This window comes from Schistocerca americana, chromosome 6 (assembly GCF_021461395.2).
Source record: "Schistocerca americana isolate TAMUIC-IGC-003095 chromosome 6, iqSchAmer2.1, whole genome shotgun sequence".
NCBI lineage: Eukaryota > Metazoa > Arthropoda > Insecta > Orthoptera > Acrididae > Schistocerca > Schistocerca americana.
In genome coordinates, this window is record NC_060124.1 from 476871026 (window position 1) to 477159383 (window position 288358).

General features: G+C 42.6%; 2 non-coding genes across 2 annotated transcripts; both read right to left on the minus strand.

Moving 5' to 3' along the window:
• Positions 1–88050: 88050 nt before the first annotated feature.
• LOC124620896 lies at positions 88051–88157 on the minus strand. Its single transcript, XR_006980409.1, has one exon. It is a non-coding gene; the product is annotated as a U6 spliceosomal RNA (small nuclear RNA).
• A 184621-nt stretch (positions 88158–272778) lies between these two features.
• On the minus strand, positions 272779–272852 carry Trnat-ugu. The gene has a single exon. It is a non-coding gene; the product is annotated as a tRNA-Thr (tRNA).
• Between the last annotated feature and the right edge of the window lie 15506 nt (positions 272853–288358).

Sequence of the window (288358 nt, forward strand, 5' to 3'; positions counted from 1 at the left end):
GGCTGAGAACCTTGCCGCTCCCTCTTGACACGGCCGTAGTCACGACAGCTCGCAACAACGTCTGAAAGACTACACTGGTGCAAATCTGCAACACGCCAGATTACTTTAAACTAAAAATTTTAACAACAACTTACACAAGCACATAAACTCTGCACTCCGTAGGAGGGACGGAAATGGTACAAAACAATAACATTAAAAGATTAATTTGCCACCGAAGGTGCAACTTGATTTAAAAAACTCTTACGGTGGAGGGCTGGCAACGTTATGTACTAAAATAACCATTTAAATAAAAACCAATGAAATGCAATCTTACGTAAAATATACGAGGTTAGCCAAACATGTTCTACATTACACATATACCGCCTCTCAAGATGTTATGCAAGATAAAAACATACACTCCTGGAAATGGAAAAAAGAACACATTGACACCGGTGTGTCAGACCCACCATACTTGCTCCGGACACTGCGAGAGGGCTGTACAAGCAATGATCACACGCACGGCACAGCGGACACACCAGGAACCGCGGTGTTGGCCGTCGAATGGCGCTAGCTGCGCAGCATTTGTGCACCGCCGCCGTCAGTGTCAGCCAGTTTGCCGTGGCATACGGAGCTCCATCGCAGTCTTTAACACTGGTAGCATTCCGCGACAGCGTGGACGTGAACCGTATGTGCAGTTGACGGACTTTGAGCGAGGGCGTATAGTGGGCATGCGGGAGGCCGGGTGGACGTACCGCCGAATTGCTCAACACGTGGGGCGTGAGGTCTCCACAGTACATCGATGTTGTCGCCAGTGGTCGGCGGAAGGTGCACGTGCCTGTCGACCTGGGACCGGACCGCAGCGACGCACGGATGCACGCCAAGACCGTAGGATCCTACGCAGTGCCGTAGGGGACCGCACCGCCACTTCCCAGCAAATTAGGGACACTGTTGCTCCTGGGGTATCGGCGAGGACCATTCGCAACCGTCTCCATGAAGCTGGGCTACGGTCCCGCACACCGTTAGGCCGTCTTCCGCTCACGCCCCAACATCGTGCAGCCCGCCTCCAGTGGCGTCGCGACAGGCGTGAATGGAGGGACGAATGGAGACGTGTCGTCTTCAGCGATGAGAGTCGCTTCTGCCTTGGTGCCAATGATGGTCGTATGCGTGTTTGGCGCCGTGCAGGTGAGCGCCACAATCAGGACTGCATACGACCGAGGCACACAGGGCCAACACCCGGCATCATGGTGTGGGGAGCGATCTCCTACACTGGCCGTACACCACTGGTGATCGTCGAGGGGACACTGAATAGTGCACGGTACATCCAAACCGTCATCGAACCCATCGTTCTACCATTCCTAGACCGGCAAGGGAACTTGCTGTTCCAACAGGACAATGCACGTCCGCATGTACCCCGTGCCACCCAACGTGCTCTAGAAGGTGTAATTCAACTACCCTGGCCAGCAAGATCTCCGGATCTGTCCCCCATTGAGCATGTTTGGGACTGGATGAAGCGTCGTCTCACGCGGTCTGCACGTCCAGCACGAACGCTGGTCCAACTGAGGCGCCAGGTGGAAATGGCATGGCAAGCCGTTCCACAGGACTACATCCAGCATCTCTACGATCGTCTACACGGGAGAATAGCAGCCTGCATTGCTGCGAAAGGTGGATATACACTGTACCAGTGCCGACATTGTGCATGCTCTGTTGCCTGTGTCTATGTGCCTGTGGTTCTGTCAGTGTGATCATGTGATGTATCTGACCCCAGGAATGTGTCACTAAAGTTTCCCCTTCCTGGGACAATGAATTCACGGTGTTCTTATTTCAATTTCCAGGAGTGTATTTCGGGAATTCGGCAGTTACACTTCAAGCAATAAATTCGTTACACCGAATCCGACAAACATGACAGAGGCAGCTATTAACGTGGAAATTGATGTGTTGGCAGAAGAGCCGACACCGTGTTGCTAGTGGAGGCCTAAATGCACGCGTTTAAGCTCACGCAGACTGGCGTGAGGTCTGGAACAAGGTAAAGTAATTATAGTAGCCAAAAATAGTACATAGCTTCTGGAATACTTAACTTTAATCCATAATTGGAGAACATCGCTCTTGATGATACATGAATTATAATCTCAATATAAACTGGTAATGGCGCCTTGCTAGGTGGTAGCAAATGACGTAGCTGAAGGCTATGCTAACTATCGTCTCGGCAAATGAAAGCGTATTTGCCAGTGTAGCATCGCTAGCAAAGTCTGCTGTACAACTGGGGCGAGTGCTAGGACGTCTCTCTAGGCCTGCCGTGTGGCGGCGCTCGGTCTGCAATCACTGACAGTGGCGACACCCGGGTCCGACGTATACTAACGGACCGCGGCCGATTTAAAGGCTACCACCTAGCAAGTGTGGTGTCTGGCGGTGAAACCACAGAGATTACTGAACAACCCGAACCGCAGGTTGCTGTAACCCGCCTCTACTCCACAAGGGAAAAACGGACCATCCAATTCATAAATAATCACCTTCCCGCGGGTTGGCAAACGGAGAAGAATGGTGGGACGGCCCCAAAGCAAAGCGGCTGGTGACCTCACCAAGAAAACAAGTAGAATTTAACAAGTAAATGAAACAACATATCTCCTATCACTTAACTTGTAATAAACTGCGATTTCTGGCGAAGACTTGGCGCAGCACCCCGAACGCTCTCCCGAACCGTCCACTGTCAGCCGCTTCAACGGACGCAAGAAGTCGCGCCGATCTCCCGTCTCACGGCGTCGCAGCTCCCACCGACCAGACCGATGTCGTGGGTTGACTCCTGTTGCCCTCGTGTCGGCCGGGAAGCCATTATCCGTCGCTATACGGCGCGGCCCACTGGACTCTCGTGGCGACCTCAAATGCGCCGACGCTCAAGACGGACAAGTCATCTTGTGTCTCAGTGCGTGACCGACCAACCGATCGATCCAACCGCCAATTATCGTTGCCCGAGCAACTCGAGCAGACTGGCGGCCTAACGCGCAGACTCAGATGCAGGAACTCAGCCCCGACCGGGAGACCACTAGCTGAGTTCTGTTACTGGCGGAGTGGCAAAACTCTCATTTTGGCGGCTTTAAAGTTTGATCCAAACGACATACTAGCACTCCGAACGACAGACAGACACTAACAGCCGTACAAATGCGAACGAGAGACAGACCAGGAACTGGTGACGAGTGACTGACCCAGACTCACTCCGACTGAACAAGTGCCACTGGCGAGCACATAGCGCCCCTTAAATGCACGTGAACAGGCAACATATCCCGTTTCCCACCAGAGGGAGACACCAAAGCTGCGATGTACCACCGCGGCGCCACCGCCAGAAACGGAGGGCGACTGCTTCACACAACGCCCTGGGGCGCGCTCTTCGAAACAGCAATTTTTTCCACGGTTCTACCTCCTCCCATCAAACTAGAACAGGCGCCCGAACTCAGAGACTTCACCAGGCTCAAATTATATTCCCTACCGGTCTGATCATGTCTGAGTAACAAATTAACCGGCACCAACACACGGAGCACCGTGCATGGACCTATAAAGCGGGGTGTGAACTTCCTTACTCGGCCCCCCATCCTTCCTCGACCCTGAAAATTTTTGATATAGACTTGATCCCCCGACTTTCCTGATGTTGTTGTTGTTGTGGTCCTCAGTCCTGAGACTGGTTTGATGCAACTGTCCACGCTAATCTATCCTGTGCAAGCTCCTTCATCTCCCAGTACCTACCGCAATCTACATCCTTCTGAATCTGCTTTGTGTATTCATCTCTTGGCCTCCCTCTACAATTTTTACCCTGCACGCTGCCCTCCAATGCTAAATTTGTGATCCCTTGATGCCCCAGGACATGTCCTACCAACCGATCCCTTCTTCTAGTCAAGTTGTGCCACAAACTTCTCTTCTCCCCAATCCTATTCAATACCTCCTCATTAGTTATGTGATCTACCCACCTGATCTTCAATATTCTTCTGTAGCACCACATTTCGAAAGCTTCTATTCTCTTCTTGTCCAAACTATTTATTGTTCATGTTTCACTTCCATACATGGCTACACTCCATACAAATACTTTCAGAAACGACTTCCTGACATTTAAATCTATACTCGATGTTAACAAGTTCCTCTTCAGAAACGCTTACCTTGCCATTGCCAGTCTACATTTTGTATCCTCTCTACTTCGACCATTATGAGTTATTTTGCTCCCCAAATAGCAAAATTCCTTTACTACTTTAAATGTCTCATTTCCTAATCTAATTCCCTCAGCATCACCCGACTTAATTCGACTACATTGCATTATCCTCGTTTTGCTTTTGTTGATGTTTATCTTATATCCTCCTTTCAAGACACTGTCCATTCCGTTCAGCTGCTCCTCCAAGTCCTCTGTCGTCTCTGACAGAATTTCAATGTCATCGGCGAACCTCAAAGTTTTTATTTCTTCTCCCTGGACTTTAATACCTACTCCAAATTTTTCTTTTGTTTCCTTTACTGCTTGCTCAATATACAGAATGAATAACATCGGGGATAGGCTACAACCCTGTCCCACTCCCTTCCCAACCGCTGCTTCCCTTTCATGCCCCTCGACCCTTATAACTGCCCTCTGGTTTCTGTACAAATTGTAAATAGTCTTTCGCTCCCTGTATTTTATCCCTGCCACCTTTAGAATTTGAAAGAGAGTATTCCAGTCAACTTTGTCAAAAGCTTTCTCTAAGTCTACAAATGCTAGAAACGTAGGTTTGCCATTCCTTAATCTTTTTTCTAAGACAAGTCGTAGAGTCAGTATTGCCTCACGTGTTCCAACATTTCTACGGAATCCCAATTGATCTTCCCCGAGGTCGGCTTCTACCAGTTTTCCATCCGTCTGTAAATAATTCGCGTTAGTATTTTGCAGCTGTGACTTATTAAACTGATAGTTCGTTAATTTTCACATCTGTCAACAACTGCTTTCTTTGGGATTGGAATTATTATATTCTTCTTGAGGTCTGAGGGTATTTCGCCTGTCTCGTACATCTTGCTCACCAATATCGTAGATTTTTGTCAGGACTAGCTCTCCTAAGGCCGCCAGTAGTTTTAATGGAATGTTGTCTACTCCCGGGGCCTTGTTTCGACTCAGGTCTTTCAGTGCTCTGTCAAACTCTTCACGCAGTATCGTATCTCCCATTTCATCTTCATCTACATCCTCTTCCATTTCCATGATATTATCCTCAAGTACATCGCCCTTGTATAGACCCTGTGTGTACTCTTTCCACCTTTCTGCTTTCCCCTCTTTGCTTAGAACTGGGTTTCCATCTGAGCTCTTGATATTCATTCAAATGGCTCTCGATTCTCCAAAGGTCTCTTTAATTTTCAAGTATGCAGTATCTATCTTACCCCTAGTGAGATAAGCCTCTACATCCTTACATTTGTCCTCTAGCCATGCCTGCTTAGCCATTTTGCACTTCCTGTCGATCTCATTTTTGAGACGTTTGTATTCTTCTTTGCCTGCTCCATTTACTGCATTTTTATATTTTCTCCTTTCATCAATTAAATTCAATATTTCTTCTGTTACCCAAGGATTTCTACTAGCCCTCGTCTTTTTACCTACTTGATCCTCTGCCGCCTTCACTACTTCATCCCTCAGAGCTACCCATTCGTCTTCTACTGTATTTCTTTCCCCCATTCCTATCAATTGTTCCCTTATGCTGTCCCTGAAACTCTGTACAATCTCCGGTTTAGTCAGTTTATCCAGGTCCCATCTCCTTAAATTCCCACCTTTTTGCAATTTCTTCAGTTTTAATCTACAGTTCATAACCAATTGATTGTGGTCAGAGTCCACACCTGCCCCTGGAAAGTCCTACAATTTAATGCATGGTTCCTAAATCTATGTCTTACCATTATATAATCTATCTGATACCTTTTAGTATCTCCAGGATTCTTCCATGTATACAACCTTCTTTTATGATTCTTGAACCAAGTCTTAGCTATGATTAAGTTATGCTCTTTGCAAAATTCTACCAGACGGCTTCCTCTTTTATTTCTTAGCCCCAATCCATATTCACGTACTATGTTTCCTTCGCGCCCTTTTATTACTGTCGAGTTCCAGTCACCCATGACTATTAAATTTTCGTCTCCCTTCACTAACTGAATAATTTCTTTTATCTCATCATACATTTCTTCAATTACTTCGTCATCTGCAGAGCTAGTTGGCATATAAACTTGTACTACTGTAGTAGGCATGGGCTTCGTGTCTATCTTGGCCACTGTAATACGTTCACTATGCTGTTTGTATTAACTTACCCGCACTCCTATTTTTTTATTCATTATTTTACCTGCTCCTGCATTACCCCTATTTGATTTTGTATTTATAATCCTGTGTTCACCTGACCAGAAGTCTTCTTCCTCCTGCCACCGAACTTAACTAATTCCCACTATATCTAACTTTAACCTATCCATTTCCCTTTTTAAATTTTCTAACCTACCTGCCCGATTAAGGGATCTGACATTCCACGCTCCGATCCGTAGAATGCCAGTTTTCTTTCTCCTGACAACGACGTCCTCTTGAGTAGTCTCCGCCCGGAGATTCGAATGGAGGACTATTTTACCTCCGGAATATTTTACCCAAGAGGACGCCATCATCATTTAAACATACAGTAAAGCTGCATGCCCTCGGCGAAAAATTACGGCTGTAGTTTCCCTTGCTTTCAGCCGTTCGCAGTACCAGCACAGCAAGGCCGTTTTGGTTAGTGTTACAAGGCCAGATCAGTCAATCATCCAGACTATTGCCCCTGCAACTACTGAAAAGGCTGCTGCCCCTCTTCAGGAACCACACGTTTGTCTGGCCTCTCAACAGATACCCCTCCGTTATGGTTGCACCTACGGTACGGCTATCTGTATCGCTGAGGCACGCAAGCCTCCCCACCAACGGCAAGGTCCATGGTTCATGGGGGGGGGGGGGGGGACTTTCCTGATAAGTTCTTAAACTTATCTGACACAAAAGCACGGGCATTATCACTAATCAAGCTCTTAGGAGGCTCAAAGATCGAAAAGATGTTAGTAAGATGAGAAATAGTTACATTGGTGGCAGTACTACTTCTACTGGGAATAAGCCAAGTAAAGCGAGAAAAGGCATCAATATACATATTTCTTTTACTGGAACGTGGCAACGGACCCACATAGTTGATATAAAGACGATCCATTGGATAATTTTCACGTTCCGAAGACAATAGACTTTGCTGTGGGGCATTGCTAGGTTTCGCAGCCCGGCACAAATGACCACCGGCTACTAATTTCTTAATATCACGCTCAAGATGAGGCCAGGTCACATACTGCTTAATTTTCTGAATCGTTTTATATGTGCCTAAGTGACCTACCACCGAAGAGCAATGATAATACTGGAATATTGGCTGGATTAATATTTGTGGCCGACAAATTTGGATGTGACCCTCTCGACACCCTGCCTTACACAGAATACCTTTCCTCGATCTGTAACCTTCGACTACCTCACTCGACCTAATCCGCTGTTTGATGCAACCCATTTCAACATCCTATTCCTGGTTTTCTTCGAGATTCCTAAACAGTTGGGATACTTCCCCCAAAACCAAAAGCTGACCGTAAAGTGGACCCTGGTGGTGCTCCTCCGAACAATCGGATGGTGGGTCAAACATCCGGCTGAGGACATCAGCGACCGCATTCTCGGAACCCTTGATATGCCTAACCTTAAATTTAAAAGCTGAGATTCTCACCGCCCAACGTGCGATCCGACCTGTCTTACGTGGCCTAGCCAAGATCCAGCAAAAAAGCTTTGTGCTCAAGGTATAACCGGAAATTTTCTAATGCAAATAGGACCGCCAAGGCCTCACATTCGTAGACTGAGTATTTTGCCTCAGAATCATTCAAACGGCGCGAGGCATAGGCCAAAGGTTGCCGCTGACCTTGCCATTCTTCTAATAAGGCAGCCGACACACCCGCACTTGACACCTCCGTCTGAACTATAAAAGGCTTATCAAAATCAGGCACCCCAAGCACCGGTGGATTAGCAATTGCGATTTTGATCTGTTCGAAAACCGCCTGTTGGTTGAGATCCCAAGTAAATCTTACTCCTTTTTTACGAAGCTGATTTAAAGGGGCAGCTAAGGCAGCAAAATTCGGAACGAACCTTCTGAAATAATTTTCCATGACAATAAATTTAGCAACTCCCCGCTACTATCAGTAGGAGGTGGGAGTACGCGCAAGGATTTAGTGCGCTCTTGATCGATCCAAACGTCATCGCCTGAGACAATATGGCCTAGAAAGGAAATATGTGGCCTGGCGAGGGTAACCTTCGAGAGTTTAACGGTTAAACCAGCCTGCTGAAGCTTAGTAAATACTTGATGTAAATGACTAAAATGCTCTTCAAACGATTTACCATGTATCACAAGGTCATCCAAATAGTTACAAACAGAACGCAATTTAAATTCACCCAGTACACTATCTAATAAACGAGTCAACGCAGCAGCTCCGGTAGCCAGCCCAAATGTGACCCGGTTAAATTCGAATAAATTCCAGTCAGTGCAAAACGCTGGTCAACGGAACCTGATAATAAGCTTGATTTAAGTCAAGAACGGTGAACGAAGACGCGCCTGAAAACCAAGTAAAGGAATTGTGTAGATCAGGCAACGGAACTGACTCCGACACCACCTTCTCATTCAAACGACAGTAATCGACCACCGCCCTGAAATCGCTATCCTGATCCTTCGGTACCAAGAATATCGTGGAGGCATACGGAGAAGTCGAGGGACGAATATCCCCTTGATCTAACATCTTCTGTACCTTTTCCCGCAACATTTTCATCTTAGGTGGTGAGAGACGATATGGGGACTGACTATCCGGAATATTGTCAGTCAAACGAATATGATATTCTAATTTATTCGTTACTCCAAGTTTATCGCAGAGTAAGTCAGGAAAAGCCTCCTGTAACTGATGGACCTGTTGAACCTGACTCGCGAAAAGATGATCAAGATTGACATTATCGATAGAGGTGACCGACAAGGAAGAAGGCATGGATGACACCACCGCTCGACATTCACAAAATCCGAACTTCTCTTGGCACAAATTTAAAAAAAAACTTCCCCACTGAATAATCCTGAACAAGTTGGGTTTTAGAAATGAAGTCACAACCCAGCACCATATTTACCGGCAGGTTAGCGACAATAGCAAAGGTCATTGGCCAGGAGAACCGCCCTACCGAGACACTACCCTTAACCCACCCCGCCAGAGGCAACACCTGACCATTGGCCATACGACATCTCCGAAGCGGGATCTCTTCAGGTTTGAGCCTGGTAAGACTGCCAAATTCAAGAACCCAAGCCTCATTAATCAAGGAATAAGTGCTACCCGTATCCAATAAGGCGTAGAGGGGTTCCTGATTCAAGATGAGACAAATATAAGGTAGGCAGAACCGGGAATCAGCAACTACGGCACGCCCCTAACTAAACAATAAGTTACTCCTGGAAACGTGCCGCCTGCCCATACGTCTCTTAGTACTTCTTGTCCCACGTAAAACCGGACAACTCCTAACCAAATGCGTACTAGCCCCACATCGAAAACATTTCCTGTGTGCGCCTTGATAATTACTACTTGGCCGATCTCTCTCCACACCGCTTAACTTTAGCGCAGATGCAGAAGTAACAACAACAGAGAGTTCTTCCCTGGTCTTCGTGGGTGACTTGAAAATAAAATTTATTTTGTCAGCAGCCACCATCCCTTCCAACACTACTGCAGTTAATTGTTCTTCTGATAAATCACTTAGCAAGGCCTGCGAAGCTACCCTTACCCTTTCCACATACATCGACAAATCTTCACTAGCGGCCTGCACCTTCCAAATATACTGACATTCTAGATGTTTCCTAAAGCCCTCCGTGAGTCTCTCAGTGATTATTAGTTGTCTAAGTTGTCGTAACAAGAACCCCTCCAAAGAGCTCTATAAATTAATTCGTTACACTTCCCTTTTGCTTACGGGTATAGCAGAGCTAACAGGGTGGAGCGAGAAATTTGAAAGCACACGAATGCTGCTCAACATAAACCAGTAACCACAGAATTTCCTGTATCTTCGCCAACGATTCTACACTTAATTCTCCTACATCCTTTAACAGAACAGACTGGCGGTCTAACGCGCAGACTCAGATGCAGGAACTCAGCCCCGACCTGGCGACCACTAGCTGAGTTCTGTTACTGGCGGAGTGGAAAGACTCTCATTTTGCCGGCTTTAAAGTTTGATCCAAACGACAGACGTACTAGCACTCCGAACGACAGACAGACACTAACAGCCGCACAAATGCGAACGAGAGACAGACCAGCAACTGGTGACGAGTGACTGACCCAGACTCACTCCGACTGACCAAGTGCCACTGGCGAGCACATAGCGCCCCTTAAATGCACGTCAACAGGCAACCTTTCCCCTTTCCCACCAGAGGGAGTCACCAAAGCTGCGATTGCCACAGCGGCGCCACCGCCAGAAACGGAGGGCGACTGCTTCGCACAACGTGCTGCCACGCGCTCTTTAAAACAGCAATTTTTTCCAAGGATCAATCACTAATTAAACAAAACAGATATTTATTTTGCTATGATAACAGTTCCCAGGTATTAAATGGAAGGCGTGCAAGTGTTCCGTCACAGATCGCATGATGAAACTGGAAAACTGTGATAAGATCTTATGGGACCAAACTGCTGAGGTCATCGGTCCCAAAGCTTACACACTACTTAATGTAGCTTAAACTAACTTACACTAAGGACAACACACACACCCGTCTGGAACCGCAAGACCGCTACGGTCGCAGGTTCGAATCCTGCCTGGATGTTTGTGATGTCCTTAGGTTTAACTAGTTCTAAGCTCTAGGGGACTGATGACCTCAGCAGTTGAGTCCCATAGTGCTCAGAGCCATTAGAACCATTTTTGAACACACACCCGTGCATGATGCAATTATCATGGGTAATAGGACAATAATAGCCCTGGATGGGGTCGATATAAGGCTCAATAGCTCGTTCACAAATTAATACTGTTACGAAACATGCGAACGCTGTTCACTCGTTTTCATCTCTGAACTACTCATGTAATTGAATCTAATGTTTGGCCTCTACACGAAAAGGAAACTCTTTACACTGAAACAACATCTTAAAAATGCATCTGGTTATATTTATTACCAGCTGACAAACCCGTCGTTTCCTAGGTACTCATTTTGCCGACTTTCTGTTAGAAACTAAAACAAAAAATGAACAGTGTCTGTAGTGTTACCTCGAAAAACATTCATTTCCATGTATTCCGTGAAAACACCTTTCAAGTTGTTTACATTGTTTTGTAATTCAGAACTTGAGTATAAACAATATTTATAGTTGTATGCCGAGGACCTACTACGCGTTCGACAATGTAAAATGGTGCAAGATGTTTCAAATTGTAGAAAAATAGGTGTGAGCTACAGAGAGAGACGAGTAATGTATAATATGTACTAGGACCAAGAGCGAGCAGTAAGACTGGAAGACCAAAATCGAAGTGCTCGGATTAAAAAGAGTGTCAGACAGAGCTATAGTCTTTCGCCCCTACTGTTGAACCTGTACACCGGAGAAGCAATGGCGGAGGTAAAATTTCAAGAATGGAATTAAAATTCAAGGTAAAACATGTCAGTGTTGTAATTCGCTATCCTCAATGAAAGGGGTCTGTTGAAAAGTATCGGTCTAAGGCGCTGCAGTCATGGACTGTGCGGCTGGACCCGGCGGAGGTTCGAGTCCTCCCTCAGGCATGGGTGTGTGTGTTTGTCCTTAGGATAATTTAGGTTAAGTAGTGTGTAAGCTTAAGGACTGATTACCTTAGCAGTTAAGTCCAATAAGATTTCACACACATTTTTTTGAAAAGTATAATGAGTACAGAATCTGGACTGAGAGTTAATCTAAGAAAGACGAAGGTTACCAGAAGCAGCAGAAATGAGAACAGGGAGGAACTTAACTTCAGCTCTCAGATTCAAGAGGCGCAGATTAAATACAAAGAACTGAAGATACTTGACGCATAACAGAATTAGTCATCTGCGAGCTGCTCAGAACATGAATTTCAATACAGCCAGAACGACACGTATATTGTCCACGTACAGCAAGCGGGTATCAGTCAGGGCAAGTCGAAAGCGAACAGATATCAAATAAACGATCCCTCTCCTGATCTGCCCCCGTTTCCTGCACTCCACTTTGAGGGGTGACTAATGATGCTGCCAATGTGAAGAACGAGAAAGTGCCTATGTCCCAGTAACAGCGGGGTAGCCAACGGAAAATTCCCATTCAAGCCTTACAAAGACTCTATTACGATGCATTAGCAATGCATTATGTTGTTTCTGGTATCATTAGTGCCACGTCTAGACGCGGTGGCAGTACTTTGGATCGGACAGTGCATAAATTTGGGGGAAAGCAATGAAGTTCCATATGAGGCAAGGGTAGCATCAGTAAGTGGTTCTTTTTGATGTGCAGACAGACATGCAAATTTCTCGTTCAAGTGTCCGGAGGGGAACACTTACGGTGACAGGCGGCACCGTGACTGCTGCAAAGGATTGGCGCTAGCGACTAACAACAATAGCGATTCAGGAAAGACAACCATTCCGCGAAAACTGCGCGCCTACCAGAAGGATGTCACTCTCTGCATTTTAAGACGCAGCGTAAGTCTTCTGCTGACAAAACGGTGCATCACCGATTTTCCACTCCCACCAAAAGCACCAAGTCACAATAAGTTATCAAGTGGTTGTAATGGAGCTGAGACGAAAATCGTGAACCGATATGTGATGTCATGCTACGATGTCTAAGAAAAAATTCACCGCACGTTTGAATCTTCATTTATGCAGAAGATACAGTGTCTAATGCATTCTACCATCTCTGGGATGGAGAGAGGGGGGGACTATGAAAACACTAAGCGTTCATCAGTTGCTTGCACTACGCGGCGCAAACGAAACGTGACTGCATGTTTGTCCTCGGCTCGGTGAATCCCACCTGCGGTCGGGGGATTTGACCTGAGCAGTTCAGGAGGCCAGAACGCTGCGGTTGAGCCCCTTCCCGACCGCAAACAGAGCGCGGCTGGCGTACACGGCCGTCCTTAGCCGAGGTTTGGACGATGATTACGTGTTTAAGGCGGCCACAAGTGCCTCTCCACTGTAACACAATTAGTGGCGGACCTCTGAGTCGCTAATTAGTTTTGCGTTCCTAAGCGGCCTTGAGTTACTGCACCACGCTCCGTACTTATACAGGGTGTTACAAAAAGGTACCCCAACTTTCAGGAAACATTACTCACACCCAAATAAAGAAAAGATGTTATGTGAACATGTGTCCGGAAACGCTTAATTTCCATGTTAGAGCTCATTTTAGTTTCGTCAGTATGTACTGTACTTCCTCGATTCACCGACAGTTGGCCCAATTGAAGGAAGGTAATGTTGACTTCGGTGCTTGTGTTGACATGTTACTCAATGCTCTACAGTACTAGCATCAAGCACATCAGTACGTAGCATCAAAAGGTTAGTGTTCATCACGAACGTGGTTTTGCAGTCAGTGCAATGTTTACAAATGCGGAGTTGGCAGATGCCCATTTGATGTAGGAATTAGCACGGGACAGATTTCCAGAACGAAGGTGTCCAGACAGGAAGACGTTCGAAGCAATTGATCGGCGTCTTAGGGAACACCGAACATTCCAGCCTATGACTCGCGACCTGGGGAAGACCTAGAACGACGAGGACACCTGCAATGGACGAGGCAATTCTTCGTGCTGTTGACGATAACCCTAATGTCAGTGTCAGAGAAGTTGCTGCTGTACAAGGTAACGTTGACCACGTCACTGTATGGAGAGTGCTACGGGAGAACCCGTTGTTTCCGTACCATGTACAGCATGTGCAGGCACTATCAGCAGCTGATTGGCCTCCACGGGTACACTTCTGCAAATGGTTCATCCAACAATGTGTCAATCCTCATTTCAGGGAAAATGTTCTCTTTACGGATGAGGCTTCATTCCAACGTGATCAAATTCTTCAAAAATGGTTCAAATGGCTCTGAGCACTATGCGACTTAACTTATGAGGTCATCAGTCGCCTAGAACTTAGAACTAATTAAACCTAACTAACCTAAGGACATCACACACATCTATGCCCGAGGCAGGATTCGAACCTGCGACCGTAGCGGTCGCTCGGTTCCAGACTGTAGCGCCTAGAAACGCACGGCCACTCCGGCCGGCAATCAAATTGTAAATTTTCACAATGAACATGTGTGGTCTGACGAGAATCCGCACGCAATTGTGCAATCACGTCATCAACACAGATTTTCTGTCAATGTTTGGGCAGGCATTGTTGGTGATGTCTTGATTGGGCCCCATGTTCTTCCACCTATGCTCAATGGAGCACGTTATCATGATTTCATACGGGATACTCTACCTGTGCTGCTAGAACATGTGCCTTTACCAGTGCGACACAACATGTGGTTCATGCACGATGGAGCTCCTGCACATTTCAGTCGAAGTGTTCGTACGCTTCTCAACAACAGATTCGATGACTGATTGATTGGTAGAGTCGGACCAATTCCATGGCCTCCACGCTCTCCTGAGCTCAACCCTCTTGACTTTCATTTATGGGGGCATTTGAAAGCTCTTGTCTACAAAACCCCGGTACCAAATGTAGAGATTCTTCGTGCTCGTGTTGTGGACGGCTGTGATACAATACGCCATTCTCCAGGGCTGCATCAGCGCATCATAGATTCCATGCGACGGAGGGTGGATGCATGTATCCTCGCTAACGGAGGACATTTTGAACATTTCCTGTAACAAAGTGAAGTCACGCTGGTACGTTCTGTTGCTGTGTGTTTCCATTCCATGATTAATGTGATTTGAAGAGAAGTAATAAAATGAGCTCTAACATGGAAAGTAAGCGTTTCCGGACACATGTCCACATAACATATTTTCTTTCTTTGTGTGTGAGGAATGTTTCCTGAAAGTTTGGCCGTACCTTTTAGTAACACCCTGTATAGTTTTAACTATCATTTCATCAAAATCAAGCTGTGACCATGTAATCAGGGTTTGGTTTCAGGCCGTCTCTGTACGCTGACGTGACAAAAGTTGTGGGATAGCATATATTGATGACGCCAGTATCGCACACACAATGTATAGGAGGGCAGTGAATTGGCGGAGGTATTATGTGTACTCGGGTGATTCATGTGAGAAGCTTTCCGACGTGATTATGACTTCATGACGGGAATTAACAGACTCATCGCGGTGTGGAAGCTGGAGCTAAAACATGGGACATTCCGTATCGTAAATCGTTAGGGAATCCACCACTTCGTGATCCACAGTGTCAAGAGTGTGCCGAGCATAATACATTTCGGGAATTACCTCTCACCATGGACAAAGAAATGGCAGATGGCCTTCACTAACGATCGGGAGCAGTGGCGTCTGTGTACAGCTGTCAGTACTAATAGCAAGCAACACTGTGTGAAAGAACCTCGTATCAGTATGGGACGTACTGCAAACTTATCCTTTACGATAGTGCCTCGAAATCTGATGTTAATTGGCTATGGCAGCAGTCGACCGGCGCTTGTGCCTTTGACAACAACACGACATCGACTGCGTCACCTTTCCTGCACTCGTGACCACATTGATTGGATCCTGAACTACTGACAAACCGTGACTAGTCAGATGAGTCCCGATTTCAGTTGTAAGGCTGTTGGTAGGGTTAGAGTGTGGCGCAGACCTCACAAAACCATGGGCCCAAATTGTCAACAAGGCACTGTGCAAGCAAGTGATGGCTACACAGTGGTGTGGTCTGTGTTTACATGGAATGGACTGGATCCTCTGGTCGAACTGAACATATCACTGACTGGAAATGGTTACTTTCGGCTACCTGGAGACTGCAGCCATCATTGATGTCACGTTTCCAAACAAAAATGGAATTTTTATAGATGACAATGCACCAAGTCACAGGGCCACAGTGGTTCGCAATTTATTTAAAGAACATTATGGACAATTAGAGCGAATAATTTGGACATCCCTGTCGCTCGACAGGATTTCCATCGAACATTTATGGGATGTCAGTTTGTATACATAATTCTGCACCGACTACAGTTTCACCATTATGGACAGCTATAGAGGCATTATGGCTCAATATTTCTCCAGGTGACATCCAACACCTTGTTGAGTCCACGCCACGTCGACTTGCTGCACTACGCCAGGCAAAAGGAAGTCCAACACGATATTAGGAGGTATCCCACGACTTTCGTCACCTCAGTGTGTTCTCACCATTCAATGTAGCGCATCTTCCCCAACGATGGATGAGTTGACGGTGACCTCGGTTCAAGAAGGGGCTTTTGATGAATCGTTGCAATTCGAAAACTGTCTCGTCACCATTCTGTGGTTGCCTGCCATGCACTGATTTCATTATACGAGGAGAGAGGAAGAAGTCACCGGATGTCTTGTTGGTGAATATGGGGAGACGGGAGGGGGGAGGGCGGAAATTGATAACGTTTGATAGTCCAGAGTAGTAGCATGTGTGACTCTGTCGTACACAATGCTCCAATATCTCTTTGCCTCGGTTTCGAATATGTTTTAGTAAAATTGACCAAATCCTCGATCTACACAAAACAGTTATAGGAGTCAGGGATCACCATCTCCCTCTATCGGTCGCTTTTATAGATTTTGAAAAGGCATTCTTCAATTATTCAATTCACCTGACAGTGGCGTTAACAGAACAAGAATTTCCCTTTTTTTCAATTATTTGCTGTTATTTGATAGACGTATTCCAATCTCTATTTCTGGTTCCCTCTACAGTTTTCATACTTACAACTACCTCCAGCTCCATGGAAGTTATTCCCTGATGTCTTAACAGAAGTCTTAGAATATTGTCCCTCCTACCTGTAAAACTTTTGCATATAATAATTTCCTCGTCTCATTCCTTACATTATCAGTCCACCTAACTATGTTCATTCTTCCGTAGCATCACATCTCAAATGCTTCGACTGCCTTTTTTTCGGTTTTCTCGAAGTCCATGTTTCCCTATCATGCAATGCTATGCTCCAAATGTGCATTTTAAGAAAGCTCTTCCTTAAAATAAGGTCTATGTTTGATACTAGTTGATTTCTCTTGGCCAGGAACGTCCCCCTTGTCAGTGCTAGCCTGCTTTTTATGTCGTCCTCGCTGTGTCCGCCATGCGTTATTTCGCTACCTACATGGCAAAATTCACTAACGTCATCTACATCGTGATAACCAACACTGAAGTGAAGTTTCTCGCTGTTCTCGCTTCTCAGTTCTTTCGTCTTTCTTCGATTTACTTTCAGTCCATATCTTGTACTCATTAGTTGTTCATTCCATTCAGCAGATCCTGTAACTCTCCTTCACTTTCGCGGAGAATAGCAATGTCATCAGCGAATCATACCACTGATATCATTTCACTTTGAATTTCAATTCCACTTTCGAAACTTTATTTCCGTCGTCGCTTCCTCGATGTATAGGTTGAACAATAGGGGCGAAAGACTGCTTCCCTATACTACACCATTTTTTAATCTGAGCACATCTTTCTTTGACTTTCGCTATTATTGTTCCCTCTTAGCTCCGTACATACCGCAATATTTTACGTATTTCCGTATAGCTTACCGCTATTTGTCTCCGAATTTCGAACATTTTACGGCATTGAACACTGCAGAACGCTTTTTCCAAATCGACAAATCCTATGATTGTGGCTTGATTCTTTTTTAGTCTTCTTTTCACCACCAAGCTCTACGTCCGAATTGCCCGTCTGGTGCCATTACCTTTCCTAAAGCCTGACTGAGCGACATCTAATACATCCTCAAATTTCTTTTCCATTCTTCTGCATCTTATTCTTGTGTTCAACTTGGATATTTGAGCTGTTAAGCTAACTCTGCGATAATTCTCGCACTTGTCGGCTCTTTCAGTCTTTGAGATTTTGTGGCTGATGTTTTTCCGAATATCAAATGGTATATCGCCAGATTCAAACATTCTACAAAGCTCTTTTAAATTTTGATACCCCGTCTCCTCCCAATCGACTCCTCTTTCTTCTTTCATCACGTCATTAGACAAGTCTTCCACCTCGTAGAGCGCTTCAATGTGCCATTTGCGCCTATCGGCTCTCTCCTCTGCATAAAAGAGTAGAGTGCCCATTGAACTCTTAATGTTACCACCTATAGCCTTAGAGAACTTCAAGCGTATCTCCTTATTCCTTATTACTCCGTATCCCACTGCTTTGCGCATTGATTCTTCCCGACCAGTCTCTTAACCATCAGCCTACTCTTCATCATTACTAAATTGTGATCTGAGCCTATATCTTCTCCTGCTTACGCCTTATAATTCAATATCTGTATCCGGAATCACTGACTGACCACCGAGCGAGGTGGCGCAGTGGTTAGCACACTGGACTCGCATTCGGGAGGACGACGGTTCAATCCCGCGTCCGGCCATCCTGATTTAGGTTTTCCGTGATTTCCCTAAATCGCTCCAGGCAAATGCCGGAATGGTTCCTCTAAAAAGGGCACGGCCGACTTCCTTCCCAGTCCTTCCCCAATCCGATGAGACCGATGACCTCGATGTTTGATCTCTTCCTCCAAACAACCAACCAACCAACCACTGACTGACCATGATGTAGTCTAATTGAAATCTTCCCGTATCTACCGGTCTTTTTTTTCTTTTCCCTCACATAACAAAGCTACATTAAAATCTTTACAACACATACAGAACTTACATAGTGTTTGTTTAGTGCTGTAGAAGAAATCAATGAAATTTCCAGTGATAAGGGAATAAAATAATGGGGTCCTAAATCTCCAAAACTATTTTCAGCGGATCGAGAAACGCAGTCTCTTAACTTAATTGCAAAAAGCATACAATAATTTCAAATATTAATTAAAGACCTTGTGTTAGCCTGACCTGAAGTTGGTCATAAAATAAACTAGGTCAAAACCAAAATCATCGTCGATTAATGCATACCAGAGGGAAATATTTGTGAGGAAAGTACACAAATGTAATGGGCTGCAGAATCAGGTTCGACATGCAAATACAAAATGACACTTAAAACCAGAAATATTTCGAAATATTAAATTGGGCTGTCAAGCTTACAGACGTTACTCTTCAGTTTACAAGTTCAATATTTCGGCTTAGCTGAACAACTAATTGGATCTATGAATACTACCAGTAATAACTTATCGCTGTAAGACATGGAAATTAAAAACTCATAGTAGCTCGAAGAAGAATGGAAAGATTAGTGTTGGGCTACACAAAGAAAGACAGAAAGAAAGCAATGGCCCAAATAACATAGCACAGTGACATAATGGACAGTATACAAACTTTGAACTGGCAGTCTGCTGGTCATGTCGTTCGACAGGTATTCAAATTCAATCCTAGTTTGAAGCGCAGTTTACCAAGGAAGGTCACCAGAGAGACGGGGCAGAGACTTAAGAAAGACATCTGGATTTAACTGGCAATGGGACATTTAAGATCGGCCGAAATGGAAGAACTTTCTGGGATTCTATGATGCATTTACACTCAGAGACGCCACTTCACCAAGTATTTGAACTGGCTGATATGTGTATATAATATTTTTATGTACAGTACTTTAATATGTACACCCATGAGTAACTTGCTTGATTTTTACTTATATCGAGCATTCTTACCACAAACTTGTCACAGAACTTTACGACCTGATGTTTTCTGCACAGTTGTATATGCACCACTATGTGGGGCTGCCTCTGTCAGTAGACACTAGGAATTCTATGTCTATGTGTCTCCATTTCAACTACCGACCTGCTGTCCTATTGCCACATGTACTTGGAGGTGCTACCCAGCCTAAAAATATCCGACTTATAATAGCTATAATTATTAGTCTATAAATGACGTGAATACTTTTGTAGTCCGCAGTTCGTGGTCGTGCGGTAGCGTTCTCACTTCCCACGCCCGGGTTCCCGGGTTCGATTCCCGGCGGGGTCAGGGATTTTCTCTGCCTCGTGATGACTGGGTGTTGTGTGATGTCCTTAGGTTACTTAGGTTTAAGTAGTTCTAAGTTCTAGGGGACTGATGACCATAGATGTTAAGTCCCCTAGTGATCAGAGCCAATACTTTTGTAATATTGTTCACTTTAGTGTCCGCCATGAAAAACATAAACATCTGCATTTATACCATTAAACCCTGTACTTATATTGTCTGGTGTTTCGCCAGATATTTGCAATTCGCATTTTGCGGTGTGTAGCTGGATTCAGCCAAACTGATACTACTCTCTACGTCTTTCATGCGATGCCCAGCCTCGATTGAAAGTGTCGGTTTGTTTCTCGTTACAAACAACTTCACGTGGCTATTCGATAGCGGTTCCAGGTTAGTCTAGTGTGTTATTCATTTTATCTATGTGTATTGACAGGGACAGCTAAACACGAAAAATAACTTTTACTTCTAAAAACCATCATTTGCTTTTTGTGAAACATACTATACGAGTACGCCACAAATTTGTAGTAAATTATCAAACTGCAAATGCTGGACAGAAAACTACAGACGCCAAACTCATTGATCAGGTGTCACAGAGGAAGATCTTTGACTGTAATTACAATAGTAAACCATTCAAAAAGTGAGTGGCAACAAATAAAGAACAGTACACTGACTATATAAATGGATCTGGTAACAAATGGCTGTTAACACTAACTCAATGATATAACGATGCCGACTTTGTATTCCTATATGGACTTCTGCTTCGGTTTCTCTTTGGGGGGTGGGGGGGGGGGTGGAAGGGGGTTAGGTGGTCCGATTTCCACTACGTCATTCTGGTGATCATGTTCAGACCCTAACTTTCCTCCATTATTCCTTGTTTGCCTGAGTTTCAGACCGACTGCATGAACTGGTTAGAATATTGCATTTCCCTCCTCCGCTTTCTTGAAAATTACCACAATAGGTCGCTCGTCTGCTTCTATCGTTCCACTGAGGTCATTACTAAATCTTTGGTCTTCATATTGGACTCTTGTCGCCCTGTATCTATTTTTGTTTCCGTCATTATTTCCGCCAGATGCACCTTGCAAATTTCGTTCATTATGTCTCGTCTTCCTGCATCAACTTGTGTTTGCCCGTCATTATTTCCACCAGATGCACCTTGCAAATTTCGTTCATTATACACTCCTGGAAATTGAAATAAGAACACCGTGAATTCATTGTCCCAGGAAGGGGAAACTTTATTGACACATTCTTGGGGTCAGATACATCACATGATCACACTGACAGAACCACAGGCACATAGACACAGGCAACAGAGCATGCACAATGTCGGCACTAGTACAGTGTATATCCACCTTTTCGCAGCAATGCAGGCTGCTATTCTCCCATGGAGACGATCGTAGAGATGCTGGATGTAGTCCTGTGGAACGGCTTGCCGTGCCATTTCCACCTGGCGCCTCAGTTGGACCAGCGTTCGTGCTGGACGTGCAGACCGCGTGAGACGACGCTTCATCCAGTCCCAAACATGCTCAATGGGGGACAGATCCGGAGATCTTGCTGGCCAGGGTAGTTGACTTACACCTTCTAGAGCACGTTGGGTGGCACGGGATACATGCGGACGTGCATTGTCCTGTTGGAACAGCAAGTTCCCTTGCCGGTCTAGGAATGGTAGAACGATGGGTTCGATGACGGTTTGGATGTACCGTGCACTATTCAGTGTCCCCTCGACGATCACCAGTGGTGTACGGCCAGTGTAGGAGATCGCTCCCCACACCATGATGCCGGGTGTTGGCCCTGTGTGCCTCGGTCGTATGCAGTCCTGATTGTGGCGCTCACCTGCACGGCGCCAAACACGCATACGACCATCATTGGCACCAAGGCAGAAGCGACTCTCATCGCTGAAGACGACACGTCTCCATTCGTCCCTCCATTCACGCCTGTCGCGACACCACTGGAGGCGGGCTGCACGATGTTGGGGCGTGAGCGGAAGACGGCCTAACGGTGTGCGGGACCGTAGCCCAGCTTCATGGAGACGGTTGCGAATGGTCCTCGCCGATACCCCAGGAGCAACAGTGTCCCTAATTTGCTGGGAAGTGGCGGTGCGGTCCCCTACGGCACTGCGTAGGATCCTACGGTCTTGGCGTGCATCCGTGCGTCGCTGCGGTCCGGTCCCAGGTCGACGGGCACGTGCACCTTCCGCCGACCACTGGCGACAACATCGATGTACTGTGGAGACCTCACGCCCCACGTGTTGAGCAATTCGGCGGTACGTCCACCCGGCCTCCCGCATGCCCACTATACGCCCTCGCTCAAAGTCCGTCAACTGCACATACGGTTCACGTCCACGCTGTCGCGGCATGCTACCAGTGTTAAAGACTGCGATGGAGCTCCGTATGCCACGGCAAACTGGCTGACACTGACGGCGGCGGTGCACAAATGCTGCGCAGCTAGCGCCATTCGACGGCCAACACCGCGGTTCCTGGTGTGTCCGCTGTGCCGTGCGTGTGATCATTGCTTGTACAGCCCTCTCGCAGTGTCCGGAGCAAGTATGGTGGGACTGACACACCGGTGTCAATGTGTTCTTTTTTCCATTTCCAGAAGTGTATCTCATTCGGTCCCCGGTGTTTTGTGCTTCCTTGACAAAGTCTAACTCCCGGAGAGCGTTTGGAATGATTCTATTGTGTCGTTAAATTTGCTAATGAGCGTTTCCTGGTACCTCAATGGCATATAGCAGTATTGCATTATCTCCTTATCACTACACGGTTTATGCACGTAACGGTTCTTGTTAATAAGCGTCTCGAAAAACTTGACTGGCCTGCGGCACTCCGATGCCTCGAAATCCTTCCGTTACATAATCTCTTGTTTAATCCTTTCTTAGGTGTCCCGTGACAAGTAGGTTTTAAAAGACTCTAAATTCTTCGTACCTGCGGCAGTTTGCTGCAACGCTACGCATATGTTCTGCTATTGAACCCTCCAGGTATCCACAGGCAAATTCCATTTTGTATGCTAGTGGCAATGACTCGGCTAGTAACCTATTATAATGAGCAGTCCATGCCTTGAGGTGTAATGAATTGTGCTCCTCTTTGTATACCTGACAATTCTGAATTGAGAGAAAATGTTTTAAGTCGAGATATTCATCTTTTGCGCCCCTGGAGTCTCTCTAAATTCTGGCGCGCGTGCGCCCCAGATTTCTTGGCCAGTCGATTCCTGAAGGCTGTTGTACCCCCGTTTCGTGTAATCAGAGATATGTACTAATGCTTCCATACGTCTGAGTCACGCGTAATTGTGGTCCGGCTCGGTACTATGCGCACTACGCGCCGTATCCCGTTAAACGAGCATTCCTACGTATATGGACCACAATTTAGCTATTTGTCAATAAATTTATTGGATTTACAGTTCATTAACGTTCCCGAACGCTACTGTTGAGTGCATAATCTATCTGACGAACAGTTCAAAAGGAGCTACCTCAGCAGATATTGCTTAGGTTTAAAAGAAGCAGCATTTGCTTAACTCCTCCTGCCATGCCCGCCAACCAAGTGCATTTTTCAGGCTCTAAAATGCACCCAACTTCTGCACCCTCTTACTCGTTCTAGGCACAGAAATTACAAAAAAAAAAAAAAATGGTTCAAATGGCTCTGAGCACTATAGGACTTAACTTCTGAGGTCATCAGTCCCCTAGAACTTAGAACTACTTAAACCTAACTAACCTAAGCACGTCACACACATCCATGCCCGAGGCAGGATTCGAACCTGCGACCGTAGCGGTCGCGCGGTTCCAGACTGTAGCGCCTAGAACCGCTCGGCCACTCAGGCCGGCCAGAAATTACAGTTTTTTAGCACATGTAACTAACAGAGTGATAGACATCATTCTCTTACAAGAACTCATTGTTTTAAAAAGCAGATTAAATCGCTGAACGATGAAAGCTATCGATATACCGTTCATGAGCAAGGTAACAAATGCCATAAACCAGCAGGGAAATCCAAAATCCAACACTGTACATCACAGCACAAACGCCTTGAGGGTTGTACGGATACATGACAGCCCTGTACTCCAGCCTGAAGCCAGCAATCTTGGTGCACCGACATAGCATGTGATTCAGAAATGGCGAAGAGATCGTTCAAAGGCTTTTTTTTCGCTTCCATGCCAAAATGATAGAAGAATGTTATCCTACCCATGTAGGTCACACTTCATACTGGTGTTAACTAACAGCATTTCCGGGCGGAATTTAATGCCTTTCATGTGGTGAACACCTCCTCAAAGTTTTCTAATTATCGGATTGGAAATTCGTGGCCCTACACTCCATTTCTGTCAGTGTATAGGGTGCTTCATAGGTGTTGAACTAAAATTGTAAAATGAAAATTGCTGAATAACCAGAAAGTTAAAAAGTAATATAAGATGAGAGACGTGAGGAAACCTACAAGCGTGTCTTACAAGGATGGCGGTCAGTTAGTGAACCGCCATTTTCGTTACAACTCGTAATTATGAAACGTAAAGAGGCCATGTAGGATATTAGACAGTTGCAGAATCAAACGAGGAAAACAATGATGCCTTACATTTCAGTATTGCTTTATTCATTATGGAGTTATGACTGGTGCTTCCATCTTGCAGGTTACGTGAAAGCTGGTGGGGTTAATACAGTTCGAACAGGTTGAGATCTTCTTTATATCAGGAGAGGCGCACGCATGTTATCGCTGATGATTTTACCCACTACTCACAGTGGCGGATGTGAAACTCCTCGCGAAACTCCTTGAAACAAGATCTATCGCTGACCGAAAGCTCGACGACCCTGAAAGATTACAGATTAATCAGTACCAACCAAAGATCTGGAATCGTTCACAAGAGTGCAGAAACCGGTATTCACCGCATCTTGCAGCAAATTTGGGTCAGCCATAAATCAGTAATAAGAACTGTGACCACACATAAATCGCACTTTTCGAAAATCTGAATGTTCTCACCGCGGCCGATCGAGCTCTTCGCGTTCAGTTTGCAGAATGGATGATGAAGAAGCTGGGCGAAAAACGCAGTTTCCCCTTTGATGAACTGTTTATGAGTGAAGATAATTTCTATGTGAATTTGTAGGTAAGAAATCAGAATCACAGGTAGTGCTCAGAGACCAAATCTCACTGAATGTAGTTGTGGTAGGGAACGTTATAGTTTACAACACTCATATGCGTCTGCTACTACTATACTATAACCTCAATGCCTATGGCACTTCGTATAAAGAAATTATTCTTTTTCTCGTAATTATAGTATGAAGAAGCAGAGCAGTGTTACCCGCTGAGAGGATTTTGTTATATTAGCCGCGTTGTACCCAACGGAGGTGGCTTATCGGAAGTGAAAGTCAGAATTACGCAATTATTCAAACAGTAAAAACTAATGTTTTACCTATCTACACTGTTTAAAGAATAAAATAGAACCTTTGCACATAATGACATTTCTATAAAAAAAATTATTTAAACAAATTCCAAATATATACAGTAAGTTTTGTCTCCCTCCAATTGAGACAAATAATTTAAATGAAAGATATACTGCATTGCATAGAATCAAATCATGAGATTAAAGTTTTAACAAAGTAGTATACAATTCTTTGTTATCTATTCAATCAAACACATTTACAGAAGCTCAACGATGTAACATTAAATAAAACAAAAGGCAAAAATAAATCAATAGAGTACTAGAGCTATGGTGTTACAAGTTTAGTGAGGAATATGGAGTCCTCGCATTTTTGCGTCGTTCTTCATGGGATGTACACTATCATCAATCCATTACCTGCAATTGTTAAACGAAGTTGTGCTGCCGTAGTTGCTGCCTGAAGACAGGAGATTTCCACCTTTCTGTCAATACCATGGCGCCCGGCCTTGTTACGGACTAGCTGTCTGAGCATAGCATAGCTGGATGACCAGTTTCCCCAGAAGAGAATGGTGGAGCGCCCACCACGTTCTCAGGATTTTAGACAGAATTATAACTGTTGGGATATGTATATGCTGTGATGATCAAATTTCTCGCACTCTTCATAAACCTTATTTTTAATGACTGTGTTATTAGTGTTATTCGCTCATGCTGAATGGCTGAATTCGTTGAGTAGAAATATGTTTAAGACACATTAAATATACTTGCAGTTAATATGAACGACCATCAACTGTATAATGGAATGGCGACAGTGAAAATTTGTGCTGGACTGGGACACGAACCCGGATTTTCCGCTCATTGAGAACAGCCGCCTTACAGTTATGCTGACCGAGCAGATGAAAATTTCCATATGACGTCAACAAGGCGTCTACAACCTGCACTAGGACATTCATTAGATATATTTCGGTACAGGGGAGACATTATAAATGAACGTTGCTTGCCCAGTGTCGGCGGATAAATACGAAATTGCAGTGCCTGCGTTGTGAAGAAGTACGATGCGAAGTACAGGAACAGCCATTTCAGCGACTACAGCCGTTATGAAATAGATTTTTGGACAAAATGGTTGTGGAGATAAAGCAGCGATTAGTAAGATTAACCAATTATTCAAAAAGTCTTAATCGCACTTATTATTATTATTATTATACCGTCAACCGGTTGCAACCCGACGTCGGGGTCATCTTGTGGGCGTTTACACCATTTTTCGACTGCTCGCGGTGTCACTCCTGTCTACATAGTCTACATAGTTTCCTGCCGTTATGTAGACAGGAGTGACACCACCAGCAGTCGACAAATGGTGTAAACGCCCACAAGATGACCCCTACGTCGGGTTGTAACCGGTTGGCGGTATAATAATAATAATAAGTGCGATTAAGACTGTTTTTGAATAATTTGGTTATGATATAGATTGAATGTATACACAGCTGTGAATATGGACAACCATGAGCCACATAGTGGAATGACAACACAGAAATTACAGGCACTGCAATGTCGCATTTATCCGCCGACACTTGGTAAGAGACTTTCTATTAAAATGTCTCTCCTCTACGGGAATATACATAATGAATGTACGAGTGCAGCTTGTGGACACAGGGTTGACGACATATGGAAGTTTTGATCTGACGGTGCCTCGTGCTCGGATAGCCTAATGCTAAGTCGATCGTTGGCAATAAGAGAGAAAGCGGGTTCGTGTCCCGAGCCTGCACAAATTTTTATTGCCTTAATTCCATTATACATCTGTCCACATCGTACTTCTGAACAACACAGGCACTGCAACATGGTACCGTAATGGAAAACATGTCGAGGACATCATGTAGTCTTTATGAGTCATCACCAGCATTTGCCTTGCTCTGCACAATGTGCTATATAACTCGAGAATGAATGAAGTTATGCTCAGATGAAACACACAACTGATTTCTCGTGTAATTGTCCGTCTTTGTGGTAGCCACTAGATACTTTTCAGTCTAAAAGTTATCAGTCGTATTGATTGGCGACTCCATGGCGTGTTGTGTGCACCACGAGCAAATAGTGCATAGAATTGGAAGGAAAATCAGCATTGGCCGTATTTTGTTGTTTTATTGTCATCAAAATCGATTTTCGGTCACTTAGTGACCATCCTCAGTGCTAGAAGTTAAAAATTTTCACATAACGATCAGAGAGTATAAAACCGAAAATGACAACTACACCTGCGTATGAACAGTTGGTAGGAACATACTTATAATATACAATTAAAATTGGTAGGCACTGGTATCAAGCTATAACCACAAGCTTAGAGCGATCTCATAAACTGAGGCCGCTGTTTACATGCACCTGTACAGTAAGCCCTGTCACACCGAGGTCTGCTGTACAGGTATGTTCCTACCAACTGTTATGTTCATACGCAGGTGTAGTTGTCATTTTCGGTTTTATACTCTCTGATCGTTATGTGAAAATTTTTAACTTCTAGCACTGAGGATGGTCACTAAGTGACCGAAGATCGATTTTGCTGACAATAAAACAACAAAATACGGCTAATGCTGATTTTCCTTATAAATTTTATCAGTTGTATCTAATATCTCGACATATAAAAAAGACACGAAGCACCAAAAATACACTCGCAGGTAGCCCTACATGCCCAATCACATTCAATAAAATTTTCCTGAATTTGTGACCGCATTGTCAATATACATAAAACTAACGATGTTTCGGTCCCTGTTACAAGCGACCTTCTTCAGGGCGTTTTCGAAGGTTGCTTGCAACAGGTACCCTAACATCGGTACTTTTATATACATTGACAATGAGCTCAAAAACCCAGAAAAATTTTATTGAATATTTTCAACAACTTTTCTTTGAAGGTTGTTTCTACTTCCATGGACCACAGTGTACTACGTGACGGGAGGTGGGTGCCTAGCGTGTCCGCGACCCGCTGTTCTCATCGAGTTCAAATTGCTCCACCAGGTATGTGGCCGGCTGCCTCTTACGGAGAAAGTGCACGCCAGACAGGTATGCTTGGCTGAACCGGGAGCGAGTACGAGCAAGTCTCCAGATTCCGTCTCACAACTGACATTCTTCTTCCGAGTTTTAATGAAATTTCCTCAGCGTTGCTCCCGGCTTAAGCTCTCCTGTCCAGTTCGCTGCTTCGCTCTCACTCTCCTTCCCCCCCTCCTTTCCCCCCCCCCCTCTCTCTCTATTTTTCTCTTCCTCTGGCACGCTGCTCTCTCCGGACGTTCCATTTGTTATTATCTTAGAATCTTTTTCTTAAAGGCTGTCAGCAGCGATTCATAAAATATGAAGAGTAATACGAAAGAGCGCTAACAAAAGGAGACTTATGAAGCAAATTACTGAGTAGTATTCAACGTTTGAGTCACGATTTGAATTCTGGTGACAACTGCCCAACTTATCACTTTTACAGCACTCATACATTTTGAAAGACATAATTAAGATGGCTTCTGCATTTCAAGAATTCTTAGCAAAATCCATATTATGAATGAACGAAGAAGGTCAGAGATGCAGAGAAAAATATTCTTAGATGACTGGATTTGTACGCACGCTTTTTTATTCTAATGTTGAGGTGAAGACTTGCCGGTCAATACCGGCAGGAAACTCAGTTATTGTCAAAATTATATTTCTTTGACAAGCTCACAAAGAATTTTTTGGTAGCTGTTTTTCATTGTTGTTACACAACACATCGTTTCCACCATCCTAAGAGAAAGACACACCTGTCAGAAAATACATTCCTGAGGAATATTTATTGTATGTATGTCTGTTAAAATTTTGAGCGCCCTATCCTTTTTCGTTACCAACCTTTTTACCTACAGTCTTATGTGTGATCGCTGATGTGCAAGTCTGCAGTAAGCCTTGTATTTGTTCCCTGCCACATGCTTACACAAAGTATTTACCTATGTGCCTGCACTTCCATTTTCTAGCTATATATTTTCCACTGTGCCTCGGAGTGCCATTGTACTAACGCCTGATGAAAGAACAAAACTGTTGAAAAGTGTGCTAGGCCATACTACGAGATCAACCGTCACTAGTGACACAGAACATGTGATACACTATTGCCAGATCTGGTGGCAAAATTTTGAGTTACTCGCAACTGAAGCGACCTGTATTACTTCTTCATCAAATGAATTGGCAATTGCGAATAAGGACTACCATCAGCCGTAGAATGGAACGATGACAATGAAGGTTTGTGGTGGACCCGGACTCGAACCCGTATATCCCGCCTACCGCTAGCGGTCGCCTTACCATTTGGCTATCCGTGAACTGTATACACTAAATTCCTCCCACTTTTAGGAAATCTGTACGGATGAAATCATCAGTGGCTATGCTTGATCTGGCGGGACAAATTGTTCATAGGTATTCTGGGCGTGGTCATTACACCCCTGAACTAGTTAGCCGATGATAGAAGTGTAAAAATTTGTTGCTCCAATGGTGACATTTAAAAGACTTAGATGAAGACATGGGATCCTAGGCTCATATGAATCAAGTCCACCTTTTCAGGCCACAAACGTCACCACTATCTTTAGCTGGAATGGTGTTGAAAAACTATTGTGACTTGGCTATCAGTACTAACATTGCAGTTGGTGAGACAGTGCTGGCGCGCTGAAGTACAGGCGGAAGCCCTAAGCTGTTCCATTCTTCAGCGGTGAGATTGGCACCGTTTCGTTGTCTGGTTGGAGCAGCTGTAGCTGATTACAGCGGCGAGTTAGTTGCCCATTTTCTGACACTTTCGCCAGCCTCTCTGCACACCTGGAATCCAGTGCACTGTTTGGATACATGTGGAAGCCTATACAAAAGTATTGATGTTGCTGTGGCGCTTGTGTTTGCAGTAACTTGGAGTATTCCAGCTGAATTGCAACTGTAGTCTAGTTTGGAGTGGCAGGAGCAAGGAAGATGGCTAGGGCTTCCTCAGAGAAATCTGTGTGAGTCACTTCTCCCACCCGTATTTTGAAGGTCCTCAGCGAGTTCTTGGCTTACACGTTAGAAGTTGGACTTCTCGGCGTAAAATACTGATTTGGTGACGGAAACTCAGAACATTATTGATGACAAATTGTGGTCATTGTTCAAGATAAAGGTACACTCAGTTGTGGAGATAATAACCAAACCTACGCCTGTGGCCTGCACGAAGTAATCATATATGTTAGATCTGCGAATGCATCCATGACTGGGCCATAAGTTTTCCAGCAATGGCGTAAAGTAGTCACGCTGGTGATGCAGGCTCAGAGTGCTGACTCAGCGCCAGTATCAAGGACTGGTCATGTGACATGGCGTATGGTGAGTAATGTAATGGCGTTCCATAGTGGCATTGACGCAGCAGTTGTAGGAGCTGAGCGTATGTATACTGAACGTGCTACTGTGTTCTCCGAATTTTCTGTTGGGCTGTACTAAATTAAGTGTCCAGTGCTAAAGACATACCGCCGTGTGTCAGGTAGAAGTGTACATGTTTCAGACAGGCTGCGCAGTGGCTAAATGGCATTTTTTACTGTGTAAAAATACATAACAATTTTTCATACTATAAACGAACGAAAAGGTCTTTTTTCCGATATGGGTTAATGTAATTCAACGCATGGAAGGCTCTCTGTCACATAGGCGTTACGTTGATGGTATCTGCCTTGAATTTTATGTGATAGCATGGTGCTTATAGAACCGTATGCCTGATTCTTTCCTGAGATGCACGTGACAAAGTACGTGATTACCTTCAAACAATTTTTGAAGTTTAGCAAAGCTTTTTCGCAAGCTAGAGCCGGAGTTTGACACTTTCCGCTACAATTGTGTTTTGGTACGAGTCAATAAGGAAAACATGCGAATAACGTCACAAGAATTATTGCATATTCTTATCTCAATAGTGACGGGTATGCTATAATTTATGTTCTTACGGGACTAAATGGAACCACAAACAGGAATCCCGCCCTCCGCCCTACCTTCTCAGCTTACGCGTATTCATAGATCCTAAAGAAGCTATACCTGATTGTTTTGTAGATCAAATCTTTAAATTAAAAAGAAATAGTGGGGAAAAGCATATGCCAGCCTCAGATTCATAGGGAGAATCTTAAAATAATGTAACCCATCTGCGAAAGCAGTGCCTTATGAGGCGCTTGTTCGACCTATGCTTGAGTATTGTTCACCTAGCTGGGATACCTACTAGGTAGGACTGATAGAAGAAATAGAGAAGATCCAACGAAGAGCGGCGTGTTTCGTCACGGGATCGCTTAGCTGGCGCGAGAGCGCTACGCAGATGATCAACAAACACAATTGGTAGACGTTACAAGAGAGGCGATGTGCATCACGAAGAGATTTACTACGGAAATTTCGAGAGACCGGGAAGAGTCGGACAACATTACTTCCCCACCCCAGCCCCCCCCCTCCAACCCACCCGGCATACAGCTCGCGTAATGACCACGAGGAGAAAATTAGAGAAATTGGGGGCAATACAGACGCTTGCCGAGAATCACTGTTCGCACGCGCTGTTGAACAGGTTTGGTTCAAAAATGGTTCAAATGGCTCTGTGCACTATGGAACTTAACATCTGAGGTCATCAGTCCCCTAGAACTTAGAACTACTTAAACCTAACTAAGGACATCACACAGCCGCGCGGGATTAGCCGAGCGGTCTCAGACGCTGCAGTCATGGACTGTGCGGCTGGTCCCGGCGGAAGTTCGAGTCCTCCCTCGGGCATGGGTGGGTGTGTTTGTCCGTAGGATAGTTTAGGTTAAGTAATGTGTAAGCTTAGGGACTGATGACCTTCGCAGTTAAGTCCCATAATATTTCATACACATTTGAACATTTTTTTTTGACATCACACACATCCATGTCCGAGGCAGGATTCGAACCTGCGACCGTAGCGGTCGCGCGGCTCCAGACTGTAGCGCCTAGAACCGCTCGGCCACTCCGGCCGACTTGCACAGGTCTCGAGGTCTCGTTAGTGGTACTAAAAATGCGCTCCGCCACACACCATTAGATTGCTTTCGGAGTATGATGTCGATGTAGATGCAGAATGGAGCAGAGGATTCGTAGGTGCGCGATAATGTTCCGGAGCGCGCGCTCGTCCGTCGATAATAATGGGAAACGAGAAATGCCGTCCAAACAGAGCTGCTTATCAATGAGCTATGTTTCCTTTGACATATCGACACTTTGCGGAACTTGTTCGTTGTTGCACAAAGCGGCGTGGATTGACGTCTTTACAGACCGCGCTGTACCGCGCACAGATGTGGACCCGGTTTTATAAGCCGCCCCTTGAAATCCACGGCTCTAGGCAACCGCCTAATCTGCGTACGCTCCTGAATCTAAACTTTAAATAGTTGAAACTGGCCTGTGGGGAACATTCCTTATCAAGAGAACAAGTTTTTCGCTGGCTCAAGTCATTTTTGGAGCGCCAAGAACACGTTGAAGATGAAGCTCGCTCAGAAAGACCGGCAACTTCAGAAACTGAGGTGAACGTCGAGTGTGTGCGCGCTCTTACGAGATAGACCGACGATTAACGGTGAGGATGACGGATTCCCTGAAAAAATACTTTCATCACACATCAAATTTTGACTGAAGGTTTGCACATGTAAAAGGTTTGTTCGAAAATGATGCCGAAAAAATTCACAAATGAGCAGAAGGACGAAGGAACGTGTACGTCGACCTTCTTGAGAGGACTGCCAGCGACCACGAATGGTTCAGTCGTCTGATCACAGGTGATAAATTCTGAATGTTTGAACACGAACCTGAGACAAAGCTGCAAAGTGAGAAGTTGCACACTTAGACACCTCGTCGAGCGAAATAAGCTCGAATAAGCAAATCGAAGATCAAAATAACTCTAGTTAGCTTTTTTCACACTATAGGTATATTGCATAAACAGTTTTATTGCTCCGGGAAAAACTCCCCACCAAGTGCTTTGCAGAGACGTCCTTGAAAGGCTCTGGAAACAGGTGAAGCGAGTGAGACGGGACATTGTAGACAAGTGGATGCTGTATCGTGGCAACTCCTCGTGTCATACGGCCATATCCATCGTGGAAGTTTTGATCTCAAAGAGCTTTTCTGTTGTTTCACGGCCTCCCTATTCACCTGATCTGAGTCCTTGTGGCTTTCTCCTTTTCCCGAAATTAAAAAAAAGCCTTAAAAGAATGGCAGTTTGGAATTCTGGAGAATATTGAAAAGAATTTTACCGACATGTTAAACGCCCTACCCGTTGAAGCCTTTCAGTGGAAACAACGGCTCCGCAGGTGCGTAGCTGTCGTAGGGGACACTAGTGTTGTGTGCAAAGATGAAAACATTGGTAGATACAAATTCAGTCTCATTGGTCTTTCAGCGCTGCTAGCTAGACTTGGGACAACGGTTCCGCCGATGTACGAGCTGCCGAAGGAGACAATATAATTGTTTGAAAAAAAAAACAAGGACTTTGGTAGATAAAAATTCTGTCTCATTACTCACCTCACGCACCTCGTACAGTCACCTTTAAAATGACTTTATTAAGAAAACAGTCTTAGTCGCGTTTTTTTATTTTTTATTTTTACTTTATTTTTTTTATTTAGTGCCGACCGGTTTCAGCCCATCGCAGAGGCCATCTTCAGGGCGAACATATGGTCGACTGCTGGTGGCGTCACTAAATAAATAAAAAACGTGATTAAGACTGTTTTCTTAATACTAAGTTAATTTATACTAATCGCTGTTACTCCACAACCACGTTGTCCAAACACCTTTAAAATGTAAATAGTCTTCACGGGTGTGCCGCCCGATGACGTGCAAGTCCCACAACTTTCCTTGAATCTCGCTGGTGGCTGGGTAAGACTAACAAGATCCGCATGTCGACGCCGCTGTATATAGAGCACGCGCGTGAAGATTGCGCAGGCGCGGGAACAACGCATGCGCCAAAATTTGCAGATAGATGGCGCCAGACACAAACGCCCTCTGCCGGGAAACGCAGAGCGGCCCTTCTGCGCGTGCGCTGACGCTGTGTTTACTAACATGCTGCCAAAGTTATGACGAATCTATTATCGAAAGCTCTTTGCTTTCTCGTCGTGATTTAACAGCAGCCAATGTAGGGTTCCACGCTGTACTCAACTGAAATCCCGCATCCCTGTTGATAAGGTTATCAGCTGTACGGATATGTATTGCTTCCTTAATGACGCAATCCCAGAAAGAGGATGCTGGGGATAAAACTTCCGTCTTTTCATAAATCATGTGATGTCCTGTGTTCAGACAGTGTTCTGCAGTTGCCGACTTCTCCGGTTGGCGTAGGCGTGTATGGCGCTCATATTCATCGCAACGTTCTTGTACTGTGCGACATGTCTGGCCTATATATGCCGCCCCACACTGACAAGGATTCTTGTACACAACACGTTTCCTCAGACCGAGATCATCCTTAACCGAACCTGATGATGTCGGACAGTTGCTCCGAGGAAATATTGTGGGATTTGCACAACGTCATCCGGCGGCGCACCCGTGAAGACTATTGACAACATATCCGCCGGGAAAGCCTGAAGAGTCACACCTTTAAAATGGTTTGGAGGGGCTTACATAACGATGAGTGAGTCAATGTTAAAACGAGAAGGTTAATGCTGGAGAAAATGGAAATACTGAAACTTTTTAAAAAGAGAGCGAGTAACACGTAGCAGAAGAGATAGGGAGATTGATGTACGAAAGGGAGGAGTGTGCTGACACAGAAGACCGCTAAAATGACTACTAGCTGGAGGAAGAAATCATTACACGTGCCGCAAATGGTTATTTACAATTAAGTAAGGAAGTTAATTTTAGGACATGGATAGGATTCTAGGAAGCTGACCGGTAGTCTGTGGCCCACCTATTGTGCGGGTGACGCGACGGCCGACCCAGCGCTGCCCTCCTGCAATTAGCGCCGCCATTACGTTAAGTGGTATTTACTCCGGCCCGCTGCAGATGGCGAACTTCCAGGCCCACCCTTGGGTGGACACTCAGTTTTAATTAGCCCTCCGGAGCTCCCTCCGCCTCACCCCCGGCTTCGCGTTAATAACAGGAACCAAAGGACTTTAAACGCCACCCAGCCGGAGAAACGCGTGCCGGCATTAATCTTCATCAAGGTAATGACCTCCTGGCCCCACAGTTCGTTGCAACGTGTTTTACCTGTTGTCCGTCACTCGTTTTCAGTCAAAATACGTCTCCTCGGTTCGTATTGTTTTCAATATGTTTCAGTACTGCTCCTATTTCTTTTGCGTAATACTCACATGTCCCCACTTTTTCACTCTTCATCTTTTCGCATCTCTCTCTGTGTCTACTAAACCCAACAGCATCTATAATTAGTATTAAAATTCGTCGGCCTCTAGAATGTTCCGCTTCTTTTCACCCCTCCCCGGCCGCACTTTAACTGGCCCTGGAAACAGTGATAAAAGTCATTCTTTTGCCGTCCCTCCCATAGTCTCTGTTACAGCTCCCCAATCAGAGCTTTGATTCATTCATTTTTTAATATCGATCCATAGACCCACTATCAGATGATCACAATATATTCATTTTGCTCCTTTGCGTCTCATACTCTTGTATTCAGTTCTCTCAAAGACAGGCAATTTGGGTCATATCTTCTTGAATTGCGAGTCATTAGTTGACAAAAGTCAAGTATTCTTCGCCGCGTGGGATTAGCCGAGCGATCTAAGGCGCTGCAGTCATGGACTGTGCGGCTGGTCCCGGCGGAGGTTCGAGTCCTCCCTCGGGCATGGCTGTGTATATTTGTCCTTAGGATGATTAAGGTTAAGTAGTGTGTAAGCTTAGGGATTGATGACCTCAGCAGTTAAGTCCCAAAGGAGTTCACACACATTTGAACGTTTTTAAAAGTATTCTTCACTTGGGTCATCCTATTTATTGTGTCTTTTTTAAGCAGAAATCACATATGCACTGAGGTGACATAAGTCATGGGATACTATATAATATCGTGTCAGACCACCTTTCACCCAGCGTAGTTCAAAAATGGTTGAAATGGCTCTGAGCACTATGGGACTCAACTTCTGAGGTCATCAGTCCCCTAGAACTTAGAACTAGTTAAACCTAACTAACCTAAGCACATCACACACATCCATTCCCGAGCCCCGCGTAGTCCAGGAACTTGACGTGGCAATGTTAGAAGTCCAACGCAGAAATACTAAGCCACGTTGCCTCTATATCAGTCCATAACTTCGAAGGTGTTAACGACGTAGGATTTTGAGCACGAACTGACTTCTAGATTATGTCCCGTGAATGCTCAACGGGATTAATCTCGGCCGATCTAGGTGGCTATATCATTCGCTCTAACTGTCCAGAATGTTTTTCAAATCAGTCACGAGCAATTGTGATCCGGTGACATGGCGCAACATCATCTGCAAAACATACCATTGTTGTTTGAGAACATTGACTCAATCAATGGATGCAAATACTCTCCATGTAGCCGAGCATAACCATTTCCAGTCATCGATCGGTTCATTTGGATTAGAGGACCAAGTCCCTTCACTGTAAACACATCCCACACCATTATGGAGCACCTGCAACATGCACAGTGCCTTGTTGACAACTTGGGTCCATGGCTTCATAGAGTCTTTTTTTTTATATTATGGGACTTAACTGCGAAGGTCATTAGTCCATAAGCTTACACACTACTTAACCTAAATTATCCTAAGAACAAACACACACACCCATGCCCGAGGGAGGACTGGAACCTCTGCCGGGTTCAGCCGCACAGTCCATAAGTGCAGCGCAATAGACCACTCGGCTAATCCCGCGCGGCTCTCGTAGAGTCTCTGCCACACTCTAAACTTTTCAATAGCTCTGAAAGTTAACCCTATGGGGACTATATAAATTAATTAGAGTTCTAAAAACATTTATTTTTCAAAATAAAAAAAACAGACATAAATTATGCTAAACAAGTTATTAATTGAATACTGCAAACAACTAACAGGTAGATTAAGACCACAATGGACAAGGATCCTGGGTGGCAGAAGTGAGTCAAGTACTCTGGTCCAAAAAATGTCGATAACGCAAGCTGAATTGGTGTGACGCTCAGCAGACTTTAGTTGTTCAAATCTACAGAAATTTCTCTATATAGGTGCAGCTGAGAGCAAGTGGTGATTGAGATCTGTACGCCCTCACAAGGCTGGAGCTGCAGTATGTTACCCTGTTTGATTCGTGCGGCGATGTAACTTGCAGCTGGCGAGATGTGTGTAGCGGAGGCGAGACGTGAGGCGGCACCTGTCAATCGATCACGGCGACAAAAGAAATGCAAAAATCTTACTGTCTAGCTATCAGGCAGAAGGATCGCAATTTACTCTCTACCAGAGCCCTGAAATCATGGTAGATTTCAGAGTGTGACACACCCATTCGCTGGCCGTACCAAGGACCAATTTGGCTCACTTACATGATAAAGTGCACAAGGATACCAAACGTCAAGACTGATAAACCAAAAACGAATAAGTGTGCCCTAGGAAAACGAGTAGTCTGAGAAGTCTGAAGTCACATCATCGGTAAAGTAAGAACTTCACTACAGGCTCCCCAGTCCAAACTAATCGCAAGTGAAGTGAGTCTCAGGACAGGTCCCAAGCGCCAACCACACGTGCCAGAGCATCGACCAGAAGTCTCCTCTTACCTGACCAAAGTCCAGCACACTAGTACTTCACACCACTCCAGAAAAAATTACCACAAAGTGCACGAACGACACCGCCTTCACGCCATATTGAGCCAATCACAAGGCTCTAGAGGCGCTAAAACTCCCCTCCTACACGACAGCACAAACTCTTGTCGAACCAGGGCAAGAATTAAGAAACCTGCGTCTCTGGGAAAAAAGAAATCGCCAATTACTGGCTTTTTTAAGTTTTCATGGAAGGGGAAGGCGTTTTTCTCCAAAGTCACATCGCTTCCCATGGCAACAAGTGAACAGATACAATCTTAAGATATTTATCTAAACTGCATTTGCCTTGGAGCTTGTTAGTCCTAGCTATGAGATGTAATAAAGATCCTGTCTCTAAACGTATCTCAGTCTCCGGAGTTCCCTATACAACCGAGGTGGCAGATGGAAGTGGATCGGAGGCCTATTTGCAGTATTGGCGAACATGAAAACTTGTGAATTTTTATTACACGTGGATCTGCACTCAATGCTCGGTTTACGACTCGACTGCGTTCCACACGTTCCTTCAGTCCGTCCCCCAAACCCCAGAATTCCACTGGCACCAATGCAGGTATCATGGCATTGTTCTGCTGGAGACCTGCCTCGACGAGGGGCTCCTCTGTCTGCCTGGTACAGCTGTGGGACTGTCGAGCAAGATTTACTAAGGAAAGGGCTCGCTGCCAATTGCTTCCAACTCCCAACATGCTATTTCTGCAAGCTAAGAACAATAAAAATACCTCATGCTTTTAGCACCCTACCAGGCTCCATCAACATCTGCTCAGGCCGTTAATTTTCTAGAGTCTCGCTCAAGGTGTGTCAGGTTGTAATAAAATATTTAATAATTTTCCATTTGCAAAAAAATGGTTGAGAGAGTAACTTGTCCTCTCTCAGCTCTTACGAACTGAAATCAGCACTCCTCTGACCAGACTGCAGTTTTCGGGGGATGTCGTGTGGTTATCAAAGACACTCACATTGGTCGTCTGCTCCCACAGTCCATTAATATAAAATTTCGCTGCACTTGTGTCCCACATTGGATTCTCCGGTTATTTCACGCAGTGTTGCATGTTTTTAGCACTGACGACTCCACTGCTCGCAGTAGTTAAGTGAATGGCGTCAGATATTTCGTTGTCCGTGGTGAGACGTAACGTCTGAAATTTGGTATTCTCGGCGCTGTGGATCTTGTAATATAGAATTCCCTTACGATTTCAGAAACAGAATGTCCCCTGTTTCTAGCTACAACTACCATTCCGCGTTCGAAGTCTGTTAATTCCCGTCATGCGGCCATAATCACGTTGGAAAGCTTCCCACACGAATCACCTGAGTACAAATGAGAGCTCCACGAAAACCTTGTGTACGTGATACTTCCGCCATTTGTATATGTGCATAAAGTTATCCAATGTCTTTTTTGTCACCTCAATGTACATCACAGGAGATTTCATTCATTTTCTCAACTACTGCATTTTTCACACATCACATTCATTTCTACATTCCATTTACTCAATGTTCTATGGTAAGTAACCTGCAGTACCATTTGACTTCAGCGAAGTCTTCCTTACTTTCCGCCATTTGTCTTCCATTCAACGAGTAATTTATAAAATATGGTACAGCAAAAATTTTGTGACTATTTCTGTGGTGTCACCGCCAGACACCACACTTGCTAGGTGGTAGCCTTTAAATCGGCCGCGGTCCGTTAGTATAGGTCGGACCCGCGTGTCGCCACTGTCAGTGATTGCAGACCGAGTGCCGCCACACGGCAGGTCTAGAGAGACTTCCTAGCACTCTCCCCAGTTGTACAGCCGACTTTGCTAGCGATGGTTCACTGACAAATTACGCTCTCATTTGCCGAGACGATAGTTAGCATAGCCTTCAGCTACGTCATTGGCTACGACCTAGCAAGGCGCCATTACCAGTTACTATTGATGCTGTAAAACACGTACCGTCAAGAGCGATGTTCACCAATTATGGATTAAAGTTAAGTATTCCAGCAGCTACGTACGTTATTGGCTATTATAATTACCTTGTCCTGTTCCAGACCTCACTCCAGCCTGCGTGAGCTTAAACGAGTGCCATTCGGCTTCCTCATAGTGGCTTGGCTGTCTTGCCAAACCACAACAATTTCCACAAAACTTCATATGCCACATATCTCTATTGACACAGGCTTTATTCAGTTTTAATGTAAATATCTGCATTCTCCCCTCGGTACAGTTTCCCATTGATTTAATTCTTTTAATACAGAAATACAGTGAAATGAAGTAATTGTTCAAAAAAGTATTGTGCTCCTCAGATCGTCACGCGAGGAACTCATAGACTGCTACTGGTGTAGTCGGAAGTGCTTGTTCAGAATTGACAAAAGTCGTGTCGTGGGCTTAGGGAAGCAGCTAATGTCACAAATGAGGAATGGTTAAAGTGTTGTGTTTGTTTAGATGTTTGATCAAGTTTCCGTCACGATTGACAGAGATGATACAATCAGTAATAGCTCTGTACATTGACAGTTCGTGAAGAGAAGCTGAGTGATTAATAGCAAATTGTATCTCAAAAACGAATGCGAGTGTGATCTTAAAAAAAAAAAAATGGCTCTGAGCACTATGGGACTCAACTGCTGTGGTCATCAATCCCCTAGAACTTAGAACTACTTAAACCTAACTAACCTAAGGACATCACACACATCCATGCCCGAGGCAGGATTCGAACCTGCGACCGTAGCAGTCGCACGGTTCCGGACTGCGCGCCTAGAACCGCGAGACCACCGCGGCCGGCAGTGTGATCTTATTTAACAGTCATCTTCCCATGAACACCATGTCAAAAATTTGCAGTGACGTGATGGAGCGACACATTAAACAGGATTTCCCGTCGTGATACAAATAAAACAGAACAAATAATTGGCATGCTGCGTAAACCATCACTTCACGCCCAGAGACAGGTCAAGATGCATTTCAAGAAGTGAACAGTGGGATTCAGTACTAAGGGGTAGACGTTGCACGGCGCAAATGCTTTTACTAATATTGTACCGTTTGTACAAAACAAAACCGTTGCACAAGGAAAGTTAAATATTTACACGGATATTTTTTTGAGGTAGTGAGTCTCCTTTCATTGTTTTCCTGCATCATTCATTACCATACAATGCTTTGCTGTAAACGTACATTTTCAGGAATTTCTTCCTCAAATTAATGCCAATATTTGATATGAGTAGGCTTCTCTTCGCCAGAAATGCTCTTTTTGGCTCTGCTGGTCTGCTTTTATGTCCTCCTTGCTTCAAGTGTCATGCATTGTTTTTGCAAGGTAGCAGTGTTTCCTAACTTCGTATGCTTTTTGGTCACCAACTTTCAATCTCCGTTTGTCACTAATCTCATTTCTTCCACTGCTCTGTAATTTCTCCTTCTTCGATGTAATTTTAATTCACGCACTTTTCTCATTAGACTGTTTATTAAGTTCAACAATTCTTGTGATTCTCCTCACTTTCACTGAAATTAGCCATATCACCACCGAATATCACCATTAAAATCTGTTCACTCTGAATTTTAATCCCACTCACAAACTTTTTATTTTATTTCATTTTTTATTCCTTTATTTTTCACCTTTTTTTATTTGCGTCACTGCTTCTGCAATGTACAGATTGAATGACAGGAACGAGGACTACATCCTTGTCTTACACCTTCAGACCCAGCAGATCGTTCTTGGTCTTCCATTCGTACTGTTGCCTCTTGGTTCGTGTAATAATTATGTATTACCTGTCATTCCCATAAATTACTTATTTTCTCTCCGTACTTGCAATACCTTTTAACGTTTCTGAACGCTTTTCCTACGGTGAAAAATCCTATGCACGTGTCTTGATTATCGTTAAGTCTTGCTTCCATTATCAGTTGCATCTCGTCTCTCTCACTTGTGGCCTTACCTTTCCGAAAGTCAAAATGATAGTAATCTTTCTTTTCCATTCTTCTGTAAGTTACTCTTGTCCTCAATTGGATGCATGAGCTTTTAAACTGACTGGGCGATAATTCTCGCACTTATTTGCCTTCAGAATTTTGTGGATGATATTTCTGAGAAATTCTGATGGTCTTACTCCAAACTCATATATTCTACATACCGACTTGAATAGTCGCTTCCGCCAATTAACTCATAAATTCCAGAGAAAATTTAACTACTCCGGCTGTCTGATTTGTTCACAAGTCTTCCAAAGCTGTATTGCCTGTAATACTCGGTCCACTTTACCTCCTTCTCAATCACAGCATCCCACAAATACTCCCCTCCCCTCCTCCCGTCGTAGGGACCTTCAATGTAGTCCATCAACCCGTCATCTGCTTCCTCCTCTACGCTTGCAGTGAAATTCCCCTTGTACTTTTAATGTTGACGACCTCCATTTTAATTTCAGCGAAGATTGGTTTGACATTTCTATTTCTCGAGTCAGTCCTACGTGGCTATACCCAGTAAAAAATACGGGTTCATACTACTTCAGCAGTAATCCTGCGTGGGTTTCTGTGTCAACTTCATATTCGGTAACTACAGTATAACTGATATTGCGTTATTGGATAATTTTTGTGCATTTTAGGAAAAGTAACAGTAGGCTAAAAGACAAACATTTGTAAATTCGTTTCACGTAAGTGTAGTCTTCTAGCATCTTTCGTAGGAAATACTAGCCTTTAACTAACAGCGGCCTGATCACATGAAATATATGCATCTATCTGAAGTCCGAAGTTAGGCCTAAACACTAGAGTATTTTAGATGGCGTGTACAAATTCCTCTGAGTACAGACTAGATAGACAATAGGTTACAGACTAGTCAGCAACCGAAAGCGTATTTAAAACAGAAGAGGTGTTGTATGTAGGTGGGGCTGACAACCAAACTTGCAGACGACAGACACTCAGACCGGTACGAAAGATTGTATGTCCACAAGAAAACCGACCTAGTTCGAGCTATGTGCTATGTGCTGTCGTCCTGTAGAATATGCACAAACCGTAATTAAAAGTAACACCAGAACTACGGAGCATAGTAAACCCGTGTCTCTCAGGAATTGTTACGTAAATCTATCGTAGGTGAATTGGCAGAGCGTGCGGTCGTCGTACGAAAGGTTCTGCGCGCCAACGACACGGGTAACAATCTTTTTTAACTGTTTATGCTTGAAACAGTTATATGGGAAAACATTTTTCTGACATGTGAAAGGTGCTTTCGGAGTTTGTAGCAATGTTCTTTTGGCAGTCTGCTTTTGCTTCGTTAGTTGATCATTACATACTTATTATTGATCTTATTATTTTGTTTATTATTATTTTCTTAATTTCATTATTATTATTCCGTGAATCTTCAAATGGGTTTACTACTTTCAGAGAGGTAGAGTAGCATGGAGAGTTGCGTCAAACCAATCTCAGGACTGAAAACCACAACAACAACAACTTTCAAAGAAACGTAAGCGGTAGAAGACAGCCAAGAGAAAAAACTTCAAACAGCCCTTCTACATGTCATAAACATGTTGTGTTATACAACACTTTCAGGCATAATACAGTAAAAAATAAAAGCCGTTACTGGGGTTTGAACTCATGACCGTTTGTATGAAGCTCCAGAGATCAACCAACTTCCGCACAGAAGCTACACGCATTAGTTACTCAAGGCTAGGCTCTTCCTGTGCTCCGTTGTCCGCAGCTCGTGGTCTAGTGGTTAGCGTTTCAGCCTGTAGATCATGGGGTCCCGGGTTCGATTCCCGGCTGGGTTAGGGATTTTCTCTTCCCAGGGACTGGGTGTTTGTGCTGTCCTGACCATTTCATCACCATTCGTGACAGTCTTTAGATTGGACTGTGAAAAAAAATGGGACTGTGTAAAAATTGGGACTTTGTACGTGCGCTGTTGACCGCCCAGTTGAGCGCCCCACAAACCTAACATCATTATCCTGTGCTCCATAAATCTTGTTGTTTTTAATGAACGTTCACGCCCGTCCTACTGGACGACAGCACGTAGTACGAACAAAATCGGAGTTTTGGTTGTTACTCTGTCGACATACAACGTTTGCTATCGATCAGAGGTCTGACATCTGGTGGTTTGGGTGCTAGTGGGCTGAGTGGCTGCCACCGGCCGTCCTGTATCGCAGTGGCAGAGGGAGCTCGTAGTAGAGAACTGCTGGAGGCGTGGCTCGGTGGGGGTGTATCATTAGGTCTGCCAGACTCCACACGATCGCTATCGGTGTCTGACATAAACTCGCAATTCCATAGCAAACTTAAAGACTCCAGTAGTGCGGTATCGGTACGTGATACCACAACGCCATATCCGCGGCAGTCTCTCCCCTATTTCACAATAATACAAAACGAGCTGCTCTTCTTTGAACTTTTTCAATGTCCTCTACCGGTCCCATCGGATGTGGATTTCACACTGCACAGCAATACTCCAGGAGAGGGCGCAAGAGCATTGTGCCACATAGTCTCTTTAGCAGATCTCTTGTACTTCCAAAGCCTTCTGCCAGTAAAATGCAGTCTTTGGTTTGCTTTCCCTACAACATTATCTATGTGATCGTTCCACATTAAGTTATTTATAACTACATTCCCTAAGTATTTAGTTGAAATGACGGCATTTATATTTGTGTGATTTGTAGTGTAACCGGAATTTAACGGACTACTTTTAGTACTCACGTAGATGACACTAAAATTCTCATTATTTAGAGAGAATGGTCACTTTTTCACAATATAGTTGAAACCTGGTAATCAGGGGAAAGCAGGATTCGGTTACGATTGTAGATGGGGCCGTAATCGGTTATTATTGGTTGCCCTTTTCAGTTACACACAATTTATTTCAAACAAGTAATTCCAGACCTAACAATAAATAAAATACTACACATTATTAATGAAGCAATAAGCAACTGTATAAGTAAGTGTTTTCAGTGGGTTACAATTTAGCAAATCACCATTAAATATACATAAAGCAGATAATGTTTTAAAAGCAAGCCACTGTGATCTGGGCAGATGGCCTTACACGCCAGGAATGACAATAAACTAAGAATTGATTAAAACTCACGGCAATTTACAAATTAGGTATTGAAATATTAAAGGTAAGTCGCCACAAACAGAGCAAAAGGCGTGAGACACCAGGAATGGCAGTAAATAAGGTTTTAAAGACTTACTGCGTAATTACAAATACCGAATTAGAATTTTAAGGCAAGTGAACACAATCAGGGCTGAAGGCATTATAAGCCAAGAATGGCAATAAATTTAAAATTTAGAACTTCTTCCAATCCATATGTCGCGTACAGCAAACCAGTGCTTAACAGCATTGGTATTTAGAAATCTGCTGTAAAACAGCAAATACAATAGCAAAGTGAGCCGTGGTAAAAATTGCTGTTTTGAAGAGCGCGCCGCAGCGCGTTCTGTAAAGCAGTCTCCCTCCGTTTCTGGGGATGGCGCCACTGTGGCAATCGCAGCTTTGGCGTCTCCCTCTGGTGCAAAAGGGGAAAGGTTGCCTGTTCACGTGCATTTAAGGGGCGCTATCACCTCGGCAGGGGCGGATACGGATCCTCTACACCTCCCGCAAACTCGATCCTCCTCACCCGCTGGTCTCTCCCATCCTCTCCCACCCCCGTCTGCTGCCGCACCTGTACTTCCATGTCCCACCTGCTCTCCATCTCTCCACTCTCCACACCCTCTCCCAAGGTGGCTTCCCCCAGCTCCCCGTCCCTGATGATGCCCTCCTCCCCTCCATCTACCCCTCCTACCAACTTTGATCCTCCCTCCCTCTCCCTTGTTTCCTTTGTGCACCCTCTCTCCATTCACTCCCCCTTCCCTCCCTCCTCCCTTTCTCCCCACTCCTCCGGGCATCCCCTCCAGCCCTTCCTCCGTTCTTACTACCGTCTCCTCCACCATTGGCATCCTTGCTCACTCCTCTCCCTCCCACTCCCCCTTCTTCCCCTCTCGGCAGGTCCCTGGACTCGTACATGCTATGTGGACATTTGCGCGCCGGAGATCATCGCCATCAGTTTCATGTGTGTGTGCCGTCGTTTTGTGTTTTTTAGTGTCCGCCGTCACGTTTATACGTTCACCTGTGCCGTCGAATTCATCAGTGTTATGTGCACCGTGTCAACATGTTTTCAGTGTCGTTATCGTCGAGTGTGAACAGCTCTGTGTTTTTTTGTATTTCTGCGTCCACTATATTTACCCGTCACTATGTTTATTCTGGATCTTCTTTCTGTATTATATCATTGTCAACTCTAAGGCTGAAGAGCGGCGTAGTATGCCGATGCCAGCCTACGTGATTGTACAGGTATAAAAATAACAATAAAGAAAAAAAAACTCGGCAGGCGGTCAGTCTTAGTGAGGCTGGGTCAGTCTCGCATCACCAGTTGCTGGTCTGTCTCTCGTTCGCATTTGTGCAGCAGTGAGTGTCAGTCGTCGGAATGCTAATATGGCTGTCGTTTGGATCAAACTTTAAAGCCAGGAAATGACACTCTTGCCACTCCGCCAGTAACAGAACTCAGCTAGTGGTAGCCCGGTCATGGCTGTGTGCCTGTATCTGAGTCTGCGCGTTAGGCGGCCAGTCTGCTCGAGTTGCTTGATCAACGATTATAGGCGGTTGGATCGGTCGGTTTGTCGATCGCACACTGAGACAGGAAATGACTGGTCAGCCTTGAGCGTCGGCGCATTTGAGGCCCCACGTGAGTCCAGTGGGCCGCGCCGTGTAGAAAGGGGTAGTGGCTTCGCTGTCGACACGAGAGCAACAGGAATCAAACCACGACATCGAGCTGGCCGGGGCGAGCTGCGACGCCGTGAGACGGGAGATCGGCCCGCCTTCCTGCGTCCGTTGAAGCGGCTAGCAGCAGTCGTTTTGGGAGAGCGTTGGGGGTCCTGCGCCAGGTCTTCACCAGACATCGCCGTTTATTAGAAGTTACGTGATTGGAGATATTTTGTTTCATTTACTTGTTAAATTCTACTTGTTTTCTTGGCGAGGTCACCAGGCGCTTTGCTTTGGGGTCGTCCTACCATTCTTCTCCGTTTGCCCACTCGCAGGAAGGTGGTTGTTTATGAATTGCGTTGTCTGTTTTCCCTTGTGGAGTTGGAGCGGGTTAGAGCAATCTGCGGTTCGAGTTGTTTAGTAATCCCCCTGTCAATCTGCCATACGTTAATAGCTGCCTCTGTCATGTTTGTCGGATTCGGTGTTAACGAATTTATTGCTTAAGGTGTTAAGGCCGAATTCCGGAAATATGTTTTTATGTTACCTATCATCTTGCGAGGTGGTATATGTGTAATATAGAACACGTTGGTACATTTTATGCCTTTCATGGGTTTTATTTAAATGATCATTTTAGTATATAAAGTTGCCACCCTTCCATCCTAAGAATTCTTTTAAAAGCAAGTTGCACTTTCGGTGGCAAATAATTTTTTATGTGTTTTGTACCACTTCCATCCCTCTTATGGGGTGCATAGTTTACGTGTTTGTGTGAGTGTTAAAAATTTTGAGTTAAAATAATCTGGTGTGTTGCAGATTTGCCCCAGTGTACTCTTTCAGAGATGGTTGTGAGTGGTCGTGACTACGGCTGTGTTAAAAGGGAGCGGCAATGTTCTCAGCCCAAAAGCTCATACTATGAAAAAAAATGTTATTTTTGCCTCTGAATAAATTGTAAGTTGATATTTGTAGGGTGCTTTCTGATTATAATTTTAAATGTTTAAAAAAGGGCTTATAGGAATAAAATTTCCATTTATTGAAAAAAAATTAATTTGCTTCTTCAGTTACCATTGGCAACTATTTCCACACTCACACAGTGTGATTAAATGTGTTAACATTCTTGATGAATCGCTAGTAAATAAAGTAAATTCTTAAGAAAAGGTTTTGAAAGTAAATTCACGGTTCACAAAGGTTAATTAAAAAAAAAAAAAAAACATGCAACTGATCTCCTTTTAGAATACACATGTCTTACAAGAACCAGGAGGCTACAGACGGTGCTCCAGGAATCGACTTCTGAGAAGGTCCGGCATCAAACACTATTGCGAGCGAAGAGATAGGCAGCCAAAAGTTGCATTCACTTCACAAGATGGTAACTCAAACTAGTGGTAGTCTAACGAATGACTAATGATAACTTGCTGGAGCTACCAGACGTCCGATAAACCAAACCCCCGCAACGATGGACAATACGCCAAAGCCGGAACCAGTGGTCTGCACTACATCCCCAGAATACTGTTTACGACGAAGTCGTGCAGCCTCGTGACCACAGCCCTTCCAGTCCATGGGTGCCGTCAAAGGTCCCGGTGTGTCCTGGTACTGTGTGGACCTGGCTGCTCCTGAGTCCCCAACCAAACTGGCTCACTCACATGACCCGGAAAAACCCCGACGTCGCCCTAAAGATAGGGCAACAGTTACAACATATCGATAACCGCCGCTGCTGCCACTAGCGGACAGGACATGCTTGCGAAACCGAGTGGCACCAGTGAGCACGAGAAGAAGACGAACAATCGCAAGGATGCCAACCAAAAGATACCGTCTGACCTCCAACAGAGGGCGGAAACCTACAAACAGCATCAACGCAAGCCGAAATCATTTTGCAACCGGTTCGGATCATTTGATGACCTTCAAAGACTGTAAATCACAGCATCTGTCCAAATAGTCTAAGGGGAATGCTCAGACTGTCTCATACGTCATTTGTGGAGATTAGGAAGAGCAGAGAGCCCAGAACACTAACCTTGGGAACGCCAGATATTTGTTCTGTTTTACTCGATGACTTTCATTCAGTTACTACGAAATGCGACCTTACTGGCAGGAACTCACGAATCCAGTGGCAGAACTCAGGAGATACTGCATAGGCACGCAGTTTGACTAGGAGTCGCTTGTTCGACAATGGCGAAATTTGCCGTTATTGGGCAATGCGGTCGATATGAGTGCCTTTGCTATCAGAACGACCCCGGCTTCAGCGCCTCTCCTGTGCTCCTGGCCAAATATGTTCGACCCTAGACGACTGGAAAACCATGATCTGGTCAGATGAGTCCCGATTTCAGCTGGTAATAGTTGACGGAAGTGTTGGAATGTGGCGTAGACCCCACGAAGCCTTGGACGTAAATTGTTAGAAAGGTATTGTCGACGCTGGTGGTGGCTCCATAACGGTTTGCTCACCCAGATGGCCTGACAACCATGCCGAACGTTTACAGGGCATAATCAAGTGCTCAGTTCATGCAGAAAAACCTGCACCGGCAAAACTTTTGCAATAATGAACGGCTATAGACGCAACATAGCACAGGGCGTAGGGCCCCCGTGAGCTCACAGAGGTGCTGCCACACGACGTGGCAGGGACTCGACTAAAGTCTGAAGTAGTTCAAAAAATGGTTCAAATGGCTCTAAGCAGTATGGGACTTAACATCTGAGGTCACCAGTCCCCTAGACTTAGAACTACTTAAACCTAACTAACCTAAGGACATCACACACATCCATGCCCGAGGCAGCATTTGCTCCTGCGACCATAGCAGCAGCGCAGTTCCGGGCTGAAGCGCCTAGAACCGCCCTGAAGTAGTGCTGGAGGGAAATGACACCATGAATCCTGCAAGACTATCCATACATCCGCTGGCGGTGGGGGAGTGGGGCAGGGGGGGGGGGGGGGGGTTGGGGAGAGATCTCTTCTGAACAGCACGTTGCAAGGCAGATATCCTCAATAACGGCCACGTTTGGGGGTTTGGTGGCCAGCGGAAGTGTTTAAACTCAGAACAGCATTCTTGGAGCCCGGACGTGTGGGGTGTCGCATAGTTCAGCTGGAATTGCCCAAATCCGTGAAATGCACAATGTACATGAATGGATGCAGGTGGTCAGACAGTATGCTTACGGTCGAGTCAACTGTCTGAGTCGTATCTAGACGTATCAGGGGTCCATTATCAATCCTACTGCACACGCCCCACACCATTACAGAGGCTATACCAGCCTGAACAGTCCCCTGCTGTTATGGATTCGTGAAGCAGGCTCCATAGCCGATCACGTCCAGCGGCTCGATGCAATAGAAACTCGTACGACCAGGTAACATGCTTCCACTCATCAACAGTCCAATGTCGGTGTTCACAGGCTCAGGCGAGGCGTAAAGGTTTGTGTCGTGCAGTCATCAAGGTTACACGAGTGGGCCTTGGGCTCCGAATGCCCATATCGATGATGTTTCGTTCAGTGGTTCGCTCGCTGACACTTGTTGATGGCCCAGCACTGAAATCTGCATCAGCCTGCGGAAGGGTTGCACTTCTGTCGTGCTGAACGATTCTCTTCAGTCGTCGTAGGTCCCATTCTTGTAGGATCTTTTTCCAGCGCAGCGATGACGGAGGTTAGATGTTTTACTGGATTCCTGATATTCACGGTACACTCATGAAATGGTCGTACGGGAAAATCCCCACTTCATCGCTACTTCGGTGTTACTGTGTCCCATCGTTCGAACACCGACTATAACACCACGTTCAAACTCATTTAAAACTTGATGACCAACCATTGTAGCAGCAGTAACCGATGTAACAACTGCGCCAGGCGTTGCCGACCACAGCGCCGTATTCTGCCTGTTTACATATCTCTGTATCTGAATACGCATGTATACCAGTTTCTTTGGAGCTTCACTGTATTATCATGTTGTTCAATCCTGTGTCGTGCGTAATCCATTGCGTAGCTTTATAAATAAACGCACTGCATACATGAATGTTCGAAATACGGCACATCTTCTTTCAATGTCATTTTTCTCGCTGTTCATTAATATTGTCTCCATGTTTGAGTATTAAGAAGTTCCACGTAAGTAATTTTATAGGCATCTACGGGCATCCGCGGAGCCACATTAATCAATACTGGGGCTAAGTGCGCTTTTTAGTTCAGGCACGTAGCGGTTCTGCACGGAAAACAGCCACCAAGCAAACTCATAAATAACAGCCAAATACAAAACAGGAAATCGTTTGACGTGCTCCTCACATATTTATCCAAAAAGTATAGAATTTATCATTTTATTACGGACTGCCAACGTCCTTACCTCGCTGAATACTCGTCAGATCACTGACGTTAATCAAGTCGGGCGTGGCCAGTACACGGATGGGTAGCCGCCAGGGTATAGCACACGCTGCTGGCAGTTTTTTTTCCTTTTTCTTTACGGAAAACGAGAGGAGAAGTAGTGGCATAAAGTTCATGGTAACCAGATTTTACGTCATTGTGCTGGATTTAATTCAAAATCTCTCCGCAGTGTCTCCATGAGCTAATGTGTCTGTCGAATGGGAACGTTAAGCTCAACGGTCCCCTCGGTGCAATTCGAGGGGAGCGGTCTGTAGGCTATTTGCCGGCACCCGGTTTCACTCTCTCCCCTCTTTCATCGAACAAAGCAGGCAGGACACCACACTGCACATATAAATATAAAAGTAATCTGCGCGTCTGAGATGTAGGGTGTGCACAAAATACGGAAACATCGAAATGTTACCAAGCCTATTACCGCGTAGGAAAACCGTTGGGAATGGATAATTAGAAGTATTAAAGCGAGTTTTATACCATTCTGAAACGCCCGCTAAACCCGCTGGTCAGAACAGGTAATTAGGATTGTGGAAAGGACCAAATAAGGTTGGGGGCAGTTTCACCTTAAAATTGTAATTTATTGTAATTTAGTAACACCCTTAAACCACGACGGCAAATAGCCGATCCTTTAGAACTACGAGTTTGAAAGTGTCAAGAACTCCAAGCAAGAAATCTTGAGGCAACAAGATAAATCTCAAGTAGTAAAAACATGCAGTTAAAATTGCAAACAAAATAATTAACATAAATATATACACAGCGAGGCTTAGAGCCTCAAGGTAAGGGTGAACAGACAAACATAAACAAGATTCAATACAAACGACTGAAGGTCCACAATAAAATTTGCAATAAATTACGATAACCTGTCAAATGTAGAAGGCCGCAATTGTTTTTTAGAACTGGCTGAAGGCCCACAATTGATTTTACAAAATTCAAAATTTATGAAATCCAGTAAAAGCAAAATTTTTTTTTAAATCATTGGCTATGATAGATTATGAACAGACAATTAAACACCGGTGAGAAGGACAATAAAGAAAACGTAACTCAGGAGCCTCCAGGGATTGGTCTGCCCTCGTTCACTTAGGTGAGACAGGTGGTGAGCCCAACACTTGATCCGTCGGAACCCAACCAGGGGACAGCCACGGACCGACCGACCAAACGACTTGCTTGCCACCAATCGGTACATGAGAACTCAAAAACCAAAAGTTACGAACGTGATTATCCACAATGAAATATGTATGAGCTGTCAAAATTACACACCATGTTGGACAGCGACAGCAGGTGAGGAAAGGACGCAACCTGAAATTACGCTAGTGGCCAGGGCAGGTAACCGGAACACTACTGGCCACAAAGCAGAAAATTCCACTGGTACACTTGAATTTGAAATACGATAATATAGTTAACTTCATCCAAAAACATGAAGACGAATCGGGAGTCGATGCGCACACACACACACACACACACACACACACACACACACGGCCGATTCATGAACTATCGGCGAGCCGCAATACTCCGTCCGTTAGGACGACCGACCGACGATCCACCAAGACCGTGGCCCGGCTCAAGTGATGCGTGGCGGCAATGGTCTGGCGAGCCATGTCGACGCAGACCTCACTGCTACTCCAACCCGACTGCACTAGTGCCACATTGCAACTCCCCGGCTGGCAGGTGCAGACTGCGCTCCAGATTGGTTCCAACTCACCGGCAGAGCCAAACTCGCGTCCCGAACTGACTTACGACGGACAACGACCGGGAAGTAATAGCAGTCGAGCAGAGATACTACGGGAGGGGAAATATCGATACACGCTGCTAGCGCAGGTCACGGTCAGGCAAAGCAGCAACTCAGTGACACCAGTAATTTAAATTAACATAGTGAGGTGGAAGTACGTTAAATCAGGGTGTAAAATACATGATGGCGGGGAATTGAGCCACACAGGGCTCACATTCTTCCTGGAAAATAGTGACAGGTAACAAGGATGGAGATGGATAGTGATCACGCTCCCTTGTCTCCGAGGCCGGTCACGAAGTCGCAATTATATTCAGGTTTGGTGACTATGGTGGCCAGGGGAGATGAGATAATTCATCCTCGCGCTCCCAAACAAGCCCTGGATAGTGTAAGCTGCGTGAACGACATCCCTTTAGTCTTCGAACACAGAGTCACTATTGTGGCACAAATATTGTACCAAGGATGTGTTCTGATTAGCCAGAATGGTTACATAATCTTTGACAATAATGCGACCCTGCAGAGTAAAAATGCCTAACACGGAATATCACGATGTGGCTACCCATATCAGCACCGACCCACGCCATATTTCACTCTCGGGGTGTAAGAATAGGCCAGAAATTGGAAACAGTGTGAAACAAGATTCATCCGAAAAAATGACTTTCTTCCATAGCTCCCTAGTCCAGGTTTTATGGTTTCCACAACGGTTTCCTGTTACGAGAATTTGCATCACCGATGAGTGGTTACAGAACTGCAACTCTCCTGCAATTCTCTACTTATGACGTTCCCTTCGTGTCCTTTTGGTGCTGACGTGGATCACAAGTTCGGCATCCAGTTCTGCAATGACTTTTTCAGCTGTCATCCCCTTCTTTCTCGTCAGAATCCTCTTCAGTGACCGTCTGTCACAATGAGTCGCCCCATAATTTTTTCCACGTTGTGACTTAGCGGTGAAGTCCTCCGCTTTCCCTGTGTGAGGCATACGGTGCCTCTTGAAATATCGTACACTTCGGCTATCTTGCTTACGGAAGCACCCACCCCAAGAGTATCAACAATTCGCCCGCTCTCTAATTCGTTTAGCTCCGGCGTAATGCATTCACAACTATACAAAGCACTGTTCTGACCACAACTGACACTCGCAACGTATTGAGCACATCGCATGGCTGCCGTTCGCGGCCAAGTAAAAGAGCTTAACAGCAGGCGTGACTACCATCTGCGTTTATGTTCAAGCACGCATTTCTCACGGCGTTTTCTTACTTTTGTCCAACGCCTGTATGACAAAACAGTCAGGTGCTGCAGACACTTTCATGGCCTGAATGATGAAGTAGACGACATGACGCTGGGAAGAACCGGCGCAATCAGAGCAATGGTGGAAGAAGCGAAAATTAGTCCCGGACCAGCTTTTATCACCTTAAACGGCATTTTGAAAGTGCCAGATTCTGTGCACGGTCGATTCCGCCACTGCTCAGGTTCATTCGTAAAGCCTGCCGAACCGAGACTGCGGCGTAAATGTTGCAACTGTTTCAGATGAACGCAGGTTTCTTATATCGCCGGTTAATCACCTTGGATGATTGCTGGGAATATCACCATGCCCCGAGAGAAAGGAAAAAGTAAGCAATGTAAAGATGTGGATTTACCACGGCCGACAAAGGCAAATACCATACCGTTTTCGGTTAAGGTGATGCTAAGTCTTTAAGGACTCCCAAGGTGTGGTGCAAACGCACTGCACCCGTGACGGGCAAACCATCACAAGAGCATTCTACAGAAGTCTCCTGTCGGGTGAGGTGATGGGAGGCTGTCAGATAAAACGTCCCGAAAGCTACCTAGGGGATTGTTTTCGCTCCGCAAGAATGCGGAAGGCAAACGAGCTAAGAAAATCGATTTTTAGATTTTTGCGTATTTGAAATGCCATTTCAATGCGCAAACAGTTTTTGTTTCATATTAATACGACAATTTTTTCGTGTTATATGTTACTTTTCCTGGCGCTCTGTGCGATTTGGCATTTAGATGTCACGCCTTCTTTTTTTGTACAATGCAGAGATGATGCACAGGTTGCTTTTGTTCCTAGTACCGCATTTGCTGCTTCTGGTTCTTAATTAGAATGTATTTGGTATGTCCAGAAGAGAATGGGGTCCAGGTTGAGAAGATTATTAAAGGAAAAGTCAAAAATGGTACTGGAAGATGGTATGAAGATACGTGGTAAGGATCTCCTGACATTTTGAAATAGACATATTGCAAAATTATTATGGCTTGTCCATTAGAAGAAATATTTGGAATTTAGAAAAAATGAAAAATGTTGTATGGGCTATCTTTTTCCAAAAACTTACCACCTAGAAAAAGAGTTCGGCAATGCAAAATAGTGGAAGATGTTCGAAATTCCGAGAAAAATAGGGTTAAGCTATAGAGAGAGAGTCGGGTAATATACAAGAGGGACTAAGAAGAGTGGACGACTAAGAACGAAGTACTCGGATTAAAAAGGGTGTAAGACAAGGATGTAGCCTTTCGCCCCTACTGTTCAATCTGTACATCAATGAAGCAACGGTGGCACTAAAAGAAGGGTTTGCGAGGGGAATTAAAATTCAGAGTGAAAGGATATCAATGATACGATTCGCTGACGATATTGCTATCCTGAACGAAAGTGAAGAAGTATTATAAGATCTGCTGAATGGAATGAATTATCTAATGAGTAGAGAATATGGATTGAGTGCAAATCGAAGAAAGGCTAAATTAATGAGATGCAGCAGAAATAAGAACAGCGAGAAACTTAACATCAGGATTGACAGCCATGAAGTATGTGAAGTTAAGGAATACTGCTACCTACGCTGGAAAGTAAGCAAGGAGGATCTCAGAAGCACACTAGCACTGCTAAAAAGGGCATTCCTAGCCAAGAGAAGTCCAATAGTATCAAACATAGACCTTAATTTGAGGAATAAATTTGTGAGACTGTACGTCTGGAGCACAACATTGTATGGCCTAAGGGAAAATCGGAATTGAAGAGAATCGAAGCGTTTGAGACGTGGTGCTACAGAGAAATGTTGAAAATTACGTGGACTGATAAGGTAAGGAATGTGGAGGTTCTGCACAGCATCGGAGACGAAAGTAATGTGTGGAAAACACTGACAGAGAAGGGGCATAATGATAGAACATCTGTTAAAACATCAGGGAATGACTTCCATGGCAGTAGAGGGAGCTGTAGAGCGAAAAAAAAAACTGTAGAGGAAGACAGAGATTGGAATCCATCCAACAAGTAACTGAGAACGTAGATTGCTACTCCAATTTGAACAGGGTGGCTCAGCAGAGGCAGGCCTCATCAAACCAGTCAGAAGACCGATGACCCTCTTCCCCCCCCCCCCCCCCCCCAAAAAAAAAAGGCTTTCCGCAAACGAAAATCCTCAGCACTGTCTTTGCACGAATGATGCTGACAACTGGTGCAAGTACAGGAGAAGTACAACATATGAGCACAACTTTCTTTACCTGCAGCAGTAATTAGTGAAATTAAACCTATATGTAGAGATCTTTGTAAAGATACTTTGTTGTAGAAATGTCTTCAAGGGTAAACGCAAAATTTAAGTGCATGTGTGAATTCCGTCATTTGGACCCATTTACCGAAATCTGTATTTTTATCCAGTGTACAAACCTCAGATTTTGTGTTCAGTGGTGGTGTAACAAGAAAAAGGATGTTTCTGAAGTATTGAGCATAAGATCTAGTGAAACTACTTTAAATCATTGGTGCAAATAGATAAAGAGGGAATCCGCAAAGGAGAAATTGCTAATTTAAAATGCACAAATGATGCTAGATAGAAAATAAGAGGGACCAAGAGAAGAAAAGAAGATCAGTATGACTCAGACGATACTCAGTATGGTGCAGGAAAATAGTAGCGGTAAGTAGTTCTCATCAATAACTCTATTGAAATGGCAATACTAAACTTTAAATTGATTTCTCTCAAAACTACATTTTTTGAGTTCCGGTAATTATTTTCGAACCTAACCGGGTTACAAATATGGTATATGGTCGGTTTGTACTGAGGATGCTAATAAATTATTACTCGTAAATTGAGAACCATCGACCCAACAGAAACTGTTTCATAGTAACTGATGCGCTAAAAAAGTGAAATTTTACTAGTGTAAGAATAAAATATATTTCTTTAAATCCATAAGAGGTATTTTGTTCATTTTACTTGTAAATGCAGGCAAATATGTTACATGCATTCAGCACTGTTTTAACGATTGAAGTTGTTTTGTAACGTGTACCGATTCAACGGGTAAAATAGCTTTGGCAGAGTAGGGTATAAATTGCCTTCCGTCTCCCCTTAACTCATTTTTCACGGAAAACAGTCACATGTTCTTCTTCTTTTAGATTCACGCCCGTTTAACTCAGTTTCCTCGGATCAATACTTCTTTGCTTGGGAGTCACTTCCACAAGGACAACAAGGTGATTTTGGAAGTTGAATGTCTGCTCAGCAGCCAAAATGCTGGCTAGCAACCAAGATCTCCGACAAGTCATCTATTGCACTGCAGGGCGATATAGTGAGGATTACTACACTACTGGCCATTAAAATTGCTACAACACGAAGATGACGTGCTACAGACGCGAAATTTAACCGACAGGAAGAAGGTGCTGTGATATGCAAATGAATAGCTTTTCAGAGCATTCACACAAGGTTGGCGCCGGTGGCGTCACCTACAACGTGCTGACATGAGGAAATTATCCAACCGATTTCTCATACACAAACAGCAGTTGACCGGCGTTGCCTGGTGAAACGTTGTTGTGATGCCTCGTGTAAGGAGGAGAAATGAGTACCATCACGTTTCCGACTTTGATAAAGGTGGGACTGTAGCCTATCGCGATTGCGGTTTATCGTATCGAGACATTGCTGCTCGCGTTGGTCGAGATCCAATGACTGCTAGCAGAATATGGAATGGGAAGGTTCAGGAGGGTAATACGGAACTCCGAGCTGGATCCCAACGGCCTCGTATCACGAGCAGTCAAGATGACAGGCATCTTATCCGCATGGCTGTAACGGATCGTGCAGCCACGTCTCGATCCTTGAGTCAAGAGATGGGGACGTCTGCAAGACAACAACCATCTGCACGAACAGTTCGACGACGTTTGCAGCAGCATGGACTATCAGCTCGGAGACTAGGGCTGTGGTTACCCTTGACGCTGCATCACAGACAAGAGCGCCTCCGATGGCGTACTCAACAACGAACCTGGGTGCACTAATGGCAAAACGGCATTTGTTCGGATGAATTCAGGTTCTGTTTACAGCATCATGATGGTCGCATCCGTGTCTGGCGACATCGCGGTGAATGCACATTGGTAGCGTGTATTCGTCATCGCCGTACTGGCGTATCACCCGGCGTGATGGTAAGGGGCGCCACTGGTTACACGTCTCAGTCATCTCTTGTTCGCATTGACGGCACTTTGAACAGTGGACGTTACATTTCATATGTGTTACGACCCGTGGCTCTACCATTCATTCGATCCCTGTGAAACCCTACATTTCAGTAGGATAGTGCACGACCACATGTTGCAGGTCCTGTACGGGCCTTTCTGGATACAGAAAATGTTCAACTGCTGCCCTGGCCAGCACTTTCTCGAGATCTCTCACGAACTGAAAACGTCTGATCAATAGTGGCCGAGCAACTGGCCCGTCACAATACGCCAGTCACTACTCTTAAAGAACTATGGTATCGTGTTGAAGCTGTTTGGGCAGCTGTACCTGTACACGTCATCCGAGCTCTGTTTGACTCAATGCCCAGGCGTATCAAGGCCGTTATTACGGCCAGAGGTGGTTGTTCTGGGTACTGATTTCTCATGATGTATGCACCTAAATTGCGTGAAAATGTTATCAGATGTCAGTTCTAGCATAATATATTTGTCCAATGAATACCCGTTTATCATCTGCTTTTCTTCTTGGTGTAGCAATTTTATCAGTGCCGGCCGGTGTGGCCGTGCGGTTAAAGGCGCTTCAGTCTGGAACCGCGTGACCGCTACGGTCGCAGGTTCGAATCCTGCCTCGGGCATGTATGTGTGTGATGTCCTTAGGCTAGTTAGGTTTAATTAGTTCTAAGTTCTAGGCGACTGATGACCTCAGAAGTTAAGTCGCATAGTGCTCAGAGCCAATTTTATCAGCCAGTAATTTAGAACCAAGCTTCACTGTCGCTGAGTGACGTTTTCGATTTGATAATTGAAGCTTTACGACTTCGCGTCTCAGTAGAGAGGAAGCTCATTGTAAATATGCACTCGTGTCGGTCTCTAGAAGTACAGAAACAAAGTTACAAGATACAGGTGGCAGGCAGCAGCTGCGAGGCGTGCCTGGATGCGGGCAGCGCTAGACTAGGTGGTCCCAGTGTCGCAGATTAATCAGGCTTAGTGGGCGGAAGTCCATTAGCACGGCTAGGTCCGCCAAGGAGCGCCCACCTGGGAACAAAGGGCTGCGTCGGCGCCGGCGACTTGGTGTTCACCTAGGTTCTGGCCGCTACAGCACGTGAAGCGTGCATTACAATCTTCAAACTTGCAGAGTATGGAGCGTGAGTCACGCGCAGGAAGCGAGTTTACTGACACAAGTATTGAACACTTCCGCCGCCAGTCTGCTATTATCCATTCTCTGCACTTAATTTTCCTGTTCTTCGTCACCAAATATCACCTACGATCCTCCGACAGACACTCCTGAATAGAACGAGCGCATTTAAAATATCTCCAGAGTTAATCGGATTAGTTAAAATTTGTATAGACGGAACTGTATGTCGTATGAAGTCACCCGAAACTGAAAATTTTAAGGTTTGCATAGGATTGAGACGAGTGGACGCCATTTCACCTATTTCATTTACCCTCCTCTTAGAAAAGATCGATAAACAATTTGATATAATCCACAAGTGACCCACCTGAAGGGTACCGTTTTGTAGCTTTTACTTTTGCATGAGTAGAATTCGACTGACACGACTTGTCGAATAGCATATGGAACCTTTGCCTGACGGTGGGCATTATAGATCTGATATTGTGAAACACTCTTGCTACCCTCTTTGCTTGCTGTTGATAATAACTGGAGACGAATATTTCATCAATCTATTAATTAGTTAAATCTTGAACTGAAGGACATAGAGCGACGGATAAGGCATTTGGAGGGGGCAAGCAACCACAGGAGGCAGCTATCTGACAGCATTAGCAGCACTGTCCGATACGATCAACAACCACATGTGATCATGATTTAGTTAATGACTGATTAAACATTACTTTAGCGGTAAAACTACTAAGGATTGCACTACCAGGTAGGGTTATGTGACTGAAATTACTAGCTTGAACAATGGCGTCGATTCTCATTACCGATACAATTTATTGTGGCACCTTAACCAAAAATCAGTGGAGAACAAGTTACATATAATAGATTAGTTGCGCTTATGGCGCTCAAAATCTATACCTTCAGGGTCTCGTGCGTTATTACTGGATTGGGAGGAAAATTACGTTACTCTCGGCATTAGGATGGTTCTCACACTAACTTTCATACGCACACTATCCATAAACTTGATCCTGGCTACGGTTTCTGAAAATCATCTACACTACAGGGCTGAATAGCTTTGGAGACAATAATTAAGGCATAACTTCAAGATATCATAAAAAAGGGAGGTCAAGCAGACACGAATACAGATGATTCAGTATATATAGAGCTACAGTACATCATAGCAAATCCTTCACATGAGCCCACGTTTAGTCTGCACGAAATTCTATAGTGTCGATCAATCAACAATCATCGTGTAGACAAACCACGTGCGTGATTGCAAGCCAATACTAAAAATTCATACTCTCCATATGGGGTCGATCTTGGATTAATAGCAAAATTTCAGAGACAACGCAAGAAAAGCCTATTATAAAATAGCACAAAAACCTCTTCTTAATGACCGTGCAGCCAACACCATGTGGCTGACTGGAAGTCAATGGCACGAATGTGTACTCACAGTAGCAAAAGCACACATGCAACTCACGTAAGATCTATTTCCAATTAATATAGGAAGCGGATGTCCCTTTTACATGCAGTTATGCGCTCGTGGGAACAAAAAGAAAAAAAAAAAACAGATAATTCCACAAGCCTGAGTACTTAAATGTTTCGCATCATTCACTCGGTTATAGTCCTAATTTGAAACCAATACACTAAAGTTTCTACTCTTTGTTATAACGGTCAGTTGCGACCACATGGATGACTGATACACAATGATGGAAGCCCATATTACAAAGAAAATGTAATATATTCTGCAAAAATGTTAACGAAAATGAATGAACGCAAGTGGAGGGAAAAATAAATACAGCAAATATTAGAGGGGCGTTTGAAAAGTCCGTGCAAAGTCCGAGAGATTGCATCACCGGCGCGTATCGAGGTCATGTTTAGTTAGTAGCACCTTCAGAAACAACGCACACCAAGTTTCAGCCATATTGGTCTACTTCTTTGTGTTTGGCATTCGTGTGAATCAAGGAAGTCGAGTAATTGTCAAAAAATGGACGAAAAAGAATTTCGTGTGGTGATTAAACATTACTTTATGAAAGGCAAAACGCCTCAGGAAACTAAAGAAAAGCTTGATAAACATTACGGTGACTTTGCACATTCGATTAGAACAGTTTGTAAGTGGCTTCAAAATTTTAGGATTGGCCATATGGGCACAAGTGATGATGAACGTTCTGGACGCCCTGTCGAGGTTGCGACTCCAGAAATCATTGATAAAATCCGTGATATGGTGATGGATGACATAAGAGATAATGTGCGTGAGATTTTTAGCACTGTTGGCATCTCGAAAGAACAGGTACATAATATTTTACATAAACATTTGGACATGAGAAAGCTATTCGCAAGATGGGTTCCGCTTGACCAAAAACGGAATCCTGTGATGTGTTGCAAGGATGATTTGCAGTTGTTGTGGAAGAATCCGCAGGACTTTAAGCGTCGTTTCGACACTGTGGATGAAACACGGATACATTACTATACTCCTGAGACGAAACAAGAATCTAAACAATGGGTTACCAAGGGAGAATCTGCACCAAAAAAGGCGAAGACCAATCCTTCGGCCGGAAAGGTTATGGCGACTGTCTTTCGGGATTCGCAAGGGATAAGCCTCATCGACTATATGGAAAAGGCTGAAACCGTTACAGGTGCATATTATTCATCGTTCCTGGACCGTTTGAAAACCGAGCTGCAAGAGAAACGCCGGCGACTGGACCACAAAAAAGTCCTTTTCTATCACGACACTGCACCAGCACACACCTCAGCAGTTGAGGTCTCAAAATTAATGGAAATACGATTCCAACTCGTTTCACATCCCACCTATTCTCCAGACTTGGCTCGATCGGACTACTATTTGTTCCCCAATTTGAAGAAATGGCTGGAGGACAAAGATTTATTCAAACGAGGAGGTGATTGCAGCAACTAATAGCTATTTTGCAGACTTGGACAAACCCTATTATTCCGAAGGGATCAACAAATTAGAACAACGTTGGACGAAGTGTAAAATGTGCTGTACTACTTGATACGAAATGGGCTCCATGTGCTCGTTATAAATCTATGTCCTAACTATTGAATGTACTGGAAAAATAATAACAAAAGGTGGGGCAACATAACTCTGACTAGAAAAGAACAGATTAGTTATGTTAATTACAATATATCTCGTTCTCTGAAATTATCCTACATCCTGTTGAAGATCCTCAGGGCCACCCGGAAACCAAATGGCGAGAAATGGCTGAGTGCCAACTAACGGTCACTCCCCTGATCCCTGAGGGCGAGTGGAGGACGCTCCTATGAATCCCGAAGAATTCACCCACCACAGATGCATCTTTGACTTCTCACCCATAGTATTAGGCTGACACCAAAGCTTTCCTAAAACAGGCACATTTACATTACCAACTGCTCAACACACGAAACTTCAATAAAAACACTCACTCTTTTCATAACTGAGAGCAAAATAATAGGTATGGGGAAAGGAGTACAACAGGAAATAAATAAATAAACACAGTCGTGTCTACCCCTTCGTAGAGGCTCTCAGCACTCGAACAATAATGTGAAGATGACGAGAGTGTCATTAATGATAAAGGATATAGTGTGCTTTGAGGCACAATAATGAAGCGGAACAAACAGTTCCGTCTCACAACTGCAAGAAGTAAACATAATTAGATTTACCATCGCTGATGATGTAGAATTAATAGGTTGCAGTAATCAGAATCATGCAAAAGTATTACAAAATTGCATTACATGTTAATGAAGAAAATATAGAATATCTGTTCATAAGTAAAACAAATCATATGTGATGAACCTTTTGCTGCAGGTGAATTCACTTATGTGATTATTGACCGCTTCGAGTACTTTAGGAGTTTTTTTTAGTAACCACAACACAATGGTTATGGGAATAGATGTCCATCTAGCAACAGCGAAAAAATCCCTTGTTAGTTCCATCAAGCTCTGAGCAAAAGTTCACTTAGTACTAACTTCTTTTTATCAATGGACTATTATACTCGTAACATTATACGGATGTGAGACATTAATATTTAGGCAGACAGATACAGAAAAACTGTTGCTATTCGGAAGAAAAATACTAAGGAAAAGTTTTGGGTCTTTATGTGATGAAAATAACATGGAATGAAGGATGAGAAAGGATAAAGAATGAACAGAGCTATACGAACAACCTAGCAACCTTGAACAAGTTAGGCCATATAGCAGGAATGGCTGAGAGTGTGGTATATAGAACGGCATTCTGCAGAATAATAGACGGAACGAGAGAAAGAAGAAGACCCAGAATTTGGCGCCGAGGTAATATCCAGGAGGGCACAACTAGAATGTAAACTGAAGGTGGAGAAAGGAGAAAGGAAAAGAAGAGTTAGCCATATAAAATGCATCAGAACCTGTCGCAGAATCGGCGGCTACGAGCAAAAAATATGTGCCGTACTGGGATTCGATAATAAAGGGCTCTGAGCACTAGGGACTTAACTTCTGAGGTCATCAGTCCCCTAGAACTGAGAACTACTTAAACCTAACTAACCTAAGGACATCACACACACATCCATGCCCGAGGCAGGATTCGAACCTGCGACCGTAGCGGTCGCGCGGTTCCAGGCTGCAGCGCTTAGAACCGCTCGGCCACCTCGGCCGGCTACTGGGATTCGAACCCAGGCTCTCATGTTCACTAGGAAGTGGCGTTAACCACTTCGCCATCGTGACACTTTGTTCACCTCACCTGCGCGGAATATCTCGGTACGCCTCTCGGCCGACCACACTCCCACACAACGCCACCTATATGCAGTCTCTATCCATGCCCTCCATACTCTCTACTTCGAGATTCCTGCAGGAGGGCAGACGTAATTGTGCATCCGCAATGAAGTAGGTGGATTTATTGTAAATCGAGGCGAATGAATTACATGAATGAGTGGTGTCTGTTTTTTCATTCATACAACTAGGATGAACATCAACACTAAATGGTCAAACAGTGTAGTCGAAGGAAAGAAATGGAACAGGTTCGTAAAGCTGATATATGGTCGACAAGAGTCTTGTCACATGTAAATTAAAGTAAGACGTCGTTTGCAATTTGGAATCAGCACAAATCATTTCAGTAACAAGCACACTGGAACAAAAATTGATGTAAGTCGGCTAAAAATAGGAGAAAACTGGTAGCCCCAGAGCGCTGCGGATAGCTTACAACCGGTACCAATGGTGTCCTCTAAGTCTCCAAGGAGGACATAAGAAATGGCAGTGGACTAGGGTGTATGGACCGGTCAATGAGATCGAATTAGACCATTTAATGCGGCTGCATGTACTCGTGACACAGTTGCGTAAAGGAAGGTAACATGTTCCGACGTGCCCAGGCTACACGGTGAGGATGGTTGCTGGATTTGCTGTTACATCATCGCGGACTGACCTCCAAACCTGCAAGGTATGGCGCACTATTTGCAGCCTTGTGACGCAGCGTAAAAGAAATAGTAGCAAAAAGATAGTAAACGACGGGAATCGGAGCAAAATTATCAAGTGTGTGCGTATTTCCAAGGGACCAAACCACTGAGGTCATCGGTCCCTAGACTTACACACTACTTAAACGAACTTATGCTATGGACAATACGCACACCCACGCCTGAGGGAGGACTCGAACCTTCAGAAGGAGGGGCCGTGCAGACAGTGACGTAGCGTCTCTAACCGCGCGGCCATTCCACGCGGCGATCCGAGCTAAATGTCACTCCTTGTGATAATAGGTTTGAAACACGACAATCGTTTCTGCTGTCAGGGAATGCAATTTCGTCTCTATCATAGTCTGTGGGAACATTGCGAAGAGGACTATATTCAGTTGATATTTCGAGTCATGTACCTCCAAAAAGGCAATTGCTTACAACAGCAGGTAAAGCTGCACATATTCATTGGGCCAAAATAAGAAAAGAACCATAAAAATAGTTAATTCGTGAGTTACAGTGACGTCAGACAAGTCACAATTTTTCCTCATTTCATATGTACTGTGGCGCAGAGTACGTCTGGGAGCCCAGTGAGGCGTTTAACTTGCAGTGTCTATGTGAAGAGTGGTTCTGTGTAATTTGATGGTTGTTCTTGGGCCTACTCTTTCGGATTACCATGAAAATTAACCTGGATGCTCATTTCGTCATCTTGGATGATGAATTGTTGCTGCAGATACTCCACTTTTCTAAGATGATTAAGGCCGTGCTCACAGGGCTACATCTACATGCTACCGGACCAAAGCACTTCATCGCACCGCCAAGTGGCTTTCTGAATCAGTCTCTTACACACATAGAACGTATTTGAGACTATTTGGAGCAGCATGTGGAACGTAGCAATGAATATAAACGCAGACATTCCTACGAACTGGTAACTGTGCTGGATGTTATCGTCAATGGATACGTTCACCTGGATATGGAATACCTGAAAAATTTTGTTGACTCCTCACCAAACTGAAGCCATTATCAAGGCTATAGACAGTGTTCCAGGGTATTAGCAAAACGTCTCATGGATGTCATTAATACTTCGCCCCTTCATCCTGCTAAGTATTACCATCTTCTGATTCCCTCCTTCAGAAAAAGAAGCTAAGAATTTTGCCATTTTTTTTAATTCTTTAATGAAAGCCTTCAGTGACCTAGCATAACAGCATAACAGCATAACTTACGAAACTAAAATGAGCTCAAACATGGAAATTAAGCGTTTCCGGACACATGTCCACATAACATCTTTTCTTAATTTGTTTGTGAGGAATGTTTCCTGAAAGTTTGGCCGTACCTTTTTGTAACACCCTGTATATTCTCATGTTTATTTGTTACTACGTTCTAAAGCACGGAAATAGTAGCATTATGCCTGAAAAATATGAACAACCCAAGTAATAACGAAATGCGGAAAATAATGAAAGTAACTGGTTCACATTGACTTCATTTTTGTAGCTCATGCTCAAAAGACTGTACAATAACGGTGTAATAGAACCAGTGTTTTTCTTGTATGTATTGGCACGAAGACCAAATCCTTCGTCTAAAATGAAAGGGTCGAGCTTGACCTCACACGCATTGTGCCTTTCAGAGCTACATCACGCGAGGCTTTTGAAACGAGGACGCAAATCGTCGCACAAATGACGGCGCGCACAGTAAACATTGCTGCATTGGGGCGATAACGTCAGGCGAGTAGCGGCTTGTCCCGCAGTGACGTGCAAACAAAAGGCCAGTAACGAGCTTGCGCCGCTGCTCCCAGTTAAATAACAGAACAGGTGTGACTACCACGAACGTGAGGCACTCTGTGAATTCAGTTTGCAAATATAACAGCCGGCACTCAGCAGGGTACGATCTCGGAACTCAGCAAAGAGAAGAGCGTTTTTACTCTTGCAGGAGCAGAGAGAAACCGTAACTAGTGTTCAGGTATCACTGTTTTCTCCACCTCTTTAGCATTTAAGAAATCTGATAGACGGAAAGCCTTCTTTTTTATCAGAGCTAGCGACGTTAGTCGCAGCGGTTATTACATAGAGTGGTTGCTTTGTCTCTCAGAGGGCACATAAGATGATTGCTTAGGTTTATTGTCATTTGAAGAAGCGTCTGACTCCAAGTGGAAACAGATGTTTGAACTCATGTGAACAAATTTTCTAGTGTATACTGTGCAAAATCATTTCACATGAGAGAGCATATCACACGGAAACACTTCTGTTCACAGTGTCAGTTTTCTTCAGACCGACTTCATTTTACTCAGAAACCTTGTGGACAAGCAGAGGAATAACTGGTGCCATTTTATAGCTTGTGTTACGTGATTCATCACTTTTTGTTGGAGGATGTTAGTGTTTAACGTCCGTCGACAACGAGGTTTAAGCCGGCCGGTGTGGCCGTGCGGTCTAGGCGCTTCAGTCTGGAACCGCGTGACCGCTCCGGTCGCAGGTTCGAATCCTGCCTCGGGCATGGATGTGTGTGATGTCCTTAGGTTAGTTAGGTTTAAGTAGTTCTAAGTTCTAGGGGACTAATGACCACAGATGTTAAGTCCCATAGTGCTCAAAGTCATTTGAACCATTTGAACAACGAGGTCATTAGAGACGGAGCGCAAGCTCGGATGAGGAAGGATGGGGAAGGAATTCAGCCGTGCCCTTTCGAAGGAACCATCCCGGCATTTGCCTGAAGCGATTTAGGGAAATCACGGTAAACCTAAATCAGGATGGCCGGAGACGGGATTGAACCGTCGTCCTCCCGAATGCGAGCCCAGTGTGCTAACCACTGCGCCACCTCGCTCGGTCTCACTCTTTGTCATTGAGAAAGTATCTGCTAGCAGAGTTCATTCCTTGTTCCAAATCTGTCGTTAAATTCCCATTTGAAGTTATTACCCGCCCTAAACAAAAGAGAAAGTAGCTCGTACGCTCCAGTGTGAGTGTGTCATCGTTCACGAAGATAAGTTACGTTTTGCATCAGAATATCGTAAGGATCATCTGAAGCTGTGTCAACTTTCACATTGAAACCTTCTCTCCTCTGTATCTCTTTTGTGTTACGCAACCCTCGCTTCTACAATAACCTAGGAAACATTCCCTTAGGACTTCTATCTCTTGCTTAATAATAACAAATGAAATCTTCCCTTTGAAATTAATTCTCTTTCTCAATCTTCGCATACAAATTTAAATGCTGCTTATTAAAAGTGATTTTCCGATTATTTCGACAAAACATAGACTCTACAATAACACAAAACTGTTCCTTACCCTTTTTACTGATACTGGATCGCCATCTGACTGCTACATCGAACTGCGACATGAATATACTTACTGTGTTTTACTATAATTTTTGAGCTGCGGGTGGGCTGTCATGATAGGTGGCTGAATTTATTACTAAAGCTGACGTTATTCTTTAATAGCAAAGCTAAAATTTATCCTTTAATTAATTTGACTGAAGTTACGTAATTCATAGTTAAACATTTTCTTGACAACAATAAAATTTTGCGAAGTTTTACGTTGATGATTTTTGAGATGGATTATAATCAGTAATGCAATATTGCTGGCAAAAACTTATTATATTCTGAATGAAATGATTTTACAAAGGTTCAAATGGGATTTACTTTTTACAATAATCTTACAACTAGCAATGCGCAAACATACCTTCAGTAGTCTTGAGTTTCTCAAAAAAATTAATTCAGTAATATTAGTTCCTCTTACGATAATAGTTAGCTGATGTCTCTGTAAATCCGTTTATAATCTCTTGTAAATCGTAGCTGGTGTCTGGCAGGCATACCGCTCCTCTCAACCTCTCGCTTCAGACCTGCTACCGAGCCCGCATCTCGTGGTCGTGCGGTAGCGTTCTCGCTTCCCACGCCCGGGTTCCCGGGTTCGATTCCCGGCGGGGTCAGGGATTTTCTCTGCCTCGTGATGGCTGGGTGTTGTGTGCTGTCCTTAGGTTAGTTAGGTTTAAGTAGTTCTAAGTTCTAGGGGACTTATGACCACAGCAGTTGAGTCCCATAGTGCTCAGAGCCATTTGAACCTGCTACCGACACGCTTCACATGTCGGTTACTACCGACTTCCTACGAACGCTAAAGTGCGGTCTCTCCCGCCAACAATGCTTCCTGGTGCAGATAATCCCTGCTACCATTACAAAATGTATCAATGCGCGGTCTTTCCCGCTCTTTTCTTAAAACGAATCCATACGCTGTCTCTCCCGCCCTTTTTAAAATTATATCAATGTGCGGTCTCTCTTGCCAACAGTACTTTGGTGCAGACATTCCCTCCTACCACAATTATTTCCAACATGACAAATATTCACATTTATGGTTCCTTCCCTAGTACTGTTCTCAAACTTTCAGGAGTGCTAGTTCTGCAAGGTTCGCAGAAGAGCTTCTGTAAAGTTTGGAAGGTAGGAGACGAGGTACTGGCTGAAGTAAAGCTGTGAGGACGAGGCGTGTGTCGTGCTGGGGTAGCTCAGTTGGTAGAGCACTTGCCCGCGAAAGGCAAAGGTCCCGAGTTCGAATGTCGGTCCGGCACACAGTTTTAATCTGCCAGGAAGTTTCATGACAAATATTAATTATACCTACTTAATCCTATTTATAAAATATAAACATCTTTCATAAATTGTGATTTGACAATAGACAACAGAAATGTACACGTCTTACATAACCCTCCACTGGATTTCCTTAAAATTTTCCTACGTCGTTAAGTCATTTGGACTTGACGTAAGGAGCAAATTTGATTATAGAAATATGTGTAGTAATACGTAATTTAATGATAGAATATTTCTTTCAACAAAGCACACACATATACTCTCATAAGAAACTGTTTTCCTAAATCTGACAAAGAGAATATTCAAAAGAGTATGGATCAAAATATACAAATAATATGAGTCAGTAAGCTGGAAGTGTACATCGGGAAGTGAGGTTATTTATATCTCTAATAGTAATAGATGGCAAAAAAATTAGAACATAGTTTATGTTTCATTATAATTTTTTTTTCTCTGGTAAAATTGGCACGTATTAGTACTATATTCAAGGAAGCGAAAAAAAAGGAATTGGATAGCATGGTCAAAGCACTGACAACTGTTTGTAAATGCACTCAAAAGTCCGTTTCTTTTCCTCACATACCACAACACCAGGTTTCGCCATGTGATTCCGTCTTCTCTTTGATCCATAGTTTTAGTGTAACCAAACACTAAGTTAACGGCCGAATTCCCTGAGTTGCTGCAGCTACATCAGGTACGAGTTCCAACTCCATTTGTTCATTAGTAGTGATGGTGTGCATCTTGGTATGCAAGCACCTATTGACGTACATCATGACTGTTGTGTGCATCTTAGTATGCCGACACCTCACAGAAAACATCGTAGATTGAAATAACGTGGTTCACTATTTACTTTGTTTGTGCTCCATAACCATGAGGATGCAGAGGAATTAAGGTACAGGTATAATCATTTTGTCAAAAGATTCACGGATATGGTTGATACCGTTATTACCAAATTTTATATCATCTCTTTCCTTTGTGCTCATAAAAATTATTTATTTTACGTTTAAAAGGACAAAATATGTCACCTTGTGTGACTGTAAAAAAAGTTTATAGTTTTAAACAAGTACATAAAAAACACATTTTCCATCTGTAGTGAATTCAGCCTACAGTACATATGACATTACGTGACAGTCAATAACATAAACAAATATTTCTGTAAAGGGAATTTAGTAGTACATTTAGGCACCAACATTTCAAATAAAATAGACAAATACCTTTATACAAACTATGTCACTTTCTGTGACTTTATCACATACATTTCCTCTAAAGAAATCATAATCTGTTGCTCATATAAATAATTACATAAAGACACTGTTTTATTACTTCACAGGTTGTAAATTCACAGTTTTTGAAATATGAAAGTACGTTTTGACAAACTATGTCACTTTCTGTGACTTCAGTATGTTCGGTAATGTGGTCGTCAGTTACGAGTCATATTATCAGTTGACTATACAGGGTGAGTCACCTAACGTTACCGCTGGATAAATTTCGTAAACCACATCAAATACTAACGAACCGATTCCACAGACCGTACGTGAGGCGAGGGGCTAGTGTACTTGTTTAATACAAACCATACAAAAATGGACGGAAGTATGTTTATTTAACACAAACCTACGTTTTTTTTTTAAATGGAACCACGTTAGTTTTGTTAGCACACCTGAACATATAAACAAATACGTAATCAGTGCCGTTTGTTGCATTGTAAAATGTTTATTACATCCGGAGATATTGTAACCTAAAGTTGACGCTTGAAACCTCCGACGTTCAGTTGCGTGTTGTAACAAACACGGGCCACGGTCGGCGAGCAGCATCTGCAGGGCCATGATTACGATGACGACCGTGTTTACGAGTGTGGCTGTAGTGCACTGTTGTGGTTTGGTCTAGCTGTCGCAGTGTCTGCATGTAGCGCTTGCTGTTATTGTTATTCTGCATTTGTCTCCGCACGCAGACGAACTGTAGTACACTGTGTTACCAGACGTCTGTGAGAGTGTAGTGTTGTAGGAACTGTGACCATGGTGTATTCGAACTCTGAAAAGGCGGAGATGATACTCATCTATGGCGAGTGTCGACGAAATGCAGCTGAAGCCTGCAGGGTGTATGCAGAACGGTACCCGGACAGAGAGCATCCAATGTGCCGCACATTGCAAAACATCTACCGCCAACTGTATGCAACAGGTATGGTCGTAGCATACAAATGGGTCCGTAACAGGCCCGTCACAGGAGAAGCGGGTGCAGTTGGTGTGTTAGGTGCTGTTGCCATGAACCCACACATGAGTACACGGGACATTGCGAGAGCCGGTGGACTGAGTCAAAGTAGTGTCATGCGCATACTGCATCGTCACCGCTTTCACCCGTTTCGTGTGTCGCTACATCAGCAATTACGTGGTGATGACTTTAGTCATCGAGTGCAATTATGTCAATGGGCATTAACAGAGAATGCGTTGCAGTTCTACCTGTTTACCGATTAAGCGGGTTTCACAAACCACGGGGCAGTGAATCTACGGAGCATGCATTACTGGTCCGTGGACAATCCTCGCTGGCTCAGACAGGTAGAGCGACAGCGACCGTGGACTGTAAATGTATGGTGCGGAATCATTGGCCTCCACCTCATTGGTCCTCACTTCATTGCAGGGGCCCAAACAGCTGCAACATACATCGCGTTTCTACAGAATGATCTGCCAACGTTGCTCGAAAATGTCCCACTGGAAACGCGTCGACGTATGTGGTATCAGCATGATGGTGCACCTGCACATTCCGCAATTAACACTAGGCTGACCCTTGACAGGATGTTCGACGGGCGTTTCATAGGACGTGGAGGACGCATAGATTGGCCAGCCCGTTCTTATGATCTTACACCTCTGGGCTTCTTTCTGTGGGGTACGTTAAAGGAGAATGTGTACCGTGATGTGCCTACAACCCCAGAGGATATGAAACAACGTATTGTGGCAGCCTGCGGCGACATTGCACCAGATGTACTGCGGCGTGTACGACATTTATTACGCCAGAGATTGCAATTGTATGCAGCAAAATAATGGCCACCACATTGAACATCTATTGGCCTGACATGTCGGGACACACTCTATTCCTCTCCGTAATTGAAAACGGAAACCACGTGTGTACGTGTACCTCACCCCTCATGGTAATGTACATGTGCGTCAGTGAAAAAGACCAATAAAAAGGTGTTAGCCTGTGGACGTAATGTGCTGTTCCAGTCTCTTCTGTACCTAAGGTCCATCACCGTTCCCTTTGGATCCCTACGTAATTCGGTGCTCTCCGATACACACGATCGAACAGCGGAGGGGTGGTACTCATGCGTAAACTTTAGGTTACAATATCTCCGGATGTAATTAACATTTTACAAATGCAACAAACGGCACTGATTACGTATTTCCTTATATGTTCAGATGCGCTAACAAAACTAACGGGGTTCCATTTTAAAAAACGTAGGTTTGTGTTAAAAAACATACTTCCGTGCATTTTTTTATGGTTTGTATTAACCAATTACACTAGCCCCTCTCCTCACGTTGGGTCTGTGGAATCGATTCGTCAGTATTTGATGTGGTTTACGAAATATATCCAGCGGTAATGTTAGGTGACTCACCCTGTATATTATGTTTGAGTTGTGTAGCACAGATCGTCATTGTTATTTAAGAGAAAACATTTGTATTTTACGCAGGGTGGGAATCGGTATGCTGACATTTGGTGTGACCTATTTTTCCTATGTATGCATCTGATGTAAAAGATATCATGTTCAATGCAGAAAAAATTTTTCGGATAGCAAAGTACGTATAGGAAGCAATTTAATGTGGTTTCTCCATCCGTAGTGCTGCGCTGCGCTGTGTCACCTGTTATCAAAATAAACCATTACTAAATTGTATTCCTTACATACTAACATCTTCATTCTCCTCTCTACTTTGTACCTCGTGCCATATCTCTACATAGCCTATAATAAAGTATTCATTGTTAATAATCATCAGCGCACGGCATGACTTCAATATCTCTCTGCATCGTGGAAATCGCGTCAGCTCTCGGCATGACCTGTAAAGCATTTATCCACATTTCTCCATATTCAATACTTATATTATAATTAAAACTACGTTTATTTTGTTGAACTATGGCAACAATGCCGCATGCACGGGTTAAAGAATACATCTAACTGCTACTACCGTATGAAAATCATTTGTACGTGTTATACATTTACATTTAAACTAGTCCTGTTCATTGCTTCACTTACCTTATATAATGTGAAATAAATGTCCTGCGAGAACGCTTGTAAGACTGCTATTAATGTTCAGTGTGAAACTTCTTATCAGATTAAAACTGTGTGCAGGACAGAAACTCGAAGTCGGGACCTTTGCCTTCGTGGGCAAGTGCTCTACAAACTGAGCTACCCAAGCACGACTCACGCCCCGTCCTGACAGCTTCACTTCTGCCAGTACCTCGTCTCCTACGGGGGGGGGGGGGGGGGGGGGGTGAGGCGTGCTTGGGTTGCTCAGTTGGTAGAGCACTTGCCCGCGAAAGGCAAAGATCCCGAGTTCGAGTCGCGGTCCGGCACACAGTTTTAATCTGCCAGGAAGTTTCATATCAGCGCAAACTCCGCTGCAGAGTAAAATCTCATTTCGGGAATGTTCAGTGTATTTATCTACGGTCGAGTCGAGGTGACCTGTTGTGCACGTAAATAACCCATTAGTAGCTCACCTTGTTCGGGCTTGCTGGAATGTGTCAGAAAGCTCATTGTTATACTCTGCCTATATGCATCCCTGTAAGAAGATTTTTCTATTTCAAGAATTTCTTTATGTTTGACATATGATGGTTTCCTCTCGATTTTTTTGTTCTGAGTGTCTCAATTGTACTACATTAGCGTGCGGAATATTTCGAATTCTGTACGGTCCTGCGTATAGAAGTTCAAATTTTTTGCATCGGTTCTTCCCTTTATGTGACAGATAATGGGTACGGACCAGTACCTTATCGCCAATCTCGTACTTGCGTAATCTACTTACCTGCTTCTGCTGTCTCTTCCGACGATTTGCAGCTCGTTTAATGTTCGCTAGTGCCATGTCTATTATCACACAATGACAAAGTCTACGCTTCTTTGGAAAAGTAATCATTTCAGTAAGTTTATTCGGTGGGTCTTTATTCGTCAATACTACAGTTGGTCGGAGCATCGTTGACTCATTATGTATTGCATTTATTACTTCCTGAAACTGTGAAATGTATTCGCCCCATGTTGTATGCTTTCTGTGGCAATAAATTCTACATAGTTTCCCGATATCTTTCATTATTCTTTCTGATGGGTTAGAAGAACTGTGATATCCTGATATGTAAATTGGTGTTATGTTCTTATCCTCTAACATTTGTCTGACCTAAACTGTGGTCCGTTCTCTGAAATAACCTACATGTCCTACTATTGACAGAAAATCTCTTACAAATGCTCTTGATACTGATCTAGCTAATTACTTCCTTAGTGGAGAAAATGTTACAAATTTTGATGTTAGTTTTACGGCTACTAGAATATAACTATAAACTTTACTTGTTCTGGGGATTTGACCGAAAAGATCTACAGCTGCCATGTGTGTTAACTTAACCGGTATGATGGGATAGAGTGGTGGAATATGTGATACCGTTGATGATTTAGCTTTTTGACATATCTTGCAGGATGCTATCACTTTGTGTATGTGTTTTTCCATATTGTTGAAGTGACAATTCTGTCGAAGAATTAGAAAGCATTTCCTAGCTCCGTAATGTGCATAGCTTAGGTGCGCATACCATATCAATTTGTTTCTGATCTCTTCTAGAATGCATAAAAGCCAATTGTTGCCGTCTGGGTATGAGCGAATAAACAGAATATTTTGATGTATAGTGTAGTTATGTCTGATTTTGCGTTTCTCTTGTCTCGCCAAAGCGTTACAATCTCTTTTAATGGCCGGCCGGCGTGGCCAAGCGGTTAAAGGCGCTACAGTCTGGAACCGCGTGACCGCTACGGTCGCAGGTTCGAATCCTGCCTCGGGAATGGATGTGTGTGATGTCCTTAGGTTAGTTAGGTTTAAGTAGTTCTAAGTTCTAGGGGACTGATGACCTTAGAAGTTAAGTCCCATAATGCTCAGAGCCATTTGAACCATTTACCATCTTTTAGTGTTTCATCTTTCTGATGTTCTTTCTCTAAGTCCTGTAATGCTGATGATATAAAGTTTTTGAAAGCTACATGTTTGATATGCATAATACTATGGTTGTTGTGGCGGAAGGTATTTTCTTTCTCTAGTCGTTTATGGTGTATAGATCTCGATAGTGCGTCGGCAACAATATTCTGTGTGCCTGGAAAGTGTACAGTAGTTAAGTCGAACTCTTGTAGATATAATTTCCAACGGCTTAATCTATCATGCGAAAGTTTTGCTGATAATAAAAACTGAATTGCTCGGTGATTGGTATATACTGTGGTGTGTCTTCCATATAGATAATGACGGAATCTCTTAAATGCCCATACTAAGCATAGCGTCTCTAATTCTGTTACAGAATAATTGCGCTCTGCTGGAGAAAGTATCCTGCTAGCAAACTCAATATGTTTAACGATTGTCTTACCTTCCTCCTCTACTTTCTGGAAAATATGTACTTCTAGTGCTGTAGTTGAACCATCTGTTGCAATGGAAAAGTTTTGTGTTGGGTCAGGATGTGATAACAAAGGTGCCCTTAGTAACGCTTCTTTCAAATTCTCGGATTCAGCTTCAACACCTTCATTCCATGACCAAATTGTGTTTTTACTTGTGAACTGGTATAGCCAGGGTGTGTCTAATGCTTTATAATGAATGAATTTTCTAAAATAATTAATAAGGCCTGAAAAGCTCCGAAGTTCCTTCTTATTTGTTGGCACGTCGATATCTTTCAATGCTTGCAACTTGTCGGAGTCTGGTGCAATACCTGTTTGTGAAATGATATAACCTAGAAATTTTATTGAGGTTTTTCCAAATTCAGATTTACGGAGGTTTATAGTTACACCGTTCTGCTCGAATGTATTCAGTAATTTTTGAAGGTTGTGGTTGTGCTGTTCACAGTTTTCTGCTACGATTAAAGTGTTATCTACATATGAAGTAAATTTGTTTTTAAGATCCTGTGGGAGAATTGTGCGGACGTTTACAAAATTGGTACCATTCACCAAAGCAAAGGAATGCCGTATACTTTTGGAAATTTGGATGCAACTAGATTTGCCAAAATCCAGATTTGAGATCTAGGGTGGTATATATAGAGGTGCCATGAAATTTTGCAGTAACTCTTCTAACGTCTGTGGTCGGCCAGTTTCTGTAATGATTATTTTATTAATGTGACGTGAATCTTAAACTAAACGTAGTGTTCCATCCTTCTTTTCAACGATGTGTAATGGATTTATATACTGGCTTGCTGCTGGTTCAATTATACCCTGATCAATCATTGCTCGTAACTCTTTCTTAACCGCTTCTGTGTGTATATGCGGGATTGGATAGTGTTTTGCTTTGAAAGTCTCGTCTGGTTTCACCTGAAATTCGTACGTAAATCCTGTCATCGTTCCTGGAACATTGTTAGAAACTGTTTTATATCACACAAGAAATTTTTTTAATTCTGTGCGTTCTGTGTCGTCTTTTGCTATACTGTCTCCAACCTTGAGTGTAATAGTCTCTAATACATTATACTCCTGTTACCCTGCCATGTCGTTATTATGTGCATTCGTGTATAGTGTGAGATAACAATCGTTATCTTTAGAATCTGCAATAATCTCGATCGTGTGCATATTTTGTTCTTCTGAGGATACTGTGTTTTGAAATCTCATTACCACTTCACTGTCTTCCTTCTGTAATGTTAGGTATGACGATTTAAAGTCGATCTTTGCATTGTACTGTACGAGAAAATTCATTCCTAATATTATATCAGTTGTTAAATGTGGAACTATCCAACAATTGCTGTGGAAAGTTTGCTCTGCAAAAACAAACGTTAATTGTGTCTGTATTTTGACTTCAATGCTTTTTCCTGGAAATGCTCCCTTAACTTTAGTTTTGTGTAATGGGCATACTGGGTAATCATTATTGCTATTGCATCTGTTACATGTGTCTTCGTTAATTACGCATATTGGTGACCCTGAATCAATTATTGCTAAAATATTTTGTGACTTTAAATTTTTCTCGATTATTGGGTGGCATATAGTTTTCTGCAAGATCGGTTTTTCGTGTAACAATGTGTCTCGCACGTCGTCGAATGTAATGGCATTCTCTATCGTAATCTTTTCTCTGTCCTTATCCACAGTGTAGTCATTTATAGATTCATTACAGGCTATCTCTAGTCATAAATGTTCTGACATTTCATTTCTGTCGGGGACTGTTGTGTGTTTTCTATGAGCTGTACTGTTCTACCATTTTGATTATTAGCGGTAGGTGGCGGATGAAATCTTGTATCTGGTACATTCGTACGATGACTTGGTTGTTGTGCACTGTTTGCATTTCTCTGAAAATTATCATTGTAGAATGCCCTTTTCGGTCGGTGTTCGTTTTCTCTCCTTCTGTCGTTACAGCTGTGGTTATACGCCGAGGCACCCGTTATTATCTGAAAAAGCTGTCTTTGTCCGTTTTGTGTATTTTGCGGCTGACCCGTGTAATAGCTTCCACCTGACGCACTTTCTGGGCGATGAGTCATGTGAAAGTTTGACCACTTCGGCATTTCATGTCGTATATGTGTCGTGTTATTTGGATGGCTTTGTTGCCATCTTGAATTGTAATGTACATTGTTATTATACTGCTGTTCATTAAATCCCTGCGTGTATTTTCGAATAAAATTTTCATTTTGGCTGTGAAAGCGTTTATTACCGTTGTTATTGCAAAACCATGTTTGCTCAAAATTAGCATTGTTTGTCTGGTTTGCGTTTTGTTGTGAAAAGTTCTTATTAACAAACACATAATCTGCCTGGTGTACCTCCAGCAAGTGCAGGATGTCTCCCAATGCATACACACTGTCCTTTTGCTGGCCTGTTAATAATTACACCTTTAATGCTCTGGGGAGTTTTGAAATACACAGCTCTATTAATGCGGATTGACTGTATGGTTCATTGAGGTATTGGTTTTGTTCAACCATATACTCGAAAAATTGTGTGATTGTTGGGAAAGTAGAATTCTCGAAATTTGGCAGACTAGTAAGCAGATCTTTAATGCTACTCTGTGAGGTACCTGACCAATATGCTGCTATAAATGCTTCCTGGAATGCTTCTACTAAAAACACTGTCTAGCAATTGGTCACATCCTTCTCGCTGGTTCCCCTTCAAGAAAACTAATAATAAATTCTAGCTTATGTTGAACTGGCCATGACGGTGGGAGTGCCGCATTGAATTGTTGGATCCAGTCCAGTGAATGTATTTGCGTCCTGTCGTTTTTAAATGTTTTAAACTTTCTCACTGAAAGGAAATGCTTGTGCTCGAAACCGTCATGTCTTTGTGTGTAATTATTATCATAATATTGGGCATATGAATTAATATGTCTTTCTGCCTGATTAAGATCTCTTACTCTCTGAAGTCTACTGACATTATATGTATTGTGCATCTGAGGCATGTCGTAATGGTGTGTGCTCTGTTGGAATTGATTGTTTGCAGTTGTTTCTTGTGTGTCACCTATCCCTTGCTGTAAAGAATTGATTTTCTGATGTAACAACTTATTACTTGATTCTAGGTCTGTTTGTTGCACATTCGTAATTTGCGTATCTTTACTATTAGAAATCTGTTGAACTGAGACTGGTGTAGTGTCATCTGATTTACTGTCATTGTTAGTACCTAACAGGTCTATTCTTGTAATGAGTTCGTTGATCTTTTCTGTCAGTTCGTTTCGTAATTTACGATTACTTTTGGTTACTTTCTTTAAAATCTATTTTCAAATGTTCTGGATCTTGATTGATTTCTATGTGTTCTATTTTGTCAGTTAGTGTTTGGACTTCTTCTGTTAATTTATCCCAAATAATCTGGATTTATGTGTCTGTAGAAATTTTCGCCTCAATTGTGTGTGATTGGATTTCTGTGAGCCTCTCTTGTATTTGAGTATTTGTCTCCATAACCGTTTCGATTTCTTCCGAAATCGAGTGTATGTGATTGTCCATGTAAGTTTTTCCCTGAGCAAACACTTTCTTTTTGTCGTCCTGTCGCTGTTTAGTAATTGTTTGTAACAGTTCTTTTCGTCCTTTATCCTACGATCGCACCAGTTTGTGGTGACGTATCAAACAGTTTTCTGGGTGATTGTTAAAACGTTCATCAATGTAAGCGTTTTGTTTAGGAAAGTTCTCTGTCATTGTTTCTCGTAAGCTAACCGCGAATGCTTCTTGTTTATCTGTTATTTCTTGAATCTTGGCGTGTAATTCTTGGTTTGATCGTGAACATTTTTCAGCGACTGCTAGAATTTCTACCTTGATTTCGTTTTCTAGGTCTGCTGATTCTTGTGCCCTTCTGTTAAAGTTTTGATTCATGTCTTGTCTCATTTGTATCAAAAATTCCATTATTGGATCCGTTTCGGATTGACTTCTGTGTGTATTTGTATTCGTTGTTAAAGGGTGTACATCTGTGTTCATTTGAACATCCTCAGATGATTGTAATCGTGTCACCTCGTCCGTTGTTTCGGAATTTTCGTCAATAAAACTGTTGTATCTGCTACGCAGAATGTATAGCTGTGTACCGTTTGAATCTGTTTCGGCTCGTAATGGAGTCACACTGTTTGACTGCATTATAGTGGTTTCGTTACTGAAAATATTATGTCTGCTACGCGTAATTTGTGGCTGTGTAGCGTCTGTTGTATTTAGAAACAAATTATTTTGCACTGATGTCTCATTATCAGTTGCCATTTCTGTAGTTGATTGTTCGTCAAAAGATTCCATATTATTACTACTCTCGAATGTCAGTCCGCCTAACGTTTCCCTATCAGGTTTTTCACACGTATTATTTCTGTCTATTTCTGAAGAGAATTCCTCGTCAGTATTTTCTACACTTTTATCACTTTGAGAACGAGTAATTATTCTGCAGGACATTATCTGTAATTAGCACTCGCAACAAAATATATCACTGTTCAAAGCGGATTCAACACTGAACAAACACTTTTCAACTCAGAATCAATAGAGCAAACAGAATTGACGATGGACTGTGAATTAAAGGTATACAGTTTTGGCCACTTAACACTAGCTGATTCATACAATTGTCAGAGTCAGTATATTTATTTTCACAGTAGATTCACTATAGAGTCTTACTGCTTGGATGTCGCCAAGTGAAACCTTCCTGTCTCCTCTATATCTCTTTTGTGTTAGGCAACCTTCGCTTCTACAGTAACCTATGAAACATTCCCTTAGGATTTCTATCTCTTGCTTAATAATAGCATATGAAATCTTCCCTTTGAAATTAATTCTCTTTCTCAATCTTCGCATACAAATTTAAATGCTGCTTATTAAAAGTGATTTTCCGATTATTTCGACAAAACATAGAAAGTGTCGCTATGTACAATAACCAAAAACTGTTCCTTACCTTTTTTACTGTTACTGGATCGCCATCTGACTGCTACATTGAAATGCGACATGAATATACTTACTGTGTTTTACTATACATTTTTAGCTGCTGGTGGGCTGTCATAATAGGTGGCTGAATTTATCAGCAAAGCTGACGTTATTCTTTAATAGCAAAGCTAACGTTATTCTTTAATTAATTTGACTGAAGTTACGTAATTCATAGTTAATCTTTTTCTTGACAACAATAAAATTTTGCGAAGTTTTACATTGATGGTTTTTGAGATGGATTATAATCAGTAATGCAATATTGCTGGCAAATACTTATTATATTCTGAATGAAATGATTTTACAAAGGTTCAAATGGGATTTACTTTTTACAATAATCTTACAACTAGCAATGCGCAAACATACCTTCAGTAGTCTTGAGTTTCTCAAAAAAATTAATTCAATAATATTAGTTCCCCTTATGATAATAGTTAGCTGATGTCTCTGTAAATCCGTTTATAGTCTCTTGTAAATCGTAGCTGGTGGCTGGCAGGCACACCGCTCCTCTCAACCTCTCGCTTCAGACCTGCTACCGACTCGCTTCACATCTCGGTTACTACTGACTTCCTACGAACGCTAAAGTGCGGTCTCTCCCGCCAACAATGCTTCCTGGTGCAGATAATCCCTGCTACCATTACTAAATGTATCAATGCGCGGTCTTTCCCGCTCTGTTCTTAAAACGTATCCATACGCTCTCTCTCCCGCCCTTTTTAAAATTGTATCAATGTGCGGTCTTTCTTGCCAACAATACTTCGGCGCAGACATTCCCTGCAACCACAATTATTTCCAACATGACAAATACTAATTATTGCTACTTAATCCTCTCAATAAAATATAAACATTTTTCATAAATTGTGGTTTCACAATCGACAACAGAAATAAACACGTCTTACAACACGTCACAAAATAAAAAAAAACTGATTATCTCAGTAACTGTGAGCAGATTTGTAAAAGACTAAAGTTGCAACTACCTGCAGGAGGTTCATCGGCTACCCAGAGTAGATTAGTGCTGTTCGTGTCGAAGCCTGGTAAGATATGCAAAAGGAATGAGCAGCGTCAGATATTGCGTGACTACTGTGGACAGAAGGGCGTTATTAACCTTGGGGGACTGCATTATCAGCATCTGACGGAGGTTGAAAGGAGCATCCTTGTGAGTCTCGACCTGCATTCATTCTAAAATGATCACACAAGCAGACTTTACCTTTTTTTTAATTTTTCTTTCCAAATGGTACCGAGCGAGGTGGCGCTGTGGTTAGCACACCGGACTCGCATACGGGACGAAGACGTTTCAAACCCGCGTCCGGAATCCTGACTTAGGTTTTCCGAGATTTTCCTAAATCGCTTCAGGAAAATGCCGGGATGGTTCCCCTGAAAAGGCATGGCCAACCTCCTTCCCCATCCTTCCCTGATCCGATGGGACCGATGACCTCGCAGTTCGATCTCTTCCTCCAAATCAGCCAACCAAACAACCATCCAAATTGTAAATCTCTAGCTATTATCTTATTTACATGTTCCTTTCATTTATTTATTTATTTATTTTCAGCAGTCTGTATCATTGACTGCCCTGAGAAATTTCATCTTAGCTAATATGATTTTGCTTCTTTCCTTCTTCTGGGGTATCCATTATCACTGTGTCTCTTTCATGCAATACTACACGAACTGCCAGTGTTTAAGAAAGATTGACTTTAGTTTTCTTCTGCTTTTGTATATCACACTTCTGTGAATTGTTACACGTTGTTCACATTTGCTAATCTTGTTTATATGTCGCGTTCTGTTGTTGGGGATATTCCAGCTCCCAGATACTTAAAGGTGGACATTTGCTCAAATGTTTTGCCATTTATTTCAGTTCAGGATTATCCAACGTATTCCCTCACTAATTCCATTACTTTTTATTTATGTGGAGATATTATGAGTACATATTCTTCTTCTATGCTTCTTAAGGTGTACAGCCGATTTGTAATTTATGTTATGGCTGTTGCACAATAACAATATCGCCTTCATATGAAATACTACAGCCGGCCGCTGTGGCCGAACAGATCCACGCGCTTCAGTCCGGAATCGCGATGCTTCTCCGGTCGCACTTTCGATTCCTGCCTCGGGCATGGATGTGTGTGATGTCCTTAGGTTAGTTAGGTATAAGTAGTTCTAAGTTCTAGGGGCTGATGAGTCAGATGTTAAGTCCCATTGTGCTCAGAGCCATTTGAACCATAGATACGTAATTTGTTAATTTTTTACTGCAAACATGCACAACAAATGCTATGAATGAGCGATAAAAACGAATCATGGGTGGCAGTATTTATTACAATTTCTTAAACGGTTTCGTTTCGTGAAGAATCGGTAATAATGGCATCGATTCCTTTGCATCTGATGCTTAAACCACGTACGAAACAGAAATACGAGTCACGCAACCATACAGTTAGCGGCCATGGCCTCTAGAGTCGTGCGTCGTAGTTCGCTGCAGCCGAACGCCAACACAAATAATCATTTATTCGGGACTGGAAAAACTGAGGGATCTCCTTCCAACGTTAATAATAATTTTGGTATGTTAGCTACATTTGGTACGCAGCATTACACGTTCTAAAATGCACCAAACGTCAAGTGGCCAACGACGCCATTTTTTACAACAAACTTATCAAAACAACCGCTGAATTTGACATTCCTTCGACGTGTCGCAATAAGTGTTGGCAATAACGAAAAGTCAGCCAGTTCATTGTCAAGCTGTGATGTCAGACTAAAAGGTGTGTAAAATAAATTTATTGCATCGAGTAGTTTCTCCACAGTCGAATATGAAAGATTGCATAGCACAGAACGCACGCTAGTTCAAAAACAGAGCTTTTTATTTTTTTACGTAAAAAGTAAAAGTTTTAATGAGCAACAAACTACATAGACGAATATAGCTTTGCTTCTTTTACATAAAACCATTATTTTAGAGGTGCAGCAGATGGTTCAATATTTGGCCCTCTTTATTGCGGAAACACTCCAACCGTGTGGCCACGGTCGCTGAAGACCTTGCTGTCGTGCGCCCAAAAAACCCCTCTACTACTATGTGTGGCCACAATCATACTATGACTTCGGCCACAAAGGTACAGGTATTACATTTTTTTGGACAGAGTAAGAGAGAAAATTCTCTTACTCATTTATATGTTTTTAGTGGTGCAATTAGTTGCTTCCCTGTGTCAAAAAGCACAGTAGTGTTTAGATGTAGACTTCTGATCGCTTTTACTACAGGACTGACAGAGCATATCGAACAAGTTCAAAGAAGGGCAGCACGTCTTCTGTTATCGCTAAATATGGGAGAGAGTGTCACTGAAATGATTCAGGATTTGGGATGGAAATAATTAAGAGAAAGGCGTTTTTCGTTACGACGGAATCTTCTCGCGAAATTCCAGTGACCAACTTCCTCCACCGAATGCGGAAATATTTTGTTGACACCGACCTACATAGGGAAAAACGATCACCATGATAAAATGGAAATCAGAGCTCGTACAGAAAGATATAGATGTTCGTTCTTTCCGCGCGCTATACGAGATAGGAATAATAGAGAATTGTGAATGTGGTTCGATGAAACCTCTGCCAGGCACTTAAATGTGATTTGGAGAGTACCCATGTAGATGTAGATGTAGATCTGGTAAACCTTTTATGATCAATATTTCCCAAAGCATGTCCTTAGTTTGGGTATCAAGTACTTTTTGAATATCAATTAAGGCAATTGGAAATTCTTTCTTTCCTCAGTCATTTGTTTCACTATGGAAGCGGCATGTACTGTAAGAGCTGCCCCATCCCAACCCCACCTGTTCTTGGCTGATGACTGTGTCTTCTACGCACTTAACTGTGCTACTGATTATTGTGAGTGATGACCCTGTAATTTTGGCATTTACTCTTCTTACCTTCCTTGCAAACAGAAGTGATCTTCACTTTCGCTCTATCTAAGGTACACTTCCTTGTCTGTAGCATACATTCAGCAGAAGCATGAGTCAACATTTAAGAAGCTTCCAACATATTTCCAACATTCAGCATTAATCCAGTCGATTCCTGTTGCATTTTATCGTTACGACGACGTCGATAACCATGTCAAGAGATATTCAATCCGTGGGGTTCCTCGGGGTTCTTATCATCATATGAAAGATTATCATAGTACGAGCTGCGGGATTCCACGTCATTTACATTTAGTTTCAAAGTGTTTGTCTGTTTTTATATAACATTTTAGATGCCCTGTAAGAACTAGACTGTTAACCGTGTACATAGTATTCAGTGTTTGAACTGAAACTATCCTCTGAATCTTGATGGCTCGTGTACTAGGTTCTTTTCTGCATTTCTCTTTACCCTATAGACTTGCCGATTCCTGCTGTAGGGCTACATAAAACTGTTGCGCACTCTGTATATTTTTCCTTGACAGCCACGCGAATTTCTTCAGTCCAGATCTTCACGCATTTCTTCGCCTAAATTATCTTCTCTTTCCTTTATCTTCCGTGACTGTTTACAGCGTTTTCAATGCTCTCCCGTTCCCACTATGTCACATTTTGTTTCTCCGTGCTGCAGTTTCGGGTTCAGTTACTGCTGAAATATTAGTTTAATATACTCATCATATTTAATATATATTTTACAAATTTATTCTTGTCATTCTTTATTTCTTCTTTCACTGTCTTCCATCTAGCATAACTGGGTGGTTATCATTAAACTTCCGTTACTTCAGAGGGCCACATAAAAAGTGAGTGAGTGTACGACAGTGAAACTTTCTGAAACATTTGTAAGGATATGAAGAAAAGAAATTCAAATAAATTGTAAAGGTTGCTCAAGTGACGATCACTTACTTGCATCCACGAGACCCTGGAACTGTGATAGGGATTGTTCTGCGACTGTCCATAATAATGGTGGATCACGAAATGCTCAGCTGTCGTGCTTGAAGATCGCACATGTCAGTCCAGCATTTCCAGCCATGGCAACAAACTTCTTCAACAATTTTTGGCGCGATTGTTCTTCGGCCTCTCCCAGGCGCAGTTAACAAATCGCCAGTAAATTCGGTAAATTCCGTCTTCTGAATTATATTCTTGAATCTCTGTGTGGAAAGCTAACCTCTAAGACCAACGTATTAATTTAATGTGTCGATACTCACGAAGAACATCAGAACTATTGCTGTTGTTTTAGTAACACCACTTTACGAGTAAAGCCCTGTTTACCTTCTCAGATCCACGTTGATTGTTTGCAACTTTAACGCACACTCATGCTTGTGTTTCTACCCTACGTCACCGTATCTGTGCCGGTGCCTAACGGCAAGTCATGACACTAATGCTACTAACAATGCAAATCCTGCAGAGCACAGTTCGAAGTCCATTCCTATAAAATTGGTTACTCATACAGTAAAAAGTTTTCCATCTAGACTCGCTCAAGTAGTGAAAGTTTAATAATAACCACCCTGTATTTAATCTTAAATAGCAGAAGATAGTGGTCTGAGCTTATATGGTAGCCTCTGCATACTCTGACATCGGTAACCTGCCGACTGTTTTATTTGTATTGATGTAATCAATTACTGACATAAAACCTCTTTCGTTAAAAGTTACAAAGTATTTTAGTATCTGTCCATTACTGTTAATGACGATTTCTCCAAAACAACCTGTGGTGTCACCGCCAGACACCACACTTGCTACGTGGTAGCTTTAAATCGGCCGCGGTCCATTAGTACATGTCGGACCCCCGTGCCGCCAATGTGTGATCGCAGACCGAGCGCCACCACAAGGCAGGTCTCGAGATACGGACTAGCACACGCCCCAGTTGTACGGACGACGTAGCTAGCGATGCACACTGACGAAGCCTCGCTCAATTTGCAGAGCAGATAGTTAGAATAGCCTTCAGCTAAGTCAATGGCAACGACCTAGCAAGGCGCCATTAGTAACATTGCATGTATCTAAAGAGTCTCACTTGTATCGCCACAATCTCCAGATGTACCGAAAGGATGGATTAAAGTTAAGTATTCCAGAAGCTACGTACTTTTCTTTATAGCATTCATTACGTATCCTGTTTCAGACCTCACGCCCTCCTGCTTTAACTTAGCGCGTGCCTTTCGGCTTCCTCTCATTGTGTCTAGGCTGTCTTGTCTAGACACAACACAACCTATGCCATTAGGGCTGCATCTGTTGCCTATTCTCTCATTAAAGTCTCCAGCTAAGGGAATCTGATCAGCGTCTGCAAATATATTAATCACTTTTGTAACATTTTATGAAATTGTTATTATTCTTTTGACTTACCCTCATCTGAGGCATAGACAAAGATTAGGGTAAGGATTCTCCTTCCAATTTTCAGACATACCAGCACAATATTCTGTCTGAGATATATTCATAGCTCTTAATTCATTCTTCTAAACCTCTTTTTATGAGAACTTATAAGGAGTGTGTCCGAACTCTCCATTACATAAAACAATATATCCAACTTAACGGTACTCTTGCACTGTGGAAGCAGTCAGATATCGATAGTAACTATATGATGCCAAAACATGGGAGCGCAATTCCAAGTATTGTGTGAGATGAGGTCTGTCTGCGAGAGTGGAAGAGTAATGTCGGTCGACAGCTCGGAGACAGAAGACGTGTCAAGCTGCCCTCACGTCGTTGATGGCAGATCTTACCACACTCAAGGCCTGATTTCATTTATACAGCCAGGAGAGGTTTAGATGGCTTAACTACTCTTGAAGCTGGCATTCAAGATAAACTTAGCAAGCATAGCGCAAAAGCAATTGCAATGTTAGGCTCCTCATTGTTAGTCCGAATTTGCAATAATCCCATGTTTTGCTTGTCAGTGAAAGAAGCCTCCTTATCCTCAAATAATAACAATTATTCTCCACATCTAAATAATATGCTGTGGTTACTAAATGATAACGCAATTTTGAAATTGAAATAATTTGTTAATCTGGAACTCAGCCATTATTGACGCAAGTCATTCGTCATTGCCATTATTAATTCTTGTTCATCATGATTCTGAAGTTTTAAATAGACTTAATTAATAAAATCCCTTCTCAAAAGTTATTTAGTAGCTAACAGGACCCAAGCAAACCCCTTTTTATTTAATTCATTCTTAATAACAATAAGCTTTAGCCACTGATGCTGCGAATTGCTGTATATCACATGGAAAAATGACAGTCATCTAAAGAGGTGAGTGCAAAACCTAGGGCCAAAACAGAGAAATGTTAATTAATTGAAACCCTCATCTGCCGACAGGTATTGTTGAAATACCTCGATGGGGCCGCTGAAAATGTGTGGCCCGACCGTGACTCGAACCCGGGATCTCCTGCTTACATAGCTGACGCTCTATCCATCTTTTTTTATTATTTTTTTTCAATTTGTTCATTGTTGATCGTTGTGTTTGGTCATTGTGGACGCCACATGACATCCGTTCAAGTTCGTTGTTGATCCCTTTACTCAATTTTTTTTTTTTTTTAATTTTATTACAGAGGCCAACCAGCTTTCTGACCGAACACGCTGAGCTACCGTGCCGACTAAACTCTGTCCACTGCACCAACTGTACAGCACTATAAATGTGGAACGCTTCCCGATTTTGCGTCTCATCCTTGCGCAGGGGCCACGCTAATCTTCTCTGTATCGTTCCAATTTTAGTATATGTACTGCCAAAGCGAGTACGGACTTATCCACTGCACACTTCCCGAGAGACCCACATTCCCAACTGTCCACAAACTACATACGTAATGTTACTAATACATATTTGCCCATCCACTGATTACTCGCGCCAACTAAGGTGATGATTTCCGCAAGAGTTCGGGCAACCTGGGCGCAGTCTCACAGACGAAGGGAATGGCCGCGTAGTCACTTAACTACGAGTCTGCCATGTAAGCAGGAGATCCCGGGTTCGAGTCCCGGTCGGGGCACAAATTTTCAGCTGTCCCCATCGAGGTATATCAACAACACCTATCGGCAGCTGAGGGTTTCAATTAATTATCGTTTATTCCAGAGAAGCTGCACGGTCATCAATGGTATCTGTTATTTCGAGAACAGTTAATATCTCAATACACCAAAACAGAGACACTGACACACCACACCATGTCATGTACTCTAATCCAGTAAATTCCGTTGCACTAGCCAGATTCTGTATCACTTGTCAATTCTTGTTCAGAAACGCAGTCAGATAGCTTAGGTATTCATTGTTACACGTTCATTTGTTCCCGAAGTTTTCCGTATTCATGTACGCAGTCAGATAGCTTACCCAAATGTTAGTTTTAAGTTTTTCATGTAACGATCTGTTGAGGGCTCAAATGACAGCGAAACTGACACTCATACAACACGCACACAGTGTTATGCAGGTTAGCTTTAGCCGCTGATGCTGCGGAATTGGTTGCATACACGTTACAAGTTACTTACTCTGTAGCTAGACGACACCATTGGAAATCATAAAAACGCAGTCAGATCAACATTACACACACAGTGGCTACAGATGCGCTGCCTTGTTACTAATTATGTATGTTCCTTCTTTTTCAAAAATGGTTCAAATGGCTCTGAGCACTATGGAACTTAACATCTGAGGTCATCAGTCCCCTAGAACTTAAAACTCCTTAAACCTAACTAACCTAAAGACATCACACACATCTATGTCCGAGGCAGGGTTCGAACATGCGACTGTAGCGGTCGCGCGGTTCCAGGCATAAGCGCCCAGTACCGCTCGGCGACACCGCTTTCTTTTTCAGCAATAATTGGGAGTTGTTGTCTGTCTGTGTTAATTATAAGAATTATGTGTGGCATATTTCACGACTCATCGTCGAGGACTAAGAGTTACGAACATCATTGTTTTCCATGCAACATGACTGATTCTACGTGGCAGGCAATTTATCTTGCGTTAGCAGAACTCTTTATCTGTTGGTGGGATATTACTTTATGTCATACTTTTCTGATTATTACTAACGACGGTTCACTACAAGAGATCTGCTAGTCGCACTAGGGACCTCAGGGAACTTCCAAATGCAGCCACCAATAATCACGAGATTCTCTCTCCAGAACATTCCCAGCCTTCAAAGACTGAAGCGGAATACCTTCGCACAGATAATGCGACACAGTTTCTACTACCTCACTACAACAGTCAAACAGTGTAACGGATGACCTCAGTGGCAATGCAGAACGTACTGCCGAATTAACAAATAGTGAAGTATCACAGCATAGTGACACATCACGACAAATCTTTTCAGAGACAGTAAATAAAGGTTTCGTAACTCATTCTGAGGTACAAGCAGCATCTCAGACGGCTTCACATAACAGCAATGTTCAGTTTAGCACGAATGATTCTTTGCAAACACTGTGAGAGGCCACGTTTAAGAAGTTCCAACAAGATACACAAATTCCAAATCATGCTTACAAAATCCCAACGGGACACACATACAATGATAGAAGGCTTGAAAACTCAAATCGCGCAGATTACGACGTTGCAAACAGACTTGCACACTCAAATCACGACGTCGCAAACAGGAAATGGAACAATCATGAATTAACTGACCAAAACACTGCAGCCTTTAGAAACTAAAATCAACACTGTTGAGACTGTGGAGACTCAACAAACAAAGAATCTCAAGGGTTGACCAAAGTTGCCAAGCCGGCCGCTGTGGCCGAGCGATACTAGGCATTTCAGTCCGCAACCGCGTGATTGCTACGGTCGCAGGTTCGAATCCTGCCTAGTGCATGGAAGTGTGTGATGTCCTTAGGTTAGTTAGGTATAAGTAGTTCTAAGTTCTAGGGGACTGATGACCTCAGAATTTAAGTCCCATAGTGCTCAGAGCCATTTGAACCAAGAAGCCAAAAGCACAAACAGGATGTGTTAACTGCCGTTAAAACAGCAAAACCCAGCACTTTGATCACGGATCTGAAACAGCACTGCAATCAAAATGCCTGTAAAATTACAGAAATTAGTACCAAAACAGATTCTGTAGAAGAAACTGTTCATCCTATTGTAGAGCAGTTAGGCACAGTTTCTCAAAAAAACTGTCGAACTAACGACAAAAGTTACAGACTTGTCCAACAACATAGAGACAAGCTCTGACGTCGCTGCCCCTGTACACTTCTCCCAAACCGAAGAGTATTTAAAAATGAAGCGTATACAGGAAATGCAAGTGATCATCAGCGCGAAAGTAAAAGGTAAATTAAATTCTTTAGAACGAAAAATTCTTAACACTGAAAAAATACCAGCTCCTACTGTAGCGCAAATAGATGGTGAAATTACGCAACAATCGAATTGTGCCAGGGGTCAGATACCCGTCGACCGTATAGGCGAAAATACTAGAGGAGAGCCTCATTCAGAACACATTTGCACTACTGTCTATCAACCTAAATATAACAATAGGCAACAACCAGAACAATCGATGAGATTCTATCACCACAAATTTGAACCAAGAAGGGACGATTGGATCGATTATATACACTTCCTTCAGATACGAAAATTTAAAACATTTCGTAATGCTAGTAAAGAAATACACGCAAGGGCCTGGCTTGATCAGTTCCATTATTCTCCCCCCCCCCCCCCCCCCCCCTCGAATGACCGATTGCAAATACGAGGGCAGTTCAATAAGTAATGCAACACATTTTTTTCCTCGGCCAGTTTTGGTTGAAAAAACCGGAAATTTCTTGTGGAATATTTTCAAACATTCCCGCTTCGTCTCGTATAGTTTCATTTACTTCCGACAGGTGGCAGCGCTGTACGGAGCTGTTAAAATGGCGTCTGTAACGGATGCGCGTTGCAAACAACGGGCAGTGATCGAGTTTCTTTTGGCGGAAAACCAGGGCATCTCAGATATTCATAGTCGCTTGCAGAATGTCTACGGTAATCTAGCAGTGTACAAAAGCACGGTGAGTCGTTGGGCAAAGCGTGTGTCATCATCGCCGCAAGGTCAAGCAAGACTGTCTGATCTCCCGCGTGCGGGCAGGCCGCGCACAGCTGTGACTCCTGCAATGGCGGAGCGTGCGAACACACTCGTTCGAGATGATCGACGGATCACCATCAAACAACTCAGTGCTCAACTTGACATCTCTGTTGGTAGTGCTGTCACAATTGTTCACCAGTTGGGATATTCAGAGGTTTGTTCCCGCTGAGTCCCTCGTTGTCTAACCGAACACCATAAAGAGCAAAGGAGAACCATCTGTGCGGAATTGCTTGCTCGTCATGTGGCTGAGGGTGACAATTTCTTGTCAAAGATTGTTACAGGCGATGAAACATGGGTTCATCACTTCGAACCTGAAACAAAACGGCAATCAATGGAGTGGCGCCACACCCACTCCCCTACCAAGAAAAAGTTTAAAGCCATACCCTCAGCCGGTAAAGTCATGGTTACAGTCTTCTGGGACGCTGAAGGGGTTATTCTGTTCGATGTCCTTCCCCATGGTCAAACGATCAACTCTGAAGTGTATTGTGCTACTCTTCAGATATTGAAGAAACGACTTCAGCGTGTTCGTAGGCACAAAAATCTGAACGAACTTCTCCTTTTTCATGTCAACGCAAGACCTCACACAAGTCTTCGCACCCGAGAGGAGCTCACAAAACTTCAGTGGACTGTTCTTCCTTATGCACCCTACAGCCCCGATCTCGCACCGTCGGATTTCCATATGTTTGGCCCAATGAAGGACGCAATCCGTGGGAGGCACTACACGGATGATGAAGAAGTTATTGATGCAGTACGACGTTGGCTCCGACATCGACCAGTGGAATGGTACCGTGCAGGCATACAGGCTCTCATTTCAAGGTGGCGTAAGGCCGTAGCATTGAATGGAGATTACGTTGAAAAATAGTGTTGTGTAGCTAAAAGATTGGGGAATAACCTGGTGTATTTCAATGCTGAATAAAACAAACCCCTGTTTCAGAAAAAAAATGTGTTGCATTACTTATTGAACTGCCCTCGTAAGTTGGAATTCCTGTGCTCTTACTTGGAAAATGAGCCGGCTTCTAGAATGCGTTCAATAGCGCAAAAATGTCGATCATTAGCAGAATTTCAGCACGCCTTTTTGACGGCATCCTCGTCTCTCACAACACAGTGACGCGTAAAAACCAGAATATTAAACCAGAACCCGTTTGAAAGGTCGGAATTTACCCCCCAAACATTGTACTTGGAGGGCATTGTGCGTAGAAACTAGTATTTAGTCAATCCGTACAGTGCAGCAGAACTTACCGATATTTGCATAACAAAACTGCCCACTTACATAAAACATGTCACTGTCGCTAGTAGATGCAAAGACGATATTGACGAGTTCACAGCTCTTTTGCAAGATCTAGAAGATGATGACGATAATCACCTCAATATTCAGGGCTTTAATAATAACAACAGCAGAAATAATAGGGAAATGCAGGTTTTTGTGAACCAGTATGGTAATAATGGCCACTAAAATGACCATTACAACTACAAAAATCATGCATACCAACTTGACTATTCTCAACACTTGGCAAAGAACCCACAGTTTGAGCAGAACAATCAGTCTATGCAAGGTTTTTGCAGTAGTCCTAACAACTGCAACAAGTACGACCAACAAAACCATTAGCAAACACTTATGGTTAAGATAGTGTGTCCAATCAACAATTCAATGGCAGCTCTGGTAACTTCCGAAGAAACAGACGCAATAGAAATTTGCAGAACGGACACTTTAATGGTAAGAAAAATTTTAGAAACAAGGGTAATAGAAGAAATAATTAGTATAACAGAGAGTATAACAGAGAGTTTCCAGGGAAACAATGCTACCTAGAATATACATTATAACAACGTAAATCAGGATAGTTTTGACAATTATGGTTGCCATCAACCAGATAGCTACAACAATCAATGCAATTTGCCATCTAGTAGCCATGGCAATGCAAATCAAGGTCGGGAAATGTCTACTCAGAGTAATAGTCGTAATAATTGTGCTCCCAATTTTCACAGAAGACAACCACCACCGTCAGCAACAGATTGGCACCCCAATGATGGTGTAAAGCAGCAAAATCTTGGTGAATTTGTTGAAATCAGGTCACACGATCCTCCAAACAAATCCCATGAAGCAGCCGCCGTAATAAGCTTTCGAGAGACAGCGGAGAGAGAGTGAAGCATTTTATTTCTTTCCTTTAGTTTGACGCAGCTGGCCACAAGGTAGGTCAAGGCCAAAGGCATTAGTGGGAGTTCGTCGCCCAGCTTAGGATGCTGTTACCATTTCACCTTTTTTTGTGTGTCACTCCATCCGACAGGCTGTAAATACGTCACAGCCCTCACTGAAGCATTCTTTTCAGAGAGATACAGATTTACTACCTTGTGAATGTAAGTAATAGCTGTTCTCTATACGGAAAAGAATCCTCTGTCCTTCCACTTTTAAATAATAAACAATACTCATTGTTGTATCATGAGCTACATAAAAAGAATCCAGCGCTTACTAAGTGATGAAATGATTAATCTTCACAGATTACGACGAGACATGTTACGTATAGAAACTTCCACTTGCTAAAGCATAATGTTAGTTTTGAGAATACTCTAGGAGTTGATGCATAATAACACTTATCAACTGTATGAGCTGCCAGTAGGAACAGATGCGCAAAGCACAATTAAAACAAGAAGATGACACCACTCCCAGAAAAGGATTGGTGTTAAGTAATACAAGAGGATTCAAAGGAATTACTCCATATTAAAGTAAGTAAATGAAGGTAAAATGGGTTGAGCGTCCATTGTAGACACCTCTGATACTAAATATATTGTAAGAAGTTCTGTGAAAGACACTTCGATTATTGTATTATTAATAAATCGTCATTTTTACGATTATTCTAGGTTAAGCAAACCTTTCTAAGGATTCAAAGGAGTCTCACAGAAATAGTTCAGGGCATAGCTGGAAAAAAGGGGTCGTAAATGCTAACTATGTAACATTTATGGAGATAGGTAAAACTAAAATCGTGGAACAAGGTATCACACAGGTTTGTCTCATACAGCGCTGTAGAATTTATAATGCATATGTGTATGCCACTAATAAAATGTTTCCAGATAATAATTGAAGTCAAAGAAGTGAGGAAAGAACCGGAGATGGAAGTAAAACATAAAAATGAAAGCAATTGAACCACAAAGGGTTAATTAAAGAAAACATAAAAATATATCATGGAGTAGTAATCTTTCTGCAGTTATCAGAGGAAACTTAACTCCGCAGCCAATCCAGAAAAAAGAAAACTTAATATTTGTTAGCTTAGACACTAACGAATTTCTTCCTTTTGAAACCCAAATGACAACAATAAAGGTACCAGCACCCACTGTAATGTAAACCATGAATGTGAAAAAAAGAATTTTATGCAACATTTATACTACTGTTCACATAAGAAATAATCAAATCAAGAGAACATATGTTGAACAGTATTTCATGGTGAATACAACAATGAGAAAGCTACCTATACCAAACCCCTTTACTAAAATCCATGTCCTGTAGAAAGATCTATCCAGTTTATGTGTAGTATAGATCCTGTGTGTTTTGTGGTAGTTAGAGTGATGGTAGGATAGTACCTTCATTCCCCAAAAAAAGTGCACTTCTGATCATAGAAATAATTGTTGAGACTTCTAATCAATATACGCCAAATACTGCCTGTGCAGACCAATAATTTATTTTAGCATTCTTGCATATAGCTACCTCAAGCAGCACATCCCTTGTCCATATATATGCAAAGCATTTGTTATGCAATATAATATTTTTTGTGTCATTTTGTGTATGACAGTGTAAAATGCAAAGCATTTCTTAGGCAATATATATTTTAATGTATCATTTTTGTGTGTAACACTGTATAATGCAGCACACTTTGTTCGATGTTTATATTATAAGGAAGCACAGCCTGACTTAATATTTTATCTTTACCTTAATAAACTTCATGACCAGATATCTTAATTAGTAAGTAAACAGTTCTCTTAATGCCACACATTGGAGTTATATGTACAATAATTCAGGATTCATGTGAATATATTTGTGTCTCATATGAAACAATTTGCAAATTTTTATTCATATATACTGTATGTGCAGTTACTTACTTGCCCATCCTCACTTATGTTTACAAGAAAATGTAAAATATTTTTGTGAAGTTGTTAAAATCAGTATTTTCTGTCCATAGAGTACCAAGTAATTGAGATCTGCCAGGACACAAACAAATTACAAAATGCATACGCACACGTGATGTCTGCAACATTGATGTCACTTCTAATGATGGCAGCAATCAAGGAGGTCTGTCATAATGAAGGGTGTCTGCAGTAAATACCTGTTTATTAGCCGCAAACAGTGAGCAATGCTGAACCTTACCATCGAGAGCCACAATGACATGGTGCTGTCTCAGTGAACGGACATTCACAATACAAGTCGCTGTGTCACCACAAATGCAGATTCTCCAAGTAAAAGTGCCGGTGAGACAGACATTCTACACAGCGGTGCATGATTCTACTACAGTCCACGTTTCAACATCGAGGTGTTAGTGACATAGACATTAAACAAACCTCTACACACAGTTTACGACGTTGCTTCTCCTCTCATATTTCTACAAGTGTTCAAAGCGCAAAACAATACAAAACTCCCTGTGCAGTGAACAATCCCTATTTACAAAACAATGTATATGTTTTTCTTGTCATATTTCAAAACTTAACAGTCTGAAATTTTCATATAGTAAAATGTGCCTAATTATTTTAAAAGGCTCACAAAATGGTCACAAGGTAACTGAGCCAATAATGAACAATCCTTCTAACATTAAGAGATCTTCATCTTTATGTATTTTGTTTGAATATTTGAGTTAAGAATTTTAGCTCCTTTTGTCCTATTGTACGTAAGTCCACTTCAAGTTCTTAAAGAAGCGACAGGGAGGCTATGTAAGAAGTGTATCAGAACTCTCCGTTACATAAAACAATAAACTTAACGCCATTCTTTGCATTCTGGAAGCACTCAGATATCGATAGTAACAATCTGATGGGGAAACATGGGAGCGCGATTCTAAGCATTGTTCTGAGACGGGGTCTGTCTGCAGCATGGAAGAGTAGTGTCGGTCGAGAGCTCGGAGACAGAAGACGTGTCACGCTACCCTCACGTCGGTGATGGCCCACACTCAAGGCTCGATTTCATTTATACAGCCAGGAGAGGTTTAGATGGCTGAACTACGCTTGAAGCTGGCATTCAAGGTAAAATTCGCAAGCATGGCGCAAAAGCGATTGCAGTGTTCGGCTCCTGATTGTTAGTCAGAAACCTCCTTATCCCCAGTAATAATAATTATTCTCCACGTCTAAATAATATACTGTGGTTGGTAAATGTTAACGCAATTTTGAAACTGAAATAATTTGTTAATCTGGCACTCAGCCATTATTGGCGCATGTCATTTGTCTTTGTCATTAATAATACTTGTTCATGATGATTCTGAAGTTTTAAATAGACTTAATTAATGAAATCCCTTCTCAAAAGTTATTTAGTAGTTAACAGGACCCGAGGAAACCCATTTTTATTAAATTCGTTCTTAGTAACAATAAGCTTTAGCCACTGCTGCTGCTAATTGCTGCAAACCACATGGAAAAAGGCAGTCATCTAAAGAGATGAGTGCAAAACTTAGGGCCAAAACAGAGACACTGACACACCACAACATATCTTGTACTCTAATTCAGTTCATTCCGTTGCCCAAGTCAGATTCTGTATCACTGGTAAATTCTTGTTCAAAAACGCCATCAGATAGCTTAGGTATTCATTGTTACAGGTTCATCTGTTCCTGCGGTTTTTCATATTCAAATACGCAGTGAGATAGCTTATCCAAATGTTAGTTTTAAGTTTTTCATGGAACGATCTGACACTCATACAATACGCACACCGCGTTATGGAGGTTAGATTTAGCTGCTGCTTCTGCGGGATTAGTGGCATATACGTTACAAACTTCAGCACCTACGCTTGCTGTTACGACTGCTGATGCTTTTAAAACAGTGAGAATCCAATATTTAAAGTGTGATTATCGGCTCCAATACTTCAAAAAACGTATCGATGTATCGGTATATAGGACGAAAAAATATCGATGTGCCTGCCTATAAAAACGTCGGTGCACATTGTTAATATACTGCCGGTTTTAGAGCTGTATATTTAAGTAGTGACTTCTGCCCGCCCGGCTAGAAGCGCTGTCTAACGCGCTGCTTCCCGAGGGAGAAGGCGTGCCGGTCTCCGGCAGCCAGCTTGTGGATGGTTCTTACGGTAATTTTCCATCTACCTCGGTGAATGCGGGGTGGTTCCCTTTATTCCGTCTCAGTTACATTGTGTCGGCAGTTGCTGTGCAAACACCATTTCCACGTACGCGTACACCATAATTACTCAACCAAGCAAACACAAGGGGTTACACTTGTCTTGTATGAGACGTCCCTGCGGGGATCCTGTGGGGGCTGAACCGGACGATAACCGTGGGTTCGGTGTGGGGCTGCAGTTGGGTTGGTAGACTGCTGTGGCATGTTGTGAGATTGTGAACCACTGAGGGCTACAGTGGGACGGAGCCTGTCCGTCGTTTCTAGGTCCCCTGTCTAATGCAATATATATAGAATACAAGGATTGACTGATTGTGAGTTATTCCGTAAATTAACAAGCTAACAGCCTACCTCCTCTTAGAGCAAAATTTGGAAGGATATATGATGCACGTTCACGCTTGGCATGAACCACTTTTCTAAGAGTGGTGACTGCACGTAAGTGGCAGAATCAAATGTGTCGGATGGGTCCAGCGTTCGGTTTCGTCACTTATCGGATTTGTTCGGAACACTTCATGTTGACTGCGCTGTGTTTTCATTTCTGTTGTTGTGTCAAAATTGCGTGGTGAAACTAAACGTTGCAGTTTGTGTTGGTAGCGCCGAGCGCCGATTCGTTACCAGTTTCCCTCGCACGTCTCCGGCGACCGCAACGGCCAATCTTGTCATTAAACTTTTGTTCATCATTTTCGGCAACTGTTTTTGAAGGATGTCGATGTGAAGAAAGAGCACACTGGTTGCGTTAAAAATTGCTTTTCAACTCATCTGGTGTGCTATTTCTTGTAATGTAATAAAATAAAAATTATTTGTGACTCTTTTTCTTTGCAACCAGTGTAGTGTAATAGAATGAATATGAGCCCCGACTTATACAAAAAAGAAATACACATTAATGCAATGGCTCAGCATAAAAGAGGAATAACTAATGTAGCAGTATTATTAACAATGTAATATGTTGTTTAATTTAGACCGACGTGTATAAGCGCTCTGTAAACTAGATCAGTTCTCACGGTAGTTACGTAGTTATTCCAGGCTCGAGAGAAGTCGTGTGCCTTTTGCACCAGAGAATATTTGCCAAGTCTGTTCGATGTGCACTACTGCAATACTTAACTTAAACCCGTGGTTTCGTCTCAATTCCTCAATATAAGGTAACAAAAGTAGCATCTACAAATGAAATCCTATAATGGAACTGGAATCCTGTGACTAGACCTTTTCTGCCTGGGATGCTATCTCGTTGTATAAGGAAAATCTGCAAGTAAAATTGTTAATTTATTAGTAGCTGCCTCCAGTCTCGCCGGATCTGAAATAAAGTTAATTGTCCTAACCGACGGTTCGTCTCGTAGATGAGCTAAAAGAAAAATGTTAAGGATTTTTCTAAGATGGCGCCTAACAATGAAAATTCTTTGTTAAGGCCCCTAACTACTTAAGACAATCCAGGTATCAGACTACCAATTGATTGACCACATACACAAATTCTTTTGACAAAATAACCATTATATTTCTCAGGTTTTAAGTACAACTTACATTATCACCTGGTACAGCAAGATGAGCTTTACACAAGAACGTCCTCTTAGGTTCGAAACCAAGCAGATAAGATAAGCGAATGACAAAGGAAAGATAGTTCATGCATAGAAGAGCCGTGGAATAAGATGTCCATTGTAGTTCTATCTCTTCTTCTTTGGCGTACTTGTCGATCATTTATAAAATTTATCGCAATATTTAGTTTACATTTTTTTAAACCCAAGTCCACCCAGGAGAAATAGTACATTCTTCACATCGGAAATTATTCTATTCAAACCGCTAGTCCCCACTACAATCGGTGTTCTCACTTGTGCCACTTATACTTGCTTCACACTGTCAAAGAGAAAGAATGAACGTTGTGAAGGCTCAAAAAATAGTAGGTAAAATTGTGCCCTACTACAATTTTCAAAAGAACAACTACAAATATTTTACGAAAATTGTGAAAAAATTTAGTATTGTCGTTTTGATGTAGATATTTCGGGCGATAAACGATGCCAAATTATATTGATACCATTTGGGAAACTATCGATTTATTGATATTTTATCAAAAGCCCTCCTTGCTCTCTAATCCAGCGCTACCCCAGTACAAAGTATTATACAATCCTCTACATATTCTCTGCCTTGAGCCTGTCTTTTGTTTCAGAGATTAAGGTTACATCCACATGGGCAACAGTCGTACTAATTCATTTTCTTTGCAAGTCATTGAACTAACTTTCCATGTCCCATAAACAAGTTTTTAAGCGACCTACTTCTTGTCTTTTTCTTTTACACTTCGTCAATATTTCATCTATTACTAGATCTGCGGCTGTTCTGTTTTCTGTCTGTGACGCAGTATTCAGATTTGATGGGGGCATCCGGATGTGACATTGGCCTGATGTTGGACTTCATCGGAACGTGAAAGCAGGCACACAAGTCGTCAAGATTCCAGTCGACTACCTCTGACCACCACAAGGCAAGATCGCCTATTGTTTAGCAAGCACACTGCAACCCTTTCTAATCTGCGTTTGCCACCCGACATCAAGTAACGGATTTCCTGCAACTTTCTGTGTCGTCCCGTACCATTTATGAGATGACCATCTTCAGTGAGTATGGCGGCGTCTCGAGCAGAGTTTCCATTCTTCCAATGTTTTGGAGAGGCACAGCATTGTTGCTCCTGGCGTTATGGTGTGGGCCGCAACCGAGAATGACTTGAGGTCATAGTTGTTAGTAGCTGAGAGAGCCCTGACGGCACAGTTGTACGTCATGGACATCCTACTTCCTGTGGCGTTCGCTGGGTTATTCAGTGGTTTGGTATTTAACTAATTTGTAAATGGAAATGATAATCTTATTTTATTACATTGAGTAGTTACTAAATAATTTTTCTCCCGGCTAAAGATTTGATCAAGTTGCTAAAGAACTCCAAGTTAACGTCGTGTTAAAGTGTTGTCTCTAAGTTGTGTAAGTGTCACTAAATCACAGTTCACACAACAGATTCTATGCAACTATTGATTGTGATGGAAGCAGTTATCTTCAGCAAAATGATCATTAAAACCACCGAATATCAGCCGCGCACAACACTGACGTATGTTACCTGAAACAATATTCTTCGCAACTCGTGCGTAATTAATTTCGGCTCCATACATCAGCTACAAAAGTTTGTTATAACGATCGTGCTATAAGCACTGTTTTTAAAGAACCAATCTGATTCGAATCATTTTCATATAAAATGAGTTCGGGACCAACGGTGCACATTTATTTTTACACATTTGTTTTACGTTCGGCATTTATGTCTGCTGAGTTGCGTAATTTGAATTTGCCGCTGAGACAATTGTTAAGATGGCGGCAGACAATTGATAGAGACTTTCTATTGTTAGAGCAACTAAGTATATTAAATGCTTTTTAAACTTTACAGAAACTCTACTTTCGTATTGTGCACTATTTAGACTTCATCAAGCAAACGTTTGATTTATTTCTAAGTAAAACACAAACAAAAACGCGATACAAATCGCTATCGTCAATGGCTGCGCTCGTTGCAGCGGAAAGAAATACTTAACACAGATAATGCCTTCTGAGAGAGGAATTAAAGTTACAAATAATTAATCACTCATATTTATAATAATAATGAACTCTATTTTCAAGTAATAATTAACAAATAATTACAATTTCTTAACAGACCTCAGTTTGATATGCGTCCGCAACTTACAAAAGCCAACCAACAAAAGGTAAAAACAAAAGAAGACAAACGCAGATCATAAAAGGAAATTACTATTATCATTGTCTTTGTATGATACACATCGATATGTCTAATTACATCATAGAATATTATATAAATAATATTTATAAGTTTTCACTGTTTTTTTTTTTTTCATACGTCGAATACACAATGTTTATAACTGTTAGAGGCATAATTTCCTCTCGTCTCACTGTAGACAAAAATTTATCTCGTGGATGTTACATTCCTCATGTGGTATGTCGCATGCCACAGTATCATGGTGCATTTTCCAACAGGGCAATATCTGCCCACAAATGACAAGCGCCTGTACGAACTGTCTACGTCATGTACAGGTATACCGTGGCCATCAAGGTAGCCAAATCTGTCCCGGATGGAACACCTACTGGATCAGCTCGGACTTCAAATCCGTCTCACTTCCAGTATCCAGGGTATCAACATTGTGGGTTAGCTCTCCCCAGGACAGAATACGGCGACTTTGTGACACCCCATCCTAATAAGTGCATGTATCTAGGCGAGAGGGCGTTCAGTGCTGATAAAATGGCTCATTCTGCCAAGCTCTTTGTCAATTTTACTCCATTATGTAATCATTGTAATAACTTCTTATACCCTTGTAAGTAGGCTGTTTATGTTTTCTTTATGTAAGTAGGCTGTTTATGTTTTCTCTATGTAAGTAGGCTGTTTATAGGCTGTTTATGTTTTCTCTATGTAAGTAGGCTGTTTATGTTTTCTTATTGGCAACGTTACGTAGCGCTCAATATGAAAATCACTGGCTGTGCTGTGTGCAGTCTGTGGCTAGTTTGCATTGTTGTCTGCCATTGTAGTGTTAGACAGCTGGCTGAACAGCGTGTAGCGTTGCGCAGTTGGAGGTGAGCCGCCAGCAGTGGTGGATGTGGGGAGAGAGATGGCGGAGGTTTCTAATTTGTCATGAACTGATATATATATTATGACTTGTGATGATATCAAGGTAAATACATTGTTTGTTCTCTATTAATATCTTTCATTTGCTAACTATCCCTATCAGTAGTTAGTGCCTTCCATAGTTTGAATCTTTTATTTAGCTGGCAGTAGTGGCGCTCGCTGTATTGCAGTAGCTTGAGCAGCGAAGATTTTTGTGAGGTAAGTGATTTGTGAAAGGTATAGTTTAATGTTTGTCAGGGCCATTCTTTAGTAGGGAATTTTGAAAGTCAGATTGCGTTGCGCTAAAAATATTGTGTGTCAGTTTAAGCACAGTCCTGTATAATTGTTCAAAGGGGAAGTTTCATATGTCGACCCTTAGCCTAGGATACCTCACTGGAATCTTCTGATTTTTTTCTTGTAGTTTGTGTAATTAGTGTAGATTTTGTTTATTGCTAGCGCGTAATTATAGAGAGAATTTCCTTTGTAGTTGCAGTCTTTCATTGTTGTATAGTAAAACAGTTGTGGCAGGCATGTAGATTTGCACCAAGTATTTCGCAGCTGCAATTAACTAGATATTATTTTCAGTGCTATGTTAATGTGTTCTCTTATTTTTGATCTTCAAATTGTGTTTTTCTGTGTTGTCGTGTGAAATACTGTGACAATAATGGCGTGTGAAAAACGTAATACTAGGCTCCAAAGTAAACTGAGAAATGACAGTGAAAATGAAAGCAGTGTGTTAGCGCCACCGAGTAATGAATTAACTGATGTTCAAAGTAGTAATTTGGTAATCGTGCATAGGGAAATGGAGCGGGCGGCAAACAATGGCGTGGACAGTGAAACAATTAGTGAAGAGGGAAGCATTATCGATCGATCGGTCGGCAACAGCTCGCCTCAGGAATCCGAAATGACAAGACACAACTTTGCAAATACTGTAGATTCAGGTTTTGCGTCCTCACCGTTTTCCCAAATGAGTCAAGACACGTTTTCCGCTTGTCAAAATGTGAATGTTGCCGGTGCAAATTCACTGCCGAAAAGCACTGAGGAACATGTTTCAGACACCAGTGCATTGTTATTACAGTTAATGCAACAAATGGGACAAAAGCTTGAAAAGTTAGACACAATGGAACAAAATCAGAGACAAACACAGCAACAGTTAGACGCAATGGGACAAAATCTTCAAAAGTTAGACACCACACTTGAACAAACACGTGAAGATTTAACTAGTGAGTTACATAACATTGAATCGAAATGTCAAAAAGTCTGTAATGACATAAAAACACAAATTTGTGAGCATTTTCAACCCATTTTTTCGCGGCATGAAAATATATTACAGAATCACGAAGCAGCCATAAAAGAACTGCAAACCATTGTTCATGAAAATCACAACACCTTGCAAGCTAAAATTGACTCAGTTGCATCTACCGATTCGGTTACGCAACTTGCAAAAACTCAAGAAAACTTAAAGGACACAGTAGATACGATTTCAACACAAATGGACACTCTGAAACTTGGTTCAGAAAAACACGCTGAGGAAATGTGTTCACTATCGGAGAAAGTAGCCGAACTTTCGGATAAGGTCACTAACTTATCTACAAAGGTAGATGATGATCTGAATGACACAAGACCTGTAGCCTTCACTGACACAGAAGAGTATGAACAAATTAGAAAATTCAAACAGAATCAAAATCAAATCAATACACAGTACAAAAGAGAAATCCGAGAAGTACAAGATCAGCTGACACAGGTAATACAAGAATTACGTATTTCAGAGGATACTCGCGCCCCAATACGGGAAGAGGGACACAGAAATACGGAAAAGCCACAAAATAATAACACAGGGCATTTCGGTAATTATGAAAGAAATTGGCAATGTGCACCGAATTTTGAAATGGAACCGCCGAAACGACGTAACAATGACCGATATGCGACTCGCCGACATGATGATTTTGACTATAAGCTGTTCGTTACTACACGTAAATTCAAAACATTTAAGAATTCTGGCAACGACATTCATCCACAAGCATGGCTCCATCAATTCTCTCATTGTTTTCCTCCGAACTGGTCGTTAGAACACAGATTAGAATTTATGTGTGGCTACTTGGAGAATGAACCAGCTGTAAGAATGCGATCGGTAATTCACGATTGCCACAGTGAAGGAGAGTTTTACCATGCCTTCCTCTCAGCATATTGGTCTCAAGCTACACAAGACCGTGTAAAACATAGCATCATGATGATGAAACACTTTGAACAATCTGAATTTTCCAGTCTTGTCAAATATTTTGAAGACATGTTGCATAAGAATCAATATCTTTCAAACCCATACAGCCCCTCAGAACTCATCCGCATTTGCTTACTCAAATTGCCTGAACATTAACGACATATTATTTTAGCAGGACGTTGCAAAGACGACATTGAAGCATTTCAGGGACTGTTACAAGAACTGGAAATTGACACATACCGTCGTGGGATGCGAAAACAGGAAAACAATCACTACAGGTCACATCCGTCACAATTCCGTGACGACAGAAATGATAACTGGACGCGACAAGGCTATTATCACAACACAAATCGTGACCAAAACAAACACCACCCGTATGACAACCGTTGGCAGAGTAGTAATAACTACAGGGAAAGATCACCTCTCCGTGGTAATGACTATCACAGAGACAATCAGAGAAACAGACAATATGGGAACCAAAATAATTATTATTACGGGAGACAGAATAACTTTAGACGCAACGGTCCAGCGCGCAGTTACAATTCAGGGAGAAATTCTCCACCACTTAACCGACAAGAAAGAAACTACAGGAACTACCGACATGACGATAGACGATGTGATCGTAACGACAGACCTGAATTGCATCAGAACTGGCGGGACTTAAACAGGGCAGGGCCCTCTCGTCACGGTGAATTTGTAGAAGTTAGGTCTCCAAATCCCAATAACGACGCACGCCGACAAAGAGACAATAGGCAATGACTCACACCGCTGGCAGCCACAAAACGTTCTTATGACACTAACGACGCAGCTGCCGTAGCTAGTAATTACGTAAAAATGGAAGACATTAGGGACATCTTACTCCAGGAACACGACGTAAAACATAACAACATTGCATATCCTGTGATTCACATTACAGTAAATGACGTAAAATTTACGGCAGTACTTGACTCTGGCAGTCCCATTTCAGTAATTAGTGAAACAGCCTTTAGCAAATGCAACAAATCGAACGATTGCCCCACACTTCCGTTACGTAAGATTAAATTACAAGGTGCAATCTTTGGAAAAAGTGTAGATGTACGCCAACAAACCAACTTAGAATTCTTTTGTCAAAGCCACAGCTTCTCTACGAACTTTCTTATTGTTCCATTATTGTCGACGGAAATTATATTGGGAGTAGACTTTTTGAATGAATACAAAGCAATCTTAAGCTTTCACGATGCTGAAATAAGTTTAGAGAAAGAAGGTAAGTCAATAGCTTTGAAATTTGAAGACTGGCTCTCAAACCATGACGAGGAAATTAATCGGCTTTACCTTCTGTTAGACAACAGTTCGGACTTTTCTACGGAACTAGACACTAATAATCACTCTGCAAGTACTGACAGGGATGATATCGACGGCGCATTTGACACTAATAAGTTAATTCAGAATAAAATTCAAACAATTGAGAATTGTAATGACACTGATAGGCAGGACCTTTTTGAGATTTTACAAGCACATTCCACAGTTTTTACTCATAAAACAGGAACAATCAAGGGATTTCAATACCAATTTCGTGTTCGTGAGCATACTAAATTTTGTGTTAGACCATATGTAATTCCAGCACATTATAGGGACCGTGTTAGAACAGAAATACAATCTATGCTCGACGAGGGCATTATTGAGCCTGCAGTAAGCTCATACAACAATCCATTACATGTTGTTGAGAAGAAAAATGGATCGATCAGGCTTGTCTTAGATTCGAGACAAATCAATACGATCATTATTCCTGAAACAGACAGGCCGCAAACGTTAGAAGAACTTCTTCAAAATTTTAATGGTGTAAAAGTGTTGTCTTCCATTGATCTCAGATCCAGCTTTTATCAGATCGAACTTCATCCAGAATGTAGAAAATACACAGCTTTCCTTTGTTTCGGCGTTTGTTATCAGTTTCGGAAACTTCCCTTTGGTTTGAACATTTCTTCAGCAGCATTTATTCGCGGGCTAAATTCCATATTACCTGAGTTCTTAAAACGTCACATCACCTTATATGTGGACGATATTCTAATAGCGGAAGCTTCATGGGAACAACATAATCGCATCCTCAACAGTCTGTTACGTATTTTTGCAGAATCTGGAATTACAGTTAACTTGGAAAAGTCTGAATTCGGTAGGTCAAAGGTGAGGTTTTTGGGACATATTATTTCTTCTGAAGGCATTCAGCCGGATCCTGAAAAGTTAGAAGCAATCAGAGCCATTCCAGTTCCATCCACAAAAAGACAAGTCCGCAGTTTTCTAGGTCTCGTAAATTTTTACCGTCGTTTTCTGAATATGCAAATTCTAGTTACACCAAAACTTTGTTCTCTCACTGGAAAAAATACTATTTGGAACTGGGACGAACAAGCACAGTTGGAATTCAATTCTTTGAAAGAAGCGTTACTTCACGCGCCAATACTAGCTCATCCTGATCTGTCACAAGATTTCTGCCTTAGTACGGATTCTTCTAAAGTCGGTCTTGGTGCCCATTTATTTCAAGAAGCCATAGAAAATGACACTACCGTTCAGAAAACCATTGCTCTTGCTAGCCGAGTGCTAACAAAATCTGAAAAAAATTATTCCGTTACTGAATTAGAAGCTTTAGCTATCGTTTGGGCATTTAACAAATTCCGTTTCTTTCTTTCTGGTAAGCACGTAAAAGTATACAGTGATCATCGTGCATTACAATTTCTTATGTCTTCAAAATTAAATCATGACAGGTTAAAACGTTGGGCATTGTTTCTGCAAGAATTCCGCTTCACAATAGTCTACATTCCCGGCAAGGAGAACATTGTTGCGGACGCACTGTCACGCGCACCGGCTGGGCTTGCGAAAAGTACCACAGAAGGCAACCTCGAGAAAAATTTCAGTATTCTTTACATTCAGAAAGTCGCCTTTGAAAACTTCATCACCACATCTTTAAAGGACATTGCTCATGAACAAGATAAAGATCCGATTTGGAAAGACATCAAGAGCAAATGGCATGTAAAGACACACACACAGATTCGGCATTATTATCTGGTTAGAAACAACATACTGTTCAAACGCTGCACTGTTGATGACAAGCTATGGGTACTTTGCATTCCTGACGATTTTGTTAATAAGCTCATTTGGTACATTCATTTCAGCTACGCACATTTTGGCCCACGAAAATGTTATCATATTCTTCGAACGACTTGTTATTTTAACAATATGGAAAAGCGAATTCGAAGAGTCTTGTCTATTTGTAAACTTTGTCAAAAGGCGAAACCATCCACTGTCTCACATCGTGCTCCGTTGTTTCCTATCATTCCTTCTAAATTAAAAGAATTTGCTGCCGTTGATCTCTTGGGACCGCTTGTCAGAACATCTAATGGATTTTCGTACGTTCTAGTCGCTGTTGAACTTACTTCAAAATTTGTTTCTTTCACACCGTTACGTAAAGCCACTGGACGGTCTGTATCCAACGCCTTTGTTAAAAATTTCTTACGTGAAGTTGGACACGTTAGTAAAGTCATTTCAGATAACGGACCGCAATTCAGATCTGCTGTTTGGTCACGCATGCTTCGCAACCATAAAATCAAACCTGTTTTTATTTCATTGTACTCACCACATTGCAACCCGTCTGAACGGATTATGAAAGAAATCAATAAGCTTTGCAGACTTTATTGTCACAGAAAGCATCAGCATTGGGACAGATATTTACACTTATTTCAAAACGTGCTGAATGAAATGCCTCACGACTCCACTGCTTTACCACCTACCCTTGTACTGAAGAATGAAGAACCATCGAACAGAATCAGAGAGCTTGTACCTTTCCCGAATACACGTAAACTTCGACACAAAGACATAATTGATTTGGCTCTTAAAAATATAAAATCTGCAGCAGACAAAAGGAGAAAACTACACGGTAAAGCAAATGCAAAGAAGTTGTATATTGGTCAGAAAGTTCTCATTAAAGCTCATTCATTGTCACATAAGAAGAAACACTTGAGTCACAAATTCTTTCTAGTTTACAATGGACCTTACAGAATCCGACGTATACCACATGATAATTGCGTTGAAGTTGAAACTCTGCGTACTAGGAAGAGTAAAGGTTTACACCACATTTCTCATGTAAAACCATTTATTGACAGATAATCTGCCTTTTAACTTTGTCTTTGCCATAAAACCTTTCACTTCACGTTACTAGTATGCTTTAGAAACTGTTACCATGCAACAATGTTTGAAGTTAAATATCCAATCAAGAACCAAGAGAACTTATTTAAACAGAAATGACGAATGCATTGTTATAGTAAACAGACGTCACAGTGTTATTGTGTGTGTACATTCTTGCTTGTTTGTTGCACGATTACGTAACGACTATAAGGCTCACATACTTAGAACATTTACCAGTACTGCTAATGAGATTATAATGCAACATTTTGGTTTATTTGAAAATACATTCTGAATTTAAAGTGCTTTCTGAGAGATACCAGATGACACAGAGGTTAGTTTATGTGACAGCTACACGATTTTTATCACGACGCTACTAATGAGTGACAATTTACAATGTTGCTTTTGCGGTGTATCTGTTTTATATCTGCACAGTTTTCTGAATTCTTCTGGAAATCAAAACATGTTTTATTAGTAACTTTTGTGGTATAGCTACAAGGAGACAGCCTTTTCCATAGCACAACAATACGTTACAGCACAGTACTTTCATCATCACAACAATAAGCGTAATAACTAAGATATCTCTACGCAAAGCATTTCACTTTTGTTTATCATGAGGTAAGTACATTGGCTTCTGCAGAACTTAGCTTTCGGAGGACGATAACTACGACACTTCCACACAGATTATGTTGCAACAAGACGCACATTTAGCGCTACAGTACACGTATTTGAGTGATTAATTTTGTACTTGAAACATTTATTTTTAAAGATTTTTTAATTACAAAGAAAGTTTTCCGTGATACATTTCATTCCATTGCTGTAATTTGTAACACCTGAGGGCATAATTACATTTATCCTCAGGGGGGTACATGCTTACTTTGTGTACCATGTGTTTGGCAAGCACAAGGAACCCTAGCTAATATGGTATTTGCTTATACAACTTTACACATCGGTACCATATTTCTCTAACACACAAATTACACAGCTATCCGATCATTTAACTGAGAGAGACAAACATTTATTTTTACTATATCAGTGACAGATGTTTACGTAATTATACAGTTGGATAACTTCACACTTATGAAACTGTATTTTGTCTGTACTTTGTAAACTGTTCATATTTTTTCGGAATCATTGTGATACTATGAGAGCTTTGAATGATGTATTTGGTATGAGATCATGATTTTTAAAGTACGTTTGAGGCAGCTGACACTTTTGACATTAGCAGAGAATTATTTTAGGCTTAGAAATTATTGGAGGAAGTTACGACGATTTTGAGATTTGACTGAAGTGTTATGATGTTATTATTACGACGACGATGTGTATTATGTTGTTGAGGAATGTTTATTATGCTACGTATTTCACACGATGAAATATTGAAGAAGTGTCGACGAATATGTATATGTATAATGAGGTAAGGAATAATGAGTAGTGTTTAGGGACTCTGATTTATGAAAAGGATGTTGGAAACCAAGAAACGTACTTTAAGAGTTATGAAATGTGTGACTGTATCACAATGCTGACGAATATTTTTTTTGGACACTTATATTTATAGGATTTTGTTTCTACAGATTTGCAACGCTAATTCTTGACCTGTGAAATATTTTTAAATGTGACTGCAACGGTAGCAGAAACTGCTGTCGTAAATATTTCGGTACGAAAGTTAAGTGACCACCTGCACGTAATGCGTCGCGGGCACCCAGCTGTGTCAGACGCCTGGAGAAAAAGCCATTATTGCGAGCCCTTTTCAGCGGCACAGGTAGAAAAAAAAAAAAGAAAGGGAAGGCCATTGTCCGCGCTACTGACATCTCCTTGTTGAAAGCATACTGTGGAGCTCGTAATTTATGATATTTACTGAAATGCCTAATGAAACGATGAGAAACATTTCACAGCTATTGCCTTGCTAGTTAAGAAAAATGCCATATGGCTTGCTTAATGTATTTATTTACACATTTTGTTTAATATCAAGTTTCTAGCTGCACTGCAGCATTGGTTAAAATAAAATTTAATATATGTACTAATATAAATGTTTTATGCCTACAGATCCAGTAAATAATTTTATGATCTATCCAAAACAAATGAGGGAGCACAAAAAAAAAAAAACATTTCCCTTCACAGGAATTGCATAAATAATTTTTTTACGATTTGGTAACTTATCTACTAGCGTAAGTTTTTGTGATGCATCACTCTAATGTTAAGATGTGACATAGGTATTAGACATGGCCATTTTAGTGTAATATTTTTTCTGCTTGCGCTATGTCATGTTTAGGTATAAGTTGCTGCTGTTTGCCAGGCATAGTGTTATTGAATTTGACTTTTGCTCATTTATGCTGCTAGCTTTGCCAATTGGCATTTTTTTGCATTGCTGTTTGTGTTGATTTGTTATGTGATGCTGCATTGCCTCGTCCCTTAGTTTAGCATCTGAGCTCAGTAGATTTAAGTTAGCTTAAGAGGGGGTAGCCTCTAAGAGAATGAGTTGCGATGAATTGGAAGAAATGCATTGAGAAAACAGGTTTAGGTAGGATTTTCTTGGAAATAAATGTTGAGGTAAGAAATGTGTGAACATATAAATACAGAAAGCATGCTTAGATAGAATTTTTTTTGGTGGAAACAAAGGGTGAAATAAGAGGAAAGATATATGAAGTTTTGGGTTGGACTGCAGTACCAAATGTTACACTGAAAACGAACCCTGTCCTTTCCTATTGGTGTTATCCCACTATGTGTGTGTGTACCCTTGTGTATTTGTTTTCTTCCTGTCTCTGTGTAATTTCATAGAATTTTTTCTTTTAATATTAAGCTACATTCACTATGATGAGGAATACTGTTATCCTCAAATACAATTGGCATTAATAATGTGTTATTTACTTTGTAAAGATGTTTAGACATTGTTTATTGTTTTGTTTTAATGCTCATGTGTAAAGTTGATGTTTCAATAATTATTCTGATCTATGTATGTACTTATGTCATAATTCCTGTAACATTGATGTATATGTTTATTTCTATTCTTTTGTAAAGCCTGTTTTACTACAAATGTTATCTGTATTATTATGTTTTTAATAATGTATTTTGTACCTTTGTTATTGTATTCTTACGTCATAAAATTGTAATTGTCACCAGTTCATGATATTATTAACTTGTTAGTTACATTTCACTGCACACGTTTCTGTTGGTCATAGTATATGGACAATATGTGAGAAGTTGGGACTGTTAGTGTTTGCACGTGTGTTACTAATCCAGCAAGGGACTGGATAACAGCATTGCTTGTTCTAAGGACAATTTTAAAAACTTTGTGAGTGCACAAGTGGTGGTTTATGGACTTGCTATATTCTCCGCAAGACTCTTCGATGGTGAATGTGCACCTGCACAATCGCAACAGATGGCTGCTGGTCATCTCTACAAGGACTACAGTGGGTCTGCACCTCTGGTGGCCCACCAATACCATTATCTCTACAAGGACTACAGTGGGTCTGCACCTCTGGTGGCCCACCAATACCATTATCTCTACAAGGACTACAGTGGGTCTGCATCTATGATGACCCACCAATACCATTATCTCTACAAGGACTACAGTGGGTCTGCACCTCTGGTGGCCCACCAATACCACAATCTCTGCCAGGACTACAGTGGGTCTGCTCTGTGATGACCTACCTACCAATATTCATCAAAACTTTGACTGACTCTGCAGTGGGTTTGCTCTGTTGTGGCCCATTACCTGTCAGCATGTCGAGAGTCAGCACTGTCTTTCCATTGGAAGGACAACACTACTTCTTCAAGACTGCATGGAAATCCACTACTTCCATGTGCATTTTCTTTTACTGCTCAGACTTTGAGACAAACACTGCTATTCTCCTGTTATGTACGATTAGGACTGTCTTTAGGGACTGTGAGAAAATTTGAGCTTTTGACCAACGTTGTATCAATAAGTGTGTGCATTTTATATCTTTGTTACTGTAATTGTGAAAAATTTTTGTCAAATCTGTATTGGCCAGTGCCCAACACTATTTGTAAAAATTTTTTGTGGGGAGCATGGGGGCTATGTAAGTAGGCTGTTTATGTTTTCTTTATGTAAGTAGGCTGTTTATGTTTTCTCTATGTAAGTAGGCTGTTTATAGGCTGTTTATGTTTTCTCTATGTAAGTAGGCTGTTTATGTTTTCTTATTGGCAACGTTACGTAGCGCTCAATATGAAAATCACTGGCTGTGCTGTGTGCAGTCTGTGGCTAGTTTGCATTGTTGTCTGCCATTGTAGTGTTAGGCAGCTGGCTGTGAACAGCGTGTAGCGTTGCGCAGTTGGAGGTGAGCCGCCAGCAGTGGTGGATGTGGGGAGAGAGATGGCGGAGGTTTCTAATTTGTCATGAACTGATATATATATTATGACTTGTGATGATATCAAGGTAAATACATTGTTTGTTCTCTATTAATATCTTTCATTTGCTAACTATCCCTATCAGTAGTTAGTGCCTTCCATAGTTTGAATCTTTTATTTAGCTGGCAGTAGTGGCGCTCGCTGTATTGCAGTAGCTTGAGCAGCGAAGATTTTTGTGAGGTAAGTGATTTGTGAAAGGTATAGTTTAATGTTTGTCAGGGCCATTCTTTAGTAGGGAATTTTGAAAGTCAGATTGCGTTGCGCTAAAAATATTGTGTGTCAGTTTAAGCACAGTCCTGTATAATTGTTGAAAGGGGACGTTTCATACCCTCTTAACCTCTGACATTTCATTTCGCTTCCGCCTTCCTTTCTGCGTGCTACAAATTTTTCTTCAGGCACAGCATACACCTGCAATTTCTCCTTGGTGAAAATAGAAAATGTGTTTTTCTCAGATGGTGTCCCATAGCTACTAAATACACTACTGGCCATTAAAATTGCTACAACACGAAGATGACGTGCTACAGACGCGAAATTTAACCAACAGGAAGAAAATGCTGTGATATGCAAATGATAAGCTTTTCAGAGCAAGGTTGGAGCCGGTGGCGACACCTACAACGTGCTGACATGAAGAAAGTTTCCAACCGATTTCTCATACACAAACAGCAGTTGACCGGCGTTGCCTGGTGAAACGTAGATATGATGCTTCGTGTAAGGAGTATAAACGCGTACCATCACGTTTCCGACTTCGATAAACGTCGGACTGTAACCTATCGCGATTGCGGTTTATCGTATCGCGACATTGCTTCACGCCTTGGTCGACATCTAATGACTGTTAGCGGAATATGGGATCGGTGGGTTCAGGAGGGTAATACGGAAAGCCGTGCTGGATCCCAACGGCCTCGTATCACTAGCAGTTGAGGTGACAGGCATCTTATCCGCATGGCTGTAACGGATCATGCAGCCACGTCTCAGTCCCTGAGGCAACAGATGGGGGCGTTTGCAAGACAACAACCATCTGCACGAACTGTTCGACGACGTTTGCAGCAGCATGGACTATCAGCTCGGAAACCAGGGCTGCGGTTACTCTTGACCCTGCATCACAGACAGGAGCGCCTGCGATGGTGTACTCAACGACGAGCCTGGGTGCACGAATGGCAAAACGTCATTTTTTCGGATGAATCCAGGTTCTGTTTACAGCATCATGATGGTCGCATCCGTGTTTGGCGACATCGCGGTGAACGCACTTTGGAAGCGTGTATAGGTCATTGCTATACTGGTGTATCACCCGGCGTGATGGTATGGGGTGCCATTGGTTACACGTCTCGGTCACTTCTTGTTTGCATTGATGGCACTTTGAACAGTAGACGTTACATTTCAGACGTGATACGGCCCGTGGCTCTCCCCTTAATTCGAGCCCTGCGAAACCCTACATTTCAGCAGGATAATGCAGGACCGCATGTTGCAGGTCCTGTACGCTCCTTTCTGGATACAGAAAATGTTCGACTGCTGCCCTGGCCAGCACATTCTCCAAATCTCTCACCAATTGAAATCGTCTGGTCAATGGTGGCCGAGCAACTGGCTCGTCACAATACGCCGGTCACAACTCTTGATGAGCTGTGGTATCGTGCTGAAGCTACATGAGCAGCTGTACCTGTACACGCCATTCAAACTCTGTTTGACTCAATGCCCAGGCGTATCAAGGCCGTTATTATGGCCAGAGGTGGTTATTTTGGGTATCGATTTCTCGGGCTCTGTGCACCCAAACTGCGTGAAAATGTAATCACATGTCAGTTCTAGTATAGTACATTTGTCAAATGAATACCCGTTTATCATCTGCATTTCTTCTTGGTGTAGCAATTTTAATGGCCAGTAGTGTATTTGGAAGAGACGTTGATATTTCAGAAACACGAAGAGCTGCGCTGATGAAATAAACCTTTATTCACCTTCGTTTTCGACTAAATTGTCATTAAATACCGTAGAATTATTTACATCTCTCTGTATAGCAACGTTCGCACTGTTGTGGAAAAAAACTATCCGGCCTATTAAAACTTCCTGGCATTTCTCCACTAACGGAACTTCCAGTGATATTGACTGCTTCCGCCTTTTTGTGGTGCCACTTTTGTGTACCTTCATCTGTGCTACGTAATTAATTTTCATACGGATTACGCATAGGCCAGTATTCATTTATCCGTACTTCGGTCAATTTGCTGTAACTATCTGTTACGCGGCATTGAACTTGTTTCATTGTCTCGATGATTGTATTGTAATTCTTCAATCTCGTTAGTCTGTAATCCAAACGGAAATAAAATACAGCTATATGTCGTGCCACGTCTAGTCAAACTGTAGTTCATGTCAGTCTTCCTAATGCAGATATTAAAACTAAATGTTCTGGGCACGTCAGAAGCTTGAAAAGTAACGGTGCACACTCCATCTTTGCAGATCGTTTATACAAGAAAATAACCAACCAAATTACATAAACACTGATCTCAAAATTCTCAGAAAAAGTAATAGTTTCTATCAAAAACTCAAAAGAGTAGAAGCACTACATAAAAATGTGGTGATACAAGTAAAGTAAGTTTTGACCGAATATACGACAGTGTGCAACAACACGTAATTTACAACACCCAATGTATTCTAAAAAGATACTTCCCCACAGAAAACAGAAGCCAAATAATGAGCAAGTGAGCTGCTGCACTAGCATATCGCCTCTTAATGAGTTTGGTGACATAACTGTTTGCTCCAATGTCGTTTTGTGCGGGAAACGTTTGAAATCGGATGAGTGTGAAACATAAAAAGATGTGAATAGTGGCCGGCCAGGTTGGTCAAGCGGTTCTAGGCGCCACTACGGTCGCAGGTTCGAATCCTGCCTCGGGCATGGATGTGTGTGATGTCCTTAGGTTAGTTAGGTTTAACTAGTTCTAAGTATAGGGGACTGACGAACTCAGATGTTAAGTCCCATAGTACTTGGAGCCATTTGAACCATTTTGATGTGAATAGTGCATACAACTGCTATATTAAAAGAGAACCCACCAGAGATGCAGAACTACACGAAAAGCCTAAGTACAGTGATATACATGACCACTACGGACGAAAAAGTATTTTTCAAAAAATAAAATCAAGTTTTTGCGACTACTTTGCAAAAGAGATTCTGTCAAAGCGATAAAAAGCTATAAAAAGAAGCCGATCTATAGAAAACCATTTACACGAGGTATGATTTACAAGTTGAACAATCGAAACAAATTAACCACAATCCATACGCTAGTATTTTTAGACCCCAAACAGAAAATCAGACATGAGCTTTTAATGATATTTTACAGTAATAAAACGCGGCCCACGGAAATGATACATACTGAAACACGTATGTTGTGTGGCGGCGATGGCGAGGCATTGCAGAGTCTCTGACCAGAGAGCCATTTATCGTGGCTAGTCTGCGCTTGACCGCGCGAGAGTTGCGAGCGGTACTCTGTCAGTAGTAATCGTGCAGTACAGTTGCGAGCAGTAGTCAGTAGCAGTAGGGCAGAGCAGTCTGTCGGTAGTAGCAGCCCAGTGCAGTTGTGTGTGAGGAGTCGGCGGGCGTCGACATGGCACTCTGGTCAAGATTCAGGATGAGGTATATTATTTTCAAATGCGCTCAGCTAATAATGTAAATTAACTGTAACTAATTTGTGCAATAATCGCCCCAATAATAATTTTGGTTTTCAAAGCAATATTTTTAACAAAAGAACCATTTAATTGAACGAACGATTTCCTTCCATTTCCTTTAAAGAAAAGTTTCAATTAAATTTCAAAGAAAAAAATATGAAAAAAATAATACTTGCAATGCATTTCCTCCAAGCCGTGGCCAACAATAAGAGCAGAACTTTGACATGCAGTTTCGAATGAGGTAAGAAATTAATTATGATTTTTTGCACAGGGCCAAAGACCGATATTTCGGTTTAATTGGGTTATCATTATCACTGAGATTTTTTTTAGCACTGAATTGACTTTCATTTTTTGTGAGGAACTTATACTTGGGTCAGATTGCTAATTTTTGTTTAATTGTCATTGTCAGTAGATTTTATTGCTGGGAGGTTACATTAGGTTGTATTCTTGTTAACATTCAAGTATTGTGTTTCAAAATTTGTCTGGGGAGCTTACACTTAGCTCAATGTGCATTAGCATTTAAAATAATATCTATTAAATATTGTCTTTTAAATTTCGGTGGGGAGGTTACACTTGGCGACACCCAGTCCAGGATCGTATTTCGTTGAGAATCTTTTGAAAAACAGTCAGATATCTGCTCTTATTTGCTTAGATATAATTAGGATTTGGCGCAACGCTTTTACTAATATTGTGACTTTCTTTCTACAGGTCAACGGCAATTCGTTGCTCTGTTGTATTTGTGTGTTGCTTTTGCATTTGTGCTTATTTGTTTTGTGAATAATTGATTATTGTAAAAATGCCGTGAAAGACTGTGAATAGTGTATCACGAGGTATTATGAATGAAACTACCGACTCAAACAACTTTACCGATAGAACATGTGACACGCAGTGTAATGATAACAATCCTGCGTTTACTTACAATCAGTGCATTCCAACCACTAATGATGACTTTTGTCTTAATGATGAACCAACGAACTCGGTTATGTCCTCTGTTGATTTGACGACAATCGATGACGCGGGACGCTCTATTGTAATGAGCGCTGCCCAGCCTAACACAACCGGTTTACTAAATTCACGTGATGAACACACAAATTTGTCTAATGAAAATGAACAGGATACACAAAGTACGACGGATTTATTTAATTCCGAAGTAGTGTCTGACAGTGTACATCCGGCTGACAAACCTTTTTGTGAATCTCAGAATGACCAAATGGTCACACAAAATGCGACAATTCCAGATCCACCATTAAACAGCACCGTGAATGGGGTAGAGAATGTTACATTGGGTCAAATTATGGCAATATTGCTACAAAATAAGGAAGATTCCAAACAACAGAGTGAAGATCTCAAACAACAACTTAGTGAACAGGTCAAACAAGATAACGAAAATCTCAAACAACACTTAAATGAAAAATTAGACAACAATTCCAAACAGCTAAATGAAAAATTAGACAACAGTTCCAAACAGCTAAATGATAAATTAGACAACAGTTCCAGACAGCTTAGTGAACAAATTAGAGACGTTGCCGCACAATGTCATGACACTAAGGAACAGTTGCGCGTGGAAATTGAGACTTGTTCAAAAAAAAGTAGCGAAGAAATTAGGTCTGTTGCTCAGGAATTAAGGGAAATGCAAACAGCCGCAACAGAAACACTTAGAGACGAAATTAACGGAGTCGCTAAACAATGCTCTGAAAAAACTACACAATTACGCGACGAGTTTTAAGCAATGACAGCAGAACTTTCGCGCACAATGGATGAAAAGATTGACGCGAAATTCGACCAACAGAACTCTCAAATTGACGAACGCTTTAATCTTCACATACAAAACAGTGATACGCGTTTCCGCAAATTTATTCAGGATCAAAATAAAGTCAAACGTCAGGTCATGGAAACAATCACTGCTCAGAGACAGGAAGACAAACGTAAAATGTTCGCGAAAGCGAAGACATATGTAGACAACAATATTGCTACAGTGTCCGACGAAATTAATTCCATCAAACAGTCGAACACAGAATTACGTGACGAAATTTCTGACCTTAAATCGAAAACAGACACATACACAACAGATTTTCAAACAGTGACCGACAGACTCGAACAATTAGAACTAACAGAGGATTCTGATGTCGTCAAAGCTGACGTTAAAAAACTGAATGAAACTACACATAAATTGCAAAAACAGATTAATGCCACTGACACTAAAACCGATGATCAGGTAAAAATACTGACTGAAAAATATGATGAAGTGGCCAGTCGTATTGACGTCATTGAAGGTAGTAATGACAACAAATCAGACTATACTTCACCGGTTTCATTCAGTCAAACACCGGAATTCCAAAATCTACAACAGACAGTCAATGAGATCGGTTCAGCTAATAACTCATTACGGAGAAGTTTGTCAGGTTTACAGCAAGAGGTAACAGAGATAAAAAATATTTCAGTTAATAACACATCACAGCAGACGCCACTTTACGAACATTTGTCAGACTTACGCAGTGCGTATAATTTGAGCAATTTACAGCAACTACGCGACTTAAAATCCGAAAAGCCACGCGACTTAAAATCTGAAAAGCTACGCAACTTGAAATCCGAAATGACACAGACGAACAGATTCACACACAAAACTGAACGTGTTATCAAATTCAGTGACGAGAACGTTGATTATAAGCAATTTGCATTTGTAAGAAAATGTAAGGAATTTAATAATGGCAGAACACAGAAACACGATTTGCACTGTATACGACAATTTATTTTTGTACTTTCACCGCTATTACCTGTAATGGAGAAACTAGCTTTGAACCTGAGGGGAAAATTTGCTATTGTATTTTCATCAGCATTACCTATTATGCAGAAACTGGAATTAGCAAGAATACAGCGATTTACTTTTGGAATTTTACCGCTATTGCTTGCAACGCAAAAGCTAAAATTTATTTGCATTGCGTAAATGACCTCAGGGGATTCATTACGCTTTAATGAATATGTGCCGTAGCGTGCATAGGGCCCCGAGCTGTAGTAGTGCTATTTCACCTTTAGTTTTCTGCACTGCTGCCTTCTCTTCTACTATCCTTTATATCTATCAAAACTGCTCTTTAACTATTGCTCTATCTAGAACTAAGAATATGTAATGAAAACCCGATATGACAAATCTTTTACCGAATGTGACAATTTTCAGTAGGCACTCCCGTAATGACAACTACCGCCGTAATTTTAATTACAGATAAAATCGTAATCATCAGTATGTATAAAATTTTGAGCAGTCGGAACCACATTTTTGTAACAATAGATGTTTTTCACCACAACAGCATGAAAGTCAGCCGCTTAGCATACCTAACCAACAATGCAGTCTACAAGGTCAACCACACTTTAATGTTTCGCCGCGTGCACGTATAGTCTCAGCTACAACAAATAGTAACGCACAGCAGCAAGGAAATAACTACGTATAGAAAACACAGTATTTCAATTCCTATCGCAATGCACCGTATAGAAATGACTATCACGACAGACGTAAAAATAATGAGGACAATTTTCAGCGTACATTTAATAACAGTCGATCTTTTCAGCAGCAAGAACATCAGCAACAACACATTGTCATGAATGATCCAGACAATAGGTGTCATCTATAGCGTAACACGTCAGTAAGAAATAACAGAGCAGTTCAAATAGTCGAAATGCCACAGCATCCTCCCGTAAATAATTGCACGTACGACAGAATTTGACCAGACGGTACAGGTTGCATATTCCAGTAACGTAAGCAATAATTTAGACGCGCAGAATCTTGTTCACGAAAATGTTATTAATTTTGACGCCATCCGACACACGTTTGCATTAAAGACAGAACCACGACGTACGTAGACGACATTCTTATCGCAGAAGCTAACTGGTCTGAACACAATGTCATTTTAGAACAACTGTTGCAAACTTTTCATGCACAAGGACTCACAGTTAACCTCAGTAAATCGCACTTTGGCAAAACTTCCATAAAATTTCTTGGACACGTAATTTCAGCAGAAGGCATTGCGCCTGATCCGGAAAAACTTCAAGCTTTACGTGACATTACTGTTCCTACAACGAAAAAGCAATTACGCAGTTTTTTGGGCTTAATTAACTTTTTTCGTAAATTTATTCATCACTCTGCTTTAGACACACCCAGATTATGCCAATTAACAGGTAAAAACACTATTTGGTCTTGGGATAAGCAAGCACATTTTGAATTTGTGAACCTGAAACATGCTTTGTTGAATGCACCACTTTTATCGCACCCAGATCTTACTAGAAATTTTTCCATTGCCACCGACAGTTCCAATACCGCTTTAGGCGTACACATTTTCCAGGAAATTGAAGAAGAAGGCTCAACAGTAATTAAAAACATCGCATTTGCAATTCGCATTTTGTCACCTGCTGAACGAAATTACTCCGTTACAGAATTGGAAACATTATGTGTTGTATGGGCTTTCACGAGATTTGGGCACTTTCTTTATGGCAGACATACCACCGTCTACACAGACCACAGAGCGATACAATTTTTACTTTCGCCTAAATTCACTCACGACAGATTAAGCAGATGGAAACTTTATTTACAGGAATTTAATTTTACAATAGTTCACATTCCCGGCACACAAAATGCTATAGCAGACTTTCACGTACAACTCTCTCGCGGATTGTAAAATTGTTGCTCTTTGGTTTATTTATTCTCTTTGTAACAACACATTTACGAAAAGAGTTACGTGAAATACTTTTAGCAATGCTGTGCTTTGCTTTTCTTTATCATCATTACCTTTTAGCGGAATAAAATGTATCTATGGAAGTCTTATTGTTCTGTATCTGGCCTACAATTTAAGGAACGATTTTTCATAACTGCAACTTATGCTAAGAATCAATATATCTTCCCTACTTCATAGTGATTAAAAGTTGAAATTACTTTGTTATGAACACTGATGTTACAGTTCGTGTGATCGTTCAAAAACACAAGTTCGCAGTGGATTTTTATTTCTCGTTAAAATGCTATTTCATACCACGACTAGCCCAAGAACATGAGACTCTCATTAAAAAATACGTTGTCACTATAAAGTTTGCCAGATCAGAACGGAGCACAGCAAGATTGCTATCAGATTCTGAAGGTACATTAAATTATTTGCACTGTAAATTATATCCTATCAGCAGCCCGCGTCAATCTGCAACACATCATAAAATCTGCTGATCTTCACTGCCAGTCTCGGAGCTAAAAGAAATAATATTATTTTTACTATTATTTTACCGCTTCCTTGCGGTATGCTCGACTATATTGTAAGTCGTTTAAATACGCCGCGGCAGCGGCTCTTCGTTCTCCACGCAGCTCAGCATCACAGATAATATTTATATAACTGAAAAATGTCTCAACAGGATGGGATAATATGCAGGCAAGCTTAACAATAAATAATACAAGTTTTCATTTAAACACCTCTATTAAAACCTTTAAATATCTCAGTGATTACAGACCTTTGTGAATTCACACGTAATGGCGTACATTGCTTAGTCTCGTCAAAAGAATGCTACATTGGCGTTCTCTACGACAACAACAGGAGATCTTACTCGCACAACTTCCAAATTAAGACGACAAAGACATTCATATTCAACACGTATTATATACTAGTTCCTTTTTTAATCTCTGTTTAACATTTATCTTCTGTGTCGGTTTTATTACTCGCCGACGCAGACGTTTTCAGAAATAAATAATAAAAAAAAATACATAATTTTATACAATGACACAATATGATACATCTAATTCTCTAATTACTACATAATATATTGTTTTTGTTTCTGTAGACGTTACAATGCCCCCTGGCAGCAATTGACTAACGTTGGAAATGTTCGGCAATATGCTGCCACTAACGTCTGTTTGGTTATTGTCTGTTACCTTGGTTGGATCATTCATTTTACCCTTTTTAGTTCTTTTACACTGTAGGTTTAATTACACTTTTTATACTGTTCTTTCACTTTGCGAGGTGACCGTCAACCTAGTCCCAGGGTCATTACATTTATTTGGCTCCCCCATTCGGGCTACGTGCGATCAGAAAACCTGGGAAAACTGCGCCGGAGCCATGGTCATCTCGTCTGGTTTGTTTTAATACCCAGTTTGATCACAAAAAGTTCAGATTCTATCCAATGTTCACATATAACAAAGGCTATTTGTGAGAGCATGTTAAACCTTTAGTCTCTTTGTTACCCATATAATATTTGTGTTTTGGATTGTAATGAAAGTCACTTGTTACACATTTTTACAGTAGTATCATGAATCGTCCTTGCATTTACTCGCGACAATTGGTTTAAAATGTCCAGCATTCATGCGAGTATACTCCATTAACATGACGAAAGCATATTATATCTATATATCACTGAACCAATGAATACTTTGAGTCCGTATTGAATAACTCAAGGAAAAAAAAAACAAATGTTTGTCACGTCATTTCGTGTCCACTAAACCCTATTCATGTTAGTGCATTAAACACATATTTGATAGTTCATTTGAATGACAACAATGTTGTACGGAGCTGGCGGCGCGAAGCAATTGTTGAGTCGCGTCGTTCGGAACGCCGCGTGCCGACGGCCGCTGGGTTCGACGACCGGCTTTCAGTAACAGCGACGTCGTGCTGACGTGGCGCCCAAGCAGTCGCGAACCGCGGCGAACCATTCGCCGATGTCGGCGAGTGGCAGTGGTTTACCGCGACCGGCTGGCTGGCGGCACGGCACTCGTCTCGGCTTCTCCGCATGGCTCCCCGTTGTAGCGCATGAAACAAACATTCCACAACGGTGTACTGTCTTTAAGGACACAGATTACTAGCTGTGGAAGAAGATGCAACTTGTTAAAAGCGTTTATTGTTCAGTAGGCCGTCGCTTCACTGGTATGCACAGGATGGTTTGGCGTGATAACAGGTTTCTTGTGGCATTGTGACACTGGTATTCAAGGTTCGTCACACGCACATTGTACTACACATTTTCACTCACTCCACGGTTGGTACACTGCCAGAGCGTCTTTCAACACGTGAAAATGTTTCGTAACACACATACTAAATGTCCCCGTCGATCGATGTTCGTTTAACTCGATTCCGAACGAATCAATAACTACTGTTTTTATACACTGTCTATTGTTCGTTGAGCACTGCACTAGGACAGTCTGTCACTCAACACTAGACTTATCGACGTATATATTGGTGCAGATACAACAGACATTTTCTGTCCCTGCTACACACAATATTCCGTCCTTTCCTCCATTGTTTATGCACACAGTTTATTTTTTAATACCTTTTAACTGTTCTTCGCATACTCACTCTCATCTACATGGCGTCTATTTGTTTTTACCTTATCACAACACACTTTTCATATTGTTACTAGGCGTATACAGCCCTTCTGTAAAAAATTTTTAATTTTCTTATCAGTGTAGCTTGCCTGGTTATCACCCATCTATCAAACAGATTTTACCATGTGCATGACAGCTTGACTTGGGCATATTGATCAATAAATTCTTCATTTAATACTAGCATTATTTTTGATAATTTTTCCTATATGACTACAGTGTAGGTTCCACATTGGTTGACTTAATTCGCGTATCGCGTAATGAATATTCAAGGGCGTGTACCAAGTACACAGGCTTCAATTGAAGCATTGTTATATACAAAGCGGATTTTCCACGGAACGGGCTTGTTTTTAGCTTATGCTCCAGTGTCGTTCTCATATCACTACTGGCAGCAAACATCACATAATTGTTGCATATTACAGAGTCCATGTTTGGCTAGTCAAGACTCTCTCTCTCCGGGTTCCTTACCCTAATACAATTACAACAGTTACCTTACTATATTAGATTGCATCATTAATTGCACTTACATACTACACATAGAAAATGGTTCAAGAAATTAATCCTTGTATAATGATTCAAGAAATTAATCCTCACTTTATCAACAAGAAGATTGTTCGTTGCTTAATGAGCCTATAATTTTTAAATGGCTCTAATTGTCTGTAAACAAAATCTTTCCTGTGTAAGCTATTGCCTACTTTCTGAATCCACTTCCTCCAAGTTTCATTACACACAAATTTCTTTCTTAATACTAACATACTTATATTCTAAAACACAATTAAAATCTTCTTATAACTATTACTCTTTATATGTGATATGTCACTGAATAAATAACTTCACATCTTTACGTGGATACAATCCTTTGATCTTCCCCGTATGGGGATGTGCTAACAAATAGCTACATTCGTGTGGCACGCTTATTACTTCAAAAGGCCCTGAATATAGCAATTGCCACTTACTATTCTGTTTTAAGGTGGCTGAGGATTTAGCGTGGTTACGAATAAGTACTAGATCTCCTACATTATATTTCTGTTGTATCTGCTCATCTAAATTCTCAGGGCGAGTCCGGACAGGTATGATAATTTTGTTAATGTCCCTCGCATCTAACACTAGCCTGATTTTTCCATTGGCTTTCGCCACTGCTACAAGAGGACTACTGTATGGAGAGAAGGAGGGCTCAATGATATCCCAATCTAACATCTTCCGAATCTCTTTAGCTACTAACTCCCTCCTCGACCAAGGGATGGAGTATGTTGCGCGACAGTATGTTTTGTGGGGCATCACCTCTATGTGATAGTGGTACCCTTTGACTATCCCTGGTCGGTCGGTAAATACCATAGTGTATTCCGATAGCAGCTGCGTCAACTGTTGCTTTTGTTTATCGCTTAAACCTTCAGATCCCTGCACTTTGGTTTGAAATGCCTCAACATTTGTTTCAAAATTTCGATCCTCTAAATTCGGGTAATAGAGGTCTGCTGCATGTGACAACTCATCAAGGTGTAGTACCCAAGGGTTCCTACCCTTGATATTGATTCGATTACAACACGGCACAAGTACCTCCTTCGATTTCATCATAGATAACTCAATCCTCCTACCCCTATTAACTATGCTTAATTTCACCAAGGAGAGGTCGACCAATGCATCCCTCTCACGGAGAAAATCTACTCCCAGAATGCAGGCCACCTTCAATCCTTTAACAACGAGGAACGAGCTCACTATGGCTTCGCCCTCCTTACAAATCTCCACCTGCACCTGGTACTTAACTGATTGGCTCTGTGCACCAATGGCTCCAGACACCTTACAATTATTAACCGGGAAAGTCGGAATGCTATGTCCTTTTCCCAGTGCCTTAAATAACTCCATACTCATTACGCTTACTGAGGCACCTGTGTCGATGATTATATTCACTGCAACATCATTGATTTTCGCTTCGATAATAGCTTGCACATTTTCGTTATTATCTTTCTTACATTCGTGTGGTTCGTTCAGTAGATCTTTATCCATACTGACACCATCGTTGTATCGCAGCATACGTATCCCAGGTATATTATTATCACTCGTGTTGCTCTCGCTCCATCCCTCGGCCATCGATGGAGAGCATATCGAGGCCGATTCTAGTTTGTTGAATTAGTTACTTGTGAAGTACTTGGAAGGCTATTGTCCGCGACCTCCACTATATGTACACTCTGATTTGTCGGCCGCCACGGCTGCGCAATAGGCGCGTTTTGCGGCGGTGGTCTATTGTTGTCATACCGGACATTACCCTGTCGCTCTGGGCTTCTTCGCTGATTTTGCTGCCAATTTCGATTACTATCACTATAATTGCTCTGCCACTGACCTCGCGCATTTTTCCCGCGGTTGGTCCCTGACATTCCAGATTCGTACCGGTCGTCAAATCGACGCCTTTTGCTATAGGTTGTTTGTCCATACCCGTCCTGGCCTCTACCATTACTACCATTTTGCGAATGTTCTTGCGGCTTGTTACCACCCCCACCATTTCCATGGTTGTGGTATTGTGCACTACTATTTCTGTCATGTTTACATCCTGACCCATTATTCCGCGAGTGATCACACGCTGATTTTGCGTCTTCCTGTATCAAGTCTATAGAATCTAGAACAGACAGGAAGTTTTCCATATCGCTTTCTGGTACGTGTATTAATTTCTCTTTGATATGAATGGGTAAATGTGATTTTAGTAGTCTTATTATGTCTCTTGGTGATATAGGCTCGTCCCAGTAGCGTGTTTTGTTTATATATTTTTCAAAATACCGTCTCAAATTCCCCAGACGAGGTGAGTACGGTTCGGGATTATATACTTCTTTTCTTAGCCGCTCTTGTATACAAGGCGACCAATATTTCGATAGAAATGCCCTTTCGAACTATTCATATGTCATGCAGCTGTCTGCTACCTCTGTAGCCCACAACGCTGCATCACCTTGAATGTACGACATTACGTATTGAATTTTCTGTGTTTCGTTCCACACACTGGGCAAGATATTTTTAAAGCTTTTTATGAATACTACTGGGTGTCCTGATTTCCGTTCAGTAGTAAACGTTTGAAATTGTCTATTTTTGACTAAACTTTCTTCCACTAATATTTTTGAACTACATGGTTTTGCTCCTTGGACATATGCTGTGTGCTCCGAACCGAAGCTACAGCTCTTCGCATTATCGACTACAGATTCCCCATTGTTGTATCGCGTATAAGTTTGTGCGTTGCCGAAACCATGGGCTGTTGGCGACAGAGGTTCCTGTTCCAAATGTTTTCTGCTTTGTGCTAAACCCTTCTCCAGGTAGGATATCCGTTTGTTCATATTCACTTGCCACTGCGGAATATCCTCACTGAGTATTTGTTTGATGGTTTGCACGTCGTTCTGTACCTGACTATTCACTGCGGTACTGAACGATTCGGAGCCTCTATTTGCTATGGCTGCTTGTACTTTGGAATTAATGTTCTTGTCAATCTCACACTCCTTCACTTCTAGCCATGAGTTGAATTCTGTTTCAATTTTAGTTGCTTGTTCGTTCCACTTCTGCTCTACAAGCTGCGTGGAATCTATTTCTAGCCTTTCTACTCGATTGGCTAATACACCTATTTCGTCTACCCTGTTAGTGTTTGCTACTTGCAGGTTGTTGACCTGTTCAGTCAGCTCCTGCACGGCCTTAGGTATCGACTCATAATTCTGTTTCATATCTGCAATCTCTTTTTTCATGTTTTCTAACGATTGCACAAGTTGCTGGTCCCGCTCAGCTTGCCGGCGATCTCGCTCAGCTTGCTGGCGGTCTCGCTCGACTTGCTGTTGCGCAAATTCTGCCTGGTAATTCAGCACGCGCTCTAATATAGCCTGAAGCGAATACCCACCAGGCAGATTACCACTCTCTGGTTCCTGCTTTTCTGGTGGTGGAACAACTTCTTTCTCTACATCCCCTTGAGGACTAATGGGCGGTGGCACCACTTCCTGTGCCCCTGCCCCCACATTCTCACATGTTATATCCTCAAAGAGAGTACTAGTACTACTTGAGGTACCCGGTTCCACATTTCCTGCACTAACTAATTGTTGTTCCTCAGTATCCATATTGCTCGGACGTTGACTACGCAACTTAACCATATTCATAAATTGCTTACTAAACCACAAAGTCTGACAGTTTTGCCCCTTGCACACAAAATACGTTAATTTATCTACACTAACTGCACACTAAAAATTACTATCTACCATCAACTTTGTCCTGTCACAAACACTAACATCAAACTACGCACAATATGCACACCACTAGCGAAATGAGATCACTTCACTGGAGCTCGACTTCTACAAACAGGACAACTACACTGTAGTCTTACCTTTAGTTTATCTTATCTCGGGGTTCGGCTGCCCCCGGATTACGTAGTCGTTACAGCTTCTCAGTACTATCAGGATCGTCTTCTCAGACTCGTTTGCAGTAGTACGTTTTGTCATGAAAGAGTGTTTACACATTCATTAATACATAGCATTGATCATGATATACATACATACATTTATCACTAAATACATATATATCTACACATACATAACAATCAACACTGAAAGAAAAATACATAAAATTTTATATTTGTGGCCACTGCAAATTCGGGCCCCGCGTTTTTGGGCGACAGTTTCATGTCCAACTCTCTCGCGGATTGTAAAATTGTTGCTCTTTGGTTTATTTATTCTCTTTGTAACAACACATTTACGAAAAGAGTTACGTGAAATACTTTTAGCAATGCTGTGCTTTGCTTTTCTTTATCATCATTACCTTTTAGCGGAATAAAATGTATCTATGGAAGTCTTATTGTTCTGTATCTGGCCTACAATTTAAGGAACGATTTTTCATAACTGCAACTTATGCTAAGAATCAATATATCTTCCCTACTTCATAGTGATTAAAGGTTGAAATTACTTTGTTATGAACACTGATGTTACAGTTCGTGTGATCGTTCAAAAACACAAGTTCGCAGTGGATTTTTATTTCTCGTTAAAATGCTATTTCATACCACGACTAGCCCAAGAACATGAGACTCTCATTAAAAAATACGTTGTCACTATAAAGTTTGCCAGATCAGAACGGAGCACAGCAAGATTACTATCAGATTCTGAAGGTACATTAAATTATTTGCACTGTAAATTATATCCTATCAGCAGCCCGCGTCAATCTGCAACACATCATAAAATCTGCTGATCTTCACTGCCAGTCTCGGAGCTAAAAGAAATAATATTATTTTTACTATTATTTTACCGCTTCCTTGCGGTATGCTCGACTATATTGTAAGTCGTTTAAATACGCCGCGGCAGCGGCTCTTCGTTCTCCACGCAGCTCAGCATCACAGATAATATTTATATAACTGAAAAATGTCTCAACAGGATGGGATAATATGCAAGCAAGCTTAACAATAAATAATACAAGTTTTTATTTAAACACCTCTATTAAAACCTTTAAATATCTCAGTGATTACAGACCTTTGTGAATTCACACGTAATGGCGTACATTGCTTAGTCTCGACAAAAGAATGCTACATTGGCGTTCTCTACGACAACAACAGGAGATCTTACTCGCACAACTTCCAAATTAAGACGACAAAACATTCATATTCAACACGTATTATATACTAGTTCCTTTTTTAATCTCTGTTTAACATTTATCTTCTGTGTCGGTTTTATTACTCGCCAACGCAGACGTTTTCAGAAATAAACAATAAAAAAAATACATAATTTTATACAATGACACAATATGATACATCTAATTCTCTAATTACTACATAATATATTGTTTTTGTTTCTCTAGACGTTACAAGACGCACTATCGCGTTCTCTGAGCAACAATCAGCAAGACGTAGCAACCAACTTCTGCAAAGCAAACTTCAGTGTCATGTATATTCAGCAAGTAGCATTTGAAAATTTTATTTCATCGTCGTTATAGGACATAGCACAAGAACAAAATAAATGTAAATTTTAATAATGTAAATTAACTGTAACTTATTTGTGCAATAATCGCCCCAATAATAATTTTGGTTTTCAAAGCAATATTTTTAACAAAAGAACTATTTAATTGAACGAACGATTTCCTTCCATTTCCTTTAAAGAAAAGTTTCAATTAAATTTCAAAGAAAAAAAAATGAAAAAAAATAATACTTGCAATGCATTTCCTCCAAGCCGTGGCCAACAATAAGAGCAGAACTTTGACATGCAGTTTCGAATGAGGTAAGAAATTAATTATGATTTTTTGCACAGGGCCAAAGACCGATATTTCGGTTTAATTGAGTTATCATTATCACAGAGATTTTTTTTATCACTGAATTGACTTTCATTTTTTGTGAGGAACTTATACTTGGGTCAGATTGCTAATTTTTGTTTAATTGTCATTGTCAGCAGATTTTATTGCTGGGAGGTTACATTAGGTTTTATTCTTGTTAACATTCAAGTATTGTGTTTCAAAATTTGTCAGGGGAGCTTACACTTAGCTCAATGTGCATTAGCATTTAAAATAATATCTATTAAATATTGTCTTTTAAATTTCGGTGGGGAGGTTACAATACAATGGGCGTTTAATGGGTAATGCAAGATATTGTTTCTCTGAAGGCATGTTGGTTTTATTATGAATTCCAATACACTATATTATATCCCACTCTTATACCTACAAAACCCAACTTTTCAGCATAATCTCTGTTCAGTGCGACGGTCTTACCCCACCTTACTGGGCGGACCCGTACGCCCGCGTGATACAACTCTACTGCTGAACGTCGGAGCCAATGCCTTGCTGGATCAGTAACCTCATCATCCATGCAGTGCTTCCCGCAGAGTGCATTGGGGCGGAGAACAAGAGGGAGTCTGAAGTTGTGAGATCCGGGCTGAAGAGTGCACCAGGAAGAAAAGCCCAACGAAGTATTTTGAACTCCTATCGCGTGTCAGCACTACCAACAGAGACGCACGGTTGTGGAGCGGCTTGTGTGATTGTGATCCATCGATCATCTCGAATGAAATTGTCCGCACGATCCTACATTGCAGATGTCACAGTTGTGTGCGGCCGCACGTCACGGGGGAGATCGGACAGTTTGGCTCGATTGTGTTACGATGATAGGCACCTCGCCTAAAGACTCATCGTGCCTTTGTCCACTGCCAGGTCTCCGTAGACATTCTGCAAGCGCCTACAAATATCCGCTAGGCTTCGGTTTTCCGCCTAAAGAAAGACAATGATAGCTTTCTGCTTGGAAGGCACCTCTGTTACAGGCGCCATTTTGAAGGCTGAAGTGGGAATATTCCACGATGTCCCACAGTAAATTCAACCTTTTTTCAACCGATATTGACCGGGAATAATGCGTTGCACTACTTGTTGAACCCCCCTCTTAGGTATCGAAACATGCCTGGTAAGGGCGGCCGCTGTGGCCGAGCGGTTCTAGGCGCTCCAGTCTGAAACCACCTCGGGCATGAGTGTGTGATGTCCTTAGGTTAGTTATGTTTAAGTAGTTCTAAGTTCTAGGGGACTGATGAACTCAGGTGTTAAGTCCCATAGTGCTCAGAGCCATTTGCACCATACCTGGTAAAATAAAAAAAGTAAATATTAAGCCGAAGTTAAAAAACAAGTTTAATTTTCAGACATGCAGAAAAAGTGAACAGGAGCTTTGAACCCAATGAAGATGATTATCTCCTTGTCGTCAAATCAGAGTACTTTCAATAAGGGCAACCTCTTCGCCACAAACTGGCTGCGTGTGTGTGTGTGTGTGTGTGTGTGTGTGTGTGTGTGTGTGTGTGTGTAAAGGAGTGGGGGGGAGGGCGAACTGTGCTCATATGAGAGCTGCAACTCTGCCACACTCGATCTCTCACTCCAGTGGTGAGTACCGGAATGCTGGTGTGGAGTACGTTAGATTATAGTGCTGCTAATTACTTGTTGCTATTTGAACTGCCCATTTCATTCAGAACTAGATAACATGTGCTCTGGGCCTTATCATGAGTCTGGAGGGACAGTTCTGCACGGAGAAACTCGCAGCAGCGTTTGAACAGACGCTCACAGCACGCGCGGTATCGCTGGCCAAAGCAGGCCGCTAGGGAGCAGAGTTACTGTGACACACGACACTCGTCCTTTGTCCTTTAGGCCGCAGGACGCATGCTCACTGGGAAGCTACACAAAAGCGCACCGACCAACTAGGGGCGCCGTTTGTTACACCTGCACTGGGGAAATCTTGCGCAGTGGAATGAGGTATCTCACGCTTTTCCATTCTACCCGCTTGCCGGCGTTCGCCACTGCTGCTGAAATGGCTGTTACAAGCGGAAGACTGCCACAGTTCGCGTTAAATCCACCCACTGAGTCACTACGTCATCCAGTGTCACTTTCGACGAATTCTAAGGAACGGTATTTCATAGTCCACTTCGTTCATTTCAGTCGCGGCTTCCTAATTATAGTTCCCGGGAACGGGATACGGTCGGTATCGTTCCCGAACGGCACGTCGGCCGATCTCGTTCCAGCCTCGGTTCCATTCCCGTCTGTCTCGCTCTCGGTCTCCCTCGGTCGGACTCGTCCATCGCGTGGCCACTCGTCGCATTTCCACTGCCGGCTGCTCATAGTTAAATCAGTAACGAGTTGTTGTTGTTCGTTTCGTTCGCAAGCCCATTCTACATCTGCTTCAAACCTTTTTTGAACTCTGAACTTCTCGTTCTTTTCGTATTCTATTCAGCGTCCACAACCTGTAATTAAAATATATTTTATAATTATGTAAATTACATAACAATTACGTGGTTTGTAATACATACATCTTTTCAGGGAACAAAACGGCGTATCAGCTTCCTTCACTAATACGATAAACAGCAAAAGAAATATTTAGACATGCAAAGAACGTCGGCACGGCACACACGAGTGACCATTTTCCGTCTTTTTTTGATCCAAGGTAATAGAGCATGTTCATTGTTATGGAAGGCAGACCGACGTACAACCGAATGAAGCCCGCGCTTCGTTTTCGAGTGTAGGGTGTCACATTTTGTAAAGAGAATATGATAACTCCTACAATATTATTTCAGTGGTAGAGGGCGGCGCACGAACAATCGGCCCCGAGTACTATACCGCTCATTGTCGCGTGCCGATCGTCATCTATTGTTTCGAAGTTGTTTGCGCCGGCCGGTGTGGCCTTGCGGTTCTAGCGCTTCAGTTTGGAACCGCGTGACCGCTACGGTCGCAGGTTCGAATCCTGCATCGGGCATGGATGTGTGTGATGTCCTTAGGTTAGTTAGGTTTAATTAGTTCTAAGTTCTAGGCGACTGATGACCTCAGAAGTTAAGTCGCATAGTGCTCAGAGCCATTTGAACCATTTGAAGTTGTTTGCATTAGTTTATTTGTTATTTCTTCACTGTCTAATTATCACATGTTTATCTATTCTGCTCGCAGCGGTCAACAAATACTGCGTAACTGGCGAGCAGTCTGTACACGGGGTCGGTTTTCCTTGCGCCACCTTTTATTATTTCACTGAGGTCAGCCACATAACGCTACAGTTGGCTAAACGAGGTGTTTTGCAAAATCACGAAAATTACAAGTGTGTGAGAATTCTGTTATAAATAAAAACTCTGTACTCCAGGGGGGAGGCAAGTGCTCCCTCTTGGCGCCTTCCATCTTCAGTCACCTATGCTAATAATTTTCAGTTTTTCATAAGAACCATATACCAAGCACAGTGAACGGTGAACGAGTAAAAATGAACGGTTCCCAAAGAAGATAGATCACCAGTGAACTAATTCCCCAGCATGAACCACTTTTCCCATCTCCAATCACCTTAGGCATCGTGACAGTAGTTCGGTCCATTCGTCGCCATAACCTCTCACGTCTGCCATAAATGCGTTCAATTAACACGTGCTCTAAGTGTAGTTTCTAATTTCGGTAATGGAGTCAGAAAATTTGCTTATTCTACGTACAACCATTAACTGGTGTTTTCGGGAAAACCCTTCTGTCGTTATTCCGTTGCATACACATTCATTGTACGAAAGGTGATGTAAGGAAACTACATCGCGTCAGTTATCGAACTTCCTGTAGGCAACTATTAAAAAGGTCGGCCCTCTTACAACAGCATTACAATACTTGCAAATTATAGATTGCAGCGATCAGTCGTCCTTTTCAAATTTTATTGTGCAGATCTAGATTTCGGCTCGAAGCTAGCCATTCTCAATGCTAAGAATACAAGAAGTAGATAGTTAGATGATGTCATAATGTGTTACAAGTAATGGTTTAACTCATGTGGTTTGTATGTTACATACCACTATTATTTTCGCTCAACGCATGTAATAACTGTTGGTCGGGCTTCATCCATAGTTCATTGAATATTACTGTTTGCGGAAGGCAGGCTGTATGGAGAAGACATCGGTTGGCTACATGGCGCCAACTACGTACATAAACTTCAAGGGAAGTAAAACACTTCAAATCTGCATTAGAATAACATAAAATGAAACATAAATAAAATTCTTACATTGTCGTCCGACTTATTTCATTTTTGCTAGCAAGTAATAAAATTTCAATGTTCACTCCTTATGGGTCCATTATTATAATTAAAATATTTAAATTACCAACCGATGTGTTCTCCATAGCCGGCCGCGGTGGTCTCGCGGTTCTAGGCGCTCATTTCGGAGCCGCGCGACTGCTACGGTCGCAGGGTCGAATGCTGCCTCGGGCATGGATGTGTGTGATGTCCTTAGGTTAGTTAGGTTTAAGTAGTTCTAAGTTCTAGGGGACTTATGACCACAGCAGTTGAGTCCCATAGTGCTCAGAGCCATTTGAACCATTTTTTTGTTCTCCATACAACCTGCCTTCCGTAAACAATGGTATTCAATGAAATGTGGATGAAGCTCGACCAACAGGCATTACCTGCATTGAGCGAAAATAGTAGTGGTATGTAATATACAAACCATGTGAGTTAAGCCATTACTTGTAACTTTTTATAACACCATCTAACTATGTACTTCTGGTATTCTTATCATTGAGAATGTCTAGGTTCTAGCCGAAGTCTAGATCTGAACAATAAAATTTAAAAAGGATGACTGATCGCTGCAATCTGTAATTTACAACTCAATATAACAGTCGCTGAGTGCAACAGCTTTCTGAATGGAAGGTAACCTCATGAGCCTCACAATACGTTTATGTTCATGCGAAGTTAATTGTATATAAGAAAGACACAATTTGAAAATAATTTTAACATTCATAAATGTAACAGGAGGAACAAATATAGTCTCCACTACTCATAACCTAAATTTTAATCATTAAGGAAAACTACCTAAGCTGTACTGTAACACATTTATTGTGCCACGAATGGTTTCCTTCTTAGAACATCTTCACGGTTCCGAATTGTGCTAAAGTGATGCCATTCATAGTCTGGTGGTCGTATGTAATGTTAAAGACAAAAACCAGGAACAATGATCACGGATATTCTGCCGACCGCCTGCCAGAAGTATGGCGTGCAGTCACGGGATGCTGTTTACACTAAATTTACTCGTGCACAGAAAGGAGGAAAATTAGCCGCCATGAAAGTATATGACCATGACCCGTGTAAATCAACGGTTCTGACAGATAAGGAAATTTTAAGGTGTTTCACTGGGTTCAATTCGGGACTGACGACAGGCCAGACCATTTCAGGAATTTTTTGTGAATGAACCATCACCACAAAGGTAATGACATGGTGCATTGTCTCTGAACTGTTCCTGCATTGTAGGCCGTACATATTGCTGTAAAATGTGTTTACATCCTTCCACGTTCTGCGTTTTCTTAAGAGCAATGAAAAGAGCTCACCGAAATCATGAATCATACTTCCAAACCAGAGCACCACCTCCATTGTACTTCACTGCTGAACTACGCATGATGCCAGCTAACTTTGTCAAGTCATTTGCTGGACCTAAGCTCCTCCATCGGGTTTCCTCAGGGTACAGCGTGATTCATCACTCGAAACTATCCGTTCCCAGCCACCCACCGTCCAGTGCCGTCACGCTTTAGACCATCTCAGGCGTCACTCAGCTCTGACAAAGGTCTTTTTTTTTTTCCCAGCCACCCTCCTCTACGGTCCCTGACCATAGTACATGAGGTCTGCCTAGCTATGGTTGACCCTTCGCGTTCACATTTCCCCCTCCCCTCCACTTGAGTAGCTGTAGAATGGTTGATATATCCCAGATGGAGTTCAAAACCCAGGTGACATCGAATGACTAGCCCACCTTAGAAATCATTGAGCTCTCCTGACCAAGCTATTCCATTGTTACGACTTCCCTGCTGATAACACCATGTTCCCGATCCCCTATTATACCAGCGAGTTCCCCTCTCGTGATATGCAGTGGTCAATTTGGCATCCCGACTTTTGATTATATAGTGTATATGTGTACTCAGTCGAAATCTACGTGAAAACGAATCACAAATTTACTCAGTCGAAATCTACGTGAAAACGAATCACACTTGAACAGGGGTTATAGCATTAGTTACATCATACGCCATTTATTAATTTTGCAAATTTCTATATTTATTAGTTCATTTTACTTCTTGTGGGTAATAAAAAGATGCCTAGCAATACCAATTGACCCAGAAGGAAGGCATAAAGGTTATACATTCCTCTGTACATCACAAAACTTTGTGTCTGGGAAGTTAAAGGTAAGTTAAATACGAAATAAAACGTCAACACGTATCCTAAAGGGACATTTTATTTCACGCTGAACAAGAGTACATACAGACCCTTGTCAAAAGATGTGACTGGGCTATGAGAAAATCGGAACAGAAGAGAATCGGAGAATTTGAGATGTGGTGCTATAGATTAATGTCGAAAATTAGGTGGACTAATAAGGTACGAAATGAGGAGGTTCTGTGCAGAATCCGAGAGGAAAGGAATACGTGGAAAATACTGACAAGGAGAAGGGACAAGACGATAGGACATCTGTTAACACTTCAGGGAATGACTTTCATGGTACTAGAGGCAGCTGCAGAGGGCAAAAACTATAGAGGAAGACGTAGATTAGAATATTCCAGCACATAATTGAGGACGCAGGTTGCAAGTGTTATTCTGAGATAAAGACGGCACAGGAGAGGTATTCGTGGCTGGCCGCATCAAACCAGACTGATCGAAAGAAAAGTACAAATCTGCGTGTGAATATCACTCAGTACCATGGAAGTTATTCCCTGATGTCTTAACACATGTCGTATCATACTGTCCCTTCTTCTTATATTCCTCTTCTTTCCAAATCTGCGTAGAATCTCCTCATTCTTCACCTTATAAGTCCACCTAATTTTCAACATTCGACTGTAGCACCACATCTCAGCTGCTTCGGTTCTCTTCCGTTGAGGATTCCCCGCAGACATTGTTTCACTACGATACAATGCTATGATCCAAGAGAACATTCTCAGAAATTTCTTTCTCAAACTAAAGCCTGTGTTTCATACAAGTAGAATTCTCTTGAGCAGTGTCTTTTGGCCACCGCTAGCAGATTTTGATGTCCACCTTTTTCCGTCCGCCACGGGTTATTTTGCTGCTTAGGTAGCAAAATACCTTAACTTCATCTACTTCATCCCCATCAATCCTGATGTAAAGTTTCTCGCTGTTCTCATTCCTGCTAGTTCCCATTAATTTCCTTTCTTAGATTTACTCTCAGGCCATATTCTGCACTCATTAGATTCTTCATCCCATTCAGAGTATCTTGTAACTCTTATTCACTTTCACTCAGAATAGCAACGTCATCAGCGAAAACTATCATTGATATCCTCTCACCTTGAATTTTAATTCCACTCTTGAAACATTCTCTTATTTCCACCATTGCTTCTTGGGTGTATTGATTGAACACCAGGGGTGAAAGACTACATCCATGCCTTACACCCTTTTCAATATGTGCGCTTCATTCTTGGTCTTCCACTCTTATTATTTCCTATTGTATATTCCATCCCTATACCTTACCCCTATTTTCCTCAGAATGTCGAACATCTTTGCACCATTTGGCGTTGTCGAACGCTGTTTCCATGTCGACAAATCCTATGAACGTGTCTCGCTTTTCCTTTAGCCTTGCTCCCATTATTAACCACAACGTCAGAATTGCCTCTCTGGTGCATTTGCCTATCGTAAAGCCAAACTGATCGTATCTAACACATTCTCAATTTTCGTTTCCATCACCCTGTATATTATTCTGGTCGGCAACTTGGACAAACGATCTGTTACGCTGATTGTGTGGTAATTCTCGCACTTGCCGGCCGTAGTGGCCGAGCGGTTCTAGGCGCTTCAGTCTGGAGCCGCGCGACCGCCACGGTCGCTGGTTCGAATCCTGCCTCGGGCATGGATGTGTGTGATGTCCTTACGTTAGTTAGGTTTAAGTAGTTCTAGGTTCCAGGGGACTCATGACCTCAGATGTTGAGTCCCATAGTGCTCAGAGCCATCTGAATTCTCGGACTTGCCTGCTCTTGAAATGTTCGAATTGTGTGGACGATATTTTTCCGAAACTCAGATGCTATATCACCAGACTCATACATTCTACAAACCAACGTGAATAGTCGTTTTGTTGCCACTTCCCCCAATGATTTTAGAAATTCTGATGGAATGTTATTGCTCTCTCCTGCCTTATTTGATCTTAAGTTTTCCAAAGGTTTTTTGAATCATAAAACTGGATCCCCCGTCTCTTCTAATCGAATCCCGTTTATTCTTCTATCACATACGACAAATCTTAAGACTTTTGCTTGCGACGTATTTATCACTGAGGTTTTTGTTGTCGGTGTTTGTTTGCTGTCGATCCTTAACAACACTATCACTGAACCGTTCACAGTAACAAACTCTCTGACCTACTTTCCTATCATAAGGAATCCTACAGCAGTTATACCATTGCCGGCCGAAGTGGTCGAGCGGTTCTAGGCGCTTCAGTCTGGAACCGCGCGACCGCTACGGTCGCAGGTTCGAATCCTGCCTCGGGCATGGATGTATGTGATGTCATTAGGCTAGTTAGGTTTAATTAGTTCTAAGTTCTAGGGGACTGGTGACCTCAGCTGTTAAGTCCCATAGTGCTCAGAGCCAGTTATACCATTCTCTATTGATGTTAATATTACCCTATACTCAGCTGACCAGAAATCCTTTCTTCTTTCCATTTCTCGTCACTGACCACCACTATATCTAGACTGAGCCTTAGCATTTCCCTTTCCAGATTTTCCAGCTTTCCTACAACGTTCAAACTACTGATATTCCATGCCCCAATTCGTAGGATATCATCCTTTATTTGTTTATTCAGTCTTTTCCTCGTGGTCACCTCCCCATTGGCAGCTGCCTCCCGGAGATCTTGATGTGTGTCTATTGCGGAATCTTTTGCCAATGGAGAGATCATCATGACACTTCTTCAGTTACAGGTGACATGCTCTGTGGATACACGTTATGTGTGTCCATTGCCTTCTGCACCCTCATACCATTACGGAAAAGTCCCTGCCCAATAAACTATTTAATCTCTGTGTTTGCTGCTGTCACCAAGTTATATTGATGAACTGATTATCTCATTGGACTAAGTTCAGAGCATATAAAATTGTAGCTTTTCTATCACTTATTGCCTCTTTTTCGTCTGTAAAGTGTGTTAAAGTGAAAAATTAAAATAAAAATGTTATACAACTCTACAAATTCAGAAGTGAGTGAGTTCAAAAGTTGTAGGAAAGTTGGGAATACTAACTCGAAGTGGATCATACCGAGGGTAGCACTATGCTGTTCTAACCAACCTCCTTGTTGAAGATAAACATACTGTTTTTCTTTTACAAAATTACATTTTAGTAGTACTTTGTTTGCAATGAGAAAGGCAATGGCCTTTCCTTTTCACACTTGGCGCGTAATAGCAAATGCGTAGCATTTGGTCGGAGAGGTTTCATTTCCGTGTCGTGTTAAAGAAGCTGAACATATCTTCAGAAGCTTCGGTTAAAATATACCTGCATTCTCTTAGAAGAAACATGGACACGCGGCACAGTTAATAGGACAATCAAGTTGGAAATATAGATTTTTTTAAAAAATATTGATACGGTGGAAGTACGTCTTTTGTTCCATACTATGCGTACCCTCTACAGTGCTCTGCGCAATTGCCTCTCCCAAAGGCTGAGCATAATCTACGAGTTTCTTTACCATTTTGCCTGCTTCCGCAGTCAGCTGTATTCAAAGTAACGGCCGCCGTAAAAATGCTAACACCGCGCCGCAAAATTGCGATTTTACTGGCGGAAACTGGAGAAAGGGAAACACAAGGAGAGCTCCGTCGGAATAGCGAGTTCACCGTCTGCCCTGCAGAGGGAGACAACACAAACCCTTGGAGCTGCTGCCCTGGCAGGGGGCCAGAACGCCGCAGCCTGCGTCCTGGAATCCTGGAGGAGGGAAGCGTGGGAGGGGGAGGGGATGCAGGGTTGGAGCACAGAGGGGGTGAGTGCCCAATCACGACGGCCAGATGTCCCGGAAGACTGGGAGAGAGTCTCCCATACCGAAGCCTCGAGTTTCTAGTAAAGGTACTTCGGCATCCAGAAAGAGATAGAATAATTCTATAAGGAAAGACTGCCAGACAGTGGACTTTCGTGCTACGCTGAAATAACATAATAAACAAGTTTCGGATGAGTGCTTGTCGTTCAATGGAATGAACATGGCGTGACCTTTCTTACAAACTTTAATATTGGACGTATACAGGCAGCCATTTTCAAAAACAAAAACAAGTACTTCGCTTTTCCTTGCTCTGTAGGATAGTGGGGGACTAGCAGAGACGAATAGCAGCAATTTTTTTTTTTTGCTTCTGCTGGTTTTAAGAGGCCGTCCACAAGCACTTGACTCAACGTCCTCAATTGCTCTTTGGATAAATTCCAGTCTCCATCTTTCCCTGCACCTTTTACCTACTGCGGCTCCCACAGGCACCATGAAAATTATTCCTTGATGTCTTATATTCTATCATCCTGTCCCTTCTTATCGTCAATATTTTTCACACATTGCTGTCCTCGTCGATCCAGCTGAAGCACTCCTCTCTTCTTACCTCAATATACACCTGTAACATCAGGTTCCAAATGCTTAACTTCCCTTCGTTTCTGCTTTTTCTACAGTCAGTGATAACTTCTATTCAATGCTGTGCTGCAAACGTACAGTCTCAGATATTTGTTCCTCAAATTATGGCCTAATAGACCTTCCCTGGTCAGAAATGTCCTCTTTTCCTGTGATAATCTAATTTTTTAGTCCTCCTTGCTTCAACCATCATCTGTTATTTTGCTTCCAAGGCAGCAGAAATGTTTCATTTTATATACATCTTGGTCCATAATTTTGATAAGAGAGGCACTCCGTCTTCAGGCCACAAGTGGCCCATCGGGACCATCCGACCGCCGTGTCATCTTCAGGCGAGGATGCGGATACGAGGGGCGTGTGGTCAGCACACCGCTCTCCCGGTCGTTAAGATGGTTTTCTTTGACCGGAGCCGCTACTATTCGGTCGAGTAGCTCCTCAATTGGCATCACTAGACTGAGGGCACCCCGAAAACTGCCAACAGCGCATGGCGGCCTGGATGGTCACCCATCCAAGTATCGGCCACGCCCGACAGTGCTTAACTTCGGTGATCTCACGGGAACCGTTGTATCCACTGCGGCAGGGCCGTTGCCACAATTTTAATAAGCTGATCACTAATTTCATTTCTTTCACTTCTCATTATCTTATTCTTTCTTTCGTGTACTCGTTAGACTGTTTATTCTATTCTTGTGCTCTGTCAATAGTTATAACAGTGGCGTGAGCGAATCTTATCACTGGTAGATATATTTGGAGTGGAAAATTGCTGATGCAGAAATAAACGCCATCTACGGCTAAAAATAAATTTATCAACAGTTTCAGAAAAAAAATCTTTCCAGAGGTCCAAAAGTTTCAGATCACAAATTAAGTTACAAATCACAAATTTTTTACCCAGCATGAAACGGGAGCCAAAATAAATCTCAGTTTAATTTTGTCATGCATCCACAGTTACTCAAATATTTTAGTAAGTTGTTTGAAAGAGAAATATTGAAATGGCGGAGCCACACTACAATAATTAATGGCTGTCCATATTTAGACACAACGATCAAATGACAAAGCCAAAACAACAACAATTACCATAGGAAGTATAAAAAAAGGTCCTTTGCAGGCGACTAACACAAGTTCGACAAAGTCAGCGACTCAAAATCTCTCTTGTCTGAAAAAAGAAGATTTTAGAATAGGGAGACGACGTCTCAATGTAACCAACACATAGTACAAGAGGACTTACTTCGGGTTGGCTACAAAAAATGGTTCAAATGGCTCTGAGCACTATGGGACTTAACATCTGAGGTCATCAGTCCCCTAGAACTTAGAACTACTTAAACCTAACTAACCTAACGACATCACACACATCCATGCCCGGGGCAGGAATCGAACCTGCGACTGTAGCGGTCGCACGGTTCCAGACTGAAGCGCCTAGAACCACTCGGCCACACCGGCCGGCGGTTGGCTACAGATGAACTAGTAAATTACAACTTCCTGTATTTGACATCGGTACAAGAGCGTGTAACAATAATTATCTGAATGGCATAGAGCTCGAACTGACTGAATTAATGGTCTAGTTTCCATTCACCAACGTGCTTATTAGAAATTGCTCTTGATTATACCTGGAAAGCGTTTTTGTAACTGCCACATAAGCCTGGACTTCAGTAACAAGAAAATGCTCAAAGAATTTATACAGGCGCCAAGAGTAATACCTAGCAGTAAGACGGCGCATAAAAACTACAACCTTAAGAATGCAGATCAACAACTATGCGTTAGTGCACATACACACAAAAATTTCAAGACACGCTAACACGAGTCTAATAATGGAACATTGTCATGTTCCAAAACAACAACAAATAAGTGTCCACAGTATTAACACCGCTCCGTTAAAGCACAGAAAAATAAGCGTTACTTTAAGCAAACATTATAGCGGCAAACCAATATCCATACGGTCAATAGTTGAGTGAGTATGAATGAGAACTGTGGCGTATTTTAGTATACGAGGATAATGAAAAGTTTTTATTCGTCCTTTTATAACTACAACGAGCTGATAAATCTTATCAAAAAATTACAAACACGAATAAAAAATGGATGGTGCTTCATTGGCAAAGCATTCACTGGGGCGGAAGCAATACAATTTCTCCGCTGACTGAACCTCTCTTACAACACAATCTGACTTTGTTTACATGAATCCACTGTGAGGCCCAATTCTATTCAAATGGAAATAACTAAGACCAAATACACCACAAGCTGTGGTTCACCGGAGAAAGGGAGCTGTGAATATCATTTAACAGCCTTACGCCAGTACAGCAATACTTTAACCTTTCACCTTGAAACAGGTGGCAACAGAAAATGACACTCTGTGGTCTAGGAGCGGTGCGATGCGTCAGCTGTAATGTTCTGACGTGTCCAAAAAAATTTTCAAACCGCGTGGGCTGGCGTTCTGATTATTAGAACGCGGGAAACTTCCCTATCAGAGCCCTGAAATCCCAGCATATTTCAGTGTGAGATGCACCCGTTCGCTGGTCTTGCCAATCTAATTTGGCCGGCCGTGGTGGTCAAGCGGTTCTAGGCGCTTCAGTATGGAACCGCGCGACCGCTACGTTCGCAGGTTCGAATCCTGCCTCGGGCATGGATGTTTGTGATGTCCTTAGGTTGGTTAGGTTTAAGTAGTTCTAAGTTCTAGGGGACTGATGACCTCATATGTTAAGTCCCATAGTGCTCAGAGCCATTTGAACCATTTTTGAACCAATCTAATTTGACTCAGCCACGACGGTGCATGCTGGAATTGTCAAATGTTAGACGGCCGATTCAGGACGAATAAGTTCACCCTCGTGACATATGATATGTCTGAGATGATACGCAGTTCCACTGTCGGTACAGTTGGAAACTGCCGCTAGCTCTTAGTCCACCACAAGTTGCAGACCCCAAGTCTCACGCACAAAGGAAAGATCTGAAGTTGTCCACTGGGGGAGGAGCAGAAGACGAAGACACAATGAATCACAGACACTTTCCACCAAGCCCTGTTATGGGAGAAAAAAAAGCACTACGTTGTACAAAATAATCAAACTATCCTCGGCTCATTGAATGTCCCCTCCTGAATGTTATGTTGGCCTGACAGCCAATACAGACACAGAACCGAGGTTCTCACACTGGGAGAGGATACAGTCAGCGACTCAAAATCTTTATTGTCCGAAAAAAGAAGATTCTAGACTAGGGAGACGTCGTTCTCACGGTAATCATGGCCCTGTTTCGGCAAAAAGCGACCACAGTCCCTCATTTACAGATTCAACCGTGACCAAATGTCCGCTTCGCACTCTGTCGTTTCCTTACACTACCCAAAGGGTGTTGTGGCGTTGCTGCGGCCGGCTGCCTGGCGTGTTTGCGATAGAGCGTCGGTCTGGAGGAGGAACTCTTAATTGCGGATGTATGGGAGCGTACAGGAGGCCACGTCGTTTTGTTAATGTTTGGAGTGACTCGTGTCAGGTGTGGTCCATCGTTAAGGCTGTAATAGCAACCAATGTTACTGTCTTGGTCGCAGATGGATCAAAGGGAATGACGCCTGGTTGTCCATTGAAACTCCTATCCTACGGATGTCGTCGGACTTAAAGTAAGAAGTTTTGACCATTATTTTGCGTTATTTGCAAGCAACTGGGCATTCCGGCGTCTACAGTAATTCGGCGAAGATTATTTGTTTCGTCGGTGTGTAAATGACAGAACAAGGAGCAGTTTATTTAATGTACACCTTATGCTCGTGTTCTGTGTGGGCTGTTTGCGGGTGTAAACTTGACTCTCACCTTTGTCTGTTGATTTTGAGCGCATCATCAAATACTGGATGCAAGCAGTGACTTTCAATTAATTAGCTGGATTCTTCCTTTTCCTCGTCAAGACGTGTGTTAAATAGCGAAGTAGAATTGTAGACCTTAACTTGCTACCTCATTTGCGTGGCTTCAGTAACAGAGCTTAACCTATTAACTAATTAAGGCTTGCCGGCCGGGGTGGCCGAGAGGTTCTAGGCGCTACTGCCTGAAACCGTGTGACCGTTACGGTAGCAGGTTCGAATCGTGCCTCGGGCATGGATGTGTGTTATGACCATAGGTTAGTTAGGTTTCAGTAGTTCTTAGGTTCTAGGGGACTGATGACCTTAGAAGTTAAGTCCCATAGTGCTCAAAGCCATTTGAACCAATTAAGGCTTGTGGTAAACAAAGGTATTTAAGTTTGTTGTTTTAAAATATGATCTTGTGTATCAATGATTTATGTTGCGCTAGTTGATTCTGGGGTATGAACGGATATGTTGGCACGTCTGCCGTGTAAGGGAATTCTGCTAGTTTTGATTACCTGCTGACCAGGGTCCTTGCTCGACGCTTGTCTTTAAGTACGCCGCTAACCTGGTTAGCGTATGTTGTGGCTACTTTAAATTAATCACTGCTCAATAGTCCAACACAGTTTGTCGACCGTCAGAAGCCGTGCAAGTGTTATTTATTCCTTTATTCTAGTCATCCTTTATTCTAGTCACTCTATAAGCATGCTATTCTTAATCTGCTACTCTAGGTAGCCATTATGTTGCCATTTTTGGAGTGTTTAGTTGGAGTGCGGCGCCTCTGAGTATAGATTTGTCAATTTCGAATTTATTGTTTTCCACTAATTTTTAATTGTGCTTATGCGCGTATATGTATTTATATATATACGGGTGGAATCAAATTTTTTTATTACTGTTGAGCTGTACTTAATGTCATATTGTAAAGAAAGGAACTTATTGGAGGTTAACTGCCGCCGTAAGGTGTTGTGGACAGTGCAGTTTCCTGTTATTCATTTTAATGTTCTAGTCAATGTGTTAACTTGCTAATTCTTTTCTTTCTGTATGGATTGTTCCTGCCTTGATGTTTCATAACCACGCGCATATTTATATTTATGGAAGAACTTAAAGTTTGTTCACCCGTTGAACTTTAACTAAAGTGCCGGAAACTGAATCAGGTGTTTGTTATTGTTCTAGTGCTGTTATCTGTGAAGTGTAACACGTGACATTTTCTTGTCTGTTATCAAGTGTTACAATAAAAGCAAACTGCAGTGAAGGGATGCGCTATTTCAGTTGATCCCGCATTGGTTAATCTAAACTCATATCATTTACTTGTTTAAATAGTGGAGGGAGGTGCGTGTGTCCCACAGAGAGATCTAATCTTTCAAGCCCGACAATTTCCAGCTTCTGAAAGAAGGCTATTAAGCTTTCCAGACAGTCGTGACGGTGTAATATTTATTTTTGCTGCTCGCTAAAATGACCTGGTGACTCCTAGCATCAAGGGAACTACAGTATTCCCTCCACTAAACATGTGCACCTGCCACTCTGCCCGTATCGTCCCAGCTTCTAACATGAGAATGCTTGTAGTTCGTCCCAACCTTTGCACAAAAGCTCAGATTGCAATAGTATCTCTTAAATGGCTTCCTTCGCCCACATTCTGCCAACTGGCCAGCTTCGTGACGATGTGTCACCTGGCCCAGGAAAAATGTTTTGTGAACCGGCACCTGGGCAGGTACAATTTACACAGCGCTGCTTTCCAGAATCACTCGCATAGGCAGGTCGTTGGACACAGTATTTATGGCCTACAATCCATCTTCTCCCTGTTCTCAGTCGCCTGCACTATAACACCTCGTGTACAAGTTCTCTACCGGCTACACATGCATTTATATGAACATTCTGTCCACAATTTCCTCATAAAAAGTTATAAACCACACATACCAAATTTGGTATACTGAAATCTTGAGTAAAATAAGAATAATAATCTGACTGCTAGTGTTCTTAAAGTGAGAGAGTGGCGTGCCACATATCACTTCTTCTTGGTGTGAAAGCTTGCTATTTGCAAAGTCATTGACTATCCAACGCTTCAGTTTCTTCGCTAATGAGCGTTGAAGCCACACCAAGACTCCAACCTTAGTGACATGACGCACGTCGCTATCCTGTGATCTTGTTTAGAGCGCGCGCTATAATCGATTATAATTCGCTGTTCTCGTGCGGGTGGCGCTCCGGTGGTGATATGTTATTACGTCGCTGGCGTGTGTTTGCGGTGGCCGGCGGAAAGCGAGAGGGTAGTCGGTTTTCCGGGTATTGCACGAAACGTGAAGTTTGCTCTGCCTGACCTGCTGGTGACTAGCGCTGAGGTTGTTGTGCCTCGCAATATGAGCAGAGTGGTCTGGGGCGGAGGCGACTCGCCGCTGTGCTGGCCATGCGGTGGTGATTAATTGGAGTCGGCGTACTTGTTCTGCCTGCCTGTCTGATGTGGAGGTCCGGTGGGGTCCTGTGATACTCTGGCCCGGTGACAACTAGTTGCTGAATTTTGGAGTCCTCTGCCGGGTTAGGGTGTGGGCTCGGTTGGCTCGTCAGATTTTCCACTGGAAGCTCCAGCAGAGGTTTCTGAACTTCATTCTGATGTGGGACGGCGTTGTTGGATGCTTTTGTTGTGTGCGTGTGGCTCGTTACGACATTTGTTGGTACTAATTTATTTGATCAACTGGAGTATCTTTTGGTTATCCCGCTGAGTGGGTCGTTGCCCACCCGGTCTGCTCAGCGTTACCTTTCGTGGTGACTGTTTGTTCCTTCCTGAAGGAATTCACGTAGGTGGTTCCTGTTACCTGCCCGGAGTTGTGTTCATGTATGGTATATTTGGAATTTGATGTGTTAGGTAAAGTCTGCATAAAAAAGGCTGTTTTGGACAGTATATGCATAGTGAATTACTGCTGCTTGGTATATGTGATCTTCTGGGACCTAAACAACACGATCTCGTCAATTTGGTTTGTGTAACAGCATTTAGTGGTATGTTCTGTATTTTTATCTCACTGTGTTATTATTATCTTGGTGGAATAGTCGCGTTTGGTGTCGTTAAGGCACTTCTAAGACTGTAGTTTCGCTATTCATGTGCACTTGGCTTTTATTGTTCTGTTTTAAGAAGCGAGAATTGTTTATTAAGATTTGTGTGTGTTGGCTTCCGGCACTTGTCAAGGGCGCCCGAGTTAACGGCGCCGTGGCTATCATGTGCTGTCCGGATGTTATATTGTTATTTGATTTCTGAATTTTATCTTGTGTTGATATTATCTGTCGTGTGTTACAGAACATAACCAAGGTGCGTAAGTGGTGGGAAGTTGTGGGAGGCATGTCGGGGAGCTCTCAGCGGTTTATTCCGGGGACCGTTTCTAGTGGGAAGGCTCCGAAGTGTTGAGAGCTCGCTCGTCTGTGATTGCGTTGGGAGTTGCCCTCGCCCTTTGGTTGTATCAAATTATTATTTTGTTATTATATTTATTGGATGTGTGTTGCGCTTCTTTTATTTTATGGTGCCAAGTGCCATTATCTTTCTCAAAGTTTTTTTATATAAATGATTGTAAATTGTAATGCCAAATTAACTTATTATTGCATTTTGTCTCTTGGTTCAAATATAAAAGCACTACTGTAAAAGGTTCTTTGATTTTATGGTAGCAAGCCGCCGTTATTGTTTTTACAGCTCATTCTTATAACTATTTGTTAAGTTCTGTAAGTTATATGAATTTGTTGTTACTTAAAAGAGCTTAGTGTTGTCAATTTAATAGATTGTGTACAGAGTCTGTTGTTTGGATATTATTGGGTGGAAATCCTTGGATAGTTGTCCTATAAGAACACACATTCCACTTAGTATCCTCATTACACATACAATGGAAGAATGTGGAACATATGCAAAATCAAGTTATCTCATGGTAAATCATAACCTACAAATCCGCAAAAACTAAGTAGCGGTCAGCAATATAATCCAAACGGAAAATACTTAATCCGCTGTGGCCGTCTTTACTCAATACAGTTCCTCAAACCTTTATAGCCAGTGGCGTGAGTCAGTCACACCGTTTAAACAGAAACCCCCAATCTCATTCGAACATGAGCTCTGTCAGTCGTATACTAAAACAACTGGAACACATATACTAAATAGCCAGAACATTACAACCACAGACCTGCTATCGATATAAACCAGTCCAGGCAATAACAGCGTTTTATGTAAGTCTGCAGGCTTCCGTGGCCGTTGTCACTGACGTTAAAAAATCTTCTGGGTTATTAGGCAGCACCATGTTTCTTCTAAAATGTTCGACGTTTCGACCCCTCTGCTGGGGTCTTCCTCAGTATCTTTTGGTGTCCACTACCGCTAGAACACTGTCAGAGACGAATGTCACGTCCACTTATAATGGGGGACTTTCCTGGCGTTCGTGCTGGAGAGGTGATAGTATTGGTTCAAATTCATATGGCTACCACTGGGCCATAGTCATAGGCTAATGTTCCGGCTCTGACGCAGAAGAAGGGGTGTTGGTAGCTCATCTCCTGTGGAGACCATTGGTGCTCCATCGTCATTGGATAGAAAGGGACTATTCACATTTATGCTGGAGAAGGATTATTGGCTGAAATGCCAGCTACCGCTATTGGTAGCAGTGGCTAGATTCGAAACGAACAGAGCAAAAGAGGAGGAATGCTTACCCAAAATATTATTGTCCGCCAAGGTGACTTGCAGCGCGTTGTTTATGCCGCTCACACACCCAGACCGGGTATTTACTTCCTTGATGGCGGGGAGCCACGAAGCCTATAGCCGTCCTAATAACAGCTATATCTGGCGAGGGATGACTAATAGTCAGACACGTGCACAGTGCACAAGTCTCAGTGAGCAACCTGTCTATGCGTAGAATGGGGAAGGCGCGTGATCTCTCTGAGTTTGACGGAGGGCAGATTGTGAGGGCCCGTAGGCTCGGCATGAGCATTTCGGAAAATACGCGACTTGTCGGGAGTTCGAGGTTTGCTGTTGTAAGTGTCTTCAGCACGTGGCGAAATCACGGTGAAATCACGTCCAGACGTCTTGGAGCTGGATGGTGGCCACTCATTACAGATGTCGGGCGTCGTAGGCTGGGCAGACTGGTAAAACAGGACAGGCGGTGGACTGTGGAGGCACTAACACCAGACTTTAATTCTGGGCAGAGTACAAGTGTGTCTGAATACACAGTGCAGCGAACATTCCCAACGATGGGCCTCCGCAGCCGACAACCCATGCGTGTGCCTATGTTAACACCACGACATCAGTAACTACGACTGAAAGCGGCATGTGACCATCGGCACTGCACGCTGACACAGTGGCAGAACGTTGCATGGTCTGATGAATCCCGATACTTTCTTCATCATGGCCATGGGATGGTGCAAATCCATCGTCTTCCAAGTGAAAAGCTCCTTGACGTCTGTACTGAGGGACAGAGACAAGTTGGCAGCGCCTTGGAACACCAGGGCAACTACGACTGAAATACGTATGTGACCATCATCACTGGACATTGACGCAGTGGCAGAGCGTTTCATGGTCTGATGAATCCTGATACCTCCATCATGACGATGGGAGAGGGCGAATCTTCAGATGAACAGTTCCTTGACACATGGACTGCGGGACGGAGACAAGTTGGCGGCGGGTCCATTATGCTCTGGGGAACATTTACATTGGCATCCATGGGTTCAGTTGCAGTTGGTGAAAGGCACCACTTGTTGCAGACCACGTCCACCCCTCCATAACGATCATTGCAGTTCAACTCCGCAAACTCGTCAGTATAAAGAGTTACAATTTCCGTATGACTTGCCAAACAATTTACTCAATACATACTACTGTAAACATGTTTAAATAACATTCTGACACAGGAAACGATATAATCATGTACAAAATCAGCAAAGTACGCCAAAACAAGTGCACAGTCACTCGTTGTTTAGCTCTGAAGACTGAGAGGTACAAAGGATATACCCAAAACGGCCGTATGACTTGCCACACAGTTGACCAAGGCATATGACCATGAACAAATACCAGGTAAGCCCATCAGAATTACCAATGAAACAGAAGTGTGCCAGTGGCAAGCTACATCTACATCCATACTGCGCAAGCCACATGACGGTGTGTGGCGGAGGGTACTATGATTACCTCTATTGGTTCTCCATTCTATTCCAGTCTCGTATTGTTCGTGGAAAGAAAGATTGTCGGTATGCCCCCATGTGGGCTCTATTCTCTCTGATTTTATCCTCATGGTCTCTTCGCGAGATATACGTAGGAGGGAGCAATATACTTCTTGACTCCTTGGTGAAGGTATGTTGTCGAAACTTCAACAAAAGCCCGTACCGAGCTACTGAGCGTCTCTCCTGCAAAGTCTTCCCCTGGAGTTTATCTGTCATCTCCGTAACGCCTTCGCGATTACTAAATGATCCTGTAACGAAGCGCGCTGCTCTCCGTTGAATCTTCTCTATCCCTTCTATCAACCCTATTTAGGACGGATCCCACACCGGTGGGCAGTATTCGAGCAGTTGGCGAACAAGTGTACTGTAACCTACTTCCTTTGTCTTCGGATTGCATTTCCTTAGGATTCTTCCAATAAACCTCAGTCTGGCATCTGCTTTACCGACGATTAATTTTATATGGTCATCCCATTTTAAATCACTCCTAATGCCTACTGCCAGATAATTTGTGGAATTAACTGCTTCCAGTTGCTGATCTGCTATATTGTAGCTAAATGATAAAGGATCTTTCTTTCTGTGTGTTCGCAGCACATTACACTTGTCTACATTGAGATTCAATTGCCATCCCCTGCACCATGCGTCAATTCGTTGCAGATCCTCCTGCATTTAAGTACAATTTTCCATTGTTACAACATTTCGATGTATCACAGCATCATCCGCAAAAAGTCTCAGTGAACTTTTGATGTTATCCACAAGGTCATTTATGTATATTGTGAATGGCAACGGTCCTACGACACTTCCCTGCGGCACACCTGAAATCACTCTTACTTCGTAAGATTTCTCTCCATTGAGAATGACACGCTGCGTTCTGTTATCTAGGAACTCTTCAATTCAATCACACAATTGTTCTGATGATCCATATGCTCTTACTTTGTTCATTAAACGACTGTGGGGAACTGTATCAAACGTCTTGCAGGAGTCTAGAAACACGGCATATACCTGGGAACCCGTGTCTATGGCCATCTGAATCTCGTGGACGAATAGCGCGAGCTGGGTTTCACACGATCGTCTTTTTCGAAACCCATGCTGATTCCTACAGAGTAGATTTCAAGTCTCCAGAAAAGTCATTATACTCAAACATAATACGTGTTCCAAAAGTCTACAACTAAAACTAATTTCAGGTCACGTAGCGTCAAAACAAATTCAAAAAAGGGACGAAGATTATGCACCTCCTAGCCACAGGCCAAAATGGAAAAGTTTTCATCGAAAGAGAAGTGGTTAGTCTGATAGCAAAATAATAGATCTAAATCTTCTTGGCAACTTAGGTACATGACACCACTTCTTAGATGCTCGGAAGTTCTTGTTTCCAACGATTTCCGTCAACGACAATATTCAGCCTTCTGCAGCAGAGTGGCACCTTATGTACCGATACCTAGCGCGTACAGGTGCCTTCATGGAGTTAACACTTCGCTCACAAGGGAACAGCTCCTCTATCCAAGTGCATTCATGTTTTAAATACGTTTTCCGACAGTTTTCCTGCCCTCAGCAGGCGCTGCAGCTGCGACGAAGTGCAGTCGACAACGTGCCGCGTGCCAGTAGCACTGGCGTGTAAGGCACAGTATCCATATAGCCAAATAGTCATCCATATAGCCAGTCACATGTACCAAAAGGTTAGTTAAGATAGAGTAGCTTCATTTCTTTGAGAAATGTCGGGAACGATGTGTGAATAGGAAGTGACTATTGACAGGGGCAGATGTGTACTCTGACCACAATCTATTGGTTATTAACTGTAGATTAAAATTGAAGAAACTGCAAAAAGGTGGGAAATTAAGGAGATGGGACCTGGATAAACTGAAAGAACCAGGGGTTGTACAGAGTTTCAGGGAGAGCATAGGGGAACAATTGACAGGAAGGGGGGAAAGAAATACAGTAGAAGAAGAATGGGTAGCTTTGAGGGATGAAATAGTGAAGGCAGCAGAGGATCAAATAGGTAAAAAGACGAGGGCTAGTAGAAACCCTTGGGTAACAGAAGAAATATTGAATTTAATTGATGAAAGGAGAAAATATAAAAATGCAGTAAATGAAGCAGGCACAAAGGATTACAAACGTCTCAAAAATGAGATCGACAGGAAGTCCAAAATGGCTAAGCAGGCATGGCTAGAGGAGAAATGTAAGGATGCAGAGGATTATCTCACTAGGGGTAAGATAGATACTGCCTACAGGAAAATTAAAGAGACCTTTGGAGAAAGGAGAACCACTTGCATGAATATCAAGAGCTTTGATGGAAACTCAGTTCTAAGCAAAGAAGGGAAAGCAGAAAGGTGGAAGGAGCATACGGAGATTCTATACAAGGGTGATGAACTTGAGGACATTATTATGGAAATGGAAGAGGATGTAGATGAAGATGAAATGGGAGATACGATACTGCGTGAAGAGTTTGACAGAGCACTGAAGGACCTAAGTCGAAACAAGGCCCCGGGAGTAGACAACATTCCATTAAAATTACTGACGGACTTGGGAGAGCCAGTCCTGACAAAACTCTACCATCTGGTGAGCAAGATTTATGAGACAGGCGAAATACCGTCAGACTTCAAGAAGAATATAATAATTCCAATCCCAAAGAAAGCAGGTGTTGACAGATGTGAAAATTACCGAACTATCAGTTTAATAAATCACAGCTGCAAAACACTAACGCGAATTCTTTACAGACGATTGGAAAAACTGATAGAAGCCGACCTCAGGGAAGATCAGTTTGGATTCCGTAGAAATGTTGGAACTCGTGAGGCAATACTGACCCTACAACTTATCTTAGAAGAAAGATTAAGGAAAGGCAAACCTACGTTTCTAGCATTTGTAGACTTAGAGAAAGCTTTTGACAATGTTGATTGGAATACTCTCTTTCCAATTCTGAAGGTGGCAGGGGTAAAATACAGGGAGCGAAAGGCTATTTACAATTTGTACAGAAAGCAGATGGCAGTTATTAGAGTCGAGGGGTATGAAAGGGAAGCAGTGGTTGGGAAGGGAGTGAGACAGGGTTGTAGCCTCTCCCCGGTGCTATTCAATCTTTATATTGAGCAAGCAATAAAGGAAACAAAAGAAAAGTTCGGAGTAGGTATTAAAATCCATGGAGAAGAAATAAAAACTTTGAGGTTCGCCGATGACATTGTAATTCTGTCAGAGACAGCAAAGGACTTGGAAAAGTAGTTGAACGGAATGGACAGTGTCTTGAAAGGAGGGTATAAAATGAACATCAACAAAAGCAAAACGAGGATAATGGAATGTAGTCGAATTAAGTGGGGTGATGCTGAGGGAATTAGATTAGGAAATCAGACACTTAAAGTAGTAAAGGTGTTTTGCTATTTGGGGAACAAAATAACTGATGATGGTCGAAGTAGAGAGGATATAAAATGTAGACTGGCAATGGCAAGGAAAGCGTTTCTGAAGAACAGAAATTTGTTAACATCTAGTATAGATTTAAATGTCAGGAAGTCGTGTCTGAAAGTATTTGTATGGAGTGTAGCCATGTATGGAAGTGAAACGTGGACGATAAACGGTTTAAACAAAAAGAGAATAGAAGCTTTCGAAATGTGGTGCTACAGAAGAATGCTGAAGATTACGAGGGTAGATCATATAACTAATGAGGAGGTATTGATAGAATTGGGGAGAAGAGGTGCTTGTGGCACAACTTGACTAGAAGACGGGATCGGTTGGTAGGACATGTTCTGAGACATCGAGGGATCACCAATTTAGTATTGGAGGGTAGCGTGGAGGGTAAAAATCGTAGAGGAAGACCAAGAGATGAATACACTAACCAGATTCAGAAGGATGTAGGCTGCAGTAGGTACTGGGGGATGAAGAAGCTTGCACAGGATAGAGTAGCATGGAGAGCTGCATCCAACCAGTCTCAGGACTGAAGACCACAACAACAACAATGGCAGTGAAAGATTATGGAGTGGTTGTGAAACAAATCATTTCTACTGAAACACTAATTAAGTGTTCAATTTATAATTCATGTTAATCGGAAGGCTACGTGGCGAAGGAAGGGCTTAAAATTGGTCTAGCCACATAAATATGATATTTTGAATGTACTCGACTCACTGTTTTAAGTTGCAGATGCACAAGGAAACTATGGGCTTAAAGTAGTCTCATCATTAATAGACAAACTGCACCGCCAGTGTCATAATTCTAACGATTAGATTAAAGTACCACAGTATGACACGTTTACAGCATGGCGCGAGGCCGGTGTGGCCGAGCGGTTATAGGCGCTACAGTCTGGAACCGCGCGACCGCTACGGTCGCAGGTTCGAATCCTGCCTCGGGCTTGGATGTGTGTGTGATGTCCTTAGGTTAGTTAGGTTTAAGTAGTTCTAAGTTCTAGGGGACTGATGACCTCAGATGTTAAGTCCCATAGTGCTCAGAGCCATTTGAACGGCGCGTATTTATGGATTAATTTGTGGTCCTTTTGTGGTCGCCTAATACCGAAATCAGTTGAGCCAATCTTTCACAAACGCAGGTAAACTAGGAGGAGTGGTTATCGCGGCCATGGCTGGTCGGTGAGCTGCGACAGGATGTAGAGTTTAAAATAAGGTTCCTAAATCTCTAACCATAATATAATCAATCTGAAACCTTCCGGTGTCTCCAGGTCTCTTCCACGTAAGCAGCCTTCCCTCATGATTCTTAAACCCGGTGTTAGCTATGATTAACTTTTGCTTTGTGCAAAATTCTACCAGGCGGCTTCCTCTTTCCTTCCTTTCCCCTAGTCCATATATGCCAACTACATTTCCTCCTCTTCCTTTCCTACTATGGAATTCCAGTGCCCCATGACTCTCAAATTTTCCGCTCCCTCAACTATCTGAATAATTTCTTTTATCTCATCATACATTTCCTCAATCTCCTCCTCATCTGGGGAGCTAGTTGGGCATATAAGCTTGTACTACTGTGGAGGGTGTGGGTTTCGTGTCTCTATTGGCTACGATATTGCGTTCACTATACTGTTCATAATAGCCTATCCACTATTCTACTTTTTTACTCGTTACTAAATCTTCTCCTGCATTATCCCTATTCGATTTTGTATTTATAACCCTGTATTCACTCGACCAAAAGTCTTGTTCCTCCTGCCACCGAACTTCACTAATTCCCACTATATCTAACTTTAACCTATCCATTTCCCTTTTTAGATTTTCTAATCTACCTTCCCGATTAAGGGATCTGACATTCCAAGCTCAGATATGTAGAACGCCAGGTTTGTTTCTCCTGATAATGGGGTCCTCCTGAGTAGTCCACGCCCGGAGATCCGAAGGGGGACTATTTTACCTCCGAAATATTTTACCCAAGAGGTAGCCATCATCATATAACCTTATAGTAGAACTGCATGCCCTTGGGAAAAATTACGGCTGTAGTTTCCGCTTGCTTTCAGCCGTTCGCAGTACCACCACGGCAACGCCGTTTTGGTTGTTGTTACAAGACAGATCAGTCAATCATCCAAACCGTTCCCCCTCGAACTAATGAAAAATGCTGCCCCTCATCAGGAACCATGCATTTGTCTGCCCCCTCAACAGAGACATCTTCGCTGTCATCACACCTACTGTATGGATATCTGTATCGCTGAGGCACGCAAGCCTCCCCACCAACGAAAAAGTCCATGGTTCACTGAAGTAACAAACCGAATAAATTATAATTGCATGTTCACTCTGGAACGAACCGCAGGAAGCAACGGGTCCCTTTTTCAATCGGCTGCAGTTTTTCCCAGGATTTGCCCTGGCTTGGAGGGAGTCTACGATTGTGTTGGTTTCTTCATATGGAACCCTACATTTCTGTGTCTGGATATATTCGATCGAACGGAAATAGACTTTTTATAAACTTAAATTAAAAATTCGTTAAATGCGGACTGGCGCTTATGTACACTACTGGCCATGAAAACTGCTACACCAAGAAGAAGTGCTAATGATAAACGGGTATTCATTGGACAAATATATTATACCACAACTGACAAGTGATTACATTTTCACGCAATATGGGTGCATAGATCCTGAGAAATCAGTACCCAGAACAACCACCTCTGGCCGTAATAACGGCCTTGATACGCCTGGGCATTGAGTCAAACAGAGCGTGGATGGCGTGCACAGGTAAAGCTGCCCATGCAGCTTCAACACGATACCACAGTTCATCGAGAGTAGTGACTGACGTATTGTGACGAGCCAGTTGCTCGGCCACCATTGACCAGACGTTTTAATTTGCTGAGAGATCTGGAGAATGTGCTGGCCATGGCAGCACTCGAACATTTTCTGTATACAGAAAGGCCCGTAAAGAACCTGCAACATGCGGTCGTGCATTATCATGCTGAAATGTAGGGTTTCGCAGGGATCTAATAAAGGGTAGAGCCACGGGTCGTAACACATCTGAAATGTAACGTCCACTGTTCAAAGTGCCGACAATGCGAATAAGAGGTAACCGAGACGTGAGACCAATGGCACCCCACACCATCACGCCGGGTGATACGCCAGTATGGCGATGACGAATACACGCTTCCAATGTGCGTTCACCGCGATGTCGCCAAACACGGATGCCACCATCATTATGCTGTAAACAGAGCCTGATTCATCCCAAAAAATGACGTTTTGTCATTCGTGCACCCAGGTTCGTCGTAGAGTACACCATCGCAGGCGCTCCTGTCTGTGATGCAGCGTCAAGAGTAACCGGAGCCCTGGTTTCCGAGCTGATAGTCCATGCTGCTGCAAACGTCATCGAACAGTTCGTGCAGATGGTTGTTGCCTAGCAAACGTCCCCATCTGTTGACTCAGGGATCGAGACGTGGCTCCACGATCCGTCACAGCCATGTGGATAAGATGCCTGTCATCTCGACTGCTAGTGAAACGAGGCCGTTGGGATCCAGCACGGCGTTCCGTATTACCCTCCTGAACCCACCGATTCCATATTCCGCTAACAGTCATTGGAGTCTCGACCAACGCTAGCAGCAATGTCGCGATACGATAAACCGCAATCGCGATAGGCTGCAATCCGACATTTATCAAAGTCGGAAATGTGATGGTACGCATTTCTCCTCCTAACACGAGGCATCACATCAACGTTTCACCAGGCAACGCTGGTCAACTGCTGTTTGTATATGCGAAATCGGTTGGAAACTCTCCTCAAGCCAGCACGTTGTAGGTGTCGCCACCGGCGCCAACCTTAATGTGTGAATGCTCTGAAAAGCTAATCATTTGCATATCACAGCATCTTCTTCCTGTCGGTTAAATTTCGCGTCTGTAGCACGTCATCTTCGTGTTGTAGCAATTTTAATGGCCAGTAATGTAGTTTCGTTCTTTTTATAACAGAGAACCATCGGTATGATGGTGTCCTATACAAATATTATCGATATCCTTTTACTGAGGACAACCGACTGTCGTAAGCATCTGTCCGACCAGGCCCGAAATCGGATAATACATTGACGACAGATTAAATGTGCCTAGGAAAATAATCCGACTTAACCGAAATGTTTGGGTTTTCTAAATTCATCGTCCGGGTTCGGCAATTTAAGTGATGGAATACTTACACTGAGCGATGTTCGTAATTTTGTCGGTAGCATGTAATATGTATGTAATATCAAACGAAAGCCAACAATGAGAATGGGATACCTAGCACCATATGCACGGAGCAGTAATGACGTAAGGCGACGAGGCAGCTTCCCCCTCCTTTTGCTGAGTCGCACACAGAAGAGCAAAAAACAGAGCCCCGCATTCTGACCCAGACGGGCAAGGCGGGACTGAGCGACTATAATGTCATCCTTTAAAAATGACGGCATTGGATGCAGTACGGGGAGGCGTATTGTCAGCATACTGCTGTACAAATGGTTCAAATGGATCTGAGCACTATGGGACTTAACTTCTGAGGTCATCAGTCCCCAAGAACGTAGAACTACTTAAACCTATCTAACCTAAGGACATCACACACATCCATGCCCGAGGCAGGATTCGAACCTGCGACCGTAGCGATCGCGCGGTTCCAGACTCAAGCACCTAGAACCGCTCGGCCACACCGGTCGATATACTGCTGTGCATAGAAGAGGCAATGAACAAAAGAAAAGGAATTTTCAGAAGTGGGATGAAAATTCAGTGTTAAAGAACATCAGATATTAAAATTCACGAACCACTTTGTTATATTCGGCGAAATCGAAGAAGAACTGTAGGACGTACGCAAGGGAACAATACAGTTTACTAAGTCTATTTTATAGATTTATAGTTAACCAAAGGTTACAGTCAAAATTGGGGACCATGGAGAACATGAAATGAAGATATTCTGCTTCATTTGAGGCAAAATGAAGCATGACGGACGAAGTGAACAGAATGAAAGAAGCAGACATCTTAGAAATGTAGAATTTTGCTCATAAAAGTAAATCTGGTAGAATCAGAGGCAACAAGTTAAGAAAAAAAGTCTTTCGAGTACGTACTGATTACAGCATTGTGTGAAAGTGAATCAGGGTTCGGGACACCTGTAAAAGAAGATAGTCGAAGCGCTTGATATACGGTGTTAAAATGGTTGCTGATAATTAATAGGATTGATAAGAAATAAGATGGTTTTGACTGACTAGGAGGGATAGGTTCATAGCATTCGTGCTAAAACATCATGGAATAAGTTCAACAGTGCTAGAGGAAATGGTAGAGAGAAAAAAAACTTGGGCCGTTGGGTGTCAGCGCCACTAAAGGTCGCATCAAACCGATCAGAAGACGATAAAACAGGCACAACACTAAGGTGGCAATAGTAATGGGATACCTCATAATATCGTGCTGGACCACCTTTTTCCCAGTGTAGGACAGAAGCTTGATGTGGCATGGACTCAACAAGTCGTCGGAAGTCCCCCGGAGATATAATAGTCCATGCTAACTCCATAGCCTTTCGTAGCTTCAAACGGGTCAATTGGCTTTGAGCACTATGGGACTTAACATCTGAGGTCATCAGTCCCCTAGAACTTAGAACTACTTAAACCTAACTAACCTAAGGACATCACACACATCCATGCCCGAGGAAGGATTCGAACCAGCTACCGTAGCGGTCGGGCGTTTCCAGACTGAAGCGGCTAGCACCGCTCGGCCACAGCGGCCGGCCTTTCATAACTGTGAAGGTGTTTCCGATTCAGTATTTTGCGCACGAACTGACTCTCGATTATACACCATAAATGTTCGATGGGATTCATGTTGGGCGCTGGAACTGTCCAACTATGCCTGGTGACATGGCGCATTGTGCTCCACAAAAATTCCATCGTTCTCCGGGAACATGGCTGCAAATGGTCACAATATAGCTCAAAACAACTATTCCAAGTTAATGATCGGTTCAATTGGGCCGGAGAACTCTTCATTCCATGGAAACGCAGCCCACGCCTTTACGTAGTCACCAGTAGCTTGAACAGTACCTTGTTGACAACCTGAGCCCATGGCTTCGTGGGGTCTGCGCCACACTTTAACGCCACCATGAGCTCTTACCAACTAAAATCTGAACTCATGTGACCAGGCAACGTTTTTCCAGTCATCTAGAGTCCAATCAATATATTTACGAACCTAGAACAGGCGCTGCAGGCGATGTTGTGCTGTTAGCAAAACCATTGGTGTCAGTCGTTTGTTGCCATAGCCCCCTTATGCCACATTTCATCACACTATCCTGAAGGATACTTTCGTCTATGTCCCACACTGTGCTGTGCTGTTATCGCACGCAGTATTTCTTGACCGTTAGCGCTGACAACTCTATGCAGATGGTGTTTCTCTCGATCGTTAAGTGAAGGCTGTCGGCCGCTGCGTTGTCCGTGGCGAAAAGTAAAGGTCGAAATCTGGTGTTCTCGGAACACTATTGACATGGTGGATTTCGGAATACTGAATTCCCTAAGATTTCCAAAATGGAATATCCCATGCTTCTAGGACCAACTACTATTACTGCATCCGAAGTCTGTTAATTACCTCCAGCCAAGGTGGCCGTGCGGTTCTACGCGCTAGAGTCTGGAACCGAGTGACCGCTACGGTCGCAGGTTCGAATCCTGCCTCGGGCATGGATGTGTGTGATGTCCTTAGGTTAGATAGGTTTAAGTAGTTCTACGTTCTTGGGGACTGATGACCTCAGAAGTTAAGTCGCATAGTGCTCAGAACCATTTTCTTTTAAAAAAGAAATTCGGAAAACGCTGAGGAAGCATAGGCTGTTGCACTTGCGGTTCAAAAGAGAACACGCAAATAACGACACAAGGTTTAGTGCAAATTCGTGCGTCTGTGAAAAGGTTTATACAAGAAGCATACAAGAACAACCACCCTCATAGATTAGCGAAACATCGGGCGAAACCGAAAAAATTGTGGTTCTTTTATTGTTATGTAAGGTCACCAAACGGGTCTAAGGCTTCCATCCAACAACTCTTTAATCAATCTGTTGTGGCAGTAGAAGATATCAAAACGAAAGTCGAAGTTTCAAATTTCGCGTTCAAGAATTCGTTCACGCCGAAGAATCATACGAAAATACCGTCGTTCGATCATCGACAAACTCTCGTTTGTGCGACATAGTAATAAACATCTCTGGCTTAGGGAAACGACTGAAAGACCAATTGTGTGATTGGATTGAAGAGTTCTTTGATAACAGAACGCAGCATATCATTCTCAATGGAGAGAAGTCTTCTGAAGTAAGAGTGATTTCAGGTGTGCCACAGGGGAGTGTCGTAGGACCGTTGCTATTCACAGTGTACGTAAATGATCTTGTAGGTAACATCGGAAGTTCACTGAGGCTTTTTGCGGATGATTCTGTGGTATATCGAGAGGTTGAAACAATGGAAAATTGTACTGAAATGCAGGAGAATTTGCAACGAATTGACGCATGGTGCAGGGAATGGCAATTGAATCTCAATGTAGATAAGTGTAATGTGCTGCGAATACATAGAAAGAAAGATCTTTTATCATTTAGCTACAATATGGCAAATCAGCAACTGGAAGCAGTTAATTCCATAAATTATGCGGGAGTAGTCGTAAGGAGTGATTTAAAATGGAATGATCATATAAAGTTGATCATCGGTAAAGCAGATTACAGACTGAGATTCATTGGAAGAATCCTAAGGAAATGCAATCCGAAAACAAAGGAAGTAGTTTACAGTACAGTTGTTCGCCCACTGCTTGAATACTGCTCAGCAGTGTGGGATCCGTACCAGATAGGATTGACAGAAGAGATAGAGAAGATCCAACAAAGAGCAGCGCGCTTCGTTACAGGATCATTTAGTAACCGCGAAAGCGTTACGGAGATGATAGATAAACTCCAGGGGAAGACTTTGCAGGAGAGACGCTCAGTAGCACGGTACGGGCTTTTGTTGAAGTTCCAAGAACATACCTTCACCGGGGAGTCAAGCAGTATATTGCTCCCTCTTACGTATATCCCGCGAAGAGACTATGAGGATAAAATCAGAGAGATTAGAGCCCACACAGAGGCATACCGACAATCTTTCTTTCCACGAACAATACGAGACTGGAATATAAGGGAGAACCGATAGATGTACTCAAAGTACCCTCCGCCCCACACCGTCAGGTGCCTTGCGGAGTATGGATGTAGATGTAGAAAGAGTTGAAAACAAATAACTCTCCAGATCCGGATGGAGTCCCAGTTCGGTTTTACGAAGAGTATCCCACGCCACTGGCCCTTTACTTTGCTAGCATTGCTGGCGAACCTCTCGCCCAGCGCCAAGTCCCAAGCGACTGGAAAAAAAAACGCAAGTGACTCCTGTGTATAACAAGGACAAAAGAACGGACCCGCAAGGTTACTGGCTAATAGCCGTAACATCGGTTTGCTACAGAATCTCTGAACATATTTTCAGTTGGACTATAGTAACTTTTCTTGAGGCCAGGAAGCTTACATCCACAAATCAACACGCTAGTAGAAAGCATCGCTCGTGCGTAACTCATCTTGCTCTTTTTCCACATGATACACTGCGAACCACGGATGGAGAGGAAGCAAGCAGATTCCATATTTCTAATTTTCGGAAAGCATTTGACATGGTGACCCACTGTAGACTGTTAACGAAGGTGTGAGTATGTCAGTGAGTATAAGATTGCTTAAGTAATAGAACCTAGTTGGTTGCCCTCGACGGCGAGCGTTCATCAGAGTCAAGGGTCAAGGGTATCGTCAGGAGTGCCCTAGGGAAGTGTAGTAGCACCACCATTATTTTCTACGTGCATGAATATCTGGAGGACAGCGTGGGCAGCAATCTGCGGTTGTTTGCCGATGATGCCGTGGTGTACGGTGAAGTCTTCTTCTTCTTCTTCTCTCTTTTTTTTTTTTTTTTTTTTTTTTTTTTTTTTTTCAAGTGACACTTTTGACAAAATTCAGAGTCGGCATTTGAAGCGAAATTAGGATTCATTCGGAGGTCATTTTACCCTTACAAGGTACCCATCGCCACGCACCGTACGGTGGCTTGCTGAGTATTATATGTAGATGTGGATATGTATCTGTCACTGAAAGTATTTTAATTCAGTCTTTACAGCTACAAGAAAAGACGTGCTTTTGTCACGAAGAGTATTTCGTTTTATTGAAATAAAACATAATCAGTCGTCTGTAATGGAATATATTTACAAAGTGGTTTGCGATCAAAAGTATCCGGACACCTGGCTGAAAATGACTTACAAGTTGGTGGTGCCCTCCACCAGTAATGCAGGAATTCAGTATAGTGTTGGCCACCATTAGCCTTGATGACAGCTTCCACTCTCGCAGGTATATGTTCAGTCAGGTGCTGGAAGGTTTCTTGGGGAATGGCAGCCCATTTTTCACGGAGTGCTGCACTGAGGTAAGGTATCGATGTCGGTCGGTGAGGTCTGGCACGAAGTAGGCGTTCCAATACATCCCAAAGGTATCCTTTAGGATTCACGTCAGGACTCTGTGCGGGTCAGTCCATTATAGGGACGTTATTGTCGTGTAACCACTCCGCCACAGGCCGTACATTAAAAACAGGTGCTCGATCGTGCTGAAATACGCAATCGCCATCTCGAATCGCTCTTCAACAGTGGGAAGCAAGAAGGTGCTTAAAACATCAATGTAGGCTTGTGCTGAGATAGTGCCACGCAAAACAACGAGGGGTGCAAGCCCCTTCTATGAAAAACACGACCACACGATAACACCACTGCTTCCGAATTTTACTGTCGGCACTACATACGCTGGCATATGACGTTCACCCAGCATTCGCCATACCCACACCCTGCCATCGGATCGTCACACTGTGTACCGTGATTCGTCACTCCGCACAACGTTCTTCCACTGTTCCATCGTCCAATGTTTACGCTCATTACACCAAGCGAGGTGTCGTTTGGCATTTACCGGAGTGATGTGTGGCTTATGAGCAGCCGCTCGACCATGAACCCCAAGTTACCTCACCTCCCGCATAACTGTCATAGTGCTTGCAGTGAATCCTGATGCAGTTTGGAAATCCTGTGTGATGGTATGGATAGATATCTGCCTATTACACATTACGACCCTCTTCAACTGTCGGCGGTCTCTGTCAGTCGACATACGAGGTCGGCCTGTACGCTTTTGTGCTGTACGTGTCCCTTCAAATTTTCACTTCACTATCTCATCGGAAACAGTGGACCTACGGATGTTTGGGAGTGTGGAAAACTCGCCTACAGACGTATGACACAAGTGACAGCCAATCACCTGAGCACGTTCAAAGTCCTTGAGTTCCGAGAAGCGCCCCATTCTGCTCTCTCACGATGTCTAATGACATCTGAGGTCGCTGATATGGAGTACCTGGCAGTAGGTGGCAGCACGGTGCCCTAATATGAAAAAAGTATGTTTCTTGAGGTGCCCCGAAACTTTTGATCACATAGTGTGTATCGAAAAACAATCGTTTACTAAAGATGTAGATTTTTAGTTACAATATTTTACACCCGGTTTTCTTTCACATCATAAAACACAGTCTGCTTGCAAGATTTTGAGCTAGTCCTTCGTTTAGAACATTTATTTTGGTGTAATCCCACACTGCTTTGCAGAACTATGCGTATCTTGAATGAATGTGTGTTGATGCGAAACTCCCTAGCAGATTAAATCTGTGTGCAGGACCGACACTCGAACTCAGGACCTATGCCTTTCGCGGGCAGGAGCTCTACCGATTGTGCTCAGCATTTCGTGACGTGATACGCTCCACGATGTGGCACCGCGACTGGTTGTTTGCTTCTTTTTGGCCACAGATGCCTCGTGTGTTTTGTGCAGTGTTACAAACTTTACCGGAAAGTATATTCTTAATGGAAATATAAAGACAAAAATCATGAAACAAACAAACCAAATCAGAGCAACACAAAAACACTGCACAGTCACAAGAAAGTGGCATACACTGCCCTCCACAATAAATTTCCTGACAAATCTGCGAATGTATCGTAAACAAAATACAGTAAAAAAAAAGAAAGCTGAATGCAGCAACACATCCTTAAATTAAAACCAAAACGAGACATATGCTAAAAATTTGGTATCTAACACCTGAAATGAAAGGAATGTGAAAAAAGATCTGCACTGGAGCGACTGCAGGACATTTGGCACGACGTACGAGGGCAGTTCAATAAGTAATGCAACACATTTTTTTTCTCGGCCACTTTTGGTTGAAAATACCGGAAATTTGTTGTGGAATATTTTCAACATTCCCGCTTCGTCTCGTATAGTTTCATTGACTTTCGACAGGTGGCAGCGCTGTACGGAGCTATTAAAATGGCGTCTGTAACGGATGTGCGTTGCAAACAACGGGCAGTGATCGAGTTTCTTTTGGCGGAAAACCAGGGCATCTCAGATATTCATAGGCGCTTGCAGAATGTCTACGGTGATCTGGCAGTGGACAAAAGCATGGTGAGTCGTTGGGCAAAGCGTGTGTCATCATCGCCGCAAGGTCAAGCAAGACTGATCTCCCGCGTGCGGGCCGGCCGTGCACAGCTGTGACTCCTGCAATGGCGGAGCGTGCGAACACACTCGTTCGAGATGATCGACGGATCACCATCAAACAACTCAGTGCTCAACTTGACATCTCTGTTGGTAGTGCTGTCACAATTGTTCACCATTGGGGATATTCAAAGGTTTGTTCCCGCTGGGTCCCTCATTGTCTAACCGAACACCGTAAAGAGCAAAGGAGAACCATCTGTGCGGAATTGCTTGCTCGTCATGTGGCTGAGGGTGACAATTTCTTGTCAAAGATTGTTACAGGCGATGAAACATGGGTTCATCACTTCGAACCTGAAACAAAACGGCAATCAATGGAGTGGCGCCACAACCGCTCCCCTACCAAGAAAAAGTTTAAAGCCATACCCTCAGCCGGTAAAGTCATGGTTACAGTCTTCTGGGACGCTGAAGGGGTTATTCTATTCGATGTCCTTCCCCATGGTCAAACGATCAACTCTGAAGTGTATTGTGCTACTCTTCAGAAATTGAAGAAACGACTTCAGCGTGTTCATAGGCACAATAATCTGAACGAACTTCTCCTTCTTCATGACAACGCAAGACCTCACACAAGTCTTCGCACCCGAGAGGAGCTCACAAAACTTCAGTGGACTGTTCTTCCTCATGCACCCTACAGCCCCGATCTCGCACCGTCGGATTTCCATATGTTTGGCCCAATGAAGGACGCAATCCGTGGGAGGCACTACGCGGATGATGAAGAAGTTATTGATGCAGTACGACGTTGGCTCCGACATCGACCAGTGGAATGGTACCGCGCAGGCATACAGGCCCTCATTTCAAGGTGGCGTAAGGCCGTAGCATTGAATGGAGATTACGTTGAAAAATAGTGTTGTGTAGCTAAAAGATTGGGGAATAACCTGTTTCAGAAAAAAAATGTATTGCATTACTTATTGAACTGCCCTCGTACAAACAGCACATCAGTGCACGGAAGTATACTACAAATCACTCAATATTTGTAGACGATCTTAAACAGGAGTTCCTTAGGGTAATACCACAGGCCAAACATGATATAAAATGTTGTCAGCATCATGATAACCAGCAAAGACAAATGCTTCTCCCTTTTCAAGAAAACTTTCATATACCTAAAGCATTAACACAAAACAAACATTTATTGAATGGCCAGATAGTTATTGGGATCCAGAGACTATATACAATGACTTCAAATCCCTACTTTCTCTTCCTCTCACTCTACGTCTACCCCCTTTCATTTCACTTGTATCTCCTCACCTCTTTTCCTCCAACACGCTATCCATTCGACTGTTTTGCATTTACTGTTCACTCGTCTTCCTCTACTTCTGTTTCTCCATCCACCACCTTCTTATCATTTCAATCTTTAGCTCCATCATTAAACCTCCACTTCTCTTACACATTAAATACTCGTAAATACATAAGAATATAATAAAACGACCTAACTCTCGTATGACGGATCACAGAGAAATATAACACTTTTAGATCAAAGACAAAGCTAGTGGTCACGTTGATAACACTACACAAAGCACGAAAATTGGACATAAAAAACTGTAACTAAAAAACAATATCTTTTGGAAAAGACTCTATTTCGATCTATAAGGGAAACCAATTTGTAAATATCTTTCGTTGCGTACCACTGCTGATGTTTTATTTCAGTAAAACGATATGCGTTTGGTGACAAAAACACGCTTTTACTTGTAGTTGCAAAGATAAAATTAAAATATATTTAGTGGCTGTAAAGCAACTGCGGGCAATATGGCTACATAAACGAAGAATCTGATGTACTGTTCGCAAGCCATCTGATGGTGTGTGGTGGACGCCATATCTAACACCAGTATGATTTACCTCCTTTTCTCTCTCAACCGCAATTTAGTCTGAGATCAAGAACAACTACCGCCAGACGCCTTTATGAACTCGAAATTCCCTTTTCGTATGTCATGTCCCAAAACGTACGTTCTCTTCTCATTTAATCCTACCTACCACGTCTCTAACAAGCAACGCTCAGGATTAAATCAAACCAGGGTTTCGTATGCGGTTTTATTCACGAAAGAGTTACATTTTCTGAGGATATTTTCAATAAGATCAGTCTATCATCTGTTTCTTTCGCAAATATTTGTGTATGTTCGTTCTGCTTTACAAACTTCTTAGGGTTTTAGCACATCTTTTACGATTGGTTTTGTTTCCAGTAATTTGTCGCCATCAGTATGATAGAACAACAATATGTCTTACAATTAGTGTATTTACGATAAATAAGTCGCATTCAAGTGTAACGAAAATCAACTGCAAATCCTTGCACCCTGCATCAATCCTTTGTCGTCCTGTATGCATTTCACTTCGATTTTCTAGTGACGCACAATTCCTTTACACATCAGATCAACATTACATTGTCTGACGGAACGTCGGGCACTATCAAAATATCATAGTCTCCCCATTAGGCGACAGTACGAGACTGTGTAAAACGTCTTCAGGAAGTCAAAGAACGGAGCATTGACTAAGATGCAACTATCTTCTGCATTTTGGATATCATGATCGAAGACAGCGAATCGAAAGTCTCAAGGGGACTGTTTCAACTACAATAGATCCCGATTGACGGGTTCGAATGGTTCAATGGCTGTGACCACTATGGGACTTAACATCTGAGTTCATCAGTCCCCTGGGACTTAGAACTACTTAAACCTAACTAACCTAAGGACATCACACACATCAATGCCCGAGGCAGGATTCGAACCTGCGACCGTAGCGGCCTCGCGGTTCCAGACTGAAGATTAGCGGGTCGTTATGCTATTATGGGGCCACGGAGGCCGGCAGAAATGATGTTTCCTTCGGTAATTTTCTCAGTGATGCCGAGACATGTAACTATTTGGAACAGTCTAGTTGAGAACGGAAACATGTGAACTCGAAAATATACCCCTTGTTTAGAACTGCACAGGCTACTAAACGTCTACGCAAGCATTTAATTCCTCTCGAGTCTGATATTCAACTATCGCACAACATCTTATAATTACAATTACGTTCGTGGATAACACGCTGGTCAGGAAAGACGATCTTCTTTCTTTCCAGTGTGACCTTTCTCGGGCACATACGAGTGGGATTCACTCGACCATAAAAATGTTTGACTCCCTCCTCCAGGAATGAAGTGTGCTGACTCATTATTTCTTAGCGGTTCTTAGGAATAAGCGTCTCTTTTAGCTCTCAACCCAAAAGAGAAAAATGACGACATTCAACGTGTAATAACAGTTAGCATAAGTTTGCGTCTGGGTGCATTTTAGGGGGGGGGGGGTTGGGTAGGGTTGTTTGGGGAAGGAGACCAGACAGCGAGGTCATCGGTCTCATCGGATTAGGGAAGGATGGGGAAGGAAGTCGGCGGTGCCCTTTCAGAGGAACCATCCCGGCATTTGCCTGGAGTGATTTAGGGAAATCACGGAAAACCTAAATCAGGATGGCCGGACGCGGGATTGAACCGTCGTCCTCCCGAATGCGAGTCCAGTGTCTAACCACTGCGCCACCTCGCTCGGTTGCATTTTAGGTAATAAGTTTCAGTGGAGCTATGTTTGCGTTTGTATCATAATAAGCAATGAAGTACTAAAGTTATGGCATTGAAATACAAAGGACGAATTAATTACACTAATGTATTGTGTCACATAAATTGCGGAATTTGCCCTACAGATACAGAGACATAGAGTTTGAAGGGCAGTGTTAATTTAAAAAGGGGTGATGAATAATAACAGCCAAAGCACATACAGCAATGACGCGAATAAAATGCAACACGCCATTTCTCCGGAATACATTGGTAACACACAAAAAAGAAATTAAATTTGCCCTACAGATACAGAGACATACAGTTTGAAGGGCAGTGTTAATTTAAAAGTGGTGATGAAAAATAACAGCCAAAGCATGTACATTAATGACACGAATAAAATGCAACACGCCATTTCTCCGGACTACATTGATAACACAAAAAAAGGAATGATTACTTGAAATATTACGCAAAAATAGACCTGCGTGTTACGCATATCTATTCCATGTGACGCAATAGACTGAAAATAAAAGACGCTGTTATTTGCTGTGCCTACACTAAAATGCCGTTAACGTGGAAATGTTTTTCTCCTCGTGACTGTAGATGAGTGGTCAATATACAGGCCTTCTGCGTAAACGGCAACAGCTAAGATTACATGTCAAGGATGTGTGAGTGCGTGCGTGTGTATGTGTATATGTGTGTGTGTGTGTGTGTGTGTGTGTGTGTGTGTGTGTGTTACCAGCCATTTTTTACATTCGCTGATCACAGGTGGATTAAGGGCTCATGCAGACTTTTCCCTAATTAAAGTCTTCACGCTCTACGCATCCCGTTCATTTACTAGGTCGATGCGTCAGGTATAGAGTTTTTACAGTTATAATAACAAAATGTTTACCAGCTGTTTTGCTTTGAGTAGCTGTTAGCTACCTGTCCTATCTGTTCAGTATATACAACGGCTTTATGACTACCTCTTCGTAGCAATTCAAGATGAAGAATGTCTGTTGGTTCCACCACACTCACAAAGTGACTCTTTGAGGGTATGCACCATCCTCTCCAAGGGTTTATGCTTTTTCGAATGGCTCTGAGCACTATGGGACTTAACATCTGAGGTCATCAGTCCCCTAGAACTTAGAACTGCCTAAACCTAACTCACCTAAGGGCATCACACACATCCATGCCCGAGGCAGGATTCGAACCTGCGACCGTAGCGGTCGTGCGGTTCCAGACTGAAGCGCCTAGAATCGCTCGGCCACACCGTCCGGCGCTTTTTCGATCAGCTTACTAATTCTTTCGTCTGCTCTAAGTACACGTGCAGGCAGCATTAGTCTTCACCAGTAACAGTATACCGGCGGCGTAGTCGACTACCGAAACTCTGTGGAGGAGGCTGACAACAGCAAAAATGTTGTAAGTCAGCACAACGCCAGCGAGTGGGTCACTGCAAGCGGGATATAGGCTGTATAGCCTCTCGTAGTTCCCAGCACCAATGTCACGTGGTCTTGTTATTTGAGTGGCTGCAGCGAAGTACCGGGTGGCTATAATTAAAGTGGTCGACTCGCTGATGTCCTGTTTTAGCTGTAATTATCGTACAGTAGCGAAACATGGTTTCTGCGTTAATGCAGAAGAATATTGTTCCAGTTTTCGCCACCAGGTGCAAATTTGGCGCTGTACATAATTTGTATGACGATATGACAGCCATTCGGTCATTTGATAACCCATAACATGTGCGAAGAGTATGGCTATCGAGAAGAGAGACGGTGAGCTGTTAGTGAAACAGACTGCCTGCAATTACAGTATCGCAGACTAGAAGCCTAAGAAGAGGCCCAGTGTCATTAAACGGTTGAAAGAAGATGATAATGAAATTCGAAAACACAAGTGACCCCGATGTGCACCTGGAGGAGGAAGGCGTCCTATCCCCGTGGAAGTTATTGATCAGGTTGCTGCTGTAACTGAACAGGCAGCACCTCCCATGGAAAATGCTAGCGTTTGTGCAGTGACACGAGAACCATCCATCCCATGGCCAATTATGCGGAAACTTTTGCATTCTGTTTTTGACCGGTACTCGTACAAGATCCAGACGGAGAAGCAAATGAAACGTTCCGATCCGCAACGATGTTCTGTATTTCCTCTTCGGTTTCCTGGCACGGATCGAAGTTGTTGACATGAGGCTGAGCAATATTCTATGGAGTGATGAGCCAATTTTTCACTACAGCGTGCAGTGAATACACAGAAATATCGAATTTGGGGTACTGTTAAAATGCGTGTTGAGCACGTTGACCGATTACACTCGGCATGTGTGACTGTGTGGTGTAGATTCGCCTTTATCCTCGGCCTGCTCTTCTTTAAAAAGAATACAGCCACTGGTCTTGTCAGGTGTACCGTGACGCCTGCACGTTAACGAGATTTCCTTATTCCTGCTTTGGAAGAGCGCAACTCTGTGGAATCCACACTGTTTTGATGCAAGATGGAGCAGACCCTCATGTTGCTTGCCCACTTAAAAGTCAGCTTAAAGCAGCCTTCATCTCGTTTCCCAGGTGCATGGATCTCCTTCAGATGCACTCCCTCAAAACTTTAATAGTAGACTTCCCTGTAATGCACAAGGCGTGTCTTGTAGATGCTACTATTGGGGTTTCTTGAGAATCTCGGTAACTCTCTTACGCCGACTAAGCCAACCTGTGACGAAAGACCGCGCTCTTACTTTCTGTCTCTTCTGCCAGTCCTACTGATAACGGTCTCAGATTAATGAACAATACCCCAAGAATCCTTGGAACAAGCGCCTTGTAAGCCGCTTTTTTCGTGGCTGAGTTACGTTTCCTTAAGTTTCTTCCTATAAATCTAAGTCTGGCATCTGGTTGTCCTACTTTTTTTTTGTGTGGTCATTCCACTTAAGGACGTTGTGGAAAGTTACACCTAGATATATTGCGGTAGGTACTGTTCCCAGAAATTTGTCCTCAGTAGTGAAGTTGGTTTCTTTTCCTGTTTAAAAAAGAATACGAAAATAGGAATGTATGTAGACTGCCACAAGCAGTACAAAGAACGCTTTGTCACACCCAAGATAGATACAGCGCCAATACCCATCACAGTAGCATAAGTTTATATGCAAGCTAACTCCGCAGGCGAAGAACATATGGAAAGAATGTGTGATGACATAAAAGAAATTATTCAGATAGTTAAGGGATAGTGAAATTTAACTATAATTATTAAACAGAATTTGATAGTAGGGGAAGGAAGAGAAGGAAAATAGAGGGAGAATATCGATTGGGGAAAAAGGGTGAAAGAGGAAGGTGCACGGTAGAATTTTGCACATAGCATAATTTGATTGTCACTAACGCTTGGCTTAAGAATTGTGAGAAAAAAACACTGTACGCGGAAGAGACCTGAGGATACTGGAAGGTTTCAGATTGATTACAGAATGGTAAGACAGAGTGTTTTAAACCAGATTTTAAAGTGTAAGACAATTCCAATGGTATTTGCGGAGTTTGTCTACAACTGTTTACTTATGAACTGCAGGTTTGAACTGAATAAATTTCCCTGAATGAATTTCCCTGGAAAATTTGAAAGCATTAGAGATTGCTGAAGGTTACACAGGTAGTGTTAGGGAACGTTGGACGGTAGCGATAGAAATAAATACTACACATGGCGCATGGGTAGCTGTCAGAGATGAGATGGTGAAGCCAAGACCTAGCAGAATTTGCTGAATGACGCTCGATACATTGAATATGATGAAAGGAGGGAATATAAGCATACAGAAGATGTAGCAGGTAAAAGCGAATACCGTCTATAAAATGAAACTGGCTCAGAGTTCAAAATGGTTAACGAGGAACAGCTGGATGACAAATTCAACGCTCCAGAAACGGGCACGATTAGCGGAAAAATAGATACCTTCTATAGAAAAATCCTTGTATAGAAAAATTGTAGACAGCTTTGGAAAAAAGAGAAGAAACTCCCATAAACATTAAGAACTCATCAGGCAACCACGTACTACGCAAAATTAACAAATGATAGACGGAGAAAGATAAGGAAGAGGAGGAAAAGAAGATAATAACAAACAAAGCGCCTACACGCACTTCATCAGTCATTATGGTAGGACCCGCTATAAATCGTGTAGATCTTCTTTTGGTTGGTGTCATGATGCTCTTTGTTGTTAAGAGGTATTGTACCAATTGTGCAAAATGTGCATAAGCATGAAGCGCGAGAGAAATTATGAAAAGATCTTACATTTCGGTATCTAAACTGGCATGTTACTAGGACTGCAACTGCAGATGAAGGTTTGAGATCGACGTAAATGGCTCAGCATTCGAAAACAGGATAACATACCACCAATTACTGACATATGTTTTCACTAAATGGCAGCAACCACCCGCAGGAATCGTTTGTTCAAGAAGACAAAGAAGGGTTCCTGACGCCATCCAAGTCCAACTTTGCATAGTTCTTTGTCTCAGCCGACGGTGAGTCTGATAAAAGTTTTACACTATCTCTTCATTCTTCTGACGTCAATTACAACAACAGGTTCGAGATATAACACTGCGAGAAGATGTGCCGTTTCTCTGTGATATACAGGGTGACCAGCTGCCCCTAACATTGGGTCTTACACAATCCGTAATGCCTGCAAACAGCACGAGCAAGATTGTTTTATTCTCTTGCTCACTATGTGCAAACTTTTAGTCTAGTCCTACAAAAAAAAATGACCTCTTTGTAGGAAATTGAATGTAGTTACATTTTGTACTGGGATGTGTTTTTGCTATAGACGATAGATTTAGAATTATTCAAGTAAAATTGGTCGCCGTATTAAAATCTCTGCAGTATCTCCTCATGCTAGCTTGGACATACAAAAATAAGGGAGCCGGAGACTTCAGTTTATATATGTAGAGCGAGAAGGTCTGAAAAAAAAAATTTTATCTACTAAGCAAAATACAACTAAAACTTACATTTTATATTTAGGAGCAGTAACGTTCGTCTGTTGGCAGATGATGATTGCAATGCTTGTTCTAACAGAAGAAACATAATTTTTACAAGCTGTAGTCCCAATTGAACAATATTCAGATTTTTTCGTTTATTTGTACTGTGAAACTTCGCTACTTGCCAAATTTCGTGAGTCTAGTTCAATGGGAAGTAGCCTTACAGATTTTCATGAGTGAGCAATCGAGTATCAAAATATGTGACGTAAATGGCCATATCTTTTGAGCGAATTGACTTAGAAGCTTAAAAGTTTTACGCAGGCAAGAGACCATAGGCCTTAGTATTTGACATATACATTAACTTTATACGCCCAATCGTCACTGGGAAAGACGGCTCTTAATAGACACATAAAAAGTTATCAGAAATTATATTCACGTTACGTATTCAAAAATTAACAGTTTTCGGATGTTTGCCTTCAACTGTACCATGAAACCTCGCTTATTGCCAAATTTCATGAGTCTAGGTCAACAGAAAGCACCCTGTACATTTTGATGAGTGAGTTTTCGAGTTTCTACATATGTAGCATTTATGGCCGTATCTTGTGACTGCATTGACTTAGAAGCTCAAAAGTTTTGAATCGCCAATGGACTAATGATATCAATATCTGACGTAAATTTCAGCTTGATACGCCTATCCGTTCCCCAGAGAAAGGTTTCTTAAAAAACGGACAGGCAGACAGAGGGATAAAAAAATTACGAAAAGAATGACGAAAAAAATTTTGTAATAAAAATTAGAATTTTTATTTCTTTTTCCTTTACTTTTACTATAAAACTTGACTTCTTGCCAATTGTCACGAGTCCAGGTCAACTGGAAGTATCCTATAGGTTTCTATGAGTGAGTTTTCGAGTATCAAAATATGTGACATAAATGGCCACGTCTATTGATTACATTGATTTATGTGACATAAATTTTAACTTGATGCCTCTACCCGTTCCTGAGAAAAGGGGTATTTATAATCGGACAGACAGACAGACAACAAAGCGGTCCCTAAGGGTTCCGTTTTTACAGACTGAGGCACAGAACACTAAAAACGTACAAATGTGGCATTCCAACGCGTTTTTCTTGAATAACTCAAAAACCGTGGCCTCCAGCGAAAACGTATCCCAGTACAGAATTTAATTATACTAAATTTCGTACGAAAAGTTCCTGGTAATTTTTTCTGTATGACTAACACTTTGCGTTTAGCGAGCAACAGAATATGAAAATCTTTTGCGCGGCATTTAAAAACCTTACTGTTTGCTTAAAACATAGGTGAAAGTTATTCATACATAGTATGTCTTTTCATTTCAGTATCCGTGACTACGCGTTATTACATTTTGCTATGAAGCGTACACTGATAAGGCACGACGTTATAACCACCAGCATAATAGGGTGCTGGTCTGGCCTTGGAACCCAATACAAGAGCGGTTCTGCGTGGGGTTGTTACGACAGGTCCTTGGCAAGTTTATCTGGGTATGTTGTACTATAAGAATACGCACAATTCTGGAAACCCTTTTAATTTACGAGCCGATGGATTTTTGAACGCGAAGCTGATGCCATATGGCGTTCCAGATTCGATCCAGGTTCAGGTCAGACGACTTCAGTGGCCAAGCCACGAACATGACGTCACTATCATGGTCTTCAAACAACTGCAAAACGATTCTGGCCTTGTGACACAGGCAGTTACCCTCCTGAAACATACCGTCGCTGTCTGGGAATCATCAAGCATGAAGAGATTCCGGTGGTTCGCATCAGTGTTAACTTAGTCCACAAATACAGTGATGTCTTAGATTACTACCACTGGTCTCATGTAAGCCCAGGTGAATCCTCTTCAGACTATAATACTTTCTAACTGGATTGTGTCCATGGTGCGGCGCAAGTTTTGAGAAGGCACTTGCCTGGATGATGATGTATCGACCTGGAGTAACAAGAAACTCCATTCCATTGAGCCCCAGTCCAGTCTCAATGATCTGGTCTTCTCTGCAATGGTAATTGATGATGCCGTTGGGTCCACATGGGAACACATACAGGTGATCCACTGAGGAGCCCAATGTTCTACAGTGTATGCTGAACTGTGTCCTCCGAAACTTGTGTGCATCAGTCATTCACGATCCCTCCTGCCTTACATTAGTGACAACCGCGGTGTTAAGGCGTGGGTGTCCAACACATTGTAGATTCAGCATTCTCCAGTAGTTTTCAATAGACGCTCACGACACTAGCATGAGAGCAGACGACCAGCTTCGCAGTTTCCAAAATGCTCGTTCCCAGGTTCCGGCCCATAACAACCTTCTCTTTATTAATATGGCTTATGCCAAGGTGCCAACGGCCTTGCCGCAGTGAAACACCAGTTACCGCCAGATCTCGGAAGTTAAGCCCCGTCGGGCTGGGCTAGCACTTGGATGGGTGACCACCCGGTCTGCCGAGCGCTGTTGGCAAGCGGGATGCACTCAGCCCTTGTGAGGCAAACTGAGGAGTTAATTGAATGAGAGGTAACAGCTCCGGTCTCGGAAACTGACATGCGGCCAGGAGAGAGGTGTGCTGACCACATGCGCCTCCGTATCCGCATCTGGTGACGCCTGTGGGCTGAGGTTGACACGGTGGCCGGTCGGTACCGCTGGGTCCACCAGGGCATGCAGACGGAGATTACATTTTACGTTTTTATGTCAATGTATTTCCCCTTTCGTGGCCGGTACAGACCCTAAGTTGTTCTCTGTTCGTCTCTGTTCCTTTTATACAGAGAGTTCGGAAATTGTAACAAACCTCTAGAACTTGTCGAGGGGAGTGAATATACACACATGAAAAAAAGTTTTGCATCACTTCGGTTCTGAGAGTTTCGGAACCAGTACAGAAAATTGGAATAGAGATCAACATAAACATCATTTCCGCCATTTTTATTACTCATGAAAGTCACGCATTGCACGTTGTACCACCATACAGCGAGGCCTTCTGAGGTGGTGGTCCAGACTGCTGTACTCACCGGTACCTCTATTAGCCAGTAGCACCTCTTCTTGCATTGAAGCATGCATCTATTCGTCGTGGCATACTATCCACAACCTCATCAAGGCACCGTTGGTCCAGATTGTCCCACTCCTCAACGGCGATTCGGCGCAGATCCCTCACAGTGGTTGGCGGGTCACGTCGTCCACACATCTATTCCAGGCATGTTCCATAGTGTTCATGTCTGGAGAAAATACTGGCCACTCTAATCGAGCAATGTCGTTATCCTGAATTACGTCACACACAAAATGTGCAAGAAGGGAGGGGGGGGGGGGGGGAGGGGAATTGTCGTCCATGAAGACGAATGCCTCGCCATATGCTGCCAATACGGTTGCACTATCGGTCGGACAATGGCATTCACGCATCGTACAGCCGTTACGGAGCCTTCCATGACCACCAGCGGCGTACGATTGACCCATATAACGCCACCCCAAAACGGCAAGGCACCTTGCTCACTCACTGGACAGTGACCGGGTTGCCTCCAAACATATCTCCGACGATTGTCTGGTTGAAGTCATATGCGACACTCATCGCTGAAGACAACGTGATGCCAATCCTGACGGTCCATTCGGCATGTTGTCGGGCCCATCTGTACCACGCTGGATAGTGTCGTGGATGCAAAGACGGACCTCGCCATGGACGTCGGGAGTGAATTTGCGCATCATGCAGACTACTGCGCACAGATTGAGTCAATACACAACGTCCTGTGGCTGCACGAAAAAGATTATTCAACATGGTGGCGTTGCTGTCAGGGTTCCTCCGAGCCATAATCCGTAGGTAGCGGTCATCCAGTGCAGTAGTAGCCCTTGGGCGGCCTGAACGAGGCATGTTATCGACAGTTCCTGTCTCTCTGTATCTCCTCCATGTCCGAACAACATCGCTTTGGTTCGCTCCGAGACGCCTGCACACTTCCCTTGTTGAGAGCCCATACTGGCACAAAGTAACAATGCGGACGCTATCGAACAGCGGTATTGACTGTCATGGTTGAACTACAGACAAGACGCACCGTGTGTACCCTTCCTTGTGGAATGACTGGAATTGATCTGTTGTTGGACCCCCTCCGTCTAATAAGTGCTGCTCATGCATGGTTGTTTACATCCATGGGCGGGTTTACTGACATCTCTGAAGAGTCAAAGGGACGGTGTCTGTAATACAATATCCACAGTCAATGTCTGTCTTAAAGAATTCGGGGAACCGGGGTGATGCAAAACTTTGTTTGATGTGTGTATAATATCTCGCACAGGAACCAATGTCCGGAAACCTACCGTCTCCGTTGTACGAAGGTTTAAGATCCGATGTTTAACTCATCAACTTCTGCTTGAGGAACTGAATTGGCGTGACGCGGAACAATTATTAGATGACAATTCTAACGGAAACATAATGAAACACCTATTTATCACTTAACGCATTTTTGTATTAACATTTAAATGTGTGTACAGTATACTGAGTTCATTTTTGATGTGGAATATTGAAATACGCAATGTTTGTATTAACACTTAAACTAATGTGTTTAAGTGATAAATGAATGTTTCGTTATGTTTCATTTTAAACTGTTACGTAATAATAGTACTGCGTCACGTCTAACTCAAATCCTCAAGTAGAAGTGGATGAGTGAAACATTTGAACTGAAATTGTCATAGAAAGGAAACGGTACATTTCCGGACTTACGTTCCTGTTCAGAATATTATGTACTCACTCTCGTCAACGAGTTATGGAAGTTTGTAACGGGAATTTCCGAACACTCTGCGTGTTTTCCGTACGGCGTAATTTATCCTCACAAGGGAAACTCCCCATCACACCCCGCTCAGATTTAGTTATAAGCTGGCACAGTGGATAGGCCTTGAGAAACTGAACACAGATCAATCGAGAAAACAGGAAGAAGTTGTGTGGAACTATGAAAAAAATAAGCAAAATATACAAACTGAGTAGTCCATGCACAAGATAAGCAACATCAAGTATATTCTTGGCTTAGTAGCGTCGTGGTCCCGTGGTTAGCGTGAGCAGCTGCTGAACGAAAGGTACTTGGTTCAAATCTTCCCTCGAGTGAGAAGTGTAATTTTTTAGAGACAATTATCAAAGTTCGGGTACTCACACATAATCAACTTCGCTCACCAAAATTCCAGTTCATGTTCAGATTTGCTTGGACATATGCAGGATTTGACGATCTACACGCGGAAGAATTTGAAAACTTCAAAAACAGATGTTTTGACAGAGCACAGGAAAAACCGTGCGACTGTGAAACTGTTGCATTTATTTGTTGCAGTTTATGTGAAAAACTCTTACGGTTTCATCACTTTTTTGGGAGTGATTATGACATCCACAAGAAAACCTAAATCGGACAAGGTAGAAGAATCTTTTCACCCATTCGCCAAGTGTACAAGTTAGGTGAGTCGACAACATATTCCTATCATGTGACGCACATGCCGTCACCAGTGTCGTATAGAATATACTAGAGGTGTTCTCCTGTGGAGGAATTGGTTGACCTATGACCTTACGATCAAATGTTTTCGGTTCCCATTGGAGACGCACGTCCTTTCGTCTATTAATCGCACGGTTTTGCGGTGCGGTCGCAAAACACACTGAACTTATTACAGTGGAACAGAGACGTCAATGAACGGACAGATCATAACTTTGCCAAAAAAAATTTTTCACTCGAGGGAAGATTTGAACCAAGGACCTCTCGTTCCGCAGCTGCTCACGCTAACCACGGGAATCTTGCTCATGGACTACTCAGTTTGTACATTTTGCTTATTTTTTCATAGCTCCACACAACTTCTTCCTGTTTTCTCGATTGATCTGTGTTCAGTTTTTCAAGGCCTATCCACTGTGCCAACTTATAACTAAATCTGAGGGGGTGCGATGGGGAGGTTCCCTTGTCAGTGCCAGCAGTTGCCATCCTGCCTAGCGTTCACAACGTTTTACCTCATCGACACAAATTATAAAAATGGTTGTACGTTTGTATATATCTATGTTTGTATGTTACACATTTTCGCCTAAATCACTGGACCGATTTCAACCAAACTTCGTGTTGTTGTTGTTGTTCAGGTCTCCAGTCCAGAGACTGGTTTGATGCAGCTCTCCATGCTACTCCATCCTGTGCAAGCTTCTTCATCTCCCAGTACCTACTGCAGCCTACATCCTCCTGAATCTGCTTAGTGTATTCATCTCTTGGTCTCCCTCTACGATTTTTACCCTCCACTACTAAATTGGTGATCCCTTGATGCCTCAGAACATGTCCTACCAACCGATCCCGTCTTCTAGTCAAGTTGTGCCACAAACTACTCTTCTCCCCAATTCTATTCAATTCCTCCTCATTAGTTATATGATCTACACATCTAATCTTCAGCATTCTTCTGTAGCACCACATTTCGACATCTTCTATTCTCTTCTTATCCAAACTATTTATCGTCCATGTTTCACTTCCATACATGGCTACACCCCATACAAATACTTCCAGAAACGACTTCCTGACACCTAACTCTATACTTGATGTTAACAAATTTCTCTTCTACAGAAACGCTTTCCTTGCCATTGCCAGTCTACATTTTATATCCTCTCTACTTCGACCATCATCCGTATTTTGCTCCCCAAAGAGCAAAACTCCGTTACTACTTTAAGTGTCTCATTCTCTAATCTAATTCCCTCAGTATCACCCGATTTAATTCCACTACATTCCATTATTCTCGTTTTGCTTTTGTTGATGTTCATCTTGTACCCTCCTTTCAAGACACTGTCCATTCCGTTCAACTGCTCTTCCAACTCCTTAGCTTTCGCTGACAGAATTACAATGTCATCGGCGAACCGCAAAGATTTTTATTTTTTCTCCATGGATTTTAATACCTACTCCGAACTTTTCTTTTGTTTCCCTCACTGCTTGCTCAATATACAGATTGAATAGCATCGAGGAGAGGCTACAACCCTGTCTCACTCCCTTCCCAACCACTGCTTCCATTTCATGTCCCTCGATTCTTGTAAGTGCCATCTGCTTTCTGTACAAATTGTAAATAGCCTTTCGCTCCCTGTATTTTACTTCTGCCACCTTCAGAATTTGAAAGAGAGTATTCCAGTCAACATTGTCAAAAGCTTTCTCAAAGTATACAAATGCTAGAAACGTAGGTTTGCCTTTCCTTAATCTTTCTTCTAAGATAAGTCGTAGTGTCAGTATTGCATTACGTGTTCCAACATTTCTACGGAATCCAAACTGATCTTCCCCGAGGTTGGCTTCTACCAGTATTTCCATTCGTCTGTAAAGAATTCGCGTTAGTATTTTGCAGCTATGACTTATTAAACTTCGTACACATATCATTTATGGTCTGGAAAGATTGACTCTGCACGTAAGAGTCACCCACCTATCAAAAGCTTGGGGATGAGGGCGAAAAAGGAGTGTAGTCGAAAAAACTAGAATACCATTGCTTAAGTCAACCATATTTCAGATCGAGAGTCCTTGGAGACGTGCAACAAACTAATTTCAAAACTTCGCGAAACTGTTTCTAGCTAATAACCTCCACAAAGTTGAAGTTTATCACTTCCTATAGTTTCTCTGTTCATACTGTAAAACTGACACATGGTGCCAGAGAGAAGCGATTATCAGTAGAGATGGGTCATTCGCGAACTAACGGGTCCAAAGAAACGGTTCACCAAGTTGAAAGGAAGGAGCGAGGACCGAATTCTAAGGAACGGCCTGAAACCAGGGTGGTAGGTGCTCAGAGACCGCACAGGATAAGGTTATGATTGTGGGTGAGGCCGTAAACAGTTACTGTGAGTTGCACAAGCAAACACACAATTTTATTTTTCTAAGAACCACTCATTTACACATTGCTTTAAAAGATCACAATTAAACAATACGGCTGCAAGCCTACTTAAAGAACTTTAGATGCTTTCTGGTTCAAATGGTTCAAATGGCTCTGAGCACTATGGGACTTCACATCTGTGGTCATCGGTCCCCTAGAACTTAGAACTACTTAAACCTAACTAACCTAAGGACATCACACACATCCATGCAGGCAAAGCCACGGAGAGTAAGCTCACCACAAACCACTGGGACCATTTCAATAGCTGGCCGCGGTGGTAGTGCGGTTCTAGGCACTTCAGTCCGAATCCGCGTGACCGCTACGGTCGCAGGTTCGAATCCTGCCTCGGGCATGGATGTGTGTGCTGTCCTTAGGTTTGTTAGGTTTAAGTAGTTCTACGTTCTAGGGGACTGATGACCTCAGATGTTAAGTCCCATAGTGCTCAGAGCCATTGTTCAAATCCTCGGCTGAAAGCCACACATGACACATCGAACAACTAACGGCTTAGAGCCTGGGTTACAAACAGTTTCAGATAGATCCAATTTTAAGGAAAAAATTTTTTTCTCTTTAAAAGTAAAATCAATCTTCAAAATTTGAATTTAACACGGTTCAAGGTCTTTGTTTAAAATTTAAAACAACTAAATTAATACACGGCCGAAGGCCTTGCACATTACTTCAAAGTAAAATGAAAATAACAATCCAAAACCAACAGAACAAGTGGTGCTCAGAAGTGTTCCAAGGTTCGGCCTGAGAAGGTAGCTCAAAAAATGGTTCAAGTGGGTCTGAGCACTATGGAACTTAACTGCTGAGGTAATCAGTCCCCTAGAACTTAGAACTACTGAAACCTAACTAACCTAAGGACATCGCACACATCCATGCCCGAGGCAGGATTCGAACCTGCGACCTTAGCGGTCGCGTGGTTCCAGACTGTAGCGCCTAGAACCACTCGTCCACACCGACCGGCAGAAGATAGCTCAAACGTAAGGTGAGGTGAGACAGACAACCAAGAGCTGAAGTTAAATAATCAGATGGCAACCCAAATTGGGACGGCCCAAGGACTGGCCAACAATTTAACCAATTCCATTCCGTCCGACCAACGGCACAACGATGGAAAATATCGGCCGAGGACGAGGCTACGAACAGCACTACGTCTTCAGAAATTGGCGCTAAAAACAGCCAAGGGAACAATGACCGCTCTACATCTACATCTACATGGTTACTCTGCAATTCAAACTTAAGTGCCTGGCAGAGGGTTCATCGAACCATTTTCATACTACTTCTCTACCATTCCACTCTCGAATGGCGCGTGGCAAAAAGGAACATCTAAATCTTTCCGTTCGAGCACTGATTTCCCGTATTTTATTATGATGATCATTTCTCCCTACGTAGGTGGGTCTCAACAAAATATTTACGCATTCGGAAGAAAATGTTGGCGATTGAAATTTCGTAAATAGATCGCGCCGCCAAGAAAGCCGCCTTTGTTTTAGTGACTGCCACCCCAACTCGGGTATCATATCAGTGACACTCCACCCCTATTGCACGATAACACGAAACTAGCTGCCTTTCTTTGCACTTTTTCGATGTCCTTCGTCAATCCTACCTGGTAAGGATCCCATACAGCGCAGCAGTATTCCAGCAGAGGACGGAAAAGTGTAATGTAGGCTGTCACTTTAGTGGTTTCGTCGCATCCTCTAAGTGTTCTGCCAACAAAGTGCAGTCTTTGCTTCGCCTTCCCCACAATATTACCTATGTGGTCTTTCCAAGTTAAGTTGCTTGTAATTGTAATTCCTAGATATTTATTCGAATTGACAGCCCTTAGATTTGTGTGATTTATTGTATCTCCAAAATTTATCGGATTTCTTTTAGTACCCCTGTGGATGACCTCCCACTTTTTAGTGCTAATTGCCACTTTTCGCATCATACAGAAATTCTCTCTAGATCATTTTGTAATTGGAATTGATCGTCTGATGATTTTACTAGAAGGTAAATTACAGCGTCATCTACAAACAATCTAAATGGGCTGCTCAGATTATCACCTAGATCATTTATATAAATCAGGATCAGCAGAGGGCCTTTGACACTACCTTGCGGAACGCCAGATATCACTTCTGTTCTACTCGATGATTTACCGTCTATCACCACGAACTGTGACCTCTCTGAGAGAAAATGACGAATCCAGTCACACAACTGAGACGTTACTCCATATGCACGCAATTTGATTAATAGTCGCTTGTGAGGAAAGGTAACAAAAGCCTTCTGGAAATCTAGGAATATGGAATCGATCTGAGATCCCTTGTCGACAGCAGTCATTACTTCATGGGAATAAAGAGCAAGCTGTGTTGCACAAGAACGATATTTTCTGAATCCGTGATGGTTATGTATCAATGAGTCATTTTCTTCAAGGTGATTCATAATGTTCGTGTACAGTATATGCAACAAAATCCTACTGCAAATTGTGGTCAGTGATATGGGTCTGTAACTCAATGGGTTACTACCATTTCCTTTCTTGAATATTGGTGTGACCTGTGCTACTTTCCAGTCTTTAGGAACAGACCTTCCGTCAAGTGAGTGGTTGTATATGATTGCTAAGAAAGGCGCTATTGTGTCTGCATACTCTGAAAGGAACCTGATTGGTATGCCATCTGGACCAGATGACTTGCCTTTCTTAAGTGATTTGAGTTGTTTCGCAACACCTAAGATAACTACTTTTATGTCACTCACGCTAACAGCTGTTCTGGTTTCGAATTCTGGAAAATTTACTTCGTCTTCTTTCGTGAAGGAATGACGGAAAACTGTATTTAGTAACTCCGCTTTAGTGGCACCATCATGGGTAACATTTCCATCGGTATCGCGCAGTGACGGTATTGACTGCTTTTGGCCACTGGTGTACTTTACATACGACCAGAAACTCTTTGGGTCTTCTACCATATTTTGAGACAATATTTCATTGTGTAAATTATTAAAAGCAAAATATGAACAAAACAACTTAAAGGCTGTCGAATTACACGCCGTGCCGGACAGCATCGACACGACGAGGAAAGGCACAGTGCTGGAAAACTACGCTAACGACCAGGGCAGGTAACTGGAGTGCGAGTGGCCACAGGGCAGAAAATACAACTGTTGCACTTCACTGGCAAGTAACAGTCAATTTAATAACTAATCACAATATAGGAAGACGGCTGCAAGATTTCGGCAACTCCAACACATCATACATTGCTGCTAGCCCAAACGGCCCAGGGAGCAACAACCCGCCAATGAACGAAGAGATGTCACAGCAGTTGAGATTTCATAACAGGTTAACTGATCACTCAACTTCAGCGTCCACGTTCGGTAGGCAACGAACTTTGTCGTTCTCGCAGCTACCGCCTCACGATCCGACAGCGCGTGCACGCTGCCAACGGTCCCGGCCTAGCCTTGCGCAGCGGAGACTCCCTCGCTGCTCCGTCCCAACCGACTGACTCCATGCAGCATGCAGACAGCATTAAAATAGCTGCTCAGTCAAAACCACACAAGCTACACTGTTCCACGGAAACACTTCCACAAACAACTCGAACAATACCAAAACCAGTGACTGTGGAACAAAACGTACGAACCACAAGTCGACACACACGGAGAACCCAGGAGCGGTCGGCGACCAAATACACGTCGTCTGATGAGACGAGCGACCGAACGAGCAACCAAGGTCGTCCCTACTCAAGTCACGTCTGTCGGCAACGGTAGGGTGAGTCATGGCTGTCCAGACCTCCCTGATGCTCCGTCCTGCCGCCACCCCGTACCCCCAAGGACGGAATTAGTGTACCCCAACTGCCTGTTGCTAGTGGAATCCATGAAATAGTGTGGATGTGTCCAGACGTCTGCGAGCTGTGTAAATGAGGCGGAATGTGGGGACCAGCCCGGTATTCATCTAGTGGGATGTGGAAAACCGCCTAAAAACCACATCCAGGCTGGCCGGCACACCGGCGCTCGTCGTCAGTCCGCCGGGCGGATTCGATCCAGGGCCGGCGCGCCTACCCGGGTCCAGGAAGCAGCACGTTAGAGCTCTCGGCTACCCTGGCGGGTTTCGCTGCAAAGATAGTACGACAGTGCTCTTATCGACAAGCGCTGCTGCTGCCACTCACGGGCAGTCAAGCCAGCACCTCAGTACCGCCAGTAAATCGAATAAGAAACGAGACGGCAGTACCGCTAAGACAAGATATCAAGCAATAACGGCACGACACGAGCAGCGCACGGCTCACGGCCTTTCATAGTTCACCTTGTTCGCGGCTTTCTACTTGTAGTTCCCGGTAACGGGAAGCGATCTGTCTCGTTCCCGATTCTGCACGTCGCTCGGTCTCGTTCCAGACTCGGTCCTGTTCCCGTCTCTGTCTCAGTCTCCCTTGACCGGACTCGTCCTTCTTCGCGTGGCCACTGCCGACTTTCTAGTTCGTTCAGTATCGAATTGTTGCTCGTTTAGTTCGCCGCGCACGCCCATTCTAGATCTGTTTCATACCTTTCTTCAACTCTGGACTTCTAGTTCTTTTCAGCGTCCACGACTGTTAATTAAAAAGTATTTTGTAATTACGTATAAATTACATTAAAATTACGTTCTATATAATACATACATCTTTTCAGGCAATAAAACGGCATATCAGCTTACTTCATTATGTCGATAAACAGCAAAAGACATAGCAAGAAAAAGGCAAGTTTTTTCGTTATTATACGTGCAAAGGGAGTCGACACGCCACACACGAGTTGCCGTTTTCCGTCCTTTTTGATGCAAAGTAAAACAGCACCTTCATTGTTATGGACGGCAGATCGACTTACAATTGAATGTCTGGTCCCAAATTTTGTAAAGAGAATATTATAACTTCTATAGTATTATTTCAGTGGCACAGTGTGGCGCCAGAAAAATCGGCCCCGAGTACCGGAGATCTCAAAAAATGGTTCAAATGGCTCTGAGCACTATGGGACTTAACATCTATGGTCATCAGTCCCCTAGAACTTAGAACTACTTAAACCTAACTAACCTAAGGACATCACACAACACCCAGACTTCTCACTCTCGCCCTCCAATCGTCATCTATTGCTTCGAAGCTGTTGTTTGCAGTAGCTCATTTGTTATTACTTTATTGCCTAATTATTACATGTTTATCTATTCTGCTCGTAGCGGTCAACAAATCGTGCGAAACTGGCGAGCAGTCTGTACTCGGAGCCAGTTTTTCGTGCGCCACTTTGTATTATCTCACTGCGATCAGCCACATAACGCTACAGTTGGCTAAACGAGAGGTTTTGTAGGATCACGGAAATTACATTTATAAGTGTGTGAGAATTTTGTAGTGAATAAAAACTCTGTACTCCAGGGGGGGAGGCAAGAGCCCCCTCTTTGCGCCTTTCATCCTTCAGTCACCTATACTACTAATTTTCAATTTTTCATAAGAACCATATAGGATGCACAAGTGAACGTTGAACGAGTAAAAATGAACGGTTCCCAAAGAACAGCGATCACCAATGAACTATTTCGCAAGGATAAACGAGTTTTCCCATCTCTGGCCATCATCCCAAGGCGGGTGTACTTAAATTCTAACATCCATGGACTGAGCCCTGTTTGTATGTTTGCCAGTTGAATAACATTACAGACTATCGTTATGGCCAGGGCTCGATGTCTCCTGAACCGACGTTGTATTGAAGTGATAGATATAAAAATTTTCAAATGATAGAGTACAGTCAATAGCTGTCCTTTTCTTTCAGGTTTTGTTAGACAAATCTAGATTTCAGCTAGTGCACAGCCATTATCAATGCTTCACTTATAGTATCAATGCGTGTCCTAGTACGTCAGACTCAAGTGTTGAGCGAAGTGTGACAGAAGCCCGAACAACAGGGGACTGACGCACTAGGACATGTACTGATACTATGAAATACTAAACCAAACTTCTCCCGAACAGGCCATGAAGGCCCAACGGTACTGACCGGCCGCCGTGTCATCCTCAGGTCATAGGCGTCACTGGGTCAGGATATGTCCGCAGCTCGTGGTCGTGCGGTAGCGTTCTCGCTTCCCACGCCCGGGTTCCCGGGTTCGATTCCCGGCGGGGTCAGGGATTTTCTCTGCCTCGTGATGACTGGGTGTTGTGTGCTGTCCTTAGGTTAGTTAGGTTTAAGTAGTTCTAAGTTCTAGGGGACTGATGAGCATAGATGTTAAGTCCCATAGTGCTCAGAGCCATTTCATCAGGATATGGAGGGGCACGTGATCAGCACATCGTTCTTCCGAGACCGGAGCAGCTACTTCTCAATCAGGTAGCTCCTCAGTTTGCCTCACAAGGGCTGAGTGCACCCCGCTTGCCAACAACACTCGGCAGACCGGATGGTCACCCATCCAAGTGCTAGCCCAGCCTGACAGCGCCTAACTTCGGTGGTCTGACGGAACCGGTGTTACCACTGCGGCAAGGCAGTTGGCCGATAGTATGAAATAGTGCACTGATAATGGCTAGGCACTATCCAAAATCTAGATTTTCCTAATAAAACCTGAAAGAAAAGGACTACTGACTCCTGTGCTTGATCATTTGAAAGTCATATTACAGTTGTTGAGTGAACCCACAGTCCTAATAGAAAGAAACTTGGAAAAGATATAGAAGTCTTTTCTATCTGAATATCTGTATACATTCAAAGCTGCTGTTAGCAACTGACACTGCAACACAGCAACAAAGCTATGTATTATTTTTACTATTTGATATTACATGTAGAATAAACTAATACCTGAATTTTCTGTTCATGGACAGCATCTGTTCCTCGCTCCTGTATAAACTAAAGCACCACACAGCGTGCAAGGAAGTTAAAATAGTAAATATTGAGATGCATGAGAAATTGGTGCATTGTGCATGACGTTTTAATTACTTCTTTACTAGTAACTCTGTTCTCAACACATTTAGTATACGTTATCCACATATGCCGCTGAATATACCATGAAAAATATAAAATTGTGTGACACATAGATCAGAAGATATGACGTCTTAAACACTGGTATACATCATACATGAAGATTTAGTTTGTTAATTCTTTATTACAAACTCTAATCACGACACGTTTCCCATGCAGGGGACACACTCAGCACTGGTATCTGCGCCATTACATCATTGTACAGCACATAGCTTAGGGGATAGGTCGATATAAACATTAACATGCATATAAATGAAACTGCAGCGCTAAATTTGATATAGAGGTGAAATATGTGTACACATATAAGTGAAATATGTTAAATATGTGTGAAATATATTTAACATGTGTGTATGCAGGCAAAGCCACGGAGAGTAAGCTCACCACAAACCACTGGAACCATTTCAATAGCTGGCCGCGGTGGTAGTGCGGTTCTAGGCGCTTCAGTCCGAATCCGCGTGACTGCTACGGTCGCGCGTTCGAATCCTGCCTTGGACAAGGATGTGTGTGATGTCCATGGGTTAGTTAGGTTTAAGTAGTTTTAAGTTCTAGGGGACTGATCACCTCAGATGTTAAGTCCCATAGTGCTCAGAGCCATTTGAACCATTTGAATGAAATTTGCTACACACGTTAATTACAATCTGGAAAGAAATATTGTAGAGTAGGAATTACCATCCTCCTATTGTGGTGCGTGTGATAACGTGCAGAGAGAAGGGAGATTGACAGCGAAGGGGGTAGGAGGAGATAGGCATAGAGTAGTTGAGGAGGAAGAGATAGACAGGTATAGGGAAGAGGGGGGAGGGGCTGTAATGGACAGAGAGAGAGGAGACGTGGAGATTGGTACCGAACGCAAAGGGGAGGAGATAGCCAGGGAAGCAAAGGGGAGGAGATAAACAGGGAAAAGTGAAGGAGGAGATGAAAAGAGAGATGTTGGAGGAGAAGTCGAACATAGAGGTGGGAAGGAGGAGATTGACAGAGAAGGAAGAGGAAACTTCAAAGAGAGGGGGAGGATCAGATGGAATTAGAGGGGGAGGAGTAGATGCAAAGAGGGGCAGAAGCAGATAGACAGAGAGATGGGGAAGGAGGAGATGGACTAATAGAAGAACAGAATAAATAAGTACGCAAGCAACGGTGGGAACTCAGCCAGTGAGTAAATAATTTTCTGTGTGTAACCTTCGAGATTTTGACGCACTCTACACTTTGCATTCAGTGTATCTTTGCCAGTGTATCTCTGTAGTTACTTAATACACCAATACTTCACTTATACAACGCTAATTCGAACCATTAAACGTAGCGAGCTCTGATGATTCCCCGCTGTCAGCAACAATCAATAATCAACTCATCTATCAGGCAGTAGTAATTTCAGAGGAATGGTTAGTAATATACTTTTAACAACATCAGTTTCGTGCGATTGGAATTTCTTAATGGTTATATTTAAAGACCATCGTTCAGCCAGCGCAATACTTAATTTCAAACAAAAGAAGCATTACCGAATATCACAGTCCGTGCGCAAAACATCCCTGAGCTTCTCAAAAGAATTTTTTAATCTGTATTACGATGAAGTGTTTCAGTTAAATTGACTCTTTGGGTCCGCCATGTAGTTGGCGCTAACAGAGAGAGAGAAATGGTTCTATGACGAGCGTTAATTTTTTTCCGTGCGAGATGAATGCATCACGAAATGGTAAATACGCAAGCATGATCAAAGCTGTCAACAGCACACCCACGCTCACTTCTGAAATAGCAGCCAATCACTCAAATGGACACTAGTGACGTTGCGTCCCTCCGACCAGTGCTGTGATTATATCACATACCCCGGAGCATGCTGTTATTCCGTTCATCAGCCGTGCGACGTAAAAGGCCACGAAGCACGTGGAAGTCGCGTCCTAGCATCTTCTAGGGGAAAAATTGTAATGAAAAATCCGAAGAAGTGATTGTCTGTTAATCAAGGCGTAACGTGGAATAATATAGTGCATAGAAGATCTCGGTATTCAAAATATCTAATTACACGAATTTCCCTACGTAAAAGGTGGATGTAAAAATATAGATATCTTAACGAAACAGGCCAAAATTACAAAAAAAACATAAAATGATATGAATCAAAGTCAAACAATAAAGAAAAACATAAAGTATTGGCGAAATCCTCAGAGCTCGCTTCTCATTCCCATTCCAAGTGAAATTAAGGAAAAATAAATATGACAAGGCCAGGTCGCTTTCTGTACGTTCGATTTCTTAACGATAAGTGTACTCGAAAACTAATGTATAAATATAAGAGTGATGAACGACGCACTCATATTCAGACAATGAAAACGAAACCATACTATGAATATTAGCTGAAGCTAAACGCGGAAAAAGATTTTCACACAAAAGATCAAAAAATCACACCATTAAAAAAAAGATGGAATTAGAAAATGACACAAAGTAACTATTTACATGCAAACTACGCAGTGGAAAATAAATGCCGTTTGATTACAACTTATCTTACACGTTCCATTTTTTTCAAAAATTTTTTGAGAGAAAGAACATCTGAAACATATTTCTCGCAATAATCTGTCAATAAATTCTACGGTTTTTTTAATGGTCCGTAAACCTAAAGCCATTTTCCACTTAAAAAAATTACCCTATCACAGAGCTAAAGAAGCAGAAATAACAACGCAGGAGACGGTTCTATTCAAGAAGAATATATAACGTAAATGGGAAAACTAGAGACGTTGCAAGGCGAAATACGGGTACAAGGATACTCTGTCACATGAAATACTCCAATTCGCTACGGTCTCCGGTTCGAATCCTGCCTCGGGCATGGATGTCTGTGTTATCCTTAGGTTAGTTAGGTTTAAGTAGTTCTAAGTTCTAGGGGACTGATGACCTCAGATGTTAAGTCCCATAGTGCTCAGAGCCATTTGAACCATTTTGAACTCCAATTCGTCGACGGAAGAGGAAACGCAAAAATGTTAGATAATGGAAAGAACACAGATAAATAAGACACTTAGGACTGAAATCAGTAGTAAGGGGAAGTTGTAGTGATATTGCTGCAGGAAGGCTGGGATGAAATCGAAAAGAAAATGATCTTTAGAGGGACCCTTTCTGCATACGGAAAGGTATATTTCAGCAAAATTAAAATCAAGGGCATTAAGAATGCGGAAGCGCTAAATACAGGGGAGAGAGCAAAGAGATGGAACGAGTACATCGCAGACCGCTACGAGAATGAGGAACCATCTGCTGACTTCATAGAAGAAGAAATGGGCTTCGATTTCGAAGGCGTTAGGTATACGCTATTGTAGTCAGATATGGATGATTTGGGTTGAAGTATGAATGAAGTCATATAACATAAATTTGGAATTTCAAATATCACTTGGGAAGTGACTAACAAAGGGTTATTCAAGTCTGTGCGTGCCACAAACTATACGTTGCCAAACTTCATCTTCTGCCTACTTCTGTGGTGCCCAGTGTACGTTTTCAGTTGCATTGAAATGCTTATCATTTGTATAACCAAACATGTAGGCAGTTTTGATGGGTAGATTATTCATCTGTGTCTACGTAAAAGCGATAAAGCTCCTAGGAGTCTGAAACTATTTTTCCACGTTAACTGCCTTACGCTGTCGGTACGTTAACAAGTACGGTATTCCTTCAATCTTCGTACAGAGCACGTAATTAAACGTGACGTCAAAATTGTTTCTCTGCTACCTTTTCCTTTCCTAGAACGAAGGTGATTATCGCCTAGTATGCCCGCATTTATTGTTTCTGTTTTACTGCATATTATTCTTGTGAGCATTGTACAGGTGTCACTTGTCAGACTAATCATCTGATAGCTTTCACGTGCTTTAAAAATGTCTTTAAATGATTGATCTGTCACATTCCTTACGGACTACCGGCTGCAATGGTGTTTAATTTTCTACATACGTTGTCTCTTAGATGTCGGAATATTCTGAGCAGAATTTAGACGCACCTTGTACAATTTTGTGTCACCGTTGCCAGTTCATTCTGTTAGTCTTCTGTGTGATACCACTCATGCATACGACGAGGGTATGTCGCAATTCGGTAGTGGTATTAAGTTACACGCATCGCTGTCAAACACGCGTCGTTGGCCCGCAGTGCCTCAGTAGCAGCGCTGGCGGCCCGATCTGGTGATGCCGCAGAGGTGGGGGAAAGTTTTCCGCGTGGGCGTCTGGTCTTCGCGGCCTCTGCCCACACAGCGCGAGGCCGCACGGCTGACTCCTAAGTCGCCTCTGAAGTTCAGCCCTTACATTCGGTGCAACGTGCGTGTTTCACTTTCCCTCTGACCTTTCCTGGCCCTTACGTGTCCCTATTACATTCTTTTCCTATACAGGGTGGTCCATTGATAGTGACCGGGCCAAATATCTCACGAAATAAGCATCAAACGAAAAAAATACAAAGAACGAAACTCGTCTAGCTTGAAGGAGGAAACCAGATGGCGCTAAGGTTGGCCCGCTACATGGCGCTCCCATACGTCAAATGGTTATCAACTGCGTTTTATTTAAATAGGATGTAAGAGGTCCATGATTAAGAAATTTGTTGCTAGCACACTCGAGCAGATGTAATTTCGATGTACTGCTCACGCGCTGCCTGCGATATGTAAGGTATAAGAGAACCTCACACTAAAGAGCAGTGTTGTATGCAGTAGGAACTGTGTGTTAGTAGGAGTAAGTAGTTGCTAGCGAGCAGTCGTGTGTATGGAATTGGCTGGGCCGGTCGTGGCAGCGATGGCGGAGTCTCAGCGTTGTAGTATAAGGTAAAAGCAGCCTCGCGGATATGTGGTATTGTTATCTCAAGTCCCATGTAAATGTTTTAAAAAAGATCTCTTAATAATAATCTTTCTCATAAAAAGTAACTATTGACGTTCATTCACTTGAATTTAACGAATTTACTAATTTCTCCAATCCTTGGTCATCCCGATTATTGAAAAGAAAAATCGGTTGTTTCCTTTTATAAATGACAAATCTATCGGCTAGCATTGCACAGGGCTGTGCCAGAATAATTTCTTATAGGAGCAGATATATATGCATTATCCGGCGACCTTACTGAGGTAAGAATTTTCAATTTTTTTCAGAATGATCTTTCAGGGCCATGACGCAGCACTGCTGACGTCCAAAATTTATCAGTTTAAATTCACAGTCATTATTGAAAGGTTATAAGCGAGCGACAATTTTTTATTAATAGATTAGTCACATTGTATTATTGGTAGGTTACGGAAGTTTTCTGTTGGAAGGTTACACTAAATGTGAATATTATTCTTGTTATTAATTAATTTTGTGGGGAGGTTACAAGGAACCCCCACTTTTTATTACATATTCGTGTAGTACGAAAAAAAAATATGAATGTTTTGGACCACTTTTTTCACTTTGTGATAGATGGCGCTGTAATAGTCACCAACGTGTAAGTACGTGGTATCACATAACATTCCGTCAGTGCGGACGGTATTTGCTTCGTGATACATTGCCCGTGTTAAAATGTACCATTTACCAATTGCGGAAAAGGTCGATATCGTGTTGATGTATGGCTGTTGCGATCAAAATGCCCAACGGGCGTGTGCTATGTATGCTGCTCGGTATCCTGGACGACATCATCCAAGTGTCCGGACCGTTCGCCGGATAGTTACGTTATTTAAGGAAACAGGAAGTGTTCAGCCACATTTGAAACGTCAACCAGGACCTGCAACAAATGATGATGCCCAAGCAGGTGTTTTCGCTGCCGTCGCCGCTAATCCGCACATCAGTAGCAGACAAATTGCGAGAGAATCGGGAATCTCAAAAACGTCGGCGTTGAGAATGCTACTTCAACATCGATAGCACCCGTACCATATTTCTATGCACCAGGAATTGCATGGCGACGACTTTGAACGTCGTGTACAGTTCTGCTACTGGGCACAAGAGAAATTACGGAACAGTGACAGATGTTTTGCATACGTTCTATTTACCGACGAAGCGTCATTCACGAACAGAGGTAACGTAAACCGGCACAATATGCGCCATACGGCAACGGAAAATCCACGATGGCTGCGACAAGTGGAACATCAGCGACCTTGGCGGGTTAATGTATGGTGCGGCATTATGGGAGGAAGGATAATTGGACCCATTTTATCGATGGCAATCTAAATGGTGCAATGTATGCCGATTTCCTACGTAATATTCTACCGATGTTACTACAAGATATTTCACTGCATGACGGAATGGAGATGTACTTCCACCATGATGGATGTAAGGCACGTAGCTCGCGTGCGGTCGAAGCGCTACTGATTAGCTTATTTCATGACAGGTGGATTGGATCGAAGCACCATACCATGGCCCGCACGTTCACCAGATCTGATGTCCCCAGATTTCTTTCTGTGGGGAAAGTTCAAGGATATTTGCTGTCGTGATCCACCGACAACGCCTGACAACATGCGTCAGCGCATTGTCAATGCATGTGCGAACATTACGGAAGGCGAACAACTCGCTGTTGAGATTAATGTCGTTACACGTATTGCCAAATCCATTGAGGTTGACGGACATCATTTTCAGCATTTATTACAATAATATGGTATTTACAGGTAATCACGCTCTAACACCATGCGTTCTCAGAAATGATAAGTTCACAGGGGTGCATGTATCACATTGGAACAACCTAAATAAAATGTTCAAACTTACCTACGTTCTGTATTTTAATTTCAAAAACCTACCTGTTACCAACTGTTCGTCTAAAATTGTGAGCCATATGTTTGTGCCATCTATCACAAACAGATAGAAGTGGTCCAACTAAAACTTTCACATATCTTTACGTACTACACGAATATGTAATGAAAAATGGGGATTCCTATTTTAAAAAAAAACGCAGTTGATATTCGTTTGACCTATAGCAGCGCCATCTTGCGGGCCAACCATAGCGCCATCTAGTTTCCCCCTTCAAGCTAGACAAGTTTCGTTCTTTGTAGTTTTTTCGTTTGACGCTTACTGGGTGAGGAGTTTGACTCGGTCACGATCAATGGACTACCCTGTATAACACTCCCATATCGCTAAAGTAGGGATGGGCTGCGTTTGAGAACAGTTAACTTCTCTCTGTGATGTATTTTGTTTAGATACGTGAATGATTGTTTTACGTTTCCCTCGCCGTCGCGAAGGAGACACATTTCTCTTTTACCACTAGTTATTACTAAGCTCCTTTCCCTTGACAAAAGCTGTAACCATTATGTAAATATGCAGTGACCATTATGTAAATATCGTAACGTATGTTTAATTTAATTCAATCTGTTGGTTCAATAATTTAATTAACCTTAATCACAACTAAATTTGAAACGTCCCCTTTGGAAAATTATAAATGTCTGTGCTCGCAAACCTCTTACGTTATTTGATTTTCAAACAGTTGAGCAAAACTGAACGTACTCAGACATTTCTCTCTTTACTTATTCTGATCATCACTAAACTGACACACAATATTTCTTTTTTCAGCGCAACGCTATCTGACTTTCAATAATCCTTGCAAAAGATTGGCACAGACTAGCTATAACTTATACCTTTCATGAATCATTTACCTCACAAAAATCTTCCATACTCTAACTACTGCAATAAAGCGAGCGCCAATACTGCCAGCTAAATAATAGATTCTAACTACTGAAGGCACTAACTACTGATAGGCATAGTTAGCAAATGAAAGATTTTGACAGAGAACAAACAATGCATTTACCTTAATAATGTTCAAAAGTCAATTCATGACATCCATCTCTATAAATTTCCTTTTTTCTGGCGGACACACGTCCACGTCGTCCGCTTATAGTGACCTCATAAAACTCCGCCATCTCTCTCTCCACATCCACCACTGCTGGCGGCTCACCTCCAACTGCACAACGCTACGCGCTGTACATCCAACTGCCCAACACTGCATAAGCGAATATTCCAACACTGCCAATCAGCCACAGACTGCACACAGTCAGTGATTTTCATACAGAGCGCTATGTTGCATTACCAACATAAAAATGTAAACAGCCTACTTACAAATTAAACAAGTATCCACGTTTATCATTACACCTATTGATTGTCTGTGGGATTGTTGGCATATGCTGATAACGAAGATATACATTTGGCCAGCAGAAATTGGACCCCCAAAATATCTAAGAACCTCCTCGAAAGTTTAGTTTAGGGATTCCAAATTCCAATGCCTTCAAATTATTCTGCCATTATTTCAATTTGAAATAACAGGATCACGCCTTCCCTCGTTAAACAGGTAACGGCACAACTGCTAATATTTTGGCAATACGATTACGGGTCTTCCATCTAGTCACACGCACTTACGCCGTTGCGTAAATAAGATGCTTCTTTATAACGAATCCTCCCATTTGAGCTAAATTTTATTATATGACTAATTCCGAAATCCAGTATCTGACCACTAAACCTTTCACGCGATCGTCTGGTACAGATCGCACCCTCCTTTCATATCATTCTTCTTAGTAAAAGAGCAGATATAAACTGATGAAATACGCGAGGGGAAAAGATACAGATATATCTACGACAGCTAAGATTTGCTTTTAGAAACATAAAAGGCAGTAGTACTGAAGCATTCATTTCGCCCAATTTCAAGGAAATAAAGCTGGATCCTGTTAAAATAAAAATAATCAGATTTCACCATCCGTCCTCTGAGTTGTGTATGCCCCAAGGTGGGATTTATAATTATTCAGGGATACTAAGTCAATACGATTGTTATACTATTCGGTCAACCCATGTAGGAGTACCAGGTGATCTTGGATTGAGGTTACGGGATATATACGCGGATACCTAGATCTACGTCTACATCTGTACTCAGCAAGCCATCTTTCAGTTTGTAGTAGTGGGCAAGCTGCGTACCAGTATCACTTTCTCATTTTCCTGCTCCAGACCTGTATGGTGCATGGGAAGAACTATTGCTGGTAAGCTTCTGTGTGAGCTCTATTCTCTTCAGTTTTATCTTCACCGTCTTTTTGCGAGATATACTTAGGAAGAAGCAATATATTGGTTAACTCTTCCGGGAATGTACGCACTCAGAACTTTAGCAGTAGACCTCACCGTTACGCAGAACTCCTCTCTTGCGCCGGCCGGTGTGGTCGAGTGGTTCTGGGCGCTTCAGTCTGGAACTGCGTGACCGCTACGGTCGCAGGTTTCAATCCTGCCTGGGGCATGGATGTGTGTGACGTCCTTAGTTGGTTAGGTTTAAGTGGTTCTAAGTTCTAGGGGACTGATGACCTCAGATGTTGAGTCCCATAGTGCTCAGAGCCATCTGAAACATTCGAGCATCTCTTGCAGCGTCTGCCACAGGTGTTGGCTGAGCATCTCCGTGACACTTCCGCGATGACTAAATGAACCTGTAACGAAACGTGCTGCTATTATTTGGATTTCCTCTATTTCCTGTATCAGTCCTACCTGGTGCGGGTACCTTACTGACCAGCAATATTCAAGTACTGTTGGAATGTGTGTTTTATAAGCTAAAGGGTGTTTGACTATTATCGTTACAAACGAAAGGTGCGACTAGTGGGCAATGAAACAAGCAAATAATCCTAATAAACACAGATACAGAAGCCAATGGTTTCTCTGGTACGACGTTTGCATAAGAACTATCATACGAATTTCACAACAATGCTAATACCCAAGGTTACCTTTACCCTATTCCGAAGCACCAGAAGTTAAGCGTAAAGTGCAAATTGATAAACTGCCTTCGTTTGATTTTATCATAATTACGGATACCTAGGTACCGGTAATTAGCATTTTCGCAATAGGTGTATCCGTCGTGGCTCGCCAGTACCATAGTATCACAGGTCCCCACGACTTAGCCCATTGGATTGTTTTGTGTGCCGATATTTAAAATCTTTGGTTTAATCCAACTTCGCTGGCTGTGTCGGTGAAATTTTTTTTTATACTACTTTCGTAGCCGGTATAAAGAAAAAGTAATAGCCTCTTTGGAGCCCTAGTACAGGGTGATTCGCAAAGATATGCAAATATTTTAATTTGTTATTCTACAAGTAAAACTGAATAAAAAATTTCATATCAATATAGGTCCGTGAATGTTTGGTTTCGTAGTTACGCCTATTATAAGGTTCTGCATGAAATTTAGCAACTACGCTAATATGCAGCCACCGCAAAATTGTACGAGTTTAAAGTAAAGCCCGATTTCCATTTATTTTCTTGTTATTGATCTGGTAAATCTAATAAAACGTGTGCCAGGTGTGTACTTGCGGTAGTTTTCCAGAAAATCCAGAGAAGCAAAAAAGTAATTTCATAAAATTTTCAATTTGTTAACCACTTCGCCCAATTTGTTTTTTAAATTCCAGACAATTGCAGTTTTCAACAGAAGTTGTAGAGAATTAAGTTTGGAAAAATGATGGTAATAAATAAACACCATATCGGCGTATTGCTCTATCGTAAATTTGAAAGGCAGCCGTATTTCATAAATAATCTACAAACTACAACTGTTACTATCTGGTTTCACTTATATACACTGTTGTTATTATATTCTTTCACTGAACAATACAGAAAACGAACTCGTGTCAAGGTTAGGAAGCGACTGAAACAACTCATTAACAGATGCCACCAATGATATAAACATTTCTACAGTCTTAACGGAAAGTAAAGAAAAATGGTTCAAATGGCTCTGAGCACTATGGGACTCAACTGCTGACGTCATTAGTCCCCTAGAACTTAGAACTAGTTAAACCTAACCAACCTAAGGACATCACAAACATCCATGCCCGAGGCAGGATTCGAAACTGCGACCGTAGCGGTCTTGCGGTTCCAGACTGCAGCGCCTTTAACCGCACGGCCATTTCGGCCGGCGGAAAGTAAAGAAATTTACTTGTATAATAATCTTTGCTTCTCTGGATTTTCTGGAAAACTACGGCAGATACACGTCTGGGACATATTTTATTACATTCGACAGACCAATAACAAGAAAAGAAATCGAAATTGTGGTTTACTTAAATCTCGTACAGTTTTTCGATGGCTTTATAGCAGCGATGTTGCTACATTTCAGCCGACCGTTGTGGCCGAGCGGTTCTAGGCGCTTCAGTCCGGAACCGCGCTGCTGCTACGGTCGCAGGTTCGAATCCTGCCTCGGGCATGGATGTGTGTGATGTCCTTAGGCTAGTTAGGTTTAAGTAGTTCTAAGTCTAGGGGACTGATGACCTCAGATGTTAAGTCTCATAGTGCTTAGAGCCGTTTGAACCATTTTTGCTAAATTTCAGGCAAAATCCTTTATTAGCCGTAAATCCGTAAGTAAACATTTGCGCACCTATGTTTATATGAATTCTTTCTTTAGTTTTACTTGTAGGACAACGTATTAAAATATTTGCATAACTTAGTGATTCACCTATTTCGGCCCATAAGCGAGACAATCGTAAGAGTCAATAGAATTATAGTGCGCTCTTTCTGAAGTTCCGTTTCTCTAAATTTTGTCGATAGCGGTACATAAAATGTTGTCTTCTTGCCCCCAAGAATTCCCTTCTAAGGTCATGGGGCATTTCCGTTACACTTTTGTACTGAAGGAACCGATTGGTAACAGATCTAGATCTGGTAGGGATCCTAAACACTTGAACACTATTTAAGAGTTGCTCACAGAAGCGTTATGCATGCGGTTATCTTTGTAAATGGGCTACACCTGTCGTGAACTTCAAAATGGTTCAAATGGCTCTGAGCACTATGGGACTTTATATCTGAGGTCATCAGTCTCCTAGAACTAAGAACTACTTAAACCTAACTAACCTAAGGACATCACACACATCCATGCCCGAGGCAAGATTCGAACCTGCGACCGTAGCTGTCGTGAACTCTCCCAATAAACATGAGGCGGTCATTCTTCATCCCTACAACTGACCTCCATTTCGTGTGGTTTTGGAATATTACATCTAAATCTTTAATCGATGTGATGAATCAAGCAACATTTCATTAACATTGTATTCGAACTTGCAAGCTGCCTTACATCGTAGCACAGAGTCTGAATTTCGTATAGTCGCTCAACGACAAGGTTTCAAGTGCATGGAGAAGCGCTGCCATCACAATTTCCCAAAGCATTCATGACGAAATCTTTGTTTTCTTGTGCCGACACATTCCAGGAAAACTTAGTGAAAATTGTTACTCTAAATGTCTTGAGACAGTCATAAACTTGAGTATCTGTTCCCTATGCTCAGATCTTTGTTAACGATATGCACTGAGGTACAGTACCTAACGATCTCCGAAAATCTGTGAACATAGAATCTGCATGTTGGTGTGCATCTGTGATCCGCAGTAAATCGTGGAGCGTTGCAAATTCTGCTCCTTGAAGGAAAACCTATTGAATCGGAGCCAAAAATTTGCTAAATGAGCCTATATGAAAGTGACGAACGATGTCAGATTGTAATGCGAATCCTAATCCCCGAGATCATAGGATTTAGCTGCTATGCAACAGCCCTGCCCAGCTGTTCACTGGACACGAAATAGCCTTGTCTGTAAACGTGTACCGTTATTGCAAATATGCAGTCTTAAGAAACAGACGGCACACGTACCAGCGAAGCGCAGCGAAACGGCATCAAGAAAGCGTTCACGCCCGCCATTGGAGAGAGCGGGCAGCGCCACACCTCCAGGAAGACAGAGTTTAGTGCCCCCTGTCAACACTGACTTAACCAGCCGCTCATCGCTGGTCGGGACCAGATCGGTCGCAGACTACGGCAGCATCAGTACTGAGTAACAGGAAGACAATCCTTAGCCTTCATTCCGCGAGTAGTAACAGAGAGTAAATTTAATTGCATTGAGGAGGCACAGGAAGCCACGTCATATCGAGAAATTAAGTTACATTTCATTCCTTTTTAGAGATAAAGTGTTCCACTAATTTGAAGGTGTTATTTACCGATCATTTTGGATTCCTGCCACCGACCATTACAACTTCTCTCCTTCCATGTTTGGTCGGTGGTGACGCCCACATTACCTGATACAACAGCAAAGCTTTCTAAAAACTGGTGACTGGCTTGAGTAGTCACATCCTGCACTGCACAGTGTTATAACTTTTCAGTTAATTATCAGATAACGAAGTATTTCCTGGATATAAAATCAATTTCATTTTGTTTTGAGTGTGTATCTAGTGTGTAAATAACTAAATGGATCTAGAGGGGGATTTACGCCACAAGTCACAGAAAGTTGGCGATGAGATGGTCCTGAGCTTCATATACACTATCTGATCAAAAATATCCAGACTCCTCTATATAATCCAGAACTGAAAAATAATTCCGCCAGTGTAAAAGGAAGCGAGAGGTACTGGGTTGTCAGTTGCGAAGCAGTGTCATCACCATACGCAGGAGAACATCGTGACTTCGAACTCACACTATGTAATGGTACTTGAATTACGTAACAATTATGGCACCTCACCTCAACCTCTCGATACCAGCAATATTCTACTGTGTTTCTGTAAAACAGTTAATATATTTCCGTGACAACATTCAGATTTGATTTCATTAATGTAGAGGTACCTTGATACATCGATAGGTTTATATTGCAATGACATTATTCTTATGTGTATTCTTTCTTTCGTCACTATGATCTTTGACGTATTTGTAACTCAGATTTTTGGGTGTGTAAGCGGTTGTTAGGGAGTCAAGTCTTGGTCGTCATGTTGAAAAGACGCAAATTGTAGTCAGTTTATGAAATGTGAACTTTAGAAGTGGGGAAGATATTTTTAAGTATGTTTTATATTGTGAAGTGATGGTGCAACAAAGGTAATAAAAAAGAAGTGTTACTTAAATTCGGAGTGCTGATTTTTTTTTTTCATCACCATTGTCTTAACTTGCAAAAGTTTAATCTTCAAGAATGGTTTATGAAACACATCTATAAAACTTTTGAATATCGCAGAATAACACCTACGCCTCTTTGCATCCGAGCTCGGAATCATCACCACCTAGATTTTCGGCGATTGAGCCATGAGTTCACAACGAGACCACCGTGGGAAACACGAAAAGATGAGTGTCTAGTTTATCCATTATTTCATGAAGTGACTTTACTAACTGTGCTCTAATGACATCTGCCACATAATATAATTTTGTTGTTGCCCGATAATGCAATATTTAGCAGCGTGAGCAACACTACAATCATAATTAAATTTTACCTTTGTTGTGGTAGGCTTGTTAGAACTAGTAACTGTATGTCACCTGAGTATCAGCCCCTTTAAGGCTGCCTAAATCGACTGTTGGTGATGTGATTTTAAAGTGGAAACGAGAAGAAATAACCACAGCTACCTCAAGACTAGCAGGAGGGCCTGCAGCATCGAACGTTGTGGAAGGGGGAAAGGGGAAATCAAATGAAAGAATCACTCGTGCGTTCCAGAGTGCTATCAGAAGTCCAGCTAGCACAATTACTGTGAGTAGGAAAGAAAAAGAATGGGTGCAATTATCGAGCAGCACCTCACAAGCCACACATTTCCCTGGTCAATGCTAAATGACGCTTAGGTGATGTAATGGACGATGTTACTGGACAATGGATGACCAGAAACCAGTGACTGGGAGTGACGAACCACTCTATACCCAATGGAAATCCGATAGGAGGATTTGGCTTTAAAAAATGCTTGAAGAACGTCACCTGCTATAATGTGCAGTGCCAAAGGTGACTTGTGGAGGAGATAGTGTTACGGTATGCAGGTGTTTTTCATAGTTATGGTGCGGTCCCCTTATAGCATTTAAGAAAACGCAAAATGAGGAAGGATATGAACAAATTTTACAGCATTGTAACAGATAGAACTGTCCGAATATTGCGAAAAAAGTTCAGAAAAGGTCAACTCGCTTCGTATTATGGCGAAATTGGGAACATACTGCCACGGGTATTGTTGTGGCGTAACAAGCTAGCTACGCCACACTGAGAAGGGAGCCGAAAGGCACGCGTACACACACGCCGACTGGCGTCAAGTCTGGAACAGGATACGTTATGACTGCTATCAAGAAAATACGTAGCTTTGGAATATACTTAACTTTATTCTTTGTTGGTTTACAACGTTCTTCTTGAGACATTTATACGATAACTCTCAAACTAGGTAAGGCTAATGGCGCCTTGCTAGGTCGTAGCCATGGACTTAGCAGAAGGCTATTCTAACTGTCTCTCGGCAAATGAGAGGAAGCCTTCGTCCGTATTGTCGCTAGCAATGTCGTCCGTACAACTAAGGCGAGTGCCATTCCGTATCTCGAGACCTGCCTTGTGGTGGCGCTCGGTCTGCGATCACACAATGGCGACACGCGGGTCCGACATGTACTAAATGGACCACGGCCGATTTAAGCTACCACCTAGCAAGTGTGGTGTCTGGCGGTGACACCACAGGTATGATATGCGAACTGAAGTGGCAATAATTAAAACAAAGGCGTCTGTCGTTGCGGCAGAGTTCAAATGTTCAAATGTGTGTGAAATCTTGTGGGACTTAACTGCTAAGGTCATCAGTCCCTAAGCTTACACACTACTTAACCTAAATTATCCTATGGACAAACGCACACACCCATGCCCGAGGGAGGACTCGAACCTCCGCCGGGACCAGCCGCACAGTCCATGACTGCAGCGCCTTAGATCGTGCGGCAGAGTATCCTCATGAAATTTCAATCACCAACTTCACCCTCAGTCTGTGAAAACATTTGGTTGGCGCTCATCTACGTAGAGAGGAATGAATAAGGGAAATGAGAGATCGTACGGAAAGATTGAAGTGTCCAGTTTTCCCGCCCACTGCTCGACGGTGGAATAGTAGAGAAATAGCTTGAAGCTACTTAATTGTAAATTTCAGAGAGTTCTTGTAGATACAGAGCACATTGGGGATGAGTTAGAACTCCGACTTCGCTCCAGACACCAGTTTCCGACATCAGTACCTTCTCTGGTTTCGACTCTTCAGGGAGAATGGGCTGCCATTCCTCCACGTACTTTCAAACAGGTAACTGGAAGCGTCCTCAGCGGAGTTCGTCATACATATAAAATGATGGTGGTCAGACTCTATATTAATATCCATTAATGAGTGCCTGCATAGTTTTGATCAATTAGTGTAGGTTGAACGGAAAGTATAGTTAGCGGATGTCTGTGCAGTGAATCAGACGATTCTTAAATTTTGGGGGTGCTATTTAACCTGCTGCAGGTATAGCAGTCAGAAAAACTGCTGCAGCAGCAGCAGCAAATCTTGCAGCAGCTGCTGATCCGCCCTGAGGCTGTCACGCCCACCTAAACACAACTCAGTCTTGCACTGTTGGACAGAGAACACATAAAATGGATTTCATATGCAGCACGCCAGCGATAGTGGAAGGGAACTTGGTTATCGACAACGTGGAGATGCACCCATCAACGGACATATTACTGGGAATTCATCACTTGGAGTTTATCAACTTGTATCGGTGATGCCAGCTGCTGATGCTACTGGTGACATTACCCGGCCGTTGTACAGGAGGCCATGTATATAGCGGTAAGGCTCACGATACTAGAGGCGGAAATGCTCGGGGCAGGACAAGAGCACCTATCGACATCCGTGACGCTGACTTGTCAGAACGGAAGGGGCTCATGGCAGTCTGCAGGTAGCGGAGTCGCCATTCGACCTGCCTGTGCCACTTCGGAAAAACCTCGCACTCTGTGATCTCAATGGTTCGTCGTTCGTCAGGCTGCGATTATGATCGCTAGGCCACAATGATTTGTGTAGACGCTTAACAGCCGCAAGTATAGGAAGGAAGGAAGATTAGGGTTCAACGTCCCGTCGACATCGAGGTCATTAGAGGCGGAGAAGAAGCTCGAAATGTTTCAAGGATGAGGAAGGAAATCGGAAGTATCCGTTGAAAGGAACCTTCCTGACATTTGCCTGGAGTGATTTGAGGAAATCGCGGGGAACCTCAGACTGGATGGTCAGGCGCGGATTAGAACAGTCACTGAAGGACCTGGCGTAATCATTGGCGAACAGTTTTGGGTCAATGACTAAAGAGCGTTCAAATCATTCCGGTCACACTGGTAACCTGGTGGCTTCATTTGCAGCTCTGTACTAAAGACAGTAGTTAAGTTTCAAATAACATTTTTGACAGCAAATACGAGCTGGACAGCCATTTACAACATGTTTTGGAGGCAAAAATCCCTAATTAGTTGAACTTTAAAACCTTTCACGCAAGTTATTCAGAATCCCGAACGCCAGATGTTTTTGGGAACTTTCAGATACTGACTCCAAGCTTGAGTTACGCGGTATTTGTTTCGTAGGTATATAGTGGATTTTTCTTCAACGCTGCTTACGTAGGCTGAATCATTAACTTTCAATACAGAGACAAGGGACAGACAGCAAAAAGCTCTTCGAGATAGGTAGACTGAACTATCAGAGGGATGAGAAGATTTAAATCGCCTCACCACACACTCTTCCACAACACCCCCTACCCCCCCACACCTATTTCCACTGTTTACGGTTAGTGCTAACAGTACTTTCTTAAGGAGACGCACACTTTTTTCATCTACAGTAATCTAATACGTTCAATGATCCTTTGAACTTTAGTGTTTCTTAATACTCTGAGAGAACCTCTTAGCGGTTGTCTGCCAAGCTCTCACACACCTTCATGTTTGTAATTTCATTTAACACAGTCTATTGGAGAGCGTGCATTAAACACACTGTTCAATATCTCGAAACTAAACTGATGTTGGGCGTCGCAGTTAGTGTTAATGTGCTCCTTGATTTATGTTTTCCATGCATCAGTCGAAATTCAACTACTGGCAGAGCGTGTGGTTGTCGCCAACATTCAACGCTAGTGCTTTTTGCCCGTGTGGAGTACGACCCATGTCCGTACTGACAGAATGTCAAAAGGGCAGTCCCATTTCTGGACATGTTAGGAGTGATGTTGACTTAAATTCTATAAGTATTCCGAGGAAATCCTAGCGTGATACTCTTTATGTATTGACATACGCTAATGGGTTGTTAATTCTAGGCTGTCAGTGCCGGTCATATGTCAATAAACTGTGTGTCGCAACGTAACAGGCAGTAATCTAAATAAATGAGTGTGTGCAGTAAATGTATATCATGCTGTGCATATAAATAGTTTTTCTTTATTTGAGTATCAATTTTGTGTGCGTGATTCTCGCATTAATGTTTGGCCTGATACAGTAAGAACATGTTGAGCGACTGACAACAAATTTTAACGCATATTTTTGAAAGAAGGCTGCAAATACGAGGGCAGTTCAATAAGTAATGCAACACATTTTTTTCTGAAACAGGGGTTGTTTTATTCAGCATTGAAATACACCAGGTTATTCCCCAATCTTTTAGCTACACAACACTATTTTTCAACGTAATCTCCATTCAATGCTACGGCCTTACGCCACCTTGAAATGAGGGCCTGTATGCCTGCACGGTACCATTCCACTGGTCGATGTCGGAGCCAACGTCGTACTACATCAATAACTTCTTCATCATCCGCGTAGTGCCTCCCACGGATTGCGTCCTTCATTGGGCCAAACATATGGAAATCCGACGGTGCGAGATCGGGGCTGTAGGGTGCATGAGGAAGAACAGTCCACTGAAGTTTTGTGAGCTCCTCTCGGGTGCGAAGACTTGTGTGAGGTCTTGCGTTGTCATGAAGAAGGAGAAGTTCGTTCAGATTTTTGTGCCTACGAACACGCTAAAGTCGTTTCTTCAATTTCTGAAGAGTAGCACAATTCACTTCAGAGTTGATCGTTTGACCATGGGAAAGGACATCGAACAGAATAACCCCTTCAGCGTCCCAGAAGACTGTAACCATGACTTTACCGGCTGAGGGTATGGCTTTAAACTTTTTCTTGGTAGGGGAGTGGGTGTGGCGCCACTCCATTGATTGCCGTTTTGTTTCAGGTTCGAAGTGATGAACCCATGTTTCATCGCCTGTAACAATCTTTGACAAGAAATTGTCACCCTCAGTCACATGACGAGCAAGCAATTCCGCACAGATGGTTCTCCTTTGCTCTATATGGTGTTCGGTTAGACAACGAGGGACCCAGCGGGAACAAACCTTTGAATATCCCAACTGGTGAACAATTGTGACAGCACTACCAACAGAGATGTCAAGTTGAGCACTGAGTTGTTTGATGGTGATCTCGAACGAGTGTGTTCGCACGCTCCGCCATTGCAGAAATCACAGCTGTGCACGGCCGGCCCGCACGCGGGAGATCAGACAGTCTTGCTTGACCTTGCGGCGATGATGACACACGCTTTGCCCAACGACTCACCGTGCTTTTGTCCACTGCCAGATCACCGTAGACATTCTGCAAGCGGCTATGAATATCTGAGATGCCCTGGTTTTCCGCCAAAAGAAACTCGATCACTGCCCGTTGTTTGCAACGCACATCCGTTACAGACGCCATTTTAACAGCTCCGTACAGCGCTGCCACCTGTTGGAAGTCAATGAAACTATACGAGACGAAGCGGGAATGTTTGAAAATATTCCACAAGAAATTTCCGGTTTTTTCAACCAAAATTGGTCGAGAAAAAAAAAGTGTTGCATTACTTATTGAACTACCCTCGTACATGTCACACCAAACTCGTTGGAACTAATAGTTACATACTGCAGTGTAGCTAATTTATTTTGCGGTGCCTGTACGATAAGGATGTAACTCTCTGACAAGAGTAAATAGATCCGTCTCTACGATGTTGAAGGTAAGTTTACAGTACTTTGACGAGCTCAGTATGATTCCAGTGCAAACTGGTGACAGATCCCAGCAAAGTGATGTGCTGTGGAAATTGTAGGGTTCAATATACGTAATGCCTGTAAGACCTGTTTCTTACTTGATGAAGCAGTGGATCACGCTTCCAGCACAACGGCGAGATACTAAACGTTGTAGACATGTTAAGAGCAGTTAAGAATTTGTGCAATTAAGACTGACGTAGGCAAAGTGCATTCTTGTAGTAAAATACACATATCTCCAAAGTTTACAGCTAAAATAGTAAAACTTGAGACTATTATGTACAACATAATGTTCGATATTCTGCGAGATTTTTGATTGAAAATGCGCATGAATTTTTAATTACCATCGTTCTCGTACACTAATCAAGTAACAGAATTGGTATTTACATTTGTGTAAGAGGCTAATAAAACGTTAGGAACAGATTTTTGTTTAAGGCCCTAGTTGTTTTGAAATCATGTTTTCAGTTTTGTGTTACCTGGCACTACTCTATTTTTTACGAATTTTAAAGGAGATCGTTTCTTAGAAAAAAGTGCTGCACAGGAATGTTAGTTTTTACAGTTCCTGAGAGAAGGTACATAATAGCTCAAAATAGGCAGTTTACTGCAATTTGCATTTAAATTTCTTATTTCAGTTTTTTGCAATGTTGCTGTACCTCTAGTGACTAATGCTCTACATATAAATCATCTTCATTCGCTTTCTCGTCTTCCTGGATTAATCTCTTCCCCTGCCTATTGCATATTTTTGCATATTTTATTCTGCTGCCTGAGCTTTGTCCAGTCGCACTTCATCGATGCTTCTGAGTATCTTCAGTGTGCATGCACGTGGTTTGAATCCAAGTCTCTGCAGGCACTTAATCCTACCTACATTTTCACTAATGAACACTAGACACGCATCACACGCAGCTATCTTCACAACAATTGATGACAGAAACACAGTTTTTGGACAAAGTATCCATATAAAGTGATTGTAGCTCTCATTTGTATTCGCTGTTTTCCCATGTACGTATTTTTTCACCATTTCTGGGTTGTTTAGGTATCTGAAAATTGGTTTTATAACATCTAAAACAGCAAGTGGCAAACCATGTTTGTGGGTGTATGGCTTTCCTCTGACTTGTACCTGAAGATATTTGCAACATGGTATGTCACAAAGGGAATGTTGAGGATTATCGTCTGGAAAGTTTGTGAAACAATATTGTCCATAGGGTTTGCTGCATTGTTTTCACTCTATGTAAGTTACCCCTGATAAATTTTCCGTAATGTATTCGTAAACTGTGAATTTCCTTGTCTGTTACCGCCTCCCAGTGGCATACATCTTCTGACTTCTTGTCTTTCATTTCTTTCATCAATCTGAGAACATCGTTTTTGAACATGCCCCACACATTCCAGTTTTTCGGTTTTAGTTTGTCAGCCATAAGAATTGCTCTCTAAAAGCACTGGAATCTCGATCACCTAGGTACTTCACATACCTAACACCATATTGTTGAACTTATCTTTGGAATGTTACTTTCATCCCAGCTGCTTCCATTCCACCACTTGACCCCTGCTAATTCTTGCTGAACACTTTCTTGTGTTTCTGCTGCCACCTGTCTACTTCATTGCCGTCATTGTTTATCCTTGTGTCACACTGAGAGCAATATTTGTTCATGTCTTGGAACTCTAAGGTTCACCCTGTATCCACACTAATGACAGATAATACATCATGAAGTGATGTATGGCCCCTCTTCATCCAGATCTTCTTCCCCTTCATTTTTAATATCTACAGCGTCCTCAACAGATGCTTTCATGTGCTCCTTGCACTCAACTTCAAGAGCACTGAGGAGCATCCTGCTGTAAACACTAAATCTAATAACTGTCAGCATGTTCATCAACCCACAAAACAAATTTGTGCTTTCTCTGCCTACACCTAAGGATCTCATGGCGTAGCACAGTCTTCTATTCGCCTCATTGATCTTCCGATGGAGATCAGAAGTCTTTCACTGAACATGACATTTACAAACTTTACACAAAATATGTATACTACCTACAATGCCAATTCAGTCACTGTCATCATTCAGTCTATCGCGCTTTGACCCACAATTAGCACATGCGCATGACACATTAACGGTATGGGAATGTATTTCTAAGTCAATTAATCTAAATGCACTGGAAAACTCGTCTTTGGCACTGTATACAGCATCATCAGTTCCTTCACTAATTTTCTTCTTCGATGAACTCTGCGACACTGTCGAAAATGGTTCTTCACATTTAGGAGCAGCATCTGTAATACTTTTATTTAAATTTCCTGTACCTTTAATCCATGGAATTCGACGTTTCCTCAATTTTTGAATATGCGTCAACTGTTACGACCCATTTCGAGCTAAACAGTTTGCTATATGGAAAACTAAAAACTGAAATAAGTTTGTGGCATGTAGTGTTCAAAAAAAACCAACGTTGTAAATAAATGGACATGTAAAGATAATCTTGCTCGCAGCTTTCTAGATACATATGCAGTGTTTTTCGAACGAAAAATTAATGCAGAAGAAATTCCTAGTGTGATAATTATCTTCCCGAGACAGTGACTCTGATAGTAGGACCGCCAGGAAACATTCAGTATTTGTTTACCGAAAGTCCTAAATTAGCATTCGTAATGCACAATCTCATGAAAATCAATTCGTCATAAATAAGAAGTTCGTTATCTTTTAGTGAAAATGTATTAACTATTTACATACATTACATTCAATTGACAGCGACTGAGATTTTTCACACCTGTCGTCGTAAAATGGTTTCATTAACTTTACCAGAATCAATAACAATAAACAGGATCCTCCAAAGAGCATCCTGTAGGGAAGCAGCCTACTCACGCCGTATAAAATTCACATCAGTCTTTCCATTGTGTGCCAGCCAGTCCGCTGTAACTACCTCTGACGTCATAAATGTTGTGCAATACTTTAAAAATCAAGTAAATAACCTGAAACGTTTCTAGCATGTCAGGAGTAATACTAAATCAATATGTGTCGAATATCAGATCAATAACTTTAACCATTTTAGAAATTTGGGTGTTTTTCTGTAAAAATAATTGGCACAACAGAAGGAGCTAGAAACTTAAAAATTTATATTTAGATTCCTTTTGCAAAATAATTTAGTAGAAACAGTATTCTGGATCTCACAAATTAAAATTTTAGTTGAAATTCATGATTTTCTGGTTTTTGTCTTAAAAATTAAGGAAGAAAGATAGATTAAGTAGGCGAATAAATAAAGCTAGGATGTTTAAATTGAAGTAGAAGGGAGATCCGCTATAATCATAAAGATATGAGGAGTTTCAACTGAATAACTATAGAACTATAGCGATAGCGTATCTCCTAAGGGCAAGTTCAGAGCTCGTCTACTGCGTGTAGTGTAATTAAATTAATTCTCTCGCCCAAAATATTTGACTTAGCCACGTCAGACTTTTATTATGTTTACTTACCTGTGTGCTGATTGCACATTTAAATTGAGAGCTTCATCGGCCATCAGCAAAGGAAGCAATGATTTATTCGATAACTTAAAGTGGTGCATTACTAGCCCAGCGGGTAGTAGGGAGAGCCGATTTGATCAGGCATTCCCTTAGCCGTCCGCACCGTGGCTTTATATATAAGAACGCTGCGCGAGAGAAGAAGGCCCCAGTTCTCTCCAGATGCTGATTAGCGCACCATCTGTGCCGGGAGTCGCGTCGCATCGGTATCATTGCTATAAACAGCCTCGGATGCCGTAATAAGTTACTCGGGATACGCGTAACCATGGAATCGTTTTCGAGTGAAGTGTTAGTTCTGGGATGACTTTAATGATCTATCTTCAGTTTGCGTACGTCGTGTTTTCACGTGCCGCCGCGGGACAGAGATTCTACCATTATTTAGCGTGGCGTTTGATGAACATTATCATCAAATTATAGCGAGCATTCACCTAAACCTTTAATTTGAACAGTTATAGTTGCATCAGCGCATTAGACTCTGAACTGCTCTGGTACTTGGATTGTGTGGATTCTTTTTTGGTCTGTGACTTTCAGAATATGGTGTACATTTTAGAGAGAATCGTTTTTGATTATGAATCCCAGACAATCTCCTAATTCCTCAGAGCTATAAGCTGTAGCTATAAGTGTATTTCTCAGATGAAGTGGGCACTAGGAATTCTAATTACAGGCTTAATGTTTTGCTAATCACTTTCTGGTTGCCAATATTGTAGTTAGAGAGCCAGTGTTGAGAACGGCAAACAACAGCATTAAATAAATAATAGGAACATTTTATATAACAATTACTCCACCCGCCGCCCCACATATGGTGCATCGGGTGGGAAATGCATCTTTTCTACATTACATTCTACATTTTATATGACAATTATTCCACCCGCCGCCCCACAATCCGTCCCTTCTCTTTCAAGACTCGTTACCGAAAGATAATAATATAATGATGCACACAATAAAGTAAAGGTTAATAAAATAAAAAAGTATTCCGCTATGATTTCGCATCTAAATCGTCGTAGACACTTCATAAATTGTAAGAACCAATTTCAGTACCATACTGTAGAGCGCTTGTATGGGAACGCAAACAGATGCATGTAGAAGGTAAGCCATATTGCTCCGTCGTGAGAAGAGGAAGTTTATCATTTTAACGCTTTGTGACCTTCGAAAATCTCAATGTGATCGGACCGACTGAGTTGCCGTATTAGCGAGTAACGCATTTGAGAGAACGGCGGCTCAAACGCGCGTGCGGTTACCCTGACGTAGGCTTTTCCTGATCTTCCGAAATCGCTTCAGGTATATGCCGCGATGGTTAACTTAAGGTCACGACCGACTCCCCCCCCCCCCCCATATTATGGGACCGATGACCTTGCCGTTTGATGCACTCCCCCCAATCAGCCAACCAACTACGTGATCAGTAGTATTTGTGTTCAATATTGTTTGCTGCCCCTCATGCTTCATAAACAGGAAGGAATGGTACCAAGGTTTTGTTTCATGCCACAACAGCGGAAGACGTAAATGATGGACATTTACGGGGTTAATCTGTTTTAATACGGAACCCGTGTCCGGAAATGTACCATTTCGATAAAAAATAGGTTTGAATGAATGTCATATCTCTCGCTTCACGAAACGCACACAAACTGAGAACACGGCGCCTTCGTCAGTGTATGTTGTAATTATGTCATCATAAATCAGTATCGCCCTACTACAACAATGGCTACGAGATACTGATATGGTCGCATCTAGGGGGTATACTGCGGTGCTCTACGGCCTCGCAGCACTCTCCGATTATGAAGAGGACGTGCTTCTACACAAAGAAGAGAACACGCTGACAAGAGCTTGAAACATGGCCCATGTCATGGACTTCCGTTGAGCACTTAGGTCAGTTGATATTCTCCGCTGTGTGCGTAACATGAAGCTGTAGATACGAATTTGATCTCATTTTGAAACTTAGTTTACATCCACGAGGTACATTTCCAAATGTGCATGCCTTATGAAAAACGTACCTACAAGTCTCCTCTGCAATCTTTGGATGCCTGTAACAGGAAATATGAACCACTCTGCATACAGGGCCAAGAAGAGTAACATGGTGTGGAGTCCACAACATTCAGTACTCGTGATTTTCCGGTTTTTGTTGAAATATCCGTAAATAGTCCTTGACAGATTTTCTTTCTTTCTTTCTGGGGGCCTTTGTCCCGCGTCGCGCGGGGTTGGACATGTTTCTATCGATTTCGCAGTGTTAGTTGCAGAAGGTGGCTGGATGCGCTTTCTGCCACCACCATGAACCCCCCGCGACGGAATTAGTGTACCCTAGCTGCTGAGTCTAGTGTAAGCCGCGGAATAGTGCGAACGTTTTCAAATGTTTGCGAGGCCTGTAACTGAGGCGGTACGCATTCACCTAGCGGTATGTGGAAAACCGCCTAAAAACCACATCCAGGCTGGCCACCAGACTGGCCCTCATCCTTAATCCGCCAGGCGGATTCCATCCAGGGCCAGAGCGCCTACCCAAGTCCAGCAAGCAGCGCATTAGCGCTCTCGGCTACCCTGGCGGGCCAAATAGTCCTTGAAAGATATCGGCTGTTATTTATTCCATGCTGATACCATTCCTAAGATACACTGATTGATATTCGTACAATAAGAGGATTTCCAAGTATATATCAAATTGGTGCATAAGTTCGTATCGTTTGCCTTTTGCTTGTTGATACTCCGGCTGCTGTGGGCTTATTTATCGATTGCCATTTTTAATCTGAGTTTACATATCGCCATTTTGTTATTTGGAGATAATAAGTGGAGCTGTGGCCGCTAGAAAAAGGGAATGCCAAATAAGGTAATCGGAACATTTCTGACATACACTAATGGCCATTAAAATTGCTGCACCACGAAGATGACGTGCTACAGACACGAAATTTAACTGACAGGAAGAAGATGCTGTGATATGCAAATGATTACCTTTTCAGAGCAATCACACAACGTTGGCGCCGGTGGCGACACCTACAACGAGCTGACATGAGGAAAGTTTCCAACCGATTTCTCATACACAAATAGCAGTTGACCGGCGTTGCTGGGGAAACGTTGTTGTGATGCCTCGTGTAAGGAGGAGAAATGCGTACCATCATGTTTCCGACTTTGATAAAGGTCGGAAGGTAGCCTATCGCGAATGCGGTTTATCGTATCGCGACACTGATGCTCGCGTTAGTCGAGATCCAATGACTGTTAGCAGAATGTGCAATCGGTGGGTTCAGGAGGGTAATACGGAACGCCGTGCTGGATCCCAACGGCCTCGTATCACTAGCAGTCGAGACGACAGGCATCTTATCCGCATGGCTGTAACGGATCGTGCAGCCACGTCTCGATCGCTGAGTCAACAGATGGGGACGTTTGCAAGACAGCAACCATCTGCACGAACAGTTCGACGACGTTTGCAGCAGCGTGGACTATCAGCTCGGTGACCATGGTTGCGGTAACCCTTGATGCTGCATCACAGTCAGGAGCACTTGCGATGGTGTACTCAACGACTAACCTGGGTGTACGAACGGCAAAACATCATTTTTTCGGATGAATCCAGGTTCTGTTTATAGCATCATGATGGTCGCATCCGTGTTTTGCGAAATCGCGTTGAACGCTCATTGGAAGCGTGTATTCGTCGTCGCCATACTGGCGTATCACCCGGCGTGATGGGATGGGGTGCCATTGGTTACACTTCTCGGTCACCTCTTGTTTGCATTGACGGCGCTGATTTCTCAGGATCTATGCACCCAAATTGCGTGAAAAAGTAATCACATGTCAGTTCTAGTATAATGTATTTGTGCAATGAATACCTGTTTGTCATCTGCATTTCTTCTTGGTGTAGCAATTTTAACGGCCGGTAGTGTATTCTTTTGTTTGAGTTCAGTAGAGGGGTGGCAGCAGCGGAGGCAGCCAGAAACATCTGCTCGATGTATGGACATAATGCCACTGTACAGAGCACAGCAAGAAAATAGTTTTCTCCTTTTAAGAAGGGTCGTTTTGACATTAGTGACGCTCCACTTTCGGGAAGACGTTCGAGGTTTGATGAAGATAGTTTAAACGCATTAATCCACATCGTTAAACATGAGAGCTAGCAAATATGATGAACTGTGACCATTCCACCATCGTGCAACATTTGCATGCAACGAGGAAGGTTCAAAACCGGGTGTGTGGGTACAGTACGCTCTAAGCCAAAATAAATAAAATCGGCAGATGGCCGTATGCGAATTTCAGCTTGCTCGTCGTCGATTGGCTCGTGAGCAAAGCCGACCACTCATATCCTCTATCGTTACTGGTGACGAGAAGCGATGACTTTATGCCAACAAAAAGAAATGAAAGGAATGATTGAGCCCAAAGAAAGTAATAACTCCCCGTACAAAGACTTGTGCGCATCCACAAAAGACAATGTTACGCAACTGGTGGAACAGCGACGCTCTGTTGTACTACGAATTGCTTCCCGAGACGTAACCATCAATCCTGACATTTAATTTCAAGAACTGAGACGTCTTACATACTAAGTCCAAGGAAAACGAGCAGGAAGGATGCGTGAAGTGATGTTACTCCACCATAACACCCACACGCTTTCTGCTAGGCTAACAAAAAACACTGCACAGGAGTTTGATTCGGAAGTCATTCCGCACCCGCATTTTCGCCTTATATTGCGCCATTAAATTTTCAGCTTTTCTGCTCTCTGTCGAATAACCTTCAGCGAATTTCCTTTCCGGATGAAAATACGCTCTGAACATGGCTCGACGGGTTCTTTGCCTCAAAACAGTCTACAGTCGCTGAATCGAGAAGTATTTCAGCGTTGGCCGTACGCGCTTTGCTTCTCCTTGCGTGAAGTATCTTTAATGACCAATAATACTCGTTGAAACTTCCTGGCAGATTAAAACTGTGTGCCGGACCGAGATTCGAACTCGGGACCTTTGCCTTTCGCGTGCATGTGCTCTACCAACTTAGTCACCCAAGCACGACTCACGCCCCGTCCTCACAGCTTTACTTCTGCCAGTATCTCGTCTCCTACCTTCCAAACTTTACAGAAGCTCTTCTGCGAACCTTGCAGAACTAGCACACCTGAAAGAAAGGATATTGCAGAGACATGGCTTAGCCACAGCCTGGGGGATGTTTCCAGAATGAGATTTTCACTCTGCAGCGGAGTGTGCGCTGATATGAAACTTCCTGGCAGATTAAAACTGTGCGCTGGACCGAGACTCGAACTCGGGACCTTTGCTTTTCGCGGGCAAGTGCTCTACCAGCTCAGTTGTTAGAGCACTTACCTGCTTAAGGCAAAGGTACCGAGTTCGAGTCTCTGCCAGGAAGTTTCATATCAGCGCACACTCCGCTGCAGAGTGAAATTCTCATTCCAATAATACACGTTGTTGATGCATATAGTGGTTGCGTTATACAAGGTTTTCAAACAAAGTTTCGAATACTTTGAGAGGTGGTATTACTAATACAAAAAATAAATAAATTAATCCAATAAACGTGGGTACAGAAATGAATACCTTTCGCGATAAACATGTGTTTTCAGGAGTGTTCAACGTGGCGTACATTCATGACAATGCTCTCCTGGCTTAATGAATAACGTACCATTTCAAGTATACCCAATTGTGTACCTGTTGACACTCACTGAAGACGCGACCCAGTAGCGACTCCACATAGTTGATTGGCTTAGACCAGTTCCTTCAAGCGTCCCTGTTAACAAAAGTCTAGGGGATTGGGGAACGAGCAGGCCAGGTGTACACCCTCCTCCCCAACCACGTCCAGTCCAGCGGTCCTGAAATGTCTGCGTCAGATGTTCATGCACATTGTAACAAAATGTGCTGGTGAGCCATCATGCATGTACTACAGTCGTATTCCTTGCTGCAGTGGCACAGCCTCCAGCATGGAACGCAGTGCATTTATGAGAAAGTCCAGATAATACGCCCCAGTTTATCTTTGTGGTAGAACGTATCGCCCTTTTAATCTATCGCCAAGTACGTCTGCCCATATGTTGATTACGATTCGGTATTGATGCCCTCTTTCCTGAATTGCTTGGGGATTTACATCTACTAATACAAGTTACATCTACATCTGCATCTATATCCATACTCCGCAAGCCACTTGACCGTGTGTGGCGGAGGGTACCTTGATTACCTCTATCGGTTCTCCCTTCTTTTCCAGTCTCGTATTGTTCGCGTAAAGAAAGATTGTCGGTATGCCTCTGTGTGCGCTCTAATCTCTCTGATTTCATCCTCATGGTCTCTTCGCGAGATATACAGGTACATAGGAGGGAGCAATATCCTGCTTGACTCCTCGGTGAAGGTATGTTCTCGAAACTTCAACAAAAGCCCGAACCCAGCTACTGAGCGCCTCTTTTGCAGTCTTCCACTGGAGTTTATCTGTCACCTCCGTAATGCTTTCGCGATTACTAAATGATCCTGTAACGAAGCGCGCTGCTCTCCGTTGGATCTTCTCTACCACTTCTATCAACCCTATCGTGTACGGATCCCACACCGGTGAGCAGTATTCAAACAGTGAGCAAACAAGTGTACTGTAACCTACTTCCTTTGTTTCCAGACTGCATTTCCTTAGGATTCTTCCAATGAATCTCAGTCTAGCATCTGCTTTGCCGACGATTAATTTTATACGATAATTCCATTTTAAATCACTCCTAATTCCTACTCTTAGATAATTTATGGAATTAACTGCTTCCAGTTGCTGACCTACTATATTGTAGCTAAATGATAAACGATCTTTCTTTCTGTGTATTCGCAGCACTTTACACTTGTCTACATTGTGATTCAATTGCCATTCCCTGCATCATGCGCCAATTCGTTGAAGATGCTCCTGGATTTCAGTACAATTTTCTGTTGTCACAACCTGTCGATATACTACGGAATCATCCGCAAAAAGCCTCAGTGCACTTCCGATGCCATCCACGAGGTCATTTATATACATTGTGAACAGCAACGGTCCTACGACACTCCCCTGCGCCACACCTGAAATCACTCTTACTTCGGAAGACTTCTCTCCATTGCTGCGTTCTTTTATCTAGGAATTCTTCAATCCAATCACAAAATAGGTCTCATAGTCCATATGCTCTTATTTTGTTCATTAAACGACTGTGGAAGTCAAGAAACACAGCATCTACCTGGGAACCCGTGTCTAAGGCCATCTGAGTCTCGTTGACGAATAGCGCGAGCGGGGTTTCGCACGATCGTCTTTTTCGAAACCCATGCTGATTCCTACAGAGTAGATTTCTCTACAACTGATCGACGTTAGAGATATAGGTCTATAGTTCTGCACATCTGTTCGACGTCCCTTCTTGAAAACGGGGATGACCTGTGCCCCTTTCCAATCTTTTGGAACGCTGCGCTCTTCGAGAGACCTACGGAACACCGCTGCAAGAAGGAGGGCAAGTTCCTTCGCGTACTCTGTGTAAAATCGAACTGGTGTCCTATGAGGTCCAGCGGCCTTTCCTCTTTAGAGCGATTTTAATTGTTTTTCTATCCCTCTCATCTGTTTCAATATCTACCATTTTGTCATCTGTGCGACAATCTAGAGAAGGAACTACAGTGCAGTCTTCCTCTGTGAAACAGCTTTGGAAAAAAATCATATATTATTTCGGCCTTTAGTCTGTTATCCTCTTTTTCAGTACCATTTGGTTACAGAGTGTCTGGAAATTTTGTTTTGATGCACCTACCTCTTTGACATAAGACCAAAATTTCTAAGGATTTTAGCTATGGAAATTCACAACATCTCTTGTATACACTGTTTCATCAGTAAATAAAATCGTGCAAGTGAACTGTGGATCTGCACACTTCTGCAACAGACGTTGACAGAACCGCCGTCTGCCATGATGATGCTGACGTCTTAGGGCCTGAACGAGCTCGGGATAGTAGCCTATAGTTACAGCAATTATTTACGAAGTACCCCATTCCTGCTCCCCGATAAGAGAGTAAAACACGCCTTCTTCTGCTGCTGGTAATTGTCGCACACTTGTCCCAGCGCTTTCTACCACCGAATGTTTCACACGCTCCTCGATGACAGAGCGGAGCCTTCGACTTTCAGTCTTCCGAGGTGCAAGGGTACCTGTGTCCCTCAGACGCTGGAGAAGTTTGCCTAACAGCTTATCAGAGGATATTTTTCAGCGTAGAGGGAGAGACCTCGTGGGCTGAATTCTTTTGCTAAGCTATAGCACATCATCATATCCGCTGTTTCACTTGTCGAGTAGTAGGCATCCATTGCTAACAAGTGGTGGAAGAGAGAAAAATGTAAATGTACTGTCCCATTTGTATGTACAAACAGCGCAATACCAGAAAACACACAAGCGAACCCGCGTTTGGAAGAAGGTAAAGCATCATGATACATACTTAGGGTTCACAGTACTGTACAGTAAGGCATATAGACACGATGAAAACTCGAACTACACACCTGTCTGGGGATCACCTAATAATAGGTAGAGTACTGTAAGTTTACCCTGCCGACACACGTGACGCAGCTGCAATGCAACGACTGTGCTTATATCCGAAACAAAGCGTCGCGCAGCCCTGCCTATAAACACGTGTTTGCCGCCCGGAGTAGCCGAGCGGTTAAAGGCGCTACAGTCTGGAACCGCACGACCGCTACGGTCGCAGGTTCGAATCCTGCCTCGGACATAGATTTGTGTGATGTCCTTAGGTTAGTTAGGTTTAAGTAGTTCTAAGTTCTAGGGGACTTATGACCACAGAAATTGAGTCCCATAGTGCTCAGAGCCATTTGAACCATTTTTTTTTAAACACGTGTTTACCTTGAACCCATGCTTATTGGACTTATTTTTCTTGTTTCCATGAGTACTTCACATCTCAAAGTATTCGATAATTTTTTTCATAGCCTTTATAATGCTCACAGATTTGTCTTTATATTATAATTTTTCTCTTGTTCTCTTACCTCTCAAAGTATTAGATACCCTCTTTTAACAGCCTGTATAATGCTTTTAGATTTGTTTTTATATTATAGTTTTTTTTCTTATTGTCTTACTGTTTGGTTAAAATGGTTCAAATGTCTCTGAGCACTATGGGAATTAACTTCTGAGGTCATCAGTCCTCTAGAACTTAGAACTACTTAAACCTAATTAACCTATCACACACACCCATGCCCGAGACAGGATTCGAACCTGAGACCGTAGCGGTCGCGCGACTGCAGACTGTAGTGTCTAGAACCACTCGGCCACTCCGGTCGGCTACTGTTTGGTAACAAACAAATTCTGCAGCGCAAGTTTCATAACGTTTATTTACTACAAGTTTCATAACGTTTACTTACTATCAGGAGATACGATCTTGTGCTCTTACTATTTCGTATGTGTCTTCCTGGAGTTGCAATGAATTGGCCTGCGGACATCAGGCTCTCGGATTTTCGGCACTTTTGCGCACAGTTGGATGCTTCGCTTTCAAGTTGTGTTTCTTATATAGAGTTACCAACTGTCGATGTGCGGCTTTCATTTGTCTACTGTGTTGTAGTGTATTCGTTTATTGTGTGTGCGTGTGTGTTTGGTACGCTGTGGGGCCTGTTTTGCCAAAATAGGGGAATTCTGAGACTAGGTAGTTTCAAATAAAACATTTTTACTGGTCTTTGGTGAGGGATTAAGTTCTTTCTATATTAAGTTCGTTTTTAATTTGTTCGTTTTCTATATCGCTGTCTTTAGTGGTGGACATGATCAGTGAGTTCTTATTTGGATTGATGTGGTTTAATCATTATTTTCTCGTTCACTGCAAGGGTGCTTTGTATTTGCGAGTTCTGCTGTGATATCAGCAGTTATCTATTGTAATAGTTCATTCTATTATCATATCCCGTTCCTCGTTTGACGCTTCATGTCCATGCTTTATTATAGGTTCACCAAGGTACAATGGCTGTTTTCTTACTTTCAGCTTCTTGTGTGTTGTTTTTAACTTGTTTTGAAATATCTATCATTCAAAGATACACTTTACTGTAGCCCTGACATTCTGTCATCGGAGTAGGGAAGGACGGGGAAGGAAGTCGTCCGTCACCTTTTTTAAAGAAACCATCCCGTCATTTGCCTGGAGCGAGTTAGGGAAATAACGGTAAACCTAAATCAGGATGGGCGGAAGCGGGATTGAACCGTCGTTCTCCCGAACGCGAGTCCAGTGTGCTAACCACTGCGCCACCTCGCCCGGTCGTTGGTGTCTGTAAATGTGTCTGGAGTGTGTTTATTATTGTGTGTGGTATGCATAGTGATGATTTTCTAGCATTCCCTCCACACTTATTATTTCCTTTGCACGTATTTTTGGTTAGCTAATATTACAAATGAAAGTTGCACGGTGGATAGGTACGGCCCGATTTAACTGATCAATTAAAGGCTAGGGCGTGACACTACCAACAGCATCATGCTTAGTAAAGCAGTGCGATATTCTAAGCAACCCTCCAATTGGCGACAGTTTTGCTACTAGGGGCATTCAATAAGTAATGCAATACATTCTTTTCTCAGCCACTTTCTGGTGAAAAAATGAGAAATTCGTTGTGGGACATCTTAGACTATTCCGGCTGCAGCCCCTATAGGATCATGAAATTCAGATCGGTGGCCTTCAGAATAGCGTCTGTAACGGAAGTGCGTCCGAAGCAGAGAGCTTTCACTGAAATTCTTGTAGCGAAAAACCAGAGCGTCGCAGACATTCCTAGGTGCTACAGCTACGGGGAACTGTCAGAAAAGCACGGAGTGGGTGAGGAAGCTGTCAACACAGCAACAAGGTCGCGTAAACATGTTCGATCACCAGCGTGTTAACTTGCCGCACACGGCTGCAATGTTGGAACGTGCGGACACTCTCATTCGAGGTGGTCGAGGATCACCATCAAACACCTCGTTGGTAAACTGGAAGTCTCTGTTGACAGTGAACTACCAGTTGGCGTACACGTAGGTGTGTGTCCATTGGGTTCCTTGTCGAATAAGACAGTAAAGAACAGCGGCCAGCCGCTGTAGCCGAGCGGTTCTAGGCGCTTCAGTGTGGAACCGCGCGACCGCTACGGTCGCAGGTTCGAATCCTGGCTCGGGCATTGATGTGTCTGATGTCCTTAGGTTAGTTATGTTTAAGTAGTTCTAAGTTCTAGGGGACTGATGACCTCAGATGTTAAGTCCCATAGTGCTCAGAACCATTTGAACCAAATAACCGCGAAGTACTGTATGTGTGGAAATGCTTGCGATTTACGAAGCTGATCGTGAAACTTTTTTTGTAGAGAGTGGGTTTGTATCTTCGAAATGGAAATAAAACGACAATCCATGAAATGGCGCCACAGCACCTCTCCTCCGAAGGAAACGTTCAAAGCCGCAATGTCAGCCGATAAAGTCATGGCGACTCTAAAAGGGTTATTCAGCTCTATGTCGTCCCTCATGGTGCAACGATCAACTCGGAAGTGTACTGCGCTACCTTCAGGAAATTGAAGAAAAGACTTCAGCGTGTTCGTCGACCGAAAAATGCAAATGAATTTCTCCTTTTCCATGACAGCCAAGGCCTCCCAGAAGTCTGTGTACCGGAGAGAAGCTCACAAAACTTGATTGGACTGATCTTACTGATCTATCCTAGAGCCCAGATATCGCAACTTCTGACCTCCATCTGTGTGGCCCAATGAAGAATGCACTCCGCGGGAAGCAGTACGTGGATGAGGAGGTGAGGGGGTGTGGGGGGGGGGGGGGAGGGGGGGTTATCGATGCAGCAAGACGTTTGCTCCGACGTCGACCATTACAGTGGGGCCATGCGGGCATACACATCCTTCCAGTAAGGTCTCAATGAGCGGAGATTTTGTTGAAAAACTAGGTTACTGTAACAAAAAGAGATGGGAATATCATGTTGTACTAGAATCCTGAATAAAACGAACCAGCGTTCAGAAAAAAAGTGTGTTGCATTGACGAAATAAATCTCACGTGGGCAGCCTGGTATGAGTGTGCATAGGACACAATATGTCGGCAATCGACCACGTTGCCACCATCAGGTGCGCTGATGTACTGACCGGCGTTGGGCCGGCGCCATGTATATACAGGACAATCCCCCTCCCGCTCCTCCCTCAGGAGCTTACTATGAGTCGGTACGGTCCGCTTCCCTCGCGCGGTCCAGGTACAGCGTCCGTTCTCGCGCCGTCTGGGCGCTGCGTCCTAGGTCTTCTCGTTCAGGAGGGTCTGCCGGCACCGCTCTCCTTATTCTTCCCTCCTCCCCCGAAGTTGGTACACTCTGGGAAATATCCTTTTTCTTCTTAATCCCGGTTATCGCGGGTTCCCACGCCTTGCTAAGGATGTAACCGCTGTCACGACTTCGTTGTGGCTCCCTTACTCTGATCTCTATGGCTTCTTTGATGACACAGTCCCAGCATTTGGAAGTCTGTGTCAGGACTTTGGTTTGCTCATAATCCATGCTGTGGAGTTCCGACACGCAATGATCAGCGATTGCCGACTTACTAGGCTGTTGCAGTCTAGTGTGCCGTTGATGTTCTCGGCATCGGTTTTCAATGGTACGAATGGTCTGACCCAGTGTGCGAGTTGTGCTTTTACCGGTGGGGGGGGGGGGGGGGGGGGGGGAGAATGTCTTAGGGGGTTAGTATAATTATATATGTTACTAGCTTGGACCGTGGCGTTACCCATGGTTAAACAGTTATTTATAAATAGATGCTAATGTCGAAACTCACTACTCACGCATATGCACTATCAGAAAAGCCATCCCTTGTTATATCTTCAGAAGTACATTATAGGTAAAGCTTATTTACAAAATCATTTACATACAGGTATACGAGGGGAACTCAAAAAGTAAGGGCACATTTGTGAAAAGCTGTACTTATTCTGATGATAGAAAACTGAAACATGCGTTATTTTTCTACGTAACCTCCCTGGACTTCAATGCAGTTTTCCCGACATTTTACGAGTTTCTTTATTTCATCAGAAAATACGTTTATCGGTTGCATCTGTAACCAATTTTGCACCACAGTAATGACGTCTTCATCACTTTCAAATCTTCTTTACTGTAGTGCTTCCGTTAAGGGTTCAAACATGTGAAAATCGCTTGGAGCCAGGTCTGGACTGTATGGTGGATGTTCCAGCACCTCGAATCTCAACTCCTTTATTGCATCGGCTGTCCGTTTGGCAGAATGTGGGCGAGCGTTATCTTACTGCAGGGTGACACCTCTTCACAGTTTTCCACGACGTTTGGATCTGATTGCAGGTTTTAGTTTCGTTCGCAACACATCACATCCACCATACAATACAGACCTGGCTGTAAAGCGTCGTTTACGCTGGGGCGACGTCTTGCAACATTGTGGCATGCTACGGAAATGTGGCGTGCGTCGTCTTGTCATTTAGTTCTAAATGTTTTGCAATGCTTAACTACTCGGGGTCAGGGATTTTCTCTTCCTCGTGATGACTGGGTGTTGTGTGATGTCCTTAGGTTAGTTAGGTTTAAGTAGTTCTAAGTTCTAGGGGACTGATGACCATAGATGTTAAGTCCCATAGTGCTCATAGCCATTTGAACCATTTTTTTTTTTTGCTTAACTACTACATAACACTTTTTCAAAATTAATAAGCAAACATATTAATAGTATTAAGAGTAAACTGTTCGGCTCCACAAATTTAAATTATATGTAAAGTTTTTCTCCAGTGCGTGGGAAATCAACATCCCAGATTGGGATACATCAACTAAAACCAGAGGAGGGAATGGTCTGATGCAGAGGGGGGGGAAATCTCCCCCATCCCTCCCTGCAAATCGCACACTGGTGTGACCTATACAGGGTGAGTCACCTAACGTTACCACTGGATATATTTCGGAAAACACATCAAATACTGACGAATCGATTCCACTGACCGAACGTGAGGAGAGGGGCTAGTGTAATTGGTTAATATAAACCATAAAAAATGAACGGAAGTATGTTTTTTAACACAAACCTACGTTTTTTTAAATGGAACCCCGTTAGTTTTGTTAGCACATCTGAACATATAAACAAATATGTAATCAGTGCCGTTTGTTTCATTGTAAAATGTTAATTACATCCGGAGACATTGTAACCTAAAGTTGACGCTTGAGTACCACCCCTCCGCTGTTCGATCGTGTGTATCGGAGAGCACCGAATTACGTAAGGATCCAAAGGGAACGGTGATGGACCTTAGGTACAGAAGCGACTGGAACAGCACATTACGTCCACATGCTAACACCTTTTTATTGGTCTTTTTCACTGACGCACGTGTACATTACCATGAGGGGTGAGGTACACGTATACACATGGTTTGCATTTTCAATTACGGAGTGGAATAGAGTGTGTCGCGACATGTAAGGCCAGTAGATGTTCAATGTGGTGGCCATCATTTGCTGCACACAATTGCAATCTCTGGCGTAATGAATGTCGTACACGCCGCAGCACATCTGGTGTAATGTCGCCGCAGGCTGCCACAATACGTTGTTTCATATGCTCTGGGGTTGTAGGCACATCATGGTACACATTCTCCTTTAACGTACCCCACAGAAAGAAGTCCAGAGGTGTAAGATCAGAACGGGCTGGCCAATTTATGCGTCCTCCACGTCCTACGAAACGCCCGTCGAACGTGTACCTCACCCCTCATTGTAATGTACATGTGCGTCAGTGAAAAAGACCAATAAAAAGGTGTTAGCATGTGGACGTAATGTGCTGTTCCAGTCTCTTCTGTACCTAAGGTCCATCACCGTTCCCTTTGGATTCCTACGTAATTCGGTGCTCGCCGATACACACGATCGAACAGCGGAGGAGTGGTACTCAAGCGTCAACTTTAGGTTACAATATCTCCGGATGTAATTAACGTTTTACAGTGCAACAAACGGCACTGATTACATATTTGTTTATATGTTCAGATGTGCTAACAAAACTAACGGGGTTCCATTTAAAAAAACGTAGGTTTGTGTTAAAAAACATATTTCCGTGCATTTTTTTATGATTTGTATTAACCAGTTACACTAGCCCCTCTCCTCACGTTCGGTCTGTGGAATCGATTCGTCAGTATTTGATGTGGTTTACGAAATATATCCAGCGGTACTGTTAGGTGACTCACCCTGTATGTACATTACCCGCATTGGCAAGGTATCTGATAAACCCCTGATTTACGTAGACCAAGGTTGTCCTTGACACTACCAAGATGGCTCTTGGTTTTGCTTGGAGGACGGAAGATGGTTTTCACTTGGTGTGTACGTAAAATGCGTCCCATTTTTCCGGATAAGGCCCCACAAAACGGAATGATAGCCAAGGCCGCCTCCTCTTGAGGTTCATCCTCAGTTTCCGCCGGTGCTGCAGGTGTGGGATGTACAGCCTTCAGAATCTACCCTTCCTTGTAACCGTTCCTCCGAAACACGTTCTTCGGATTGTCCAATTCTTGTTGGAGACTGTCGCTGTCGGAGATGGCCATTCTTTTGTGCCGGGTGGTGGCAGCTATCCGCATGTAGGTACAAATCGGTGTGCGTCTTCTTCCTATACACGCTGTGGCCCAAAGTGCCGTCAGCTCGTCTTCTAATCAAAACATCTAGGAAAGGTAGGATCGCATCAGTTTCGATCTCCATGGTGAACTTAATATTCTCGGGTCTGGAGTTGAGATGTGTGAGGAAGTCTGCCACATTATCTCTTCCACGTGGCCAGATAACGAAGGTATCATCCACATATCTAACGAAACGGATGGGTTTTAGATGTGCTGACTCAAGAGCTTCCTCCTCGAAATGTTCCATGTACATATTTGCGACAACGGGTGAGAGTGGACTCCCCATTGCTACCCCTTCTGTCTGCTCGTAGTATTCACCGTCAAATAAGAAGTAAGTCGATGTCAGAACATGTCTGAAAAGGTTGCTGGTCTCTTTGTCAAATTTCTGGCTGATGAGTTTCAAGGATTCTTGTAACGGAACTTTAGTGAATAGAGATACCACGTCGAAGCTCACCAGTATGTCAGATTCCTTAAGCGTAAGGTTGTTGATGCCTCCCAGGAAATCCACGGAGTTACGGATATGGTGTGTACATGTCCCAACGTAAGGGCTAAGCAGTTGTTTGAGGTGCTTGGCGAGAAGGTACCTGGCGCCGGCCCACCGCCGGTCAGTACACCTGATGATGGCAACGTGGTCGATTGCCGAAATATTGAGTCCTATGCACACTCATACCAGGCTGTTCACCCGAGATTTATTTCGTCATAAAACACGCCTGGAGAAATTGAAGAATCACAGTGTGTTGCATTATTTGTTGAACGCCTCTTAAGTGCCTTAAATCACCTTATGGAGTTACAGATGTTTCCCCTTGAACAGGGGGAGGGTCAGTGTTTAGGACCACCCTTACCTCCCTTAGACTTCCCGCTCTGATGAAATGCACGCCTACCGAATTTTAGACGCTAACCTTTCTTCCTTCCAGTGCGTTACACACACACACACACACACACACACACACACACACACACACACACACATTTGCGGTAAACGTGCGTCACGCACGCTGCACGCAGCGGTCGCCCCGCCCGGGGCCTACACGACAGTGGCGGAAGCTTCGCCCACGCAGACCAGAAATGTCGGGCGTACACCGCCCGCGGCCGCTCACCGCCCACCAACGCCGCCCACGCAACGCCGCGAGCCACATTTGCATCCTGCGCGCCTCATCAGCCGCCGAGCCCCGCTCTGCCGTGTTAACGTCTGGCCCGTCTCGTCTGGTCAATAATCCGGCAGCGCGCTCCCAGGAGCGGGCCATTAATCGCATTGTTTGCGTTCAGGACGGCAGACGAGCGCGCTCACCGGCTGTGACGCTAAAAACAGCTGTGCGTCTGTGAATAGCTGCGAGTGGCGCTTTCCCACCTCATCCAGTTCCGATATTCTCTCGTTGGAAATCCCAATATTGTTCCCACCGCAACATGTAGAAAGGATTACTTTAAAGCTCCAAACCGTAATGGACCAGTGATTAGCTCTTCTGATTAGCAACCAAATGCTACCAAGTTCTACTTCTACTTCTACATCTACATCCATACTCTGCAAGCCCCCTGACGGTGTGTGGCGGAGGGTACTGCATGCGGCTTCAGCATATCAAGCAAGCCGGACATCTCACCCATTTAAAGTTTGAGAATAAGTTGAGGTCGTTTCGGCCCCAAGGCCTCTAATCATTCGCTTTACCGGGTGAGACTAGTACCAGTACCAGCTATCTTGAGTGAAACTTCGGAGGGAACCAGCTACTAGATGGTTCGATTAGTCTTTCGCCCCTATACCCAGCTCCGACGATCGATTTGCACGTCAGAATCGCTGCGGACCTCCATCAGAGTTTCCCCTGACTTCGTCCTGGCCAGGCACAGTTCACCATCTTTCGTGTCCCAACTTCCACTGACTACCTTAATTTTCTAGTGAAGGAATGATCTGAGATGAGGTCTTGTAGACGGCCGGAGTTGCCGAGCGGTTCTAGGCGCTACAGCCTGGAACCGCACGACCACTACGGTCGCAGGTTCGAATCCTGCCTCGGGCATGGATGTGTGTGATGTCCTTAGGTTAGTTAGGTTTAAGTAGTTCTAAGTTATAGGGGGCTGATGAAGAAAGCAGTTAAGTCCCATAGTGCTCAGAGCCATTGTGTTAGCCATGATGATCATCTGTGACGAATTAAATACTGTGAAATAGCTGACGAGGAAGCTCCACGCTTTTCGTCATATTTGTTAGACAGAAATCAATACAATTCACATTCTGGGAAGCATCTAGACTTTGTGGCATTCATGTACAGCGTGCCACTCAGTTCTGTTTTGGGTCCTTTATTGTTTGTAACACAACTCACGTTCTACTGCTTGTCATGCCACAAGAGATACTTTTTATCAATTCAGAATACGATAAAAGTATCAAATAGAAAGTAGTATTAGTCTTCTTATCAAAAGATCTGCCCTTCAAACTTCTTAAGGGGGGTAGGACGTCAAACGGGCCGACTTGGAGCAGGAGAGGCATCTCAGGACATTTTAATTTCCAGTGTCTATACTTTTACAAATAAATTCATAAAACTTTGTCAGCATCACCAGGAAGGATTCAGGATTCACACCCTTTGCAGTGGACGTTCGAAAACATAACAAAATAAATTGGTTTACGTGCGAAATTTCATCATTTTTTCACTTACTAATGGCTGCATTTGTTGCTATAGGTACACTTTTCTTCTTAAGTTAGAGAGATTCGTCGATGAATTTTGCACAGCAAACATACCATACTCACAGGTGTATGAAGCTCTAGAATTTATTAAATTTATGAAAAAACGAATGAACTGTTATATTTTAAACTTCATGTTTAGAAAAAAAAAAACAAATTTTATAGTTAATTACCTCAATTTTTACCACAGTTTTTAATAAATAAAAGCACTCCATCTTCAGGCCACAAGTGGCCCATCGGGACCATCCGACCGCCGTGTCGTCCTCAGTGGAGGATGCGGATAGGAGGGACGTGTCGTCGGCACACCGCTCTCCCGGTCGTAACGATGGTTTTCTTTGACCGGAGCCGCTACTATTCGGTCGAGTAGCTCCTCAATTGGCATCACGAGGCTGAGTGCACCCCGAAAAATGGCAACAGCACTTTGCGGCTGGATGGTCACCCATCCAAGTGCCGGCCACGCCCGTCAGCGCTTAACTTCGGTGATCTCACGGGAACCGGTGTATCCACTGCGGCAAGGCCGTTGCCACGGTTTTTAATAGATTTGGAAAACTCTAGAGTTTAATACACCTTTAAGTATGGTTTGTATGTTGTGCAAAATTCATCGAAGAATCTTTCTTACTTATGAAGAAAAGTGTACCTATAGCAACAAATTCTGCCATTAGTAAGTGAAACAAGTGATGAAATTTCACATGTAAAGAAAATTATTATGTTATGTTTTCGAACTTCCACTGCTATAAGTGTGAATTCTGAATCCTTCCTGGTCATGCTGACAAAGTTTTATGAATTTATTTGTAAAAGTCTAGACAGTGGAAATTAAAATGTCCTGTGGTGCCTATCCTGCTCCAAGTCGTCCCGCTTGACGTCCTACCCCCCTTATAAATTTTAGAATATGATTGGAATGATTGTACTACAGAGGCAATTCGGCAAGTCGTACTACCGGCACATCAGTACTTGTCATGGAAATGCACAACTTATAACTGCAATCCGAGAAACACATAGTGCTTAATTTTTAACTGTAAATAGTGAAAGAGTATGGTACTATTGCATCTCTGCATATTTTTATATTTGCCTAATTTACTAGTGTTTTATTAGATATGTTTGTCGTTTATATATCACTTTTTGCCGATGCTAGGAAGAGGATATCCTGCTGAACGTTCGATTTTATTTCTTTTTCCATTTATTTTTGAAATATATTCACTGACTGCGAATTCCTTGGCATCAGATATATAAGTATAGATACAAAACCCGGTAGTGACACATTAGAACATGTGCTGGACCGGGGCCTGAGCCAAGATATACCATTTATCGCGATCGGTGGTCTTAATCCCTTCAGCTATCCGTGCGCCCTCCGAGGACCGACCCAAACTTCCATTTACCAGACGGTCTACATCCTGATTTGAGGTGTCTACACCCTGATTTATTAAGAAGAAAGATCATCACAAATTGAGCAAGTCAATAATACGTTGATCCACCTCTCGACGTTAGGCAAACAGTTATTTGGCTTGGAACTGATTGACAGACTTGTTGGGCGTTTTAAGTAAGTCTGCAGGCGTCCTCCAGAGGGTTATCTTGGCAGATTACGTCTAGTTTCTGCGTTAGATCGTGTAAATCCCAAGATGGTTGGAGCGCGCTCCCCATAATGCTCTAAACGTTCGCAATAGGGGATAGATACTGGGAGTTTGCTGGCCAAGGTAGGATTTAGCAAGCACGAAGAGCATCTCGGCGTGTGCGGACGGGCATTATTTTGCATAAAAGTAAGCCCAGAATGGCTTGACATGAAGGGCAACAAAACGGGACGCAGAATGTCATCGACGTACTGCTGCGCTGTAAGGGTGCCGCAAACGACGACCGAAGTGGCCCTGCTATGAAAAGAAATGGCGCACCAGACCATCACACCTCGTTGTCGGGACCTATGGCGAAGACAGTCAGCCTCGTAAACCATCGACGTTTCAAGAGTCTCCAGACATGTCTTTGCCTGGAATCCCTTTGACGGGCGTTGAACTGTATTCAGTGACGAGTCCGCTTCGTACTGAGCTCTGATGACGCGAGTGGAGACACACTCGGGACAGCTGTGGGATAATAATCTTGATGCGTCTCTAGGGTTAAAACAACGCAAGGAGCAGCTCAAGTGGCTACGGAGTGGACGGCTGGACCAGGAAAACATAAAAGGGCAGCAGCATTCATATTATACACGCTGGCTTTATTTTAACTTAGATTATAATTAACAAGCTACGTTTCCAGTTGATTATAATGCACCTTTAAACAGTAAAAAAAAATCTATCTCCAAGACAACAAATTTCGATTGCTGGTATCGAACCACGAAATAATTAACACCCATCAAAAGAAGTTCTGAGAGCTCCGGATCCTGTACAGAAATTTGGAACAGAAATCAACATAAACATCATTTCCGCCCTTTTTATTGCTCATCAAAACCACACACTGCATGTCGTACCACCCTACAGTGGGACCTCCAGAGGTGGTGGTCCAGATTGCTGTACCCACCGGTACCTCTAATACCCAGTAGCACGTCCTCTTGCATTGATGCATGCCTGTATTCGTCGTAGCATACTATACACAAGGCACTGTTGGTCAATATTGTCCCACTCCTCAACGTTGATTCAGCACAGATCCCTCAGAATGGTTAGTGGGTCACGTCATCCATAAACATCCATTTTCAATCTACCCCAAGCATGTTAGGTAGGTTTCTTGTCTCGAGAACATGCTCGACACTCTAGTCAAGCGATGTCGTTATCCTGATGGAAGTCATTCACAAGATGTACATGAGGGGGGCTGAACTGTCGTCCATGAAGACGAATGCATTGCCAATATGCTGCCGAAATGGTTGCACTATCAGTCGGAGGATGGGATTCACGTATCGTACAGCCATTACGAAACCTTCCATGAGCACTATTGTCGTACGTCGGCCACACATAATGCTACCCCAAAACAACAGGGAACGTGAGCCAATCCTGAGCGGTCCATTCGGGCCCATCTGTACCGCTTTGCATGGTGTCGTGTTTGCAAAGTTGGACCTCACCATGGACGTCGCGACTGAAGTTGCGCACAGTTTGAGTCGTAACACGACGGCCTGTGGCTGCACGAAAAGAATTATTCAACATGGCGGCGTTGCTGTCAGGGTTCCTCCGAGCCACAATCCATAGGTAGCGGTCATATACTGCAGTAGTAACCCTTGGGCTGCCTGAGCGAGGCATGTCATTGACAGTTCCTGTCTCTCTGTATCTCCTCCATGACCGAACAACATCGCTTTGTTCCACTCCGAGACACCTGGACACTTCCCATGTCGAGAGCCCTTCCTGGCACAAAGCAACAATGCGAAAGCATTCAGCCACGGTATTGACCATCTAGGCTTGGTTGAACTACAGACAGCATGAGCCGTGTACCTCCTTCCTGATGGAATCACATGAACCGATTGGCTGTCGGATCCTATCCGTGAAATGGGCGCTGATCACGCATATTTGTTTACATCTTTGGGCGGGTTTAGTGACGTTGTGAGCGTACTGTCATATCGCTGGCTTAGTAGTGGAGTATCTTTGCGGGCAGCCACATCTGTCTGTAGAGTCGAGCGCGGGACACCGAACTGATATGTTGTGTTGTGGATAGCTCTGCATGTAAGAAGCATTGTTAGTCGAAGTGTTGCTACAAGTGCTATTACAGTAAAGTGATGAAATATGGAAGTGATTCAGAGGAAAGTGCGTCAAGATGTAATTAACAATGAGCAGTGCCGTCGATAACGTGTTTATGTTTCCTCTCGTTGCGTGTCGCACAGCATCGATCATCCGCGCCGTGTTCGCTCTCCCAGAATGAACCAATGTGAATCAGTAGAAATAAGTCACCATAAAAGAGCGCAGTCAAGTGCCAGTGTTTTGTAGCGAGCGTGAGAACGTGCGTTCGATCATTGCGCTTCCGCACTATCAACAATCAGCCGCGCCGCGACGGTTACGCGCACGCTCATAGAACTGAGAACTGTGATCTGTAAATTTAACTTCGTGAACAGCGTTAAAATATCATTACTTGTGTCAAGGAAGACTGGTACCAAATATCTGTGTGTGCGTGACGAGCGTAAGAACTTTCGTGCGATCATTCTGCTTCCGTATCATCAACAATCATCCGCGCCATGTTCGGTTAAGCGTACGCTCTTCCGAATCATATCGTGGACTGTTAATCATCCATTAATTGGGATAACACTTCTGAATTAGAGGGTAAACTGTGCAACCTCCGATTTTCTTTTATCGTCTCAGAATATAGTTGTTTATACAAGACGTAGAACAGTGTTGTGTTTTGACGTTGAGTGGTTCCCCTAATTCGCTTGCATATTTCAATAGATAATTCCAGGCAAGCCAGCAGCAGTTTGGAGCAGGACAGTATGACCGCCGCGGGATTATCAGGTACGTGGTGTGGACAGGGCGCTCGGTCAAGCAACAGTCCGAAACGACGACCACTTTAAGGGTCCCCTACCCCCATTAGTACTCCCGGGGGTGTTACAACGCCTCTGAACAGTCAAAGACACTGTGTCTGTGATACAATATCCACAGTCAGTGTCTATCTTTAGGAGTTCTGGGAACCGAAATGATGCGAATCTTTCAGTGATTTGTGTATAATATGTTACACAGAAAGTCAGCCCTTTTAAAATTAATCATTTCTGCAATAAGTAGTTAGTGACAGAACAATACGTGAAAAACAGTATTCACAACACTAGATTGTAAATAGTTAAAAATATTTATCACAGAGAAATAATAATGACAAAGCTGTACTTAAACAGTGGGGCTCAGATAATTAATAATTTTACCCCAGAGCTGAGGAAAAGAGTTTTTAAAGAGTAAAAAAAAAATTATCCCATGACTATAATAACAACAAAGGTGCAAATAAGCAGCAGGGTTCAATTACTTAATGATCTGACCCCACACAATAATAATGACAAAAGCTTATGCAAATCAGCTTCTTTATACACTCCTGGAAATGGAAAAAAGAACACATTGACACCGGTGTGTCGGACCCACCATACTTGCTCCGGACACTGCGAGAGGGCTGTACAAGCAATGATCACACGCACGGCACAGCGGACACACCAGGAACCGCGGTGTTGGCCGTCGAATGGCGCTAGCTGCGCAGCATTTGTGCACCGCCGCCGTCAGTGTCAGCCAGTTTGCCGTGGCATACGGAGCTCCATCGCAGTCTTTATCACTGGTAGCATGCCGCGACAGCGTGGACGTGAACCGTATGTGCAGTTGACGGACTTTGAGCGAGGGCGTATAGTGGGCATGCGGGAGGCCGGGTGGACGTACCGCCGAATTGCTCAACACGTGGGGCGTGAGGACTCCACAGTACATCGATGTTGTCACCAGTGGTCGGCGGAAGGTGCACGTGCCCGTCGACCTGGGACCGGACCGCAGCGACGCACGGATGCACGCCAAGACCGTAGGATCCTACGCAGTGCCGTAGGGGACCGCACCGCCACTTCCCAGCAAATTAGGGACACTGTTGCTCCTGGGGTATCGGCGAGGACCATTCGCAACCGTCTCCATGAAGCTGGGCTACGGTCCCGCACACCGTTAGGCCGTCTTCCGCTCACGCCCCAACATCGTGCAGCCCGCCTCCAGTGGTGTCGCGACAGGCGTGAATGGAGGGACGAATGGAGACGTGTCGTCTTCAGCGATGAGAGTCGCTTCTGCCTTGGTGCCAATGATGGTCGTATGCGTGTTTGGCGCCGTGCAGGTGAGCGCCACAATCAGGACTGCATACGACCGAGGCACACAGGGCCAACACCCAGCATCATGGTGTGGGGAGCGATCTCCTACACTGGCCGTACACCACTGGTGATCGTCGAGGGGACACTGAATAGTGCACGGTACATCCAAACCGTCATCGAACCCATCGTTCTACCATTCCTAGACCGGCAAGGGAACTTGCTGTTCCAACAGGACAATGCACGTCCGCATGTATCCCGTGCCACCAACGTGCTGTAGAAGGTGTAAGTCAACTACCCTGGCCAGCAAGATCTCCGGATCTGTCCCCCATTGAGCATGTTTGGGACTGGATGAAGCGTCGTCTCACGCGGTCTGCACGTCCAGCACGAACGCTGGTCCAACTGAGGCGCCAGGTGGAAATGGCATGGCAAGCCGTTCCACAGGACTACATCCAGCATCTCTACGATCGTCTCCATGGGAGAATAGCAGCCTGCATTGCTGCGAAAGGTGGATATACACTGTACTAGTGCCGACATTGTGCATGCTCTGTTGCCTGTGTCTATGTGCCTGTGGTTCTGTCAGTGTGATCATGTGATGTATCTGACCCCAGGAATGTGTCAATAAAGTTTCCCCTTCCTGGGACAATGAATTCACGGTGTTCTTATTTCAATTTCCAGGAGTGTAGTTAAAAATTAATACGGTATACCAGGTGATCGTGGTATGTTCCAAACGTGAATGTGAACACTATCCGCGGCATCGACAAAAGGCGCACCAAGGCCCTCGCGTTCAAACGGGAAACACGTCACAGCGCCGCTAAAGAAGTTACTGGCCGCAAAATACAAATGGGGTCATATCTATAACACATTAAGATTGGCCATAAGCGACCGATAATGTAACAGGTACCATTTAAATATAAATATGCACATACAGGACACTGTGTCAGGTACTTCCCCTTCCTTTTTTCCTTCTTTTTTTCTTTAGGCACTGGACGGAAAAGTTCCATGGAAGGTCCAGAGAGGGCCGGAAACAAGCGTCAGCGAGGCCGACCACGCCACAAAATAGCTTACGAACAACTAGGGCGATACTTAACTAAAGCTTTGAAGAAACTGAACAGCACGTTGCAAGGCATCCCAATATGTTCAATAATTTTCATGTCTGGGGAGTTTGGTGGCCAGCGAAAGAGTTTAAACTCAGAAGAGTGTTCGTGGAGCCACTCTTTAGCAATTCTGGACGTGTGCTACGTCGCATTGTCCTGGTTGAATATCCCAAGTCCCTCGGAATGCACAATGGACATGAATGGATGCAGGTGATCAGACAGGATGCTCACGTACGGGTCACCTGTCAGAGTCGTATCTACACTTATCAGGGATCCCCTACCACTCCAACTGCACACGCCCCACACCATTACAGAGCCTTCGTCAGCTTGCAGTCCCCTGCTGACATGCAGGGTACACGGATTAATGAGGTTTTGTCTCCATACCCGTACAAGTCCTTCTGCTCGATACAATTTGAAACGAGACTCGTCCGACCAGGCATCATGTTTCTAATCATCAGCATTCCAATGTGGTGTTGGCGGGCCCAGGCGAGGCGTAAATTTTTGTGTCGTGCCTTCGGCTCTGATAGCGCATATCGATGATGTTTCGTTGAATGGTTCGCACGCTGACACACGCTGACAATTGTTGATGGCCCAGCATTGAAATCTGCAGCAATGTTCGGGAGAGTTGTATTTCTGTCACGTTGAACGATTCTCTTCAGTCGTCGTTGGTCCCCTTCTTGCAGGATTTTTTTTCCACCCTCTGCGGTGTCAGAGTTTTGATGTTTTACCGGGTTCCTGATATTCACGGTACAGTCATGAAACGCTCGTACGGGAAAATCTCCACTTTACCTCGGAGATGCTATGTTCCATCGCTCGTGCGCGGACTGTAACTCCAAGTTCGAACTCACTTGAATTTTAATAACCTGCCATTGTTGTGTTATATTGGCGTTTCCGACCGCAGCGCCGTATCCTGCCTGTTTACATATCTCTAAATGTGAATCCGCATGCCTATACCACTATACAGTGAAATTTTCTAGTGTAGGTAAAAAATAGCAAATCAGTTACAAATTGGAAGTTTTATTAAAATCTGATTACCATTGGCCCAACGCGCGCGCGCGTGTGTGTATGTGTGTTTGAGTATGTGAATGAACTTGCCTAGTTTTTCCACATTTTACTTCCGAAGATCACATTTTTATAAATGTTGAAATCATGTTAAAGGGTTTTCAATAAACCTTTCAGTATGCAACTGATTGCTTGTTTACCATTTATACTAGAAGATTTATAGAAGCCACTGAAACTTCTAACAACGCATGTAACTTCATCAGAGAGGACGGGAGACTAGTACTGGCCAAGAGAAATTTATTAGTATCAAACATATGCCTTGATTTGAGGAAGAAATTTCTGAGAATGTACCTTCGGAGCACAGCATTGTATCGATGTGAAACATGGACTGTTGGAAAACCAAAACAGAAGAGAGTCGAAGCATTTGAGATGTAGTGCTACAGAGGAATGTTTAACATTAGATGGACTGATAAGATAACGGAATGAGGAGGTTCTGCGCAGAATCGGAGTGGAAAGGAATATCTGGAAAACACTGACAAGGCGGAGGGACAAGATGATAGGACATCTCTCAAGACAGCAAGGTATAGCTTCCATGGCAGTAGAGGAAGCTGCAGAGGGCAAAAACTGCACAGGAAGACAGAGGTTGGAATACATCCAGCGAGTAATTGAGGACGTAGGTTGTAAGTGCTACTCTGAGATTAAGAGGTTCGCGCAGGAATGAATTTCATGGCGGACCGCATCAAACCAGTCAGACGACTGATGACTCAAAAAAGAAACATTCTTCTCCAGTATGTGCGGGAAAAATCAGTTTCGAGCCAATGACGTTGGCCCACCAACGGTAGCCACAGGAGCTTTAGCCGATAACCCCCTCCTTCTGCAGTAGAGCGGGGAAACATCTCTTCCTATCCAATGACGAAGGCCCACCAATGGTAGCCCAAGAATTTTACCCAATAATGGCACTTCTCCAGCACAAGAGCGGCAAAACTCCCCTTTAAAAGAGGAGGCTACACTGGCTCAATTTACACTGGATACCCCAACATCCTGAAGAAGATCCCAGCAGGGGGGTAGAAACATCCACTGTTTGAAGAAATATGAAGAAATACAACGTGGCTTAACAAGCCAGAAGATTTTAACTTCCCTTATTCTAGTATCTTGTCTGTTTAACATAACACTTACTTATACAGTATATTACTGAAAACGATATCTATGTGCTAACATACGAGACGTGTACAGAGCATTTCCAATTAAATCTTCGACCTACTCCGTTCAGTGCGTGAGTGTATACCATATATAAACGTCTATGAGGTTAAATGGACATAATCTTAAGAATATAAAGCTAATATCGACGACGGAACAATGTACGCCTGGTAACTGTTGTTCCAATTGCGCAAATGCATATCTAAGATGATTCTGTAAGTATTCTGTTACAGTTATAGAAAGTGATGTATTTAATGTTGTTTCGCGTAACATCTGCATACTTTAATGTTACACACTTTGTTATATGTGGTTCTGATATTCTTTGCTACAATGGAACAGATGATGTTTTTATCATAGGCCGAAATCGATCGTCTCTAATAAAATACGCAGATACAGCTGTTTATTGCATACTGCAGTTCTTACTTAGCATATATTAAGTCTGTACATCACAACTTCCATAAAACACTGAAAAACTGTTTCCCAATACGTGTAAGTGAAAGCACCGTCGAAAATGAACTTCGAACCATGATGTGCAGTAAATTTTTGAATTAGCACATATTTAAATATTTTTCCAATGATGAAAACCTTCCATTTTTTATTTTCTGGTACAGTCTTCTTTTAATCGTCGTTCACAGGCAACATGAAATAATATTTGCAAGTAAACATTCTCTATGGTAAAAGAGCAAATACGAGTAGTTAGTGTTGCACGTGCTCTGCACCATATAACGTGAAAATAAGGTAGTTCAGGACTGAAAGAATACGGTTAGGAGGATTTGATTATGGAAGAATCTGTAGACGTGGAACTAGCAACGGAAACAGTGGAGCTACTCAAATAATAAATGATTAAGCCATCTCGTCCACAGGCCCTGGCGGGTTCTCCATTATCAAAGGAGTACCCTGTCATGATCTACCAATGGCGTCATTACATGCAGTTTGGAGGGGCGTAGGGTCAACACACTGCTCTCCCGGCCGTTGTTAGTTATCATGACATGGAGCCGCTGCTAATGGGTGAAGTAGCTCCTCAGTTGGCATCACAAGGCTTAGTGCACCAGTTACGACTCCGCCAATAAAGGAAAAATCGCTGGCAGTATCGCGAATCGAACTCAGGGTCTCCAGATGGCATGCTGCTGTTCTGACCTCTCAGCTACAAAGGCAAACAAGCGATAAATAAGAGTCAAGAGAAAATCTCAAAGGACTTAATATCATAATTTAAGACGATTCAGTAACAAACCACAAGGAATTGAAAGAATTTAAGGAGAGTCGAGAGAAAATCGCGAAGGAATTTATAGAAAGGAAAAGAACAAACGAGCAGGAGGTGTTATTATCATTTCAGGAAAATTAAGAGAAAATAGCGAATGAATTAAAAGGAAAATTAAGTGAAACTCAGGAATGAATTTAACGGGACCAAAAGGAAACCACAAACAAGAGGAAGTCATGAAGGAATTAAGAAGACTCAAGAAGAAAGACACATTCGTAATAAAATACAAAACACAAATTTGCCTTGTCCAGAATGGTCTGTAACAATGGAGCTATACTTGAATCCAGCATCAGATTCTGTTCCTCCCATATCCACCACCATAGCACTTCCCCAGTCCCTAGATATCCTCACGAGGTGCATGGCACATGGGAAAATGTGTCATTAACGGAGCCTCAGGGATACGTGGGATGCCACCGAATAGGTCCCCGATTCTCGCGAGATCGAAATAGATAACACGGAAGAGAAACACTGAGGGATTTGGTGTGACCACAGACACCCAAACATCGTGGTCGAAAACAGTGGAAGTTGCTTCCGCAATTGGGTCAGGCGATAAACCAGTCGTAGATGTGGAAATTGTTACCGAGAAGTTGGATCAAGTCAAGATCAGACCCTTGCCTCCGGCTCAGACGAGGAAACTAGTTAAAGAACGAGATAAAAAGGAAGGTGAAGAATGGCATACGAAACATAGATGAACTTAACTTTATTCCTGAATGTAAGACCTCCAAAAAAAGACCGTCTCAGTTTAAAACGGATGCTTAACCCTCTCATACCTCTGTGACTTTGCTATACCACTTATGTGTATGTATTTTGTTGTGTATCACTAACTAAAACTTTTATGGTTTAATAGGGTGACAAATTTGTGTGTTAAGGTAATTGGTCACTGCACGATGAATTTCTATGTTGCAGAATTTTGATGAGGAAGTACTGTAAGCTTATCATTGGTATAGTATGATACTGATTACCAGTTTTATTACTCTTTTTTCAGTCTTTAATTTTGTATTTGCAATTCTCTTGCCGAACACATGGCTCACTGTTATGATAACTGAATTATTTAACCTCAGCTATGAGATAATACATATACACACACACACACACACACACACACACATATATATATATATATATATATATATATATATATATATATATGTGTGTGTGTGTGTGAGATAATACATACACACACACACACACACACACATATATATATATATATATATATATATAGCTTTGACAGGTATGCTCACTTTCAAATTCTAGCTTTGTGCTAGTACTATTGTCTTTGGTAATAGACTTTTGATCAACATTCAATTTTGTATTTATAGTAAAATAGTAAAATGTTGTTATTGTTGTTGTGGTCTTCAGTCCTGGGACTGGTTTGATGCAGCTCTTCATGCTACTCTATCCTGTGCAAGCTTCTTCATCTCCCAGTACTTACTGCAACCTACGTCCTTCTGAAACTCCTTAGTGTATTCATCTCTTGGTCTCCCTCTACGACTTTTACCCTCCACGCTGCCCTCCAATACTAAATTGGTGATCCCTGGATGCCTCAGAACATGTCGTACCAACCGATCCCTTCTTCTAGTAAAGTTGTGCCACAAACTCCTCTTCTCTCCAATTCTATTCAATACCTCCTCATTAGATATGTGATCTACCCATCTATCTTCAGCATTATTCTGTTGCACCAAATTTCAAAATCTTCTATTCTCTTCTTGTACGAACTATTTACCGTCCATGTTTCACTTCCATAGACGGCTACACTTTATACAAATACTTTCAGAAACGACTTCCTGACACTTAAATATGTACTCAATGTTAACAAATATCTCTTCTTCAGAAACGTTTTCCTTGCCATTGCCAGTCTACATTTTATTTCCTCTCTACTTCGACCATCATCAGTTATTTTGCTCCCCAAATAGCAAAACTCCTTTACTACTTTAAGTGTCTCATTTCCTAATCTAATTCCCTCAGCATCACCCAAGCTAATTCGACTACATTCCATTATTCTCGTTTTCCTTTTGTTGATGTTCATCTTATATCCTCCTTTCAAGACACTGTCCATTCCATTCAGTTGCTCTTCCAGGTCCTTTGCTGTCTCTGACAGAATTACAATGTCATCGGCGAACTTTAAAGTTTTTATTTCTTCTCCGTGGATTTTAATACCTACTCCGAATTTTTCTTTTGTTTCCTTCACTGCTTGCACAATATACAGATTGAGTAACATCGGGGGGAGGCTACAACCCTGTCTCACTCCCTTCCCAACCAATGCTTCCCTTTCACGCCCCTCGACTCTTATAACTGCCATCTGGTTTCTGTACAAATTGTAAATAGCCTCTCGCTCCCTGTATTTTACCCCTGCCACCATCAGAATTTGAAAGTGAGCATACCTGTCAGCATTGTCAAAACCTTTCTCTAAGTCTGCAAATGCTAGAAACGTAGTAAAATGTTATATGATCACTTTGTAATGTCTTCAGTTGATCTTCCTGTAAAGGACAATCCAAATCAGCTCTCAGATACAAAGGATGTGCGACGCATATTGGCTGTTGTAGTGCAACTTCCACATTTGAATTTTCTGCCTTTTCATTTCATTTATTTCGCTCACTAGTCTTTGTAGATTCAGTGCAAAGTTGTTATACTGTTCCTACTATCGGGTACAAAAAGATGTGGAACCTATGGGGTAGTATGTGAGGTTCACCGGCTGTACACTTCTAGTTACGTTCGGACGTATTTAGCAGCTGCTAAGGTGCTACCTGCCGTGCTGAGATAACCGGGCTTGAGTTTGAATGGAGGCACTTGTCCTCTACCGTGTTCAGAAAGGACGTGTTTGCTGTCGAATGACGCAGGTTACTGGGCGCTAGTCGTTGAGGTGGTGGAATTTGGATAGGCTGCGTGATGGAAGTCGTTCTTGCCATAGCAAGTGTTAATCGTTCGCAAGGAAGGTGTGTAATTCGTGATTAATTCTTTTCCAGATTCTCAACGTGATGATCTTGCAACTTTCGAGTGCTAAACATGAGTTCCAAATGTGAGTATTGATTCCCTGTGTCTTTGTGAAGTGACTTCATTTCTAGGCTCAGTACAGTATTTGCTTGTTATCAGTTCATCTGAACCATAGTGCAGTCAGTTTGGTGGCAGTCCGTATCAATGAATCTATGTAAATGTCTTGCGACTTACAGTGAACATTTTTAGTTGATTTTCTTACCTATAGGAATTTGTTTGCCACGCTTTCCTTCTGCACTAGTAGTGCACGAGTGACTATGGTCTACTTAATTTTCTTTAAACAGTTCTGTAGGTTTACATTCACATATTCTCTCATATCAATTTCCGTGGCCACTTATTTGCTTATTTAAACGAACTAGGGTGATTTTGCATTCAGTATACGATCACACGATGCCAAACGTACCATTTATCTTCAGTAATTTGTAACATTTTAAAACTGTCTTGCTGCAGTTCACATCAAAGCTCTCTTTCTTTGCATGCTTACCAACCAATAAGGCAAGTTTCGGTGTTCATGCATGAACCGTGATTTATTTTCAAAGAATATTCTTAAGAATTTATTTTATTTACTAGCGATCCATCAAGAACATTAACACATTTAATCACCCTATGTAAGCATGGATGTAGTTGCCAGGGAGTAACTAATGAAATCATAAGCAAATTCCTTTTAACAAATGGGAATTTTATTCACTTTAATGGTGCCTAAAAGCATTTTTTAAAAGAAACAGATCTAAAATTGTAATCAGAAAGCACCCTCTAAATATCAAGTTACAATTTATTCAGAGGCAGAAAGAAACAAGTTTTGACTGGATGAGCTTTTGGGTAGAGAACCTTGCCGCTCCCTCTTGACACGGCCGTAGTTGCGACCGCTCACAACAGCCTCTCAAAGACTACACTGGTGCAAATCTACAACACACCAGATTACTTTAAACTAAAGGTTTTAACAATTTACACAAGCACACAAACTATGCACCCCCGTAGGAGGGATGGAAATGGTACAAAACACAAAAATTAAAATATTAACTTTGCCACCGAAGGTGCAACTTAATTTTAACGTCTAAGAAAAGTCTTACGGCGAAAGGGTGGCAACTTTATATACTAAAATGATCATTTAAATAAAAATCCGTGAAATGCAATCTTGTATAAAATTCTACAAGGTTGGCCAAACAAGTTAAGACGCTCTACAGTACACAGATACCGCCTCTCAAGATGATAGGCAATATCAAAACGTATTCCAGGAGTTACGCCGTTACACTCCAAGCAATAAATTCGTTAACACACCAAATCCGACAAACATGACACAGGCAGCTACTAACGTACGGTAGGTTGATAGGGAGATTACCGAACAATCCGAACTGCAGGTTGCTCTAACCCGCCCCTACTCCACAAGGGAAAAACGGACCACCCAATTTACAAAAAAAACACTTTCCCACGGGTGGGCAAACGGAGAAGAATTGTGGGACGACCCCAAACCAAAACGGCTGGTGACCTCACCAAGAAAACAAGTAGAATTTAACGATAGTAAATGAAACAACATATCACCAATCACTTAACTTCTAATAAACTGCGATTTCTCGAGAAGACCTGGCACAGCACCCCCATATCGCTCTCCCAAACTGTCCGCTGCCAGCCGCTTCAACGGACGCAGGAAGGCGCGCCGATCTCCCGTCTCACGGCGTCGCAGCTCGCACCGGCCAGACTGATGTCGTGGGTTGACTCCTGTTGCTCTTGTGTCGACCGCGAAGTCACTACCCCTCGCTATACACCGCGGCCCACTGGACTCACGTGGCGACCTCACATGCGGCGACGCTCAAGGCGGACAAGTCATCTTGTGCCTCAGTGCGCGACCGACCAACCGATAGATCTAACCGCCAATGACCGTTGCCTGAGCAAATTAGAGCAGACTGGCGGCCTAACGCGCAGACTGAGATGCAGGAACTAAGCCCCGACCGGGCGACCACTCCCTGAGTTCTCTTACTGGCGGAGTGGAAAGACTCTCATTTTGCTGGCTTTAAAGGTTGATCCGAACGACAGACGTACTAGCACCCCGAACGACAGACAGACACTAACTGCCTAACAAACGCGGACAAGAGAGAGACTAGCAAGCTGGGGATGAGAGACTGACCCCAGACTGACCAACTGGCTAGTTCATAGCGCCCCTTAAATGCACGTGAACAGGGGAGACACCAAAGCTGCGATTGCCACAGCGGTGCCACCGCTAGAAACGGAGGGCGACTGCTTCACACTACGCGCTGCTGTGCGCTCTTCAAAACAGCAATTCTTACCACGACTCAATGCAGAGTCTCAGTGCCCCGTTCTATGGAAAGTTTGTGTGTCCAAAGCATTATATTTGAGTTTTCTGATAACAGTTTTGGGCGCACGTCACCATCTCTATTGCAACTGGCTGCAATGCAGGTTCTTAAATACTTTTATGCTTTGTGGGATGACTGATATGATTTGTTCACGTTCACATAAATTTAATTTTCTTTTGCTTTGTCATTGTAAACTGTTGAGATTCGGTAGTGTTCCTTGCTTCGGTAGAGTAGAATTCCTTATTTTCAGTTTAGTCAGATCGTGTTACTAAATTTAATTCATGATTATAAACTTTTTATATAAGAGAGCATTTATCTCAGATGATGGGTTATCTAGATTTAGTTTTATAGTTAATGTAAATCTAACAAGCAGCAGTACGCTTACAAGCTTACCTTGTTGGACATCTTAAGCACGTTGGCTACAATAGAAATATAACGATAATCCTTTCGCCTGCCTAAAATTTAATAAATGAATCTCCAGGATGATCAAGAGGCGCTACTATCTTGGTGTGTGGAAAACCAGTTTAACTTGAAAGTTCCCGCAGATCCTGCCTGTCGCGGACGAAACGTTCCCAGTAAATGGTAGAAAAGCTGTGCATCGTCTGATTCCATAGCCTATTAACGCCAAATTTCTCTGTCAAAACGGACAAGTCTGTCGTACGTCACACATTAATTCCTGTAGGTATTTCACGCAGTGTTGCTTGTGATTTAGTACCGACTAAACGCAAACGCCGCTGCTCTCGGTCCGTAAGTGAAGGCCGTCGGCCGTCGGCCACTGCGTTGTCCATGGCGAGAGGCAATGCCAGAAATTTGGTATTCTCGGCACACTCTTGATACTGTGGATCTCGGAATATTAAATTCCCTACCGACCGCCGAAATGGAATGTCCCAGGCGTCTAATCCAATTTCGATTCAGCATTCTAAGTCTGTTAATTCCCGCCTTGCGCCACATCCATGTCGAGAACCTTTTCACATGAATGAGTTGAGTACAAACGACAACTCGGTCAATGCAATGTACCGAGGGAGAGGGCGCAGTGGCTAGCACACTGGACTCGCCGCTTCCGGCCATCCTGATTTAGGTTTTCCATGATTTCTCTAAATCGTTCCAGGCAAATGCCGGGATGTTTCCTTTCAGAGGGCACGGCCGACTTCCTTCCCCTTCCTTCCCTAATCCGATGAGACCGATGACCTCGCTGTCTGGTCTCCTCCCCCAAAAACAACCCAACCCAATGCAATGCCCTTTTACACCTTGTGTACGCGACACAACCGCCATCTCAATATATGCGTATCGCTATGCCTTGGCTTGTTACGTATTAGTAAGGACGATTGGGGACCGACCAAGAACGTCCATAAGTTAACCAGCTTTTGTGTTTCCCAGACGTACTGTTGAATGAAAGGACTGGACCTCGGGTAATTTAAAACACCATTCACCATTTAAAGGAACAACATCTTTATTTCACACTTAGAATTTAAAAAGACTGTCAGTGAAAATTTCAATGTGTAACAGAGTTAAAAGTTTCCTATTCAATTTACTGTTCAAAAAAACACACATTGACTGAAATTTTAATACCTTGAAATTACATGAGCATCCTTTAACTGTCCAACTGAACAATATATGGCCTCAAATTTCTAAGACGGAGCGAGGTGGTGCTGTGGTTTGCACAATGGACTCGCATTCGGGAGGATAACGGTTCAAACCCGCGTCCGCCGAACTTGAGTTAGGTTTTCCGTGATTTCTCAAAGTCGCTTCAGGTAAATGGCGGGATGGTTCCTTGTTCCTTTTGAAAGGGCACTGCTGACTTCCTTCGCCATCCTTCCCTAATCCGATGGGACTGATGACCTCGCTGTTTGGCCCTCTCCGCCAAATCAACCAACCAAATTTATAACTACGCTATATTACATAAAACAGTAACTATGTGCAAGATAATGGCGCAGTAAAACAAGTTAACAGTATTAAAATGTCAGAATGCTAATCCATGGAGTAAAGCAACTTTTAAGATTCAAACAAATGAAAGAACCACGTAAGCAGTCAACAAATTACCAGAGTTTTAAAATTAGAAAACCTTTTAATTCCTTCTTTGGCCGTGGCAACGGTGGAGGCAAAAAATAGTTCGTTGCAAAATACACGAGTGATGACTGACTGGCCCTTGTAACATATTGTCTGCCAGTGACCAAACATCAAGGTACTCGTGTAACATGGCCGGTCGCACTGAACGGCGGCCGTGATTGCAACACAAAATCCAGTGCTGAGGTAGGTCAGAAGGCAGCAACAGTACAACTCTAAATAACAAATGTATGCCCAACCACACAGTTGACAACCTGCTTTCCTTCACCCAATACGATGGCGCCATGGGTTGTCCTTTGTCGCCTTTGGTGGCCAACTTTTTCATGCAGGACTTGGAGAAGAAGGCACTGGAATCTGCTAGCTTCGAGCTCACAGTGATTTGGAAGTGTGTTGACGACACGTTTGTAGTGTGGCCTCATGGTGCAGAAAAGTTAAAAGAATTTTTAGATCATCTCAATTCCATCCACAGACGAATTCCATTCACGATGGAAATAGAAAAAGATGGAAGTCTTCCATTTTTGGATGCGCTGGTACGGCGTAAAGATGATGGCACCTTGGGACACGCGGTTTTATCGAAAACCGACCCATACGGATTTATATTTACGCGCAAATAGCTGCCACCATCCTTCGCAGACGATGAGTGTACTCAGAACCCTGGTACACAGAGCACACGTCATTGCTGAAGAGAGCAGTCTGGAGGACGAGCTTCTAACCTGAGAATAGTTTACGAAGCCAACGGGTACTCTCCACAGCAGATACGCAAGGCGCTACAAATGAAACCAATTGTGGGTATAAGAAAAGCTGAAGAAGACAAGGAAAGCTTTAAATCGTAGGCTTTTCTGCCATACGTTGGAAGCTTATCGTCAAAAATAGGACGGATCCACAGTAAGCATAAAGTGAAAGTAATTTTTCGCCCTCCATCAAAACAGCATCACTCCTGGGTTCCGTTAAAGATGATTTAGTGCTTCGGAAGCCTGGGGTTTACAAGATCCCCTGTGAATGCGGTCGTTCATACATAGTACAGAAGACACATACTGTGCGGGAGAGATGCACAGAGCATCGCAGGTACACCCGGCTCTTACAACCTAATAAATCTGCTGTGGCAGAGCACTGTATATTGACACTGGGCACTCTATGGTATACGATAACGTCGAAATTTTTGCCTCGAATTCATCTTTGTGGTACTCAGTAGTGAAGCAAGAAAGTGAAATTCGGTTGGTGACCAATTTAATTAATAGGGATAGCGGCTTCTGCTTGGACAAATCATGGAATCCGGCAACTTCTGTAATAAAATCACAAAGATGTCGCGACGGTGAAGCTTGCAGTGAGACATTGATATCACCGTGTGGATCGACTACGCACCCATAGATCTATTTCCACACTTACGGCATACCTCTTTGCCGCCAATCAACGTCTCTGGCGCCTTGTGTATCTGTGGCCTCATGCGCAGTGGTGCGGTCCACGGGTTTAAACGGACGGAGCAAGTGCCGGAGCGTCAGTCACCTCGGCTCACTCTGAAGATGGCTGGACGATATTCAGCCGAAATATTAGAAGAGGAAGTCGAATTTATGCGACTGCACGCCCGTAATTTTATGGATGAGTATCAGTATACTCATGACAGAATTTGCCGCAGAAAATTTATGAACCTCTGTTTTTCTTGGTTACAGAACCGAACTGAACTGTATCACGCGTTGCGTTTAGTAGGTATCAACAATCTTTAATGTAGTACACAACAATTTCATACGATACTTTAGTGCCTCCTATTATTATGCAAAGTTCCTTTGGACATGCAAGCGTGATTACCATGCAAAGTTCCTTTGGGCAGGCAAGCAAGTCCAAAGGAACTTTGCAATGTAATTAGAATAACACAGGCATTGCGATATCTTATTTATCTGCCGATACCGGGCCAGTAGCTTTCAAGTACAACGTGTGATCTGTACGGGAATATACACAATGGATGCACGAGTACATGTCGTAGACACATCGTTGACGACATATGGAGGTTTGGGTCGGACCGTGAGTCGTGCACGGGTAGCCAAATGATAAGGCGACCTCTATCGATAAGCGGAAGACCAGGGTTCAAGCCCCGGTCCGGCACAAATTTTCATTGTCGTCTTTCCATTCTACAGCTGATGGTTGTCTTTACTCGCTATTGCGGATTCATTATGTACAACAACTTGAGTACGACGACTCGTTTCAAGCAAGCAATTTAACACATTTGCAAATACAGATTAATGTTTCATTTCATTACTTTACAGTTTAGCTTGATAAAGAACTAAATAGTTAGAGGCCTTAACTTACGTTACAAAAACAGCTAAGCGATGTCTCTGCAGTTTAAGCATAGGTTGTGTGTGCATGAATCAACTATGTTATTTATAAATGTGAAAATACATACATAAGTAGAACCAAGAAGATATAAATATAGCCTGTTCTACTGCACGTTCTGTGTCATAATTTTTCATTTATGCTACTGGTAATATCTTCAAGAAAATAGTACTGAGGAATCGCTATTATGTATACATCAGGAATGGCACAACAACGTGAACCATTTTATTGTACTGAAAAATGTAAAATGTTCTTTGGTTATCTAGGATTTCTATGGAAGGGAGATACCCAGATCTTGTTTGTGATTTCCTTCTTCCTCTTCTTTAAATTTGTGTACGTAAAAGCCCAGTCGTTTCCTGGAAACATTTTTCGCTGTACCGTACCGAATCCAATCTTATGCAGCACTTAACGTTTTACACATACACGACTGTTTCGTCTGTAGCTTATATAAATCCAGATTTAAAAACGAAAGACAAATTGTAACAATTAATCCCCACTGATAAAAGAGATATGTATCAGTACCACTGACTGCCAGTACTTAACTAACGTATATTACATTTTCACTCTTACCGTAACTGTATGTTCACCCAAATAAAAGGCCACCATGTAAACGTATTGCTCTGGGTTGTAAGCAAGCGGATGCCCAGCAGGTCACGTCAGCGGCCAGGGAAGGCTGCCCCACGAGAACCTGTGGAAGGGGCTCACCGGCACCTCTGAGGTTCAGCCGTATGCAATCAGACCTGTCTGTACTTTAAGGTAGATAACGCTGGGTACTGGAGGCTAAGATTCTAGATGCAAATGCTGTACCCACGCACCCGGGTCACCAGCATGGTCTGTTTTAACAACCCGGAGGTGGAAGGAGGAGATGTGACATTTTTGGCGTGGCCTGGAACAAGGTTTTTGTGAATAAAACCTCAGAAAACAGCGTTCTTCAAAATATACTGACTGCTGTATGATGCGTCATTCCTTTCGACACATCGAAATTAAACTTATAACCAGTTTGTAATTGCCAAACACTTCTTTATAACCAACACATGCTGTTAATGAAACCAAGAGTAACACGATTGTGCCGGACGGTGTGGCCGTGCGGTTAAAGGCACTTCAGTCTGGAACCGCGTGACCGCTACGGTCGCAGGTTCGAATCCTGCCTCGGGCATGGATGTGTGTGATATCCTTAGGTTAGTTAGGTTTAATTAGTTCTCAGTTCTAGGCGACTGATGACCTCAGAAGCTGAGTCGCATAGTGCTCAGAGCCATTTGAACCAGTAACACGATTGTAATAAAAGGTACCTGGCCTACAGAACCATCAGCAGTACTCAGATTGGAACATAAATGCATTTAAATGTGACAGACCCAGATCTCTCAAAATTTACTGACGCAATTTTCACTAATTAAAAAAAATGTTCATAAAACCCCATTAATGTAATTTAACTGACATAACTGAATTCTCCATGCCTTACGTAGGAACTGGCTTCCATATCAAATTCTAAACTGCTTCCCTGGTCTGATTTTAATCAATTGTAACAAATTAAAAGTATTATCAGATTAATGCACTCGACTAAGGTCCTCTTTAGTATTACTCACAGGTACAAGGATCACATACATTTCACGGCCGAATGTATTAATACGATATTAAATAGTCTTAACTTGGAACCGTTACAGTTTTTACGTTGAAAATTACTGATGGACGCGACCAGACCGAGAGGATGCTACCAGATACAGGTGATTCTTGGACGAGAAGGTAAAATGGAACTATACTCAACTTTTGGCTACAATTAAGCTTCCAGAAAACCACAACGCTCCACGGGAAAGATGGAATTGCAGGACACTAGCAACGTAACCACAGACACCGATGCAGGTCCTTAAATTTCCCTCTTCCACCGTGATACCCCGATCGGAGTTTGCTCGCGCCGACCACTGTCAGTTATCTGAAACATAAACACATCAGCGACAGCCAACATAACCCTTTAATTATACACGGTGCAGGCCAGTGTGGCCGAGTGGTTCTAGGCGCTTCAGTCTGGAACCGCGCGACCGTTACGGTCGCAGGTTCGAATCCTGTCTCGGGCATGGATGTGTGTGATGTCCTTAGGTTAGTTACGTTCAAGTAGTTCTGAAATTCTAGGGAACTGATGACCTCAGATGTTAAGTCCCATAGCGCCCAGAACCATTTGAACCATTTTTCATACACGGCACCAATGTACCCAAGCCGGACTAACCTAGGTGACCACTTACCCAGTAACGGCTCTTAAAATTTGATTAGCCAATTCTCTAGAGCAAAGATATTAAATAATATCATAGGAACAGGAAACAGAAAAATTATTCCGGCCCGCTCTTGACCGCCAGGCACAGATTTACGTACTATTTAGCATGACCTCTAGCTACGCAATAAGCACGGCTTCCTTAAATACCATCAACATATCAGGCGCCCAGACCAAGTACAGTGACAAATAACTGAAACAACCAAGATAGTTTTCAGTGGTCTCGTGTACACAATCAACGTGAACTGAACCCATCAAGAAACAGTTCGACGACTCCAGTTGGTTCACTTAGAGTAATAAGTAACAGACACGAAGGAAATCTGTCCTTCAAATCTCCAAGAAATCCCAGTGACCATCGGCAGCGGATCTGCATTCAAAATGCGAAACACGCCGCAGCAGCTGCCCACGCTCCTTCGTCGTACCGACTCGGTCACTCGCCAACGCCATACCTCACTGTCGCTCACGCAGCTGATACCCGAACTCAAGCCCCAGCAAAGCGCGGGCGTCGCAGTTAAATAGTCATACGCCAAAGATGCGAAGAAGACAAGTAGGCATCGAAAATCGACTCACCACGATCGGGATGACAATCAATGGAGACTGGCGCCAGCAGCGGACTAGCTCACTGTAGATAACATCTGAAAGTGGAGTGAGAACCAGGACGGTAGGACACCTTTGAGGGAGTTTGGTGCTATCGGGCTCAGGCGCTGCCTGACAGAAGTTTTTAAGACATCGTTAGAGCAGGAATGACTGGGTAACAAATAATTAACAAGTTAGAGAGAGAGAGAAATACGACTGTGCCACAGAGTCCAACTCAGTGGGCCATAGACAGAGAGAGAGAGAGAGCAGGAGGAGGACACAGTTTGTCAGGATAATGTGTTATGGAGTGTGTTACTGGAGAACGGTCTGAAACAAGACTCAACAGAGGGGACCAGTTTCTTTTAAAATATCTTTTCACTGCTCGGTACTCAGCATTTCCATTGTTCACATAGCCAAAATTATGTGACGAACGAACAACGCTTCGATGTAATCTTCTGTTCAGTAAGAATATAGCAGAATATCTCTTCTTCTCCGGCAGGATTCTGCTCTACTACACTTCATTCCGAACGCTCAGCTGAGCGTCTCTGCAGTCATGTACCTTTCTACACAGATGAGATGGTGAATTAGGAATTTCCAGTCTGATCTGAATACAGAGCTGGCTGATCTGGCTTATCTGATCACAGACGCAAGTTGCTGATATGGACCCAATGAGTGATTTAGCAAGCACTTCAGCTTCCACCTGCAGATTAATATGGTGATATCTAGCCGCGACAGCGACACGAATTGTAGGGAAAGTCATTTTTATGTAAATGGAAGGGGGATCACTGCTGTGACATTAAGCTCAATCAGCGGCGACGAGCGAAAATGTGTATCGGACGGGGATTCGAACCTGGGATCTCCTATACGCAGCCCCTGTCCAGTATACTCCCGTTTTTACTCAGATTCCCATAGGAAGTCGGACGTATTTGTGATCCATTGCCCAGCTAGGCTTGTCAATTATATGAATGCGTGATGTCTGTTCTTTCGAACATGTCATTTTCACCGAGTTTCAATAATTTGGAGCTTTATTTTGGATCTTGCTTGCAGTTACACGATCAATATGGTTTCAACCCTGGCCATAGGTGTGAGTGCATACAATTCTATAACATCATCCGTCTTTTAATGCTAATCTTTCGACTATCACGATATGACTTCACGAATATAATTGTTTTGTACTGATACGCGTTTGTTACAATCACACCCCAGACTCCTTAAGCAGCCTTGTCAAAAAATGGTTCAAATGGCTCTGAGCACTATGGGACTTAACTTCTGAGTTCATCAGTCCCCTAGAACTTTGAACTACTTAAACCTAACCAACCTAAGGACATCACACACATCCATGCCCGAGACAGGATTCGAACCTGCGACCGTAGCGGCCGCGCGGTTCCAGACTGCAGCTCCTAGAACCGCTCGGCCACTTCGGCCGGCAAGCAGCCTTGTCAAAGCGTTAATATTTATCTGATAATTTATCATGCACTATAATGTGATAAAGTGAGTTAACTGTGATTTTTGTTTAAATTCGTAGGTAACTAATTTCTTCTTCATTATTTTGGAGTGGAAACTATTATGTCAGATAAATATGGCCACTTTTCTTATCATTAGTTAACATCCAACTTTTCTAGCCTCATACTGATGTGCAGTATTCTAACTAGAAGCCACTGTGAATCAGATGCAAACGGATGAATCATGGTTGTTCATTAACTGGTTGTGCTTTCTTCAACAGAGTGTACAACTTACTCACTGGAAAACATATACTCAAGTCTTTAATTACTATTCAGTCTCTTCGAGCTACGACACCTAATGAAACGCCAGTAGAAACCAAGCCTTTCTTTTACGACACTTGTTTTAAATGTTTCACTGTACCTCAAAAACCGCTATTCATTTGACCCTTTAACCCCCTCGTTCTAATTAACCTTTGCTTTGCGCTGACGAGCAGGTCACAAATCGCCCACGACTACCGTGAATTTGTTACGTTCAGGCAATTCACTGTCATCAGCCGTGCACGTACTGTGATTAATTAGCAAGTAATTCTATGGTAGAAAATTTAATGCATGTGACTGTACGTATCAGCTTTCTAATATTACCTTGATCTGAGTTGCGGATGATTTACAACATAATTTCTTCCTGGTCCCCTGCTGAATAACGTGAAGATGTGTTCCATCTAACACTGCTCCTATGTAATCCAAGTAGCCAAGTTGCATAAATTTCAGTATTTTTGGTCAGTAATATGATATTGATCGTTCAGGTTTCTGGAGAGCTTCGTTACAGTTTTTACTATTACACTGTTGTTTTTAATAAAATTTCAGTAAATGTTTTTAAATTTCATACAGACATTGTTCAAAGGGAAGTGTATTTAGACTGGAATTTGTACATATTTCCCCGACGAATATTTGTAAAATAAATCTTTAACATATAACCTCATAGAGAGTTAATGGCATGTACAACATAGGAGTGAGTGTTGGAACTGGGGAGAAGTGTACTTAGGAACACATGATATTTCCCCGTTGGTGTTTATATCTTTTGACTGAACTGAAAGACACTTAAAGGAATGTGCACTAAAAATCGCCATTAAGCAATTTCCGGCATTTTCTACCGTTTTTGCTGTTATGGGACATGATATTGTGTTTTGTGCAGCGTTTGTAAATATTAAAAGTTCTACATATTAAACTGCTCTGTAATATGTTAAAGCTATTTGGTGGTTAGTGTCAATTCTTCAGTTACAGAGTTTTATGGTAAATAAAATTCTGTAGATTTTTTAAAGGTAGTTACATAACGTGTGGACTGTTAAACCATACTTCACCGATTGGGCACCGTCTTACACCGTTAAATGGAAAGATTTCTGCCATGGAACGCATAGTATTTGCAAGGGTACTCAGTTTAATAAGCCACAGCTGCAAAGTACTAACACGAATTCTTTACAGACGAATGGAAAAACTAGTAGAAGCCGACCTCGGGGAAGATCAGTTTGGATTCCGTAGAAATACTGGAACACATGAGGCAACACTGACCTTACGACTTATCTTAGGAGAAAGATTAAGGAAAGGCAAACCTACATTTCTAGCATTTGTAGACTTAGAGAAAGCTTTTGACAATGTTGACTGGAATACTCTCTTTCAAATTCTAAAGGTGGCAGGGGTAAAATACAGGGAGCGAAAGGCTATTTACAACTTGTACAGAAACCAGATAGCAGTTATAAGAGTTGAGGGACATGAAAGAGAAGCAGTGGTTGGGATGGGAGTAAGACAGGGTTGTAGCCTCTCCCTGATGTTATTCAATCTCTATATTGAGCAAGCAGTAAAGGAAACAAAAGAAAAATTCGGAGTAGGTATTAAAATCCATGGAGAAGAAATAAAAACTTTGAGGTTCGCCGATGACATTGTAATTCTGTCAGAGACAGCAAAGGACTTGGAAGAGCAGTTGAACGGAATGGATGGTGTCTTGAAGGGAGGATATAAGATGAACATCAACAAAAGCAAAACGAGGATAATGGAATGTAGTCGAGTTAAGTCGGGTGATGCTTAGGGTATTAGATTAGGAAATGAGACACTTAAAGTAGTAAAGGAGTTTTGCTATTTGGGGAGCAAAATAACTGATGATGGACGAAGTAGAGAGGATATAAAATGTAGACTGGCAATGGCAAGGAAAGCGTTTCTGAAGAAGAGAAATTTGTTAACATCGAGTATAGATTTAAGTGTCAGGAAGTAATTTCTGAAAGTATTTGTATGGAGTGTAGTCATGTATGGAAGTGAAACATGGACGGTAAATAGTTTGGACAAGAAGAGAATAGAAGCTTTCGAAATGTGGTGCTACAGAAGAATGCTGAAGATTAGATGGGTAGATCACATAACTAATGAGGAAGTATTGAATAGGATTGGGGAGAAGAGAAGTTTGTAGCACAACTTGACCAGAAGAAGGGATCGGTTGGTAGGACATGTTCTGAGGCATCAAGGGATCACCAATTTAGTATTGGAGGGCAGCGTGGAGGGTAAAAATCATAGGGGGAGACAAAGAGATGAATACACTAAGCAGATTCAGAAGGATGTAGGTTGCAGTAGGTACTGGGAGATGAAGAAGCTCGCACAGGATAGAGTAGCACGGAGAGCTGCATCAAGCCAGTCTCAGGACTGAAGACCACAACAACAACAACAACTCAGTTTCTTTAATGTCTTAACAACTTTTCTTGTCTTGAAATTGGAAATTTGCGATACTTCGTAACATCTTCAACTTCAGAAAGTTTTAACATAGTAGCTAGTTATTGGTAGTACTTCGTTTCAGTTTGATTTCATTTACTGATTATTCGTGTGCAGTAGAGTAATAACACACAGACCGTTATAAACAGTACTGACAACATTTTCTTGATTGCAACACTGTTCAGTTTGTTTAGAATATTTGTTTCTAGTCACATGACCATGTTGCAACCTGTAACAGTTTTTCACATTTGGAAAAATGTTACTTTTCAGCAGTAATTTTTATAACTTCAGAGACAGACTGCAACATACATAAAATGAATGCTGTCGCCTCGAACTGGAATAAGAAGATATATTAAACTTCCATCACAGAGAAGAAAGTTTGAAATGTATGCCCTACTAAAGAGTTATGACATACAAATATCCACTCCTCCTCAAATTCATAAAGTAGGACAGAGTTAAGGAATTTTACCGGGAATATTAGAGAATGAAATTGTTAAATTTCTTCACGAGAAAGATGATAGACATGATTTCAATTATTACCGACCTTTCAAACTATCCACGTAATAACATTTTAACTTTAGATAAAGTAATACAGTTTAGCATAGTATCCTGCACTAATACTAATGGCATATTTATTAAACGACACTATGGATTGCAAATGAGTTCTCAACTGACATTAATATTAACGTATTCTCTTAGCAAATTTTACAACAACGGAATAACCATATGGGACAAGTTAGAATTGTCTGACACTTGTCATTCACAATATTATCTTAGAAAAACTGAGGTACTATGAACTCAACAATAAATCTGTTGTTCACATCATACTTAATAAAGTGAATTCGTAATTAACAGACTAAAGTAGTACTTTATTCGTGAGCGAATAATGCTGGTAATGAAATCATTTAACATTTATCTAAAAATGCCTGAAAGATAGAAAAACTAAATAAAACAATTTCTGGTTAGACAGTCGTAGCTTATTTAGAGGAAAACAGAATATATTAATTATAGAACTAGTTAATTTTTCTCATGTGGACTAGGTATAAATGGTGAACAAGAAGCTGCATTTTCATAAAAGTTAGAAACCTGCATAAAACTGTATGGCAATATTACGAAAAGAGAAGAGAAAGTTGGTGAATTTGAGATATAGATATGACGTTGTGAGAAGAATTTGCCAGGGCACTGAAAGATCTAACGAGAAACAAGGCCCGAGGAGTTGACGGTATTCCCTTAGATATATTGAGACCCTGAGGAGAGCCTGCAATGACAGTACTACTCCACCAGGTGCACAATATATATGAAACAAGAGAAATACCCTCAAACGTAAAGAGGAATGTAATAATTTCAGTTCAAAAGAACTAAAGTTACTACCTGCCTTCCACATGGAACACACTTATCTCACCGCTGATTACTAATGTTAGACACATACGGTTACTGTCAACAAATATGGGCCTGAAGATGATGTTGCAACAACATCGAAACTAGTTGCCAATAAAACCAACACCTTAATTCAGCCGGAGGAATTACGTCATTTTGTAACATATATCCTCACATAACATCAGACACTGTGCAGTCTACATACACAAAATGACTCTCAGGGAACCTTGGATGTCTGAGTTAAAACTATTTTCAGTGATTAATTTTGAAGTATTACACACTATTCTGTTCACTGTCAGGGTGGTGTACATTTTCTCCTCTGTGTTTTCCCCATGAGCTCAACGAAGCGCAGAGCTTTTACGGTGCGAAATCAGATTTTTCTGTCTTGAACTCCAACAAGTTGTTACTCCCATCAGTGTCTTCATGGAGACTTTTTAATACATCTCCAACACTACCATTTTTGATGAGCATAATCACTGTGTTGCCGGGATGCTGTTATCTTTTACCATATTGTTATCTTTATACAGTAAAAGCTACAGAAAGTAACGTTGTCTTCATTTGAGGTAGTCTTAATTTTTGCTGTTATATTCGAACGCATTCAGAGTCGTTAATCCACTGGACAGTCACACATGACATTCTTCATACACCAACATCTGAATACTAAATGTACACAGAGCAGTCCTGCTCTGTATATATTTATATTCGGATGCTTACTTTTAAAGTCCTGTGTCATATATTTAAATTTATGACATGCACTACACATTTTAATTAATGAGTAATGCAATATGGTGGCTTAAACAATTTTAACCCTTCATGTGAGAAGATGGTCCAAGACCGAAACCGGTAGAATTTGGGTTTAAAATAAAAACAGCTGATTGTTCAAATACCTTGTGCCTAATATTAAACTTATAAACAAATTCGAGACTAAGTTCTTGCTTTTTTAGCGTAAAGAAAGAAATACCTCACGTTACTACTCGCCTGCAAGAGAAGAGAATCCTAATCCTATGTTTTCTTATGGCTATTGGTCTTAGGGGTGAACTAGGATACATTGTAGTCTATTTTGGATCTAAGAGAATAAGAAACAATATTTACTTGGTACAAGAAATTTCATTCAACACAAATACTGCAAATATTGCATGATTATTATCTATTTATTGTTCCACGGAAAACAGGTGGAAGGAAGATGCGAATGGTTACCTGACGAACCTCAACTACGTAAACACAAGCTTCGCTTGGAAGTACAACCCACCAAAACACAAACAACAATATTTGCCCCAGTGAGGCGCATAAGCTTACGAGTTCCAAATGACTAACGAAATCGAATGCGGTTTAGAACACAAGGTACTAGGCAAGAAAAATGTTTTGGACGTCGTGATTAACGACATTGAACACAAAAGATATTTACAGATCCCCAATAATTTAGAACACGGAATCAAATGATAACTCTTTGACAATCACTAAACGAAAACTATTATCTTTAGATACGAGCGCCACGCTTCCCAAATCGCCTGGCAAGGCACAGGCTGAATCGACTCCAGTATAAAAGCAGCCGGTCAAAAACACGAGCAGGAAGCGAACCTGTCACAATTATCACGCTCACAGCGGGGAGGAAGATCTGTCTTTACGAATGCAGCGTGGTCTCGGCACTGAAGGAGCGAATTAAAAGTAGCTCACAGAGCATACGAAGGCGCTGTGGGATGAAAAAACTTGGAAAAACTTGGAGCTGCCAGGAGATGCGTAGGTGACGACCTACCGCTTGCTTCCAGACCTGGCCGGCCGAAGGAGTAATGCGACAACTTCCGTTTCCGGTGCATGTCCCTCGTGTCCGGAAAACGCTATGCCAAACCAACTTGGATGTCACCCGAGCGTTAGAACTAACTCTGCAGACCTGCGTTGTCCGTGCTGCTTCACTGACTGACTCTCTCCGGAAAACGGCCTCAACGGCATTGACGCAAACGTGCCACGCGCCCTTCGCATCAAAGAATATGTTCTAGGAGACGTGGCATGAACTATTGATCACGCAAAGGTTCAGACATCAATTATATTGAAATGGAAACAAAAACAATGAAAGACCGATTATACCTGTATCAAAAGTGATTCTGGGTAACAAACTTATTCATTTTATATTCCTAAGTGAATTTCAGTGTACTACGTACTGTGGCTATTCTTATAGTGAAAACAAAAAATTGTTCTGTGAAGTGGTATAATTCCTACACCGAAAAAGATAATTAAATACACTTAGAGGGAGTCAGTGTTGGTTGTTTAGTTAATGGCGATTGCTTATAGTGAGAGGGTGAGAGATTAATTTTATTTATGGTGGCAGTTCTTGGCGTTTGGTTTGGGTATCAGACAGTTCATTTGAGTTTTGTTGTCGTCTAGGTCGAGTTACTCCGACAGAAACTTCTTCTTCTTATTGTGTGAATAAGAGTGAATATACTGTTTTTTTTTATCTTTATAAGTAGCTACTCCTAGAAAGAGGCAATTGTGGTTCATATTGTAAAAAAACCTCTGTTATGCTTCTAAAGCAACGTAATGATATTTGACGTATTATCAGTGTGGTAAGTCACTGTGAAACGTGTTTCTAGGTTTGTATTTCAACGTTACCACTGTTTTCTCCTATCACAAATTTATAATTTTTTGGATTTTTTTTTCGAATATCTAAAGCCAAATCGATATCTATTGCACGTGTCGATTTGCGCACTCTTTCTTCATTTCTTTCTTATGGATTGTTATTTCCTAAGTGTATGGCCACTTGCTGGATGACCTATCGAATGGCTCCTCGATCTGGGGCGAGTCTGCATCTAGTTGAAAAGACTGTGGCGACCAGTGGACATACTCCTCTTTCAGTGAGGCTGAGTTCCGTTAGGAATCGCTGTGATCAGCGACTTTGAAATGATTGTAATCACGGATAAACACAGCGGACCGTCGCGTATCAATTTTTACTTTATTGCAGATCTAACTAGAATTTAGCTGCATCATAGCCATTGTCAGTGCGTTTGAAAGCGATCACTTGTAGAATTTTGGAACACGTATTATGTTCGAGTATAATGACTTTTCTTGAGACTAGAAATCTACTGTGTAGGAATCAGCATGAGTTTCGGAAAAGACGATCGTGTGAAACCCAGCTCACGCTATTCGTCCACGAGACTCAGATGGCCATAGACACGGGTTCCCAGGTATATGCCGTGTTTCTAGACTTCCGCAAGACGTTTGATACAGTTCCCCACAGTCGTTTAATGAACAAAGTAGGAACATATGGACTATCAGACCAATTGTGTGATTGGATAGAAGACTTCCTAGATAACAGAACGTAGCATGTCATTCTCAATGGAGAGAAGTCTTCCGAAGTAAGAGAGATTTCAGGTGTGCCGCAGGGGAGTGTCGTAGGACCGTTGCTATTCGCAATATATATAAATGACCTTGTCGATAAAATCGGAAGTTCACTGAGGCTTTTTGCAGATGATGCTGTGGTGCATCGAGAGGTTGTAACAATGGAAAATTGTACTGAAATGCAGGAGGATCTGCAACGAATTGACGCATGGTGCAGGGAATGGCAATTGAATCTCAACGTAGACAAGTGTAATGTGCTGCGAATACACAGAAAGAAAGATCCTTTATCATTTAGCTACAATATAGCAGGTCAGAAACTGGAAGCAGTTAATTACATAAATTATCTGGGAGTAGACATTAGGAGTGATTTAAAATGGAATGATCATATAAAGCTGATCGTCGGTAAAGCGGATGCCAGACTTAGATTCATTGGAAGAATCCTAAGGAAATGCAGTCCGAAAACAAAGGAAGTAGATTACAGTACCCTTTTTCTCCCACTGCTTGAATGTTGCTCAACAATGTGGGATCCGTATCAGACAGGGTTGATAGAAGAGATAGAGAAGGTCCAACCGAGACCAGCGCGTATCGTTACTGGATCATTTAGTAATCGCGAAAGCGTTACGGAGATGATAGATAAACTCCAGTGGAAGACTTTACAGGAGAGACGCTCAGTAGCTCGGTACGGGGTTTTGTTGAAGTTTCAAGAACATACCTTCACCGAAGAGTCAAGCAGTATATTGCTCCCTCCTACGTATATCTCGCGAAGAGACCATGAGGATAAAATCAGAGAGATTAGAGCCCACACAGAGGCATATCGACAATGTTTCTTTCCACGAACAATATGAGACGGGAATAGAAGAGAGAACCGATAGAGGTACCCAAAGTACCCTCCGCCACACACTGTCAGGTGGCTTGCGGAGTATGGATGTAGATGTAGATGTAGACTCGTATACACATAGAAAGCACATACCAAGATTAACTTAACTATGAAGGATACTCTTTAGCAGAACATCCACTTGAAATTACAAGCTAATCAGCATTTTATCTGCTATGTCTACAGTCTGGAGGTGCATTAGTCACCGTCAGCTGACCACCTGTAACACGTAATTTGCGCGATAAATACCATGTGGCACTCGAAATGGCGTCAGCAGGACGATTACAGAGTTCAAAGTAAGTGATAGGACCGATAAACATGAACTGACATTCTTATTACCCCTGTTCTTTCTAGGCACTTGTCGCAGATATTTCAGAATCTGGAATTTGAAAGTGCAACAGCCAATTGTTACATTTCTATCATTCGTCGGTTACCTGAAAAGGCGTAATAAATCGTGAAATGACGAATCGTCATTGAAAAATTCACTTTCGTGTGTCATGCAGGTCTCAGTGCCTCATATTTCTTACCGTATATATCATGATTATTTAATTTTGTTTCATTTCGTTAATGTTATCTGTATCATGTACGTAAATATCAACTCTAGGAGTATCTCTTCAGCCATATTATGAATCAACAGATTGCTCAAAATGAAAATTTTTAGAATAGAATTCTGCCTTCTGTAAACATTTTTTTCTTCTCCACGCACACATACTTCTGTCAACTCACAGTTAAAGTTTGCGTTATATTATATTTACTGTATTATGGTCATTATATTCACACTACTTTAATGCCATATGTACCGTAATAGCATAACCTGATTCTTATTGCCGTGCGGAGTGGCTGCGTGGTTTGAGGCGCCACGTCATGCAGTGCGCGGCTCCTACCGATGTAGGTTCGAGTCCTCCCTCGGACATGGGTGTGTGTTTTGTGCTTAGCGTAAGTTTGTTTAAGTTAGTTTAAGTAGTGTGTAAGTGTAGGAACCGATGACCTCAGCAGTTTGGTCCCTTAGGAATTCACACACATTTGCACTTTTGATTCTTATTGTCTATTGTTAGCAGTACAGGCGTTCTTTTGTTACAGTTTGTCGTCTGCTACTAATAATGATTCCTCTGTAATTCATTACTTACACTGAATGCGAATGTTTGGAGTAAAATGAAACAATTGTTGATCACAGTGCTATATAAGCTTACTGGAACTATTTACATCTTACAGCTTGCTGTCAGTGTAATTTTCACTATCGTTTAACTTTTGTTCTTGTTTTCAAAAATTTTTCTTGGTATGCCTGGGAGGATGTGTTACTTGTGACGGGTTTTGGAAATTGGCTATTGTATATAGGGGGAAGAAAGGGGAGAGGTGTATCATATTTTTTTCTGCTGTAACTCTCACTGGGAGTTACTTGATAAGAAATAATAAGACACAGGTAAATAAGAGGTGGTGGTTAGTGTTTAACGTCCCGTCGACAACGAGGTCATTAGAGACGGAGCGCAAGCTCGGGTTAGGGAAGGATTGGGAAGGAAATCGGCCGTGCCCTTTCAAAGGAACCATCTCGGCATTCGCCTGAAACGATTTAGGGAAATCACGGAAAACCTAAATCAGGATGGCCGGAGACGGGATTGAACCGTCGTCCTCCCGAATGCGAGTCCAGTGTGCTAACCACTGCGCCACCTCGCTCGGTAGGTAAATAAGAACCAGAATTTATTAGAACCACGTTAGAGGGATTTAATAACAAAGGAAAAATCTTCTCGATAAAAAACAAACGGGCGTACGTTTGGAACACACCGCGATTAAACGTAGTGGGGTGTGTAGACTGTGCCAGTGATAATCTCAAACGGCAGAGGATGAGCGTTCTGTGTAGTTTACCGAAACGTACGTCTCAGTTTATCGCTGGAAAGTCGTAATTCCCGGGCTCTAACTGATGAGTTGCTAAGAGCCGTCGCATGATGTGGACCTGACCTCTGGTGGAGAGAAGTGCCGCCGACCGACCTTTTTTATTTTATTTCTTCTTTTTATTTTTATTTATTTTTTCAAGGTTTTGGTCACTGGTGTTGAGCGGGCTAACTGTCTCGGTGGTGGAGTAATGTTTTTCTAGTTTACAATGACAGCATCATTGCCAACGAGTTGGCTTGCGTCGTCCTATACAGGACGGGCGCGGATCAATTCGTGCCGATCCAGTTCTGCACGCGTGACACGGCAAAGAAAAAGAGATCCTTGCCGCGGAGGACTAGTGATGGCACTTGTCCTACCGTTTGCCGTCCTTGCTGTGATCGAAGCAATTCGCGGAGGCAGCGCCTTGCGTATATGCAAACCACTAATGCTGTAGTGTCTGAGGGGTTGCCGATCCCTGTACGCGACCGGCGGGTACAAGCTATTTCTACCTTCTCTACGGATCGGCTTGGCAGCTAGACGTCTCTTCCTAACTACATAACTAATTCCATTTTGCCTCGGTGCATGAGGGAGGATCGCAAATGAACACTTGGCTTGGACTTTGGATCAATGATGTCGAGTTTGCTTCATCGACAATTATAGTATTTGTTTAACACCAACATTCGTTGCAAAGGAGCGTATAGACAGTAACGTGTACTTGAACGTCTGAGACTTGTTGTGGGTTGATAAGATACAGTAATGTCGAATACCTCTCATCGCTAATGAGAGTAACTTCACCGCTGTGATAAGTACCTCCAACGTTTTGTCCATTTCTATAGCATACATTTTGACGATGGGTCTCTTTTTAATGCCTTCCAGAAATAAAGCGAATAGAATAACCTGTTCTGTCTGTTCACATGAACTCGATTGCGCACGCTCAGGGCCAGTTGAAAGTTGCACTGCGTTGTCACAGGAATCCACGTCATACATTGGGTGACTTCAGGAGTACCGTCGTCAAAGCGCGGGACATACAACTTTTGGACTACTGTGTTACAATGCGCGGGGTACAGCATCACGTAACTGAACGTTACTCGCCAATAGATACTGATTTCAAAAACTTTCGAAGATATGAACTTTCGATCAGGTTACTTTCAGTCTCCGTCTTGTACATAACTTCATGGTGTAGGCTTGCAACCTATGGCCTCTTCGAATGTTTTTTTTTTTTTTGTTTTTTTGTGGTACGGTAGCAGCTTTCAGTCGTACATAGACCATCATCAAGCGAGTAAGGTCTCAATTGGTGACGCATGGAGGCAAAGCACGGAGCCCTTGTAAGTGAAAGAAACACATGTCGCTGACAGTTGAAACAGGTTACCACAACATAAACATGGACTCCATTAGCGATCTGGGCTGATTGTTTTTGTTACGATATAAGATCGCTGACGTTCCACTCACGACTAAAAAATTTATTACGTTCCTTTATCACTGAAGCCATCTTTTCCTCAGTCGTCCTACATCTCTTATTCATATTAGTTTCCAATTTATTGACTTTTTAACTAATCTGTCTTTTCCATACTTTTGACTGGTCGTTTTCCTTTGATGCATCTGTTGTAACTTCACTTAGGCAACCATCGATATAGCTACTGTGAATTTTGAATGTTGATCAAAGCGTACGACGTGACGGTGGTATGTCTGTGTGAACAGGGGTGCTACCCAGAACAAACAGTACCAGATACGCATACACGTAAAGTACAACTACTGAAACAACTATATGACTGCTAAATAACTAATGTTTAACAATGCTTTACTCAGTATAGCAACTAATCATCTCACATGTAATCATTGTGCAAATAGTCTTAGCCTGTGACTGTGTCCCATTCGGTGATTATCAAGGTAACCGCGTCTACTCGTCATCATCTATTTCGTCAAAATTTATGGTATGTGCAGACCTTGGCCGAAAATAAAGGCAACGTAAGTGGGCACTCCATATGACCAAACGATTAGGAAAAAGAAAAAAAAAATTGCACGCGTCTGGTGAGACATGGGATTTTGTGATGCGAATATAAAATCACATCATACAGTCCAAATGATCCGTGGATCATGAAATTGAGTATTTACGTTAGCTTAATAAACAGTCAAAAATTGGCGCAGCGGAAAGCGAACAGAACGGTGATCTGTGGATCGTCGGTTAGAGTCCCTACAAGGAAACATATCTAATTTTCAATTTTTACGTTAGTTACATTGCAAATAAACGTAAATAATGCTGCTCCAAAATGTATTCCATTGTGTATCAACAGCTGTCTTGGACAATACTAGACGAAATGACACGTTACGCGTGGTTTTCTGTCAAACTGCGCGATGAGAGAGCCATTGATGAATGCAAATCAGGTTTGGTATTTTATACCAACTTTAAAACCACATTGTAATTGTAAAAATTCCTCGTCTATAACATGCTCAAGCTGCCGATAAATGTATTGCTCCGCTTCTTTATACGATGAATATAACCCCAGCACCTGTAAAGTAATAAAAGTATCTAATATTATATGACTTTCTCTTTCACGTCTTCTTAATTACATCCACTTTCTAGAAATTCATTTTCAATTACAGATTGTCCTTTGCCTTTCCTTTTCATCCGTTTTATGAAATCATTAATAGGTACAATAATAATACTCAGCATTATTTCAGTTTATTGGCAGAGTAAGTAACGTAACAATTGAAAATAAGATAAATGAATGTGGACTCGATCCCACGACAGGCTAATGGCCGTTCTGCACTCTCTCCGCTGCAACAACTTCTGCATGGAAACTACGCCAACATGAAAGGCTCATGCCTCCTCTCCCCCCCCCCCCCCCCTACCAAATACTATTTTCTTCTAAAGCCTTGGTCATCTAGCTCCCACTTCGGTCACTTTCGTTTCTGGCGAAGCCCTGCATATTCCATCAATTGAAACAAAATCGTCGATGACGAATAAGCGCGGTGCCCTTGTAAGGCCATATCGGTGAACACGACTATCTTCTTCCCACAGTAGACATTGCTCCATGGCGATGTGTTATAGGACGGCTACTGGTCTCACGCCGGCCTCGTCGTCCGTGAACGTGGCAGTTTCTTCGGCTTACATTGCGTTGCTCCTCGGCAGATGAGCTACGGTGAACTTTGAGGCTACAACTGCAACTGGCCGCTAAGCCGTAGAGTGCGATATATATCCTGATTTGCCCTGTGATATGAAGCTGCGGACTGCACGTTCCGCGTGTTTGTTGGCGTGCAGCTTAGTTCCCTTTATGCTGGCGACCACTGTAGGAGGCCGCTCGAGTTGTCCCTGCACGCACTCCACTTTGCATGTAGGCTGTCCTGTGCAGGCGGCCTTGCTAGAGGTAAGGCTAGCTTATCGCGGTGTTACGCTCACACGACTCGCGGTCACAACAGCACTCTTGCTCCTTTTTTTCATTTACACGCCAGATAATACGTTACTCTCTTATAATATTGGTCTTATTTGATCTTTGAGGGTACATCCTTAAACTTTATTTCGTAAATTCTTCATTACCTTCTTCAACAATTTTATTGTTCTTTTGACTTCCTTAAAGTCCAAAATCCGCTTCTGTGTTTTAGAATGTGTCTAGCCACTAGTTTCCAAAATGTTAACATTGTAACTTTCCGTATTTTGTAATTCATTGATCTGCGTATTATGCCACAAATAATTTCTACATATTTAAGGGGAGGTTTACTATCTTTGGCCCGAAAAAAGCATGTTTCATGTTCTTTGAGAATTTTTTCTCGGGATGTGTTATAGATATCAATGTCTAAGTTGGTCAAAATGTTTATTGATATTTCCTCTACAAACTGGAATTTTTTTCGGCCGGAAATGTCGAAAAGCAAAGACGGAAGTGCCGTCAGAACGAAACAAAATTTCGATGTAGACTTCCACACGCGGTATGTCACACGTCAGCCGGCTCGTTTGAAATCAAAATTGAGTTGACGTTAGCGAAGTATATACGATTCTTTAGGAGTTGTACCTCGCTTAAGTTATTTGAACCGTAGGGAACAAAATGGCGGCCATTTCAAAAAATAGGGTTCTTTCATCGATTTTTCTACTTCGTCGGCAAAGTAAAAATATTTACAGTTGATGGATCGGAATAAAAGTGGTACAACTTCTAGCAATTTAGTTAACTTCGTCGGAAACAAAAGAATCATGCCAATCGGTTCAGTAGATTTGAAGTTACCACACCGCGCGAGAAAAAGATAGTCATTTCGAGATAAACACGTTTGAAGTTTTGACTACATATAAATGCAATATATGCAACTTACGTTCAATCGTTCATTCTACTATTCTGGATCCATAAACTAGTCCTTCTCCTTCCTCACAGAGGGCGTTCTGCTCGATATGGGCCATCCTGCGCTTTTCCAGAGCCGCTCGTACGGCCGGTGACAAGCGGTTTTCTGCCGCTTGAATCCGGTGGTCGTCCGAATGCTTGGCGAACTGCGTCGAAGAGAGTCCCAGGATGACGTCCGTCGTTGTCATGGTCTTCACAATTGCTGAATACCCTTCGTTGAAGCTGCTCACTGCCAGGAAAGTCGCAATCTCCACAGTCTTCGCACCAGAATTCCGATGCTTGGGGGCTAACTTCCAAACACACGGGTTCAAACTTTCATTTTATCTTTGTGTTTCCTCCCAAGCACCGGTACAATAACTCGTCATCTGAAAGAAAAAAACTGGTGCGTAATTTCAGGCAGGCGCATTTTTTGTTCAACCGCGAATAACAAACATTTCCGTTCCGAATTCGGAAAAACCGTTTCACGGGTGGATTCGAAAAACTTTTATGGATCCAAAAATGCAATTAAAAAAATCGATTTCTTGAACCAAAAGATAGCAAACCTGCCCTTAATTGATCAGTCTGACCGTTTTCATACTCACAGTTTATGTCACAGCCTAAAAGCTGAATATGTGATATCTGTTCTGTTGATAGCTCATTTGGCCATATTTTGGGGTTACCTAGAATTTTTCATTTGAACGCTATTACTTAATATCTTTAACTGAAATTTTAATATGCTATTTGTTACATATTTGATTTAGGTGATGTATTTCTAACTGGAGGCCATTTCTATCATTTCGATAACTAATTGATCATCATTAAAGAGAAGAGTATTTGTGTGTGTATCTGTGCGTGTGTACGTGTGTATCCTGGTATTTATCTGACGCCGGCCGCGGTGGCCGTGCGGTTCTGGCGCTGCAGTCCGGAACCGCGGGACTGCTACGGTCGCGGGTTCGAATCCTGCCTCGGGCATGGGTGTGTGTGATGTCCTTAGGTTAGTTAGGTTTAAGACGTTCTAAGTTCTAGGGGACTTATGACCTAAGATGTTGAGTCCCATAGTGCTCAGAGCCATTTGAACCATTTATCTGACATGCTGTTGAACTTCCAGTTTTCGCTCTCTAACAATGTCGTACATGTTGAGCAGCAGAAAAAGGTCCCTGTCGGTACATAAAAAATGCTAATGTGTTCTTTTTTATTTAGAAGTCTCTGGCTGAAAAGTTGGGTGCGAGCTGCTTCATTCTGCTTTCCTAAGTACCTTTAAAAGTTTTCTCAAATATTTTGACATGCTAGCGTAATCACATTCTTTTTAACATGCAGTTTACCTCCATCTCCTACAGGTCCCCCTAAACCGTAACTTGCACACATCCATTAGTCTATCGCTGTAATTTTCTCGTATCCATCCACACCTACATGCCCATTCACACTCACTCATTCAACCCAACTCATTATCACTATCTCCTGTACCGCAGCTTTAGAATCCTTCGTTCTGTCCTACTACTGCCCGCATCTCGTGGTCGTGCGGTAGCGTTCTCGCTTCCCACGCCCGGGTTCCCGGGTTCGATTCCCGGCGGGGTCAGGGATTTTCTCTGCCTCGTGATGGCTGGGTGCTGTGTGCTGTCCTTAGGTTAGTTAGGTTTAAGTAGTTCTAAGTTCTAGGGGACTGATGACCATCGATGTTAAGTCCCATAGTGCTCAGAGCCGTTTGAGCCGTTCCTACTACTGCTGTCTCCTTTCTTTGTAACTGTCTCTGTCTTGCTCCTTCTTAATCTCCTATGTCATTCATTGATTCATTTCTATTTTCACTATTTCTTTCTTCCTCGTTGTCACGTCATAGACTGACTTTTAGTATCACTGGCTCTCAACGACATCCAGTTTCTCCTTCTATCTATTCTCTCACTGGCATGTCCCAGTCTCCTCCACTCCTTTCCTAGCACTGTTCTGTCACTGTCAACTACAGTGCCCCTGTCTTTCACTCATATTGCCTTTGTCTCCTTCGCTCTTTCTGTACCACAACCACTGTCTACAATTTCCCAGTATATATTACTTTTCCGACACCCTTCCATTGCCACTGTCTCCCTCCCTCTCTCAGCATAAAAAAGCGTGATTATATTTACATGCCAAAAACACTGAGGTCGGTAGAATCACGCAGGTAGTAAACTCACGTTTAAATCAGAGTCTTATTGATAAACAGGAACGTATTTGCATTTTTTCCCGCAGGAGCATTTTCCCGTTGGTTCCATTCTTTTCCCTACTGCAGCGTGGTATGTCAATCATATGAAATGAAATACATTGGACAGTAAAATTTTGATAGTTTACTTATGTGAAACTGAAATAACGCAAAACTAATTTTACATCTCAGACCGGATTTTAGGTGAAAAAAAATTTTTGCCTGTGCTTCGGTACTCCAACTTCGGGTTCCCAGAACACTTACGATAATAAAGGAGACACCTTTCAGCATATTACTCCGCTATACATCGCTTTATAAACTATGTTTCCGCCTCACGTCGGTATTTTATGTGTAGAAGTAGTGTAATTTTGAACATCCGTATCTCAGAAACCAATAAATATATCAAGAAAATTTTCAAGGTTGATCGAGATTGTTATCTTAGAATATATAGTAAAAATTTAAGCCATTTTCAGGGCATAGCCGTGATGGAATCGGCTGATCAGATTTGGTACGAAAAATGGTGAAAGAATCGCTTTTTTTTTTTAGATATTGTAAAGGAACCGCCCAAGAACTAATTAAACCTCCTAAGGCCCACCGTAGACCACATAAAATGCAAAAAGAACCAACCGATCTGCTCCATTTGCCTAAAATGGCGAAAATGTGTAAATCCGTAGGTTGACTCTGTACTGTAGTATAGTGACAATGAAATAATCCCATTTTTATGTGCGGTGATTTGGAACATTTTTAAGCATGCTGTTGCATGTGCACCGATATAGAACGCATACTAATTTAAATTGCGGCAACGCAGTCAGATTTCAAAATTTTGAGTGAAATTATCCGCACTGGATGTAGAAAGTTTTTTTATTAAAAGTCACGACGGCTTCTCGTCAATTAAGGATACATCGTCCCATGGGGAGTGGCTCTAAGGCAATACCTTTCGGCGATGACTTGTTAAAAAGAATTTTCCTCACCTGAGGATGCGTCTTTAATTGATGCGAAACCGGTCGTCATTATTAATAAAAACTATTCTACAGCCGGTGTGGATTATTTCAATCAAAAGGCACACTGATCAGCCGGAACATTATGACCACCTACCTAACAGCCGGTTTGTACACCTTTGGCACGGATAACTGTGGCGTCACGTGTTTACCTGGAAGGAACGAGACCTTGGAAGGTCGCTGGAGGAAGTTGGCACCACATCTGCATACTCAAGTCCGAAGCCACGTTCAATCACATCGCAGATGTGTTCGATCGGGTTCCCATCTGTTGAGTTCGGGGGCCAGTACGTCGATTCGAACGCGCCACTGTGTTCCTCTAACCACTCCATTACACTCCAGGCCTTATAATGTGGCGCATTATCTTGCTGAAAAATGTCACTGCCGTCTAGAAATATGATCGCCAAGAAGGAGTGTAAGTGGCCTGCAACTAGTGTACGATACACCTTGGCCGTCACGGTGCCTTGCACGAGCTGCATCGGACCCATGGATGCCCACGTGAATGTTCGCCAGAGCATAATGGTATATATGAAGATTGTAAGTGTTCTGGAAAGAGCAGATATCATTTATGACCGCGCAGCTTCTCTAGAATAAATGGTAATTAATTGAAACCCTCAGCTGCTGACAGGTGCTGTCGATATACCTCGATGGGGACAGCTGAAAATGTGTGCCCCGACCGGGACTCGAACCCGGGATCTTCTACTTACATGGCAGACGCTCTATCCGTCTGAGCCACCGAGGACACAAATGAATAGCGCGACTGCAGGGACTTATCCCTTGCACGCTTCCCGTGAGATCCACATTCCCAACTGTCCACAGTCTATATACGTAATGTACCTAATAGATATATGCCCACCCACTCACTACTCACGCACACCAAGGTGACGCTTCCTGTAGGATTTCGAGCAACCTGTGCACATTCGCGCAGACGAAGGTCAATGGCTGGGTAGCCTTTAACTATATATATATATATGAAGATAGTAACTGTTCTCGAAAGAACAGATACCGTTGATGACCGTGCAGCAAGAATAAATGATAATGAATCGAAACCCTCAGCTGCCGGCAGGTGTTGTTGATATACCTCGACGGGAACAGCTGAAAATGTGTGCCCTGACCGGGACTCGAACTCGGGATCTTCTGCTTGCACACATTTTCAGCTGTCCCCATCGAGCTATATCAGCAACACCAGTCGGCAGCTGAGGGTTTCAATTAAGTATCATGTGGAGCATAATGGTGCCGTCGCCACTTGTCTCCGTCCCGCAGTGCAGGTGCCATGGAGCTGTTCCTGTGGAAGACGACGAATTTGCACCCTCCCATGGGCATTATGAAGTAAATATCGGTATTCATCAGACCAAGCAACGCTCTGCCACTGCACCAACGCAGAGTGCCGATGGTCACCTGCCCATTTCGGCCGTAGCTGCCGATGTCGTAGTGTTAACATTGGAACGTGCATGGGTCTTCAAATGCAGAGAACCTTTGTTAAGAGTATTCGATGCACTTTGTGTCCGGACACACTTGTACTCTCCCCAGCTTTAAAGTCTGATGTTAGTTACACCACAGTTCACCGTCTGTCGTGTCTTACCAGTCTGCGCAGCATACGATACCACACCGTTCATCTGGAATGATGGGTGGCCGCCCAGCACCACGGAACCTGCACGTGGTTTCAGTTTGGTTTTGCCACGTACTGAAAACACTCACCACAACAATCCTCCAGCACCCGACAAGTTTTACCGTTTCAGAAATGCTCACGCCCAGCCTCAAACCATCCCAATCTGCCCTCGGTCGAGTTAAGATATATCGAACTATGATGACGGCCAAGCAGTGTCGTACACTGGTTGCAGACCACGTACACTTCTTCCCCGTTCAACATTCGGAGAGCACGCAAACCGATGCAACATGTACCCTGCGTGTACCTGGCTAGCAGTAATTCCTCACCAGGTGATTCTGCTATCGCGGGTTTATATTGATAGGAGATGGGTGGTCATAATGTTCTGGCTAATCAGTGTATAGTAGGCAAGATGCTACATCCTTGTCGCACTCATGAATCGATCTTTATTGGTTCTGTCTTCTTTTCCCTGTATTAATAATAATTTCGGCCTGATAGCACAAACTTGTATTAAATATCTCGGACAACCTCCTTTTAGCAGGTCGTTTCAAAGTTCGCTTCTGTTTACTGTATCGAAATATTAATATCCGGGTTGTATTCGCTTTGCTTTTCGGTTAAGTGGCACGCAACTGTGACGTTATCCCTAAAAGATTGTCCCTTTCTAAAGCCAATTTTTTCCTCCATTTGGAGGGCGTCAGCTATCTTTCTCGTTCTATTGTGAACATGGAGAGCCTGTAACAAGCATTTATTGGCCTCATTCCTCCATACTTGTCACGGAGATTTCTTTCCAAATTTTCTGCACACTGGCATCACCTCTGCTGTCTCCCCAATCCAGATAACATCCTCATTTTTATTTTGGATTCTATTTTATTTTTGTTTCAGGGTGAAGTCATGCTTTCATTCCCTGCTCACACGAATTCACTAATATGCAGAATGTGTACAACTATTTATGCAAATTTCGACGCCAAGAAATCAGAAGAGACTTTGATAAATGCATCAGAACTATCAGTTAATGTTTCCGCGAGTAAGTGGCTCCCACAATAATTAATCATTACAACATACCAGTTTTTCTGGAAACGGTGAAAACTGTACAAAACACTCTGTATAAACGTAATCAAAGTCAGTATACAACTCACACGTGCATATGATTCTGAGATGGGTTGGCAGCAGTGGCGCAGATCGCACAGGCCTGAATATTAAGCTCGACAAGATAAGTAATTAATTCTATAAGAACTGTCAATTAAGTTAATATTACACAGTACCGACGCTAGTTAGAGTCTGTTTTATATTATTTATTGAAGGTTTCACTCGTTTCAAAGTATTTCTCGAAAAAAAAAAAACCATAACCTATGGGCCGGTTTCCGCGTACTTTAGACGTAGGTTTACATACAAAATTTAAGACACCTCTTTCAATATTAAGTGAAAAATTTAAATTTTTTAATTACACATATATTTATTACTGCCGATTCTACTCGCGGAATTAAATGTTTCAAGTTATATCTTTTATTTCCTTTCAAAACGCGTAAAGTAAGTATCGCACATACGCGATCTTAGGCCTAATATTTCGGGTATACAAGTTTTGATTCTTTAGCGTTAGTTTAACTGCATTAAGTTTGTGTATTAATATTAGGGATTCTTGTGATCTGTAGTTAATAGAATATTACTGTTATTCCCTAGACAATTTTTGTAAAAATACTGCAAACAACCATGAGCGAGAAGTGTTTGAGCTACCACAGGAAAGTCAGTTCTGGGGTTCTGTGCAACTGTTGTGGTAGATGGTTACATTGGGGAGAATGTAGTGGCTTGGGAATCGGGGAAGTAAATGGGTGTCTTCCATGGTATAGCAGATTATGTTCAAGGGATAGGAAAATAGCGGAACAGTAAGGGAAAATTAGAGCCCTTCAGGCTGAACTGGATAGTGCTAAGGAGGAACTAATGAGGTGAAGGGGGGAGAAGGGTGAAGACAGGTGGGAAGTGGTAGCAAGGAACAGGGCCACAGGAAAAGAACAGTATTTGACAGTTTCATCGTTGCCACAAACAATGGATTACCCTTGTTACCTCAGTCAACTGAGGAAGAGGCTCAAGTAGATGTAATTGTAGTCAGCAGTCAACAGACTTTCACTAGGAAACCAACTGCTGCAAAGAAAGTAGGAGAAAAGTCCTGTCATTAGGTAGTAGCCATGGAAGATGTGTGAGCCAGATCTTGCAGGAAAAATTAGGTGACAAGTACCAGGTCACAAGTATTTTCAAGCCAGTGACTGTCTTACCCAAGTGATAGAGGATGTAGGATCATTGTGCAAGAGTTTTACAAAGCAGGATCATGTTGTGGTAGTGGATGGAGTGGGAAACAGTATTGAAAATGACCACGGCTACAATACTGAGTGTGACCTGGTAAAAATAGCATCTGCAACGAACCATACAAATGTTGGCTTTCGTGCAGTATGATCGGCCCCAATTGAACAGCTCTTTCAGGAGGGTCAATCTGGAGCTAGATCAGCTGCTTCGGGTGGTTTGGTTCCTGTTAATGGTATTGGTAGGTGGGACTTAACAAGACATGGCCTCCATCTCAATAGGAAATGGAAGGGTAAGCTGGGGGGGGGGGGGGGGGGGATGATAGCAAAATCTTTAAGGGGGGCACTGAAACTCATTGAGTACTTTTTTAGGCTAAGAGCAGTGTCCAATCATCCTAAAAGTTCAGACAGGCAGGTACTAGAGATGTAAAAATATCACAAGATTCTCATAACAGTACAGTGAAAAATAGCGTTAGTATGTCACAAAATTCACATAAAAGTACAGTGAAAATAGTCTTAAAATATTGCATCAGAATATCAGTTGATTAAAAAATAAAGTCGATGAGCTTCTGGTTTGTTTGCATTTAGAAACTGAGGGTGGAATAGGTGTACTATGCCTGTCCGAACATCACATAGTCACAGTTATTGAAATGGTAGATGTGTGTGGATATAAGATTTCAGTACATGTAAATAGAGACACTATGGAGAGAAGAGGAGTTGCCACATATGTTTAAATCTGTCATAGTGTGAAACATTGGGAAACTAAAAAATTTTGCCTAGAGCAACATACAGAAGCATGTTCATGTGTGCTTAAACTAAATAATGGCACTTTTATAATTGTAGCCATGTATAGGACCCCATTGGGAAATTTAAAACTATTTTTGAAGAACTTGGATTCTTTGTTGTGCTATCTGTCAGACAGAGAAAAGAAAATTATGGTTTGTGGTGATTTCAATGTAGATTTTCTTAAGGAGTCCGATAGAAAGCTAGTTTCCCTAAGAAAACAGTAAAATATAATTGTAAGCAACCATGTAAAAAGCCATGACTTACTAAAGGGATAAAAATATCTTGTAAACAGAAAATGGAAATGTATCTCGTAGCTAGGAGGAGTAATGATCCAGAAACAGTGAAACATTATAAAAATTACTGCACAGTATTAAGAGAAATTATTAAAAAGTCCAGAAGTTCAAAAAATGGCTCTGAGCACTATAGGATTCAACATATAAGGTCATCAGTCCCCTAAAACCTAGAACTACTTAAACGTAACTAACCTAATGACATCACACACATCCATTCCCGAGGCAGGATTCGAACCTGCGACCGTAGCGGTAGCGCAGTTCCAGACTGAAGTGCCTAGAACCGCTCGGCCAAACCAGCTGGCTAAGTCCAAAAATATGTACATTGTCTCAGGTTAGTACATCTGATAATAAAATTAAAACAATTTGGAATATTCTTAAAAGAGAAACAGGGCAACCAAGAGCACAGGAAGACTGTATTTCTATCAAACAAAATGAAAATTTGTTCACAAGAAGTCAGAAGTAGAAAACATTATTAATAATCATTTTTTAGTGTTGTAGAGAAATAGGATCCAGTTATTCATTAGAAAATGCAAGGCAGTATGTGGAAGAGGCAGTACCTACGCAATCTGATAAAATTGAAATTCAACCTACCTCTCTTACTGAAATTAGGAAAATAATAAATTCACTCAAAAGTAAAAGCTCAAATGGAACTGATGCCATTACCAGCAGAGTGCTAAAATCTTGTTCCCAACAAATAAGCAGGATTGTGAGACACATATGTAGTACCTCACTGAAACAGGGCATTTTTCCAGGTAGACTGAAATACAATATTATTAAACCATTGCATAAAAAGGGGATAGATCTGATGCTAACAACTACCACCCAATCTCACTTCTGACAGCTTTATTCAAAACTCTTGAAAAAGTAATATGTTTGAGAGTAGCATCACATATTTGTAAAAATGAAGTGCTAACAAAGTGTCAGTTTGGTTTTCAGAAGGCTTTTCAACAGAAAATGCTATTATGATCCTATATATCCTTTCACTGATCAAATATTAAATGCACTGAATAATCAAACATCACCCATTGGGATATTTTGTTATCTCTCAAAGGTTTTTGATTGTGTGAATCATGAAATTCTTCTAGATAAACTTAAGTATTGTGGTAAGAGTGGGACAGTGCACAAATGGTTTAATTCATACTTAACTGGAAGAATGCAGAAGGTTGAAATTAACAGTACAGATAGTCTCCAAAAACCAGCAGAGTCCTCTAACTGGGGAGGTATCAAGAATGGTGTCCCACAGGGCTCGGTCTTGGGTCCCTTATTGTTCTTAATACATAATAATGGCTTACACTCTATATTCATGAAGATGCAAAGCTAGTTCCTTTTGCTGACGATACAAGTATAGCTATCACACCCAACAAGCAAGAATCAGCTGAGGATATTGCAAATAATGTCTTTCAGAAAATTATTAAGTGGTTCTCTGCAAATGGACTCTCACTAAATTTTAAGAAAACACAATTTATACAATTGTGTAGAGTAAATGGCATAACACCATTGATAAATATAGACTATGAAAAGAAGTCTGTTGCTAATGCAGAAAGAATTTCTGGGTGTGTACACTGATATGATGATCTGCTGAAATGGTTATGTTTGGCTACTTGTATTATTAGGGTTATTGCAAATTTTGGTGATAAGCATATCAGTAAATTCGCCTACTATGCCTGTTTTCATTCACTGCTTTCATACAGCATCATATTTTGGGGCAATTCGTCATTAAGAGAGAAAGTATTTATTGCACAAAAGCGTGTAATCAGAATAATACTTGGAGCCCACCCAAGATCACCTTGAAGACATTTATTTAAGCAGCTTGGGACCTTCACAGTATCTTCGCAATACATATATTCACTTATGAAATTTGACATTAATAACCCATCCCAATTCAAAAATAACTGCGAAATGCATAACTACAAAACTAGAAGAAAGGATGATCTTCACTATTCTGAATTAAATCTCACTTTGGCACAGAAAGGGGTGAATTATGCTGCCACAAAAATCTTTGGTCATTTGCCAAATAGTATTAAAAGTCTGACAGATAGCCAAATAAAATTTGAAATCAGAATAAAGGAAATTCTGAATGACAACTCCTTTTACTCAATAGATGAATTCTTCGATATGAAGTAGTAAATGATAAAGTGACACGTTCCACATCATTACTAAATGTGGTATTCATGATCTATGGAACAAGGATTAATGTATGTATGTAAGTATGAAATTAAGGTATTTCCATAACACCTAAAAACTCTAATTTTTACCCTCATTAGTCTTCCAGAATATTTGCTGTCGTGTTGTAACAAGCTGAAGACGGTCCCCTGTAGTTACGAACGCTTTGGAAGTATACTGTTCAATCACGGTAGTGACACTTGCGCCAAGGTCTAGCGTATGCGAATAGACGACGTATTGTAATAAAACGCTTTATGTGTCCTGGATCTTGCCTGTAATTTTGTAGCAGTATAGCACTAATATACACTCATCAAAAAAAGTTTTGCATCACCCCAGTTCCCAGAACTCCTGAAGATAGACGTTGACTGTGGATATTGTATCACAGACACAGTCCCAATGACTGTTCAGAGATGTCACTAAACCCGCCCAAATATGTAAACAAATATGCATGAGCAGCGCCTATTAGACGTACGGGGTTCGACAGGCGATCAGTTCCACTCATTAGATCAGGAAGGAGGTACACAGATCGTGTTGTTTGTAGTTCACCCATGCCTAGACGGCCAATATTGCCGTTCGATCGCGTCCGCATTGTTACTTTGTGCCAGAAAGAGCTCTCAAAAAGGGAAGTGTCCAGGCGTCACGGAGTGAAGGAAAGCGATGTTGTTCTGACATGGAGGATATACAGAGAGACAGGAACTGTCGATGACATGCCTTGCTCAGGCCGCCCAAGGGCTACTACTGCAGTGATGACCGCTACCTACGGATTATGGCTCGGAGGAACCCTGATAGCGACGCCACCATGTTGAATAATGCTTTCGTGCAGCCCCAGGCCGTCGTGTTACGACTCAAACTGTGCACAGTAGGCTGCGTGATGCGCAACTTCACTTCCGACGTCTACATCTACATCTACATCCATACTCCGCAAGCCACTCTTAATTAACGTGATAATTTACAATGTACTGCAATTTGTGGACAACTTAAAAATTCGATTAGAGAAAAAAGAAAGGAAAGAAAAACGTTGCAGACCATATAATTTTCGCAAGTGAAGCAGCCGGCACTATGGTAGATTTTAATATACAGCTCTCACTGTGTGGCTAAAGTTTTAAGTTTTCGTTTCCTTAATAGAAAATATACCAGTACCACCTCTTACTTACAGTGATATAATTAGTGATGGAGGGGCAACTTCAATTAATTAATCCCACCAATCCTGGTACAATAGCATTGCTTAGATTACTTTTTGACACAAAAAACAGCCTTGGAAGCAATACACGTATATTACGTCCAGTTAACTGAATTCAGGTATCTATTTTGACTTAAAAGGTGATTTTTTAATTAATGTCGATTTAATCATTATTAAAATGTATTAGTTAAATTCTAAACACTCTGACAAAATATTGTGTGAGATTTGTACTCCTCTAGAAAAACACGGTTGTTTTTTGGCGTTTTTGAAGTGACTGTTGTTATTGTGTCCTTTTCTACATCTGTGTCTACGTCTACATGATTACTCTGCAGTTCATGCTTAAATGTCTGACAGTGATTTCATCGACCTGCTTTCCTATTTTTGAAGTGACTGTTGCTGTTATGTGTCTTTTTGCATCTGCATCGACATGGCTTCTCTGCAGTTTATGGTTAGGTGCATGGCAGTGCGTTCATCAAACCACTTTCAAACTGTGTCTCTGCAGATCCACTCCAGAACAACAGCTGGGAAAACCGAATACTTAAGCCTTTCCAAGCAAGTTCTGATTTCTCTTACCTGATTACAATGATAATTTCTTATTACAGTTTTAGTATGCCTCTTTTCTTAAAACGGTCTTTAAATTGATTTAAATGTCACTTTATGTGCCCAGTTAAGGTTCTGATGCGTGTTGCTATTAGTTTGAGTACATTATTTCACGCACAGCTAAAAGTTTTTAAGACATGTCTGATTTTATTTAAAGCCTATACCGCAAGATTATGCAATTTTACTCTCAAATTCTCATTGATGTAAGAAATATTTGTTTATTTTCATCATACTTAAATCTTTGCCTTGCAGTGTTAATAACACAGAAATTTGTAACTATACCCTTTGGTTTTGAGGGTCATCCCTTTAAGTTTGCTGATTTATGTGGAATATTGTTATCTTAATAAACTGTAATTCAAATGTGCATTTACGAATGATATTTAACTTCCATTTATCCTCCGTAGTAGAGGCATATTGAGGCATCTGATAACTGGTATCAGCACATGGTTCCCTTCGGTGGTACAGATTGTGACTGAACATCTTTCTTACATATTTGGTACAGTTAGCAATTAAAGTGAAACTGCTGTTTCGTCTGAATCTAATGGTATTGTGGTTTTCGGGCGCAGTTGGAGGCAAGATGAAGTCTCGACCGGTGAAGGGGGTTGGCTCTCTGAAGCAGGGACAGCTACAATACGAACTGCGAAGTCGGGTCTGGCGGAGATAGGGGACGTAGCAGAGGGCAGCCGCCCTTTCAGTTCAGGTAACTGTTAAATTGTGAGTAGCGTCCTTGCGTGCTGCGCTGTTTCTCTGTCTGATATGGAGAAAAACATCGCCATGTTAGAATGTAGTTGCCCCTCCTGAGCTCAAATATATCGGCCTCAGTGTCAAATGACCTATTTTTTCAACCACCTTGGGGAGCTAAGGTGGGCAGCCTCGGAGCAGCAGGCAGCAGCTGAGGTTAATGAATTACAGATTAAAGTCATGCAGCTGCAGATTAAACTGAGTGCCTTAGGATATTGTAGGGAACCAGGTGGCAGTGTACGGGACAGTACAGCTTTATTAGAAAATTCAGAACGTTCTTACACAACAGGAAGGTCAAGTGCAGAGAGTGAGTTACGTTATTTGGCGAAATTACCTATTCCCTGTTGAACTTACTGAGAGGTACGGAATAGCATACTATTGACGCAGTGCAATATTTGTTGCAATTTTTGTGGGTTTCGGTAAATTTAGAGAGGCTGGTCAATGTATTTAGAGTTCCGTGGCGGATTAGTATTTAAAATGCTATACACACTTTGTTGCAATTCATTGGCCGATATGGTTTGTGTTGTGCTGTCTGATGGCTCTCGATCTTCCACCATAATCGAGTCCAGCAACATCAGGTGGCAAATATGAGGTAGCCACGGAGGTGGAAACGTGGGTTCTACTATCCCAAGACTACTTGGTAGCTACAACAGGAAAACACAATTAACTAGCAGGAGTGCATAATAAGAAAGAATATGTTACTTAATTTTGTTGTAGTCCATGATCAGTTGGTTGACAAGACGCAGATAGACTAAGTGTCAGTAGAATGACATAATTTACAAGTCACAAGTCTTGCAGTGACGAATTAATCTCTCGTAATCTTGAATGTCGAATCCGGTGAATTTGAAAACTAACTTGGAATGGAGCTACAAAGACTTGATGGCAGCAATGACTGGGCTGCATTCGGTGACTGACTAACATCGCCGCAGGCTGACCACTGATCGCGGCTACGAACTGTAGACTGGCACAACTGCACTACTCTCCTGCTGCACATGAAGTGGCCTCGCGGCGAGCGTAAGTACTGCGGCTGGCTGTGTACTCTTTGGCTAGCATAGCCGTTCTTCTGTTCCGTTTATCGAGAGAATCACACCCGGCGGATCGATCTCTCAGGCGGCGGTGTGGTCATATAACTGACGACATCACACTGCCGAAGAAGGTTAGTTGCGCAGCAGGATTCTGAGGGAGAAGTTCTCAGTTAGGAGCAAGAATTACTAGTCCAATCTGTAATTCCTCCATTTTCAGTCTCCTGGAGATCAGTTGACCGAATACGTACGAGAGGTTCAGATGACCTCACTTGCCTCTGACGTACAGCTGTCAGTCAGAAACAGTGGCCATTATCATGCAGGGTATGAAGCCGGAGGACTGCTGTCGTACTCTGTTCGCGTAGAAGCCATCCCCTATAATGATTTAGACCGTTTGGTCAGCAGTATAGAAGGAATTACACAAGCCGAGAGGAGGTGAGGATGGTATGAAAACACTGTTAGACAGACTGTTGATTCTGCTTCCAAGGATGTTCCCTTTTGAAGTGTTACCCACATTAAGTGATGTTGGTATCGCTGTGAACAGCCAGGCTACCTTGCTCGAGATTGTCAAGTTCGATGGAAGAAACAGTCGAACGGGTGACGCCAAGAGAACTGCAGGCAGTTCCTGTCTCGCGCACTGCCGAAGACCTGCAATAAGGATAGGGGAATTACTAGTAACTCCTTACCCTTTGCGTGTGCTAACCTCACTCGTCAACCAGTATGCAAATTAGTAGACTCAGGCAGCAGTATTTCATTGCAGAATTATAAATGGTACGATAGGTACTGACCAATTTATAAATTCCCTAAATTGCAACCCATCAGGCGCATTGCATTGTTGCTAACGGTCAACAGCTAGTTGCGCTCCTCTTCTAGCATTGGTGAGATTTCCTGGCCCTTGGAGACGTAATGAGTGAAGGGTTTGAGAACCAGTTTTTCGTTAGACTGCGATTTTGTGAAAAAGACTGAGTTCATTCTGGATTATTCGTGTCGGGTTTTCTACTTCAAGCTTTGTCCTTCTATAAAGTTCCATTTACGTCGGCAAGGTGATTCCTCGGGCTTTTAATGTGTATTTGGTGATCAGGGTGGCTCTTTAGTCTACCACTTGACCGGGGAAGAAGCTCATGCTGTACTTAAGTTGTTGTAACAGCATCTGGAGGTCTTCACGGGTAAATTAGGTGTCACCAATAAAACAAAGTATCGATCACCTCACAGACTGTCACCCCGTAAAATGAATGTGTTGAGGGAGATAGCGGGGAAAATTCTAAGTTAGGTCCCCTTATGCCTTTCCTATATTTTTGGTCGGAAAAAATAGCTGAGGCGGCTTCAGACAAGTAGTTGATTATAAGGCTTTGAATCGTAACGTAGTTTTGGAGTCCATACCCTTGCCTGAATTACATACTGTTTTACTTGGTACCCTGGAGCTCCACATTTTGCCATGTTAGACCGTAATCAAGCTTATCACCAGATCCTCCTGGTACAGGAATCCAAGATGGCCACGGCATTTACCACGGAGTGCCACTTGTATGAGTGTAAAAAGATGCCTTTTGGGTTGTCAACCGAAGCAGCCGTTCTGTCTAGGCTCATCGGTGATATTAAGTTCCAGTTGATTTATATTTACTTGAATGATGTCGTGGTGTATAGTACGTCCATCCTGAACCTGTAGCTGAAGCTGAATGTGTAATACTTAAGATAGTTTTGGATTCATTTTGTCACCAATTTGAGGTTATCCTCTTCGTTAGAGGCGCTGTTTCGTGTTACTAGCAGGATGTCTCCTGAGGATGAGATTTCTTTTGTGGTTTGCATAAAATATCTTGTATGACTATAAATAATTTAATGACAAAATTACTATTTATTTATTTACTATCACGTCAGTTTATTCACTGTCTCATCAGAAACTGGGAACATCGCACTGATTTTTGTCGCCTTCATCATGTCTTTCATGGTGCTTGTGGCTGGAGATGAAGAACCCTGCAATACATGGTAGACAGTCTGCACAGCACCACATTTTGAAACGAAGTTACTCCGCAGAAAGGCCCCATTTCTGCAGGTTGATACTGCATCTCGTGGCTCTAGAGCCTAGCCTCTTCAGAGCCTTCCATGTTATCCACTTCTCACTCTGTAGTTACTAAGAAGCTCTTTTTTTAATTTTATCTGAGGAAGTGCTGGCTGATAGCCATGTAAAGGGTCGGCTTCCGTACTCATGATTTTCTCGCATCTACCAGCTTTGTCGCATCTAATTTCAGGAGGAGTTCTGCCAGCAACAGTGTGGAATTTTTTTTACAGAAGTAGGTCTTAAACAACCAGCGATAATGCGATAGGTCTCATTAAGCTCTCAGATTATTCCGACATAACAATATGTTATGTCTGAACTTACGAAAGAAAATTATCATGCCCACGAACTGAGTTATTCCTTTCTTAGTCGTGGGTTTTCAGAAATTATGTATAGCCCGACTTATTGAATGATCAGTTTTCACCCCAGTGACTGATACCAAATGCCAAATGCCCCTAACCGTGACAGTACCTGATGATGATGATCTTTGGGTTGTGGGGCGCTCAACTGCGCGGTTATCAGCGCCCGTACATTTTCGCCACTTTCCTGGATGATGATGAAATGATGACGACAACACAAACACTCAGTCATCTCGAGGCAGGTGAAAATCCCTGACCCCGCCGGGAATCGAAGCCGGGACCCCGTGCTCGGGAAGCGAGAACGCAACCGCGAGACCACGAGCTGCGGACCTGTGACAGTACTTTACGAAAGTACATGTTGATGATTAAATATCGCAGATCTTTGTGGCTGTTGACTGCTACGCTTCACCCACTGGCGCTGACAGACCCATACGCGTTCTACAGGATTAAGATCAGATGATTTAGCGGAGCAGTCGGTGTGTCGTAGGACACTTGAATGTCAGTCAAACCAGGAACGTATGGATGCATGCCTGTGAATGCATGCGTTCAGCCTTGGAGGATGATCCCGCAGTACACTCATCAAGAAGATGTAAAAGGAATGGAATATTTGGTCTCTGACAACTGTGAAATTAACACCCTGGTTCATAATAACAGTAATCTGTCTGCAGTCCTAAGCATCGACTGCACACCGACCAGCGCCGCGCCGCGAAAAGGCATCAAGAAAGTGCTGACATGCGCACCAGCGGGTAAAGTGGGCAGCACCACACCTGCAGGAAGACAGAGCTCAGCGCCCCCTGTCAACGTAATTTAACCAGCCGCCCATGGCTGATCAGTCCCAGTTCGGTCGCAGACTTCGAGAGCATCAATACTGAGAAATAGGGAGACGGTACTGAGCCTGCGTTCTGTGAGTAGCAATAGGGAGTAAAGTACTTGTGTGTAGGAGGCACAGGAAGCACAGAAAGTTAAGAATTGTTTCTTCCCTTTTTAGAAATAAAGTGTTATATTAATCAGCATTTGATATATACAGATCATTTTGGATTCCTGCCACCGGCCATCGCAACTTATCTCCTTCCAGATTTGTGCTGGTGCTGACTCCCACAGCAGATAACCTAACATCAGACGACGAGGATTCCAAAACGAACGCTGCCTCCTCTCTATGACGCTCCATCACAGCATGTCACCAACATTTCTATCATTCCTTTCAGTGCAGCATTGCTTGCAGACTAGCCGCAACGTTTCCACAATTTATTTCAGTTCAAAATAGTTTTGTTGCGGCGTTCCTCTCATTAAAATGGCTTCTAACCCGCTTTCTATACCACCTGCACCTATGCCTCCGGTTGCTGCTGCCTTTGATCTAATGCAGTTTCAGTACTTTAAACATAGCTGCGCTACAGCAACGGTTCCACGTAAATCAGACTAAGAGCAGCCGACCAGTTGCAAAGGATAAAGTAATCTTTACCTAGGTTTCAATAGATATAAATCTATCTTCTTCAGAAGACGGCAGTATTATAACAACCTGAAGTGATATGTCCTTATCGTTTAGGCAAACATCTGCATAGTTACATTAATCATATAAAATATAGCCCTGAAAACAGGGTTTGTCAGACAAATAAAATAGGTACATAGAAGTTGCAGAGCGGAGTCGCTTAGGCGCTCTGCAACTTCTATGTACCTATTTTATTTGTCTGACAAACCCTGTTTTCAGGGCTATATTTTATATGATTAATGTAACTATGCAGATGTTTGCCTAAACGATAAGGACATATCACTTCAGGTTGTTATAATACTGCCGTCTTCTGAAGAAGATAGATTTATATCTATTGAAACCTAGGTAAAGATTACTTTATCCTTTGCAACTGGTCGGCTGCTCTTAGTCTGATTCTAATGCAGTTTATTCAGTTTCAGAACCAACAGATGTCGCAACTCATGACGGGAATCCAGAAGTTCATTAATCTACAAGTCGCTGCTGTATCAAATTCGCCTCAACAGCCAGCCACATCCACGGTAAGGTTTCCATGCATTCCACCGCTCCGAGCTCTCTGTGACTAGCAAGAGCAGCGGTACGAGTACTACGCTCAGTTCGACGTTCATTGTGCTACATATCAAGTGCAACGTACCGAGAAACTTTCTTATTTCTTGTCAACGGACCGGCACAGGAGTTTCTCACCTCGTTCAGAAGTTATTCCCGACTAGAAGGCTGGACTTGCTAGCTTTCTAAGAGTTAGTTTCTGCCCTTAGTAAGTATTACAAGGTTCAGGCACAGGTTACTGCAGCTAGTTACAAGTTCTCCCGATTGCGGAAACAGCGAAAACAGACATACCGTGAGTGGGTAACTGAACTTCAGGATTTCACACGGCACTTTCGTTTTCAATGTAGCTGTGGACTATACCGTAGTGACGCAATGATTCGTGATGCAATTACGCCCAATGTGCGAGACAATAGGATTCGTGAACTAATTCTCAAACATTCTGATCCCACTTTGAAACAAGTGTTACAAATTATTCAACACCCGGATAATGCCGTGGAAAATCTTGGGGTAGCTGCCGTCTGCAGTGTAATGCAAAGTGACAAACAGGTCTGTCCTGCGAGCGACGAACGCACGCAAACGGGCCACCGCGTCGTGAACAAGTGTCAACGCTTGTGTCTGCTGTGAAATCATGTCCCCGCTGCTTTTCCAAGCATAAAAGAGGAAAATACCCTTCGCCGAACGCGACTTACTTTGCTTTGCTTGTGTACAGTCTGTGTGTTTGCAACAGAAGAGCCGGCCAGTGTGGCCGTGCGGTTCTAGGCGCTTCAGTATGGAACCGCGTGACCGCTACGGTCGCAGGTTCGAATCCTCCCTTGGGCATGGATATGTATGATGTCCTTAGGTTAGTTAGGATTAAGTAGTTCTAAGTTCTAGGGGACTGATGACCACAGATGTTAAATCCCATAGTGCTCAGAGCCATTTGAACCATTTTTGCAACAGAAGAACTCCGCCCACCATCGTTCTCGTAAGCGCAGACCACCTTCTCACTCAGTGAATGTCGTTTCTCCTAAACCAGCTATCGGTAATAGTAATGACCAAATTCAGGATGTCCTTCACCCTAACCAAGTACTTTGCAACAACAGTGAATCAAACTGTTTGTGAAGTTAGTCATTTCCGAACCCTGTGTGT